Source organism: Haliotis cracherodii, unplaced genomic scaffold, assembly GCF_022045235.1.
Source record: "Haliotis cracherodii isolate W230 unplaced genomic scaffold, xgHalCrac1.p SCAF_4, whole genome shotgun sequence".
NCBI lineage: Eukaryota > Metazoa > Mollusca > Gastropoda > Lepetellida > Haliotidae > Haliotis > Haliotis cracherodii.
The window spans coordinates 70001637-70257724 of record NW_027266297.1 but is presented as its reverse complement, the minus strand read 5'-3'; the positions used below and the strand labels follow the sequence as shown (position 1 = coordinate 70257724).

The 256088-nt window shown below is 43.8% G+C and overlaps 10 protein-coding genes across 12 annotated transcripts; 4 read left to right on the top strand and 6 right to left on the bottom strand.

The window, feature by feature from the left end:
- Positions 1-15176: 15176 nt before the first annotated feature.
- On the top strand, positions 15177-83008 carry LOC139480177 (FRAS1-related extracellular matrix protein 1-like). 2 transcript variants are annotated; one of them, XM_071263207.1, is made up of 11 exons: positions 15177-15572; positions 19554-19842; positions 67737-69958; positions 75724-78324; positions 78827-79029; positions 79846-79995; positions 80348-80466; positions 80786-81046; positions 81233-81383; positions 82192-82362; positions 82531-83008. In XM_071263207.1, exons 2-11 carry the CDS (start codon positions 19618-19620, stop codon positions 82836-82838), a joined length of 6411 nt encoding a protein of 2136 aa, XP_071119308.1. In that variant the 5' UTR covers positions 15177-15572; positions 19554-19617; the 3' UTR covers positions 82839-83008. The 2 variants fall into 2 exon arrangements, with proteins under 2 accessions (XP_071119308.1, XP_071119309.1); XM_071263208.1 differs by having other exon boundaries at positions 15178-15572; positions 80786-81031.
- A 6815-nt stretch (positions 83009-89823) lies between these two features.
- Positions 89824-126230, bottom strand: LOC139479910 (A disintegrin and metalloproteinase with thrombospondin motifs 6-like). The gene is made up of 24 exons (XM_071262829.1): positions 126071-126230; positions 124951-125375; positions 112116-112266; positions 111263-111510; positions 110608-110691; positions 109498-109640; positions 108246-108289; positions 107412-107517; positions 106772-106918; positions 105397-105538; positions 104210-104317; positions 103835-103980; positions 103639-103702; positions 102237-102339; positions 101279-101412; positions 99755-99878; positions 97893-97973; positions 96747-96919; positions 96346-96484; positions 95278-95407; positions 91920-92124; positions 91138-91314; positions 90362-90509; positions 89824-89948 (listed from the first exon to the last, which is right to left on the bottom strand). The coding sequence occupies exons 1-24, from the start codon at positions 126228-126230 to the stop codon at positions 89824-89826; spliced, it is 3507 nt and encodes a 1168-aa protein (XP_071118930.1).
- A 3344-nt stretch (positions 126231-129574) lies between these two features.
- On the bottom strand, positions 129575-130147 carry LOC139479635 (uncharacterized). Its single transcript, XM_071262477.1, has one exon. It carries the CDS (start codon positions 130145-130147, stop codon positions 129575-129577), a length of 573 nt encoding a protein of 190 aa, XP_071118578.1.
- A 7681-nt stretch (positions 130148-137828) lies between these two features.
- LOC139479844 (trafficking protein particle complex subunit 5-like) lies at positions 137829-147473 on the top strand. Its single transcript, XM_071262741.1, has 7 exons — positions 137829-137918; positions 141654-141742; positions 143520-143646; positions 144256-144313; positions 144771-144830; positions 146399-146463; positions 146946-147473. The coding sequence occupies exons 1-7, from the start codon at positions 137853-137855 to the stop codon at positions 147042-147044; spliced, it is 564 nt and encodes a 187-aa protein (XP_071118842.1). The 5' UTR covers positions 137829-137852; the 3' UTR covers positions 147045-147473.
- A 6247-nt stretch (positions 147474-153720) lies between these two features.
- LOC139479091 (cell division cycle protein 20 homolog) lies at positions 153721-165088 on the bottom strand. Its single transcript, XM_071261849.1, has 9 exons — positions 165009-165088; positions 162725-162967; positions 161550-161804; positions 160658-160786; positions 159420-159616; positions 158057-158151; positions 157255-157492; positions 155351-155476; positions 153721-154984 (listed from the first exon to the last, which is right to left on the bottom strand). Coding segments are annotated over exons 1-9 (1584 nt in total). The 5' UTR covers positions 165010-165088; the 3' UTR covers positions 153721-154684.
- Positions 165089-165247: 159 nt separating this feature from the next.
- On the top strand, positions 165248-169808 carry LOC139478875 (glutathione peroxidase 7-like). Its single transcript, XM_071261544.1, has 4 exons — positions 165248-165537; positions 166177-166326; positions 166980-167094; positions 168188-169808. The coding sequence occupies exons 1-4, from the start codon at positions 165316-165318 to the stop codon at positions 168388-168390; spliced, it is 690 nt and encodes a 229-aa protein (XP_071117645.1). The 5' UTR covers positions 165248-165315; the 3' UTR covers positions 168391-169808.
- Positions 169809-171108: 1300 nt separating this feature from the next.
- LOC139478526 (selenoprotein Pb-like) lies at positions 171109-177747 on the bottom strand. The gene is made up of 4 exons (XM_071261019.1): positions 177642-177747; positions 174677-174885; positions 173718-173924; positions 171109-173319 (listed from the first exon to the last, which is right to left on the bottom strand). Exons 3-4 carry the CDS (start codon positions 173885-173887, stop codon positions 172935-172937), a joined length of 555 nt encoding a protein of 184 aa, XP_071117120.1. The 5' UTR covers positions 173888-173924; positions 174677-174885; positions 177642-177747; the 3' UTR covers positions 171109-172934.
- A 7848-nt stretch (positions 177748-185595) lies between these two features.
- LOC139478628 (F-box only protein 25-like) lies at positions 185596-198720 on the top strand. 2 transcript variants are annotated; one of them, XM_071261187.1, is made up of 8 exons: positions 185596-185801; positions 187088-187181; positions 188087-188179; positions 190447-190540; positions 191416-191585; positions 192031-192290; positions 193489-193561; positions 194672-198720. In XM_071261187.1, exons 1-8 carry the CDS (start codon positions 185674-185676, stop codon positions 194756-194758), a joined length of 999 nt encoding a protein of 332 aa, XP_071117288.1. In that variant the 5' UTR covers positions 185596-185673; the 3' UTR covers positions 194759-198720. The 2 variants fall into 2 exon arrangements, with proteins under 2 accessions (XP_071117288.1, XP_071117289.1); XM_071261188.1 differs by lacking the exon at positions 185596-185801 and adding an exon at positions 186152-186302.
- Positions 198721-200370: 1650 nt separating this feature from the next.
- LOC139479267 (tRNA dimethylallyltransferase-like) lies at positions 200371-246540 on the bottom strand. Its single transcript, XM_071262133.1, has 13 exons — positions 246412-246540; positions 245717-245860; positions 242522-242620; positions 211083-211230; positions 210329-210575; positions 209783-209928; positions 208760-208862; positions 206171-206289; positions 205812-205889; positions 203756-203865; positions 202077-202191; positions 201729-201807; positions 200371-200623 (listed from the first exon to the last, which is right to left on the bottom strand). Exons 1-13 carry the CDS (start codon positions 246538-246540, stop codon positions 200596-200598), a joined length of 1545 nt encoding a protein of 514 aa, XP_071118234.1. The 3' UTR covers positions 200371-200595.
- Positions 246541-251578: 5038 nt separating this feature from the next.
- LOC139478525 (myc protein-like) lies at positions 251579-254226 on the bottom strand. The gene is made up of 3 exons (XM_071261018.1): positions 254095-254226; positions 252906-253416; positions 251579-252530 (listed from the first exon to the last, which is right to left on the bottom strand). Exons 1-3 carry the CDS (start codon positions 254164-254166, stop codon positions 251923-251925), a joined length of 1191 nt encoding a protein of 396 aa, XP_071117119.1. The 5' UTR covers positions 254167-254226; the 3' UTR covers positions 251579-251922.
- Between the last annotated feature and the right edge of the window lie 1862 nt (positions 254227-256088).

The following is a 256088-nucleotide window of genomic DNA, read 5'->3' as shown; positions in this document are numbered from 1 at the left end:
AAACATGTCTGTCGTCTGCCGGTAGCCGCCAAATGTGCTGCCCCCTTGTGACACCAAACATGCGCTTTGAATGGGGTCATCGTATCAGAAGAAGACACGTTTCTTTACGTGTTGATCTTTGCATAAAGGTAATATTCAGCGTGTAGGTCAACTACCCGAAACTGCATATCGAGCTTGACATGAACATATATTTGACGGCCTGTAGAGTGTAAATACACACAGAAATAGCAGCTTGACGGATTGTGTCGTATCACGTTTCTTCGCCGCCTTGTCCCGTCATGAGTGCAACACGTTAGCATGTTGGTAATTACGCCCGAGGTGACTGTCTCCGTGTCTCCTGTCACGTGATCAGTGCAACACGTTGACATGTTGGTAATTACGCCCGAGGTGACTGTCTCCGTGTCTCCTGTCACGTGATCAGTGCAACACGTTGACATGTTGGTAATTACGCCCGAGGTGACTGTCTCCGTGTCTCCTGTCACGTGACGCCTCCTCATCAACATAGTATTCCCGACAACAGGAAGAACACTTATATCCCCGCTGCTGGAGATCTACTACCAGAGATCCACTACTGGAGATCCACTTCTAGAGATCCACTACCAGAGATCCACTGCTAGAGATCCACTCCAGGAGATCCACTGCTAGAGATCCACTCCAGGAGATCCGCTACTAGTGATCCACAACTTGAGACCCAGATTCATTACTGGAGATCTACAGCAAGAGATCCACTGCTGGAGATCCACTGCAAGATGTCCACTACTGGAGATCCGCTGCAAGAGATCCACTACTAGAGATCCGCTACTTGAGACCCAGATCCGCTACTGGAGATCCACTACTAGAGACCCACTACTAGAGATCCACTACTGCTAAATGTGACTGTCGACAAGGAAGATGGCCGCAGTTGCGTCATGAATCATACAAGATGCAGCGATGGCCGAGGGTGACACCGTGATGAGCAGCTGCACACATCTCCCTGCTGTATTTCTGCTGTTGGGAGACGCCAGGGCTGATCACTACACGTGGCTGTGGAGAATCACCTAATGTTACATGCAAACAATTACAAGGGCTGATTTAAGACTGATCAAACACAAGGGGCGAAATCAGCGAGATCGAATATCTGAAATTCCGCCCATGATGAGATTCATGTAAACAAGCTGCCAAAGACATGCAAACATAATAATAAGCTTAAGTTGAAATCGGAATTTATCAGTGCTTCTTCACCAAATTGTCTCATTATGATAAATGTTGAGTTTTATTGTTTTTCAACATGATTGATGACTGAATTATCGCCCTGTTAAACCCGAGGAAGGAAGGGTTAGATCTAAAACTAAGCCTGGGTCAGTCGCTGAATTACGGGCCTTCCTATAACCCTCTTAATCACCACGCCCTTATCTCGGGTATGGTAGCCGATATGGTCACTGGCGGATTTCGGAGATCGGTTTTCGGCAAATATGAGGGGCAGAGATTTGAAACTTTCATAACAAAGAATTAGGATGGATAAGACAATTTGTAGTTGGATTACAGGTTTCTAAACATGAGGGTCGAATAGCGATGAAGCGGGGATTTCCCCCGGTTTGAATGCAGAGTAACGATAGGAAGGACACCAAGCACAGCCTCAGGTCGGCCCTTTGTGCTCCTGGTTTATATTACTGTTATGTATTCCTGGTTTATATTACTGTTATGTATTCCTGGTTTATATTACTCTTATGTATTCCTGGTTATATTACTGTTATGTATTCCTGGTTATATTACTGTTATGTATTCCTGGTTTATATTACTGTTATGTATTCCTGGTTTATATTACTCTTATATATTCCTGGTTTTTATATAACTGTATGTATTCCTGGTTTACATTACTGTTATGTATTCCTGGTTATATTACTGTTATGTATTCCTGGTTATATTACTGTTATGTATTCCTTGTTTATATTACTGTTATGTATTCCTGGTTTATATTACTGTTATGTATTCCTGGTTTATATGACTGTTATGTATTCCTGGTTTATATGACTGTTATGTATTCCTGGTTTATATTACTGTTATGTATTCCCGGTTTATATTGGGGTTTTGCATTCCTTGTTTATATTACTGTTATTCATTCCTGGTTTATATTACTGTTATGCATTCCTGGTTTATATTGGGGTTGTGCATTCCTGGTTTATATGACTGTTATTTATTCCTGGTTTATATTACTGTTATGTATTCCTGGTTTATGTCGGGGTTGTGCATTCCTAGTTCATAGAGGGGATGTATATTCCTCGTTTATATTGGTGTTGTGTATTCCTAGTATATACTGGGGTTGTATATTCCTAGTATATATCAGTATTTTGTATTCCTGGTTTATATTGGGGATGTGTATTCCTAGTATATATCATTATCGTATTATGGGTAGGTTTCTCGGCAGGATAAAGTCAACGGATAAAAACGATATCCGTTGGGGTCATATGCAGATAGAGATGCAAATATCAAAGGTCAAGTATGACTACTTTCAGTGTTTATAAACAAACATGGCGTAGCCCTTGTCATTCGGCGATCGAGTCAGAATTAACCATCAGGAATCTGGATAAACTACAGGGATAATTGCTATCATTATGAAAAGAAAAGTCCAATATACTGAAAATCAGTGTCTAACTGTGAAGAAGCTAAGGCATTTTATAAGTTTTGGCAACTTTGGAGATATAAATTTCGAAACAATTTTGCGAGGGCACTAGGCCTAGCCAAGCGGGATCAGTAGCCATATCTGTGCTTATAGACCTCTGCGTCTTGAAACCTTTTCCATAAATTAAAATGGTTGGATTTGGCCGAAATATGTTTGAATTTTTACCTTGTTTCGTTTGGTCGCTGTGTGTACATCTGACTGAACTTCTTAACTTAATGACAGGACAGACCGACTGTCAACAACGTCTGAACGTGGCCGTGACGTCTCATAGACTAGGGTTAGAGTAGCTTCCCTTTGACAAAGGACAGTTACACTAGCGGACAGACCGATGGATTGCCTGTGTGTTGTGGATGGTAAATATCTTGTATTAGGAATAAACACTAATAGTATGTAATACAATGTTTATTCCCAATGCTTGATATTTACCATCCCCAAAAACACTAGCGTGATAACCTCTATGTATTTTGTATTCCTAGTATATATTGAGGTTGTATATTCCTAGTTTATATCAGTATTTTGTATTCTTGGTTTATATTGGGATGGGGCTAGGTATTGGGGTGTTATATTAGGGCTATTAGTACATATTTAAATGTGACGTTTTGTATTCGGTTCTTATGGTGTGCCCGTTCTATAAATCGTATATGACGTATCCTGCCCATAAACCAAGGATGTACATACAGTCACCGCCGACAGAAACGCGAATTATGGAAACATATAGAGAAGTATGTACGTTAAGAAGACATGTTTCCTGTGTGTACCAATTAATGACAATACTAACAGTCACGTGTCACAGAGTGTCTTTATCTTTATCGCGATATGCTGCACGTGATTTCCACACTTAACAAGCTAATCCTGCACGAGACAAATAGTGCATCTCGAGTCATGGATCTATGACGTCACATGTGATGCGTTCATGAGCATCGGTTCATATAACACACAGTTTGCTCGTTTGTGCATCGAACCAAAGGCGTATATACAAAGGATGAGCAACCCTCTCTGATAGTCTTCTCTGATGATCTCTTTATACGTCTTTGATCGAACCAATCTATTATCTCTTGAATATGGGTAAGTATTCATATATTTACCAACATGTATGTGAGTATATATTGAACTCATCTTTTTCCATTATTGAGTGAGTGAGTGAGTGAGTGAGTGAGGGAGGGAGTATGGTTTTACGACGCTTTTAGCAATATTCCAGCAATATCACGGCGGGGGACACCAGAAATGGGCTTCACACATTGTACCTATGTCGGGAATCGAACCCGGGTCTTTGGCGTGACGAGCGAACGCTTTAACCACTAGGCTACCCGACCGCCCCTTTCCATTATTGAGGTACGGTAGCGAGAACTATGGAAGACTAAAAGGACCATTCTTACGCTCTCGCCTCCTCGTCATCTCGACTTTTCTTGTTTCCAGATGCCAAGGTCGCGAGAGTGCGAGGACGCAAGAATGTCCATTCGGACAGTATTCCACCCGGGTAGATTCCCTGTGTCCATTATTGCCACCCATGACGCATGTGTTCACCCGAAGGCTGTGTTAACGTACTCATTGATTTATTCAGACCACTTAGGACAAACAAATTAGTGCAGTTGACATGAAATCGGCCGAGGTGGCCCCATGTTTCGGTGACCATCTGGTGGCCAGCAACGTTTACACGTTAATGAGTGTCCGGCGTGGTCGAGGTAAATCTGACCACTGGCCCTTGGGGAAGGGGGTCGGCGCGCGTGATTCTGACACGCTTCCCTTCCACGTTGGGGGTTCTCGCTGACTGGCAGCTCTCACCCCCGGGCAGGGGGAATTGCTTGTTTTCCCCACCCCCTGGATAAAGCATTAATACGGGCGGACACAACTATCAATCACTTTATTCAGGTCTCCTCGACCTGCCCGTCCCATTCTCACCTGGCAAAGGCGGTGCCTTTGATCTTAACTTTATATCACCTGGATGTTAAATTGGGGGAAATATGAAACTTTAATTAAAGAGTGTGATTCTTGTGGCTCGTATATAATGTTGCCCTTTTTGTAAACAATACGATTAAGAGAGACATTTCCTGACAAGGTTTGGGATTGAGTGAATGTATTCAGGGCGACGCATACTTGGGAGACATGTATGTGTGCACGACAAAAGTGTTAAAAAGTGACTTTATTCTTTGTCACTGGCTGCACAACAAAACACGTCTTTCGTGATAATATGCACATGAACAGTTAAAAAAATCAAAACGGTCAATATTCTTTATCGAAAACATCTTGAAATAAACCATTTCTAAATTGTCCACATTTTGCAGCTTCACAGCCTAAAGGTCGCTACTCCTGATGTGTCTTGTTTCAAGTGTCTTGATTCTAATGTTCACATCGCTTCACGTCAAGCACATCAACTGACAGTTCTGCCATCTTGTGTTCAGCACATGATCGGTGTTGACCTTTGAGGGTGTCCAGTAGGGCTTGTTCCCCTGGCAGGTGTACACAAACAGAGGATGATCCGATAGCGAGATACGGAGGATGATACTCCCGGGATCCGGGAGGTCCCAGGCGTCTTGATCCCTGATTAAGAAAGATGTACGGAATGGTTGTCCGGCACGATAGATGGAGCGATATCTCTGTGTGTGTGTGTGTGTGTGTGTGTGTGTGTGTGTGTGTGTGTGTGTGTGTGTGTGTGCGTGTGCGCGTGTGCGCGTGCGTGCGTGTGTGTATGTGTGTGTATGTGTGTGCGTTTGTTTATGTGTGTATGTGTGTGAGAGTGTGTGTACATGGGTGTATGTGTGTATATGTGTGTGTGTGAGTGTACGTGTGTGTGTGAATGTGTGTATATGTGTATGAGTGTGTGCGTTTGTGTATATGTGTGTGAGAGTGTGTGTGCGTGTACGTGTGTGTATGTGTGAGTGTGTATGTGTGTATATATGTGTGTGGGTGTGTGCGTTTGTGAATGTGTGTATATGTGTGTGAGTGTGTGCATATGCATGTGCGTGTGTGTATGTGTGTGTGTGAAAGTGTGTGCGTTAGACAATGCATACTCAACAGAATCGTGTTTGAAGATAAATATACTCTCCAAAAGAAAGAAAAGCACGGTTGTTTTTTTAAAATAAAAAGTCTGCTTATTTCGCCAAAAATGTTTGATAAAGTTACTTATTTAACAAATGTTAGTTTACAGTGTTTTCTGATTGGATTACATCAGGCACCGTGTTATAATTTATTGGCATTTAAAACGGATTGTTCTCATAAACTGAAACGAAATAAGCGTGGAATAAAATATGCATGCCCTCCACACATGGTTTTCAATGGGAAAGCAGGTAGGGTGCTGGGTATAAAAGGGTGGCATTCTTACAGAAAACTCTCTACTGGTGCGTGAGTAATATGCCACGACTAGCTATAGACCCTGCAACTCGTAATACCGCCATCGGGCGTCCAGAGGCTCGGAAGTTTCAATCGTCAGTTGCCCGTCGTTTTACGTCTTTAGGACAGAAACTGACGGTATGGGTCTACAAGAGCACGACCAGGCTCTGACAGACCAAGGACCACAACTGCAGCTCAGGACAGGCTCACCCGGGTCTTCCATCTACGTCATCGGTCCGTCACAGCAAACCCCTCCAATGTGCCTGGTCTGCGTAGGGTGTCGGCGCACACAATGCGTCTTCGTGAATTAGGATTTCGAGCCCGAAGGTCGTATTGCGGTGCTACGTCAGCTCCGGGTGTTCGGTGAACGTTCAGGCAAAGAATCTGAGACATTGGCGGAGAGTGTAGTTCACTGTTGAATCTCGTTTTTTACTGAAACGTCGAAATGGACGCACCCGTATCTACAGAAATGAACGTCCTGCTCAAAACTGAGTTGTCGAAGTGGATCGATTCGGAGGTGGCAGTGTCATGATGTGGGCGGATATATCCTACGGGGGTTTAACCAACCGGGTGTTCGTGCAAGGCAATTACGTTACCGAGATAAAATTCTCCAATGCCACCTGCTTCCTATCATCGACCCTCAGCGAGAGATGTTTTAGCAGGAGAACGCCCGACCACATGTCGCACGCGCCACTATGGATTTCTTACAGTTTCAGAACAATACTGTGCTTCCATGGCCATCAAAAACGCTCGATTTAAACCCAAATTGAACATCTATGGGATGAACTCGATCGCCGTGTCCAACAACGTCTAACGCTTCCGCAACTTCACCAGGCATTGCATGATGAATGGACACGAACACCTCAGGACCGAGTTCAGCGACTCTTTCAGTCAATTGGTAGGTGTTGAAGAAGTGAGATACAGGCCAATGACGTTAACGCTGCCATATCAAGCTGTGTCAACGTTTGCGTGGCATTTATGTCAGTCAGACTTGACAATAGACGCTATAACTTTCATCATGTGAAGTTTGACATTCACAGATATTTGCAGAAATATCAAAATAAAGACGACGTGAGTAAACATTTTTACCTGTGCGTTTCTCTTTTGGGGAATGTATAAATGCTCCAAGTTTTTTGTTTGTTGTTTGTTTGTTGTTTGTTTGTTGTTTAATGCCGCACTCAGCAATATTCCAGCTATGTGAAAGCGGTCTGTAAATAATCGAGTCTGGACCAGACAATCCAGTGATTGACATCACAAGCATCGATCCAGGCAATTGGAATCGATGACATGAATCAACCAAGTCAGCGAGCCTGACCATCCGATCCAGTTAGACCCCTTACGACAAGCATAGTCGCCTTTTACGGCAAGCATGGGTTGCTGAAGACCTATTCTACCCCGGATCTTCACGGGCTACAAAGAGTTTGACAGTATTAGTCAGTAACGTAGGGGTACCGAGAGTGATCACTGTATGTAAATAGAAAACAACAGTATTTTATATCAGGATAGTAAATCACAGTACAATGCCCTATGTCAACGATGTCACGTGATACACACCGATACAGGAGCAATCACGTAATACATGTCTACCACCTGGAACTATTTTGTGTCCTAACAGTCACGTGACTCTAAAATAGGAAACTATTAACAATTCTACACACAGACGTGTACAGTCACTTGGTGCATTTTCAGACAACGGCAATAGGATCCATAGAAGATTAGTTGTTGGCAATCATTATAATCTATGACGCTAGATCTCTAGTATCTATTGGTGAAGCGCACTGCTAGATACAATCTCATCAAAATCAGATCTTAGTTCTAGCTACCGATAAACAAAGATCTGAGCACATCCCATTACGGGTCACATCAGAACGACCTTTCGCGAATTTTGACCGACCAAAGAAATGACTGACAAGAAATCGACAATAGCCAATCAGAAGGCAGCTTCCTCGAGCTTTACGACACTAGTTTCAAACTGGCGACTACGCTTCGAAACATATTTTGATGTATTCTCGATTAAAAAAATTAAAACTGATAAGAAGAACATTCTGGAATGGCTTAAAGATGGCCCAGATTGTATGGATATAATCATAAAACCCGTAACTGTCGTTCGGAATACCCCATGTTAAATATTTCGTGGTTGCATGATTAGAAAACACATTCCGACTGTCACTTTCATGATCTGGTAAGCGACACTCTGATTGGTTGGATGAAAGGTCGTTCTGAAATGACCTTTAATGAGATGTCCTCGGATCTTTGTTTAGCGATAGCGAGAACTAAGATCTGATTTTAATGAGATTGTGCTAGATACAGTTGCCTACCAATTAACTGCGCATGATCAATTGTGAAGAATGGCATTATATTGAATTGTCTCTCTCCTCGAAATTCTGAACCTTTTGAAAAATACTCAGGACACTATGTTTCAAGGTTCACATGGTGTTGTTTTCATTAGGGCTACGTTCAATACATGTGTAGACACTATCAGTGGAGGTGTCCGGTGCTTGGCTGACACGCATTAAGCGGCTAAATCAATGTACAAATCTTTCTGCTATTGTGCTATGACGCTGAAGGCGTCATTTGTCGCCCTCTGAAACCTGTGTGTCACGGATGGTGTTGTTCTTGATAGGATCATGTTGCGCTTCATTTGCTTCCAATATAGCCAGTGCATAGTTATTGATTTTACTGTAATGGTCAGAACAATATGACTGACCATATTTACCCTCACCCTCTGGGGCGTGGGGGACTTTCACACTGTAGAGTGACCCGTATGTTTGCATTATTGACAGCGTTTGGCCATTGTGGCAAGCAGAGTTTGTGCCATGAACTTCATAACCATTCATACAAAGGAAAACAAATCCAGACTCAAGATAAGCTGAGAGGGGGACGGAAATCTAGGCGGAGCGTTATTTGCCATCTCTGTGGAGGCTTAGTACGGGATGGAATACTGTCTTCGATTTGCCTGTTGTGCATGGATGCGTCTCCTCCCCTCACAAGATTTCACGGCAAGGCAACGTCAGTGTTATAATCACCATCCTGCTATTCACATTATGCATTACCTGTAGTTACAGCGGCTCTAGCCTTGCATGTGTCACTTGTCTACCCGGCTATGTGTTTAAGAAGCAGTTAAGTCAGAATATCAGACTTTAAGCTAACTAGTCAGTAGAACGGGTTCTACTCAATAAAGATCCTCACAATAATGTGGATTACCTTTCATGTTTCATCATTACTCTAACCAGAGAAAAGACGATTGTCCAGCAAACTAAGCACATTCACTTCATCTGTTGGCTGCGTCTGCAGCTACTACAGGGAGGCTGGCGAGCAGCCTAGCGTCTCGCGTAATCCCCGCATCCAGTCTTTGATGACAGTAATCCACCCGAAGCGTCCCACGGCGAACTCACACTTAAGTTTCGCCAAACAATCGCCTGCCGCTTATCTCGTCCTTCCTCTTCAATAGCAAAGTGCGAGATTTTATACCTTTGATGTTGCCGTAGAAATACAGGTAGAAACAGACGTTACACCCCCCAGGGAGCGGTCAGGTAGCCTACCTACCCGGAAATGTTGGCAATGTCTTGAAAGATTCTTCACACGTTTGGGGATACATGTTGGCAGGCTGATAAAAGTTGGATATCTTATCACAAGCAATTCATAGAGTCAATCATATACATGACGCATCTATGCCTTGTGTGTGACGTCGCTGTAGAGTCAGCCTTGTATGCAACGTCACTACAGAGTTAACCTTGTATATGACGTCACTATAGCGTTAATATTGTACGTAACGTCACTATTAGGGTAACATTGTAAGTGACGTCACTATAGAGCTAACCTTGTACTTGACGTCACTGTAGAGTTAACCCTGTATGCGACGTCACTATAGTGTCTATCTTCTATGTGACGTCACAAAAGAGTTAACCTTGTATGTGGCGTCACTATAGAGTTAACCTTGTATGTGAGGTGAGGTGTAATGGGGTTTAACGCCGCGTCCAAGATTATTGCACTTATATAGCGACGTGCATGCACGTGTATGTGTGTGTGTGTGTGTATGTGGCTGCTTGTACTAGTCCTGACTGATGCCGATTTATAGTGCTAGCACACTGAGATACCATGCCGCAGTTTAACATGAATACCCCACTCAGACACAGTATACTGACTCCGAGCCGACCAGTCCTTGCATTTGCCCCTTAATGCCGAGCTTCAGACAGGGTAACAACAAGTACCATATTTTAACGTCTTTTGGTATGACGCGGCCGTGGATCGAACCCCGGACCTTCCGCTCTCCGGGCGGACGCTCTACCACTAGACCACGGAGGCGGTCCCTTGTATGTGACGTCAGTATAGAGTGAACATTGTATGTGACGTCACTATAGAGCTAACCTTGTATGTGACCTTCCACGTGAGTTAACCTTGTACCTGACGTCACCTGACGTCACTATAGAGTCAACCTTTTTATGTGGCGTCATTACAGAGGTAACCTTGAATGTGACGTCACTACAAATATTAACCTTGTACGTGACGTCACTATAGAGTCAACCTTGTACGTGACGTCTCGTAAGAGTTAACCTTCCACGTGACCTTAAAATAAAGCTAACCTTGTATGTGACGTCAATACATAATTAACTTTGTTTGTGACGTAACTATAGTCAACATTGTACGTGACGTCATTATATCGCTAAACTTGTATGTGACGTCACTAAAGAGTCAACATTGTACGTGACGTCATTATAGAGTTAACCTTGTATATGACGTCACTATAGAGTCAACATTGTACTTGACGTCATTATAGAGTTAACCTTGTACATGACGACCATTCCTTTACATCTATGAGGATAATCAGAATATCATGATTCCAAGTTTCATCATCACTGCATAACTGCATCATCATCACATCACTTCATCATCCCATGTTCCCTTTGAGACATGCCCTCATTTACGAACTATATTAAAACTATATTAATGTATGTACACTGTACACTGTACACTATACCATCAAAGGGGCACGGGTGGCCCTGCGTCTAAGACCTGCATCACTTCCGGCTTTCCTCGCACATTAAGCTGACACGCCGCGATATAACTGGAATAATGTTAAAAGCGGCGTTAAACCCAACTCACTCACTCACTGTTCCATCAACATGCATACAACAGAATACGTGAAAACTGTTTCCCTTCGACTCTGTATTGTGTCCAGGACGAATTGTTTCAGCTAACTAAACAAGTCCAGGGTGTCACCTGGTCTAATTAGCTAATCCTCTCTCCTCAGTAGACAACAGGTAGATGTGCCAGAGGGTGGAATTACCGGTCTCAAATGGCCTGCCATTCAGGTAAGTACGATACAGTCCATTAGCAATGATAAAGGTGACAACACTTGATGAAGCATTAAGTAAGGCGCATGTTGTATCCGATTACCCCGACACAGGCTGTAGCGAGGCCCTAGGCCCCGCTCCCACCCGGTCACCGGTATCTACCTGGCGGATATACCCGTTACCTGGCAGGTGCGCGCTGTTTAATCCAGGTGTAAATTCAACTGGTGATATATTTGATATGGACGTGTTGGATGTTAAGTTAGTGTTCAACCCCAGATGTGGAAAGCTAACTATTGTCAGTGTCCCGAATTTCAGACTGAGAGGGGGCGGTCGGGTAGCCTAGTGGTTAAAGAATTCGCTCGTCACGCCGAAGACCCGGGTTCGATTCCCGACATGGGTACAATGTGTGAAGCCCATTTCTGGTGTCCCCCGCCGTGATATTGCTGGAATATTGCTAAAAGCTAAAAACTCACTCACTCACTCAGACTGAGAGAAGTGGCTCCTCTCATCACAATGCGGGCCTCTCAGTGATAGGTAGCATGTACTACCCGGTATCCCTGACCAAAGGTGACACTAGGTCAACCGGCAGCACGGTGTCATATTATCATACCAATTTGAAAATGATTGTAAATAAAAATATTCTAGTGATATGTTATGGTGTCAATGGTTTATCCAGCCTCAGGGGAGACGGTTATATACGCGTGCGCCATGACAGGGGATGGAAAAGGTGAGCTAAGTGAGGCACAGCTACACGGGAAAGGAGGGTGGAAGAGGTGAGCTAAGTGAGACAAGGCTACACGGGAACAAGGGGTGGACAAGGGAGCTAGGTGAGACACAGCTACACGGGAACGGGGTGAACAAGGTGAGCTAAGTGAGTCACAGCTACACGGGAACAGGGGGTGTACAAGGTGAGTTAAGTGAGGCACAGCTACACGGGAACAAGGGGTGGACAAGGGAGCTAGGTGAGACACAGCTACACGGGAACGGGGTGGACAAGGTGAGCTATGTGAGGCACAGCTACACGGGAACAGGGGGTGGACAAGGTGAGTTAAGTGAGACACAGCTACACGGGAACATGGGACGGACAAGGGAGCTAGGTGAGACACAGCTATAAGGGAACGGGGTGAACAAGGTGAGCTAAGTGAGTCACAGCTATACGGGAACAGGGGGTGTACAAGGTGAGTTAAGTGAGGCACAGCTACACGGGAACGGGGTGGACAAGGGAGCTAGGTGAGACACAGCTACACGGGAACGGGGTGGACAAGGTGAGCTATGTGAGGCACAGCTACATGGGAACAGGGGGTGTACAAGGTGAGCTAGGTGAGACACAGCTACACGGGAAGGGGGTGGACAAGGTGAGCTAAGTGAGGCACAGCTACACGGGAACAGGGGGTGGACAAGGTGAGCTAAGTGAGGCACAGCTACACGGGAACATGGGACGGACAAGGTGAGCTAAGTGAGGCACATCTACACGGGAACAGTGGGTGAACAAGGTAAGCTAAGTGAGACACGGCTGTGACTTGCATACCACATCCCCGTCTTCCCCGCAGACACCAGAGACACGCGCAAGGTCATTACCGTCCTTTCGGATGGAGACACCGTCGTAATGATTGCATGCGCATGCCCTAAACCCATTCGGCTTAATGCACTAGAAATATGCAGTTTTTAAATGTGCCAATTTACAAGTCCAGTGTTTGACCTCTGCCCCGGAGCAAATCATCAGAAGGGGAGACTTCTAAAGAGGGGGAAGGGGGATGAGAGAGTGCTACAGAGCGAGGGGGCATGAGGAAAAGGCTGTTCTCTCGTGTGTCTGATCTGGTCAAGTGCTATTCTCTCAGGTGTCTGACCTGGTGAAGGGATCTCTCCTATTTCTGATCTGATAAAGTGATCTTTCCTATTTCTGATCTGATAAAGTGTTATGTTCTCAGGTGTCTGATCTTATAAAATGCTATTTTCTTAGGTGTCTGATCGGGTAAAGTGCTATTCTCTCAGATGTCTGATCTGATAAAGTGTTAGTTTCTTAGGTGTCTGATCTCATCAAGTGCTATTTTCAAATGTGTCTGATCTGGTTAAGTGCTATGCTCTCGGGTGTCTGATCTTATAAAGTGCTATTCTCTCAGGTGTCCTTATCTCATAAAATGCTATTTTCTCAGGTCTCTGATCTCATAGAGTGCTATTCTCTCAGGTGTCTGATATCATAAAGTGCTATTTTCCCAGGTGTCTGATCTCATAGAGTGCTATTTTCTCAGGTGTCTGATCTCATAAAGTGCTATTTTCACATGTGTCTGATCTGGTTAAGTGCTATTTTCACATGTGTCTGATCTTATAAAGTGTTGTTTTCTTAGCTGTCTGATCTTATAAAGTGTTGTTTTCTTAGCTGTCTGATCTTATAAAGTGTTGTTTTCTCAGGTGTCTGATATCATAAAGTGCTATTTTCCCAGGTGTCTGATCTGGTTAAGTGCTATTTTCTCAGGTGTCTGATCTCATAAAGTGCTATTTTCACATGTGTCTGATCTGGTTAAGTGCTATTTTCACATTTGTCTGATCTGGTTAAGAGCTATTTTATCAGGTTTCAAGACGACTATTCCTTCAGATCTCAGGAACTACTAGTTCCCTTCATGACTCACCATATTCTCCCTCCACACTCCAGACAACCATCCTGCCTCTAGTTTCACAATAACACATGATGTATAGGAGTTAATATCGCCTGAACAGGATGCATATCTCACAGATACTGCTAGTGTGCTTCACTCCCAACTTAGCCTACAACTGTGTGTGTGTGTGGTGGAGATGGCGAGGGGGAAGGGGGAAGGGGGGGTATGTTTTTTTACAAACTGCGGTTGACTGTACCCATCATGTCGGAGTACTCCTATTTCATGATGCGAGTAATTTGGCTGTTACGCTCAAGTAGCTGTGCCCCATCGATCAAGACATGATCATTTTTAGACTGAGTTATACCGACCTCTCTTCGTCAAAATTAATACATTATGTCATACAATCAATAGTTGGTGCATGTTTCACGAGAAACTGCAAACACTGTATGCGCGCGCATTACTCTCTGGCAGACATCACACTTCAAGTGTGAAATACCCCCACCATATAGCTGTCAAATAACAGTAGATTGAGATATTTGTGTAAATATTTCACATCTACCATTTGTACATTTCCCGCGACACCTCCACCCTGGCCGCGGAGAAAAGACCTAATTATAAATCTCAGCAACTTGTAAATATCGGAGATATTTTGGTTTATATATTGGTTAATCAGAATGTTGTGTGTTGAAATGACGAAAAGACTGTAGCAGTTAGTGTTTGATGTATATTAGCGGACAATTGTTTGATGACTAGTGGTGTTAATGTTTACATCTTCCATTTGTAGTTGTCGATATTATTTACTAACGCTCAAAGTTTGAGCCATTTTGTTATTGTCTGTGTGACCACAGTGATACCAAATCCACTGCCGAGATTGTTTTACTGTCTTTGCAAACCATCTTACAAAGTTTAAAAAAATATACAACGAAGCATACAATTATGATTGTTTCCCTAAATCACCCGTAATTTCCAGTTTTTACTTTATACTGACCGGGTAAATATGTCGGTAGAAAGATTCGCGACCAAAGACACGCACGAGTCTTCACCTCACGTATGATACCGAGTTAACATTTTAAATACTTCACTGAAATTAAACAAATCAGAAGAATCCAGGTAGACCAGGGTGTGGTCGTTCGTACGAGGGTGGGGGAAACAGCGCCTGTCGGGGAGATCGCACGGTCAGGATCGTCGCCCGAACGTCTGAAAGAGAGAGGGCTCCAGTCGATGTATGAACGTGAAGGCTGACTGCCGCTAGACTACGATCCCTGTTATACCTGCGAGAGCCTGCCTGCCTGCCTGCCTGCTGTAGATACCCTGACGGCAGGGGACTATACTCGGCCTATGAATGGCCCGCCCAACGCTGCTTCACAGCTAGTCCACGGACTGCACTAGAGGTGGCGAACGGGTGGATGCGAGCTGACCACATCATACACCGGATTTCTATTGAGTGTTTTCTCTGATTCTTTGTGGATTGTGGAAAAAAATTTGAAATTGTGTTTGATCGAACAGTGAGTCGTCGCTAACTGTCTTGTGAGGCTGAAGTTTGTGAATCGATGTAAAGTGTGTGGAGCTGACGGACTCGTCCTTCTCATGCACACAACGGCGGGAGTTTGCGCGTGACGAGCAGACGAGAGACAGAAAACGGCAGACGACATAGTCACACACAAAACATGGCGCGGTATAGAGGTATATAAGCGACGGGTGAGTGATCAACAATTACCATTTTATTGCATAAGACATTATTTGAAACATGTTCCCATGACGTGTGAAATAAATCTAACTTGGTGTAGAATGTACGACTATACTGGATAGTTCGCTACAAACGTTGTTTTATTATGTATTTGTCAGCCAATTACACAGTGTGTGTGTATACTTTATATCTGCATATCGACATTCGACATATACATGATTAGTTCAGCAACATAGTCTCTTAACACGAATACAACAGTTATGTAGTATTGAAATCCCAAAGCGTGTACTCCGCTCAAAATAACGTTGGTATTTGTCACATTCCTGTGCTTGACACCACGAGAAAGACAGACTGACAGGCCATCCCACCCCGATCTGTATCGCCCAAATGATTGCATCTCACAAATATGTCAATCTTTACGAGTTTAAGTAATAGGCATATATAGCCACCATCTAACACTCGCCGTGCTGTTGTATCTCATCTACTACAAGTATCGGCTCAATGCGTGCCTCCTCTACCCCGCTCTCGGGCACGTAAGTCGGGATTATATAATTCATAAACCGAGCGATAAAACTCTTGTTGATAACTGGCCGGCAACTGAGGAATCATCACGTTTAGTTTGATCACCGCAGATTTAAGACTTTATGATAAGTGTCAGATTTTAATTAACCGAAGATCCCAGCTTCATGTTTATTGTCAAGGATTACAATTTTCAAGTCAGCGCGTGCTCTGCTCTAAACGCTGTGAACATTTGTAACATAACGCCGTTATACCATGGTTGGGGAAGTGTAAGGACTTTCTAAATACCCAACTTCTGAGTGTACAATATGCGTGAGAGCTCATCATCTAAGTAACATCTATGTTGTTTTTTAAAAAAAATATTTACATTTGAAATAACTTGTATGTGTGTGAAAAAGAAATACTAGACGCTAGCAGGAACATCGACGATAAGTGTGTATTGTGAGTGTGAAACTACCTTGGTAGTATGTGTTAATGTATTCCGTCTTGTTATATAAACACATTCGATATCTATTCGTTTGTTGATTTCACGAATATAGTTGTTGAAACCCAAGTCTGCCAAATTTCCAGTTTGTTGTCCTAGGTGCAAGTCTCCTAGATTTAGCGTGTTTTCCGCTGACAAAAAAGCCCCAATGTTAAATCATTTACCATTATAACGCAATAAAAACCCGGCCGGATTTCAACATGGCAAAGCATGCACCGTGGGTCTTTTATGAATAAAGTGGGATTGGGAGTGAGATGGTTTAGATTTCTTAATCGAAGGGAGCTGTGGCGTTTTACGGGTATCAAATGACGAAATGTTTAACGCATCATTGTGTCGGAGGGAAGACAATTATCCAGCCACGATTTGAAATAAGGAGAAGCGATGTGATCTCTCTCGATGACTATAGTGCGTGATTGTAGGGATTATGTGTTATTGGAATGATACCAGAGAAAGGGGGACATGCCTTCTGTGTGATGGGAGCCAATCATTGCTGGGGGGTGAGCCAATCCAAAGCCTGTGGGGGCAGGTATATCGGCAGAGGTAGCCACCACTTCAAGCAGGCTCCATTTCAACATCATTTCCTGTCCAGAATCTTCATTTAAGGGAGCTCGTTTGAAGTTAATTATCATATCCAAAGTTTGTTAGAATCAACATGAATTACCCTTCATGATATGTTTGTTGTTTGTGCCATGAAACAAAATGCGGCTTGAAGTGTGCAGCAACACGCTTCTTGGTAATTGCAATATTTGTATTACTTCAGAAGAATGTTCAATAGACATGTTTTATTTTATTTAAAGCATTAGAGGTGAAAGTCCAAATGCGTAGCTCTTAATTCGAGTTTCAACAATTACAATAACAGCAGTAAGGACGCCTAACCTCCCTGTTCAAATAACGTGACATTTTTCCTTAGCCCCTTGACGATCAAACGAGGAGAGGTGAAAGCGAAATGGCAGCGTGATAAGTTATTATACCATTGTCTCTGTGTAGCTCACATACATGCTGCACAACAGGGACTCCCCCCCCCCCCCCCCCCCCTCCTCTCCGCCCCCTTGGATGCAGCTTCATAATCACCCTCCCCAGCGTGTGATATTGCTCACTCCAGACTTCGTGGGAACGCTCATCCCGCGTCCACTGAAACCCGGCTAATCCGGATACTCTCCAACTTCGTAAGCCAAGTCAAATTTATCATACTTGGTTATAATTTATTATCGTTAATCCGGAAATCTGTAAATCCGAACGATGACATTTGTATCTGTTTCATTACAGACGCTGAATTCTCACATGTATATATATTTTGATATATATGTAGAAAACGGTGTATTCATGACATTAGACTAACGTTAAGTCTAAGAAATCTTGTGTTATCTTGCCTCAAAAATTAAACAATTATGTGGAATAGAGCTAGCTAGACTTGCTTTTGTATGCACATCTAGATTGGTGTTTGTTTTCTCAAAAAAATATATAATTATATATATTCCACGGTCATGGTGCAGGACTGTCATTACATCTGTGTTCTCAGAAAAACCTGTGTATTTGTAACGTGGAGTTACATGACATTTCATGTAATAGTGTTGGGGTGAATCTGTTTATGTGCCTTAGCCGTACCTGAATACAATCTTGCGAGCTATTGCTAAAAAGAAATCCGAGCATCCATCGTTTTTAATACAAAAATAGTTTCCCAGTTATTTGTACAGAGACTTGGGAATGCGCTGTGACATGTTGCTGTTCATAGTTGTTAAGGTAAAGGTGCCAGCGTGAATATTATTCCAGTTTCATGGCTTATTTCCATTCGCAGTAATAGTTTCATCTCAGGGAATGATACCTCCAATTAGCACTGATGATGTTTACTGTTTTCCGTCAGTGACAGCACACATGTGTAGGAGGGACAAGGCCGGGGTATGTCGGCACTTTGCATGTGGCCTGGATCATTGTTTACCCTGCAGGGGGCCTGTTCGTTCTCATCTACTCAGTCAGCAGGCACGGAATAAGTTATTTTCTGCACGTACACACGTTTTGTTTGATATTCATTAGGTAATATATGTTCTCCGCTGTGTACGCCGACATGGAATAAAGTATGGGGACACGTTTTCACACCTCGCAGGCGTTAAGTGTGGCGTTACCGCACCACCCGTGTCATATGCATGTGTGCATACAGCACCCGCATTGTCGTAGTGCTGCTGTCGTGGTCGCTGGAGCTGCTCACAGTGTAGTGAGATCTGTCAGTGGTTTTTGGGATGCGGGCTACCTAGCAACACCGCTGTCACATGGGTACCCGGGGACCAGGTATTTAACAGTTTATATTTATGCCGCTATAATTCGGTACCCGGGGACCAGCTACCTAACAACACTATCTATGCCGTTGTAATATGGGTACCTGGGGACCAGCTACTTAACCACATTATCTATACCGTTGTAATATGGGTACCCGGGGACAAACTACTTAACAACACTATCTATGCCATTGTAATAAGGGTACCCGGGGACAAGCTCCTTAACAACACTATCTATGCCGTTGTAATATGGGTACCCGGGGAAAAGCTCCTTAACCACATTATCTATGCCGTTGTAATATGGGTACCCGGGGACAAGCTACTTAACAACACTATCTATGCCGTTGTAATATGGGCACCCGGGGACTAGCTACTTAACACTATCTATGCAGTTGTAATATGGGTACCTGGGGACCAGCTACTTAAACACTACCTAAGCTATCGTAATATGGGTACCCGGGGACTAGGTTGAGGTGGGTGTACATTCGTCCAGGAAACCATGGGGTGGATAAAGTGCCGCCTAATCATTCGTGTTATTAACTACACCAAGCCTCACCAGCATATTCTCACACCTCATTGGTCCACAGCTAGTTAGGGACAACCTGACCAGGTGATGATGGTCCGAGTGTGAGGTGTCTGTTGTAAGGAGGTTCGTGCTGGAGAGGTTTACCTGTGCACACCTAGGACGAAATGCTAACATGAACTTTCTATTGTTTCAGACACACGATACAATGTTCTTGGATACAATAAGCCCCCAGGACGTGTCGTAGCCAGGATTATACAATGACTATGGATACTCTACGCATAGTGATGGCCCTAGCCTTATCTTGGGCAGTGCAAGGCCAGATTCTCGTGAGGAAGCGAGATTTGACCGTCAATGTGGGGCGGTCGGTGTTCTTTGAGCGAGAGGATTTGGTGTTCGTGAGGGACAGACGCGGGGTGGACTGTCGCGTGGAGGTGATGGACACAGACCCCATCACCCAGAGAGTAGGAACTATCGAGCCCCCGGTGAGTACAGTGTGGGTGGGGCAGGCGTGGGGGCGGGGGAGGGGGGGGGATCAGGTTGAGAGTACTGATCACCCATGTTCTGAGGATACGTATAGCTTATGTTTGGTTTCTGAGCCTTTTGGTGAATACAAATAACAGCACGGATCTTAATTCATTAAGAGATGACATCACGAGACGATAACGTACATTTACGTATTATTTAGTACATCTTTCAGCATCCGTGGGAGTTGGGCATTCACGTAGACTCCTACGATAAACGCCTATTCAGTGCCAGTTTAGTGTCAGCACCTAGCTTGACCTTCAGCCGTGCGTGGACACAGCGCATTACACGTGATATTTCAATATAGCAGGAGAGGACGGGCAATTATCTTTCATATCGCTGCGACGTTAAACCATTTATAACATTTAGTCTTCAGTTTGAGCTTGACTAAACAGTGTTCCATCGCATTACACCGTGGTCTGCCACGAACTAGACTGTACACACATCACCGTGTCTCGAAACTGAAATAAATGGCCTGGAGGGTACTACTTTCTGTACGTACACCTTGGCAAACAGCATCTTCCGTACAGGTAAATCATATGACTTGTATGCCAGGTAACACACCTGCTTGACAGGGGACAAAACACGGCTGTGACATCACAATTAGAGGATGGGGAGAAATCTGTCTCAAGTACCTCTCTGAGTTAGCCTGCTGCTGAGGAGGTTGACTGAGCAGCTTCAGGGGGTATTCTTCATCAGGTTTATTGAGTCGCAGCTGTGGCAGGGGTTGGGGTTGGTGAGAAGCACTAGGGACGAAGTGGCAACACTCCAGTAGAGGGTAGATATTTACTGCAACTGCTGGAAGCAGGGGCCACAGTTTCATAGCCGGTGGCGTGTACATAGACACATCCGCGTACAGTACGCATCGGCGTACAGTATATATCTAAAGTAACACGCCGGCTTACATTACGTATCTGAAGTAACCCATCGGCGTACATTACGTACCTGAAGTTACACATCGGCGTACATTACGTATCAAAAATTACGATTCGGCGTACACTACGTATAAAAAATTACGATTCGGCATACACTACGTATCTGAAGTAACAAACCGGCGTACATTACGTGTCTGTGGTTACACATCGGCGTACAGCACGTATCAAAAGTTACACATCTGCGTACACTACGTATGTGAATAAACACGCCGGCGTACATTACGTATCTGAAGTTACACATCGGCGTGTCCGTGTGTGCTGTTAGCGTGACGTGAACCTTGCGCGTAACTCTTTGGTACATTCAAGAATTAGTCTTTCCACCAATCGTTCTTTCCGCGATTCATTACGTCATGTTAGCAGTAGCAGGTAGGCAACAAACACAGGCACGCACGCACACGCACACGCACACGCACACGCACACACAAACGTCCTGACTGATTGCAGATTAATGTGATTTTATTTATAACCTAGTTATGCCACTGAATGACATGTTGACATAAGCTGTATCTGTTGCGCGATATGTTGACATGGGTTGCATATGTTGCGCGACCTGTCTGTCACGAGCATACCGAAATATGAATCAGAAGGTGTGAATCATCTGCCAGGTCCGCCAGGGGTCGCTGTGAATGGTGTATACCCCGTATGTACCCTGGGTATACCCGAGTGTTCTCCAGAATCCCCTCACAACGCTACGACTCCAACTTTATTAGTCTTGATAATAGACACAGCGATCCGACACGCATACATACATAGCAATAAGGGGCGACCACAGTCACTGCAGGAGGCCTCAGGTTTAGAGACTTACACTTGATACCGACATGGAGCGAGACGCACCCGACACTAAGCTTGGCTCACCAGTAGAATATAGAAACCATTACCTGTATATCGCTGTTGGAACTATCACAATAAATCCTGATACCAGTGTATCAAGTTTAAATCACGATGTCAATTTGTGACATTATTATTTCTTCTGAATTTGCATTTCTGTGTACTCATTTATACAATAAGGATTAACCGATCTGTGATTTACCATATACTAATTATGCGTTGTTATTTATTGCATGCAGTGTCGGGTAGTTCGGTGTCTTGCGTGTATTCACTGTTTCATAAGCCGGGATATATACAAGCAATCGCTACAAGCAGGCCCCGTTAACAAAGCGATGTTAGCTCGGCGATTGACGCCAATCTTTGCTACAGCTTTATGCCCCACTCACTCACTCACTCAGTTTTGCTGCAACCACTCTTTATCCAGTGTTGACAGAAATTTATAACCTTGATCGAACTGCGTTCTATATGGTTATGAGTGGTACAGGATAACCCTGACGAGAACCCGGGGTTGCGTTATCACAGCAGGTGCTTAGAGGAATTGTCTTGACTCCCCCTCCCCTGACGGCCGTAAGCCTCATTACCTCGTCTGTCTTATACCACGTTGCCTGAACTCGGCAGCTCACGACGTTGCCGCAGTGAAACATGGCTTACAGGGCAGCTGATACAACGCCCGTCACACGCTTCAAATACATATATATTTCGGTGGGTAGGATACTACCAACAATTTCAGCGATTTCGAGATTAGGGAATGAAGATTGTTTTTATACCGTGCCAGTAATTCTGCAGCTATTCGCGACAGACATATCAATAAATCAGTATTAGCCTACATTTCAACCAGGTTGACACAACCGACAGCCGCATGTAGAGGTGTGTGAGATCACTGTCATGTACGATATAAACATAGAGGCTATGAACGTATCTTATATATGAGCATCAGAAATGTTTATATAGACACACCATTGATTTTTGCCCTTTTTCAAAATATTACAAAGAAGTTGGGAGAGAGAAAAATGACACAAAATAATTTATTCCCCTGACACATGGAGAATTGGGGAGGCGTGTAGACATTCTTAATGATAGATATTTGGCAATGTACAAGAGATTGGCAATTTTTAGTTGACCGAGCGTCCCGACTATCGGGGTAAAATATGCCATCATTCACAGGGGCTGATTCCACCTGTCGTCATTTTAGTGATAAATTTCAACCCTTTCTCCCCAGCCACCTCACTTGCCTATCCACCCGCCATTAATTTCTCAACTTCACCCGGATACCGGCTTTCAAGAAGGTATTTTTTCACCAAGCATGCGCCTGTTGACTGTACCCTTACAGTCCCGTCGCGTTCTTTAAACAACTACTCTCGCGTTTTTAACTGCTCATTTTTGGCCGTACGTGATACGTGCAACAAATGAGCGTGTTTACCATTTAGTGTGAAGCGCTGGAACAACACAGCGCACAAATGATTCTGTAGATGCTACTCATTTTAAAGACATCTTCAAGTTTGTTAAGTAATGTTTTCATTGAAAATATCGTCCACATTCCTGCAACGAGAGGACAAAACGAAGAAATGGCAACGACTTGTTCAGGGTGTTTGTAGGAAGCAGAGAGCCCTGAGATACTTTTCAATCGAGTCAACTTTGCAATAATGCAATAGGTACGTGTACCAAACACATCTCACGACTAAGGTGAAAGTGTACCAACTCCAGCTTTCCCTCTGTATCATAACGAAGTACCTTCTCGTGTACTGAGAGGCCGACATGTCTGGGTTTCCAGAAACACGCTCCCTTTACCCGACAGCAAGTTCTAGTGAGTTGTGTTGCCTGTCACACTTTGCCATTTGTAGGTATGCACCGAGATGTTCGTGTTAATAATCCCCTTTGCTTCTTAATTTGATTCACTTATTCACATTAAGCTGCGTGCGTTATTTAATTTGTATTTATCAAATTACAGACCGCTGTAGCATGGAACAAGTACTTTGGTAATACTTCATTATGAATTAATTGCATGTTGTGTACAAACTCCGAACACTTTTAGACACCGAACATTTGATGTTAGGTCACAGAAGGGAGGGGAGGGTGGTGCAGAAGCGATCACGGTGACGTCGTTTGCCAAGTGTGTAGACGTATACTGACGTCGCCATGCGCGTAGATTGATGTTGCCATCGTGTGTAGACGTAGACTCGCGTTGTCATGGTGTGTAGACGTACATTGACGTTGCCATGGAGTGTCGACGTACATTGGCGTTGCTTTGGAATGCAGACCTAGACTGATGTTGTCATGGTGTGTAGACGTACATAGGCGTTGCTTTGGAATGTAGACCTAGACTGATGTTGTCATGGTGTGTAGACGTATATTGACGTTGCCATGATGTGTAGACCTAGACTGACGTTGTCATGGTGTGTAGACATAGATTGACGTTGTCTTGGCGCATAGACGTAGACTGTGTCTGTTCATGACCTGAGAGTATGCAGTCGGTGATATAAAACAGCGGGGGACGGTTGGTATTATCCTAACACATTAGCTGTCTGATTGCAGCCTGTAGGAAAACACTGCCGAGATAAACAATATTTGAGTTTAGCAGACGTTTTCAGTGTAATATCATTTAACTATGTAAAATTCAATTTGTGCATGTGCACCTTGATTAAAGCGAACGTGAGGTAATAAGTGTAAGGAAAATACTAGAACTCCCATGCGTTCAGTTTGAGGGTTTGGAATTTGGCTAAGTACAACATTTATCTACAAGCTATATGAACTGCCCGTTCTTCCATCTTCTCGGGAACCTTATGTCTCAATGATGGAGTAGCGCAACACGTTTGAGAAAAGCGGTCTTAATTTCTCAGTGCAGTATGTAACATCATCTTATTGAACTCCTCTGTTCTACACATTGTTCTACGTATTGTTCTACACATTGTTCTACACATTGTTCTACACGTAGCCCCAAGCACTCTTCCACATGTTGTTCTGCCTACTGTTCTACACATTGTTCTACACCTTGTTCTACAATTTGTTGTACACATTGTTGTACACATTGTTCTACAATTTGTTGTACACATTGTTCTACACATTGTTCTACACACTGTTCTACAATTTGTTCTACACATTGTTCTACATTTTGTTCAAATAATAAAACAAAATAACTATCTGCTAACGAGACCTGCATGATTGCAAGGATCATCCCACTGTATCTGGCAGACGGGGGTGGGGGGGGTGGCATATCAAATAATCTCATTCAGCGAAATAGATATCGTGGCTTGCAAAACTCCCAGAATTCCTCAGACAGTGAGACATATGTTCTGTGTTCCGGTATTGCGCATTGACACGCATATTGTCATTTTATCTGACAGTTGTTTGCCATTTAATTACCAAGTCTTGTTTAAACGCCTCCCTTTCTCATTAGTATATTCCCATCCCCTCGCCTCCGTGGGTACAGCCCAGCCCACGTGCTCGTCTTCCCCGACACATTCTCCCTTTTTCACGAACATTCCCAAATTTTATGTTTTCTGCGGACCATTACGTACACGAGGTTCTGTTTTGAATGTAGTTTCTGTTCTCTTTCCGCGTTTCCCCCTCTGTGTGATACATCTAATAATTAGGATCTGTGACGCTTGGTGATTGATGAACAATTAAAGGGCTGGCCCACTCTGACAGCAGTGTCTTCATGCAGCTCGCAGCTCACTACTTCCCATGGAGCTCCGAGGACACGGACAACCTCACCGATACTTGTGGCCAGACTCTCAGCTCGCCATCCCTACTACCCTGAAAGCATGGATAGTGCCACTAGCATCCACTGGTCTGTGTGACCTACCCCGGCCTCGATCTGATGATGTAAGACATAAGCTGGGTATCCGTTCCCATGTCTGTCACACACACACACACACACACACACACACACATACACACTCGCGCATCCGGCCGGTCACCCGACGATACATTTGTTTGTTTGTTTGTTTGTTTGTTTGTTTGTTGTTTAACGCCGCACTTAGCAATGTTCCAGCTATATGACGGTGGTCTGTAAATAATCGAATCTGGACCAGGCAATCCAGTGGTTGACATCATGAGCATTGATCTACGCAATTGAGATACGATGACATGCATCAACCAAGTCACCGAGCCTGATCACGCGATCCCGTTAGTCGCCTCTTACGTGAAGCAAAGTCACCATTTCCGGCAAGCATGGTTGCTGAAGACCTATTCTACACCGGATCGTCAAGGGTTCCCAACCTCGCCATGCCCCAGGCCCCTTTCCACAAAGACTTCGAAAGCGCCACGAATGTCGCATCTCCCAAACTCTAACAAAGACCTGCGATATACTTCCAGCTAGGACCTCTCTGATCTAAACTGTTCCCTGTTACCTGTTTTGTAATTCACTACTTTCTAATGTGTTTCTGTGAACGGAGCATGAGCGCCAGGTTTACCCACACTCCACTGCAGCAAATGTCAGCAGAGCTGCAGCCTCAACACTTGGGTTTCACCCGCTGTGGTGGGACTCATTCACTCCAAGTACTCTATGTTATAATGGGTGGAAGGTTTCAAGTCAACACGGTCGTTGGTCTTCACGGGAAACTTACACCTAGGTAAAAAAGAGGTAACAACCTTGGCGTCGTGTTTACCTGGTTAGAGACATGTCGACAGCTGGTCACCTATGTTCCAACTCTCCCGACATGCCGCCAGACACTGGGTGCAGACACTGGGTGCAGACACAGGGGTGGCAGTGGAGTCGGGTTTACCTTAAACATCCTCATCATAACGCAGATCAGTTTCTATAAACGGCTTATGTTTACTCAAAGAGGAGCAAGAAAAACTAGATAAAGATTCCTTTCAACGATATCAGCGACATAGTGTCTGTGTAGGCTTTTACCAGCCATCTGAGAAACAGGCTGTGACAGCGGGGAAGTCAGGTTCCTCCCTGCATTTTACCTGTTACCTGTAACCCGTGAAGATCCGGGGTAGAATAGGCCTTCAGCAACCATGCTTGCCGTAAAAGGCGACTATGCTTGTCGTAAGAGGGTACTAACGGGATCGGGTGGTCAGGCTCGGTGACTTGGTGGATGTATGTCATCGAATCCCAATTGCGTGGATCGATGCTCATGATGTCAATCACTGGATTGTCTTGTCCAGACTCGATTATTTACAGATCGCTTTCATATCGCTGGATTATTGTTGAGTGTGGCGTTAAACAAAAAAGAAACAAACAACCTGTTCCCTGTCCTGTGTTGCCTCCCTCCAAAACCATCCCCTCAATCCCTACTGTGCCACACAAAGGGTGGTCTTTGCGCTGATTTATGACGACAAAGTGTGAGTTGTGTCGTACCCTGGAGGGTCGCACCCCCTGAGTGACGAGTCGTATAAATCACCCTGTATCACGGTGACATGGACCGACTGGCTGGTTGGGGAGGGGCCGGAGGGGCGGGAGCAGGGCTTTGATCTACCCGTTTTTGTAGAGCCGTCATGTAATGCACAAACAAGCAGACTTATATCTTGTCGGCGAGCGCATTTGAACTTTAGAGGATGCAAGAGAAAGGAAATAATGGCCCATCACCCCTTTGTGACTCCGTTCCCATTTTTACCTGGGACCTCTCAATCATTGTACTGGGGGAAATATATGACGCCAATTACATTTGTGTGTGTCGGTTTTATATGTAGCTGCGGTGTACGTAATATGTCAAGCTTAATCCTTAGTTCCTTTACGTGCAGCACGGCGCATATAGCTTCAGGCCTTCCCTCTGTCGTTGGTAGGAAGGTCGGGTAGCCTAGTGGTTAAAGCGTTCGCTCGTTACGCCGAAGACCCGGGTTCGATTCCCGACATGGGTACAATGTGTGAGGTTCATTTCTGGTGTCCCCCGCCGTGATATTGCTGGGATATTGCTAAAAGCGGCGTAAAACCATACTCACTCACTGTCTGTGGTGCCCCCTTCTATGTATGGCACGCCCTGTCAACGGCTCATGAGTCCATTCCCTCATCAATCGCCCCAACATTCAGAAGCTGTGAATGAGTGAGTGAGAAAGGTACATCTGTTTCATAACCAGTTTCATCTGTACACATCTACATGACATCGGTGTCACAGCCAGCTCCACGGTGATCAACAGTTTAACTTTATTTGTTTCTTGGCTGTTGTTAAACGCCGCACTCAGCAATATTCCAGCTATATGACAGCGGTCTGTAAAAAAATCTAGTCTGGACCAGACAATCCAGTGATTGACGCGAGGAGCATCGTTCTACCCCATTGGCATACGATGACATGTATCAGCCAAGTCAGAGCCTGAACACCCGATCCCGTTAGTCGACTCTTACAACAAGCACAGTCGCCTATTACAGCAAGCATGGGTTGCTGATGACCTATTACAACTCGGATCTTCACGGGTCCAACAGTTTAACGTGCTCCTGATGACCGTTAACCCTATTATTGTAACATTTGTTACTTATTATTTGGATACTGTATTAGCATTACGGTATTTCCTTCGCAAAGATTTAATAGGGTTACTTGAAAGTAGATGATTACATTCCTCTCTAGCACACAGCGTGGTCTGTTCCTCGTTCACTGTAATATCAATCGTAGGTAAACTTGCCCTCTCGAACTCACAACTAACTACAACACTCTGGCACGCCACGGCTCACAATTTACGTAAATCCGCAAATCATAAACACATTGCAACGCCATCTGATTCGCACCTTGAAGAAATTTTGAGATTTCCTCGATTTTTCGTTGAAGGAAGAAAAACAAAGGTTTCCTCTAGAACTGTGTGCTCGGCGTCCATTCCTTCCAGGGCAATCCATAGGTGTACATTGTGGTTACGGGTGTTACCTCGACGTGGGCCTGTAACACGTACCTCTAGCGCCGGCATACACGACCCTCGTGTGGGGTGTTACCGCTGTATCCCTGGGGGAGCGGCCAGGTGTGCCGGGAGGAGCGTCCAGGTGTGCAGGGAAGCCAAACAGCATACCGTATCTATCAAACACGTCACATCAACAGCATTCCTGGTTCGGCGTAAAAAGTTAGTTGTTATCATGCGTACACGTTATAAGTTAATTTAAAGACCGCGTCTTTCTTACTATGGAGTTTTCATGTGATTTGATTCCCGCGATGCACGTGTTGTGAGGGCTGGAGGATATCCTGGATGATACTTGATCATCAACTTCCCATGTTAAGACAAGATTGACTTGACCTCTGACCCACGCACCTGCTACAATGCTGGAATACCTATGCGCAGGTAACTGACTTTCGCCACAGCCATGTTTATACACACCTGAAGTCAGATGACGTATAGTAGATCCGAATAGCTACCTGTGTAGAGCGATTCCCTTGTCTAACTTCTCACAAAGTCACCGGCGTTAACCCTCGTTAGAGAGGATTGCATCGTTCCCCGGGCTTCGTTGTAGGGCATTGCATCGTTCCCGGGCTTCGTTGTAGAGGATTGCATCGTTCCCCGGGCTTCGTTGTAGAGGATTGCATCGTTCCCGGGCTTCGTTGTAGAGGATTGCATCGTTCCCCGGGCTTCGTTGTAGAGGATTGCATCGTTCCCCGGGCTTCGTTGTAGGGCATTGCATCGTTCCCCGGGCTTCGTTGTAGAGGATTGCATCGTTCCCCGGGCTTCGTTGTAGAGGATTGCATCGTTCCCCGGGCTTCGTTGTAGAGGATTGCATCGTTCCCGGGCTTCGTTGTAGAGGATTGCATCGTTCCCCGGGCTTCGTTGTAGAGGATTGCATCGTTCCCCGGGCTTCGTTGTAGAGGATTGCATCGTTCCCCGGGCTTCGTTGTAGGGCATTGCATCGTTCCCCGGGCTTCGTTGTAGAGGATTGCATCGTTCCCCGGGCTTCGTTGTAGAGGATTGCATCGTTCCCGGGCTTCGTTGTAGAGGATTGCATCGTTCCCCGGGCTTCGTTGTAGAGGATTGCATCGTTCCCGGGCTTCGTTGTAGAGGATTGCATCGTTCCCCGGGCTTCGTTGTAGAGGATTGCATCGTTCCCGGGCTTCGTTGTAGAGGATTGCATCGTTCCCCGGGCTTCGTTGTAGAGGATTGCATCGTTCCCCGGGCTTCGTTGTAGAGGATTGCATCGTTCCCCGGGCTTCGTTGTAGAGGATTGCATCGTTCCCCGGGCTTCGTTGTAGAGGATTGCATCGTTCCCCGGGCTTCGTTGTAGAGGATTGCATCGTTCCCCGGGCTTCGTTGTAGGGCATTGCATCGTTCCCCGGGCTTCGTTGTAGAGGATTGCATCGTTCCCGGGCTTCGTTGTAGAGGATTGCATCGTTCCCCGGGCTTCGTTGTAGAGGATTGCATCGTTCCCGGGCTTCGTTGTAGAGGATTGCATCGTTCCCGGGCTTCGTTGTAGAGGATTGCATCGTTCCCCGGGCTTCGTTGTAGAGGATTGCATCGTTCCCCGGGCTTCGTTGTAGAGGATTGCATCGTTCCCCGGGCTTCGTTGTAGAGGATTGCATCGTTCCCCGGGCTTCGTTGTAGAGGATTGCATCGTTCCCCGGGCTTCGTTGTAGAAGATTGCATCGTTCCCCGGGCTTCGTTGTAGAGGATTGCATCGTTCCCCGGGCTTCGTTGTAGAGGATTGCATCGTTCCCCGGGCTTCGTTGTAGAGGATTGCATCGTTCCCCGGGCTTCGTTGTAGGGCATACATCGTTTGCATCTTGGATAGTTGCCACTCATCGTGTTATAATCAATGAAATAAGTTATAAAAAGGAATCATTGAAATGAATAATCATCTTTGATAGCGATTATATACTTTTTGTTGTGGACTGGTAAAAGTGGTCAGTAATGTTTAATCACAACACAGGTACAGAACACGACACTGTTAGTTGTGTGGAAAGCCCCCTTGACAAAGTTCGTCGTTGTTCCTATATTTTACTGTCAGATGAGGGCCCTCGTCTCCGACGTGCCAGCGAGGTGGTCACAGGGACATAACGCGACTCAGCGGGCTCTCAGATCTCGCCACCACCCCAAGTATCTAGTAACGGGACCACAGTATTAGCAAGAACGTGAAAGGCTCAGATTAGTGGAGAATGTCTTTGTGGTAATCTGCTTATGTGTATTATGATGGTGTTTGTTTACGTTGGTCCCCCGCCCGGAGCCCGGGGGGTGCAGTGGCCACCTGCACAGGGACGTCAGGTGGAAGACATCACCAACTGCAGTGCAGGTAGACAATCACTTACCTGTACCTAGCGTCATGGCACAATTAGGGGATAGCGTGCAATCGTGTACGGATAGGCAGCAGGTATTCACTACCTATCGTATGTGAATACTTTGATTGGCAGGTTAATGTTAATGAGTTGATATCAGTTTGGGTTCACCAATCAATCTATAAACAGTTGTGTACGGAGCCCCTGGAGGCCGCCCTCTGGTTAATAGCGGGTGTAGTCCACGTAGATCTACCCCTGTACAGTGCTCTGTGTCATGATATGAATCAGTGGTTTATATCTGTGGTCTATATCAGTAGTCTATATCAGGATCTATATCAGTGGTCTATATCAGCGGCCTACATTTGCGGTCTATATCAGTGGTCTATATCAGGATCTATATCAGCGGTCTATATCAGCGGCCTACATTTGCGGTCTATATCAGCGGTCTGTAACGGGATCTATAGCGGTGGTCTATTTGAGGATCTATATCAGCGGTCTATATCAACGGTCTCCATCAGCGGTCTATATCATTATTGATATGTTGACATTATCCTTTGATAGATTTGAGTAGTATAAGGCCTGTTTTCCTACTTATGGCACAAGGTGACAGCGGCGTTAAACAACAATCAAAACATGGTGACCGTATCCCTAGATAGAGTTGAGTAGTATAAGGCCTGTTTTCCTGCTTATGGCACATGGTGACAGCGGCGTTAAACAACAATCAAAACATGGTGACCGTATCCCTAGATAGAGTTGAGTAGTTTAAGGCCTGTTTTCCTACTTATGGCACATGGTGACAGCGGCGTTAAACAACAATCAAAACATGGTGACCGTATCCCTAGATAGAGTTGAGTAGTATAAGGCTCAGTTTCCTACTTATGGCACATGGTGACAGCGGCGTTACAAACAAAACATGGTGACCATATCCCTAAATAGAGTTGAGCAATATAAGGCTCCAGTGTTCCACCAGCGGGTGTACCACGTGACTAGCAATGTCTGAGAGACGAGCATTCCGAGTTAGACCGGTCAACACAATGCTACAATGGAACGTATTGACTGTGCAAAACGGCGCGGTTCCCATACGGGTCTCTTTCATCGGGTTCCCTATCTCGGGGTGGAGACAGTCACTGGAGTGTTTACCTTGTATGTAACTTTCAAATTCGGTGAGAAATCTAATTTTCAGGTCAATTGCTGGTGTTAGTTTATAACCACAGCGTCAAACCCCTGTCCCCAATTCATGGTTTGTGAAACCCCCATCAGTTGTGTGGGGCATGGGTTGGTCCCTGCCACTTCAAACTCGTTGCAGTGAAAGTGTCGAGTGGACGGATGAACGGGTCGACCGCTGGGTTGGACTGTTTAACCTGGGGCAACACCAATTACCACGACTACTGAAAGCTAGAAAATTAGTACGAGTCGGATTTCATACAAATTGTATGAAAAGACCTGCCATGAAAAAAGCGAGTAAAAGCTTAGAACCAGATGGCCTGGATAAAAGCTGACCAACTCGGGGGTCATTTACGGGTGCCATAACGCGGGTATAAAGAAGGGCTCAGCGGGCACCTGCGTGAATACAAAAGCTGGACTGGACTGACCACGAACAGGGGTATACAACAAAGCTGAATGCTCCTTCATACTGTCGGGGTGTTTCGGGACTAATCTCTGCGTTTGTTGGGTTAGAGGTCTTCATTTGCCTGAATATAAATTGGTGTAGTTTTCTGCCTGAAGCTCGTCGAGTAGTTCGACTTAGGGGAAAGTAAGCCCGCGTGAAGAGGTTTTTGATAGGGAGTAAACATTTACTGACCACTGAAGACCTCGTCAATCGCCCAGGTGGACAGGGGTACAAGAGGACCGGTGATTGTTGCAGTTATAGGAGCCGAGGGTCGCACGCTACTGTTTCTCAATTAACACTCCGGGTGACGATTTCTTTATCAGGCTTAGCTGATAGGGAACACGAGGTGTGGGGAGTTGACATAAATAAAGCGAGAAGTATAGCTACTTCAGGCCTTTCTGTTTCTTTGATAGATTAACGCACCTATCAAGATATTAAAACCCCCTTGTAACGTAATGTTCTCAAACCTTCTATGAAATGTCTTGCTTGTGGCACACTTATTTCCCAAATCCAAAAGTGAAAATGCCCCTTGCGCAAAATTCTTTGAAGCTCTGAAACAAAATTTAGAAATATAGTTCATTGAAAGTGACCAAGTAAACACCGAAAGCTCCCACAAACTTAGGCATTAAGGACTTATTAAAGATAAATTTGAACTTAAGAAGTATGTTTCAGCTGTAAAATGCAAAGATCATAGATCAGTTTTAACTAAATGAAGACTCAGTTGCCATAATCTGGAGATTGAAAGAGGCAGATACACTAACATGCCTGTCGACCAGAGTATATGTAAATTATGTAACTTAAACAAAATAGAAGATGAAAAACACTTCCTTCTGTCCTGTCCGAATCATAGCTACGAAAGACAGTTACTAGTACTTCTTCAAACACTGGATGTATTAAACTGCCAAAATGATAATAAAATCTTTGCAAGTATCTTGAACCCCTGCCCTGAAAAAGCAAAATATGTTTCACGAATTAGCCTGACATGTTTATTAAAAGAACCTATGTTATAGATACGTCTAGATATGACGTTTTACTACAGTTTTACAACAACTTTTGTGCCTTATCAATACAGTATCTACACTAAGCGTACACTGACAGCCACCTCATGATATATGTGAATGTTTATATACTGTGAATCAAAATAATGTGTAATATCTCTATATATAATGTACATTATGTATAGCTACCTCTCATGTTTATAGTTATATTTATTCCCAGATATAGCTAGTTCGTACCCTGCCCTACGAGGGTGTGCTGTACAATAATAATTCTTGATTCTTGGTCCTTCATATATACACTGCTTCGCGTTAACCGGTATATGTTAACTGCATGGGATAGGATTGCATTGGACATACATGTTGTAGAGGTGGTTTGTAAACACATAGACCACTCTCCCTACAAGTCGAGCGAGTGAATTGAATAACGCCTCATCAGCAGTTTTTCAGCCAATGAAGGCGAACTACATCGCCAACCGAGTTAACAGCAACCACAAAGCTGGGGTTTTATCAGAAAAGGCATCATCGATCAGATAGTGAAAGTGCGGCAAACATGCTTTTGTCACTAGTGTTAATTGTTCAGTATTATTTGATAATCCATATAGCTTTCTTTCTGATACCTATTGCTTATCTTAATCGGCATTTCAAACAGTTGTACTCAACAAAGCCTCGGGCGTCAATCGAAGGTGGTAAAATGTATTAAGCTAATATTTTTTTCTCAGCTGGACATGATAAAACGTTAGTTTCGTGAGAGAATGGGCGTAGGCCACCATTAGCCCGAGCAATTACTTGACACTGTCGCTAATCCTGCCTCGGGGCGCCAATCATCGTCACATTTCATAGGGTTGTTACAGGGTAGGACAGCAATCAATACGGGAGAAGACTAGTTCCCCCCCCCTCCGGCGAACAGACCCCGTCCACAGAGGCCTCCCTAAATTGCTCCCTAAATTTCCCCACGATCGTGGATCACAGTACCCCAATCCCCACCTCTGCCCCTCGGTGGAGAGGATGTCACGTCTGACTGCTGGACGCGGTACTACTGAACCAGAAAATAAAACATTATATACGTGTCGTATATAAAAATCCATGGATAACAATGAAAATGTTTTGTAAAACGACAATGTTCCATTCCTTAATTAGGCATCCTTCAACTACTCGCGACTGTTCTCTCCGTCAGCGGATGAATACACATATACCTGGCCTAATTACATTTACGACCTTTATATATCCCTGTCATGTTACGTTAAGCACTGGATTAGCATAACCGGGCCTTGAAGTCAGTCACGTCAACTTGGCTTTATCAGATCGCGAGGATAATGATAAAAAGGCATTTTCAAATTATCGTATCTTGATAGCAATCTTCATCCCACGGACTGGGAAGCCGAGGATTGGGCGAGGCAACGTGAGACACATTTTACTTAATCCGGAATCGTCTGAAGGGTTGTAAGATGGTATCGCCGTCCATGTCGTTCACCCTCGCCTCAGGCGATGTAGTCGGACTGATGGGAGGATGGAGCTTCATAGGTGGTGATCACGCACTGCTCAATGTTCCCTTATCCTGAATCAAACATACATTTCAAACTTTTCAAACTTTTTCAAACTTTTCAAATTTTTAAATTCATTCATTCATTCATTCAGACAATCGCTGGACAAGATACAATTGTGTTTTTAAATTCATTCATTCATTCATCCATCCTTCCATTCGCTGGACAAGATACAATTGTGTTTTCAAATTCATTCCTTCATTCATTCATTCATCCATCCATCCATTCGCTGGACAAGATACAATTGTGTTTTCAAATTCATTCCTTCATTCATTCATTCATCCATCCATTCTCTGGACAAGATACAATTGTGTTTTCAAATTCATTCCTTCATTCATTCATTCATTCATTCATTCATTCGCTGGACAAGATACAATTGTGTTTTCAAATTCATTCATTCATTCATTCATTCATTCATTCGCTGGACACGATACAATTATGTACCACCATCTTTATTTGTGGTTTCTACTGTTCCTTGCGATACACACTGGGTTTTTTTAATATATCTCAGATGGCTGTTGTTGCTATGACGATGATGTGGTTACTGTGACACTATTTACTGTTACGGGTGGTGCCTCCACTCCACCCGATATCCTTGAAGTGGTTATGTGCGCACGCCGCTATATTGAACGCTGAATGCTGGAAGCGGAGATAGGTCTTATCAGAGACAAATCAAACTCGAAGCTGTGAAAACGGGCCCTTTCAAGTACGTGTTTTGTAATGTTATCTTCAAGATTGTCCACAGAGGTAATCCTTGCCACAAATCACCCACAACTAACCACACTCCTAACACGTTGAATAAACTTGACTTCTTTCTTCATATTGTGCAGAATGCTATAACTGAATTAGCTGCGCGGGACGCAAGTGCTGGCTTTACATGAAGTGCCGGAGTCTGTCGTGGAGGACAGCTCACTCGGTTTATTTAGATTTCAATCGTGTTTCACCAGCCATTCTTCAGTTGGTTGTAGGGATTAGTAGAAAATGTGAAGAGGTACTAAATGCGTTAGACGCTTTCTCTAACCGAATCACCCTCTTTTTACACCACTCATTGTTGGTTCAGCTATAACAGAGGCTGTGTATTTGGATGGTGCAGCTAAGTGTTTCTATTGGTTTTAGAATCGTCGTGACAAGATGTAAAAAGTCATCCCACTTTTGTCACTAAAGACACTTTGATTATTTGATTAGCAATGTGATAGGAATATCAATATATGCATGGAGGTTTACTGGGTTTTAAGCCCCGTGTCTAGCAAAAGACCTGGAAATCTCTGCAGATCATTTCTACATGCAACAGTCGTTCACTTCAGGTTGATTGACTCTCAGAGCAAAAGCTCTGTAAGCATTCTCGCCAACAGACTTCTTAGTTGTCTTCTCCGAGGTCCGCGTCGCCCGTTGGCCAGTCAGAAATGAGATTTCCATTTAATAGTGATTGCGCATGACTACGCTTTGCCTTACTCCACATAACTTGCGGTGAAATGGGGTTTAACGTCGCGCCAAAGATTGTTGCACTTATATAGCGACGTGCATGCACATGTGTCTGGCTGCTTGTACTAGTCCGGACTAATGCCGATTTTATAGTGCTTGCCCACTGAGATACCATGCCACAGTTTAACATGAACACCCTACTCAGACACAGTATACTGACTTCGAGCCGGCCAGTCCTTGTTTTAGCCCCTTAATGCCGAGCGACAGGCAGGGTAACAACAAGTCGCATCTTTTAACATCTTTTGGTATGACACGGCCGGGAATCGAACTCCAGACCTTCCGCTCTCCGGACAGTCGCTCTACCACTAGACAACGTAGGCGGTCCAGATAAGAATTAGACGCATAACGTAGTGGTTATACTTTCGCCTGACTATGTATCTAACAGGTCAGCGTGTCAGCACCAAGGAAACAGCATGTGACCGTTATGTATTCCGACTGTTTACTAAGTTTTTGTGTACGATAATAGTATTGAGAATGGTGTATGATAATAGTATTGAGTACGGTGTATGATAATAGTATTGAGTACGATGTATGATAAAGGTACTGAGTACGGTGTATGATAATGGCATTGCGTACGGTGTACGATAAAGGTTTTGAATATGGTGTATGATAATGGCATTGAGTACGGTGTACGATAATGGTTTTGAATATGGTGTATGATAATAGTATTGAGTACGGTGTACGATAAAAGTATTGAGTACGGTGTATGATAATAGTATTGAGTTGAGAATCTTCACACTTCACACTCAGCCGGGACTGGAATACCGCCGAGCCACAGCAGCGCTGATGTATTGCTGACGCGTATAACCAACCTCGCACTTGTTTAAGAGGGTGGATAATAAATACGTCAGTTCGCCGGGTACAGCGGCTGACGGTAGACCACAGTCGGGTGACTGGAATGCTAGTCACTGTTTGGGTTCATCTCATCAGAAAGCCTTCTGGTGATTTATTGAAGGGGTTTAGCCAACACTAACCGCGCAGGTGCAATTCAACGTCGACTAAATGCGCCGCGCAATTTCTAAACAACTCTAGTTGGGACATACCCGCTTTATTCGTGAAACAGTTTTCGATTTTGACTAAGAATAGTGTGTCCTCCCTCCCCGGGTTTATTAACGGGGTGATAATGTATCAGAGAGAGTGTTTTCGTGTACGAATGAAGCCATTTGGGTCTCTCGAAAATACATTTTTCCAGCCGAGCGGTCACATTTATAGTGAATGGGAGCGCATTGAGCGTACAGCTTGCATTGCCAACTCGGCTAAATGCCGTCGTTTGTAGCTTGTGTGACCGCCGCGCCTTGTTTCAATAACCAGCGACTCACGTTATGGACGCCTTAGATCGTTTTGTATGGGGTAAAAAAATCTAATATTTATGCGCACAGAAACGTCGTCTTCAGTGCAATTCTATTACTGAAAACGAGAAGCCTGTGGAAAGAGGGGCTATTACCTAACAGGCAATATGTCAAGCTGGAAACCACCGCCCATGTGTAAAGTCAGTAATGGCAGTCATTACCAATGGCTAACTATGACAATAAGAAAGCACAATTCGACGCCATTAACTATCCTCAATGTGTCGTTTACTTTCAATCCTATGACTGGCTAGTCGGTGCGAGGAGCGCGGCACAGACGTTAACGCCTGCTGTACGAGGATGTCGCTGGAAATGAGACTACTGATACAGCACTATAAACTTGTTTTATGTGCTAACTTGACAGGGATATTAGTGTTCAAATCTGCAATTTCGCTTACAATATTTGTTTTTGTACAGTGAACAGGTTTCACTCGACATGTATTTTCCCGAGGTTTTAACATCATCATCATCACCATTATGACTGTTATTTTAACCAGGCGTGGGTCTTCTTATAAAGCGGTTTCTCGTTGTAACTCACTGAAGAGCGCATAACATCGCTGCAGCTGGCCTTGACAAGGGTTGTGCAAATGAAACCTGACATATCCTATTGAAATGACAGCTGATATCATATGTAGCGTGTATATACAGTCACGTGCTTAGAACGTCCTGTTAAACGTTTTCACATATAGATATAATTGAGCACAACCTCTTGGTACTTCAGCGGAATACCCGTCCTACCGGTGAAGCATATTTAACATAAGCGAGATTGTGTTGACGGTTATGAGATGGAACGTTGATACACTTGGCCCCCGTCCTCCCGAAATAGTGTTTCTCTCGAAATGTCTCACTGCACGTCTGAAGTGTATATTTGTATATTTAAAATGTTCCTTGTGTCTACACAATGGTCATGTCAAAGTTCGGAAAACGCGAAGAACAACTAATGCAACTGTGTTCTTTACGATCTTTGTTTGGTTGAGACTGGCTAGACACACGCAGAACCCAACACACACACCCACCCCCCACCTCCCCACCACCACCACCACCACCTAAACCCCATCCCATCCCCCACCCCTAACCCCCCCACCACCCACCCCGCACCCCACCAGCACTATCACCACACCAACAGAACACACACCACCACCACCACACACACACCACACACCTCTTTCCCCAATCACCAGATCTGTGACCCCCGACAAGACTCAGAGCAGATGGGGAGTTTTTTGTACCCTATTGGTCTTGATACAAATTTCTCAGATTTCAGCTAAGCCTTCCCTTTCAAGCAGGTTAATCTTCAAGTGTGTGAGCAAGAGCTTAGATGTGTAGAAAAACAGAATTATGAGTTAATATGGAGGGGTATTTACTGTGAAATAGATAGCGAGAGCTCGTCAGCCTCACACATTAAGAGACTGGACCAAGGGCCATCATCAAAGAGCTGGCGCATGTGAAGACAAGCAGGCTGTGAATAGTTCCAGATTGAATTATTTAGTCCACTGATTCTAGGATTACTTACTTCATCCGAGCTGCTCGCCTCTGCAAGTGGGGCCTAATTGGGGTGTATACTTTGACAGGGCTGAGGGTTTAATCAGGTACTCTCTATAACGGTGCAAACTGTCTGCAGAGGACAGTGACCTATATTTGAAATATACTATCACAAGTTAAACACGCATTTATGAAAAAATGGAACACCATGCCAATTAATTACATGTATATTACATCGTGCATAAACTCAACATATGAATCTACAGGCTGGTATATAACTCGATGTATGAACCTACAGGCTGGTATGTGACTCAATGTGTGAACCTACAGGCTGGTATGTAACTGGATGTATAAATCTACAGGCTGGTATATAACTCAATGTATGAACCTACAGGCTGGTATGTGACTGGATGTATGAACCTACAGGCTGGTATGTGACTGGATGTATAAACCTACAGGCTGGTATATAACTCAAAATATGAACCGACATCGTCGTGAATACTATATGTATGTAACTAAGTGGACTAATATATAATACATTTTTCACGACGATGTCAGTACATACTGGTGTACAACTATGAATGGACCTACATGCTGGTGTATAACTATGAATGGACCTACATGCTGGTGTACAACTATGAATGGACCTACATGCTGGTGTATAACTATGAATGGACCTACATGCTTGAGTATAACTATGAATGGACCTACATGCTGGTGTACAACTATGAATGGACCTACATGCTGGTGTATAACTATGAATGGACCTACATGCTAATGTATAACAATATGAATGGACCTACGTGCTGGAGTATAAATATGAATGGACCTACATGCTGGTGTATGACTATGAATGGACCTACATGCTGGTGTATAACTATATGAATGGACCTTCATGCTGGTGTATAACAATATGAATGGACCTACATGCTGGAGTATAATGATACGAATGGACCTATATGCTGATATATAACTATATGAATGGACCTACATCCTTGTGTATTTCTAGGAATAGACCTACACTCTAGTGTATAACAATATGAATGGACCTACATGCTGGAGTATATAACAATATGAATGGACCGACATGCTGGTGTATAACTATATAAATGGACCTACATGCTGGAGCATAACTATATGAATAGACCTACATGCTGGAGCATAACTTATATGAATGGACCTACATGTTGGAGTATAACTATGAATGGACCTACATGCTGGAGTATACCTATATGAATGGACCTACATGCTGCAGTATACCTAAATAAATGGACCTACATGCTGGAGTATAACTATGAATGGACCTACATGCTGGAGTATAACTATATGAATGGACCTACATGCTGGAGTATAACTATATGAATGAACCTACATGCTGGAGTATAACTATATAAATGGACCTACACGCTGGAGTATAACTATATGAGTGTGTGAGTGAGTCAGTATGGCTTCACCCCGCTTTTAGCAATATTCCAGCAATATCACGGCGGGGGACATCATATATATATGAACCTACATGCTTGAGTATACCCATATGAATGGACCTACGTGCTGGAGTATAACTATATGAATGGTCCTACGTGCTTGAGTTTAACTGAATGAATGGTCCTACGTGCTTGAGTTTAACTGTATGAATGGACCTACATGCTTGAGTATAACTATATGAATGGACCTACATGCTGGAGTATAACTATTTGAATGGACCTACGTGCTGGAGTATAACTATATGATGGACCTACATGCTGGAGTATAACTATATGAATGGACCAACGTGATGGAGTATAACTATATGAATGGACCTACATGCTGGAGTTACCTATATGAATGGACCTACATGCTGGAGTATACCTATGCTTGAACCTACATGCGGGTATATAACTCAACGCTTTACCGTCCGCGCTGACATGACCTACTTGAAGCCACCTGTCTATCTTGTCCTTTCCTTATAACTGGCTACATCCGGGGTAGATCCACCCCACCAGATCATACTACTGATGTCTTATTCCTAAGTGGACACTGCCCGAACAGAGCACGTCAAATATTTTAATCGCGTAACACTATCGTCTACGGCCGATCCGACTGCCAGGGTCTTCGCGCTCATGTAGCAATTTGTAAGGAATACATGAAATCTGTTCCCAGACCAGAGGTCGACAGGGGAACAAATGGCCACGTCTAACCCTGCTCAAATTGGGAGCTACTCACATTAAAGCATGTCAAACATTCCAGAAACCCAACACTGCCGACTGTCCAGGACCCTGTGTTATGAGGCGAGGATATCAGGCCATAACGACCACAGTGGATTAGGGAGGATTCGGGGGGCAAAAGGTATCACTGACGACTCTCTGAAAGCATGCTCGCTATTCTCGCTGTTGAACCCGATCTGCTGTATTGTCCTGGGCTGGTGTGACGACAAATACCATATGGACGGGGTTCGAATCCCACAATCTCTTGGTTTCTTAGTCCCTGTGTGGTAGGAACATAAGATAAGATAAGATAAGATGAGATAATATTTATTGCAGAAACGTTCCATTACGGGACAGATGCAATTTTAAAAGACAAGACATTATGATTCATATATACATATATACAGACATACATACTTTATATGTATTTTTATATAACATGATTTATAACTGTAGGTTAATATCAAATCGCCGCGACATGTTTTTGTTTTTTCAAGTTTGCAGACATATAGTGACGATGAATAACAAAAGATGTATGAACGAATAAATGAATTAGTGAAAATTCCATTTAATCCCATATAAAATAATAATCAAATAGTTCTACATGCATTTGCGTATTTTATAAGTTTTGAAACTATTTACACTTATGAGTTAAATAGAGACGTGTATTTACGTCAAAATACGAGTAGTTCGTCAAGTTGATTAATCTGTGAACTTTTGAACTGACCCTTACGGGTCTCTGTGGTCCTGGCATAACCGGGGACACGAAGCTCCACTACGGGTATGGCACCTCACCCACACGACAGCAGCTGGGAGGGATACCCCGACTACTGGGATCTATCCAGCAGCGTATACGACAGACTTCTATGATAACATCTAGCAGTAGCATCACGCTCAGTGGGAAGGTTGGATCCATAGTGGGAAGGTTGCTTTATTCAGGATAATTATCTGAGAGATTTTCTTCATGAACAGTTTGATAATTTGATTAAAGCACACCAGTTTGCTGCTTCAAAGTAAATATTTCATTTGATTTTTCCAGATGCATTGTGTTGACAAGCTGTCATTACCTGGTTCTTTGAGCTGGCTCTTGTTTTCTAGGGTTTTTTTATTAATAGTTTAAGTTTTAATAACTCGACCTGACAAGACTGACGCCCATTTCCTGGCTCGGACAGCCCGCGTTGTTCATTGTTCAGATCAATGTTTTCGCTGAAACACCGGAGCACATGTTCAATAGGTTGACAATGATGAGATCGATGTCTTAAGCAAAGTGCGTTTAAGCGACTATAAACCTAACATTCATCTTGTGTTTGGTTGCTAATATTCTGTTGATGAGAAGCACCGTGGAGTAGGTAAGTGCGACAACTGTCAACACTGGGAGCGCATTGTTTGAACGTTTCTTTCCGAACACTCCTCCACTTAATGAATGTTAGTTCGATCTTGCAGATGACAGTTGATGAATAGACTTGATCGCGGGTATGGTTTCATTCATGGCGATTTTCTGCATGGTGTGGCTCCACCTAATGGAGACGCTCGGATCTGACGATCTCCCGCTGGCTCGGCCGCCGTAACCTCGGAAATGCTTCTGTCATGTTTGCATCCTTTAAAGCTCATTTTGTGAACATCATTGTTGCCAGACGGTTCTGTATTTTGCTCGGATATGAAACATCAATTTATCAGCAAAGCGCGGCCATTACGGGAGTAATAGATGGGAATTCCTCCATGCTAGGCGAGGACAATATCACTATGAAGTGTAGACATCTTCATAGAAGCTGAGCAGATTGTCCCTTGAGGCATCCCGCGCCTCCTCCCTCCCGCTGCCATGGTGCTGCTCTATGGGGATGCCCTGGGTAGCCCGCCATTCACAATCTAATGACGAGTCTTTATATCAACTGCGGCCATTTGTGTCGCGCCATTGGACATATGACGGAGTCGCTCATCCACGTCATGACGACGATGTCCCGAACCTCGTAGACTGAATGGGTAAACAGGTAGTTAGCCCCTCTGTTCATCACATTGTACAACGTTCACACATACAAGAGGCGCGCTCTAGGACGCTTGTTGCGGGGATCAACGGTCGGTTTGGGAGCGTTTGTTAGGAGGATGGGAATTTGAAAGGACTTAAACACAACTTGTCACTTGCGGCAGAAAATTATCATTTTAATCTCACTATCATCTCGACGCCCAGTCTAGATAGCAAACTGGTCGGGATCTCGGGAAGTAGCTTGTATTGAGTGATCCCCGGGTAGACAGACATCTTGCACTGGCAGAGTGATATCATCTCCCTCTCCTGCTCAAGGTGAAGGTTTATCAAGTGCTGTGCAATTAGGGTGTCACTTACTTGAAAAATATCAGGACACTACCAATTATATTTTCATTTATATGTCAAAAGTTATCAATTAAGGTTTTTGATATGGTTATTATTATGTTGCGGTGATGTAAGATATACGAAGGATTTAAACTGTAACCTGACACTGAGAGATAAAACATGCAAAGTGTGCGTTACGTTAAATACATCTACCTGGGCCGGTAAGATAAAGGTATATCTATCTTACACTGCAGAAGGACAAGGCGACGTCTCTTTCAACTAAATGCTCGTGATAGCAAGATTTGTATTTCACTGACGTATCAGTTTGCCTTGTTCATTGCTACAAAGCTGAAAGACCGAACCCAGTTCTAACCACGACAACCGAATGTGTCATGGGCGCGTTTTTTGAATGCTACACGCTCCCTTCCGTCCACACATTGCCACGGGCTGTCAGTTTTTGCGTATCTTAATATGTCCTAAATTGGTTAATGATGGCTGTAGGATGTCAGATGACATCGCAGAAGCTCCAGCGTGCAAGTTAAACGAGACTGCTTCTCCCTGTCTCTTGGGAATGTTAGTGGAAACAGATGGACGGTGTGTTATGGAATTCCTCTAACGCTGAGAGCTTCTCTGAGATGCATCTACCCTGAGATAAACATATGCCCCATTATGTCAGATGACAGTATAAGTGTGACTGACCAGTAAGAAGCGATAACTGATCTTGTTTATCTGAAGATGCACTGTTGCAGCGTCTGACGTTATAATCAGTGATCTGTGACAGCATCCGTTATGTCAGAGGGGTAGGCCTCTGTTATTCTGTGTGTCTGTGAGAGGAACGTGTCAAAAGGAGGTGGTTGTCTGAAGAATAGTGGTTTCAGTGTCATTTCTGATTATACCTCCTGCTCTCGATGTGGCACCCGCCCGGTTTAACAATGTAAATCCATCTTGATTCATCACATGTAATAGATGGAGGTGTTCCTGGCGTGTCTTCCCCTTCCTAGGTTAAGCTGCACATTGTTGCTCGGCCAGGGCAGCAATTGATGGCGTCCTCCGATGATGTAAGAGATGAGGGGTTGATGATGGGGGTACAGTGGCATCATTCATGTGGTGTCATTGCTGTATCAGGCCACATTGTGTCACCAGTCGCCGCCATGAACGACACAGTCGCCGCCATTGACGACATAATCGCCGCCATTAACGACTCAATCGCCGCCATTAACGACACAATTCCCGCCACAGGACCCACGAAACTAGCAGCTTTGAAAGGATTTGATGTGAACTATTTTTGATTCACCATTGATTTGGCTCGTGTATGCGAGTACGATTCATAATTTGTTATGGGGCGGTCGGGTAGCCTAGTGGTTAAGGCGTTCGCTTGTTTCCCGACATGGGTACAATATCTGAAGCCCATTTCTGGTGTCCCCCGCCGTGATATTGCTGGAATATTACTAAAGCGGCGTAAAACCATACTCATTCACTCATAATTTGGTATGAATATTAATAAACTGACAGTTGTCAAGTCACGCTTTTTGTACCTCTGTGACATAGGCGCTTGGCACTGAAATGTTCGTATGAAATGGAATTTACGCTGTATACGGTTCATAAACTATAGACGGAATATCAGTGCATGAAAGACTGTGTGCGTTTAATATGCTTAATATATACATACAACGCTTGTACGAGTTTTATACGACGCTCCCTGCGCGTGCATTTTGTAGTGTGTCAGAAGTTTGTACACCAAAGACGGGTTATTGACGGCGCCTCCCGACATGGCACAACAACGCCGAACTGATAGTAATATATTGAAGAACACGCCCGACACATTCCGATTGTCGTGCCAGTAGCACGGACATTCTCGATACGGAGACCCTGAATTAGACACGCAGTCGCAGACGTTGCCATTCCGTTCCGGACGCCGTGGTCCTGCCAGACGTGCAGACTACACCGACATGAGGAAGACGGAGTTTTAAACATCTTTACTATACATATATATATACATATACATATACCGTGATGAAGATTCATTCACGCTAGAATTCTAAGAAACTAACTTTTGATATATCTTCTCACGAATTTACAAATATCTTAATTTTAGTAAGTTTAAAATACGTTTTTACGCCGTTTTAAACAATATTCTTGCAAATGTTGGCAGGGGGCAATGGTGGACGCTCATTGTTCTCGTGTGGAGAATCGAACCCTGGTCTGAGAGGGGACGAGCGAACGCGAGGCCAGTGTACGTGATCAGTGCTCCTCTTGGATAAACTTGCTTTTGTTAGTCGACACCTTCTTCACCGTCGGCGAAGTCGTTGACGAGAGGTTGGTTTCCGTTGTGTCTTGCCAGAAGGGTGAGGTAACCTTTGTTCACCCCATCTGCTGCTGCCCTACTACCCCCGATATGAGGAGGGGAGGGACGCCGTCTGTCCCTGCGGCCCTCCATGCAGGCTCAGGTGCCCGCTTCTCCCGTCAAGTGGGGGGTAATCCCCCAGCGGGATTATTACGTGATATTTCATAACAAGAGACTTCTCAAAACGTTTATGTCTGGGGAATGTGTCATAGATATTTACTCCGAATTGTGCTTGTGTGAAAATAGTGTCGAATATCTATCACAATAAATCACCAGGTATGGGAAACAATGATATTGCAGTCTTCCATCTTAAATATTTGAAAAATAGTATCCTTTAAAATGCATTTTGTTTTTTTCAAAATCGTCAATTTTATTTTTTCTGTAACGTTTAAGGCACGTGGACAGGTAACGACGTTAATAATGTCGATACTTTCCCTGCAACATTCCGCCCCCCAGGAGGCTCCCAGTCGGAATCTTTGTCCTCCACCTTTAATATACATGTTGGAATTAACAGGACAAACTCGCAAACCTCCAACTCACACAATAGAGGAATTTTAACTCAAATACTGTAAATATTTCCTTTTCAAAAATGAAAAAAATATCCGGGTGTGTCTTTGAAACTAAATTAAACATGAGCGTGTGGCATTGTGGAAGAGGATAACGAAATTTGAGATGTAATTCTTGACAAACAAATTGAGTCCCCGTCATACCTAGCTCGGTCCCTGACCTGCGGAGATGGGGAGGCTGGTCTACGTACTCAGCGTACACGGCAGATCACAGAGTAAATATTAACTATTACAGGTTCGTGTTTGTTTGCATATATTTAGTAAAGGTCAGAACAGTTTCCTAAATCTAAATGAATCAGAGGATGGGTGAAGATCAGGGGTGGGTGGGGTGGGGGTGGTAGAAGTTGGGTGGATCAGGGAGGGTGTAGTTGGGTGGATCAGGGAGGGTGTAGTTGGGTGGATTAGGGAGGGTGTAGTTGGATCAGGGAGGATGTAGTTGGGTGGATCACGGAGGGTGTAGTTGGATCAGGGAGGGTGTAGTTGGGTGGATCAGGGAGGGTGTAGTTGGATCAGGGAGGGTGTAGTTGGGTGGATCAGGGTGGGTGTAGTTGGGTGGATCAGGGAGGATGTAGTTGGGTGGATCAGGGAGGGTGTAGTTGGGTGGATCAGGGAGGGTGTAGTTGGATCAGGGAGGGTGTAGTTGGGTGGACCAGGGAGGAAGTAGTTGGGTGGGTCAGGGAGGATGTAGTTGGGTGGATCAGGGAGGGTTTAGTTGGGCGGATCAGGGAGGGTGTAGTTGGATCAGGGAGGGTGTAGTTGGATGGATCAGGGAGGGTGTAGTTGGGTGGATCAGGGAGGGTGTAGTTGGGTGGATCAGGGAGGGTGTAGTTGGATCAGGGAGGGTGTAGTTGGGTGGATCAGGGAGGGTGTAGTTGGGTGGATCAGGGAGGGTGTAGTTGGATCAGGGAGGGTGTAGTTTGGTGGATCAGGGAGGGTGTAGTTGGGTGGATCAGGGAGGGTGTAGTTGGATCAGGGAGGGTGTAGTTGGGTGGATTAGGGAGGTTGTAGTTGGATCAGGGAGGATGTAGTTGGGTGGATCAGGGAGGGTGTAGTTGGGTGGATCAGGGTGGGTGTAGTTGGGTGGATCAGGGAGGATGTAGTTTGGTGGATCAGGGAGGATGTAGTTGGGTGGATCAGGGAGGGTGTAGTTGGGTGGATCAGGGAGGGTGTAGTTGGATGGATGAGGGTGGGTGTAGTTGGATCAGGGAGGGTGTAGTTGGGTCAGGGAGGGTGTAGTTGGATCAGGGAGGGTGTAGTTGGATCAGGGAGGGTGTAGTTGGGTGGATCAGGGAGGGTGTAGTTGGATCAGGGAGGGTGTAGTTGGATCAGGGAGGGTGTAGTTGGGTCAGGGAGGGTGTAGTTGGGTCAGGGAGGGTGTAGTTGGATCAGGGAGGGTGTAGTTGGATCAGGGAGGATGTAGTTGGGTGGATCAGGGTGGGTGTAGTTGGATCAGGGAGGGTGTAGTTGGGTCAGGGAGGGTGTAGTTGGGTGGATTAGGGAGGATGTAGTTGAGTGGATCAGGGTGGGTGTAGTTGGGTGGATTAGGGAGGGTGTAGTTGGGTGGATCAGGGTGGGTGTAGTTGGGTGGATTAGGGAGGGTGTAGTTGTGTGGATCAGGGTGGGTGTAGTTGGGTGGATCAGGGAGGATGTAGTTGGGTGGATTAGGGAGGGTGTAGTTGGGTGGATCAGGGAGGATGTAGTTGGGTGGATCAGGGAGGATGTAGTTGGGTGGATCAGGGAGGGTGTAGTTGGGTGGATCAGGGTGGGTGTAGTTGGGTGGATCAGGGAGGGTGTAGTTGGGTTGATCAGGGAGGGTGTAGTTGGGTGGATCAGGGTGGGTGTAGTTGGATCAGGGAGGGTGTAGTTGGGTGGATCAGGGAGGATGTAGTTGGGTGGATCAGGGAGGGTGTAGTTGGATCAGGGAGGGTGTAGTTTGGTGGATCAGGGAGGGTGTAGTTGGGTGGATCAGGGTGGGTGGATCAGGGAGGATGTAGTTGGGTGGATCAGGGAGGGTGTAGTTGGGTGGATCAGGGAGGATGTAGTTGGGTGGATCAGGGTGGGTGTAGTTGGGTGGATCAGGGAGGATGTAGTTGGGTGGATCAGGGAGGGTGTAGTTGGGTGGATCAGGGTGGGTGTAGTTGGGTGGATCAGGGAGGATGTAGTTGGGTGGATCAGGGAGGGTGTAGTTGGGTGGATCAGGGAGGGTGTAGTTGGGTGGATCAGGGTGGGTGTAGTTGGGTGGATCAGGGAGGATGTAGTTGGGTGGATCAGGGAGGGTGTAGTTGGGTGGATCAGGGAGGGTGTAGTTGGGTGGATCAGGGAGGATGTAGTTGGGTGGATCAGGGAGGGTGTAGTTGGGTGGATCAGGGAGGGTGTAGTTGGGTGGATCAGGGTGGGTGTAGTTGGGTGGATCAGGGTGGGTGTAGTTGGGTGGATCAGGGTGGGTGTAGTTGGGTGGATCAGGGAGGATGTAGTTGGGTGGATCAGGGAGGGTGTAGTTGGGTGGATCAGGGAGGGTGTAGTTGGGTGGATCAGGGTGGGTGTAGTTGGGTGGATCAGGGAGGATGTAGTTGGGTGGATCAGGGTGGGTGTAGTTGGGTGGATCAGGGAGGATGTAGTTGGGTGGATCAGGGAGGGTGTAGTTGGATCAGGGAGGGTGTAGTTGGGTGGACCAGGGAGGAAGTAGTTGGGTGGGTCAGGGAGGATGTAGTTGGGTGGATCAGGGAGGGTTTAGTTGGGCGGATCAGGGAGGGTGTAGTTGGATCAGGGAGGGTGTAGTTGGATGGATCAGGGAGGGTGTAGTTGGGTGGATCAGGGAGGGTGTAGTTGGGTGGATCAGGGAGGGTGTAGTTGGATCAGGGTGGGTGTAGTTGGGTGGATCAGGGTGGGTGTAGTTGGGTGGATCAGGGTGGGTGTAGTTGGGTGGATCAGGGAGGGTGTAGTTGGGTGGATCAGGGAGGGTGTAGTTGGGTGGATCAGGGTGGGTGTAGTTGGGTGGATCAGGGTGGGTGTAGTTGGGTGGATCAGGGAGGATGTAGTTGGGTGGATCAGGGAGGGTGTAGTTGGGTGGATCAGGGAGGGTGTAGTTGGATGGATCAGGGTGGGTGTAGTTGGGTGGATCAGGGAGGATGTAGTTGGGTGGATCAGGGTGGGTGTAGTTGGGTGGATCAGGGAGGATGTAGTTGGGTGGATCAGGGAGGGTGTAGTTGGGTGGATCAGGGAGGGTGTAGTTGGATCAGGGAGGGTGTAGTTGGGTGGACCAGGGAGGAAGTAGTTGGGTGGGTCAGGGAGGATGTAGTTGGGTGGATCAGGGAGGGTTTAGTTGGGCGGATCAGGGAGGGTGTAGTTGGATCAGGGAGGGTGTAGTTGGATGGATCAGGGAGGGTGTAGTTGGGTGGATCAGGGAGGGTGTAGTTGGGTGGATCAGGGAGGGTGTAGTTGGATCAGGGAGGGTGTAGTTGGGTGGATCAGGGAGGGTGTAGTTGGGTGGATCAGGGAGGGTGTAGTTGGATCAGGGAGGGTGTAGTTGGGTGGATCAGGGAGGGTGTAGTTGGGTGGATCAGGGAGGGTGTAGTTGGATCAGGGAGGGTGTAGTTGGGTGGATTAGGGAGGTTGTAGTTGGATCAGGGAGGATGTAGTTGGGTGGATCAGGGAGGGTGTAGTTGGGTGGATCAGGGTGGGTGTAGTTGGGTGGATCAGGGAGGATGTAGTTTGGTGGATCAGGGAGGATGTAGTTGGGTGGATCAGGGAGGGTGTAGTTGGGTGGATCAGGGAGGGTGTAGTTGGGTGGATGAGGGAGGGTGTAGTTGGATCAGGGAGGGTGTAGTTGGATCAGGGAGGGTGTAGTTGGGTGGATCAGGGTGGGTGTAGTTGGATCAGGGAGGGTGTAGTTGGATCAGGGAGGGTGTAGTTGGGTTGATCAAGGAGGGTGTAGTTGGGTGGATTAGGGAGGGTGTAGTTGGGTGGATCAGGGTGGGTGTAGTTGGATCAGGGAGGGTGTAGTTGGGTGGATCAGGGAGGGTGTAGTTGGATCAGGGAGGGTGTAGTTGGGTGGATCAGGGAGGATGTAGTTGGGTGGATCAGGGAGGGTGTAGTTGGATCAGGGAGGGTGTAGTTTGGTGGATCAGGGAGGGTGTAGTTGGGTGGATCAGTGTGGGTGTAGTTGGGTGGATCAGGGTGGGTGTAGTTGGGTGGATCAGGGAGGATGTAGTTGGGTGGATCAGGGAGGATGTAGTTGGGTGGATCAGGAAGAGTTTAGTTGGGACGGGTTCCGTGTGTGTAATAGACGTAAAGGTGTAGTAGGACGTGTGATGGTGAAGTAGGCTCTGTGAGTGTGTAGTAGACATTGGGAGTGTATTGTAGGCTGTGTGAGTGTGAATTCGAAGTAGGCAGTCTGAGTGTGTAGTAGGCAGTGTGAACGCAGTAGGCTGTGTGGGTGTATTGTAGGCTGTGTGAGTGTTTAGTAGGTTGTGTGAGTGTATAGTAGATTGTGTGAGTGTGTAGTAGGCTGTGTGTAGTGTGTAGTTGGTAGGCTATGTGAGCTTGTAGTAGACAGTGTGAGTGTAGTAGGCTGTGTGTAGTGTGTAGTAGGCTGTGTGAAGTAGGTAGGCTGTATGAGGGTGTAGTAGGCCGTGTGTAGTGTGTATTAGGTAGGCTGTGTGAGGGTGTAGTAGGCTGTGTGTAGTGTGTAGTAGGTAGGCTGTGTGAGGGTGTAGTAGGCTATGTGAAGTGTGTAGTAGGTAGGCTGTGTGAGTGTGTAGTAAGGTTGTGTGTAGTGTGTAGTAGGTAGGCTGTGTGTAGTGTGTAGTAGGCTGTGTGTAGTGTGTAGTAGGTAGGCTGTGTGTAGTGTTAGTAGGCTGTGTGTAGTGTGTAGTAGGTAGGCTGTGTGTAGTAGGCTGTGTGTAGTGTGTAGTAGGTAGGCTGTGTGTAGTGTGTAGTAGGCTGTGTGTAGTGTGTAGTAGGTAGGCTGTGTGTAGTAGGTAGGCTGTGTGAGTGTGTAGTAGGCTGTGTGTAGTGTGTAGTAGGTAGGCTGTGTGTAGTAGGCTGTGTGTAGTGTGTAGTAGGTAGGCTGTGTGTAGTGTGTAGTAGGCTGTGTGTAGTGTGTAGTAGGTAGGCTGTGTGTAGTAGGCTGTGTGTAGTGTGTAGTAGGTAGGCTGTGTGTAGTGTGTAGTAGGTAGACTGTGTGTAGTGTGTAGTAGGTAGGCTGTGTGTAGTGTGTAGTAGGTAGGCTGTGTGAGTGTGTAGTAGGTAGGCTGTGTGTAGTGTGTAGTAGGTAGGCTGTGTGTAGTGTGTAGTAGGCAGTGTGAAGTGTGTAGTAGGTAGGCTGTGTGTAGTGTGTAGTAGGTAGGCTGTGTGTAGTGTGTAGTAGGTAGGCTGTGTGTAGTGTGTAGTAGGTAGGCTGTGTGTAGTGTGTAGTAGGTAGGCTGTGTGTAGTGTGTAGTAGGCAGTGTGAAGTGTGTAGTAGGTAGGCTGTGTGTAGTGTGTAGTAGGTAGGCTGTGTGAGTGTGTAGTAGGCTGTGTGTAGTGTGTAGTAGGTAGGCTGTGTGTAGTAGGCTGTGTGTAGTGTGTAGTAGTTAAGCTGTGTGTAGTGTGTAGTAGGTAGACTGTGTGTAGTGTGTAGTAGGTAGACTGTGTGTAGTGTGTAGTAGGTAGACTGTGTGTAGTGTGTAGTAGGTAGGCTGTGTGTAGTAGACTGTGTGAAGTGTGTAGTAGGTAGGCTGTGTGTAGTGTGTAGTAGGCTGTGTGTAGTGTCTAGTAGGTAGGCTATGTCAGGGTGTAGTAGGCTGTGTGTAGTGTGTAGTAGGTAGGCTGTGTGAGGGTGTAGAAGGCAGTGTGACCCGACGTGTTTGGGCGAGGTTGTTGTCCTTATCAAGTTCAATACAGTCCAACTCGGCTGCCTGATTCTCACGAACTGGTAAACTTGCCACATTCCTCTCCCTGTAATTACCGACATGGTCAATGAAACTTGTATACATGTACACGTCAATATAGGACACGCACCTGCTACGCTCAGGTTGTGTGTCCCTGGTAGTATTCTCTTACCTGTATTTACCTATATTACCTGGCCAGGTGTCAAACACGTTCCACCCCCGTCGGGTACACATGATCGGGAGTACACCCCATGCCCGTGATGAACATGTATCGATGTGAATGAAATGTTTTAATACGGGTCTAGGATAAAGTACAAGCGTCCTGTGTTCCTATTTCAAGAATCACTTGTACCCTGCTCTCCTAATGACCGCGGATAGTACTGTCCTACAACTTGTCGTGTGTTCGGGAAGGCGGTTTGTGTACTCCCCTATTTGCGGCTCGTGGAAAACCTTAGATATAACCTTGTGGTGGCTGTAGGCACGTTCTGACGACTCGGGGCTAGATTGGGGAACACAGGCAGAGTTTAACACCGTGAGATCACCCTGCCCCATGCACGTCTTCTTATAGACGCACTGCAGGAATAGATCCACACGTTTATACACCAAATTTGTCAAATTAGAGAGGTCACATCGTTTTCAGAATCTTCTTTGATATTTTTGTGTGAAATAATGGCCGTTTCCTTGGCAGAGAAGACATGGAAAAGACAATATTTGAGTATCTTTTTATCAAAATATATTTTATTGAATGTATGATAACGTATTGTATCTTTGTTGTTTGAACTTAGCGATATGCCAACAAACAGAAGGCAACTATTATTAACAAACATAACTATCACCGTAAAATATATAACCCAAGCACTTAAACATGCTCAGTGACCAAGTCAATCCTGTTGATAGTAAGGCAATTTGTGTATATAGACATTTTGTTTCATAGGCCATAAGCCAAAAACATTATACACAAAACGCGCTATTTCGCACAAGTACTAACTAATACTTAGAGCTAACCCCTACCCTCACACGCCATATATGTGTCCAGTATGTTACTGGGTTTTTACAACTATCTGAGGGCTTATGTGGTTACAACTCTATTTAGCCTATTTTCGTATTTTTATTCAGATAGATTGAATAATGATTTTCAGTTTTATGTTATAAGTCACATTTGGCATCACATGTGTACTTTTCAGTTTGCATTTAAATTATTTCCCTTAATATAATTTCCACCACTATTTTGCCATTGACGCCATGCGGCAGATAAGCGAGACTGGTTATTCTCTGATTGACCTTACTGAATTCAACGTTCATGTTTCACGCGAAATGCACCAGAATCTGTGTCTGAAATATATTACATAATTTAGAGATAGTTTATGTTTTGTCATCAGTGTATTTACAGGCATTGAAATTATGCCCTGTGATTTCGCTGACGTCAAACAAAAGATGATGATTGTGTTACTCACGACTACACGACACACAAACATCTCCAGCCTTGATGCTGCAGCTACCAACATCACCACGTGCTTGCCCACGTGTCTGACGTCGCTGTCAGCACTTGTGTGTGCTGTAGCTAACCTATATGGAGTACGCTGTTGTCCGCACTGCTGTCTACGATGTCGTCCACACACCAGTTCACGCTGTAGGCCGGTGGGGGGGGGGGATCCTCAGCTGCAAAGCATCGTAAGTCTAATAACACGTGGGATCCCCACCACACAATAGATGGAAGGAGCCGCTTAAACACAAGTGGTTGCATTTGAGCAACAGCAGATTTAGTAGAATTTAATAACCATTGCTTGTTTGTCTTGATAAATTAGCTCATTGTTTTCGGTAGGGCGTTTGCATGTGTGGAGTTGATGGCATCCAGGTCAGAGAATGTAAATAGGTAGAGATTGGATACCAGTCTTTTCTATTGTGTTTCCTCCGATTCAAGGGCTGTGTGGGCTACTTAACGCGCTGCTGGCTGTTACTCTACCTCCGTGTAATACAATTATCTAGAGTCACATAGGGTAATATACGACATGCAGGTGAAAGTCCCCACAGGTGAACAATGGCAGTAGAATATAGCTCCATGTGGGAAGCTGAGCCAGGGGAAATGTATCGCCTGTCAGGTGGCGGTACGGTTGTCAGTTGTGATGAGTCAGTGAATGAAATCTGGTGAGTGAGTGAGTATCACTAAGTTTGGGCCTTGCATGAGGAAACCCTTGTGGGGAATCAAACCAGCCTCTTTGTCGTCACGAGTGCAGCAATACCCCCTGGGCCAACCCAGTGTGCTGTGATGTAGGGCTGTTGAGCCGTGTGTGCCGACTGTCAATCACTGGCCTAACAGTGGCACTGGCTCTACAAAAAACATCATGAGTGAGTGAGTTGGGTTTAACGCCGCTTTCAACAGTATTCCAGTTATATCGCGGCGTGTCAGCTTAATATGGGAGGAAAGCCCGAGGTGATGCAGGTCTCGGACGTTTACCACTTCGGTGAAACCCACAAGCACGGGTATGGTGCTGACAAACCTAGAAACATAATTGGGGCGAACCGTAATTCGAACCTACAATCATAGGTTTCTGGCAAGCCCAAGGGACGCAACTCTGCACAGCGAATCGCGGCGCCTTAAACGACTGGGACACCCGTGCCTCCCAAAACATCATGACGCTACAGTAGGGGGGGGGAGATGCCTTCCTCCGCTACCCTGACTGGACTGTAGCTCTTCCATTGCTCCAAACATGCTTGCTGGTGTCATGGGAATCGGCTCTCCTTCATTGCTTATTCAATATATCTACCAAAAGACATGATAAAATATGGGCTTCTATTCTAAGAAAGAATATTTTTCATCCCCCCCTAAAAACGTCTTCAAAGTGGAATAAGACCATTATCTTATGGAGTGTGGTGTTACATCAGCGGAAATAGCTGTAGCATTCATGACGACCCCCTGTGATCCCCCGGACTCAGCGGGCCCGATCTTTGACAGCGTCCATCGATAGCTGTCAATACCGGCCACTTAAAGCCCATCACATCAGTACATACACCAAGCCTATCTCAACATCAATGCACTTCATATGTTCCGGGCTGTAATCACAACACTCCCACGTATTGCGGTAATTATTGGTAATTTCCTATTGAAGGAGACCTGTGATGTAGTAGGAAAAAATGGTATATTGATGCTAGTGAGATATATTGGTATATTGATGCTAGTAGGATATAGTGGTAAATTGATGCTAGTAGGATATAGTGGTATATTGATGCCAGTAGGATATAGTGGTCTATCGATGCTTGGCAGGAACTCGAGGTGAAGGGGACAACTGAACCGCAGTGGAAGTATTGGATATACCGAACAAACCCTAAGTTGGAGCCTCAAATGTGAGCTCCTCACACCATACACAGAGTAATTGTCCTTGCGAGTCGCACTTATGGCCAAACATGTATTTTGTGTAACTGAAAGACTCAGTTTCTTTTATCTTCGATCTCAATGCCTTTGACCCCGGTTAGGAGAGAGGAAGAGAGAGAGGAGAGAGAGAGAGAGAGAGAGAGAGAGAGAGAGAGAGAGAGAGAGAGGGAGGGGGGGGGTAGCTGACGGACATGTATACAGTGGAAGAATAGCTATGCGTGTGCCTATGTGCGCGCGTGTGTGTGTATATTTCTGCGGAACAGCTGATCATATTGTATATTTCAACAGATAAGCTGATCACATTGTATATTTGAATAAATCAGCTGATCACATTGTATATTTCAACAGATCAGCTGATCACATGGTATATTTGAATAGATCAGCTGATCATATTTTATGTTTCAATAGATCAGCGGATCTCAAACTATATTTGAATAGATCAGCTGATCACATTGTATATATCAATAGATCGGCTGATCACATTGTAAATTTATTTCAACAGATCAGCTGATTACAAAATATATTTCAATATATCGGCGGATCACAAAATATATTTCATTAGAATACTTGATCACAAAGTATATATCATTAGATCAGCTGATCGCAAAGTATATTTCATTAGATCAACTGATCACAAATTATGTCTCATTGGATCCGTTGACCACAAAGAATATTTCATCAGATCGGCTGATCACAACGTTTATATCACAACAGATGCGGAAGAGCCCTTGGACACCGGTTGAACGACTCCTTGGGTTTCTGCATTGCATTGTATCAAATAACAAACCGTTTCAGTTGAAAATGAAAAGGTGTTGTGTTTCTGCCGGGGATATCAGTCGGGTGTTTGGCATGAGTCTAATCCCAGTAAGTGATGTTCTTCCACCATGACGCTAGGGTATTAATGATGCAGGTCCAGTCTCTTCACAGCCGGCAGTGCATCAGCGGCTTCTCAATGTAAATGAATCTGAACATAAGTGTCACCTGTTTTCATGGAATCCCGTGCTTCCACAAATAAAGGCAGCGACATGAAACTCTGGGCAGTCTGATCAAGTTTCAGTTCATGTTCTTACTGATTGGGCAGAAATAAGAATGCATCTATGAGACAGAGTAGCAAATTTGATACCACATGCAATCGAATAACCGTCACATGTCCGTTATAAATGTAGCGAAAGTCAGTACCGTGTGCCAGCCTACGTTTAGCTGACACAGTGAAACTTGCAACTGTTAGTGACCTACAGTGCACCAGACCTGTCAACAGCGAGTGAGTGAGTTAGGGTTGATGCTAGTTTTAGCAATATTCAGCTGAAGTAGGTTGATACCGGAAATGAGCTTCATACATGGTACTTACTATTGAATCGAACCTGTGTATTTGCGTGACGAATGAACGACTTAAACGCTAGGCTACCCCACCGCCCCTGTTGCACTAAGAATTGATCAGGTGAACATTAATCACTCACAGGGCCAACACCACGCGAGCCTAGATAGCATAAGATAATATTTATGGCAGAAACATTCCATTACGGGACAAATGCATTTTTTTTTTAAATGACAAAACATTATGATTCATATATACATTATACAGACATACATACATTCATGTAGACACAAAAACCAATTAATATTACATATTTGATGATAGGCATAAAATGTCATCGTTTGATTAAGATCAAGCGGTATTTATTGTTTGAAATGATAGACATGGAAACAAATGCAATTGATATTGATGGCTTCATTATTTGAGACGATTTAGTGAAATAATTTGTTTTCATGACTGTGGACATTTACATTTGGTGCCTAGATCGGTAACAGGCAGACAGTTGGATCTACATTAAATGGAAGTCAAATTCTTTAGAGTTGGACTTGAAGGAGTGTCACTCTTACTCGTTAACTCACAACCAGTTTGTTACTGTAAAAATTAACTTAACAGGAAATATATTGCTTGGCGATTCATGAAGATATTCTAAAGAAATTGTCCTTTAAAATCCCAGCCACACTTCAAAACATTTGTCGCTAATGCAGCCAACCCTGTGTAATACAGACATATAGAAGCCCGCTACAGATGTTTGACATATTCCACATAGCTCCAGCGCTGACAAGCCGCTTCAGACGGGGAGGACATCAGCAGTCGACGCACTGAAGCATTCCAACTCGCAACTGAAAAGAAATCTCTGTTAGTTATTACCTTCTGAAACCATAAAACCCGCTCGGGAGGAAACTTACATACACACACAAACACATAAAATATTAAATTTTGAAATGGGATTTTCAATAAATCAGCTATTACTGTGTTGTAAGGAAGACTGGTGACAGTAACGAAGGCCTGGACAGAATGGCAACTGTGAGTGGCTCTAAATGAGTTGAAGTAGGTCATTTTTTCGCTTTATGCCTACTTTGAAGAAATAATGAGGTAATGATCTAGTGTCTAGATACAATGTTACATAAATCTCTCCCTCTTTCTTCTCGCTGACAGCTTTTTAATTGTTGCACCTAGACCTGGATTATGGGGCATAGCTGCTGGAGTGATGTGGAGATTAGTGCAAGGCAGTTGTGCGACCCAGGCCGGGAGAAGCACTGGTCTCCGTATCGACTATTGAAAATAAGCCGTTGGACCCGCCCAACCATCCAGTTTAGTTAGGGCATTTAGCTCCCAAAAGCGTATAATAATTCCACTTTTGTAGATACTTTTTGTTTCTGTGTTTGAATGATTGCTCTGTTCAGTTCATATTAACATTGTGTATAAGAACGAACAGTAATCTCACATGCACAATGCAATTGTGATTTATGGATATTTTAGACTCTGTATTGTCAGATTTCCGTCTTTTAATATGGTACTTTCTGTCTGTTTGATGTCTTTGATGTGAATATGCAACTATCAATTATTATTGTATTGCATTTTTGTCCATAATTGGTGATGTTTCAGTTTACTCAGTCAATTCCTTTACGCCAAGACCCACTGACGCTCTCACTCAGTTTGACACTCCCACTGTAAATAAACCAATGAAAATCAAGAATTGGCCACACAAAGATCAATATAACTATCCAGTACAGCCATGTGATTTTCGATTACAGCAAACCAAAGCTTGTGAGACTTGACACCGCCAGGGGATGAGAGGCGATCAGTGTGATCACGAATCGCCTGAACTAGACAGGAAAAGTGGAATACAATCACTTACACATGGCTGACCATTTATCAACCACCTAACTCTGGTCATTATGACCATATAATGTGCTGTAATAGACTGCAGACAAATATGTTCATTCGGATATAGTGCCATTGACGCTTTCTCGGCAAACTCATCAATAGCATTAATAACGGTGCACTAGATTATTCTAATGTGTACCCCATATACAGGCTTAATGGGGAATGTTTCCATACGTTGGAATTATGCATGACCGTTCCCATTGAAATACTCGATCACACCCTCTAAAGCTCCAGTGTTGTCATGCCGGGTTCAATATTTGTGAGATTTCCTCTGCAGCCATCGCAACACATGCACCTCCATATATCAACACATGCACCTCCACATTTCAACACATGCACCTCCACATTTCAACACATGCACCTCCATATATCAACACATGCACCTCCACATATCAACACATGCACCTCCATATATCAACACATGCACCTCCATATATCAACACATGCACCTCCACATTTCAACACATGCACCTCCACATATCAACACATGCACCTCCATATATCAACACATGCACCTCCACATTCCAACACATGCACCTCCATATATCAACACATGCACCTCCATATATTAACACATGCACCTCCACATTTCAAGACATGCACATCCACATTTCACATTTCAACACATGCACCTCCATATATCAACACATGCACCTCCATATATCAACACATGCACCTCCATATATCAACACATGCACCTCCATATATCAACACATGCACCTCCACCTCAATATAGTCAGTACATACATATGGTATTATCAAACCATGAAAATTTATAACAAATATTTTTAATATTGTTAACTTAATTACATGAGCAAAACCATTCGTGTAGCACTGATGACACAGATGCAATGTAAGTGTCAAGACGTTTCCACAGCCTGCGTTAAGAGTACCAGAAGAATTCCGTGTTTCGTGATGACTCGTCATTAGCCAGGACAGATGATTGCATTTCAGGTTTTTTCAAAGTTATCTTTTGACAATTGATATGAAAAAGTTGTAATTTCCTAAATTGATGCAGGACCGTGACAGGCTAATATGCTGTGTATCTTTGATGCTCACAACACAATTAGATAATTGAGGAACAGAAAATTCCTTTTAGTGATGCTAGCAAAACAAATTCGATCCGTGCTTTGATCAATTCAAGTATTGTTAGAATTGTTTGAGATGCCATGATGTAGCGTGTTATTTTTTCATTCTCATTCATTCAAAGTCTTTTTTTTCTCTCTCTGATTTACAGAAAATATTCTTTTCAAAACGCTGATAATGTTTATAACGAGGAATGATGGTGTTAGCGTTGCCCGCTGTGTAACAAGAGTTGCATCACCAGGGCACGTTCATTAACATTGTGTAACTAGAGCTGCATAGCTAGGCCACGTTCATGAACATTGTGTAACTAGAGCTGCATGGCTAGGCCACGTTCATGAACATTGTGTAACTAGAGCTGCATGGCTAGGCCACGTTCATGAACATTGTGTAACTAGAGCTGCATGGCTAGGCCACGTTCATGAACATTGTGTAACTAGAGCTGCATGGCTAGGCCACGTTCATGAACATTGTGTAACTAGAGCTGCATGGCTAGGCCACGTTCATGAACATTGTGTAACTAGAGCTGCATAGCTAGACCACGCCCTTCAACATTGTGCAAATAGAGCTGCATTACTATGCCACTTTCATGAACATTGTGTAACTAGAGCTGCATTGCAAGGCCACGTTCATGAACATTGTGTAACTAAATCTGCGTCATTAGGCCACGTTCATGAATTTTTAGATACATACTGTGATGATGAAACACTATGGTCCAGTGAACATTCTTCGGAAGCCACTTTGGCCCCGTGAACATTCTTAGGAAATCAATATGGCCCGTGAACATTCTTAGGAAGCCACTATGCCTCCTTGAACATACGTATGAAGCCACTATGTCACCGCGAACATTCTTAGCGAGTGGCATGGGGGTGGTGGTGTGATTGCAAAGTTTCTCTGCCTGGGATATGTATCTCTGGCTGGGATTTGTGTGCCTGGATGGGATGTGTGTCTTTGGCTGGGATTTGTATATCTGCTGGGGATATGTAACTCATTGTGTAGCCAATAGGTGTGATCTCGCCAACTTACAGGTAAACTTATGTCAGATGTGTTTTCAGATAATGGGCGAATAACGTTTGTCGCTGTTTCACCTTCAACGAGATTGGGAGTTCTCTAAGGTTACGTATTCAATTTAGTCTGTGAGGTGTTCGTGATATGCCCTTACTGTTGTTTCAACTAGTTCCGGATGCACTAGTCAGACTGCTTCACTTAACAGCATCTCAGTGAAGCTGAATTCACCCCTCATCTTTAATCTGTGTTCACGACGTGGAGCTCAACAATCAATACGTTACTTGTCACAAATTTGAATATTTTGTTGCTCGGCATAGTTGTTTTGACATAAGGTTGCGTTACCACATTCACGTGCCGATGTCTTACGCGTTACATACGTACATACCTTGCAAAGTTACAGGCAGACATACCTTCCTATAACTTTGTGTTACATGTTACAGGTTGACATACCTTCCCATGACTCTGTGTTACCTGTTACAGGTAGAAATACCTTCCCATAACTTGTGTTACATGTTACAGGTTGACATACCTTCCCATAACTCGTGGTACATGTTACAAGTAGACATACCTTCCCATGACTCTGTGTTACATGTTACAGGTAGACATACCTTCCCATAACTTGTGTTTCATGTTACAGGTAGACATACCTTCCCATAACTCGTGTTACATGTTACAAGTAGACATACCTTCCCATGACTCTGTGTTACATGTTACAGGTAGACATACCTTCCCATGACTCTGTGTTACATGTTACAGGTCGACATACCTGCACAAAGATACATGTTACCTGCTATCAGTTCACCTGTCTTACAATTCGTCAATCTCTCATTGTTCCTGTCTTACAATTCGCCAATCCGGTTGTGTCTGAGCACGTTGCCTTCATTGGGAAATTGAGGATTAAGCAAGGAAACCGTGTGGAAACGTTGCATTGATTTCTGAACTAACACAAAACTGTCCGAGTTAAATAATGCCAGAATGATTCACGACAGCTGGCTGATAATTTCCTCATATATTGCTTGCATTGATTACTTCATCACAAATAGCAGCGATTGGCGACAAGCATTACGAGGAGTACATCACCTCTTTCAGCTGCAACAATGTGCTAATTGGCCCTCTCCCCGCGTCTCCCCTTCACTGCTTCCCACCATCGTGGACGTACTTGAAGATTGTTCCTCCAAAATGATTTTCCCAACAATACATGTGTCTCCCCCTACCTCTCTACCCAGACATCCCGAGCACCGAACATGATCTCTGTTCCTGTGTGAGACATGATACCTGTTCCTGTGTGAGACATGGCACCCGTTCCTATGTGAGACATGATCTCTATTCCTGTGTGAAACATGATCTCTATTCCAATGTGAGACACGAGAGATGTTCCTGTGTGAGACATGGTCCAATGTGAGACATGAGAGCTGAATTTGTAGCGAGCATCATCCTGTCTCCCTGTGCATGCCTCTCCCCCCCCCCCCCCCCCCTTCCCCCTTGCTCTCTCAATTCAGGACCACGGCCCGGATGGCAGTAGTTAGGTAGTTAGAAGGGCAATAAATGTCAGTGTGTGTTGCTCTGTGAGGCTGTGAGGTGGGCCGGGGTAGGCGCTGTGTCAGGGTGGATTACACAGACAGCTCGTCACACACTCAGCTAATGGACGCACACGCTGTGTATAGGGGAAAAGAAATTACTTTAATGTAACATACTCTTTTTTCTTCAAGTGCAAATCTTTGGGCAAAGTATATTTCTGAGTTTATGTCATTTGTTTTATTGCGGTGTCTGGGTTTTTTCTGGTAGGAATGATTCAAACATAACCAATCCGTACGCTTTCTCAGGTTCATATTTCGCCAGAGGTCTTTGCTGTCTCGGGGTAATTGATTAGAAGGCAAGAACAGGTAGCTGGGGATATCTTTCAAGGAAGTTTATTTACATGAAAACAACCGTACGAAGCTAATGTAGATATTCACCTGTAAACTGCGCATAGTCAGTGATACAGTATAGAGATATGTTTGGATGAAGTCATCAGAAATTATCGGTGTAAAAGATCGGTGGTGAATGAAAGAACGGTGATATTTTAAGGTTGAATCATTGATACCGTGTATACAAAAGTACATCAACAGATGCTTATAGCGTTACATGTACAGCGGCAGTGAATGTCAATACATAGGATTTTTCTGCTATATCTCCGTAATGATATCCTCTGTGCGATGTATCCTCATGTACACCCCGCACACGTGCTGTTTCGTGTTACCACACGTCTGGTGTTGAGGAAGACCCTCCTGTGTGTGATCAGGGCTTGCACGCTACACGCTCCAGGTCCATGGTGGAGGTGTGCCAGGTCGACTCCATGTTTCCGCAGACAGGATGAACACTTGGTGTCACCTAGCCCCAACAGGGCAGCCGTGCTGCACAGGAGCGCCATCTGTGCACGGGATGCGCTAACGATAACCTGCAGAAATAGCTGCAATTGGCTTTTACAACGCCGGTGCGTGTGCATTAGAGGTATTTATAGAATGGCTGCAAGGATTTTGAAAACAAATGGCAAATGCTTGTGGATGTGTATCCTTACACGAGATCAGCTGTTGGGACCACAGCTGCACGGATGAAACATACTTTACACACGAGGAGGAAGTTACGAACACACCTAGTAGTCACCGTGTTATGTTTTTGTTACACACGAGGAGGAACTTACGAACACACCAAGTAGGCACAGTGTTATGTATTTCTCACACACGAGGAGGAACTTACGAACACGCCAAGTAGTCACAGTGTTATGTATTTCTCACACACGTGGAGGAACTTACGAACACGCCAAGTAGTCACAGTGTTATGTATTTCTCACACACATGGAGGAACTTACGAACACACCTAGTAGTCACAGTGTTATGTATTTCTCACACACGAGGAGGAACTTACGAACATACCAAGTAGTCACAGTGTTATGTATTTCTCACACACGTGGAGGAACTTACGAACACACCTAGTAGTCACAGTGTTATGTATTTCTCACACACGTGGAGGAACTTACGAACATACCAAGTAGTCACAGTGTTATGTATTTCTCACACACGTGGAGGAACTTACGAACACACCAAGTAGGCACAGTGTTATGTATTTCTCACACACGTGGAGGAACTTACGAACACGCCAAGTAGTCACCGTGTTATGTATTTCTTACACACGAGGAGGAACTTACGAACACGCCAAGTAGTCACAGTGTTATGTATTTCTTACACACGAGGAGGAACTTACGAACACACCAAGTAGGCACAGTGTTATGTATTTCTCACACACGAGGAGGAACTTACGAACACACCAAGTAGGCACAGTGTTATGTATTTCTCACACACGTGGAGGAACTTACGAACACACCAAGTAGGCACAGTGTTATGTATTTCTCACACACGAGGAGGAACTTACGAACACACCAAGTAGGCACAGTGTTATGTATTTCTCACACACGTGGAGGAACTTACGAACACGCCAAGTAATCACCGTGTTATGTATTTCTCACACACGAGGAGGAACTTACGAACACACCTAGTAGTCACCGTGTTATGTATTTCTCACACACGAGGAGGAACTTACGAACACACCTAGTAGTCACAGTGTTATGTATTTCTCACACACGAGGAGGAACTTACGAACACACCTAGTAGTCACAGTGTTATGTATTTCTCACACACGAGGAGGAACTTACGAACACACCAAGTAGGCGCAGTGTTATGTATTTCTTACACACGAGGAGGAACGTCACGTGTACTTGCAGTGTACTTGCGGAATTAGGAGTTTACCAGTTTTTAATATGTCAGTGAAGATTTGAGAAATGCTATGAACGTAAATGTTAAAATAGCAACGTAACATTAGTTTCTTGTGTGTGTATATGTTAATTATGCCACAGCTCCTATACACATCCTGGATGCCATATCACAAGAGGCAACTGCGTCATGGCGTAGAAGGAAATGACATGTGCATGTTTTGTTCTTAAACTCAGTGCTCCAACATTCTTGCAATGACGTATGGCTTCTACATTAATACATCAATGTGTTGGAGCATGAACCTGGTAACATCTGTCTTGCTTAGCAAGTCTTTGTGCCTAGGCTTCACGTTACACAAACTCCGATAGGACATCTTCAGTTTCACAGTAAACTTTATACTAGATGTAATTTCAGCATTACTGCAGTACAAAGTGGCTAAGTCTATTGTCGCCTTTGTCTGACCAGACCCACGTGGGCTGCAGGAATGAATGAAATACAATCAAGGATCAGTCTCATGTCGTCAAAGACGCCTCTTTTTTGTGAATGCGTCTACCAGAAAACTACAGGGTCCTATTCAACATACAGATGTTTCTCACATGTGAACTGTAACACATTCCCATGTTAACACCCGAAAGAAACACCAGCATGAGAAATGTGGAGACTTAAAACCCAAAGCCATCCTTCGGAGTTGACAGAGCGGGCTCTTAACTGAGCCTGAAGCAAGTAACACTTAGACTAAGCTGACACAGACAAGCTTAACTGCGCCTAAAGCAAGGTACACTTACACTCAGATGGTATAGGGATCACTTAACTGCGCCTAAAGCAAGTTACACTTACACTCAGATGATATAGGGATCACTTACCTGCGCCTAAAGCAAGTTACACTTACACTCAGATGATATAGGGATCACTTAACTGCGCCTAAAGCAAGTTACACTTACACTCAGATGATATAGGGATCACTTAACTGCGCCTAAAGCAAGGTACACTTACACTCAGATGGTATAGGGATCACTTAACTGCGCCTAAAGCATGTTACACTTACACTCAGATGGTATAGGGATCACTTAACTGCGTCTAAAGCAAGTTGGGAGCACTTAGCCGAGCCTGTAGCAAGTAATACTTAATCTAAGCTGACATTGGCAGCACTTAGCCGAGCCTGTAGCAAGTAATACTTAATCTAAGCTGACATTGGCAGCACTTAACCGAGCCTGTAGCAAGTAATACTTAATCTCAGCTGACATTGGCAACACTTAACCGAGCCTGTAGCAAGTAATACTTAAACTCATCTGACAAAACAAATACGTAGCTAAACATGTAGTCTGGCCTATGTACGTCTGTAGGAGTAGTTGACGAGAAACACACACAACTGACATTAAAAGCATCGTCATTCGGTTTGAAACACACTCTTTGCATCGTTAGCCTGACAGTGCATCATGTTTATATTGTGGAGTGCTGGGGAATTGGAAATCCAGCATCTATTGCACAAAGCATCACGCGGTTCTCATCCAGGACAGGCTTGGGAGACTGATGTGACTGTGATGGTGATTGATCACTCTCAGGGCATAGCTGACTTAATTTGCCATACCCACCAACACTCGCTCTAGGAAAATGAGATAATATTTGTAAACCTACAAGCCCAATAGGATAATGTTTTGAAAATAAGGCTTTATTTTGATTTCCGTTAGATAGAGGAATTGGCCCATTACATGACCAGTTGATCAATGAGTTGTCACAGATGTTGTAAAAACAGCCTCTGGATGAATAACGTTCACATCTAAATATAATCGCATGCTTGCAAAGTTCAACATGTTAATCTTGACATTGCAGACTTGATAACACGGGAATAACCTTTAGAATGCGTGTGGCTTGAACGTGGGGTGTGGGTGGGGTTGATGGGATATGGGTGGGGTTGGTGGGATGTGGGCTGGGTTGATGGGGTATGGTTGGGGTTGATGGAGTGTGGCTGGGGTATGGTGAGGTTGATGGGATGTGGTTGGGGTTGATGGGGTGTGGGTCGGGTTGATGAGGTGTGGGTAGGGTTGATGGGGTGTAGGTAGGGTTGATGGGGTGTAGGTGAGATTGGTGGGGTGCGGGTGGGGTTGATGTGGTTTGGGTGGGGTTGATGGGGTGTGGGTGGGGTTTATTGGGTATGGGTGGGGTTGATGGGGTATTGAGAGGTTGACGGGGTGTGGGTGGGGTTGATAGGGTGTGGGTGGCGTTGATGAGGTGTGGGCTGGGTTGATGGGGTATGGGTGGGGTTGATGGGGTGTGGCTGGGGTATAGTGAGGTTGATGGGATGTGGGTGGGGTTGTTGGGGTGTGGTGAGGTTTATGGGGTGTGGGTGGTGTAGGTGGCCTATGGTGAGGTTGGTGGGGTATGGGTGGGGTTGGTGGGGGATTGGTGAGGTAGGAATGGGGTTGATGAGGTTAGTGAGGTATGGGTGGGGTTGGTGGCGTTTGGTGGGGTTGATTGCGTATGGTAGGGTTGGGTTGAGAAGGGCTTGATGGACGGGTTGGAATGTGACAGGTGTATCTGGTTTATAGGGTGGGGGTGGTGATCGTGGGTTTTGGGTAAGGTGGGGGGGGGGGGGTTAATGATGGGTAGTGAGGGTGTACAGGGTGGGTAATATGTAGGGTGCAAGGATGATGTTTTCTGAAAGCAGCGGCTCTGTTGTTTTGAGATAAAAGTAAAATGTACAAACAAAATCATGGGATATTTATATTTAGTTTGGCCTGATAAGTTGTAGGCATGGAAATAGTCTGTGTGAGGTAAACTGTGCTATATATTCCCGCAAATGTCAGCAAAACTGATGAAGTTCTTGTTTGTTTCAGATCTTCGACTGTGACTTCCTCTCGAAGACGGTGAAATATGTCCATAACGGGTCTCCGCTGTTGTACGCTGACGAGGTGAAGCTCCGAGCTCACCGCTTCACACAGACGAGCACTGTCACTGAAACATTCTACCTGCGAGTACGGATAGTGAACGCCTCACACGAGGTGATAGTGACTAGAGGTCTCAGGCCTGTGGTGGTTCCCAAATTCAATGGATTATCCAACACGATAGATTCTTCAGTCATCCGATTCCGGAACAGTGATAATCACAATGTGTCGTGCACCGTTGGTTTTTCCAAGTACCACTCCCACTGGCCCCTTGTGGGGCAGATGGTCATGGGAGCTGATCGACATGCTGTTGATGCTGTGAAAAAAGATTGCCGCGAATTTCTTTTCATGCAGCTCCACTACGAGCATTTGCGATCTCCAACACCGGATGTGGATTACCTCCCTTTAACCGTGGAAATATTTGATCCTACACGCAGTGACGAAGTGGTGACAGAAAATTTTTATCTTCCAATTTACATCAAAGGTGCTTTACCTAATTCTCCTCCCAAAAATAAGATGAGCAGCATGAATATGATGGATGTGGATCAGTTCATTCTCACGACAATCATTCCAGGCGTCATATCAGCGGAAGACTATGAGACCCCGAGTGCCCAGCTGGTGTATAACATATCGAGGACGTTTCCCCCAGGACATGGATACCTAGTCAAGAGAGGCGACCATGCCACACCAATCACGTCATTCTTACAGGACGATCTGGAGAACCACAGAATTGCGTACCGACCACCCAATGTTAGTTTCTCGGAGCGGCGGATGTACGAGGTGGAGTTTACTGTGTATGATAGCCACTTCACCAACAGCATGCCCCTGAGGTTCCACGTGGCTGTTCACCCCTCGTCCACCAATGCTCCGCGAGTGGCGCATAACCTTGGCTTGGTCCTTCTGGAAGGTCAGTCGAGAGCAATATCCACAAGACTCTTGCAAATTGTTGATCGAGACAACCTAGACAGGGTGAAGCTGTATGTGAAAGGGGGATTGCAATACGGGAATATTGAAGTTCATGGCAGTCAATCCATTGTGTTTAGACCGACTGATTTGCTGAATGGTGGGGTGGTGTATCGTCATGACGACAGTGATTCAACCAAAGATCGCATAGAACTACGTCTCAGCGACGGTTCCAACACCGTCCTCTTCACCTTCCCCATCAGCATCATTCCCAAGGATGACACTCCGCCTCATCTCATCAACAACCTCGGTCTGCAGATCAACGAGGGCGACATGAAGAAGATCAGTGAAGATTTACTTCTGGCCCACGACACCGACTCCTTGGACTCCAACATCATCTACACCATCCTCTCAAACCCGCAAACTGGAGACATCATCAGGAAGATCAGGCCATCAGACTCGGGCACCAAGATATTTAGATTCCGGCAACGTGACCTTCTGAAAGGTCAGATCTACTACCGGCATTCTGGGAGAGAGGAGTTCAGGGACTCCTTCCGGTTTACGCTCCATGATCAGCAAGAACCACCAAACGAGTCGGAGCAGTTCGTATTCCACATTCTCATCAACCCCATGAACGAGAACCCTCCTCGACTGGCCCTGGAAGCAACTCGCCTATTGTACGTCCCAGAGACGGACATTGCCTACCTCAGCAACACAGAGCTCCAATACACGGACGTGGAGTCTGCGGACAGACAACTCACCTACACCATCACAACCCCGCCGTATTTTGTGTACAATCGTGGCGAGCGAGATGCAGGGCGACTCATCTCAACCCACAACCTGACGATGATGATGAAGGACGGTTCCACTGCTTCAGCGCAGACCTTCTCCCAGGAAGACATCAACCACATGAAGATAGCCTACATGCCGCCCATGAACGACATCGGCCCCGAGTCCCGACTCATCAGGTTTGTGTATACTGTGGAAGATTCCAGCAGGAACAGACTGTACGGGCAGACATTTGACATTGAGGTCCTACCTGTGAATAACCGCGTTCCGCAGTTTGTCACCTCCAAGTTGTTGGTGGAGGAGGGGGGTATCCTCAGTATTTCGTCCAATCAGTTGTCCGCGAATGATGTAGATACGTCGTCGGAGAAGTTGCGTTTCATGCTGGATGCGTTACCCCGGTATGGCATCCTCCAGAAGGGTGGCATCGCTCTGAAGAGGGGAGAAGGTTTCAACATTGCGGACTTGGAGAAGAAGGATATCAGGTAAAAACTCCTTTTTTTGTCAGTTGAACATTACTACGTATTGTGTCTTTAGTTGCCGTATACGGTGTCATATTAGGTTAGTAGCAAAATATCGGGCGAGGCGAGGGTTTTTTCTCTATACATTTTATTAATAAAGTCACGAACGTGGTTTCTTCAATAAATAATGTTTTTGCACATCACACTTAATGTTATTAAAACACAAAACAGTGTCAAATAACGAATTTCTGTACTAGTATTTTCATGTGAAATATGTGAAGTGGGTTTTGAAATTCAAGATGGCTGTAACTGATGGTATACGGTCTCGTATTAGGTCAGTAACAACCATCTACAACGGTATACGGGCTCATATGGGGTTGGTAGTTCTGCTCTCTGATTGGTCAATCTCACTTTGAGTAATAATAATAATAATAATGCAAGCTCCGATTTACAACAACAAGCTGTATCTCTATCGCAAACCCAAAGTAAAGATACAGGCTATATCTAACGGGGTCTAAATGGGGTCTAACGTCGCGTTTAAGATAATTGCGCTTATATAACGACGTGCATGCACGTGTGTGTGTGGCTGCTTGTACCAGTCTGGACTAACGTCGATTTTATAGTGCCAGGACACTGATATACCATGCCGCAGTTGAATATGAATACCCCACTCAGACACAGTATACTGACTCCGAGCCGATCAGTCCTCATTTTAGCCCCTTAATGCCGAGACCGAGAAAGTCCGGGGTTCGATCCCCAGCCGCGCAATAACCAAAGACATTAACAGATGGTTCTTTTGTTACCCTGTCTCGGCATTAAGGGTCTTAAACAAGGACTGGCTAGTACAAGCAGCCACACACACACACACGTCGCTATATAAGTCCAATAATCTTGGACGCGACGTTAAACCCCATTTCACCTCACCTGACCTTAATGCCGAGCACCAGGCAGGGTAATAACAAGTACCATCTTTTAACGTCTTTTTGTGTGACGCAGCCGGGGATCGAACCTCCGGCCTTCTCCTCTCCGGGCAGACGCTCTACCACTAGACCACGGAGGCGGACCCCCGGAGGAGAAATAGATAGGACATTTTAGAACTCCCAAGTACCAGTGAGAACCTCAGTTGATACACAAGCCTCTCTCCATGCTTGTGTCAGATGGTCTTGGTTTCAAACATGTTGAAAAAATGTGTTGTGTAATTCCGCTTGGTTGTATCTCTGATGTGAGATGGCTGTCGGCCACACGGACTCTGTACGGGTGGTGTAGGGTGTCTGCCGTGGCGGGAACATGGCGCACCATCAGATTCCATCCTCTCAGTCCATGAAGAAGCTGTTGATAGATTGCCACATAAATCAATACCACTGTGAATCTTTGCAAAACATAAGAACTGTATGTAAACTCCATGTTTACTACACGAAGGTCTGTTCGGCTGAAACAGTTAGTCTGTTCAACACTGTTGTTTGGTCTCGATGATGGTCTAGATAAGGACAAGGACGAAATGAAAAGCAATGGCATTTGATATTCATTTGTCTGGGGTCTATTTTTTGTTTTATTGCTTTTTAGACAATGTGTAGTTTACCTGCATTATGATCCTGTTGTAAGTGAATTGTGAGCAATGGATGATGTGTCTCACGTGATAATATGACAGGGCATCATTCATCATCAACACTCCTTTCATCATCAACACTCCTTTCATCATCAACACTCCTTGCATCATCAACACTCCTTTCATCACCAACACTTCTTTCATCACCAACTCTACTTTCATCAGCGCTCCTTTCATCACCAACGCTCCTTTCATCAACAACACTCTTTTCATCACCAACGCTCCTTTCATCATCAACGCTACTTTCATCACCAACGCTACTTTCATCACCAACGCCACTTTCATCATCAACGCTCCTTTCATAATGAACACTCTTTTCATCACCAACTCTACTTTCATCACCAACGCTACTTTCATCATCAACACTCTTTTCATCACCAACTCTACTTTCATCACCAACGCTACTTTCATCACCAACGCTCCTTTCATGACACCATGTTTTCCTTTTTGGGTAATGGAACTTGTGGCAGTTTTGGCCACTGGGCTAAGACAAGGTTAGGTGTCTCATCATGTGTTGTTTTTATTGATTGTAAGATGGAAATTATTACATCCGTATATTGGTAATAACACATAGAGTTTTTATGTGCACATTTATGACCAATCATTTCCTGAACTATAATAAATCACTAATCCTCTCAACGTGTTAAAGAACTTAGGCAACTTTCACGGACAAATTCAGGCTTCAAAGAATCTATAGTAATTACCGTTACACTCAATCTGCGCAATGTACGTGTCCACAGTGTACTGCTCGACGTGTCCACCACGTGTCGCCTCACCATCTTCTAGATACATATGGTGTTCCTGATTACAAGAATAAGTGGAAGTATGGAGCAGTGGGGAAACATTCAGTTTATTCCATCACAACGTAATGGGCTGAAGACATGTAATGTTCACTGTGGTAATAAGCCGGATAGAGTTGGCACCAAGTGGGTTGTGTTTGTAGTCAGCTGCCAACATTGCTTCATGCCTAATTCAAGCAAGTGTCTCCAGATATTATATAGGGGCGAGGGTTGGGCACATGTGTATGTAGATATTATATAGGGGGTGGGGATGGTAACAAGTGTCTGTAGATATTATATAGGGGGCGGGGTGGGGGACAAGTGTCTGTAGATATTATATAGAGGGTGGGGGACAAATGTCTGTAGGGTGGGGTGGAGGACAAATGTCTGGAGATATTATATAGAGGGTGGGGGACAAATGTCTGTAGGGTGGGGATGGGGACAAATGTCTGGAGATATTATATAGAGGGTAGGGGACAAATGTCTGTAGGGTGGGGTGGGGGACAAATGTCTGGAGATATTATATAGAGGGTGGGGGACAAATGTCTGTAGGGTGGGGATGGGGACAAGTGTCTGTAGATATTATATAGAGGGTGGGGGACAAATGTCTGTAGGGTGGGGATGGGGACAAATGTCTGGAGATATTATATAGAGGGTGGGGGACAAATGTCTGTAGGGTGGGGTGGGTGACAAGTGTCTGTAGATATTATATAGAGGGTAGGGGACAAATGTCTGTAGGGTGGGGGGGGGGACAAATGTCTGGAGATATTATATAGAGGGTGGGGGACAAATGTCTGTAGGGTGGGGTGGGGGACAAGTGTCTGTAGATATTATATAGAGGGTAGGGGACAAATGTCTGTAGGGTGGGGTGGGGGACAAATGTCTGGAGATATTATATAGAGGGTGGGGGACAAATGTCTGTAGGGTGGGGTGGGGGACAAGTGTCTGTAGATATTATATAGAGGGTGGGGGACACATGTCTGGAGATATTATTGAGGGTGGGGGACAAATGTCTGGTGATATTATGTAGAGGGTGGGGGACAAATGTCTGTAGGGTGGGGTGGGGGACAAATGTCTGGTGATATTATGTAGAGGGTGGGGGACACATGTCTGTAGGGTGGGGTGGGGGACAAATGTCTGGAGATATTATATAGAGGGTGGGGTGAGGGACAAGTGTTCTTAGATATTATTTAGGGGGTGGGGACATGTGTTCTTAGATATTATATAAGGGTTAGGGTGGTAGACAGGTGTCTGTAGATAATATATATTGGGTGGTGTGGGGGGAAAGTGTCTGTAGACATTATGTAGGGGGTGAGTGGTGGACAAGTGTCTGTAGATATTATATAGGGGTGGAGGACAGGTGTCTGTAGATATTATATAGGGGTGGGGGACAGGTGTCTGTAGATATTATATAGGGGTGGGGGACAGGTGTCTGTAGATATGGGGTGAGGCAGGGACGTGCCTGTCACTGGTCGTGCACCTGTGACTGCAGAGGCTAGGATATTCCGACAGGGTCACATTACAGACAATGATCCAATGGTCCCAGGCAACACTGCGGAGATAATTAACCCAGTTCTCCGAGCACACATTGACATTATTGACTTTAAGGTCCATACGATTGTTTCAAACGATTTCATGTCTAATTAGAAGCAACCCCTTTGTTTTCTGCGAGACTAATAAATCCACAGCATCGAAGACAGCAGCGAAAACAGGGGGCACTGCAGTGAATTGGTTGCAACATGATAAAACAACGATGTAATAATCGACTAAAGCGACAAGCAGACAATGCTAGAATGATATTGTGATGCCGAGTGTGATGTGGTTGTGTCGAATTTGTGGCATTGTGATGTGTGACGTATGTTTAGGCTATGGGTTGATTTTGATGGCTGTTCTATGCAGACAGTGACGTGTCGGATGTAGACAGTGAATTGTTGCATGCAGATAGTGACGTGTTTGATGCAGATAGTGACGTGTTTCGTGCATACAGTGACGTATTGGATGCAGATAGTGACGTGTTTGATGCAGACAGTGACGTGTTTGATGCAAATAGTGACGTGTTGGATGCAGATAGTGACGTGTTTGATGCAGACAGTGACGTGTTTGATGCAGACCGTGACGAATTGATGCAGACAGTGACGTGTTTGATGCAGACAGTGACGTGTTTGATGCAGACAGTGACGTGTTTGATGCAAATAGTGACGGGTTTGATACAGACAGTGACGTATTGGACGCAAATCGCTTTTTTCCAAGCCAAATGTGACGTTGGTCTGCCGGCTATTATGATCAGCTGTGACTGTACCACGTGACATCTGACTCCAGCCGAGACGTATATCTTCCTTGTTTCAGTTAGTCGTGTTCAGGATGTTATGTTTTGTCTGATGACAACTCGGGACTACTGTTAAGGAGACGGGGCTGTTTCCAGCGTCAAGTTCAGCTGGAGTGATACGTGTTTGTGGTTGCGTGAGGGGTTGGCGTATATTTTACGTAAGCTTCAATCTGTAGGCATGTAGTGGCATGATATGGTTTGACACTGCACATCAACATTTACTTTTAGAACATTGATATATTGCTTCTTTTAATGTAATACACACTTTAGAGTGTAGGCTACATATATAAGACACTTTAGAGTGTAGGAGTTATATTTAAGACAGCCTTTATCGTGTAGGATACATGTAAGACACACTTTAGAGTGCATCATATATATGTAATACACACATTAGAGTGTGGGATATATATGTAAGACACTTTATAGTTTAGGATATATATATGTAAGCAACACTTTAGAGTGTAGGATATATATGTAAGACACTTTACAGTGTATGATATATAGAGGTTATCACGCGAGTGTGTTTGGGGATGGTAAATATCCTGCATTAGGAATAAACATTGTATGTAGCGAGCCTTGGCGAGATCAAGCGATATCTATACTGTAGATATCGCTGCAAAGAAATTACATCACAATGCTTTGGAGACCATTGTGACGTCACTGGTTACCATGACGTCACAATCAAATGACATCACTAATGGCTCTGCTACTGAAGCTGTTTGCAGTACTTTTTACACTGAGGACACTGCTAATTACTGTCTACAAACTGAAAAAGTTGAAAGAATGAGTTTGGATGATAAATAAAATCTCACCCTCGTGTCTTTTGATATCAAATATATCAACACTCGTTGATAAAAGTGGCAAAAATCCTTAGCAAGCCTCGGAATTTTTCCACTTTTATCAACTCGTGTTGATATATTTGATATCAAAAGACACTCGGGTAAGATCCTCTATATGTCATATATGCGTTGCATCTGGATAAGATTGCATAATGAGATTTCTTCTTTAAATCTAAAAACAAAGATTCTAGAATATGCAACACAGGCAGGTTAAGTGGGTTTTTTCCAATTGTTTGCAGGTACGTGCATGACGGGTCCGAGATTATCCTGGATACTTTCACGCTGAGTGTGTCCGACGGCCTCAACTCTGCCACCAAGGTCATCTCGATCGACATTGTCCCGATTGATGACGAGAAGCCACAAATGACCAACAACCTCCGTCCCTTCCTCATAGTCTCAGAAGGAGGAGACGCCATTGTGACGCAGAGGACGTTGTCCGCCACCGACGTCGACACAGACGAATCGTCTCTGGTGTTCCTCATCGTCAGACAACCCAAATATGGAATCCTCCAACTGGAGTCCCAGCCGGTCACCAAGTTCACCCAGACAGACGTGAAGGAGGGGAAGGTCAGCTACCTACACACCAGCGGAGAGATCGGGATTGCGAAGATTCAGGACGTTGCTACATTCATTGTGTCCGATCAGAACTTCCTCCCGTCCGCAGACATGCCTATGTATGATCTGAACATCACAGTCACACCCGTCAACAACCAGAAGCCCATGATCAGCCTGGGGAACCCCGTGTTTGTGTCTGAAGGCGAGATCTTCAAGATCACCAGCGACATCCTGAGTGTGTCTGACCCAGACTCCAGAACCAAGGATATTGAGTTGATGATCACCAAACAACCTCAATGGGGCTTCCTGGAAAACACCAAGCCTAGTCCAGGGTCGGAACGAAGCAATGCCGGCGTCCGCATCAACATGTTCAAGTTCCGCGATGTCCTTGACGGGGCCATCAACTACGTACAAGCTAACCACAAGGGCGTGGAGCCAGTGAGGGACGAGTTCAGTTTCTACGCAACAGATGGAAAACTTAACTCCCCTACAGAAAACATTGCCATCACCATTGTCCCAGCTAATGATGAAGTTCCAGATCTGATGTTGAGAGACTTTTCCGTTCCCGAAGGAGGCAGTAAGATGATTGACCAGTCCATGGTGGACGCCATTGACCTGGACATGCCCAAGGACTCCCTCGTCCTGACTGTATCCCAGCGGCCTGAACACGGGAACATGGTGATGATGCTGCGTACACGCAAAGGTGGGGTGGAGACCGACATCCACGACTTCACAATCGATGAACTCCACAGTGGCATGCAGCTGAAGTATGTTCACGACGGATCCGAAACCTTCTCCGACAAGTTCGCCGTGACAGTGTCTGATGGCAAACATGAAATCAAGAGGGTCTGTAATGTCTCCATCAAGTTAAACAATGATGAACGCCCAGAGATTATCAAGAATGCAGGCTTACACCTGGACTATGGAGAGTCTGCTCTCATCTCCAGCGTGGTTCTCCAGGCCACGGATGAGGACAACGGAGATGCGCAGCTGTATTACATCGTTGTCCAACTGCCCAGGAAGGGGTTCCTCCAGTTCTGCCCCGACCCCTTCTCTAACAATCTGGCAGTGGATTGTCGGGACTTTCAGGAGGGACAAAACTTCACCCAATACGACGTGGATCAGAACAAGATCCGCTACATCCACACCACCAGCATGGGCAGCACCGAGACCGACAGCTTCATGTTCGTCCTCACTGACAATAGATACAAGCGGCCCGAGGAGACATTTGAGATCAGGATAGCCAACTCCAAGAAAGCCAACATTGCCCTGCTGAACCGAGGCATGGCTGTTCGTGAGAGTGAGCGGGTCGCCATCAGCACGTCCAATTTGAGTGCTTCTGACGAAAGTACCAAAGCAGAAGAGATTGTGTTTGCAGTGATCAGAGCCCCTAGACTTGGCCAGATTGAGTACATCGACCGCCCATTCACGCCTATCAGTAGTTTTACACAGTTAGACATAGCATCCCAGAAGGTTGTTTACAACCACCTGACAAAGAACGACATCATTGAGGACTCCTTCACCTTCACTGTCACCAACGGACTCAGTGAAGCCAAGGACGGCGAGTTCAGGATCGTCATCCAGCCTCTGGATCAAGTACTCCCCACTCTCGTCGCCAACAAACTGCTCGAAGTCCTACAGGGCACCGAGGAAATCTTGACCCCACTCCAGCTCAAGGTCACTGACCCAGACACGTCAGCCATGAACCTCACGTTCGTCATAGCTAAACCTCCAACCTATGGCAAATTATACAACAGGGGAGTCCCCATCAAGCAGTCTTTCACACAAAATGAAATAGATCTTGGCTTTGTTACTTACGAGAGTGATGGCACTCGAGCTGGTCTTGATAACTTCCTCTTCAAAGTGACTGATGGCCGACACGAGGGGTTCCTCATTAATGGAACACTTCAATCGAACCCAGCCATGTCGAGTATCTTCATCAAACCCCTCATCGAGGATGCCCCCAAACTTGTTACAAAGAAGCAACCAAATAACCTGGAATATTTTGGAGGACAGAGGTATGGATATGTTCTGACAAACCGTATTTTGCGAGTGGTAGACAGCGACACCGAGAGCTCGGGGCTGATTTACGTCATGCTGCAGAAACCGAAACATGGACATATTGAAAACACTGCATCCAAACGATTCGTGAGACGTCGATTCACCCAGCAAGATCTTGATGATGAAAGCTTGATGTACATCATCAACAAGGCGGACAAGTCCACCAATGACAGTTTCACCTTCAAGGTCGAAGACAGTCGAGGCAATGCGCTCGAGGACCAGGTGTAAGTAGTCATGGCTTTTATAGCCATCAGAAATAAATTAATTGAAACTAATTTTGTAGGTTCTGAATAATTGGATTTGGATCAATCAAATGCTAACATGTATCTGGTTTTTGAAGCTTATCCTATCTTATCTTAGAGGGCACGTGTGGCCAGTCGTCTAAGCCGCCGCAGTTCGCTGTGCAGAGTTGCGTCCCTTGGGCAGATTGTTGGTTCGAATCCCGGTTCGCCCCGATTATGTTTCTAGGTTTGTCAGCCCCATACCCGTACTCGTGGGTTTCACCGAAGTGGTAAACGTCTAATACGTCTGCATCTCTTCGGGCTTTCCTCCCACATTAAGCTGACACGCCGTGATATAACTGGAATACTGTTAAAAGCGGCGTTAAACCCAACTCACTCACCACTATCTTATCTTAACTCTATCTTAGCAGTAGATTTTTGTCGAGAAAGTAAAAAATCCTTCACACCGTATCATCTGCAATGTCTGTATCTACTTTATTGCTAGGTTTGAAATGAAGTGGTCTAGAATTGAATTCATAAAGGAGGATGTTGTTGTTTGCGAGAACGTTGGTACGTTGTCCGTGACGTTGCAGAGAACTGGTGCTATTGACCAGTCAGCATTCATTGGAATTAATGTCCGCCAAATGTCGGCGCGGAGAGATGATGACTTCTCGCCAAGTTCAGCAAAACAAGTTCAGTTTGACCCTAGTAAGTTGATTGATGCCTCGCAAATACGATTACAATTCTGACATTGCTTTTGTTTTTCACTTACATTAGTTACAATTTTCATTACTGTTTTCTTTCAATACAATATTGCAATAAACACAACGTTCATGAAATAAGGTTATCTCCCTAAGGGACCAGTTCAAAAGTTTGATCTCGGATAAAATCCTAATTCCCTAAGTTGTAGATGGAGGGGTTAACGACCCTGCAAGTTTACCATCCGAAAACTGAACTGATTGATCAGTGTTCTATACAGTAACTAAACTAAACCGATCCTATTTTCATTCATGTGCTGTATGAGTTGTCATTAAATACACCAAGTCTTTCCACAAAGCAGGGTTTTATCATCGCCGGTAAAAGTCTGTCTAGTGCAGTGCGTAATATATATCATAAAAGATCATATATTATATATATTACGCACTGCACTAGATAGACTATATATATGATGGCAGATTTGATCTATAAAATCCCTACAAATGATTGGCAACCCCTAGAAAGTAAACGTCATTCGATAAACGTTCCGAGAAACAACAGAACAAAACACGAGAATGCGAGACAAAAGAGGCCACTAAATTTCAGAATTGAATTTTGTGGGGGGTTGGGTTTTTATCCGACGTCGAACTTTTGAACTGGTCCCTAAAGTGGTCACCAGTACAACCTTCTAACTTGTATTATGCTTTGAAATACCAGACATTACGTTAAATAAGAAATACACTGCATACACTACACATTGTGCTGACATATTGTATGGAATGAGGAACCCTTTTAAGCATCTGAACTAACGAGTGTTTGTTTGCCCAGGTAAATCTCAGGCCACATGGGACATTACCATTAAAGATGACGGCATCGAGGAGAACAACGAGAAACTTCGACTCATCCTCACCGACCCCATCAACGCCGTCATCGGAGACCAACGCAAACTACGACTACGGATCATCAACGCTGAACACGGTCAGTAAAACACGCACCTTATTTGAGGTCAGCTTGATTTTGTAAGAGAATCAGTTTTGCATACCGTGTTGCAGGTGTGTTGTGATCAGGTGAGCTACACGACTTATGTGTGTGTTGTGTTGTTTTCCAGATGAGCTACAAGACTTATGTGTGTGTGTTGTGATCAGGTGACCTACAAGATTTATGTGTGTGTTATGTTGTTTTGCAGGTGAGCTACAAACTTATGTATGTGTTGTTATCAGGTGACATACAAGACATGTGTGTGTTGTGTTGCAGTTGAGCTACACGACTTATGTGTGCGTTGTGATCAGGTGAGCTACAAGACTTATGTGTGTGGTGTGTTGTGTTGCAGGTGAATGTCCCCAGTACCTGGGAATGGTGAGCAAGAACCGGGGGGAGGACCAGTTGACAATTGAGGAGAACATGTTCGTGCCCTCGCGCACCGACGTCAACAGAGACACCATCGTCACAGTGAGTCATACCTGATTTTTGTGTCATTGAGAGACGCATGGCATCTGTGTGGAGGAGCGCAGCGCCTGGGGTCAGTCTGCTGATGATCCAGTAGCCGATCTGTAAACTTTTTATGGGGATAATGCAGCTCTAAATATTAGAAAATTACTATTTTTGTTAATTTGTCTACAAAGTATAACAATACCTGGGATTCTCCGTCACACTCAATTTCTCACTGAGGTCAGACATGAAGTATGAGGTTTTCTGTAAATACTCATTTGAACAAGACAATAAAACACAAACAAAACCTATTTTGCCAAAATGCATGTTTTCATTCCAGTACCACAAAGTGAACAAGTTGGCTCCAGTAAACTCGTTCGATAACGCATTCCTAAACACAGAGCCGAAGACGGTAGTTGACAAAGGCGTCGGAACCCAGCCCAAGCCTGCGGGAAAGAAACGGAAACAATCGAAGAAAAATCGCAAGAGGAAAAAGAAGGATAAGAAAAATAGAAAGAATAAGAGAAACCAGTCTACCCCGAAATCCCCTAAGAAGGACCCCAGTCCCAGCTCAGCTCCAGTCAAGGTATATAAATCCAAGGTAGAGAAGTGTGTTGTTGACATACTATCGGGGATAGGTTCAGACAGAGCCTGTTCTTGTCTGGGCTATTGCTAGCCACTAAAGGCTTCAATCCTCATTCTCGCGAGTCAGTTTCATGTCTTTGCAATATATCCCATATTCCTCACGATAAATCACATTATAGTACAATGTCTACCATGTTGACAGAACATCAAGAAGTGCACGGCATCAACGAAAGACCTTCTGACGTTCGATAGTTTTAAGCAGCAGCTCCTGAAATGTAACGGCAAAGAATGGCTGGTGTGGACATCCGTCTCCAGCAGTGACGAGCGGCCGCGCAGCAGTCTGTGTCAAGCAGGTCAGTCATGTCACATAGGCGTCAAACATTAAAGGTGATTTATGTGTAAAGTAGGTCATTTACGTGACGTAGCGTGCCAATGGATCACAGGATTAATGTGTAAAGTAGGTCATTCACGTGACGTAGCGTGCCAGTGGATCATAGGATTAATGTGTAAAGTAGGTCATTCATGTGACGTAGCATGCCAATGGATCACAGGATTAATGTGTAAAGTAGGTCATTCACGTGACGTAGCGTGCCAGTGGATCATAGGATTAATGTGTAAAGTAGGTCATTCACGTGACGTAGCGTGCCAACGGATCACAGGATTAATGTGTAAAGTAGGCCATTCATGTGACGTAGCGTGCCAACGGATCACAGGATTAATGTGTAAAGTAGGCCATTCACGTGACGTAGCGTGCCAACGGATCACAGGATTAATGTGTAAAGTAGGTCATTCACGTGACGTAGCGTGCCAGTGGATCATAGGATTAATGTGTAAAGTAGGTCATTCATGTGACGTAGCGTGCCAACGGATCACAGGATTAATGTGTCACGACTTTGGTACTGCTTTGTAGGCTCTGGTACATTTGTTTTCAAATATATATATATTGGTATCTTGTTGTATTATATTTTGACTTACATATCTAAGTTTAGGTAATTGTCAATAATTGTTTCACGTCATATGTAATGTTCTTATAAACAGAGAGAACACGTGACTGCTGACAGCTCTTTCCCCTGTCAACACCCATAGGTAATTGTGCAGGAAGATTATCTGCTGTGGTCAACACACGAGGACATTTTGTGCAGGAAGAATGATCTGTTTCAGGCTGGAGTGAGTACGAGGGCCGATGCTACAAGTTCATGAACGACAAGTTGCCGTGGGACGAGGCAGAACAGCTGTGTTTTTCCTCCTACCAAGCCCACATGACCAGCGTCCACTCCATCAAACATCTCAAGTGGCTGTTTGAGCAGGCCGGCAAGAAGTCCTTCTGGATCGGTCAGTACACATTCTGATACAGGGGTTGTCCTTCTGATTTGGTAAATTCACTTATTCCATCAATACATATTCTGATTATGGGGATGATCTATACAAATGTAGTCAGTACCCACTCTGATTCTGAAACACACATGTAGCTGGTCCACTCACCTACCTCTGCTGTTCCAGGCCTGAACGACAAGCGACAGACAGGCGTGTGGAAGTTTATCAATGGCGACCCTGTAGGAGTGACCAACTGGAAGAATGGCCGACCTCGGGTCAAGAGGATGCTGCACAAGAAAAACTGTGTTGTGGTCAAGAAGCGGATGAAGTGGAGGAACAAGCACTGTGACAAATACAATGCCAGGTTTATCTGTGAACTCAGTGTCAAAGGTCAGCAGGCACGCCAACACAAAAGGTCACGGAAAGGACCTTCTAGGAGACATGTTCGGCGGGACCGCAAAGTCAGGAATGGAGGGGGTTTCTTCTTCGGTTGAAAGTGCAAATATTCGGCCACCAGGCAGCCTGTTAAGCTCAAATATGTATGACTGCCATGAATCAGTTGTAGCCAGTCGGAACCGGCAGTTGGCAGAATAAACTAGTGTTGACCAGTTAGACAGATTAGACTTGTTCAAACAAGACGCAACTGGTCCGACCTGTTTTTTTTGGACTGAGAGTTCAAGGCCAGTACCAGAGCCCAATGTTCAACCTTCATATGCTAGTACAATCTGGATTAACTGCCATACCTGGAGACTGGTGTCAGTTTCAGTGACGTCAGGGTCACAGTCACCGACTTGGAGGGCAGCGTTATGATGTAAAAGTGATGGATTCCTCCCCTGTATTAAATACTAGATGTACATGTACGTTCTAAAAGTTAGCTCACAGTGGCGCTTCCTAGAGTAGGGGCAGCGCTGGCACAACCTGTATACAGCACCCGGCACCAGATTCACAGACAACAATATAAAATACGATCCTCCTTAACCTCTAGTTGTATCCAATATTTGTCTTTGTAAACTTGTAAAGCTCCATTGAGGAAGTGGGATATGTTCATGGAGCGCTGGGGTTATCGACAACCATGCCTCCAGTGAAGATCATTCGGGAGAAATGTTCAGGAACAAGGATTAAGGAGGAACGCATTCTGTAACGTCATCATAGCCAGACCTCCACAAGTCTCCGTTTATTCTTCACTTAGTTTGTAATCCGGTGCCACGTGCTTGTGTACAGATCATGTGACCTACGGCTGCCCATGTGTTTCAGCAGCAGCCATTGCGTCCTATAGTTTTGTATCAAAACAAGATGGTGGCACAGCCGTGTTTACAGAATATTACCTCCATCCAAAGGGGTGGGTTCGGTTTGCTCAGATATTGTACCCGATTTTCTCCTGGGTCTTGCTGTCCAGCTAGACCTAAAGCATTAACATAATACAAAGCATAATGAAAGAACAAAGCTCATAGTAGTTTATTGCCATAATCACGAGCTACAAGACCGCACAGCTGTAGAGACTATACAGACGCAGAGAAATGTGGACATTGTCTTTCAAAGCTGACAAATGGCTTCAGGTTAAGTATTAGCATGTACACTGTATTTCAACTTATCCATCCTAGGTCATAGTATAGGCAGTCGATGACAAAAACGTTAAGTAAGTTTTCATTAGGTGAGAGGTTGAAAGTATATTCCGGAAACCAATATGTTACTTTGAAATCGGAGAGAATTCTAAATGTCTACGGCAAGAGAACATATTTAGTGACCTATTCAATATTTTTTCCAAGGGTACTGTTGTTATGGCAACTTGATGTTTTATCCAGGAGGTGAATATTGATTGATTGCACACTGATTTTCATCCTTATTGAAACTGCCACGTAGTATTTGAAGCATTGCTTGTTTAAATGTTGTTTATTTAAGAACATGTTGTTTCTTCCGGGCATCGCCTTAGTTCACAGTAAATCCAGATAATACCATTTAATCTAGAAGTAATAACCGCCAGAATAGAATTTTTATATAAAACATAATTGCATCTTTGTAGAGCTACGTACTTTGTCATATGAACATATTAATTTGCAAACTTTTCCAGAATTATGGCTTGACCATCCAAGTCGTTAACTGCATTACATCTAGTGAGCTCCTGTGAACTTAAGCGCGATGGCTCCATGGTAAGCAATACATGAGCTATGTGATGACTTGTTTAGATGTAAATATACTGTCCCCATATACTACCTATAGCGGCTCCACAGCGTATATATCCTGTACATAGTTCAACTAGCAAAGTCCTACCACTACACTATGTAATTTAATACATCACATATTACAAATACTGAATCATGTCAATGCAATTGAAAATTGAATATAGAATTTGAATATCCTATTCATTAATATGTAAAAAAGATATTCTTTTAATCTTACTAAATCAAGTTGGGAAAGTAAAGACTTGGTAAACATCTTTCTTCCGTGCATTTTCTTCTATGACATGTGCATATCAGTGTTTTTTATAGGATGTATTTCGTCCAACATATCAACCAATATATTATCGATTATCAATTGAAGAGGACTTTAGACCTGGCCATGCCTTGGTCTCAGCACGTCTTACCAAGCACGTATATAACGAAGTATACACATTTCCAATCGTAGTTTCTACCATATGAACTAATCACGTGTCCAGTGCAGGGTGTGGAGCTGGGAGGTGCCCCTTGTGGGGCAAGCCTAGTGCTAATGGTGAAATCCAGTCCCTTTGGGGGCATATTAATATAACATACAGTTTATGAAATAAGGTTGTGTTCAACTTTTATAATTTCTTTTGTACAAATTTGTATATTTGTAGCCATGTTTAGCTGTGTCAGTATTTTTGTCATTCTCTTGTCTGTCACCTTCCTCTCAATAAAAACATCAAAATATGTCCACTTTCTTCAAGCAATGGTTTGTTCAAGTTGGAAAAGGTTGGGTCAGAAACCATCCAGACTGGGACCTACCTGATTGCCCTCATTAGTTGACATATTAGACTGGCCCTACCTGATTGCCCTCATTAATTAACATAATAGACTGGCCCTACCTGATGGCCCTCATTAGCTAACATATTAGACTGGCCCTACCTGATTGCCTTCATTAGTTGACATATGAGAGTGGCCCTACCTGATTGCCCTCATCAGTTAACGTATTAGACTGGCTCTACCTGATTGCCCTCATTATATAACGTATTAGACTGGCCCTACCTGATTGCCCTCATTATATAACGTATTAGACTGGCCCTACCTGATGGCCCTCAGTAGCTAATGTATTAGACTGGCCCTACCTGATTGCCCTCATTATATAACATATAAGACTGGCCCTACCTGATTGCCCCCATTATATAACGTATTAGACTGGGCCTATCTGATTGCCCTCATAAGTTAACGTATTAGACTGGCCCAACGTGACTGATGTATCCGTACACCAGTGCCTGCACCAGGGATTGCTCACCTTGTAAATGCGGATGTGTTGCCTTGCTACAGGGTCACTAGACTTTCCACCTGTATGTACTTTTTCAGAAAATAGGAGCATGCTGGTTAAATAGCCTTGGTATTATTCCTACATATCTAAAGCTGTAGATGTCTATTCCCAACCCGTTTCACAGAGGCGCTGTGTGGAGCTGAAAACACTTTCAGTTCCCCTTTTGCATGTCTGCCTACAGGGGTGCTGTGTGGAGCGAAGAACATTTTCCGATCGCCTATTGCGTTTCTGCCTACAGTGACGCGAACTGTAGCACATGATGCGACGACTATGCAGCATGATGCAGCCTGGCATACTGACAGACTATGAAAACGCATAACCGATTTTCGAGTGGAAGAATAAAACATGAGCCAGAGCTATGGGTCAAGTGTAAATCTTTAGCTATGGGTAAAGTGTAATTCTTTCTAAATGACATGGTGAATACAGTATTTTGTGCGGCCTCCATCAGCCCTGACACAATCGTGGATACGTTGGGGCATATTGTCACAGAGACGAGTGATAAACGCCATTCGAATGTTCCTCCACTCTTGCTGCAAGGCCAAGGTCAAATCTGCTACATTGGCTGCGTTAAAACGTGCGTTTATTGCTCCCCAAACCATGACACTGCCACCGCAATATTTATCTCACTGTCTGACAATGCATTGACGTACCGTTCACGACGTCGTCGATACACGGTTTCTCTGCCGTAGACAAATTATATACAATAACGTGACTCGTCAGAAAGCACTACGGAAGAAAAGCTATGGTTGTCCATGCTTCTGGGCAAATTGACGTCGGGCTTGCCGGGGTCGGGGCTGCAACACTTATTCCAGCTTGTCTCAGCCTTCAAATGACTATAATGGGGTGAATTTGTCTCCCACGTCTACCGACTGTATTTGCTGCTGTTGCTGTTGACGTTATGGACAGATCTCAGAGGGGTGCCAGTTGAATCTGTCAATCAGGAAGTTGTTCAGGTCGAGAGCGGCCCGCAACATTTCTGTTTGCTGATTGCGACTCATGAGACGGCTCATGGTTGACCGTCTGGCAAAGGCTGTCTGTGAGGTTTCTGCCCTGAGCCCAAGAGCACGCTCTTTCTAGTAAACTCAGTGGTGACATCGTTCCACATCTCTGCTGTCCTCTTAATGCCGGTGCCTTGTAGCATCCGACTCCAGGGACTGCATGTGCATTTGTATTTTGAGGAACAGTTTGCTCTGGCAATTTTGATGAGGGAAGATGTGTGTTCGTGATCTTGTCCGCTTCCAGAAACACAAAACGGGATTTGACATCAGACAACACGCGCCTTTATGTTGCATTTCAATCTTTCACCAGTTCATTAATATTTGTTTTCATAGTTTGTCAATATATATGCACCACAACAATTTTTAACCGCAAAGTTTGTCATCAACTACTGGAACCCGGGTATAAATGATTGCCTCCCCCCCCCCCCCCCCCCCCCTCCTTTTCACCCCAACGCCCATGGCTGTTACCGCTATCACCAAGAAGGAAGAATACTAAGTGTAAAGTCAAATCGAAACATATATCAACTTCTTCGTCACAACAATGTTTTTTTTGCAACTACGTTGTTTATTTTACAGAATTAACGTTTTCCAGACATGAACGCAGGGGAGCAGACTGAAGGCCATATACACCTCACAGAAGGCCATATACATCACACTGAAGGCCATATACATCCCAATGAAGGCCATATACATCCGACTGAAGGCCGTATACACCCCACAGAAGGCCATATACATCCCACTGAAGGCCATATACATCCCACTGAAGGCCATATACATCCCACTGAAGGCCATATACACCTCACAGGACATATACATCCCACTGAAGGCCATATACATCCCACTGAAGGCAATATACATCCGACTGAAGGCCATATACACCTGACAGAAGGCCATATACATCCCAATGAAGGCCATATACATCCCAATGAAGGCCATATACATCCCACTGAAGGCCATATACACCTCACAGGAGGCCATATACATCCCACTGAAGGCCATTTACATCCCACTGAAGGCCATATACATCCCACTGAAGGCCATATACACCTCACAGGAGGCCATAAACATCCCACTGAAGGCCATATACACCTCACAGAAGGCCATATACATCCCAATGAAGGCCGTATACACCTCACTGAAGATCATATACCCCTTACTAAAGACCATATACATTCCACTGAAGGCCATATACACCTTACTGAAGGCCATATACATCCAACTGAGGGTCATATAGACCTTACTGGTGGCCTTATACATCCAACTGAAGGCCATATACATTCCACTGAAGGCCATATACACCTTACCGAAGCCCATATATACCTCACTGAAGGCAATATGTACCTGATGGCCATAAACACCATACTGGTGGACATATACTGAAATGGTTCATACAGAAAGACTTGATGCAAGTCTTACTACACTATCTAAAGGATGGGTCGTGTTTAAACCAATACATCCGACTGGCCAACACACAATAAATATGTTACAAATCTTGATATGTATAATAATACAATGTTTTACAACACAAAAAAACTGAACCACGACCAATACCTAACTCTATTGCAAAAAAACATGCCACAGTTGCTCCGAACTCAAACAGTGAGTGAGTGAGTGAAATTGGGTTCAAAACCGCCTTTTCCTGATCCTCTATCCAGTGCATCGGATCTCCATTCTAGTAGCCTATGCACTGGAAACACTCGACACAACGCATTTGTTGTGAGTCGGGTTCGATTAAAACAACGTCACAACTCGACGTTCAATTAAATGACACCTTTTTTATGATTGAAACAAGCGGTGACGTCATCAGTACTCGACTTCACACTTGCGTGCCACCAACAAAACTCTTTATACTCACAGAAACAACTCAGCTTAACCTTCATTCAGTCTTATGATTCCATTTAATACATGGAGGACTCGCTCGGACGAGGTCACGACTTGGATTTATACAGAACTAACGTTCAGAAGAGATTGACTCACTGGCTATTCGATTTTAAAATCACGAGATAGAAGAACAAAACTTTGGTGTCGAATATGTCCAGAGGAATTATCAGAACAGAGATGTAACCCATTGGTAATAGAGTATTCCGCTACCCTACTGACCAAAGTGAAGCAGTTCTTCGATGATCATGATCAGCGTATCCTGACATTTGTAAGGGACCCAACTCTGCAGTGAACTGTAAGTCCGAGGTATGTTGCTTGTGTTATTTCATGTTGACCAGACACTACGTGACCGGAAATGATATTCAATATAATGGTAAAACAAACCATTTGTGTAAACATTTAAATACATCTGAATATATATTGTTCCTCTGGTCTAATAAAAGAAATCCTTTATAATCACAACACGATAAACCTACATCAGCGGCCTCTTCAGCCAATGGTTTCAATATATACACACAGGCATTAACCTCTCAAGGAGCGGTGATTACTCAATGAGCGAAGAAGATCGGCCTGATGTCCCAGGACGAACTTGTAGTCATGTCTAATTCGTCCAAACCTTAGAACATTTAACAACCATATCGTGAACATTTGCAAGTCGATCTGTTTTGTTTACAAATAGTGACAAATTCTGAAATTGTATTTGAATTCCGACACTTTCTGAATACTAAGTACAGATACTGTACACATTACTGTTGAAGACTGGACGCTACATTGACTAAATGCAAATACTGTACACCTCGCTGTACTATGACATCAGGCACTGTACACCGTCTTCTGAAAAGCACCTCTTGTACCATCTAAGTCAATAAAGTTTGTGTATGAAACAGACATGTCTTGGCCGAAAGGACACACCAGTCGTTATTCCGAGCAGGACAAACACCGCTCTCTCCGGACTGAGGACCATACAACACTGTCTGAGTTCTGATCCTGACTGCAAACCACATCTTCTCCGTCAAACCGGTTCTCTTCTTGGGGAACAATTTCGTTACTGAGTTCTTAAAATCTCAGCTGGAAAATATTTGAACCAGTTTCGTTTCTGAGATTTATAAACCTCAGCTGAAATTTAACCAATTTTGTTCTTGAGGGCAGAGCAAGTCTTGCAGCACATCTTCTGGAAGTATTCCCGGTCACAGAACTGGAACTTGAGGACGAGTGGACAGTAGGCTACCTTGTATTTGTCCTCGCACACTGCAAACACGGGCATCGCCATTACATAACGTCAACATAAACACAAATGTCGCCATTATATAACGTAAATATATACACTCGCCATTATATAAAGTCAATATAGACACGCGCCATTATATAACGTCAGTATAAATACGGCCATCGCCACTATATAACGTTAATATAAACACGGGCATCGCAATTTTATAACATCAATATAAACTCTGACGTCGCCCTTATATAACGTCAACATAATCACAGACTAGCCATTATAGATATCCACGTCCGCTCCGTCATTTGAAGGGAGTCGTTATTTACGGGTTAGATATCAACGTCCGCTATATGAAGGGAGTCGTTATCTACAGGTTAGATATCCACCGTCCGCTATATGAAGGGAGTCGTTATTTACGGGTTAGATATCCACGTGTTCTTACCGTCCTCGTCCTCCGGCTTGCAGCTACTGTCACACCGTCTCACTGTGTCCGGCTTCGTCTTGACCGTGCACTTGCTGCTGGTTTGTCCGGAGAAGGCGCGACATTGCGCGTTACGTCTCTGCTGACCCGGCCCACACTCCGGGGAACACTACAACAACACCGTGGACGTGTACGCCATCGCGGTTGTGATATTTCATAATATGTACAGTTAGGTATGAAACATCGCCAGCTATAGATTTCTCTTTCACGAAGGGTTAACAAGGAGCCCAGTGGTGTAAGCTACAGCCACCCCCTGGGCAGAGCCATGTACAGGTTCCAAAAGTTCGAATCCCAAATCCACTCGTGAACAATTCATTGCCAAACGACAATTTTAATATAGCTGCCGTTAAGACCATGTTAAAAATGAAATCTGATTTAAGTGAACAATTAACGACTAATTTTGAGAAGACGCAAAGAATGCGGAGTAAAGGATTCAAACGACAATTTCAATATGGCTGCCCATTCGTCACCACTCGCCCCTTTCCGTATCCTGTTATTCGGCTTGCGCCGGAATAACACGAGTTGATCACGAATGTATGGCTGCCGTTACGGCTATGTTTTGCTCACTCAAATCCGATTTAATTTTTTGGTTTCCCAGACTAATAGCGGGAAGATGTGGGGTGGGGTGGAGAAGACCGAACAAAGCTCAATTGAAGATACGGTTCAGTCTTCAAGATACAGGTAAACAAACACCCCCATCCCCTTCCCCTTTCCCCTCCCCACACCATGGCGCTCACCGGTCCCCACTCGCCCGTCACCCACTGAGGTGGGGGGCATTTCTGGTTGATGCACGCCATCCTCGTGGATGGCTTCTCCGCGGCGTCACAGTTGTCCTCGTCGACGTACGTCTTCCCATCAGTCGTCATACAGAACACACGGCGAGTCTTCTCGCCCGGCCCGCAGCTGGGGTTACACTACAAGCACCATTGGGACACGTTACAAGCAACAACTACCCAGCAGCAGATGTAATGGATGTATATGTAGTATATAAGTTTACTCCTTACTTCTTCAATAAGAGGCAAATTAACATTTGCAGGAGCCCTGTCCTTAAACATTTTACCCAATAGCTTTCTTTACTGGATATACAAACTATATTTTCTACTTGTAGTATTTATACCACATCTTCTAGTTTCACGTTGGTAAAACTGACCCTTTTTGTTGAATAATTGTCTGATATGGATAATACCTGTATGTTTCCATTCTTCATCATAAATACTTTTCCTTATACTTTTAATGAGAATAATCTCATTGTATATATCAATATGGTTTTCCAAAAGAGAATATGGTGCCTCCCGCCGTGATATTGCTGGAATATTGCTAAAAGCGGCGTCAAACCATACTCACTCACTCCAAAAGAGAAGACGTCCATATATTTAAAATTAATTTGTAAAAAAGTGGAAGTATAACCTTCAATTGGGATACATCAAAATTAGATTCCAACTAAAACTGCCGTGAACCTACATATTCAAATTTGTTGTCCTCCCACGTCCCTCCCTCAAATCTCCCTCACCCCCCTCACCTCCGCCCACTCCTCCGTGAACCAGACCGAGGGACATTCCTTGGTGCCGCACTTCTTCTGGGACGCGGGTTTTTTGGCCTTACACTCGGAGTCGTCCTGCACTACCTGCTCTGTCTCCGTCACACTCTGCACACATGCCACGGTGCGGGTCTTCCTTCCCCCGCCACAGGTCGTCGTGCAGTCGGACCACAGGCCTATGGACCACCTGGAGTAAGACAAGATGATATCAACACTCGACCCACAGCCGAATTACAGGCCTATGGACCACCTGGAGTAAGACAAGATGATATTAATACTCGACCCACAGCCGAATTACAGGCCTATGGACCACCCGGAGTAAGACAAGATGATATTTATACTCGACCCACAGCCGAATTACAGGCCTATGGACCACCCGGAGTAAGACAAGATGATATTTACACTCGACCCACAGCCGAATTAGAGGCCTATGGACCACCTGGAGTAAGACAAGTTGACATTAACACTCGACCCACAGCCGAATTACAGGCCTATGGACCACCCGGAGTAAGACAAGATGATATTTATACTCGACCCACAGCCAAATTACAGGCCCATGGACCACCTGGAGTAAGACAAGTTGATATTAACACTCGACCCACAGCCAAATTACAGGCCTATGGACCACCTGGAGTCAGACAAGATGATATTAACACTCGAACCACAGTCGAATTACAGGCCTATGGACCACCCGGAGTATGACAAGATGATATTAACACTCGACCCACAGCCGAATTACAGGCCTATGGACCACCTGGAGTAAGACAAGATGATATTAACACTCGACCCACAGCCGAATTACAGGCCTATGGACCACCTGGAGTAAGACAAGATGATATTAACACTCGACCCACAGTCAAATTACAGGCCTATGGACCACCTGGAGGAAGGAAAGATTATATACTGAACCGCAAAAGAAACGTCCTCCAAGTAACATTGCATGAAAAGTTGTCATTTAAAATATCTGGGTAAATTTTGTCAAAGTTTCTAAAACTTAACATTACCTTGTCCGGAAATATGAAATTTGATAATAAAAAAAACAAAGCAGATGACAATAAAACCGATCACCCAAACGCATCACGGCAACAGCGATGGTAACCCGATGCCCGTCAGTTCCGCGCAAACATGAAATGCACATGCGTTCCCCCCATTTCTTGCCCTATAAAAATCCACCAAGGTCGGATGACATGCATTCGTTATTGAATTGCTACCATATGCCAAGATTGACAAGACGGTACCAGACCATTAACACAGAAGACCGACCACGTAGTTGAAGACCAAGGGTCACCACACGACGTCAGGATCGTCATATTGTGCGACAGTATCTTCAAGATCGCTTTGTTACTGCTGCGGAAACTGCTCTACAGACCATGGGGACACACCAGCGACACATTAGTGCGAACACCGTGCGTCGACGATTGACGAGCAGACACCTCCACTGTCACAGGCCACACCGAGGACCCATTCTGACACCACGTCATCGCCGGGACCGTCTTCAGTTGCAACACAGCATCAGCATTGGCGCCACCAGCAGTGGAGAAGAATTCTCTTCTCAGACGAGAGCCGTTACTGTATCTCAACAGCAGATGGCAGAGAGTCTGGCGACGCCATGGGGAACGTTATTCGGATGCTTGTGTTGTTGAGAGAGACTCGTGGGGTGGTCCGAGCATGATGGTGTGGGGTGGAATTAGTCTTACACAGAGGGTCAACCCCGTGGTTTTCCAGAACATCGGTCCTGGGAGAAGCAATGGTGTCACAGCAGCTCGGTACATTGATCAAGTCTTGAGACCACACGCCATACCTCATTTGGCACGTCGTCGCAACCACGAGTCTCAGCATAACGCCCGTGCCCACACTGCGAGAGCAACAAGACACTTCCTTCAGCAGAATCACATCAAAAACTGCGCCAGGCGTTCCTCAGAGTGTGGGCTCAAGTGCCATTCAATCTATCGACGTTGCACGGCAGTCATTAATGCACATGGCGGTCACACGAGATACTGACTTGTGATGTCATTTTCTCAGAGACTAGTGTTGGTTTTGACTTTAAGAACATTTGACACTTTAATTTCAACATTGATGATTAGTTTTGCCAAGTTTCATCTTTTTAATGTGACTCAAAGTATGTTTACAGTGTTTGGACAAATAAGGTTTCTCATATATCTATCCATGGTGACGTTTCTTTTGCGGTTCAGTATATGAACAGTTGACCGCCAGTCATCCAAGAATTACCCCACTTTGTAGCAATAATCTAACATGGTTACCCAATAGTGAACCAACAGTAGGCTAAATGCCTACAGACTACATTGCGGGTGACAAGACACTTGAACAAAAGTCATCATACATTGCCCACATCGTTCAATGGACACGATCTAGTAAAAATCGAAATATCGTAAATAATAGAGGGTTTTTTAGCCTTCGTGGAGTTGGGTAGGAGGGACTCACCTCACAGTCGGACGATCAGGAAGAAGACATGATATAACAACCACAGTCACCTCACAGTCATACCACAGTCACCTCGAAGTCACCTCACAGTCACTTCACAGTCACCCCCACAGTCACCTAGCAGTCACCTCACAGTCACCCCACAGTCGGACTACGTGCCCAATGACGATCAGGAAGAAAACATGATATAACAACCACAGTCACCTAACAGTCACCTCACAGTCACCCCACAGTCACCTCACAGTCACCCCACAGTCGGACTACAGGCCCAAGGACGATCAGGAAGAAAACATGATATAACAACCACAGTCACCTCACAGTCACCCCACAGTCACCTCACAGTCACCCCACAGTCGGACTACAGGCCCAAGGACGATCAGGAAGAAAACATGATATAACAACCACAGTCACCTCACAGTCACCTCACAGTCACCCACAGTCGGGCTACAGGCCCAAGGACGATCAGGAAGAAAACATGATATAACAACCTCACAGTCACCTCACAGTCACCTCACAGTCGCCCCCACAGTCACCTCAGTCATACCACAGTCACCTCACAGTCACCCCCACAGTCACCTCACAGTCACCCCCACATACAGTCACCTCACAGTCACCTCACAGTCACCCCCACAGTCACCTCACAGTCACCCCCACAGTCACCTCACAGTCGGACCACAGTCACCCCACAGTCACACCACAGTCACCTCACAGTCGGACCACAGTCACCCCACAGTCGGACCACAGTCACCCCACAGTCACCTCAGTCACCTCACAGTCACACCACAGTCACCTCACAATCACACCACAGTCAGACCACAGTCACCCCACAGTCACCTCACAGTCACCTCACAGCCGGACTACGGACCCAAGGACGACCTGAAGTGACAGCATGACGTACTGTGTGGGACAGGCCTCCTCGTTGCAGTACTTCCGGTGGTTGCTGGGTCGAGGCTGGGGGGAGCAGTAGCCCTCGTCCACGGGGACCTTGTCCACCTTCCTCACACACGTCGACACCGCCGTGCTCACACCTGCATCGACGACACAAACAACAACAGCTACAGGCGATGTTCCAAGTAAAGCATAGTAATTAAACAGTCCTGCTGCAACAGTTAGATCCTTTTCACGCATAACACAAGTCGTATGTTCTAATACATTTGTGATGTTACTCCATCAGTCAGGTACGCCCAGTGTTATTCAGGTGTGGTGTTACTCAGGTATGGTGTGACTCAGGTGTGGTGTTACTCAGGTATGGTGTGACTCAGGTGTGGTGTTACTCAGGTATGGTGTGACTCAGGTATGGTGTTACTAAGGTATGGTGTGACTCAGGTATGGTGTTACTCAGGTATGTTGTGACTCAGGTGTGGTGTAACTCAGGTATGGTGTGACTCAGGTATGGCGTGACTCAGGTGTGGTGTTACTCAGGTATGGTGTGACTCAGGTATGGTGTGACTCAGGTGTGGTGTTACTCAGGTATGGTTTGACTCAGATATGGTGTTACTCAGGTATGGTGTTACTCCGACCCGGTGTTACTCCGACCTGGTGTTACTCAAATCCGGTGTTACTCAGGTATGGTGTGACTCAGGTATGGTGTGACTCAGGTGTGGTGTGACTCAGGTGTGGTGTTACTCAGGTATGGTGTGACTCAGGTATGGTGTGACTCAGGTGTGGTGTTACTCAGGTATGGTGTGACTCAGGTGTGGTGTTACTCAGGTATGGTGTGACTCAGATATGCTTTTACTCAGGTATGGTGTTACTCAGGTATGGTGTTACTCAGGTATGGTGTGACTCAGGTGTGTTGTTACTCAGATCTGGTGTTACTCGGACCTGGTGTTACACAGGTGTGGTGTTACTTGTGTGTGGTATTACTCAGATGTGGTGTTTTCTCAGATGTGGTGTTTCTCAGGTGCGTCCAGACATGGCCGGATGTGGTGCTACTCGCGTGTGGCAGATGTGACGCTGTTCTAACCTCTGGCGCATGTCCTGGAGCAGGTGGTCCAGGGGGAGTGGTGCCAGGTGTAGAGGGAGATGTCGTGGCTGCTGTGGCTGGTGTTAACGGGGACGTTGTATTCATACTCTAGACCCAAGTTGTCTTCCTGCAGCAGCATCTGTAACAACAGCACCGGTAAAGATGAAATACGACCTGACATATTGCACAGATATGTACTTTCCTTTATTCACAATCATTCAGCACCTCACATCTACCTAACATGGCCTTAAGTTTTCAACACGACTTCACGGCTCTAACACGACACCAAGGTTCTAACACGACACCAAGGTTCTAACACGACTGTTATGCTAGGGTCTAACGCTCTATCAAGACTCTGATGTTCCAGCACGACTTCCACGGACTATGGACCCTGCACCCACCATGATGACGAGATCCTCGCTGGTCGGCCCCAGCGCCCACAACGACTCCAACCCCTCCTCGCTCCTCTCCGGACGCTCATAGTGGAACACCGTCCCGGCGATCAGAAACTTTCTCGGCCAGTCGATGATCCAGTCGCCGTTGATGTGGTACTTGTCCTTCATGTTCTTCATGGCTGAAGAGAAAGTGATTTTCGACGTCCAGTTTATCGCACCTCAATGGCGGCATGTAACGTTTCACTGTCTAAAGGCGCACCGCTCTTGAATGTTTCCCATTCCTTGCCCGGAAACACGAGCCTAGATCATGGACATAGATCATGGACACAGATCATGGACATAGATCATGGACATAGATTATGGACACAGATCATGGACATAGATCATGGACACAGATCATGGACACAGATCATGGACACAGATCATGGACACAGATCATGGACACATATCATGGACACAGATCATGGACACAGATCATGGACACAGATCATGGACATAGATCATGGACATAGATCATGGACATATATCATGGACACAGATCATGGACACAGATCATGGACACAGATCATGGACATATATCATGGACACAGATCATGGACATAGATCATGGACATAGATCATGGACATGGCAAGCGGATGTTAAGCCGAGCAGCTGCGCCCTATACCGTGCTCCCTGTAGCAAGGTGGCTTAAGAATCCCATCCCAAGAGATGTATACGGAAGCTCCATTGTTGACCAGTTACTTCCTCTTTGGAGCCGAAACCCCTTGCCTTACGAACGGCCGCCTTACACTTTAGCAAACAGTTCGCCAAAACAGAAATACGTCTTCCAAAGAGTTAGTTTCCAAACAGAACACATGGCCAATTTCTTCTCCCGTGACAGCGTGGTCACAGTGTACACATGTCTGGAGTGGTTTAGGCTGCAGCCTCACCAAATGTACAACTGCTTGCACATGACTGCTGTGTGTTACTCAAGGGCAATTAAATGTGATATTTATGTTTGTTATTTAGAAAGTACACCGAACCCCGATATCTGTATATATTTTACCTTGAGTTATGCGGCGTGTTGGTTACACGTCAATCATGCAGACACTCGATCAGCCATGGCTTCAGGATTAACTCTCAAAACTGTGTGTCAGTTTTATTTGACTCACCCAAATAGTTCTTGGACTGTCGTGTCTCCCTCACTCGAACATGGACTGCTCCTTGTGGAATGGTAACCACTTCCTGGTAGGCTGGTACAACAGAAATAAACAGGTTCTTAGCATCTCCTTACAGCAACAACAAACACATTAGCATTTCCATACAACAGCAACAAACACATTAGCATTTCCATACAACAGCAACAAACACATAAGCATCTCCTTACAACAGCAACAAACCCCTTCTAAGCATCTCCATACAAGAGCAACAAACACATTCTTAGCATCTCCATACAACAGCAACAAACACCTTAGTATCTCCATACAACAGCAACAAACACATTAGCATCTCCATACAAGACCAACAAACACATTCTTAGCATCTCCATACAACAGCAACAAACACATTCTTAGCATCTCCATACAACAGCAACAAACACCTTCGTAGCATCCCTATACAACAGCAACAAACACCTTCTTAGTATCTCCATACAACAGCAACAAAACACATTCTTAGCATCTCCATACAACAGCAACAAACACCTTCTTAGCATCCCTATACAACAGCAACAAACACCTTCTTAGTATCTCCATACAACAGCAACAAACACATTCTTAGCATCCCTATACAACAGCAACAAACACCTTCTTAGTATCTCCATACAACAGCAACAAACACATAAGCATCTCCATACAACAGCAACAAACACCTTCTTAGCATCTCCATACAACAGCAACAAACACCTTAGTATCTCCATACAACAGCAACAAACACATTCTTAGCATCTCCATACAACAGCAACAAACACCTTCTTAGCATCTCCATACAACAGCAACAAACACCTTCTTAGTATCTCCATACAACAGCAACAAACACATTCTTAGCATCTCCATACAACAGCAACAAACACCTTCTTAGCATCCCTATACAACAGCAACAAACACCTTCTTAGTATCTCCATACAACAGCAACAAACACCTTCTTAGCATCCCTATACAACAGCAACAAACACCTTCTTAGCATCCCTATACAACAGCAACAAACACCTTCTTAGCATCTCCATACAACAGCAACAAATACATTCTTAGCATCTCCATACAACAGCAACAAACACCTTAGTATCTCCATACAACAGCAACAAACACATTAGCATCTCCATACAACAGCAACAAACACATTCTTAGCATCCCTATACAACAGCAACAAACACATTAGCATCTCCATACAACAGCAACAAACACCTTAGTATCTCCATACAACAGCAACAAACACATTCTTAGCATCTCCATACAACAGCAACAAACACCTTCTTAGCATCCCTATACAACAGCAACAAACACCTTCTTAGCACCCCTATACAACAGCAACAAACACCTTCTTAGTATCTCCATACAACAGCAACAAACACATTCTTAGCATCTCCATACAACAGCAACAAACACATTCTTAGCATCTCCATACAACAGCAACAAACACATTAGTATCTCCATACAACAGCAACAAACACATCCTTAGCATTTCCATACAACAGCAACAAACACATTCTTAGCATCCCTATACAACAGCAACAAACACCTTCTTAGCACCCCTATACAACTGCAACAAACACCTTCTTAGTATCTCCATACAACAGCAACAAACACATTCTTAGCATCTCCATACAACAGCAACAAACACATTCTTAGCATCTCCATACAACAGCAACAAACACATTAGCATCTCCATACAACAGCAACAAACACATCCTTAGCATTTCCATACAACAGCAACAAACACCTTCTTAGTATTTCCATACAACAGCAACGAACACCTTCTTAGCATCGCCATACAACAGAAACAAACAAGACTGTATGTCGTTATGGCGACAACTTACCTCCTTTGGGCAGGGGTCTGGTGAAGACGCCGGAGATGGTGATGCACGTGCTGCCGTTCCCGCCGCACACCCTGCAGTTGTCCTCCCTGACAGGGGACCCCAATATTCCGTTACACCCCACCGTCTGCAACACCAACAAAGTCGAATTACAGCTTCACGAACACCGGGTGTCCGCACAGTGGCATTGTAGCTTCACGAACACCGGGTGTCCGCACAGTGACATTGCAACCTCACGAACGTCGGGTGTCCGCACACTGGCATTGTAGCTTCACGAACACCGGGTGTCCGCACATTGGAATTGCAACCTCACGAGCACCGGGTGTCCGCACAGTGACATTGCAGCCCCACGAACACCGTGAGTCCGCACAGTGACATTGCAGCCTCACGAACACGGGTGTCCGCACATTGGCATTGCAACCTCACGAACACCGGGTGTCCGCACAGTGACATTGCAGACCCACGTACACCGGGTGTCCGCACAGTGACATTGTAGCCTCACGAACACCTGGTGTCCGCACAGTGACATTGCAGCACCACGAACACCGGGTGTCCGTGCATTGATATTACGGCTTCACGAACACCGGGTGTCCACATACTGGCATTGCAGCCTCACGAACACCGGGTGTCCGCACATTGATATTACAGCTTCATGAACACCGGGTGTCTGCACATTGGCATTGTAGTCTCACGAACACCGGGTGTCCGAAAATTGGCATTGCGGTCTCACGAACACCGGGTGTCCGCACATTGATATTACAGCTTCACGAACACCGGGTGTCCGCAGTATAGTATTGTCTACGGGAATAATTCTTTAGATCTGAACAAATGACATAGAAAAAACTCATTTAAGCTGTCAGCACATGACATTGTTCCAAATGTGCTTGATCTGAGGTTTGTTTCAACATTGCCCTTTCTATATTGAAAATATGTTGAAATCCGACTGATTCAACCATGAAAAATATTCAAAAACTCAACATTTCAAAAAAACATTAGTTTAACGAATTTGTATAAAAGCGATGTTGTAAATTTATAGTTGGTATCAATATATTTATAGAAGCGAAAATGATCTGATTATATAGTGCTGTATAACTGAAGGCATCAATGCAAAGCATTTTCATATACAACTAAAATTCAAGATTTGTTCAACATTGATAACTGATGTACATTCAACGTCGACATTTCAACTTCCAAACCCAACCAGAATTAATGTCATTTCAACGTTGAAGCACGACATTTTTACAATATTGTTGTGCCTGCTGATTCTATATCTATTCGTTCCTTGAAGGACGCGGTCATGTTTCTTCTGTGACCGAAACCCGATTACGTGAGGATATATCAGAACATTCAAGTATTGTGTAGGAAATGACGTTCAGAATACTTTTAATACATAATCCAGCACTTCTCGCACTTCTCGCTAGAGCATCGGACTTTACTTTTCATAAAGTCGAAAAATGTAAGATTGTGATACAGAAAAATATTTCTACAAACGTCCACTATAAATGCTCACAAAAATGGTCCACTCACGTGACACTCTCCATCAATGCAAACGTCGAGTGTGTCCGAACTACACTTTGTGCCATCGATGACCTTTGAAGATCGTTCCGTGTAAAAGTTGTAACCTTCCGCCATACAGATCAGAGCGCAGGGTTTCACCTGCACTAAGAGCAGACAACTCTCTCAACAAACACATGCAGGTGTCAAACACATAGATATGTGAAATCACATAATATACAGCTGATAAAATAACACTAGGCTGATAGAAAACTCTGTGTTCGTCTAGTATCATCTTCCCGAGGCAAGTGAGTTAACTGACTATAAAAGTCCAGTTTCCACCCTTGCCGAATTAGGCTGGCATCCTGGAGTTATGTTTTCACTGGACTAACGAGTCTTTGCATTGTCCAATCAAAATCGCATAACGTAATCGACATGCTGTTTGCAAAATGCCGTGCAGATTTCGGTCGATCGCGGGCTTTGCAAAGCATGTGTACCGCCAACTCGGCGTCAACAGATATTTTCCAATTCTTTATATGTTTTGAATAAAGGTGCTCACGTGATTTGATGCACTTTGCGAAGTAAGACCCGTTTTATTACAATGTTGATCTTGATTATCGATTAGAACGTCCCGACTGGACACCGCTAGTTTGTTTGAAGCAAATGCAAGTGATATGAGAAGTGGAATCTGATTGGTTAATAGCGTGGATATAGAAGGGACATAATTCGTAATGATCACTGATTGCACTACGATCTGGCCCAGAAATTCCAGCTTAGTTCGTCAAGGGTGGAAACTGGACTTTTAAAGTCCGTTAACGCCCCCTCCTCGGGAAGATGGTTTATTATCGCAAATCGAATAAAAACTGAAACTTATACGAAGATAAGGCTGCACATGAAGAGTGGGACTGTCAACTATAAACAAGCAACTTTAGTTGCAGGGAGACGAGCCTGTGAAGGGGACTGGCCAAGGGCAACCTGGGGCTCTATTCACCTCCTGTATACGGCTTCCAGTCGTAATGGCGTCCCCGGAACTCCACGGCGTTGAAGCTGGCGCACTGCACCTCCCTGAAGTCCGTGACGTTAGTCGGGCAGGGCTGTAGGGAGAGTGGACAAGTACAGCCAGTGAACAGAGGCAGACAGACATAAACAGAATACAGAGGTGATGCATGACATTAACATTTTCTCACCTGGGTGTTACAGGACATACACTCTTTAAAGAACGCACAAGTAAATTTATCGTAAATTTATTGTACCTAATCAAGTCGATATATTTAATTTAATATCATTAACACAAATATGAAATTTTGTATCTCGATAGTCGCATGTTATCGTTATACAAAGGTATTGAAAACTGTTCATTGTCATGTCACAGAAGGCCACCAGGTTGCGCTGAACTCAGTATTTCGTGTGATCGCCCCGGGCAGCAATCACGGCTCTGCATCTCCTCGGCACTGACTGGATAAGTGTACGAATTCTTTCCTGCGGAATTCTGCGCTATTCTGCTTGTAACGCTTTGGCCAGTTGTGGGAGTGTCTGCGGCGTGCTCCGACGTTGACGTAACGTCGATCGGGTTAATCCCAGAGGTGTTCGATTGGGTTGAGATTTGGAGACCTCGACGCCCAGGGCAAGACGTTGATGTTAGCATTATGAAGATAGTCTACCGTGACACAAGCTGTGTGCGGACATATACTTCTTCCTAACTGGGTGTTACAGGACAAATCCTTCTACTCTACGTGGACGTTACACAACATATACTTCTTCCTTACCTGGGTGTTACAGGGCATATACTTCTTCCTTACGTGGATGTTGCACAACATATACTTCTCCCTTACCTGGGTGTTATAGGACATATACTTCTTCCTTACGTGGATGTTACACAACATATACTTCTTCCTTACCTGGGTGTTACAGGGCATATACTTCTTCCTTGCGTGGATGTTACACAACATATACTTCTTCCTTACATGGATGTTACACTACATATACTTCTTCCTTACCTGGGTGTTACAGGACATATACTTCTTCCTTACGTGGATGTTACACTACATATACTTCTTCCTCACCTGGGTGTTACAGGGCATATACTTCTTCCTTACCTGGGTGTTACACAACATATACTTCTTCCTTACCTGGGTGTTACAGGACATATACTTCTTCCTTACCTGGTTGTTATGGGACATATACTTCTTCCTTACATGGATGTTACACTACATATACTTCTTCCTTACCTGGGTGTTACAGGGCATATACTTCTTCCTTACGTGGATGTTACACAACATATACTTCTTCCTTACCTGGGTGTTCCAGGACATATACTTCTTCCTTACCTGGGTGTTCCAGGACATATACTTCTTCCTTACGTGGATGTTACACAACATATACTTCTTCCTTACCTGGGTGTTACAGGACATATACTTCTTCCTCTTCCCCAGACAGTACTTTCCACCATGCTTCGGCCTGAAACATATAAGCTACCTCAAAAATGAGATGATACAGATAGGAATATTAATGGACTGCATAATTTGTTATCCTGAACTGTTTTTCAAATAATTTATACGCATCTGATGGACATAAAGAGTGGCAACTCACGCTGGGGTGTTGCACTCCCTCTGACTGGAGTTGACTCCGCCCCCACAGGTCCTTGAACACTCCCCCCAGTTCGACCACGCCCCCCATCCTCCGTTCACGGGTTTAGGTTTGTAGTTAGTGCTCTGGCAGCGTCCTCTGTAGCAGCGCTGTTGTGAACGACACAAATGCCATCGACATTACAAACATTGCAAGTAGTGATGGACTGGTGCAGTTGGCTCATTGCATTATAACCTCTCACCAACTCAAGCGTTAATACCTGATTGATAATGTGTTTTCGTAAAGTATATATTATTAACTACATTCAGATTTCTTCATATGTCACACCTAGCAGGATGCGAGTTTACAGGTGTGCTCAGTGAGTGGGCGTGGCCTTACCCCTGTCTTCTTGTGGGAGAGGAGGCACGCCGTGCCCTCCGCCGCCGGGATGCTGTTGGTCACACACTGACCCTTGATGTCCGTACACCACAGCTCTCCACACACCAGCTGTAGCAGAGATAAACGGGAGATTCACCAACCGTAGCAGAGAAAAATGGGTTATACACCAGCTATAGCAGAGATAAATGGGTCATACATCAGATGTAGCTGAGATAAATGGGTTATACACTAGCTGTAGCAGAGATAAATGGGTCATACATCAGATGTAGCTGAGATAAATGGGTTATACACTAGCTGTGGCAGAGATAAATGGGTCATACACCAATTGTTGCAGAGATAAATGGGTTATACACCAGCTGTAGCAGAGATAAATGGGTCATACATCAGATGTAGCTGAGAAATATGGGGTCATACACCAGGTGTAGCAGAGATAAGTGGGTCATACACCGGCTGTAGCAGAAATAAATGTGCCGTACACCAACTGTAGCAGAGATAAAGTGGGTCATACACCAGCTGTAGCAGAGATAACGGATCACAGAGGAATAACCGTCACGGAGATAGTCACATGGGTATAAAAGGTCAAGCACAAGCTGTAGCAGAGGTATGAAGGTCATTTAGGAATAAAGGTCACGGTTATATGAAGGTCATAGAGACACTAAGGCAGCTTAGAAATAAAGGTCACGTTTGAATATTGGTCATAGATGTATGAATGTCACAGGGGTATAAAGGTCACAGATTTGCTCGAATATAATGTATTTGTCGTTGCTGATGGTATTTACAAGAAGGTGTAACTATCAATCATGAAGACTTATGTAATCAGTGGCTCCTGTCTTGAAGTGAAAGGAGAGAGGGAGTAGACGTTGACGCGAATAAGTCCACAGGAGACTCACAGCGGGAGGCGCCAATACCTAGCTCCTAACATTGCATCAAACCATCAGGCTATCATCATACCATTTGTTACAGAGCACAATTAGCTTATCTACCAGGATCCGCTTGTAATGAGTTCGAATCCCAGATTTCCCCCAATTGTGAACTTTGAACCATGCCCGTGCACGTGGGTGGCACCAAAGTAGACCAGGTCATCTTGTCCTTCCATGTTACCTCAACACTGTTTAAAGCGGCATTAAGACCCAAGACACTCAACCATCACGTGACACCTCCTTGCAGCAAGTGTGACCATTGCTCACCCGGATCTTGCAAGCATTGGCGTGAGCTCCGAACTGCAGCTTACACTGCCGATGTGCTCCGATTGTCTCCCCGGGCAGCTCACGGGGGAACACGAACTCCCGCTTGATTGGCTTGTTCACCAGACATTGAGCTTGTCCTGAGCTGCAATATAACAGTCAAATTTCATGCCATGGGCACACATATCTACATATTAATTAGGAGTGAAAGACTTCCGGTACTGAAACTCGACATATTAAGTAGGACCGAAAGACTTCCGGTACAGAAACTCGACATATTAAGTAGGACCGAAAGACTTCCGGTACTGAAACTCGACATATTAAGTAGGACCGAAAGACTTCCGGTACAGAAACTCGACATATTAAGTAGGACCGAAAGACTTCCGGTACAGAAACTCGACATATTAAGTAGGACTGAAAGACTTCCAGTACCGAAACTCGACATATTAAGTAGGACTGAAAGACTTCCGGTACTGATACTCAACATATTAAGTAGGACTGAAAGACTTCCGGTACTGAAACTCAACATATCAAGATAAACTGAAAGACTTCCGGTACTGAAACTCGACATATTAAGTAGGACCGAAAGACTTCCAGCACCGAAACGCAACTTATCAAGTAGGACTGAAAGACTACTGGTACCGAAACTCAACATATTAAGTAGGACTGAAAGTCTTCCGGTACCAAAACTCTAAATATCAAGTAGGACTGAAAGACTTCGGTGCCTAAACTCGAAAAATCAAGTAGGACTGAAGGACTTCCAGTACCGAAACTCTAAATATCAAGTAGGACTGAAAGACTTCGGTGCCTAAACTCGACAAATCAAGTAGGACTGAAGGACTTCCAGTACCGAAACTCTAAATATCAAGTAGGACTGAAGGACTTCCAGTACCGAAACTCTAAATATCAAGTAGGACTGAAAGACTTCGGTGCCTAAAGTTGACATAACTCAACACGTATCTGTCTGCTTGACCTAGATACATGATGCTTGCTGAACTGACGTAACAGGTAAAGTCTACTGACAGAGAGTGATGCTACCCAAGACGAACCGTCAAGGGGCAACTCATATTTTGGCAACACGTCGGTACAACTCACGGGCAGTATATCTATCTATTGGACTGTGGGCCATCTGGTGTCCAAGTTCATTTGTTGTGTGACTTACTTGAGGAAACTGGTGATGTATTCTCGACTGTGGGTCATGTGTTGTGTGACTTACTCGAGGAAACTGGTGATGTATTCTCGACTGTGGGTCATGTGTTCTGTGACTTACTCGAGGAAACTGGTGATGTATTCTCGACTGTGGGTCATGTGTTGTGTGACTTACTCGAGGAAACTGGTGATGTATTATCGACTGTGGGTCATGTGTTGTGTGACTTACTCGAGGAAACTGGTGATGTATTCTCGACTGCAACTCGACCACAGGAACGGCACGGTGTCCTTGGTGAGCTGGGCGGCCATGATGCGGGCGGGTTCGTGCCCGGGGGTGCCGCAAGGGTTGCCTGCGCCGTCGTGGTGCATGCCGAAACTGTCGCAACAAACCAATCCGTTACAACATGGCTCTAACCACCACTATACAACATGCAGGAACTGTCTCAACAAACCACGGCGTTATAACACTGCTCTAACAACCACTATACAACATGCCGAAACTGTAGCAACAAACCACGGCATTATAACATGGCTCTAACCACCACTATACAACATGCCGAAACTGTAGAACAAACCACGGCGTTATAACATGGCTCTAACCACTACTACACAACATGCCGAAACTGTAGCAACAAACTATGGCATTGTTACACTAGTCTTTCCTATAATTCAAAGCCCGAATTGATGTAGGTTTTGGACGTTCACTACATAGGTGAAACCCACGAGCAGGGGTAGGACGTTGACAAACCAAACATCATTATCAGGTCGAATCTAGGATTCGAAACCACTATCCTAGAATCCTTGTTCGTCCAAGGGACTCAACTCTTCACCGCTAGACAACCACAACATACCGGAAGCACCAAACTCACTTGTGACCGATCTCGTGTGCGATGGTGAAGGCGGAGGCGAGACCGATGTCCTCGTTGATGCTGCAGCTCCTGTCGTCCTCGCACATCCCCGCCACCGGTGCCAGACCTGCACGTGCCAGGAGGCAGAGTAAAAATAGAACGTTGAAATGCTCCTGGTGTTATCCTCAACTGTTTTACAGGTGCCTAAGTCACACATGACGACAAGACCATGTCACTTTCCACATTCTATGCAATATTACACTTCGAATCATAATTAGGTGACAACCCTACCTCCTACAAATAGGTTATATGGACTGAAGAACTGTTAATGGATTGTCGGTTGTGTAGTTCAAGTACAAGAACAATGTCATTTACTTCGCATATTGACTTTTACAGTACACGTGATTTATATGTGAAGCACGTTAAGGATAACTTTCAGCGACTGTTTGTTTATATATGTATTTTCAGGAAGTGAACTGTCCCAAACGCATTCAGCTTCGTGGAAAGAACATTAAAATGCACGTTCTTTCCTGAATGTTTGTGTTATATAAGCATATTGGTTGATCTTTAAAGGAGTCTAGCTTCAACCACAGTGGTGATTAGACAGTAGAACGTATCGTTAGACTGACGGTGGACATCCTAGTCGGCATGACATCGGGGTTTGTAGTTTAACCTTCAGTTATAAGCGGACTGATTTTCTAAAGGAAATACTACTTTTTCGTGTAGTGTTCTGCCTTCAGTTGTTTTGTCTGTAAATATGTAACTGATGGATATCAAAACGTGATAGAAAACATAAACATCTATTTTCATTCCATTGTGAAATATTATATTTCCGATGTTTGAATTTCGACCCACCTAGTGTCCCACATGGCTTGTTCTTGTAGGTACAGATGTCGAACCTGAAATAGAATTTGTGTGAGTGAGTTGGGTTGTACGCCGCTCAAATTAGCCCCCTTCCAGTTATGTCAAAAATGTTACCACGACGGGGGGCTTCAGAGATGTGTGTCATACACAGTACCGGTCTGTGCCCTCTAACTACTTCAGACCAGATCCTTCCTACGCCAGGAATGTATGTATATCACAGTAATGAGAGCTAGGAGATCTAAATGTATTTCCCAGCTAGTAGAACAAAGATTAAATGTATTTCCCAGCTGGTAGAACAAAGATTAAATGTATTTCCCAGCTAGTAGAACAAAGATTAAATGTATTTCCCAGCTAGTAGAACAAAGATTAAATGTATTTCCCAGCTAGTAGAACAAAGATTAAATGTATTTCCCAGCTAGTAGAACAAAGATTAAATGTATTTCCCAGCTAGTAGAACAAAGATTAAAAGGATTTCCTAGGTAGTAGAACAAAGATTAGATGTATTTCCCAGCTAGTAGAACAAAGATTAAATGTATTTCCCAGCTAGTAGAACAAAGATTAATTGTATTTCCCAGCTAGTAGAACAAGGTGAAATATATTTCCCAGCTAGTAGAACAAAGATTAAATGCATTTCCCAGCTAGTAGAACAAAGATTAAGTCGATGCTAGAAGAAATAAGATTAAATTATGTCCCAGCTCGTAGAACAAATATTAAATGTATTTCCCAGATAGTAGAACAAAGGTTAAGTGTATTTCCGAGCTATACTAGTAGAACAAAGATTAAATGTATTTCGTTGCTAGAAGAAATAAGTTTAAATGTATTTCCCAGCTAGACACTAAGTATCTGCGTATCTCTTTGTAAACTCGACTATGCTGTTTGAGATCCTACAGTGTCTGCAGGTTTCGCTGTTTAACGTCTCAGGGCCCTTACGTGACGCTTCTTGGTACCCTAGGGGTGAGTGTGCTGGATTTGTACGCAGCATTGATTAATATTTCAGTTATGTCACGACGTGGCTACATTATATGGGCGCACAGCCTGATTTGATGAAGGTAGTATTCATTTACCACTTTGGTGGGTCATAATAACGAAAAATCGGGATGTCGAACCCATGATTATCGGATCCTGGCAATGGTTAGGGAGATAACTGGCACTTCCCTGAAGTCAACATCGTTTCTACATGTGTCTGTTCCACTAGCATGACAGTCAGACTTTACTGGACAGAGTGATACATCTTTGTTCTCACCTGGTTATAAGCACGGCATTGTCATGGTGTGCTATCCCGGTGCCGTCGTCAGCGGTGTAGTTGAGGTTGACGTTGATCTCACGCTGCCACTTACAGAAGCTGTCCAGCGACTTGTCGGCGTGGTGGTTGATCTCCAGCCCCTGCTACGACAACATCATCAGCGTCTCAATGCCGAAATGAGAATATCTCCAACTGAAGTCTGTTGGCATTCCCCCTAAATGCCGAACTGAAGACAATATATCTAACTGAAGTCTGTCTTCGTTCTACCCTCAATGTCGAACTAAGGACAATATATCAAACTGAAGTCACTCGGCGTTCCCCCTGAATGCCGAACTGAGGACGATATGTAGAGGGGAATGTCCGAGTAACTCTCCATCCCTTAAAAATAATGATGCAGGGGCCTAGGCCCATTATTTTTAAGGAATGGAGAGTTACGAGGATATTCCCCTACTTAAAACTCATCCCTACTTTTACACTTTGACAAAATATTCTGCAGTTGAAAATATCTGAAAAATTCAAATGCTGCTTCAAGATAATGTACAGTTGACAAGCAACTCTCCATTCCTGAAAAATAATGGAGCGTTCAAACAATAGAATGACGTAACCAGATGTCTTTTAACAGCTTCTCTCCGAGCCGAACTGAGGACAATAGATCGATGTGTGTTCTGATCTTAACGCCATACAAGTTCAGAGGCTAATATCAATGTGGAACTGAGGATTTTAAAAGTCTACTAGTCTGAATGCCGAACTGAGTGCCAACACTATTTGTATACAACAAAGCCGGTAATCACCCAAATCAACTCAATAACGGCAATGTAAGATCAGATCACATTTGCAAGGAGATTTTTGCATTTTACAGACGCTTCGTTGATTATGTGATTCCCACCACGTCGTGGTACTTGTCTGTTGAATTCAGAACAAGATATATAGATATGTCCTGTCCGTGTGAATATATGTACGAGTGGAGTAATTGTTCTTGTGGTGTAATAGCAGTTCATGTTTATATCTTAAATATATTTATAAATGTATAAAAATATAAGTGGCAGATATGTTAACTAAGCTGTAATGTGAGTGTCGCCGCTTCACAACGAGGACCGTCCTCTGTCCTACCTGGTCCTCTGTGAGCAGCACGAGGCGAGTGATGATGATGTTCACGCTGTTGCCGATGCTCGGATCATGGAAGAGTTTGGCCACCTGACCTCAAGAAACAAAACAGAGTCTATATTGCTTAGGAAACATTGTGCTACTGGGGCAGGAAACACTTGGATTAGGAAACATTCAACTACACGTGAAGCGACAGGGTGCACGCTCCTGTATCTCGCTGTTTCACTGTCAATATACTTACAATGTTCATGATTGTCAGGACGTATCTCTCTGTTTCACTGTCAATATAGTTACAATGTTCATGATTGTCAGGACGCATCTCTCTGTTTCACCGTCAATATAGTTACAATGTTCATGATTGTCAGGACGCATCTCTCTGTTTCACTGTCAATATAGTTACAATGTTCATGATTGTCAGGACGCATCTCTCTGTTTCACCGTCAATATACTTACAATGTTCATGATTGTCAGGACGTTTATTTATATCACCTTCAATATACTTACAATGTTCATGATTGTCAGGACGCATCTCTCTGTTTCACCGTCAATATACTTACAATGTTCATGATTGTCAGGACGCTTCTCTCTGTTTCACCGTCAATATACTTACAATGTTCATGATTGTCGGGACGTTTATTTATATCACCGTCAATATACTTACAATGTTCATGATTGTCAGGACGTATCTCTCTATCTCGTGCTGACCGTGGTAGTTGACCATGCGCTTGTCGACTACGACGACTGTCTCTACGTCACGGTCGGTGCTGGTTGAACGTTTATGGCGACCCTTCCGAAACTTTTCTTTTTTAATATGACGCCAGTGTCTGGCATAGCTTCTGTGTTTTACAACCTCATTGAAGATCCGAGGAGATTTGTTGAGAAGCCATTTCATTTTCTTGTCCTGAATGTCTGGAATTAGAGCCCGATAAAACGAGGCGTATGGTATTAGCTGTCCACCGATCTCGTCGGGAATATTATGAGAGAGTGAGTTGTGTTTAACGCCGCTTTTAACAGTATTCCAGTTAAATCACGGCGTGTCAGCTTAATGTGGGAGGAAAGCCCGAAGTGATGAAGGTCTCAGACGTTTACCTCTTCGGTGAATCCCACGAGCAAGGGTATGGTGCTGAGAAACCTGGAAACATAATCGGGGCGAACCGGGATTCGAACCCAAAATCTTAGTTTCTGGCGCGCCCAAGGGACACAACTCTGCACAGCGAATCGCGGCGCCTTAGACGACTGGGCCACCCGGGCCACCCGGGCCCCCGGAAATATTATGAGAATAACTATCGCCATGAGAAAAGATCTATATTAATTACCGAGGGGAAAATAAACCGTAATTCCGAGTTTCGAGTTGGTTACTCCAGTTCTTACCCACAATCAAATTTACTTCAAACGTGAACAAATTTGTAGTTTTATGAATAACCTTTCAGTGTTATGAACAACCCATCCCGTATTTACAGAAGCCCTACATGTCCCTTATGTAAGTCATGCGGAGGACGTTGTGATGTTGTTACCGCTGACGCCGCAGTGGGAGTCGTCGTCGCGCAGTTTGAGGGAGGAACGGGTGTAGACGATGTGCGGGTAACCCTCCACTCCAACGATGTTGGTGTGGTTCCACAGAGGCTCAACGAAGTAGTCGTCGTCGGTCGTAGAGAAGAAGCCGTACTGCAACACAGGACGGTGTTCATGTAGTTAGTTGCTTGTTTATTTGTGTCTCTAATTGTCAACAAGAGATGATACATAATGTAATGCACTGATAGCCAATGGCCGAAAGTCAAGGATCAAGTCAGGTAATTGTCTGCGTCCCTGGACTGACTATTTATTTCACTAAGACCACAAACCGCGTGTAAGCACGCGCATATTCCAGCAAACCTTAGAACAATCCCCGGGTAATAGGTATATAGACTGTGCTTTCGTGTGTGCGTAGCTTGTATATGACCTAATTATCTAATTATCAAAAATGAGTATAGTTAAATACTATCTGATTTTTTTTTAATGTGTAATATATGTATATTGGTTGATGCATGTCATCGTGTCCCAATTACGTGGATCGATGCTCATGATATCAATCACTGGATCGTCTGGTCCAGACAGGATTATTTACAGACCAAACAAACTTTACAGGACCCTCATATTTCCTGTAGGGACCTTTGATATTGGTTATGTAAGTAAGTCTCGGTAACACCCTGCTCCATATAAACTACATTTCAATGTTCCCAGATGACTTATGTGGGCATGTTATAATCTCAAGAGAACGTCTGCTTAAAGCTCTTTCTTTCATCATAATTCCCCTGCTGTGTGTGTTGTATGCATGGACAACATTTATACCGCCCCTGTCAACGTGCTGCATACGTCTTGGACGACATTTATACCGCCCCTGTCAACGTGCTGCATACGTGATGGACAACATTTATACCGCCCCTGTGAACGTGTTGTATACGTGTTGGACGACATTTATACCGCCCCTGTTAACGTGCTTTATACGTGTTGGACGACATTTATACCGCCCCTGTCAACGTGCTTTAAACGTGTTGGACAACATTTATACCGCACCTGTCAACGTGTCTATACGTGTTGGACAACATTTATACCGTCCCTGTCAACGACTCAACATGCTTTATACGTGTTGGACAACATTTATACCGCCCCTGGCAACATGCTTTATACGTGTTGGACAACATTTATACCGTCCCTGTCAACGACTCAACGTGCTTTATACGTGTTGGACAACATTTATACCGCCCCTGTCAACATGCTTTAAACGTGTTGGACAACATTTATACCGCACCTGTCAACGTGCTTTATACGTGTTGGACAACATTTATACCGTCCCTGTCAACGACTCAACGTGCTTTATACGTGTTGGACAACATTTATACCGCCCCTGGCAACATGCTTTATACGTGTTGGACAACATTTATACCGTCCCTGTCAACGACTCAACATGCTTTATACGTGTTGGACAACATTTATACCGCCCCTGGCAACGACTCAATATGCTTTATACGTGTTGGACAACATTTATACCGTCCCTGTCAACGACACAACATGTTGTATACGTGTTGGACAACATTTATACCGCCCCTGTCAACATGCTTTAAACGTGTTGGACAACATTTATACCGCACCTGTCAACGTGCTTTATACGTGTTGGACAACATTTATACCGTCCCTGTCAACGACTCAACGTGCTGTATACGTGTTGGACAACATTTATACCGCCCCTGGCAACATGCTTTATACGTGTTGGACAACATTTATACCGTCCCTGTCAACGACTCAACATGCTTTATACGTGTTGGACAACATTTATACCGCCCCTGGCAACGACTCAATATGCTTTATACGTGTTGGACAACATTTATACCGTCCCTGTCAACGACTCAATATGCTTTATACGTGTTGGACAACATTTATACCGTCCCTGTCAACGACTCAATATGCTTTATACGTGTTGGACAACATTTATACCGTCCCTGTCAACGACTCAATATGCTTTATACGTGTTAGACAACATTTATACCGTCCCTGTCAACGACTCAACATGCTTTATACGTGTTGGACAACATTTATACTGCCCCTGGCAACATGCTTTATACGTGTTGGACAACATTTATACCGTCCCTGTCAACGTGCTTTATACGTGTTGGACAACATTTATACTGCCCCTGGCAACATGCTTTATACGTGTTGGACAACATTTATGCCGTCCCTGTCAACGACTCAACATGCTTTATACGTGTTGGACAACATTTATGCCGTCCCTGTCAACGACTCAACATGCTTTATACGTGTTGGACAACATTTATGCCACCCCTGTCAACGTGCTTTATACGTGTTGGACGACATTTATGCCGCCCCTGTCAACGTATGAAGACTCAAGTTCAATTCTGTCAAAACATTTCATTTTTCAACTTTGTATACCACTATCCCATATGACAAACTTATGTGAAACTCCATTCCTTGATCCGCGGGGCTTTAGTAACAAAACGTGGTGACCATATTTACAGTTACATATCTATCTTCAGGGGTCCAGGTCAATTTGTCAAACGTGAAAGCAAATGTCATCAAAAGTTTAATGAGAAAACAATATGTGAAATATATGTGAATTCCTCATTGAAAACATCTATGTACATTTGGGGGGAAAGACATTTAGGCAAGAAGTAGGCATCCCCATTGACACTAATTATTTATGCTTGGATTGGCAAAGTCAGAACAAGGTAATGTGGCCAAAACTTTTAACTTAGATCTATGCATAAGATTCAGAGTGACAAAACACTCTCCACAAGTCTGTATGACAAGAGCTAGGGATGACTTCAACTCCCCAATAGTCACCTTGCCCTTTATGTCGTGTTTCCGTGAACAATTGACTTGCCTTTGCAAGAGTTTGTGACTGGTGGGGCAGGATACGCTCACGTTTTTGCAAACACCTGGTATCATCACTATCTGAAAGTGATTCATAACCACGTGCTCATGATATAGTCTATTTCAATCGACTCTGCTTTTGGCATATACAGCAAACTACGTTTATAAGGAAGGCGCTATAACGAACTTATTTTTAGTTCCGGCCATTTGTTGTATATATGCTGTATATATACGTATACCGAACTACGGTTATTACGAACTAAAATTAGCGGTCCCTTTGAATTCGTTATAACCTCAATCAAGTTTATTTCGTAATTCCGGCCACATGGCCCATAGTACAGTTGTGAATTAGGTAACATTTAGGTCACATGTCCATAGTGATACATCTCTGTCGATCTCAAATAGCATGTTTGTATCTTTTCAATTGTAACATAATATTTAATACCCCATATGTCCGAACCATACATCAATATTGGAGTGATTGTTATGTCAAATATATTACAAGCAGTCGAGAAATCTATAAATCTGTTATTACTGAACAAATGAAAAACTGGCCCTATACTATTTGCCTTCCGTGCTTGCAAGGCAAGAGTTTCACATGCTTTGGACCATATTAACCGTGAGGAGAACAAGCTATTTATAGTACGTTACCGTCTTATCTTCACATTATCCAGTGCCCATGCTTCATACTTGGTTATTATACCACCCCATCCCACCCCATCCCACCCCACACAACCCCACCCCACCCCCCATGTCTAAATACAATGACATTTGATTTTTCAAGATGTACACACAATCCTCATTTCAAACAATATGTATTTAAATCATCTAGCTGTCTCGGCAAGCCCCTAACAATATACGAGAAAAGTATAATGGCATCGGCAAAAAGGATTAATATCAGATCTTCAATATTTTGGGTAACAAATATACCATGATAGCAAGCAGCATACATTTCCAACACAAGGTCATTAATAAAGAATATAAATAAGTTAGGGCTCAAAACGCAGCCTTGTCTTACCCCACTAGAGGTGTTAAAAAAGAAGTTTAAAAGCAACCAATCTTTACACCTGCTTTTACAGATGCATACATACTTTTTAACAAATTGTACATATAACCATGGCATCCTTTTTGTAAGAGTAAATTTAGCATTTTTTCCCGTCAACACAATCAAACGCCTTTCTCAATTCAATGAATGCACCATAAAATCTGCCTTTTTGCTTACAGAGATATTTGGAACATAATGCATGCAGCGGAAAGATATGATCAATGGTAATATATTAAGAACGGAATCCTGCTTTGTATTCTGAAATAAGCTCATTTATCCAGATTCTAAGGCGTTCTTTTCTAGAATAGACGTAAAAAACGTCCCTAAGATGTTCAAAAGAGAAATACCCCTATGGTTATTAGGATAGCCGTAATTTACTGTATTTTATTATAACAACATTTTTATTATAATATTAATTTGACGTTTACACGATATACGGCTTTTCCATTGGACGAGAGGTCGGTCACATGACCGCGAAATTGACGTTCATAAGTGTATGAACGACACGACACGTTCTTGAAATGATGAAATACTGACGGACTACTTCCACATTCCTGGGGAAAACCCTGGGAATTGCCTAGCACGAAAACATACATAAGTGTTCTTTCTGATCATTTAGAACCTTTAATCTTGGTCTCATCGTTTCAGTATACATTGAGAAACGTCAGAAAGCTTGACTGCGTGATTGTTCATGAATATCCTCGGTACGGCCCATCCTAATGAACAAACGAAGAAATGCACATATATACTATCGTAGTATCGACTCGATCCGTGTCTAGGCTGACAGTGACCGTCTCCAGCAATGTATGAATTTACCGTCTGTTTGACGCATTTTTAATAACCTTTCAATAATCGGCCAGTTGATCAATGATGACTAACACATGTAACTGCCACAGGTTCATTAACAATTTCGGAACTCTCTCCCGTCACGTTTATCCTGTAGGCCATTTTGACGTCTTGTACTTGAAGTAAATGTATTACGACGCGCTGCCATTGTTACTGACTTACTGAGGTAGTTCTTTACAGACTTTTTTCATCTAATGGTGATATTATTTGAACACGTGATGCGTAAGATGTTTCTGAAGAGCAAGTTGTGCATCCATACGCTCGTGTCACCTCTCCTTTTGAGGAACTATTTTATTCCGCTGTATAGCTGGTTCTTGTATGGCTGTCAGTGTAAACATGACGTCACACGTACTAAATAAAATTGAGTTTAGATCTTGGCCTACATCCTTTGAGGTAAGAAATTGTGATAAAAAAAATTAAAAAATTGACATTCACGACAAGCTCCGACGTTCATACAGTTTGGCCCTCACATGAAGGTTCATTCTCCAATGAACTCACACAAAGTAAATGTCAATTCTAAAATATACATCTTGGACGACATTTATGCTGCCCCACCATCGTGCTTTATCCATCTATAGCATTTACTTCGGTCAACCTGTGATATTTCATACGACTTAGTCCCTGGCCATGTAGTTCATATCACATCCTCAGGATGGCGTGACTGTAAAGCCCAATCAGCACAGTGCGCCGCGAGGTGGGGGAAACACTTCTCCACTTACTACAGAATGGCTCAGACATAGCTTCCATCGACAATGGCGCCTCCTCAAAAGTGACATCTGAGTTATTTCATGTTCAAGGAACTAAAGACAGCGCTTGATCGTGAAGCAGGCGATTAGAAGACCATCTTCAGTCAGATTCCACCAGGCTGTCAGAGATGTAACAACAACTCGTCATCGCACCGGAAACCAAGAACCATTTCGGCTCCTTCGGCTGGGAGGGGTAGGCTTAATGCAAACTCGGCGGGGGGGTAGTCATCGACAGCCCCTCCCCCCAGGCCGGAAACAATTACCCCGCGAGCAAAGCTCACTTCCAGGGCGATTAGTAGACTGTAAACAGTCGGACCAACACTTCAGCACCAGAAAATGCTTCTGAACTAGCAATTGAAGAGATTACAAAGGTCTATCAATCACAATCAAGGAAGTGCTACCCCTGTCGTACACGGCTAGATAAATCAGTTGTGAAATAAATACTGCTCGGTCAGGTAGTAGAGCGGGAAATAGATACGGCTCTCGTCCAAGAGTCGCCGCAAATGTGTTCTTTGGGGAAGGGAATTGTGGAGTAAATATTGTCCTGTGAAGTAAAATGTTTTGGGAAAGGGGTGGGTGTGGGCATAACATCGAAATATGTGTCAGAATAACATCGGGTACACCAAAAAACGTCCCGACGAGATATCCAACAACGTTGCGAGTGGTTGGAAATGAAACGTCAGGCATATCAAATGACGTCGAATGATCTACATTACGTCGGGTATATCCGATAATGTCTGTACAACACTCAACGTCGGGTATGTCCGATGTCTGTACAACACTCAACGTCGGGTATATCCGATAATGTCTGTACAACACTCAACGTCGGGTATATCATATCCGATAATGTCTGTACAACACACAGCGTCGAGTATATCCGATAATGTCACGAACAACACACAGCGTCGGGTACGTCATGCAACCTCAGGTGCGTCATATAACGTCGGGTATATCGTGCGACGCCGTGTATAAGATGCAACGTCGGGTATATCGTGCGACGCCGTGTATAACATGCAACGTCGGGTATATCGTGCGACGCCGTGTATAACATGCAACGTCGGGTATATCGTGCGACGCCGTGTATAACATGCAACGTCGGGTATGTCGTGCGACGCCGCGTTTAAGATGCAACGTCGGGTATATCGTGCGACGCCGTGTATAACATGCAACGTCGGGTATATCGTACAACACCACCGGCCTATATCATACAACGTCGAGTATATATCATACAACGTCGAGTATATATCATACAACGTCGCCTATATCATACAACGTCGAGTATATATCATACAACGTCGCCTCTATCATGTAACGTCGAGTATACATAATACAACGTCATGTATACCATACAACGTCATGTATATCATACGTCACATAAATATATATATCATACAACGTCAGGTACTTCATACAACGTAATATATACGTGTTTAATACAACGTCATATAAATCATACTTTGTCGCCAATATCATTCAATGTCTCGTATATCATACAAACTTGTATACTTGTATGCTGAAAGTACCTGACTCCCATTTTAAACAACTGTGAACGGCTATCCTCATGGCACTGGCGAGCCAACCAAGCAGCTCCCTACATCGCTCCTACACACAGACCACACGGACACTTCAAAGGGAGTAGAATAATAATCATGTCCAGCACAGCAGCCACATATAAACAGCACAAAGCGATATCCGCTAATTAAGTATGTATATCCAACCAACAGTTGAACGAAGCCGCTCACACTGAAGAGCTGATTCAGGATCCGCACCGACCTAGATAGCTCCACACAACGCCAGACTCGGCGGCCTGTCCGACCACATGTTCACCTAGTTTGTAGAGAACTGTCTGCACGTCGGCCGCAACCGATACCTCACTACAATGCACAGTCTCCCCCAAGTATTACCAGCATTGACCCCTCATTTTTAGTCCATTAATCCTACATACGCCGACGTCTATGGCACGCGCGGGGTGAACGTCGACGAAAGTGGAATGATGTAGCGTTGCCACGTGCAGCGTTCACTAGACCAAACAAATAAACGTAAAGCGATGCATTTGGAATCAGTCTGTATAATTGCGAGTGTGAGACGGGGTTAGACGCGATAACACTTTCATACAAACCATGCACAGGGGAGTCACAGGCGTCATGTCGTACAACACCACGTTCACGTCACCGCCGTCATGTCGGACAGCACCACGTTCACGTCACCGCCATCATGCCGTGCACCACTACGTTCATGTCTCCACAGCCATGTCGTGCAACACCACGCTCATGTCACCGCCGTCATGTCGAGCAGCACCACGTTCACGTCACTGCCGTCATGTCGTGCAACACCACGTTCATGTCACCGCCGTCATGTCGTGCAGCACCACGCTCACGTCACTGCCGTCATGTCGCGTATCACCACGTTCGCGTCACCGCCGTGCAGCACCACGTTCGCTTCACCGCCGTGGAACACCACGTTCATGACAACACCGTCATGTCGTACAGTATCACGTTCACGTCACCTTCGTCATGTCGTGAAGCACCACGTTCACGTCACTGCCGTCATGTCGTACAGTATAACGTTCCTGCCACCGCCGTCATGTCATGCAGCACCACGTTCATGTCACCACCGTCATGTCGTGCAGCACCATTTCACATCACCGTCGTCATTTCATGCAGCACTACGTTCACGTCTCAACCGTCATGTCGTGCAGCACAACATTATGTCACCGCCGTCATGTCGCACAGCACCACGTTCACGTCACCGTCGTCATTTCATGCAGCACTACGTTCACGTCTCAACCGTCATGTCGTGCAGCACAATATTCATGTCACCGCCGTCATGCCGTGCACCACTACGTTCATGTCTCCACAGCCATGTCGTGCAACACCACGTTCATGCCTCCAACGTCATGTCGTGGAGCACCACTAACACGCCTCCAGCGATCTGTTACAGCAATGCCTGCTTTGGCTATAAAAATTAACTTAGCTTCAAGGATAAAATATGATATGCCATGATCCAACTATGGATCCAGGATGTGTCCGGATGTGTATGTTCCGATCAATCTGTTTGTTTAGAATTTGGGTGTTTTTCCTTTGGGTGGCTGCAAAGACACTGGTGGGTCATTAAAACCTATTTCCGGGTTGTGTTAAAAGTGTTGCATTCTCGTCGCGTCATATTCTGTCCTATTTGGGGTACTAGGGTCCTATTTTGGGTACTGAGGTCTTACATGTGGTACTAGGGTCCTATTTGTGGTACTGGGGTCCTATTTGTGTACTGGGGTCCTATTTGTGGTACTGGGGTCCTATGTGTGGTACTTGGGTCCTATGTGTGGTACTTGGGTCCTATATGTGGTACTGGGGTACTATATGTGGTACTGGGGTACTATATGTGGTACAGGGGTCCTATTTGTGATACTGGGGTCCTATTTGTGGTACTGGGGTCCTATTTGTGGTACTGGGGTCCTATGTGTGGTACAAGAGTCCTATGTGTGGTACTGGGGTCCTATATGTGGTACTGGGGTACTATATGTGGTACTGGGGTACTATTTGTGGTACTGGGGTCCTATTTGTGGTACTGGGGTCCTACATGTGGTACTGGGGTCCTATTTGTGGTACTGGGGTCCTATTCGTGGTACAAGGGTCCTATGTGTGGTACTGGGGTCCTGTTTGTGGTACTGGGCTCCTATATGTGTTACTGAGGTCCTATATGTGGTACTGGGGTCCTATATGTGGTACTGAGGTCCTATTTGTGGTACTGGGGTGCTTTTGGGGGTACTAGAGTCCTGTGCATGCATGAAGTGTCCGGAGTGCCGGATGTCCGGTCTAACAAGGTTTCACTGTGGGCAATGCCAGTCATGATGAGTGAGCCGGGTTTAACGCCACTTTGATTGATTGATTGATTGATTGATTGATTGATTTTTGTTTAACGCCGCCCTCAGCAATATTCCAGCTATATGACGGCGGTCTGTAAATAATCGATTACGGACCAGACAATCCAGTGATTGATATGAACATCGATCCACACCATTGGGATACGATGACATGCATCAACCAAATCAGCGAGCCTGACCACCCGTTAGTCGCCTCTTACAAGCAGAGTCGCCTTTGACGGCAAGCATGGGTTGCTGAAGACCTATTCTACCCCGGATCTTCACGGGTACGCTTTTAACATTATTCCGGTTATATCACGGCGTGTGGGAGGAAAGCGCGAAGTGATGCAGGTTTCAAAAGTTTACCACTTTGGTGAAACCTATGAGCACAGTATGGTGGTGAGAAATCTAGAAACATAATCGGGGCGAGACTGGGTCATAGGTGTCATAGCAACAACACATTTCTTTGTGGCATTTAGAACAGGACAATCTCTGTAGAGCTCGATATGCATCTCCTGCTGTCAGTGAGTGTTACGGGAACTTCCTGTGCTATGCTACCACAGTCTTCAATCGGTATTATGTATCGCCAACTCCTATTGTAAAATTACTTCAGAAAATGTCTACCTCTTTGATTTATGATCACAGAAACAAAGGGGATCATGATTAGCGATGCATCAGCATGTCTCCTACATTAAACCCCTACCCTCCCCTAGCTGCATGCTTAATGCAGGGCAACGCCAGATCTGCTGGTTGTATACGTGTAATTTGTTTGAAGTTATTGACTCATGGACAGCACATATAGTCCTACTGAGTTCAGAAACAAGTGCCAGGCCCGCAACGAGACTTAGAATCCCTTTGGATAAGCTTGTGTGTTAACGCCACGAGACACCTGACTGGTAGTATATGATGGAATCAGCTTGTGTGTTAACGCCACGAGACACCTGACTGACGGTATATGATGGAATCAGCTTGTGTGTTAACGCCACGAGACACCTGACTGGTAGTATATGATGGAATCAGCTTGTGTGTTAACGCCACGAGACACCTGACTGGCGGTATAGGATACAATCAGTTTGTGTTTTAACGTCACGAGACACCTGACTTGCGGTATGGGATACAATCAGCTTGTGTTTTAACGCCACGAGACACCTGATTGGCGGTACATCATAGAATCAGCTTGTGTGTTAACGCCACGAGACACCTGACTGGCTTTATGTGATAGAATCAGCTTGTGTGTTAACGCCACGAGACACCTGACTGGCTTTTTGTGATAGAATCAGCTTGTGTGTTAACGCCACGAGACACCTGATTGGCGATATAGGATACAATCAGCTTGTGTTTTAACGTCACGAGACACCTGACTGGCGGCACATAATAGAATCAGCTTGTGTGTTAACGCCACGAGACACCTGACTGGCGGTATATGATAGAATCAGCTTGTGTGTTAACGCCACGAGACACCTGACTGACGGTATATGATAGAATCAGCTTGTGTTTTAACGCCACGAGATACCTGACAGGCGGAACATCATAGAATCAGCTTGTGTTTTAACGTGTCGAGACACCTGACTGACGGTATATAATAGAATCAGCTTGTGTATTAAAGTCACGAAACACCTGACTGGCGGTATATGATAGAATCAGCTGGTGTGTTAACGCCACGAGACACCTGACTGGCGGTATATGATAGAATCAGCTTCTGTGTTAACGCCACGAGACACCTTACTGGCGGTATATGATAGAATCAGCTTCTGTATTAACGTCACGAGACACCTGACTGGCGGTATATAATAGAATCAGCTTGTGTTTTAACGCCACGAGACACCTGACTGGCTTTATGTGATAGAATCAGCTTGTGTGTTAACGCCACGAGACACCTGACTGGCTTTATGTGATAGAATCAGCTTGTGTGTTAACGCCACGAGACACCTGATTGGCGGTATAGGATACAATCAGCTTGTGTTTTAACGCCACGAGACACCTGACTGACGGTATATAATAGAATCAGCTTGTGTGTTAACGCCACGAGACACCTTACTGGCGGTATATGATAGAATCAGCTTGTGTGTTAACGTCACGAGACACCTTACGGGCGGTATATGATAGAATCAGCTTGTGTGTTAAAGCCACGAGACACCTGACTGGCGGCACATCATAGAATCAGCTTGTGTGTTAACGTCACGAGACACCTGACTGACGGTATATGATAGAATCAGCTTGTGTATTAACGTCACGAGACACCTGACTGGCGGCACATCATAGAATCAGCTTGCGTATTAACGTCACGAGACACCTGACTGACGGTATATGAGAGAATCAGCTTGTGTGTTAACGCCACGAGACACCTGACTGGCGGCACATCATAGAATCAGCTTGTGTGTTAACGTCACGAGACACCTGACTGACGGTATATGATAGAATCAGCTTGTGTATTAACGCCACGAGACACCTGACTGACGGTATATGATAGAATCAGCTTGTGTTTTAACGCCACGAGACACCTGACTGGCGGCACATAATAGAATCAGCTTGTGTATTAAAGTCACGAAACACCTGACTGGCGGTATATGATAGAATCAGCTGGTGTGTTAACGCCACGAGACATCTTACTGGCGGTATATGATAGAATCAGCTTCTGTATTAACGTCACGAGACACCTGACTGGCGGTATATGATAGAATCAGCTTCTGTATTAACGTCACGAGACACCTGACTGGCGGTATATGATAGAATCAGCTGGTGTGTTAACGCCACGAGACACCTGACTGGCGGTATATGATAGAATCAGCTTCTGTATTAACGTCACGAGACACCTGACTGGCGGTATATAATAGAATCAGCTTGTGTTTTAACGCCACGAGACACCCAACTGGCGGTATATGATAGAATCAGCTTGTGTTTTAACGCCACGAGGAACCTGACTGGCGGTATATAATAGAATCAGCTTGTGTTTTAACGCCACGAGACACCTGACTGGCGGTATATAATAGAATCAGCTTGTGTTTTAACGCCACGAGACAGTTGACTGACGGCATATCATCGGAGTTGGGTGTGTTTTTTTAAAGTGAATAATTCCAAAACTAGTTATGACTTCCACCTAGGCACCACCATCAGTAGGGCAATCCCGTTAGAAGCTCTCTGGCTGAAAATAGATTCGTCGGAAAAGATCGCAATTAAACTCGCAGAAGATTTTAAATTGCAAATCAACCAGGGACGATTATGTGATTTTTGATGGGATCCGCATGATGCATACGTTTAGGTTTGGTAGGGATCGAGATATCGCTGTGCGAAGCTTGGGGATCTGTGTGAAACTTGGTGCAAAATATGTGGCGCGCGTCAAAGTGTGAAGGATTAGACGTACCGTGTGGTTTGGAAGGTAAAGTGGAATGTGTAGACAAAATAGGTTTGCATTAGAATATGAAATAAACAGACAGTGGAACAACTGTGTTGTACATAACTAAACATATATCATTGGGAGTCTAACGACTTACCAGGCCCATACAGTTACTGATGGCTGCGCGCGACTCATCCGGCCAACTGCTGTAACCGGTGTAATGACAGTCGTGGACCTCGTTGGCTTTGCGCTCAATACTGTTAGACCCCCATATCTCCGTCACAAACTTCGTTGACATGAACTTTGTATTCAGAGTCAAGTTGAAATAAAACTCTTTTCCATAAGCTGAGAGTTTGTAAAATACCCTCCCCTCCTCCTCCACGGGGAACCTCTGCAAGTAGAGCCTCTTGGGGCGACGTCTGCGGCGTTGTTTCTGACGGTGTCGTCTACGGGAAGTGACGTCACGCCGCCTCCTTGACAACACGTGCTGTTGACGGACGTCGTAACTAAGGAACTTGCCTCTCTCGTCCACCAACACGGGGATGACCATTTCGTAGTGAGTGATTTGGCTCAACAGCGTGGCTGATAAAAACACATAGAGTTACAAGGGCATAGGGTGTAGAGTTACATTGTAAGGCTAACAAACTCCGCTCGAGTTTCACGACCAAAAGAGTTAAGACTAAATATGATATGTATGTCAGTGTTGGGTGGTCAGTGACCTGTTCAGGGCTGTTTCAGCTGAATGTAGTCCTCAGGAATTGGGTTTGTGTCGTTCTTCTGAGAGAACTGATACCGCTTCGTCCATTAATGTGAGAGCAGGTTCACAGAAACAGTCGCAAATCTGCTTTAGATAACTGGTCCAGAAGTGTCGAATATCGAATGTTACATATGTATCGAACCTGACACAGTCCACTCTGGTGAACTAGCTGACGCTGAAGTTCCAAATGTCCCATATGAAGTACTCCACTGTGCAATAACGCCTTATAACCACTTATGACTGGATTGAATTGTTTTGTTAAATCCGAAAGTTCGCTGTAAGCGACTTCGTGTTAGGTGGAGTTGATCAGCTCTATGTTGGGAGTCGCGGCATTGTTCGTCTGTGTAATTGGATGCAGATTACTCTGAGCAGGACACGCCGATATGGCAAGGACCACGATACAAGCACCTAACTGTGTTTACATATTTCAACTTATCATAACACCTTTGACATTATAATTTACTGAAAAACTAAACACCCTACGACTCTTCTACATCAGTAAGAAACTTCAAACACTCACCTGTTCGATTCTGTAGGTTACTTTTGTCCTGGGGTGTAAATCGCCCGTCTGTTTGAGAGGCATAAAGCACCATCACCACCACGGAGAGCATGGCGCTACCTGTGTTCACGGCCAGTGATGACATAGTTGCTATCTCAGACAAACTCGTCTGCACACACATCCGGTCACCTCACACAGCAACACGCTCTGCATGTGGCGAAAAACTCCACTTACACATTTACAGTTCACTCTAGCGAGTAATAACACGAATATAAACTAGAACATTAGTAAACGCGAGATCACTGAGATACCAGGATGAAAAAATCACATTGTCCCATTTTCAAATCGGAAACTCTTGGATTTGTCAATGACGTCACCGAGTTGTTAACGGTGATATCTCCTGGCTAATACCTTGGCTTCAAGTCTTTATTCCCGAGGCAGGGGGCAGTTAGCTGACTCGACTCAATGTGTGGCTCTGAACAGCACTGATAGACCCCAGCGGGGGGGTGGTGGTCGACCGACAGTACATCACATACGTCAAATGTTGATTACCCACCGTAATGAAAGACCGCATAAAGTATCAAACTTGTACTCCTTGTAATGAAACTCCAGGAATTGTGTTGATAAATAGTCCGTGAAAGTGTCGGAAAAAAGAATAACCAACTACTCCCTGCAGTCGGCAATTATTTCTAATTAGAACAGCTGCCAGCAGACGGCATATTGGTTTAATGGACTCCTGTGAGAAGAGACTGTTGTAGGTGTAATAAATTTTGGGTTTGCCATAACTACACACTTTCTAATTAACAAGGACGTTGCCCGTGTTTTGTCCTGTCAGCAAACACGTACATTATCAGGCAAGACAATACATTTCAAGTAAACCTGCTGATGGCCACACAATAAATATGTCAACGACGAATGATGGATCAAAATCCCAGAAATGCTTGTTAAAAAAACGTAGACAATAAGCTGGAGGTTGCGTGGCGTGTGGCGGTCCAGCAGTACAGTGGCACACGGCCTTCGCTGTTTCTTCAATGTGGCAAGTCAGGAGGAGAACGCGGGAGGATCAAGGCAGGCGAGTCTGCGGGCGAGATATTCAGCCCGGCGTCTAAACCTACCTCCAGCGTGGTGTCGACAGTCGGCAAGACGGCACACTTTTGACATATGGTTCTAATACCGACCGTCTCTGTCTGTGTATAAAATATATGTTTGTATATTCTAATGTAAATGTGAAATGAGCGTTCATGTGGCCGCGCCGTGGCGGGGTAACTCCTCCGTCTACACGTGGACTTGACGGCGGTGACATTTGCTTCACTAGCGCCCAACACGGCGAACGCCGCTGTAATTATAAACAATATCTAATCACACGTGTAACCATGGGATCAGATTGCAAGTGATTGCACCGTGGCCTTCCCTGTAACACTGACCCCTGAGTACGAGAGCGGTTACAGGTAATTGATAAGAGACAGAACCTTGGCGAGTCAGCATCTTCTATAAAGTTGATGATACAGACAGATAACTCACGGTCTTCACCGGATACTTGTGTTCTATTCCAAGAAAATAACAAAAAATCAGATAATTTTTTATTGCTACAACAATATACGTTTCAGAAACACCTCCTGACTTGACATCTCCTCCCTCCAGACTTGACACCTCCCTCCTCACTAGACACCTCCCTCCTCCTGACTTGACATCTCCTCCCTCCAGATTTGACACCTCCCTCCTGACCTGACACCTCCCCCCTCCTGACTTTACATCTCCTCCCTTCTGACTTGACACCTCCCTCCCCCTGACTTGACACCTCCCCCCTCCTGACTTGACATCTCCTCCCTTCTGACTTGACACCTCCCTCCTGACTTGACACCTCCCTCCTCACTAGACACCTCCCTCCTCCTGACTTGACACCTCCCTCCTGACTTGACACCTCCCTCCTGACTTGACACCTCCCTCCTCACTAGACACCTCCCTCCTCCTGACTTGACATCTCCTCCCTCCTGACTTGACACCTCCCTCCTCACTAGACACCTCCCTCCTCCTGACTTGACACCTCCCTCCTGACTTGACACCTCCCTCCTGACTTGACACCTCCCTCCTCACTAGACACCTCCCTCCTCCTGACTTGACATCTCCTCCCTCCTGACTTGACACCTCCCTCCTCACTAGACACCTCCCTCCTCCTGACTTGACACCTCCCTCCTGACTTGACACCTCCCTCCTGACTTGACACCTCCCTCCTCACTAGACACCTCCCTCCTCCTGACTTGACATCTCCCTCCCCCTGACTTGACATCTCCCTCCCTTGACTTGACACCTCCCTCCTCCTAACTTGAATTCTCCTCCCTCCTCACTAGACACTTCCCTCCTCCTGACTTGACACCTCCTCCCTCCTCACTAGACACCCCCCTCCTGACTTGACACCTCCCTTCCCCTGACTTGACATCTCCTCCCTCCTGACTTGATACCTCCTCCCTCCTGACTTGACACCTCCCTCCTCCTGACTTGACACCTCCCTTCCCCTGACTTGACACTTCCCTCCTGACTTGACACCTGTCTCCTCCTGACTTGACACCTCCCTTCCCCTGACTTGACACTTCCCTCCTGACTTGACACCTGTCTCCTCCTGACTTGATACCTCCTCCCTTCCCCTGACTTGACACTTCCCTCCTGACTTGACACCTCCCTCCTCCTGACTTGACACCTCCCTCCTCCTGACTTGACACCTCCCTCCTGACTTGATACCTCCTCCATCCCCCCTCTTCACTAGACACCTCCCTCCTGACTTGACACCTGTCTCCTGACTTGATACCTCCCTCCTCCAGACTTGACACCTCCTCCCCCCTGACTTGATACCTCCTCCATCCCCCCTCTTCACTAGACACCTCCCTCCTGACTTGACACCTCCCTCCTGACTTGACAGCTCCCTCCCGACTTGACACCTCCCTCATGCTGACTTGACACCTCCCTCCTGACTTGACACCTCCCTCCTGACGTGACACCTCCCTCCTGACTTGACACCTCCCTCCTGACGTGACACCTCCTCCCTCCCCCTCTTCACTAGACGCCTCCCTCCTGACTTGACACCTCCCTCCTCCTGACTTGACATCTCCTCCCTTCCCCCTCTTCACTAGACACCTCCCTCCTCCTGACTTGACACCTCCCTCCTGACTTGACGCCTCCCTCTTGACTTGACATCTCCCTCCTGACTAGACACATCCCTCCTCCTGACTTGACATCTCCCCCCTCCTCACTAGACACCTCTCTCCTGACTTGACACCTCCTCTCTCCTGACTTGACACCTCCCTCCTCCTGACTTGACACCTCCTCCCTCCTGACTTGACACCTCCTCTCTCCTGACTTGACACCTCCTCTCTCCTGACTTGACACCTCCCTCCTCCTGACTTGACATCTCCTCCCTCCCCCCTCTTCACTAGACACCTCCCTCCTCCTGACTTGACACCTCCTCCCTCCCCCCTCTTCACTAGACACCTCCCTCCTCCTGACTTGACATCTCCTCCCTCCCCCTCTTCACTAGACACCTCCTCCCTCCTGACTTGACACCTCCTCCCTCCTGACGTGACATCTCTTCCCTCCTGACGTGACATCTCTTCCCTCCTGACTTGACACCTCCCTCCTCCTGACTTGACATCTCCTCCCTCCCCCCTCTTCACTAGACACCTCCCTCCTCCTGACTTGACACCTCCCTCCTGACTTGACGCCTCCCTCTTGACTTGACACCTCCCTCCTGACTAGACACATCCCTCCTCCTGACTTGACATCTCCCCCCTCCTCACTAGACACCTCTCTCCTGACTTGACACCTCCTCTCTCCTGACTTGACACCTCCTCTCTCCTGACTTGACACCTCCCTCCTCCTGACTTGACACCTCCTCCCTCCTGACTTGACACCTCCTCCCTCCTGACGTGACATCTCTTCCCTCCTGACTTGACACCTCCTCTCTCCTGACTTGACACCTCCTCCCTCCTGACTTGACACCTCCTCCCTCCTGACGTGACATCTCTTCCCTCCTGACGTGACATCTCTTCCCTCCTGACTTGACACCTCCCTCCTCCTGACTAACACCTCTCTCCCCTTGATGGACATTGCCCTACTCCTGACTTGCACCGTCTGACATCTCCCAAACACATTTGTATGCAGGGATCACACACAGTTGTGTCATGCTTAAAAAAGATACAAACTTGTGCTAACACAGGCTTAGCACCTCCTTCTCTAAAGTACAAAGATGAGATCATGTTTTATCAGAGAATCGAATTTTTTGTTCAACATTTTTCAGTAGGAATCAACACCAGCCTACTTAAGATCTAATTAGATTCCTACCCAGTTCAACTGCTTGCTTTTTCTACGGTTCCTGTTCCGTCTGGTGCAAGACGAGACGTCGCGTCGCATATCTATTTGTGCCTTTGACAAGCCCAAGCACTTGCAATGGGAATATGAACAGCCACTTGGTCAATGAAGATGGCATTAACCAGGTATGTGTTCTCAGACAGAGTGCTTTGTATAGAGGATAGCATGCAGATTTGGGGCTGTGTTGCAAGGGTTAAAGTGATTTGAGGGAACAGGTGCTTTCCCGGTGAATCTCCATCAGTCTGGGCCTGTCAGCGTGGTGAGGCAGCCACCGTAGCCTCCTCGCTATGGCGACGACGACTGGGAACACTGCAACAATACGTCATGGCTTCCGGCAGTCTGCGGTCCTGGATCTTGTTGTAATAAATATGTTTGATGGGGTTTTCACAAATAGTTCTTGTTCTTGCATGATATTTATCGTTTCCTGATTTCCTTTTACATGCAACCCGGATAAGCAAATCGTGTCAAACAGTGCACGTGAATTTGACATTCCAGGCACAGTTGGCGTGTTATGTAGCTGTCCGTGTTTAACCTGTAAGTCTGGTGACGTCAAAGCACAACGTTTAATTAGGGAAATCCCTGCCAGTTTGCAAAAGTGATATGAAGTCCAAGTTTATGGACGATTGGCAGAGTCCAGCTTGCCTGTGTGATAAACAGGTTACAATGAGTACGTCCAGCTTGCCTATGTGATAAACAGGTTACAATGAGTTCGTCCAGCTTGCCTGTGTGATAAACAGGTTACAATGAGTTCGTCCAGCTTGCCTCTGTGATAAACAGGTTACAATGAGTTCGTCCAGCTTGCCTGTGAGATAAACAGGTTACAGTGAGTACGTCCAGCTTGCCTGTGTGATAAACACTTACAATGAGTTCGTCCAGCTTGCCTGTGCAATAAACAGGTTACAATGAGTTCGTCCAGCTTGCCTGTGTGATAAACAGGTTACAATGAGCTCGTCCAGCTTGCCTGAGATAAACAGGTTACACTGAGTTCGTCCAGCTTGCCTGTGAGATAAACAGGTTACAATGAGCTCGTCCAGCTTGCCTGAGATAAACAGGTTACAATGAGCTCGTCCACCTTGCCTGTGAGATAAACAGGTTAGAATGGGCTCGTCCAGCTTGCCTGTGAGACAAACATGTTACAATGAGCTCGTCCAGCTTGCCTGTGAGATAAACAGGTTACAATGAGCTCGTCCAGCTTGTCCGAGTGACATTGACACATTGTTTACATTGACCTCTTTCGACTTGTTTATGTAAAAAACAGACATACATTGACCTCCTTCAACATGTCTATGCAATAAATAGAGTTTACATTGATCTCTTTCAACTTGTCTATGTAATAAACAGAGTTTACATTGACTTCTGTCGGCACACCAGAGTGATAAACATACTTTCATTGACCTCTTTAAACTTGTCTATGTAATAAACAGAGTTTACATTGACCTCCTTCAACTTGTCTATGTAATAAACATACATACATGACCTCTTTCATCATACCAGTGATAAACAGACAAACATTGACCTCTTTCAACTTGTCTATGAGATAAACAGACATACATTGACCTCCTTCAACTTGTCTATGTAATAAACAGACATACATTGACCTCCTTCAACTTGTCTATGTAATAAACAGACTTACATTGACCTCTTTCAGCATACCAGAGTGATAAACAGAGTTTACATTGACTTCTGTCGGCACACCAGAGTGATAAACAGACATACATTGACCTCTTTCAACTTGTCTATGTAATAAACAGACTTACATTGACCTCTTTCAGCATACCAGAGTGATAAACAGAGTTTACATTGACTTCTGTCGGCACACCAGAGTGATAAACAGACATACATTGACCTCTTTCAACTTGTCTATGTAATAAACGGAGTTTACATTGGCCTCTTTAAACCTGCCCGAGACATCTACTAAAATAAAGTCGGGAGACTGTGACATTTACTAAAATAAGTCTTGAGACTGTGACATCTACTAAGATAAGTCGGGAGACTTTGACATCTGCTAAAAAAAAGTCGGGAGACTGTGACAAATACTAAAATAAGTCGGGAGTACTGTGACATCTACTAAAATTAAGTTTTAAAATAGCATTTGTTTTCTCCGCCCATTGATTTCTTCTGCACAAGCAGGAATTATGAGAAGCACTATGTCGTATGAGATAAATTTATGGATACGTGGACTTTCTAATCAAACCTTTCTATGTGGAATATATTTGAGTTCACATTGTCTGCCTGGTAACGTTATCAGAAGTATCACGCATGAGAGTAATTTATTTGAAGCACATAAGCTAATGAAGATGTGACGATTATGTCAACGTGTTAGTATCCGACAAACACCTACAGGATTTGATAGATGCCTTGACTGGGGTATTAGATGCCGCCTCCGTGGTCTAGTGGATAGAGCGTCTGCCCGGAGAGCGGAAGGTCAGGTGTTCGTCATACCAAAAGACGTTTAGATATGGTACTTGTTGTTACCCTACCTGGTGCTCGTCATTAAGGGGCTAAAACAAGGACTATTCGTCTCGGAGTTAGTATACTGTGTCTGAGTGGTGTATTCATGCTCATCGCGATGACAGTGCATTAATCTTAAACGCGACGTTAAACCCCATTTCACCTCAACTCTACCATAGAATCCTACGCGATCAAGTTGGGGACTACTTTTCATTTGTTCCACTCCATTGTTTTGCTCCATTTGATCTCCATCTTCTCTCTATGTCTTACTTTCCCTCAAGCTCCAGGAATAATATGTTGGAAAAGGAAGGAATTCAAATTTCTTAATAACTGTTCAGTGTCATTTGAAATTAGAGTTCCCGAACATCCACGGATCGATATATGTGTGAAACGATAACCAACTGGCGACTGTCAAACCTTTTCACACTTGGGAATATAGACTGTTTAGTTTGTTTGTTTGTTTGTTTGTTTGTTGTTTAACACAGCACTCAGCAATATTCCAGTATGATGGCGGTCTGTAAATGATCGAGTCTGGACCAGACAATCCAGTGATTGACATCATGAGCATCGATCTACGCCATTGGGATACGATGACATGCATCGACCGAGTGAACGAGCCCGACCACCCGATCCTGTTATTGGCCTCCTACGACAAGCATAGTTGCCTTTTACGGCGAGCATGGGTTGCTGAAGACCTACTGTTTAGTATACCAAGAATTTAACCCAACAAGGTATGCGACAAAAAAATCTTTTTTTCGGTCGTTTAAAACGATTGTGTTGTCTGTGTTGAGGAAGCAGAAGGTGTGATCGATGAAATCCTTGTGAAACGTCAAGTCATTCACAGCAGATGTGACCGTTCTTTCGCCAGGCCTACATTTGAGTAAATGTGTCGATTGCCGCACAGATGAAACACGTTAACACCGTTGTGTTCCCTGCTTTCACAGACCGACCTCAATATCCGAACGTGTTTCCTGGGGTCGAGCCCGCTTGTCTACGACAACAAGGTGTGGGTCACGTGACGCTCTCAGACGGCGGCCGCCATCTTGAAATGTGTCTGTAGTGGGGTTGAACGTGGCCGCCAGATGGCGCAGGGCATGTAGATATGCTGAGTAATGTCGCACGCCACATGAGCGTCACGCGGGCTATGTCCCAACTATGTTGTCAATTCATTTGAAATGACGTCATTTCGATAAGAATGCCATTTCCTTGTAGAGCAACGCTGGAACCTGGCATCAGTCGATTATCTCCAGCAGAAACCCAGTTGCGAATGTAAGCATACTGCTTCTATACTTCTTAGGTTAGTGTATATGAGCCGTTTACGCAGTAGTGTGTGTCACTGACCACGTCTATAGTTTAATACATTGATAGAGTCAATGGCTTTGACTGACTAAAAAAGTCCAGTTTTCATCTTCCCGAGGCAAGGGCGTTAACTGACTATAAAAGTCCAGTTTCCACCCTTGCCGAACTAGGCTGGAATTGCGGAGTTACATTTTGACTGGACTAATGAGTCTATGCATAGTCAAATCAAAATCGCATAACGAACTAGACATCCGGTTCGTAAACAAAAAGGATTTCAACGTGCAGATTTCGGTTGACTGCAGGATTAGGCATCGACAGATTGCAAATCTTTTCAAGTTTTTAATTTAGGCGCTCAAGTGATTTTATCGCGGGGTAAGACACGTTTCATTACAATATATATGTTGACTATCAATTAGATCGTCTTGATTGGACGCCGCCATTTGGTTTGAAGCAAATACAAGTGATATGAGAGATGGAATCTGATTGGTCAATAGGCGGGACATAGAAGGGACATAACTCGTAGCAACCACTGGTGGCGCTACGATCGAACATTGTAATTCCATTCAAGTTCGGCAAGAGTTGAGTCAGTTAACGTCCTTGTCTTAGGTCTTTGAAGGTTATTGACCAAGTCTCAAGTTTAATACATTGATAGTGTGTTTGTTTGTAGATTGACCAAGTATCAAGTTTAATACATTGATAGAGTTTCACCGCATTCAGCAATATTCCAGCTCTATGGCGGCGGCCAGTAAATAGTCGAGTCTGGGCCAGACAATCCTGTGCTTGATATTACGAGCAACGATCCAGGTACGGGGTACCTTCACACGCTATCAACCAAGTCTGATTACCAGTTCTACTCAGTCGCCTCTTACGACCAACATATGAACCTGGGGACCTATTCTAACCCGGACCCCCAAAGGGACATTGATAAATTGAGTGAGTGGACTGTATGTTGGTAACATCGCGGAAATTAGTGGCGAATACAGCCCTTTGATGTCTTGTCCCATACAGCCCCTCTGACGTCTTGTCCCATACAGCCCCTCTGACGTCTTGTCCCATACAGCCCCTCTGACGTCTTGTCCCATACAGCCCTCTGATGTCTTGTCTCATACAGCCCCTCTGACGTCTTGTCCCATTCAGCCCTCAGAAGTCTTGTCCCATACAGCCCTCTGACGTCTTGTCCCATACAACCCTCGGACGTCTTGTCTCATACAGCCCTTTGATGTCTTGTCCCATACAGCCCCTCGGACGTCTTGTCCCATACAGCCCCTCTGACGTCTTGTCCCATTCAGCCCTCTGACGTCTTGTTCCACACAGCCCCTCTACCGTTGTCCCATACAGCCCCTCTGACGTCTTTAACAGCCCCTTTAATGTCTTGTCCCATACAGCCCCTCTGACGTCTTGTCTCATACAGCCCTCGGACGTCTTGTCCCATACAGCCCTCTGACGTCTTGTCTCATACAGCCCCTCTTACGTCTTGTCCCATACAGCCCCTCGGACGTCTTGTCCCATACAGCCCCTCTACCGTTGTCCCATACAGCCCCTTTAATGTCTTGTCTCATACAGCCCCTCTGACGTCTTGTCTCATACCGCCATCTGACGTCTTGTCCCAAATACAGTTCCTCCAACGCCTTGTCCCATATACAGCTCCTCCAACGTCTTGTCCCATATACAGCTCCTCAAACGCCTTGTCCAATATACAGCTCCTCCAACGCCCAGTCCCGTACAGATCCTTTAACTGTCTTTACAGTCTGTCTAATGTTTTGGAGAATACTTACGTTGCGGTTTTCCCAATTAACAGGATGACTTTGTGGCGTCAAGACATTGTCTAATCGCTTTCTGCAATGCACCTCTTTAGGGGAACCGGTTGAAACATGTGGTTTTGTAAACTCCAGCATTTCTTAAATGTGATTTTAACCAAAACATCTAAGCGCACCGCCGTCCTGGATAGCTTTCATTTCAGTCGGAGGGGTCAAAGTTCCTCTTATTGAGACGGGAATGTGAGGCACGTGATTCCGGGGCCTTGACATAGATCTGATACATGACGTCAACATCAGCCCCTCTTCTGATACATGGCGTTAACATCAGCTCTTCTTCTGATACAAACCGTTAACATCAGACCCTTTTCTGATACATGGTGTTAACATCAGCCCTTCTTCGGATACATGGCGTTAACATCAGACCCTCTTCTGATACAAACCGTAAACATCAAACCCTCTTCTGATACATGGAGTTAACATCAGCCCCTCTTCTGATACATGGCGTTAACATCAGCCCCTCTTCTGATACAAACCGTTAACATCAGACCCTCTTCTGATACATGGCGTTAACATCATACCCTCATCTGATACATGGCGTTAACATCAACCCCTACCCGGATAAATGACGTTAACTTCAGCCCCTCTTTTGATACATGGCGTTAACATCAGACCCTCATCTGATACATGGCGTTAACATCAGACCCTCATCTGATACACGGTGTTAACATCATCCCCTATCCGGATAAATGACGTTAACATCAGACCCTCTTTTGATACAAACCGTTCACATCAGCCCTTCTTCTGATACATGGTGTTTACATCAGCCCCTCTTCTGATACAAACCGTTAACATCAGCCCCTCTTCTGACACATAACATTCACATCAGCCCCTCTTCTGACACATGGCGTTAACATCAGCCCTTCTTCTGATACATGGCGTTAACATCAGCCCCTCTTCTGATACAAACCGTTAACATCAAACCCTCTTCTGATACATGGTGTTAACATCAGCCCCTCTTCGGATACATGGGGTTAACTCCAGCCTTTCTTCTGATACATGGCGTTAACATCAGCCCCTCTTCTGATACATGGCGTTAACATCAGCCCTTCTTCTGATACATGGCGTTAACATCAGCCCCTCTTCTGATACATGGCGTTAACATCAGCCCTTCTTCTGATACAAACCGTTAACATCAGCCCCTCTTCTGATACATGGCGTTAACATCAGACCCTCATCTGATACAAACCGTTAACATCAGACCCTCATCTGATACATGGTGTTAACATCATCCCCTATCCGGATAAATGACGTTAACATCAGACCCTCTTTTGATACAAACCGTTCACATCAGCCCTTCTTCTGATACATGGTGTTTACATCAGCCCCTCTTCTGATACAAACCGTTAACATCAGCCCCTCTTCTGACACATAACATTCACATCAGCCCCTCTTCTGACACATGGCGTTAACATCAGACCCTCATCTGACACATGGTGTTAACATCATCCCCTATCCGGATAAATGACGTTAACATCAGACCCTCTTTTGATACAAACCGTTCACATCAGCCCTTCTTCTGATACATGGTGTTTACATCAGCCCCTCTTCTGATACAAACCGTTAACATCAGCCCCTCTTCTGACACATGAAGCACTGTAAGAAGAAGTCATGAACCATATGAACGGTATCACTATTAATGTTTCGGAATTTTACGAACGCTTCTCTCGGCCATACAGATCTTCTTGGCGAACTAAAAATAGTGTGTGTGATTAAAGGGTAAATAATGTTTTTACGGCACCATTGTCATTCCTAGAAATATAACACACGTTGCACAGTTTTCCCCTGGGTTTCAATAGCAGATTCCAATTTCGTTAAATTGTTGCAACTTTTAGTGCAAACGTACTGGCGTTACTTCCGGTTTCAACCACTTCCTGAAAATGTCTTCTTTGACACGACAAAAGCCTTCGAACCTTGACAAGAATCTCGGGAAAGGAAAACCCGAGGTTTGCATACTTGGACCCGCATACTTTTCACGAAATGGCTAATGCACGTCGTAGTCACTTGTTTGTTAACCAGAAATAGAAACTGTTTATGTCTGCTACAAGAAACGCCCTCAGTTTTCGTGCACGTTGATAATGTCAGCAAGGCAAATTTATGATTTATGTTGAGTGAATTATTTGTTACACATCTAATGACTTCCACAATACGTTTAGACTTAGGGAGCCGTTAGAATGGTGTCCATTTAGCTAATCTATAGTAATTCAAAAAAACCTAAGGCACATCACATTCCAGTATCACCCATGCAATACATGAACGGAGTCAATAGGCTAGTGTCGTGATGAAAGTGTTGACTGAAGCCATGAGACGTGCACATGGACTGCACATAACATAACACTGCACTACTGAAGTGAGCCCCGGAATTACTTTGGATCATGAATATTAATAGGTTTATGTGTTGATTTAGTTGTTTGATTTGCATGATAATGGATCCATGTAACGTGGGCATGATGGTGACAGGAGGATACCAAATGTTTGTTTTTCTGTGAACTTGTGGAATTAATAGCTTTCAACTGCTGCCTAAATAAGACAGCTTGTATGATGTACTGAAATAGACTTTTGTATGTATACTTTGACAGCCATTGTATCCAGAGAAGCCTGGAGTGAGTTAGTCCGTCTCTCCCTGAGTCACAGTCCCTATCCCGCAGTCACCTGTCATGCACCATCACTGTCCCCATATCATACAACAAGGACCCTGAAACACTGTTGCTTGTTCAGTACAACATTATCAAAATTGATACTGATGCAGATATTACTTTTTTGGCAGTACCCTCTCATCTTAATTTACATATGTGTTTTAGATCATGGTTTTAAACTGCTCCATTTAAATATAAGTATGATCAATCAATCCATGACAATAATTTGGAATTACCATGGATATGTAAATTATGTCATCAACTAAATATTATTTGATAGATTAAAATGAAAATTCAATCACATTTCATACAAATTCTCAATTCTCTAGCAATGTTCCAATGTATGACAACTTTAATCATAAGTCTATGAGAGCTGCATCTAAATTGTGCTAAGGCTGTTCTAACTCTTTTAGAATTTATATCAAGGAAATAGTATTCTATGACATATTTGTCATAAAAAGCTTGTCATAATAACATTTTTCTGTACATAAAACTTGCAATGACCATTTTTGTAAATATAGATCCTTAGGTCTTTGGCATACAGATAATAACGACAAATCTGGATTGTTGTGTACTCAATGTTTATGCCAACATACATACAGCTGCATTCAATATGATTAAAGAAAGAATGCATGGTTGTAATGGCCCATCATGGTCTGTATGTGGAGTCTGGTAGTAATGTCTTCCTTGGTCAATTGGCAGTCATACATGTTGCCTTAATTAACGTTATTTGACTTTCATGCTGTGATCTCAACTTAATCTGCATTATTGCTATGTGCAGCTATGTCTTCTGCCACCTGTAAATTTACAAAGCTGCAAGACATAACAATTTAGCATGTTTTACCCCTTCTGTGTGGCCCTTCCTGTTGTGGTAGTACAACAAAATGTTTATTTTCATTGCTTCCTTTTCACTGATTGCTTCCCCTTATTGCTTCTGTACTCACCCTCAAGACCCATCAACTCACCATCATAAACGTTTGTGTCATTGACACCTTGTTGGTCAACAGTGAATCTTAAAGCTTGTTTGATATTTCAGACACTGAGTTCTTGTGCAGATATGGATATATTCCAGCATGCAATCAAGAGCTAGTTTAGCTATTTACACATAGACAGTTACTATGTAAGGGGTTTTTACCAGACACATTTATTCCTATGACCTGACAGATTGGAAAAGATGACAATAATTCCCATAAGGGTCCTGAGTGATGCAAAAAGATATAGCTGTTTGAAATATGAAAAGTATTCAAATTGTACTTTTGCATGTAACCATGCATAACTGACATTTCTTTTGTGGTTAGAAAAACACTCAAACCGTTCAAATATGATCATGGGTTTGAATCCCAGATTCGCGTGATTATGTATTTGGTTTGTCAGCACCATACCCATGCTCATGGATTCCGCCTAAGTGGTCAACTTATAAAATCTGCATCACTTCAGGCTTTCCTCCCACATTTAGATGAAACACCATAACAGAACTGGAATACTGCTTAAAATATGGTAAAGCCAAACTCACTGAATCAATCGTACATGAATCTTGTGTCAGTTAAATTCTCTATCTGGCCAGTTCAATACATGTAAAAGGTAGGTTTGATTGAATTACACTAGGTTGATGTGTTATTCCTAGACGTGTACTTTCCTTTGCCTTCCTAAGACAACCCTCCAACAAATGTTTCATTTGTCTTCTCCTACAGAGCTTGAGATAAGCTGCATATTTGTATAAAATACGCTTTAAGTAAGCTGAAATACACTGACAAATCAAATCCTAGTGTAACAAATATGCAACAAAAACTATAAATATGCTATTGACATAAAACTAATGTATATATTACAACTATTAGATAAAACGATTGCGTATATTACAACTGTTAGAGACCTGTGAAGATCTGGGGTAGAATAGGTTTTCAGCAACACATGCTTGCCATAAACATGATAAAAGGCTTGTCCCGAGAGGCTACTTATGGGATCGGGTGGTGGGGTTTGCTGACCTGGTTGTTGCATGTCATCGTATCCCAATTGCGTGGATTGGTGCTCATGATGTCACTCACTGGATTGTCTTCATTTCCCTCAACCAGTTTGATCGCTATGCTCCTAGGTCTAACGTATCAATCAGAATGCGAGTTAAAACCACCCTCAATGTGGGGTTGGTGGTATTAACAACATAGCAACCAGTACCATTAATTACGATAGAGTTTGCAAGAAACTGAAAGTTGAAAAACTGACTGTCAGTCAAAAGAAAGCCCTCCAAAAATTTTTGGTTGGCAAGGATGTGTTCATGTCCATAAAAACGGGGCGGTGCTTTGGTTTCTACGCAATAGGACTTACTTCCGTAACACATTTTCTTGCCTTATCTTGACGTTAGATTGGTTGGTAAAAAGTTATGGATGGGTCCTGGGGTTAGTGTAGGTTTTATACAGTGATACAGAGGATGGAAACAGGTGGGTATATAAACTTGAATACCCTCTAAACATTGAGGATTCCCAATGAAAATCCAACCCCAGGTAAAATATCCTAATAACCAACAACTTATCTGGAGCTCTGTCCTGTTCCCTTTGATGCATTGCTTGTCACGCCAAAGACTTGGGTTCAAATCCCTCATAGGAACAATGTATGACGCCCAATTTTACACTCATCCTATCTCACACTTTGCATTTCTTATTCTTCTTTCGAACATGCTTATACAAAGCTTTCCAGTTTCTAAAAAGCAATCCATCATAAACAAGATGGGATCCACCAAGTCGATGTTCATTGTTCTCATTTCTATGGATAAAAGTGGTATTTTGAATCAATAAAACCCAAACCCAGCTGCTATGTTTTCATGGAGATATGTGCAGAGCAGGGTGGATGTAGCCACTGTATGGCGGATGTTGATTGATGGATGGGTGGACATTACCGTTCAGACCCTCCAGGCTCTTTACCATGTGTCTGTATTATACTGTTTTAGAATATTTATAGTTTCAGATCTATACTGACATATATACTGATATGTATATTTCTGTTGAAAATGTTTTTATTTGTATGTTTTATGCATTTGTATATCTGTTTCAGGTGAATATCGCAACCTTTGCACTGCTGTTCTCTGAGATCGTCCAGTATTGTCAGAACAGAGTCTACACTGTGCCTGAGCTCCAGAACAAGTGAGTATATAGCAGGAGCTGGGATGGACCAGTTTAGTGGGAGGTGGACCAGTAGAGAGGGAGGTGGACCATTGGAGTGGGAGGTGGGCCATTGGAGAGGGAGGAGGACCAGTAGAGTGGGAGGAGGACAAGTAGAGTAGGGGCGGATCAGTAGAGCAGGGGGTGGTTCAGTAGAAGGGGAAGTGGACCAGTAGAGAGGGACCAATGGAGGGGGAAGTGGAGTGGGAGGTGGACTATTGGAGTGGGAGGTGGGCCATTGGAGAGGGAGGAGGACCAGTAGAGTGGGAGGAGGACAAGTAGAGTAGGGGCGGATCAGTAGAGCAGGGGGTGGTTCAGTAGAAGGGGAAGTGGACCAGTAGAGCAGGATCAGTAGAGCAGGAGGTGGACCAGTAGCGTGGGAGGTGGACCAGTGGAGTGAAAGGTGGACCATTGGAGAGGGAGATGGACCAGTGGAGGGGGAGGTGGACCAGTAGCGTGGGAGGTGGACCAGTGGAGTGAAAGGTGGACCATTGGAGTGAAAGGTGGACCATTGGAGAGGGAGGTGGACCAGTGAAGGGGGAGGTGGACCAGTAGAGCGGGAGGTGGACCAGTGGAGTGAGAGATGGACCAGTAGATTGAGAGGTGGACCAGTAGAGGGGGAGGTAGACCAGTAGTGTGGGAGGTGGACCAGTAGAGTGGGAGGTGGACCGGTAGAGTGGAAGGTGGACCGGTAGAGTGGAAGTGGACCAGTAGAGTGGGAGGAGGACAAGTAGAGTAGGGGCGGATCAGTAGAGCAGGGGGTGGTTCAGTAGAAGGGGAAGTGGACCAGTAGAGAGGGACCAATGGAGGGGGAAGTGGAGTGGGAGGTGGGCCATTGGAGAGGGAGGAGGACCAGTAGAGTGGGAGGAGGACAAGTAGAGTAGGGGCGGATCAGTAGAGCAGGGGGTGGTTCAGTAGAAGGGGAAGTGGACCAGTAGAGCAGGATCAGTAGAGCAGGAGGTGGACCAGTAGCGTGGGAGGTGGACCAGTGGAGTGAAAGGTGGACCATTGGAGAGGGAGATGGACCAGTGGAGGGGGAGGTGGACCAGTAGCGTGGGAGGTGGACCAGTGGAGTGAAAGGTGGACCATTGGAGTGAAAGGTGGACCATTGGAGAGGGAGGTGGACCAGTGAAGGGGGAGGTGGACCAGTAGAGCGGGAGGTGGACCAGTGGAGTGAGAGATGGACCAGTAGATTGAGAGGTGGACCAGTAGAGGGGGAGGTAGACCAGTAGTGTGGGAGGTGGACCAGTAGAGTGGGAGGTGGACCGGTAGAGTGGAAGGTGGACCGGTAGAGTGGAAGTGGACCAGTAGAGTGGGAGGTGGACCAGTAGAGTGGGAGGTGGACCAGTGGAGGGGGAGGTGGACCAGTAGAGCGAGAGGTGGACCAGTAGAGCGGGAGGTGGACCAGTAGAGCGAGAGGTGGACCAGTAGAGTGGGAGGTGGACCAGTAGAGTGAGAGGTGGACCAGTAGAATGGGAGGTGGACCAGTAGAGTGGGAGGTGGACCAGTAGTGTGGGAGGTGGACCAGTAGAGTGGGAGGTGGACCAGTAGAATCGGAGGTGGACCAGTAGAGTGAGAGGTGGACCAGTAGAGTGGGAGGTGGACCAGTAGAATGGGAGGTGGACCAGTAGTGTGGGAGGTGGACCGGTAGAGTGGGAGGTGGACCGGTAGAGTGGGAGGTGGACCGGTAGAGTGGGAGGTGGACCAGTAGAGTGGGAAGCGGAGGACTATGATCTATTTCTTGTTTCCTCCTCCACAGACTTGCAGAGTTAGGCCAGCATGTTGGATCCCATCTGCTTGACGTCCTCTTTCTCCGTGAGAAAGGATTCAAGCGCGAAATCAAGCTGCTGCAGATGCTCATCTTCATCAAGTCCAATGTCTGGAAGGTCAGTCCAGCTCACCAGTCAGTTGTTCTTGTCCACCAGTTTGCTAGGGTCTAGGTCTCACCTTCAACTCTTGTTTGCAAATGCCTTCTGTGTGAACTGCTGCCATCACTTGTATCCCGTATATAACAGGATCTTGCGTTCAGCCGGCCGACAAACACGATTTCCTTCAATGTGTTGTGGTTAGATGTGATGAGGTGGCATATCCAGCTGCAAAATGTACAACCATGCCGAGACTTTGGCAGTTCACAGAATGTGAAACTTGTGCTGGGATCCTATAACTGTACCTTGAGTATATCTGTGTTTGTGTGAATCATGTAACTGTCTAGATATGATTGTATCTGTTTTGTTACTGCAATATGGATAACATATGGCAGATGCCATGTTCAGTTTTACCTGTCTCAAACTCTGTTATTTGCCATGGAGAAAGCATGGTGATATTACCTTTATATGCTGCTATGTGATAACTTAGAAATGTAGCTCTTTCTGGTGGCTATGTTAAATGCAGTGAACTGATTCTACAGACTGGACATATGTCCCACTGTCAGCATCTGGACCTTCCACTATGGCTCTTCAGTTCCTATCAATAATCTGTATCTTTACTTGTTACAGACGTTATTTGGAAAGGAGGCTGACAAACTGGAGCATGCCAACGATGACGAGAGAACATGTATCCTTCTTCTGTGTTGGCGCAGGGTTGTCAGGTTTTAGTCAGGGATGGAAACAATAAGATTATACCACAAAACCAGAACTTTATAATCTGAAAGGAATTTCCACAAGGTTAAATATGAAGATTTATTACCTACGAGGGCAAATATATTGGGGTTAATAAAAATCATGTCATGAGAAAACAGTGTATTGTTTCTGTCATCTGGACGGCATTGTTGACGTCATTCGACAAATTGTGGTTCCACTGATGTTGCTGTCCTTATAGGTAAACACTCAAATAGCCACTGTTAAAAATAGAACATTATATTTGTGTTCATGTCATACTATGTTTACGACACTCGTGCCGTAAACATAGTATGTCATTAAGACTTATAGAGTATCCTCTATTCAATGGTTATTGGTTTCTCCTTAATCACATTGTTAATCCGATCTCAACTCCTTCCTTAATCCTCTGACAGATTATATAATAGAAAAGGAGTCTATGGTGAACAAGTTCATATCGGTACCTAAAGATAAAGGTAACTTAGACACACACTTGGGATGAGCAGTTCATATGCTTATAGTCTTTGGGTAACCGTGGATCTGACTGTGACTTTGTGAGGTTGAGAAGGGCATGTGTTGAGAATCAGTGTGTGATGGTGTGTTGTCCAGGTATCCATGGATCTGACTGTGAGGTTGAGAGGGGATGTGTTGACAATCAGTGTGTGATGGTGTGTTGTCCAGGTATCCATGGATCTGACTGTGAGGTTGAGAGGGGATGTGTTGACAATCAGTGTGTGATGGTGTGTTGTCCAGGTATCCATGGATCTGACTGTGAGGTTGAGAGGGAATGTGTTGACAATCAGTGTGTGATGGTGTGTTGTCCAGGTATCCATGGATCTGACTGTGAGGTTGAGAGGGGATGTGTTGACAATCAGTGTGTGATGGTGTGTTGTCCAGGTATCCGTGGATCTGACTGTGACTTTGTGAGGTTGAGAGGGAATGTGTTGACAATCAGTGTGTGATGGTGTGTTGTCCAGGTATCCATGGATCTGACTGTGAGGTTGAGAGGGGATGTGTTGAGAATCAGTGTGTGATGGTGTGTTGTCCAGGTATCCGTGGATCTGACTGTGACTTTGTGAGGTTGAGAGGGGATGTGTTGAGAATCAGTGTGTGATGGTGTGTTGTCCAGGTATCCATGGATCAGACTGTGACTTTGTGAGGTTGAGAGGGGATGTGTTGACAATCAGTGTGTGATGTTGTGTTGTCCAGGTATCCGTGGATCTGACTGTGACTTTGTGAGGTTGAGAGGGGATGTGTTGAGAATCAGTGTGTGATGTTGTGTTGTCCAGGTATCCGTGGATCTGACTGTGACTTTGTGAGGTTGAGAGGGGATGTGTTGACAATCAGTGTGTGATGTTGTGTTGTCCAGGTATCCGTGGATCAGACTGTGACTTTGTGAGGTTGAGAGGGGATGTGATGACAATCAGTGTGTGATGTTGTGTTGTCCAGGTATCCGTGGATCTGACTGTGACTTTGTGAGGTTGAGAGGGGATGTGTTGAGAATCAGTGTGTGATGTTGTGTTGTCCAGGTATCCATGGATCAGACTGTGACTTTGTGAGGTTGAGAGGGGATGTGATGACAATCAGTGTGTGATGGTGTGTTGTCCAGGTATCTATGGATCTGACTGTGACTTTGTGAGGTTGAGAGGGGATGTGATGACAATCAGTGTGTGATGGTGTGTTGTCCAGATATCCATGGATCTGACTGTGACTTTGTGAGGTTGAGAGGGGATGTGTTGACAATCAGTGTGTGATGGTGTGTTGTCCAGGTATCCATGGATCTGACTGTGACTTTGTGAGGTTGAGAGGGGATGTGTTGACAATCAGTGTGTGATGGTGTGTTGTCCAGGTATTCATGGATCAGACTGTGACTTTGTGAGGTTGAGAGGGGATGTGTTGACAATCAGTGTGTGATGGTGTGTTGTCCAGATATCCATGGATCTGACTGTGACTTTGTGAGGTTGAGAGGGGATGTGTTGACAATCAGTGTGTGATGGTGTGTTATCCAGGTATCCGTGGATCTGACTGTGACTTTGTGTTGCAGGCAACTTGAACTGTGCAGCATTTACAGCTGGGATCCTGGAAGCAGTATTAAATGGGGCAAATTTTGTGAGTGCTTTCTTTTTGCCTTTATGAATGTTATGAATTATCAGGCCTAAAACGTACAGTAATCGTACCTGAGCAGAACTTTTGAGTTTAGGATTGGAAATAATGGACGTTTTGTTTTATTGTTGTTTAAAAAAGGGGGATATTGCAATCACCATGTCCGTCAGCCGGACTCCAGAACTGTTAAATATTTCTTGTTGAAACTTTCTATGCAGATCAGTCTAGTGGTGAACTGGCACCTTTTGATGATTTTGGATTTTGAAAAATACTGAACAGCTTTATCTTTTTCTTCACTGAACTGAAGGTATCAAATTGGCAAAGAAATAAAAGTGGGGTATTAGTAGCCAAACTCCATTTCCGAATTACACCAGAACAGCAGGATATGTCATCTCCTGATGACTGTTTTATATCTGGAATCCGTAGTTACTGACATCTGATCCGGACGTGAAAGCTTGTCAGTTCCAGAATGAGGCTCTCTGTTTCAGCCTGCCAAGGTCACCGTCCACTGGCACAAGGGGACCACCTTCATGATCAAATTTGATGAATCTGTTATTGCCCGGGATAAGCACATCGATGGCAGGTGAAGATCGGGGTGTGGATCAAGGGGACTGCTTTACTCTGTGGCTGTGTGAGAGATACGGATAAATGGAGATGTAACAGTGTGGTAGTTCAACAGATCTGCTCTTACACCATGAAGGAAAAACATTCTGTTGACCAGGGATGAGGGCGTGGAGTCTCGCCAAGCAACCACAGAAACTACCGCTGAAAGTTGGGTACCAGTAATGTTGGTCATCGTGTTTGGCAAATGGATTAATAAATTAAGAAATGTGTTGTTTGGTTGGTTAAAATAAACAGTTCCATGTATAGTTTTTGTGTATGTCACTTTGCTTAGCTGAATAACAATTGATAAATAGGATAAAGCAGCCAGTAGTTGATTGTTCCGACTCAAAATATTTATTGTCTTTTCTAGTATAAACCTAGGAACACACACGGTTCAGTGGCCAGCCAGTCAGGGTGCTTCATTGCACACTTAGAAAGACTGCATAAGAGGCTTCGGCCATCCACAATATGATGATGATGATAAAGTCTCCAATCTCATTAAAGTCAGATCTTAGTTTTCACTACCGCTAAACAAAGATCTGAGGACATACAATTATGGGTCACGTCAGAATGACCTTTCGCGAATTTTGACCGACTAATGAAATGACTGACAAGAAATCGAATTTAGCCAATCAGAAGGCAGCTTTCTCGAGCTTTACGACACTAGTTTCAAATTGGCGACTATGTATTATTGATTAAAAAATTTAAAGCTAATAAGAAGAACATTCTGGAATGGCTTATAGATGGCCTAGATTGTAATGGATATAATCATAAAACCCGTAACTGTCGTTCGGAATACCCCATGTTAAATATTTCGTTGTTGAATGATTAGAAAACACATTCCGACTGTCACTTTCATGATCTGGTAAGCGACGCTCTGATTGGTTAGATGAAAGGTCAGTCTGACGTGACCCGTAATGGGATGTCCTCAGATCTTTGTTTAGCGAGAGCAAGAACTAAGATCTGATTTTAATGAGATTGATAAAGTCTTGGGAGTAGGAAAGTAACGCTGTGTAGTACGGACTTGCTGATATACTATGTATCACCTGCAAGGATAAAATCAGCCACTGTATGCCATACTTTGTGTGTTTACATGTGCACTGATGCTGCATCAACCTGGCTGAATATATACCACAGTCATCTTCCTGCATCTTCGCGAGGCAAGAGAGTTAACTGACTTTAAAAGTCCAGTTTCCACCCTTGCCAAACTATGCTGGAAGATCTGTGCTTGATCGTAGCACCACCAGTGGTTATTTCGAGTTATGTTCCTTCTATGTCCCTCCTGTTGACCAGTCAGATTCCACTTCTCTTATCATTTGCATTTGCTTCTAACAAAATGGCGGCACCCAAACAAAACGATCAATCAAGATCTATATTGTCACAAAACGGGTCTTACCTCACGAAGTATATCAAATCATTTGAGAAACTTGATTAAAAACATGACAAGATTTGGAAAATATATGTCAACGCCCAGTTGGCAGTACACATGCTTTGCAAATCCTGCAGTCAACCGAAATCTGCATATTGAAATCCATGTTGTTTATATCCGGATGTCAATTTTGTTAGGTGATTTTGATAGGACTATGGATAGACTCGTTAGTCCAGCCAAACTATAACTCCATAATCCCAGCCTAGTTTTGCAAGGGTGGTAACTGGACATGTACAGTCAGTTAACTCCATTGCCCAGTCGTCTAAGGCACCACAATTCGCTATGAGTTGTGTCCCTTGGGCACGCCAGAAACCTATGATTAATGGTTCGAATCCCGGTTCGGCCCAATGATGTTTCTAGGTTTGTCAGCACCATACCCGTGCTTGTGGGTTTCACCGAAGTGGTAAACGTCTGAGGCCTGCATCACTTCAAGCTTTCCTCCCACATTAAGCTGACATATATGTTTCCTTTTTTGTAAATTATGACGTAGATTTGACTTTTGCACTTCAACCACACTGAAAGCTGAAACTACATATGGCCATTACTCTGCCATTTCTGTTCAGAATGTAAGTAAATTGTGTAACTAGTAGTTGGCTCAACACAAATGCTGAACTTTGATTTTTTACTTTGCATGTTGACCATGCTGGAATCCAAAGTTCTATATGGCCAGCTCTATCCAGACACCTCTGTGTCTGTTACTCAGCCCTTTCTTCTCAAAATGGAATGAAATTTGGTGTGTGTAGTTAGTAGTGGGGCTCAACAGACATGTTCAATGTTTTTGCAATGTCTTAAAAATTGACCAAATTTTGACCATTCTCTTATATTCTGTCAAAGGCATGATATATTGGCTCTGTCAACCTCTCTCCTGAAACTGACAAGAGGCTGAACTGTGGCATGTATGTTCCTCATGTTGACATTGTAGTTTCTTCAACTGCATCTTTGTTGACATTTAAAACTGTTCACTCCATGTCCAGGTGAACTACAGTACCCTTGGCACTATTTTCTGTTATTTCGGTTTTGTAATTGTAATGTAATTGGCTTTTATCACAGCATCCGTTATTTCACCCTGACTCATAAATAAACAAATAAATGTGGATTCTTTGTCATTTGCATACTGTTATTCAATCAGCACATGTCTTAAGTCTCTAAGATGAATGTGAACTGACCAAGAGCTGTCAAGCAGTGTTGAACTTGGTAAAGGTCAAGTTGATGACTCTAGTTAGGATAAAGCAGTGATACTTCCAGTTATTCTCAATACCATATATGACCGTAGATAAGCCAGATTTTGAGGACAAGAGAAAATATTTTGTAGGAAGGGGTCGGCCTATGTAAAGGTTACAATTTCATCAAAATCTTGTTGGTAAAAAACAACTTCATTGTATCACTTCAGGTGAATGAACAACGCTATAACAAACTTTGTCAATGAAAATTTGCAATTAAAGCATCACTTAACATGATGGTTCTAGGCATGGTTTAAAATGCACGGGTTAAGATTACCGTGTGTATTGTTTTGTAAACAAAGCCGGAAATAGCAATCAGCTGTACACAAGTTTTCTTATATTTTCCGGTGATTACGTTAAAACATACCGAAAAATATAACGGGGAAAAAAGTTTGATATGTATAACTACTATTTTACTACGTATGATCTAGGTCATATAATTTTACAGCACTATTGACTGAGCAGTAACCATGGCAACTAGTCACACACTCATTGTAGCTCCACATATATTTGCGTATTCTTGTGTTTCTGTGTTGTGTATGTTAAAGCTACCATTTGTTTTTCATGTCATGATACAATGTTCTGTATATATATTAAAAAAAAAAAATACTGTGCACATTTGTATTGGTATTGTCAATATTTTATTCTGGAAAATATATACATTTGAACAATAAGTATGTACATATCATCTGGGAAGTACAACGAATATGTACAAAACAATCACTGTGAAACTACATCATCATAATAATGATAATACCAGCTGTGGTAACACTATCTCACCGCCCCAAGGTAGGTATCCTAAAAGGCCGCTGGGACTTGCTTACCAACAAATGAACAAAATAACGTCTATCTTTGGCATGTAACAGTGATGTAACAATTTATTTTAAAATGTGGACTTTTGCTGGTTGGTTGCGTGGTCTTTTGTCAACATCGCATTCGGAATTATTCCAGCTATATGACGGCAGTTGGTAAATCCAGTTACCGACATCAATCCACGCAATTGGGATACGATGACATGCATCAATCAAGTCAGCGAGCCTGACCGCCTGATCACCTGACCTCATTAGTCGCCTCATACTACAAGCATGGGTTGCTGAAGACCAGTTCTCGCCCTGATCTTCTCAGGGTTGGTGATTTGGAAATATGTGGCTTGACACGCACTGACGTGTGGGTTCAGATGGTGATCATATCTGTTCTATACATTTGGCAGTTATCGGGATTGACGATACCTTATTCAGAGAATGAACTGTGAGAAATTACAGATTATATGTCCCTCATGAATGGTTAAATTACATTAAGTAATACGTTACAACTTGTTATACTGAGGCTGTTGTCTCCCACAACTACTCTTATAGCGAAATCTACCGCAGAGATCACAATTACCTCATGCAGCATGTGCGTAGCCACCTCAGCTGCCATGTGACACCCTTCACTCTTGGAAGTCTCACCGTCCTCCACCCCTGCAACCAGGAGTTGCGGGGGCATGCTGTAAATTCCTCTCTTCTCGGGATCTCCACGATCATTGCCCGCGGTTCAGGGTTCCTTGCGGGGACACCCGGTGCGCCCTGTGCAAGGGTCTGGGGCCTGAGGCGTTCGAGCGCTACAGGCTGTACGTGAAGTCTGTTTCCACCCTTGTGGCCGGCTTGTCCAGTCGGGGTCCCCTTGCGGGTACCACCTCCATGGCTGCGGCGGATACCTTTGCGGCCCTTGGGCTGTCCGGGGATTCCGTCACAGCATTTACTTTCTCAACTTGTGGACTCCCAAGCTGGCGGCCTTATCTCAGGATAGGCCGATGGCTGTTCCATCCCCAGCCTCTTCGGTGGCTGCAGAGTCCACCGGTACGGTTTAGGCTTCCGTGGTCACTGGTCCTTCCCCCGAACCGTTGCTCCCGCTATCGGTTATGGACCGCGTGGCTATGGTATATGCCCTCTTTGAGGACATGCCTAAGCCCCTGCCGGTACCGCGGGGAATCCACGGCTCTGTGGGTTCAGCCGAGGTATTCGAGGAGTCTTCTGACATGGCTTTCCCCGCATCAACCTTGCAGCAGTTGGACACCCTCGCTCAGCGCTCCATGCTTGCCATATCTCACGGAGACACGTACTTGGCTGCAGCGGCCAGTCTGGTCGAAGGTTTTCCCATGGACCGAGACCAGCGCATTTACAACTGCTTGCTCGGTTTAATGCTACCCTTGAGTACGTTGCCGGGGCTTCAGCCTTTCTTTCAGGCACGTGCCATTTTCTGAGGCACCAAGCGTATCTTGCCGCTTCGGGGTTGGACGCTGCCAACCAGGAAGTGCTCCTTTCGCAGCCTTGGTCTGCGTGGACCCTTTTTAACAATAAGTTCCCTGGGGTTCTGAAAGAACAACAGGCTTCTTCGTCTGCCGAAGCCTCTCGGCACACACTCGATCTTTGTTGGCACCCTGCATAGACGCCTGGGTGCTGCCCCTAAGCTGCAGCCGGCAAGTCTAAGGGGTCGGGACCTTCTTCCGGGAAGAAGCCCAGCCCTGAGGGCTCCGGTAAGGGCTATCAGCAGCCCTTTCGTCGGAAGAAGGGGAACTGGGGGACGGCAAGGGCTCCTCCAGGTGACTCTCACTGGAGGGGTTCATATGCCGGCAGCGTCAACTTGGCCCTGGACAGTTGTGCCTGCCGCAGCCTGTCAGGCCCCCCTCTCCTTCCCCGGTGGGAGCCTCCAGACTTACTGGGAGAACTGGGAACAAGTGTTCGACGACCCATGGGTGGTCAACACGATCCAGTACGGCTATCGGCTAGATCTCAAAGCAGATCCGCCGCCCCGTTGGAAGGTTTCTGTTCGGAAACCGATCTTTCCTTATCGGCAGGTTGGTGGAGAAGAGGGCGGTACGGGAGTTAGCCCTACCAGAAATAACACCGGGGTTTAACTCCAGGATATTTCTCGTTCCCAAGAAGGACAGTGCCAAAATCAGAATGGTTCGCAATCTGAAGTCATTCAACGAGTTTTACCTGGACAAGCCGGCCAAGTTCAGAATGTTGACCTTGGCAGACCGGAAAGCTCTGATCATGCACGCCGACTGGCTCGCATCGATCGACCTGAAGGATGCTTATCTGCATGTTCCGGACCATTAGGTTTGTCTTTCAAGGCAGGCATTACGAGTGGGTGGCACTCCCATTCCGCCTATCGTCTGCTCCCTAGACGACTCGCTAGTGGCGAATCGGATGACGGACGTGCTGTCTCGCCCTTCGGCTCTTGGAGCAATTGGGGTGGATTGTCAATCTTCCCAAGAGCGAGTTAACCCCCTCACAGAACTTGAAGTTCATCGGAGGTCAGTTCACACACAGTGACCCATCGCCTCTTTGTCCCCCCAGACCGGTGGCACAAGATTCAGGTGATGATTGCCAAAGTCTTAGCGGTGCAACAGACGGTTCACTTTTGGGAACAGTTGTTATGGTTACTTGTGTCAGCCCAGGACTGCACCGAACGGGGTTGTCTCCAACTCGGCCCGCGGCAACGGTTTCTAATCCAGTTGTTAGCACAGGAGGAGAACAGTGCGTCCGTCATCCTCCCAGATCAGCTCCGACCGCATCTGGAGGGGTGGACGGTCCCTTGCAATGTCTTATCAGAAGTCTCTATGCGGGCCTTCCAGGCCACGTTGAACCTGTATACAGATGCCTCTCTAGTGGGTTGGGGCGCCCATCTAGAGGGGGAGGTGAGATGAACTAGGTCTTCACATCAATTGCCTCGAGTTCGAGGCAGTGATCAACGCAGTCATACACATGTATATGATTTAGCTCACACGGATACTGTGTTCTCCTCTGCTGCGGCGATGAAATACCTATCCAGTGAGGCCGTTTAACGTTAGGGTTAACGCCAAGCTGGGAGCATGCGCACCGAGTGCTTCCGCCTTGTTGTTTACTTCCGCTGGTCCCCCAAGCACTTGCTCTCGCTAGAGACAAGAGTGAAAGGTGTCACATGGCAGCTGAGGTGGCTACGCACGTGCTGCATGAGGTAATCGAGATCTCTGGTAGATTTCGCTATAAGAGCAGTTGTGGGAGACAACAGCCTCGGTATAACAAGTGGAAACGTATTACTATAGAATATTCCGAATAGGAAAATTCTACAAGTCCCAAGTCTTTGGGAAGAAAAAAAAACAGTTTGAAAATTCCCTGAAAGTAGTCTATTGTTAAGATGACAATGTAATCAATTTGTGACCACATGAACAATGAATGATGTCTTATATTTTTCTCAACAACAAAGCACTGACTTTACTAGCTTCAACTGACCGATCAGTGCACGAGTGGAAATATCACACAGTTATTACACATGATCTCTCTCCCCACAAGGGACAGTAAAGATGTACCTTCAGGGGCTTCGAGTGGTAGCACTGTGACATAAGCACTGAGTGGGTAATGAGCTGGGCCTGTGCACAAATCTTGAATGGGCATGATTGATTGTGTTCATAATTGGTTGCTGAGAAATGGGTTTCAGAAGTTATTGGTCTCCTGAAACGTTTGTACAAATACTAGTAATCAACACTGCCACGTGTAGTGCCGCGTCACCACCGCGTCCGTCTAAGTAGGGAACAAAATGACGGCAGGGATAGCATCTGCCGGCCATCTCTCCCTAGTGAGGTAATGATACAAGCCTAACAACCCAGTCCAGTCAGTAAATCTTCAGTCAAATCCATTCACAAAAACAATAGTGTAACGGGCCTACAAAATAAGCCACAACTAACAACCCAAGATAACAAACAAGACAGATATAAACATGATTTCCTCTAAACAGGTACAGGGACATCTTGCCACGATCACAAGATCTCTGCTAGGTATATGTAGGATAGGTGTGATCAAGAACAGTTGTCATTTGCTGACGTCCAATGTCAATGAAAGAAAGATACAAGGATGAGAAATGTATTGATGAAAGTGATGCATGTGTAAGAAATGTCCTGTACATAAAGTCCAACATAATATTGCACAGAGTGTGGACTGTCGTCCATGGAACATCATCTTATCAGAGCTCGATGCAATGTGGAGGAGGTGCTCTTGGATGCAGATTTCTGGGTGGTCTTCTTCTTCTCATCAACTGCAAAACATTTCCAGAGTCGTAGCGTCTCGTCGGCGCCGGCGGACACCACAGTGGTGCCATCTGGTGACATGGCCATGTGGAGCACCCTGGCAGTGTGGCCCGTCAGCTCTGCTATCTTCGACATGGCCGGGTACTTCCAGATGATCAGCTGGTTCTGGGCAAACCCATGACTTGAGATGAGTTCTCGGTGCTCTGTCGACCACAGTAGAGCACACACCTGCAGGAAGAATTAACAAATGAAAATCACTGCCAATGAAGTTGGCTCAGAAAGGATATTTAATTTTTTCTTTCCTTTGAGATATATTTAAACGAGAATTTTTCAGTATTTTCCCCAAACTTTTCATGATGGGTGTTGGCAGATGTGTCTGAGAACAAAATATCTTTGATTAGGAAAACGTCGGCAACACAGGTCAATATGGGTAACGCAAGGCAATGATGCCAACACAGGTCAATGACGGCAATGACAAAAACACAGGGCAATGATGGCAACACAGGGCAATGTCGCAATGACGGCAATGGGGCAATGATAGCAACACTGCATTGACAGCAACACAGGGCATTTCTCTGGGAGGTTTCTACACACCTGTGACTTGGTATCGACAGCATTCAGGCAGGTCCCTGTGTTGCAGTTCCAGAAGCGAATGTGTCGGTCAGCCGTTCCCCCACCACTGGCCAGCAGGCTGGACTGCCACGGACACCAGGCCACGGCCTGCAACAACACAGTTAGTCTTACAGATAAACAAAACAACACTGACACCAGGCCACGACCTGCAACAACAGTCTTACAGATAACCAGAATGACATTCACAGGCCACAGTCTGCAGCAACAGTCAATCTTATAGGTAAACAATGTCGACACCTGGGCCCACATGCACAAAGTGATCTTAGCGCTAAAACTATTGTAAGCCGATGTTAAATGATGGGGAGTTATGATCGTCTTAGCGCTAAGATCGCTTTGTGCATGTGGGCCCTGGTCAGGTCCTGCAGTCTTACAGGAAAACAATGAGAGCAGGTCCTTGAACATGACATGACAAACTACTACAATTACCATGATAATGATGATGACATGGCTTACTTCACACGTCAGTGGAGTCTGTTCGGTTGACATTTCACGTGCTTCTTCATTGTCTTTCTCAAAATGACTGATACATGGTGGGGGATTCATTGACCTGGTGTATTGATATTTCCTTGATCCTTAACATACCCACATGTTAGGATGATCCCACTTGTATTTGTGATACTTCCATTGCTTCAATGCCAGCGGACATGCTGGGAGCTCAGTCTACTTTTCTACAAATAATCCATAATGTTCATAGCTCGTTGGATATTGTCTAATAATGTGTTCCATGACAGCAGCAGAAAGCTATTTCACATGAACAGGAGGTGGATTGTTACAATCTACATGCTTCAGACTTAGCCTTTCAAAGCTAAGAAGTTTGGTGCGCGATTGTCCTGTGAATCTGGACCTACATGGACTGCTGCTCGGTGCCAGATTGTCCTGTGAATCTGGACCTACATGGACTGCTGCTCGGTGCTAGATTGTCCTGTGAATGTGGACCTACATGGACTGCTGCTCGGTGCTAGACTGTCCTGTGAATGTGACCTACATGGACTGCTGCTCGGTGCCAGATTGTCCTGTGAATCTGGACCTACATGGACTACTGCTCGGTGCTAGATTGTCCTGTGAATGTGGACCTACATGGACTGCTGCTCGGTGCTAGATTGTCCTGTGAATGTGGACCTACATGGACTGCTGCTCGGTGCTAGATTGTCCTGTGAATGTGGACCTACATGGACTGCTGCTCGGTGCCGGATTGTCCTGTGAATGTGGACCTACATGGACTGCTGCTCGGTGCCGGATTGTCCTGTGAATGTGGACCTACATGGACTGCTGCTCGGCGCCAGATTGACCTGTGAATGTGACCTACATGGACTGCTGCTCAGTGCCAGATTGTCCTGTGAATGTGGACCTACCTTGACTGCTGCTCGGTGTCAGATTGTCCTGTGAATGTGACCTACATGGACTGCTGCTCAGTGCCAGATTGACCTGTGAATGTGACCTACATGGACTGCTGCTCAGTGCCAGATTGTCCTGTGAATGTGACCTACATGGACTGCTGCTCGGTGCCAGATTGTCCTGTGAATGTGGACCTACATGGACTGCTGCTCGGTGCTAGATTGTCCTGTGAATGTGGACCTACATGGACTGCTGCTCGGTGCTAGATTGTCCTGTGAATATGACCTACATGGACTGCTGCTCAGTGCCAGATTGTCCTGTGAATGTGGACCTACATGGACAGCTGCTCGGTGCTAGATTGTCCTGTGAATGTGACCTACATGGACTGCTGCTCGGTGCTAGATTGTCCTGTGAATGTGACCTACATGGACTGCTGCTCGGTGTCAGATTGTCCTGTGAATGTGGACCTACATGGACTGCTGCTCAGTGCCAGATTATCCTGTGAATGTGGGCAACAGTTGTGGACCTACCTTAACTGCTGCTTGGTGCTGGGAGAAGGAGTACAAGGGCTGTGTGTTGTCTGCGGACTGGCTTCCCATCGCTGCTGACCAAATGTTGAGGATGTTGTCATTGCCGCCACTGGCGAGGTATTTGCCGTCCGGTGACCACTTGAGACCGCACACTTCCTGTGCATGTCCAGTGAGGGTGCCCGCGTGATGCTGGGCCACTCGCACATCATGGTGATGGATGCTGCCACTTCGGGACCCACTGAAACAGGAGATATTTCCGTGCATGACGATGTGTGTACAAACAACTGCACTAGCATGCTGCTGAAGATGAGGTCCAGAAGAGAAACAATGTTGTTTGTTTGCTTATTTGTTGTTTAACGCCACACTCTGTAATATTCCAGCTATATGGCAGCAGTCTGTAAATAATTGTGTCTGGACCAGACAACCCAGTGATTGATATCATGAGGATTGATATCATGAGCATCGATCCATGCAATTTGGACACGATGACATGCATCAACCAAGTCAGCCAGTCTGACCACCCGATACCGTTAGTCGCCTTTTATGACAAGCGTAGTCACCTTCTGAGTTGCTAAAGAACTATTCTGACCTGGACCATCACAGGTGTAAAATTCTTTGACCATACTTTAGTGATGCCATTGCTTGGATCTGTTTCACAACAGTCATGACGTGTGCATGTAGATACTATGGTCGGTAGTTCATCATGAACATGAGGTGTCTAGGAGGGTGGTCTTCCACTGTGATGGAACTCTAATACCATGCAGTAAATGCAGCGTGAGTGAGAGATTGACAGAGTGAGCACCTGCTGAGGATGTAGGAGTTCCAGGAGAGGCTACCAACACGTGCAGCATGGCTCCGCATGCTCCGTAGCTTCTTCTGCTGTGTCACATCCCACAACTGAAACATAAAACACATTACAAATTGAATACCTCACTGAGTAAAAGTCAATTTGGTGTCAAGAAACCTCTTGTCCAAAGCGATAGTGGTGATTGTGTTTGTTCTGGTGTGTTCCATGAAGTGAGGGCCTCATCCCACAGCAATACCATATTTGACGTAATAAGCGCCCAGGGCACTCTCAAAATTAGAGGGGCTCTTATTAGAATATTTTGGTGAAAAAAAAACAGAGTTGAAAGATAAATTTTGGTGGTTTATGGTGATAGCCTGAAATGTTTATGTACGACAGATATATTTTTCCAGAATTTAATTGCCCATAATTAAGGTTGCATATAACAAACGAGTGTGTATTATACGCAAATAAATAAGTCTTGTGTACATTGATCAATCAGAAGGGGTGCTAATTGGGATTGTTCACTGGCCAATATATCAGCAAATATCGCTGTGGGCGCTTATTAGAGTGGGGCGCTTATTAGAGTGGGGCACTTATTACGTCGAATACGGTAGGTGTCTCAGTGCAGCTGACACTTCCAGTAGACAGGGTGATACAGAGGCAGTCCAAGTCTTCCACTATTCCTACATACTGATGATGTGTCTGATTGGGGTGAAATGATAGTGAGTTTTCATGTGACGATACGATACATGATACGTTTTTTTCTACATCGATACAAGCCGATACACTTACTTAAATAAATTACTTACAACTCGTTTAATGATCATGATGATCCCTGATGTTTTTGTCAGTCAAATATTGCAAGATGTGTTGTAATTAGCCTTTCAAGTTCACTACTGAAAATAGCCGCTACGAACATGTGTCTACAGCTAGATTTTCCTTTTGAACTTGCACTGAAATATCTATTGTCAAGAAGTTTCCATGAGATTTTACGTAAATATCTGTATCGCGATACGTATCGTATCATGACCATGTATCGTTTCACCTCTAGTGTCTGATGTGTGTTGTTACAAGAGGCACTGTGCTTGGAGACTACTTGCCCTAACATGACTCAGTAGAATTTACTGTTATTATGTGGACTATTCTATGAGCTTGCTAGACTCTGGCTTCGGAATAGTGACCCAGATGGATGATATGACAAAGCTCTAAGGGCACCTGTTCCACAAAGTGATCTTACTATTCATTGTTACACAGCTATGCTAGGTCTATCAGATTCATGTAAGCGGAACAGGTCTGAACTACAGACATACTTGATATGTTGTCTACAAGGAGTTCTACACCACTCTAGGAGTAACAGCCACACTGTAGACAGACCCACCTGAACCTCACCGCTACTGGTCCCGACCGCGAGGTAGTTGCCCTCCTTGATCCACGACACCGCGCCAACGTACTCGTCCTGCCCGTCCATCTGACACAGCTGGCTGATGTCGCCACTACTGGCATTCCACAGGTAGACAGAGCTGCCCAGACACACCGCCAGGTAATTGTTCACTGACCAGTCCAGCAGGTTCAGGTCTGACAACATTACACAAGTCAGTCAGGGAGGGAATAGGGTTTCAGTTTCCAATGAAAGTGTGAGTGAGTATGGTTTTTCGCTGCTTTTAGCAATATTCCAGCAATATCACGCCAGGGGACACCAGAAATGGGCATCACACATTGTACCCATGTCCGGAATTCAACCCAGATCTTCGGTGTGACGAGCGAACGCTTTAACCACTAGGCTACCTGACCGCCCTCAAATGAGAGATGTAGTGACAGTTCAAATGTGAAAGGTATTCTGGCATTAGGAACAAGACACTGAGACACTTTGCACCATATTCAGTTGGTTGGTTTGTTGTTTAACGCCGCACTCAGCAATATTCCAGCTATATGACGGCGGTCTGTAAATAATCGAGTCTGGACCAAACAATCCAGTGATTGATATCATGAGCATCGATCCACGCAATTGGGATTGATGACATGTATCCAACAAGTAAGCGAGCCTGACCACCCGATCCCGTTAGTCGCCTTTTACCACAAGCATAGTCACCTTTTACGGCAAGCATGGGTTGCTGAAGACCTATTCTACCCCAGAATCTTCACGGGTCGCACCATATTCAGATATTACACACGCTGTAGACATGACAGACAGGAACATGCTCATTCAAGAGTCAGGTACATTTCTTCATTGCTGTCAGGCTAAACTGGTCAAATATTGGAAAGACCCCAATATTAACAACTTCACAAAGCGGTCATGGTAAACATGTGATCATTTCCAATCTACATGTTCTAAATGTGCAGGTATTATGTGGTGTCATAACTGTTCGTTTGGCATTTGGTGTCATGTCTTCTAGTACTTGAGAATTTTCAAAATAATACTAAACAGGGCTGTCAGGCTTCTCTCTGTTTTGGGATAACTGGCTGAACACTGTCAAAAGTCAGCCCAGTGTAACAGATATTTACCACCGTACTCAAACCAACAAGGACAGAAATGACACTTAGGAATTAACTGCTAACACCCAATGCAGCCAATAGGACCGCTAGGCCACCCGTGCCCACAACCTGTGTAGTACTCACAATAATCATCTAGGATGTCCGGGGCATCGAGTATTCTCTCGGGTACTTGTGGAATGTGTCGTATTGTCTTCTTGGCACTGGCGGCTGTCTTGGTTGTACTGTACAACACCCTGAGGTTGTTGTTGTAGCCTGGGAACAATCACACATCACTCAATCCTTTCCCTTCTCTTTCATGCAGACGTAAAACAATTATTATCCGGTATACATTCTACCAACTTTATACCTGGTTAGCCAGAGTTCGTGACATGTAAATGTTGTCATGGTAGCATCAATGAAGACAGGTCGACCTATGGATTTCCACTTCTATTCTTTCAATGAGATGTTTTCGTACATGTTCCAGGAGCTGTACTGAAACTTCACATTGACAGAATGAAGTGGTCAGATACTAGAAAATCAAAAGTCATAAATTCTATTGTGCAAGGTTTTTGTTTAATGCCTCTATGAGCAATATCCTAGCGGTCTGTATAATGAAGTCTGGGCCAGACAATCCAGAGATTGACATCATGAGCATTGATCCGTGCAATTGGAGTAGATGACACGTAAGTCACTGAGCCTGACCACCCGATCCATTTAGTTGCCTCATACAACAAGTTTAGGTTGCCGTGGACCTATATGCCTACCGAGAATCCACACAGGTAAAGATATTTTGTCATCTTATGCCCGATATACCCACTGATGAGAAAAGAGATACATGTCAAGGGTATAGTGAATTGGGGTTGACGCAGCTTTGGAACCCGAGTATGGTGCTCACAAAAGAAGGGTGTCTCTGGGATTTGAATCAACGATGTTGGAATCCAACCCTGCCCAACATTGCTACATCCATCATGACTGACAAACAACAAGATTGTTGACAGACTTAGATCATGTTCAGTGACAACCATTGACAGTATACCTTCAGGTGCTTGAGGAGCTTTGCTCTTGTAGGCGATGATCTTGCTGTTGAGGAGCTCGCCGTTAAGGTTGTCACTCATCACACGCTGGTACTCCTGCTGAGTCGGACTCAGAAGCTCATTGTCCTCGGGTTTCTCTCCCTCGCTGACAATCTTGTAGTGGCCCAACTCAAACTGGGTGGTGGCACGGTTAGGGATGAAGCGGTCACCTCCTGTAGGGGTCTTGGGGGCTTTACCGCCAGGAGTCCGATGTTTGCCTGTCACAAGTAATACATACATTATTCTCAAACTACAGCTGGAACTGTAATCATAAGCATGATCAGTGTTCAAAACGAAGGTAAGATACTGGGCTTTGTTTATCTTTTAACACCACACTCAGCAATATTCCAACTTATTAATGATGGCACCCAATATATTTAAGAAATAAACAACGAGTGGGAGTTGTTGATCGTACACTAAAACACTGCAAGGGGAATAAACCATGAGGGGTGCAGCCCAAGTTGTTTTGTACTTTTCTATACAATACAATGGATAATCTGCAACATATCTTCCCGAGGCAAGGGAGTTAACCAACTATGAAGGTCCAGTTTCCACCCTTGCCGAACTAGGCTGGCATTACGGGGCTATATTTTGGCTGGACTAATGAGCCTATGCATAGTCCAATCCAATTTTTTTTTTAAATAAAAAAATAAACTGCCATACAGAATTCAGTTGCTTGCAGGATTTGCAAAAGATGTGTACAGCGTCAACATATATTTTACACATCATTTCATGTTTTTAATCAAGGTGTTCATGTGGTTTGTTGCACTTCACAAATTTTGACACATTTTATTAAAACATACATTTCGATTATCGATCAAAACATCTTGACTGGCCACCACCATTTTGTTTGAACCAAATTTAAGCGATATGAAAGGTGAAATTTGATTGGTCAATAGGGACATAGAAGAGACATAACTTGTAATACTAATACTAGTAATAGCCACTAGCGGCATTACAATCAAGCCCAGGAATTCCAGCTTAGTTCGGCAAGGGTGGAAACTGGAGTTTTACCGTCAGTTAACTCCCTACTCAGGAAGATGGCATCATATAAGAAAAGTGACAAAAATCACGTGCCTGCTGAATCTAAGTATGCAAGACATTGAACACAGACTGTTATTGACAACTGCTTCTTTACCTGATGATTTGGGTGTTTTTTTGGATTCGGTTGAGGGTGTTTTGGCTCCCATAGGTTTGTTGGCAGTCTTCATCGGAGTCTTGGCAGACGTGCTGGCATTGAGCGAGTTGTTGACAGAGGCATTGCAGTCAGCATCCGCCTTCTTGGTCCAGCGTGACGTGAGTGGCCCTCTTGTCACACCGGCGACGGGAGCATCCATCCTCAGCACGCTGCTCACCTCATTCTCCAGGTTGAAGTGAGACACTGAATACACAGGAAAACACCAGCCCTTGAAGATTTCATGTAACAAATGCTGACTTCTTTAGTGACCAGTCCGATGTAGGGTCATGTTTTGACTGTTGGACTCCATCGCAGCTCTTGTCTAAACTAAGCGAAATGTGACCTACTTGATGTCTACGGGTTGTGGCAATTTGTACCCCTAGAAACTTTCAGCTTTAGAAATTGGCACTAGTCCTATAGTCCTTGCCAAACTGCCCAATGGTTAAGGTATCATAAGGACTAGTAAACATTTGCCCATTTTAAGGCTTTTGCTATATGTTATCATTATAAGGACTAGTGGGCGAAAACTGTTAGTTTCTACCGCTGGCTTTGCAACCCTGAAAATAAGAATCTACGTAACCCTATTTCGTATTTCTAAATATCTGTCTATAAGACAATTGTTATAGTTGGATTATAGGTTTCTAAACATCTTAACTTTGTTTATAAGACAATAATATCGTTCATCATGTTTATCGTGCTTTCTCTCGCTATAACAAGTTGTGTGATGTCACAGTGGAGCAGTCCATTCATATCATAGGGACAGAGGATGCTGTTGAGATTTCATAAAACAATTTATTTATCACAATGCAAACATTGCATTCACATTTATAAAGAAAACCAATCATTCTCTATAATCATTCACGATGTCCAACATACACATACACAAAGCTATCACCAACACACAATAAAACACATCACAGTAAAACAACAACCATCCAATATCCGTCAATCAAACCTCAGTCACTGCATAGTAGGGTCCAGCCAGCCAGCATATATATAACTGGAATATACTGTATATATCACATAAATGGTGTTACATACAAAAAGCCATTGTTAAAGTTAATTGAATGAGATCTTCATTAATCATGATCACTTTACATACCTGGTATTTTAATCTATTGTTAAATATACATCTCCCATCTCCATCTCATCTGCTACTGGGATCAAAAAGCCCATTGTAATTGTCAGTTGAAACAAAGTTTTCTTCAAGATAAGTTTCAGTCAACAGATAAACCCCATATGTTGTTATTCTTGTAAATAATAATATTGGCCCTTTAAATGTTTTCAGATCTAAATCTCAATTAATATTTTGTATAATGTAATTCATTGCTTATTTAATAGGATTACGAAATTACTTTCGATTTGGGGTGCACAATTTCTCATTTCTACGGGTAGAAATGTACATAGACCCACATCTACAGCCTATAAACTGGTTGTTCACTACACTTCCTTTCCAAACATTTTAAGGAATTTTAATAAGCAATGTTCATGATCTCAAGTCTTATGCTTATTATTAACTTGGATTTTGTTGTTTGAAACGACACATTGAGTGAAGAAAATCGAACAAGGAGAGTCTAAGTTAACATGCTTTGCGTTAGTTTTATTATTTCGCTGCCATGCTATTGCGTCCATGACATTTAATAATTATGTCCTTGGGGACAATAAAATGTGTCATGTAAAAGCCTGTCATCCTTTTCCATATTTGTATAATGCAAACACTTTAAAACACACGCCTTTGCGTGTTATTAATGTTAAAGGGGGGTTACACAATAGTGATCTGCCATGATTACAAGTTACATAGGGAAATATATAGGATTCACTCAAACTTTCCAAAAATATTGGTAGCCTAGTACAAATCACAGAATTTCATTGTATATATAAGGCCTATTTTATTATCAGCATGATCAACCCTGAGTCTAGACTCTACATATTCTCGAGTCTTCTGGTCATTTTTGTCCGTCACACAGAACTATTTCCCTGGAGGCTTTGTTCACTGTGTATCACTTTACGCTTGTATTTGGTCTCTTCTAAGTATATTTCAGTTTCTATCATAGGTAAAGTATGGTATCCACGGCTTGACAACCAAAGTTTTCATTGAACCAACACTCACATCGAGGCATTAGCCCTAAGTCAATACACAATGTGACATTAATCAAAATATCACAGCTGGTTTACAATAATTCACAAAATATGCGCGGTCATAGATTAAAAACTCATATTGGATCCCTGACTGAAAAATACTCACTTCTTTAACCGCTAATCACTCAAATAAATATATTTTCTTTCATTCGTTCTCTCGTGTTTCACTCTTCTCTCGGCGTGTCTAAACACGAACTTAGCTTCGTTCTATGTTTAAGTTTACCGCTTTGTTATTGGCCAATCATTCGACTGGACGAATGTTGATTGGTTGCTGAACAAGCGAGCTCAAAACAATCTGTGTGAGATCTCAACGGTACTTTCCGAGACTTCCGGTTCCACGTTGTTGACATTTTGTGGGTTACACGTGTGCTATTCAAGGGAGGAACCCTCTTGTCTCCAGGGCTGTTTTGACAATGAAAGTGTTAAAATCAAATCCATTCCAGTGCGATATGACACTTATACAATCGTTTGCGATCATTTTCATAGCTATTTTTCCCGTTGCAACTTTATGCTTCGAAAATGACCAGGGCAGCGTTGCAGACGACAAGAAATTTGATCCGGCGAAAGATTTCTACATGTATGACGTGTATGATCTGAGAGGAAATCTGGTTCCATTGAAAAGATATAAGGGAAAGGTGGGTTAAATTCACGGTGTAAGCATGCTATATGGTTGGCTGTGCATTAAAATTTCTACAGTAAGCCCAGATCTTACTTCATGTCATAGGGCTGTGTCATAAGTTGAAAAATAATGTACGTGTATATCTAGTTGTTTAGTAAAAAGACTACGCCATCAGTGGAAAGCTTGTTTAGAAATTGGGACTTGTATTCCTGAATGCTTTGAAAAGCATCACAACAACTACAAACTAAATGATTCGTGTACCAAGATGCAGTGTGTCAGTATATTGTCTCCCAAATGATAGCCAAGGGCCCGGATACGCCCCTCAGGATAAAAAATGAATCATTCGGACTCTAAATTAAAGGGCATTTATCAAATGATTTATTACCTGATTAGGCATCAGTTTGCCTTGAGGCTGTTCTATTTACCTCATCTTTATTATCATTTATTACCACTGACGTTTCTTTGATCAATAGTCTCATTATCAGAAAATATAAATTAAATAAAGACATATAATAAATTAGCCTCTCTGTATCTGGTCCAAGAGATAATCAGGTGTCTCCACTTCTGGCGCATGCAAGAGTTATAACTAAACTAGTGAACATTGCTTATAAATGCCGTTTGAAAACATATTGTGCATGTTACTTGTGTATTGCAGGTATCCCTGGTGGTGAATGTGGCCAGTGAGTGTGGCTACACTGACCAGCACTACAAAGGCCTAGTTAGACTGCATAATGAGCTGGTTCATACTGACCGGTTCACAGTACTTGCCTTTCCCTGTAACCAGTTTGGTTCTCAAGAGCCTGGGGTTAGTATTTTCATTGGCTTCTGATTATGAGTTGACAATAACATGAAGCACTGATGCAGGCTCTGAGGCATTATAGGTATCCTGACTGAAATAATGTAATAAGTTCTGAGCTAGGAAGGGATTATTTGGAGTTCTGAACGTCAACAATGATCAAGTGATGTCTTTATAACAAAAAATAAAATTAATTGAGATATGCCAATGCAGCCACTTTCTCATTGAGATTTGATGAAGGTAAAATAGTTGAAACGAGTTTCTGTCCTTAAATAGTCATTGTCAGGGCATCACAATTGTGGCCTGTTAGCATTCGTTAGATATCACAATCACAACGTTGCATTGCATGTAGCTCTTTGGTTCAAAATGTCAAGTAAAAAAATCGATCTACAGGTTTGCACAGGGTGACAGGAAGAAAGAAAACATTGCATTGAAAGGGAGGTTTTTCCATGTCATGAGATACAGGTTTCAGGTGGTGAAAAGTGTGGGGATTTTCAGTCATAAGTCCAAACACATGTGAAACATGAACAAAAAATAGAAACTATTAAAGCCATAATCATGTTTAGGTGAAAATTGGTAATACTGTATGTCAGCTGACATCAAGTGTTGTTTCGTGAAATAATATACTCAGTTTTCGTCAATGTGTGTTCTTGGTCTTCCAGAGCAGCACTGACATCGACCAGTTTGTGAAGCGGAAGTACAAGGTGAACTTCCCCATGTTTGCCAAGATCGATGTCACCGGCGATAGTGTACCAGAGGCATGGAAACTGCTCATTGGTAAAATAAGTGTTACCTGTTGCTTGATATTCTTTTGAAATATATATTGACCCGTGAAGATTCCGGGGTAGAATAGGTCTTCAGCAACCCATGCTTGCTGTAAAAGGTGACTATGCTTGTTGTAAAAGGCGACTAACAGGATCGGGTGGTCAGGCCCGCTGACTTAGTTGATGCTTGTCATCAATCCCAATTGCGTGGATTGATGCTCATGATATTAATCACTGGGTTGTCCTGTCCAGACTCGATTATTTACAGATCGCCGTCATATAGCTGGAATATTGCTGAGTGCGGCATTAAACAACAAACCAACTTTTGAAATATTACATCTCTCAATATCCTGCCCACACAGCCTCATCTATTGTTAATGAATACAGAAATCTTTCCTGACAACATTGATTAAGTTAGTGTTGCAGCATTTACACAATCTTTTCTAGGATTTGTCAACAGAACAGTTTGTTTTGCAGACGTTTTCAGTGCTTCTTTTTGTAATCCATGATGATTAGAGTGGTACTCACTGAATGTGTCAGTCAGCTTCAATATGATCTGCCACAATCAGTTTTAATGTAGGGCTGGGACGATACACCAACTGTGAGATCCGATACGTATCACAATACCCAACTTATGAGCTGATACTTGCATGTGCACTTATCTGTGGTGCATAAGCCATCTTTTTCATAGAGAGGATGGCCAAATACCTGGTACACTGATGATTTACAGTTGGCAGTGTCAAGTATGGCACAACAAATGAAAATAGTTATGTTTTCACTATTAACTTGCACTACTGATTAGTATTAAGTGGAACAGTTATTAAAGCAAACATTTAAGGCCAGAATCTATACTTTTTACTTAGTGTGCGGATGTGATCGATACTTGTATGGAGAAGTAAAACATCGTGATCCACCAAGGCATCGGTGTATCATCCCACCACTAGTTTAATGGGGGTGTTTTTGGTTTTCTATTGCACAGTGCAAGTTTAGAGAGCTCCTAAATCTCTTATTTTTATAGTATTGGAGTTATGACAAGGAACATGGACCAACATCCTTTATTCTGAACACTGACAGTGTTATGTGATGTGTTACTTTTGATATTTCAGCCGAGGCTGGCAAATCTCCCACATGGAACTTCTGGAAATACTTGGTTGATGGCAAGGGACATGTGGTTAATGCCTGGGGGCCCTGGGTGGATGTAGACGACATCAAAGAAGCTATACTTGATGCAGTGGAAGAGGTAACTCCATTGGATCTGCCCTACCAAGCACACCACGATGACCAGGAACACGAACATGAAGAGTTGTGAGAAGATCGAGAGATCAATGTGTAAAATCAGGGCCACCAGACAATTTCAGAGTACTATTGTCTTGATGCCTCAGCTCATTCCACTGCAATGTACGTCATATGCAATATTAGGTCAAAATCAGCAAAGTTCTTGGCCATGCTAATCAGGTGCAGGACATAATAATGTCATATACATGTCAGATAGCAGTTTATTTTAAATGATTTAATAGATAATGAAATAACTACTGATTGGCCTTTAGCTTGTAATTGTTCCATAATTGCCTGGACACATGCGTTAAAATTCAACATTTAGTATGTTTTTCTGTCGGTGACAATCTCGAATTCCAAATGGTATTTTTCTGGGAAACATTTAACTTCAACATATGACTCATACATAACATGATGCATAAGTTACAGTGTAGATCTTTTAACCAAGAAATGATCAATACAGATGAATTTGGAAAATGGGAACATATTATTGCAAGAGCTGATATTTCAGTATACAATGATGTACTGTTTCTTTGGGCGCCATGTTGTTTCCCATGTGACATGGATCTTGTTCGTAAGTATGTATTATCATTACGTCTTCTCTACAGTGGAGGGACTCATTGAGTTTTATGTTTTGTGCTTGCAGTCAATCAAATGATGATCGCGATGTAGTTTATATGACCATATTCTGTTGTTACCATGGTTAAATGTTATAAATATCTCTGCTGAAGCCTCACCAAATGTTTTATGCAAACAATATTAGATAAAAGACTAAGCCTTTCTAATGAAAAGCCCATTGTTCACAACAGTTGTTGTTCTCATGAAGAGATACCAATCTCAAATACTTGCTCTGTAATATCTCTTAGGTATATATTCTGTCCAGTTGATAGTAGCAGCAGTGTTACTCTGGTCACAATCGACGTTTGGTGCTATGTCCATGTTTGCTTTTTCCGTCCATTCACTGCCCAGTATCTTAACTCTATGTGCCAATTTTTGGTCTTTTAGATGATTTTGACCCTGTTGTCTGTTTTTTGTCTGATTGTGAACTGTATAGGTAGAACTGGAGCACATCGAACCTTACTCAGTTCCATTTGAAGTTTATTCAAAATATTTAGAAAAGTTTGTGTAGTTTGTAAGTCTTCCGCATAACTTTTGTTATAATACACATATTTTTCTCATGATGGTGCTATTTACTACTGCATAATATTTGTTCAGCTGTAATGATGATTGCATGACGTTCAGCATGTTTCTGGTGAATCTGCCAGTATATGGTATATTAATAATATTGTTATCCTATTGTAAGTTTTTAAAAGTACCACATGCAAAATGTTCACTAATTTGAAGTGCTTAAACAGCACACAACATTTTAATATTATTATGTGCCAAATAATATCCTGACATTTTAAAGGTATATCAACAGTCTATTTGCCTGATGTTGACCAAAGAATAAAGTTTTTTACCTTCACGAGTACAACATTTTTGTAATGCTTGTGTCAACGGTGATCAGTTCCACACCAAATAAGCTCCATCCATAACAAATATTGCCAGTGTAAATGTCTCATGAAAATATTCCTTGTAAAATCTGTTCCATGGAAATAATTCTCCTAGGAACAATAAGTACAAATGATCAGTTTCACACAAGAACAGATACACTTTGACACTTGTCTTCCTTCAACTTCTGCAAGGTGGCTAAGCCCATGTTGGACCCGTGAAGATCCGGGGCAGAATAGGTCTTCAGCAACCCATGCTTGCCGTAAAAGGTGACTATGCTTGTCGTAAAAGGCAACTAACGGGATCAAGTGGTCAGACTCACTGACTTGGTATGTAATCATATCCCAATTTCGTGGTATATTGCTGAGTGCGGTGTTAAACAACAAACAAACAACAACAATCATGTTTGCCTGAGGCAGAATATGTTAGAGTGATTGAGTGAGTTGGGTTTACTGCCGCTTTTAACAGTATTCGAGTTATATCACAGCGTGTCAGCTTAATGTGGGAGGAAAGTGCAGAGTGATGCTGGTCTCAGACGTTTACCACTTCAGTGAAACCCACGAGCAAAGGTATGGTGCTGACAGACCTAGAAACCTAATCGGGGCAAACCAGGATTCGAACCCACAATCATAGGTTTCTGGCGAGTCCAAGTGACAGCGAATCACGGCGCCTTGGACATCTGGGCCACCAGTGCCCCCGAATACGTTAGAAGGAAACCCAGGAGACATCTTACGGCCATAGACTTGGAACATTTATGATCAACTCGTGCCATTCCTGGACAAACCCATCTCATACAAGGTTACCGAAAGATGAGTATGGTGATGAAAGAAACTTGGAAAGAAGGACAATCAGGGGAGACAACCCTCACACCCTTGTTCCACAAAAACAATCATAGCTGCAACTATCAGACTCTACACAGGCTAACAATAGTTGTAGCTCAAAGATCGCATTGTGGAATGAGGCTCTTGACCTCTTGACAAGAGGCTACTCACATCTCACTGGCTACTGGTTGTCTTCAGCAACTTGAGGTACATGGATCCTGGAACTATCCAACTCTTCCTAATACCAGAATAGTGAGTGAGTTTGGTTTTATGCCACTGTTAGCAATATTCCAGCCATTTCACGGCAGGGGACGCCAGAAATGGGCTTCACACATTGTACCCATGTTGGGAATCGAACCCGGGTCTTCGGCGTGACGAGCGAACGCTTTAACCACTAGGCTACCCGACCGCCCCTAATACCAGAATAAACAACATCAAAGTAAGGACAAATGGTTTTATTCATAAACTCACACAAAACCTCGAGTCTGTATCTATTGCATTCTCACCAGTTGATCAAAACCAGTACCCTTTTCCAAGTTTTGTAATGGCTTCTCATTCTCGGTGGGAGGCAATAGCTACAGTTTCATTAGTTGACGATACTACAACACAAATGTTGCAACCTGACCCAAATATGTCCCTCACACAAAACATTGAAATGGTCCAGTAGGATTAAGACCAACACTTGATAGTTGGTCATCTTTGGAATTTGGAATTTGGAATGCAATTTTTTGATGACATTGAAGGGTAAGGTTCAACACTTATTTCACATCCTTTGAATAAAACCACCCACAAATACTTAAACACATTAAAAATCAGATCATGTCAAAACAGAGGCACAGGACAAAGCAGAAAAAAACACTTCAAGAAATATATGTTCACTACCATTCACTCGTCCGATGAAAGTTTTACGTGTTTTGTAATGTGCCCCACCTTGTGATGAAAGATGAATACAAAGATCGATGGTAATGCAACATGGATGATCTCTGCCTTATGTTGTCCTTAGACGTCCAGCGATACCCCAGTTCTCACTTCCTTCATTGGGAGACCGCCAGGTTTTATCCCTAATGCTTTCATTAACACTGGCCTCTTTCTGGACAGCTAAGAAGTTCATAGTGGTAGAGGAGAAAGATACAGGACAACTGTTGATAACAAACTTCTATATGTGTGACATTTGCTTTCAATTTCAGGGATAGGATCGTTTGGAATCAACAATTATTTAGAGGAGGAAGTATAGGGTTGGCAAGTGGAAGCTAGTGACAGACTACTGTCATTCAGCGCCTCTTCCTATGGGTCACTGTCAAGGAGCACCCAGAGAGGGAAGTCATCGGAGAGGTCATTGTCACGTGACTCGGGAGGTGGACCTGCCGCTCTCCGATCACACTCAGGTGGATGGAGAGGACACACCTGAGTTGTGACCTTGTCACTGTCAGGATTCTAAACCAGACGGTCAGGAACAGGAGATGGAAGAAGAACTGGACTGCCCTTGTCATTGTCAAGAACCTGCCAGTCCAGATGGTCAGTCTCAGGACTGTTGCTGAGTCTGACACTGTCAGGAAACTGAACCTGACTCATGTGCCTGTCACTGGTACAATGAACCTGCACCACTAGCGACCTGCCCTTGTCACTGTCAAGGGGACCCTAGACCTGAAGGTCATTGTCAAGACGATGGATTTTGTCCTGAGCTATGTTGTCAATGTCAGGTACCCCCCAACCCAGTTGGTCACTGTCAGGATGAGGATGACCCCTCAGGTGTCTGAAGCTGTCACTGTCAGGAGGACCCTGTACCTGGTCACTGTCAAGCAGATCCAGACCTTGGTCACTGACAGTCCTGACCCCCTTCGAGACACTGTCAGCACTCAGGGCCACTAGGGCAGCTTCAGCGACGGGCAACCGTTGAAGATCATGATCAAGTGTCATGTCTAAAACGGCACTCACAGTCGCCAAAGGATGGTCAGCTGCACCTAGATTCTGTGACTGACGGTCACTGACAACGTTTCAGTGACAGATCACTCTGCTGACGTCACTGTCACCTGTTCTCAAGACGTCAGGGTTTGGATTGGCGTGACTGATGTCTGCAGGACTGACAGAGACATCTGTCCTTCAGAGCTGCAGATGGGCGATGTCAGGAACACCTCCAGCCCACAGGACGACTGTCGCCGAGGTCAGTCAGCTGCTGGTAACACGATCATCTGCGGCTCGACTCCTGCGAGGAGCACAGACAATCATGAGTAGGTACAAGGGTCGTGGAAGGGGAGTTGGGGCAGGCTCAGTGCTGCCTGTGGCGATGGGAATAGCTATTTCTGTTCAGGTTAAGCCTGTTCTGACGTCTCAGTCTTCTGAGAATCCTACATAAAAGGTCTTGACATCTGGGAGATCTGGAGGGCACACGTTGTACTGTAGGATCATCTCCCTGCATCTGATGATTGGAGTTGGAATGATGACGAGAGGAGGACTGGCCGTGGCCGTGGCCGTGACCTTGTCGACCCCGTTGACCTCGTTGACCTCGTTGACCTTGATGACCTTGATGGTGCTGGGAGTTGAGCCGACAGTAGCAAGGGCTGTCCCGGTAGGTTGCAATGAGAGCACTCTGGGTGTAGTGGTACTGAAGGTAGGTCATCGGAAACTGGATATGGTAGGTCTGTTGTCCACACCTAGAAGGGGAAAATCGATGCCGAATTAAGTTATTGTCAGTGGGACCAGTTACTACAACAGAAGGGGGCTTCCCCTGGTAATCCTCAAGGTCAGGGGACAGAATTGTCAAACTGTATAAAAACTGACGTATAGTTGTCTAGCTACTGAATACTGCACCCATTATCTCAGACAGTGTTTGATATTCTATTTTAGACTCGAGCCCAAATGTGACCCGCTTTCTATAATAAACACTTGATGAATGGCACAACAACCCAAGACGAAGTTACCCGACTTTCGAGTCGATCCAAGGATCCACTCATGGTATGAAGGCTGTCGAGTCTGCAAGAATGAGCGTTCCATGAAGGAACTACTGGTTTTAATTTGTAATGCCAGTTTGCCAAGTTAGTAAGTTCCCGACCTGTCAAATATGAAGAAATCGTCCTTGTGGCCGCCGTAGACCCGTTCCCAGAGTCCAAGCTGTGGGGTGTCCTGGTACACGGGGAAGGTGACCAGACTGGCGAATTCGTTGTACAGGGCGAGGGAGGCGTTGTCGTAGGCGTTGATGATGATCATGTTGATGTCGGGCATGTTGTGATCAGCAAACAAACCCCGGAGAACTTCCAGACTGAAGGGGAATGAGTGAGTGAGTGAATAAGGATATGTCATATTCTTACATTAACTGAGAGGTTATTGTATTTCTATTCATTGCATATATCCTAGGAAGACTTGTAGTTTAACAGTCATAAAAAAAAGATTCCACAAACGATCACGATTCAGGCCATTCTATGATGATAAACACCCTGGATCCAACATCAGTTCTCAGATCGATTCGAACATCACGACGCAAACAAAAGCGTCCAATCAAATTACTCTGAGCAGCGAGAGACATTCTGTGCCATACCCGTGAAGATCCGGGTAAGAATAGGATGTCAACAACCCATGCTTTCCGTAAAAGGCGACTATGCTTGTGGTAAGGGGCGACTAACAGGATCGGGTGGTCAGGCTCGCTGACTTGGTTGATGCATGTCATCGTATCCCAGTTGCGTGGATCGATGCTCATGGCATCAGTCACAGGATTGTCTGGCTCAGACTCGATTATTTACAGACCGCCGTCATATAGCTGGAATATTGCTGAGTGCGGCGTTTAACAAACAAACAAACAAACATTCTGTGCCAGGTTAAAAATAGCAGCGATGGGGTTGCGTCACTTCCCAAACAAAGCCATGGTAGAGAATGCGTTCAGGGAATTAAAACTGAATGGATATATAATGCTCTGGATAATCGGGGATGGCGTCAGGCATCAAGAAATGAAGATACATTTTATCACTGGTAGTGTTGTTACCACTCGAAGTGCTTCTTTAACACAGCAACACTCACCTTGCGGCCTGGGTTCTACAGAAGGATCAGCTAGCCTTTAGCAGCGCCACCAACGTCACATTGCCGCGCAACTGTTCCATCGGGCGCACGCCATCCACCGACCACGACGGGGGTCGGGAGCAGCGGACGCCCAGGACAGAGGGGGCGAGGACGCAGAGGACCGCTAAAGCCAGCAGAGCCCGCGGGCCCCGCATAGTGGCGTGAACAACCTGAGGACAAACAACAATGTCATTAATATCATCATCCACATTATAATAACTACCCTGAAGATCCAAGCGACCCATACTTGCCGTAAAAGCGACTTTGACTTGGTTGATGCATGTCATCGTATCCCACATTGCGTGATATCATGATATCAATCACTGAATTGTCTGGTCCAGACTTGATTATTTACAGACCTCCGCCATAAAGCTGGAATAATTCTGAGTGCGGCGTTAATTAAGAAACAAACAAACACTTAAATCCACATAAACGCTTATGTGGTGAATTAAAAAAAAGCAGTGCTACACTTTGGATTATCTAGCCATGCTGTCAATCATCTAAACTGTCAAAGGTTCCTGTTGTCATCATTGGTAGTATTTTCTGCATTAATATTGAGTACACACATTCAACTCCCAATGATTCCCATATCAGAAGGAGGTCTTTTGAAAATTGGATCCGGGACACTTTAACAAATTGCGATGAAACTGTTAGTTGGTGGGGACAAACATGGGATGCGTCACTGATCCAGTGGTTCTGGGGACCTACGTTTTACAGAGCTCAAAAGTGCTTTTATGATAATTAAAGAGTATGGTTCAAACGCAAAGGTTGAACAAAAATGGCCGAGTAATGACCACAACTATAGGTTTTCAATTTGGCTGCTGTACAAAGCGGCCACGTTGAAAATTGTATTCGAACCTCTTGAGTAAAGGGCTTCATCAATGGTGGGACAAGTTTGTGAAGTTTCAACTTCATTGATTCGGTGGTGTCTGACATCGTGTTTACATTGCAGTGCAAAGAACTGCATTTTTAGATAAGTTCAGACTACATTGGTCAAATAAAGGTAAACATTTAAAATATCGCAAGAACAAAAAAATACAACCGAAACATATGTTGAGCTCCCACTACCATCGACACATATAGCAAACTTTATGACAAAAACTTCATGAGTAGCGGCCATAAACAGATATTTCAATATGGCTGCCATGACAGCCATATTGAAAGTCTAGTTCTAACCTCTTGAAAGAATTGGGGTGTCATCATTGGTGGGAAGCATGTGGAGGTTCAGTTCATTGGGTCCGAGTGGTTTTAGGGAAGAATATGTTTACCGAGGACGATGCGCGAGTTGATATATTTTCAAATATGGCTGCTGGCAGACATATTTGATTTTGAATCACGATGCCTCGAACTAATAGGGAACTATAAATAGTGAACACCGCGTTCACCAGGTTTCAGGATTCTGGCTGCTATACTGATACCGCAGGCTTGATGCCTCAAACAAACTTGAATTCCCTGATGGTAACAAACACCCACACGAGATTTCAAGCCGAATCCATCGAAAGTTTCACGACGATTGTCGACATATACCGTAAGGACTAGACTAAAATATTGTCTATGAAAATTTATATTGCACGATACATTGCTCTCTTCTAAAATTAAAACAAATAATTTTCCTGAAGCTGACGTGGAATAGAGCTTGCTAGAGCTGGCTTGACTTACTTTTGTATATATATTTAGATTGGATTTGTTTTCATAAAAAAGTATATATTCTACAGTCATGATGCCAGACAACGTCAGGACAGGCGAGCTAACATAGAGCTCGTGTAGACAATCTCTACTATTAGTTGTATTACAATGGAATGGAGATATAAATGTGTTGCATAATGGAACCTTAGAGACCGTAGCTCACCTGGATATAGATACTATGGACGTGTATTCATTGGATGCATAACAGGGCCAAAATAATCAAAATTACTCAACATAAAAAAACGGACAAAATTATATGTTATTGTACAGATTATACATATGCCTCATATCTTTCTATCAAATAACCATACATGCATATAGAGTATAACGCGCAAATAGTATGCGTAAAAGATTGGGTCAGGTGAGCTCAATAAATCATATGTTAAGTTCTTCGAGTTATCTAATACCAGATAAAACTGTCGGCCATTACTAAAGATTGTTGTGTATGAGCTGTCCGCGAGATAGCGTCTATTGTTGTGTATCTGGTGGATTAAGTTCACGTGCACGTAGCGTGACCCGTTCCAACGACTGATCAAGGTCATTCATTCTACAAGCAGTCGTTGGAGTTCAAGAGGTCAAACGTTTTAATGGCGCTCCCGGATCAGTTTCTAGTTTGTTTACTAAACTGTGGGCGTTTTGCACTGGTGGCTGTTGATTATGCATTGGGCTGTTGTGTAATATACAACGATCATCATGACCGTCAACAATCTTGTTTAACGCTCGTCACGTGATGCCACCCAACATTGACTGATATATATTTATGTATGGGAGACAGTACAGGATAAAACACAAGCATCTGTACATCCATCACTATAACGAAAAACGCTGCATCTTAAAGTGAACGGAAGATCACAGACCAACTCCTAGTCTCTGAGATGATCATATTTTACAGTTGTTAAAATATCTTAATAAAGGAGCCAGAGACTCTCTTCATTTTCACAAACGGAAGTAATCTTAGCTTGCCCACTATATTAGACTTGCATGGGCTGTATTGGATATGTTTGTTTCAGGGTCTGTGTGACAGATCTGGATGATCAGACTGTCAGGTTGAAATTCTTATTTTGAGGGGCAAAATATGGGTCTCATCTTCAGGGGACCTGATTTGCGTCGTTAGAGTCAACGCAGAAACCGCAAAAGTTGAATGCGTAACGAATAACTATCGTTCAAGTTACTGATGAATATTAGTACGCTATGAATTGTTTTGCAAACTGTTTGGTTCCTACCAGACGACAATCCTTACCTTAGTGGAGCGTTCTTTGTGCCGTGGTCTCCCCGGGACGAGCTCACACAAACTGAGGAGATGGTGAGTGACGCGCGCTGATGTGTGCAGGCTATCTGCTGACTCGTGAACCTTACCCTTTAACCCCTTCCGGTCTTATCACGGGATCTACTCGGTCTCTGACCCCCAGTGTAGAACAGTACGGATATATGATATACCACATGTGCAGAACAGTACGAATATATGACATACCACATCTATAGAGCAGTACGAATATATGATTATATCACATCTATAGAACAGTACGAATATATGATACACCACAGATATAGAGCAATACGGATATATGACATACCACATCTATAGAGCAGTACGAATATGTGATATATCACATCTATAGAACAGTACAAGTATATGATATATCACATCTATAGAACAGTACAAGTATATGATATATCACATCTATAGAACAGTACGAATATATGATATATCACATCTATAGAACAGTACGAATATAAGATATATCACATCTACAGCACAGTACGAATATATGATACACCACAATATATAGAACAGTGCGGATATATGATATACCACATGTGCAGAACATTACGAATATATGACATACCACATCTACAGAGCAGTACGAATATGTGATACACCACAGATATAGAACAGTACGGATATACGACATACCACATCTATAGAACAGTACGAATATATGATAAATCATATATATAAAACAGTACGAATATGTGATACACCACAGATATAGAACAGTACGGATATATGATATACCACATGTGCAGAACAGTACGAATATATGACATAACACATCTATAGAACAGTACGAATATATGATACACCACAGATATAAAACAGTACGAATATATGATACACCACAGATATAGAACAGTACGGATATATGATATACCACATGTGTAGAACAGTACGAATATATGATAAATCATATCTATAGAACAGTACGAATATATCATACACCACGGTATAGATCACAGTATAGACCAGTACGGATATACGATATACCACACGTATAGACTAGTACGAATATATGATATACCATAGCATAGACCAGTACGGATATACGATATAACACATGTATGGAACACTGCGCATATATAAGTGTAAGCAGTTAAACGGTCAATGTAACAATGGCTGATCCGATCCCCTGCCAGCCTGTGTCGGGGACAAAGGTCATACTGACATGAAACTAGACAGAACATGTCCGTGAAACAGTGCCAGCTACTCCATGTACAGGGGGTAGTGTGCTGTGTATCTACAAATGGGCTCTACATGTGAAGTCTTCACAGCGTATATCGGCAACAAACATAGCGGTTAGACAAGGCTTCATACTACCCCTGACATTGTTCAATATATTCACAGCTGATATTGAATCTTACTTTGACAAAGCTAAGAATCTCTGCTGATAACCGATTATTTCATCTGATTCATCTGATGAATTACAAGGACAATGACCTCTCCAATTTCAGTGATTAATTATCAACCAATGAAAAGACTACTGGAGTTATTTTGGTACTGAAGAATCTCGTGGATGCACTTTTAGATGGCCAATAGAAGGACATGGTGTAACGTGTCAGGGTTGTATAACTATCTCAGAACTGTCTTCCCTCCACGTGTTAAACTGTCTGTAATGATGTAGATACAATAGCAGGACACGGTGTAACGTGTCAGGGTTGTATAACTATCTCAGAACTGCCTTCCCTCCACGTGTTAAACTGTCTGTAATGATGTAGATACAAAAGCAGGATATGGTGTAACGTGTCAGGGTTGTATAACTATCTCAGAACTGCCTTCCCTCCACGTGTCTGTAATGATGTAGATACAATAGAGGGACAAAGAGCATACCACGTGATTTCTTCTCATATGTTTGTGGATGATTTTTATCCAATAAAACAATTGTTTAACCAGTTGTTTTATGTGACTGTGAGGTATAGGGTAAAGACTCATTTTTTCCTTAGGCATATCGATATGTTTACACCTGTAAAAATACGGGTGACGTTTTACAAGCATGTTCTGGTGTTCCTCGGCGAACAATAATTTCCAATAGCATTTTACAAATGTTTTCTGTTCCTCCCTTCAAGCTATAAACTCAGCACATAAATTCATTAAAAGACTATATCAAATGTGAACCTTTTCTGTATAACTGCACAGTACACAAGACAAGACAAATGAGGTTGAGTGATCATAGGCTACTATAAAACACGGGAGAAGTAGAAAAACGATACTAAACATTCAAGTCAAAACAAAAACCAAAAAAGACCCAAAAGTGAATGTAAAAAGAATGTAATAGCTTGTTACAATGTAGCGAGGTATCACACAAGTGTGTCACCCTGCATGGCCAATCAGCGTCGGTATGTACAGTCAGGCCCGGCCAGGTATACTCACGCTACCTATCAGTGGGGTAGATGTGGTGTGTGTACCTGCATCACTTCACATTACTGCATCACCAGATTAGATTAAAATGTCCCATTGTCCGTGTAACCTCTCACATAACCGTACTCGATGCTATCTGTATTGTCATCTCCCCGAGGAGAGGGAGTTAACTGTGGAAAACTCCCTTGCTTCGAGAAGATGGTATCTTGTAAGCGCCTTTGTTGCGAGGGTGAGGCTCCGTTCCCCGACAGGCTACACTATATCACCACCTGGCTCCACCTGGATCCACCTGGATCCGACCATCAGTGACAGGTTCAGGCGAGAACGTGGGGACTCTGGCGTCGACGACGGGTGTCTATCTATAGGGTGGCTTAAAGTGTGTAGCAGCAGTATGTGACAGTGAGAAAATTACAAGACTGCTGTGTCACTGAAAGAAATTATACGAGTCTAGCAACTTTTGCTGCTGGATGGGTCTACAAACAGAAAGACCCCACAGTATCGACTAGATAGCATAGCTTTTGGTGTTGCTTTGAAACGTGCGAGTGCGAAATCGGCAACACCAGAAGCGCTCGTTAAATCTACAACATCATCATCATCATCATCATCATCATTTGAAACGTTTGGCCAAACCAGACTCCACTAAAGCAGACAAAGACCGCATGTTCTTGAATTTGAAATTTGCAAACAGTGAGTTGATGCCTTTCATTTAAGCAACATTCTCAGACAAAAATCGGTTCCTGAAAATGTCCCACAATATTTATAATTCCAGGAACCACCAACAATTTCATTTTCCTTGACGAACATCATTTCACCCAGGTTGTTCCCTTCTAGGAACGTGTTGCAGAACGTGGACTTGGCAGCTCATGATGTACATTCCACTACTTGTGGCTGCCAAGGCTCATCATGCTGCCATTAACCTGTAGGTGTAGATGACTTCTCTACTGTTGACAACCTTCGTCAGTTCAAATATGGACCATCATATCGCGAGCAGTCTCCTTCCAATTGGAGTCACATTATCATTTTGGATGCTGTCGAAGCATATGCCAAAAATGGGCCAAAAGAGCAGAGGAACATGTTCTCTGTCTTCTATAGTGTGTCAAATCAGTACGGGATGTTGTCATTAGTAGAATGCACAAACTAAAAAGGGATATCACTGAATTGAAATATACCCATTCTGTCCCAGCCAGCTGTGTGGACCAAAATATTGTGAGCAACCTCCTTCCAATTGGGATCACAACTTTAAAATGATTATGGATGCTGTCGAAAAATACGCCAAAAAATGGTCCAGAAGAGAAGAGGAACCTGTTGAATGTCTTCCAGAGTGGATTGAGTCAGTGCGTGATGTTGTCATTGGTAGAATGCACAAACTTAGAAAGAGGAAAAATAAACCCATTCTGTCTGACTGCCCTACATGGAAAGTTTGTAGTTGTTCCCACTGACAAGGCCTCAAATAACATAACCATTATATGTAAGCATTACTACATTGATCGTTTGATCAATGAATTTGTTAGGGTTTTTTGGCATACATTTATGGCCTAAAACATGCATCAGTACTATCAACTTTTGATTTGACTCCAAAACCTCAAGACATGTTGTTCTCTTCCTCATTGATAACATCTTTGTAACATTTGAGGGTAAGATCGTGATTTGGCAAGAAGTAGGCATCGTCATGGGCACCAACTGTGCTCCTTTTCTTGTTGATGTGTTTCATTATGCAGTCGAATCGGAATTTCTGTTCGGATTGGCAAAGACAAGAATACACTCTCGTGAAAAACGCACGAACGTCAAAATGTGTAGTTCGTACGCGTATAAATACCTTGCAAGTGATTCCGTAGCATTTGATTGGCTAACCAATCGATTTGTTTTGGTTTTCCCCACTAACGGACTACTCTTTCCTGATTGGCTGATACTGTAATGGGCATTTCTGCAATGTCACTGATTTCGGACCGTTGTCCACAGTGTATTTGAGTTTATAAGTTTATACGTTATAAGAGCTGGCGTATTTATTTATATGAATTGACTTTATTTATGTTTTTACGTTTATGGAGTTATAAACGTAAAAAACCGCGTCAGTTCTTAATGAACGTCGGTTTCGCGGTCATGTGACCGACCTCTTGTCCAATGGAAAAGCCATATGTAAACTTCATATTATCTGTTTGAGCTTTAACTGCATAGGTCCATCAGACTAGTGGATATCTTTCTGATATAATCCATGTCCCTCCTGTTGCTGTTATCTGTGGAGTTGGTGTATAGTACTGTGTACACGTTATCTGTTGCTGTCCATGCAGTGTGTACCTGCAGGCGAGTCTGGGCGCCCCACATAACCGTGACCTTTCCCCGCTACCTTGCTGTGTGTAATGGAGGCTTGACACCCTACTTTATAACCATGAGACAGTAGACAACAAAGGTGTGCATGAACACTGACACGCGTCCTGGTAGTGATATAAACTACTTCAAGTGAAAACCATGGTCATAATACGCCCGTCTTGAAGAAGACTACCCTCATGAGCAACAGTTACCATGCCCCAAGACATGGGTGTTATATGATAACTGTCTCCAGGTTAACCCTCCACAATACATGGGTGCTATATCATATATGTCTCCAGGTTAACCCTCCACAATACATGGGTGATATATCATACCTGTCTCCAGGTTAACCCTCTACAATACGTGGGTGATATATCATACCTATCTCCAGGTTAACTCTCCACAATACATGGGTGATATATCATATCTGTCTCCAGGTTAACCCTCTACAAAACAAGTCCCTGGAGGACATCATTTGGGGAATTCCATGGAGGAGTGAGTGAGTGAGTTAACATGTAACGTCACATCGTCAGTATTTCAGCCATATCGTGACGAGAAGGTATACATTAAATAAAATTTTCGACAAATCCATGGAGGAGATCTCTCGAAGACATCATTTGAGGAATTCCCAGGAGGACATCATTTGAGGAATTGCAAGGAGGACATCTCTCGAGGACATTATTTTACGAAGCTCCAGAAGGACTGCATTTTGGGGGATTCCAAGGAGGACATCTCTCGAGGACATTAGTTTACGAAGCTACAGGAGGACTGCATTTGGGGGATTCCAAGGAGGACATCTCTCGAGGACATTAGGAAGCCCCGTGGGGACTGCAATTGAGGAATTCCCAGGAGGACATTAGTCGAGGACATCATTTTAGGAAGTTCCATGATTTCATTTGGGTTATTCAAAGGATGACATCACTCTAGGCACCATCGAGCATATTTTGCTTGACTGTGTGGACCTTCTCAAACAGTAAATATGTCAGAACTTTTTCGCCGTGTAAGACGGCATCTCATCTTAAGCTACTTGAAAAAAAATGGTCTGTATCATAAATTGTAAATATGTATACGAAAAACTAACTGTTTGTCTTCAAACTTGGTGTGATCTTATCAACAAAGATTATTGAAGGCTCTGTCCAGGAGGTTAAAATGCCGTAAGATGATTGTCCCCCTGTGACACGTAATTCCTATCATAATCGATGTAACTATCATCAACAAGCCAACTCACTGCTGAGCATTTTTTATATTGGCTAGCAATGGCCACAACCACCAGAGGCTGAAGTGAGGGATGCAGGAAGCAGAGGCACCGTATATCCCAGGCCAGTGTTTTAAACAGTTGTAAATAACATTGTTATGCCAAAATATGTTTGACAAATTCGTTTTTGAATATAACTTTGTACTCATGATTCATCAATTGTTTATATATAAACTTGTTCTCGTCGCTGCATGGCTGAAATAGTGCCGATACGACGTCAATATCAACTCACTCATTCACTCACTCATTCACATCTCTCGAGGACATCATTTGAGGAATTCCACGGACAACATCACTCGAGGACATAACTTGAGGAAACTCCTGGCTGACATCATTTGGGGAGTCCTAGGATATCACTTGATGGCATTTACCTGAAATACAGACATCGGACATGTTGCGTTATTTCTTAAAGTCTGAGCATGCTAACCCTAAGATACGTTTGTTTTTTCGACACAACGCTTCATTATTTGATTTTTAAGGACTTGCACGAGATAAAATGTGCATAGGCTAAAGAGGCTAGACGATTTGAAATGTCAACGGATATAGTGTGGTCGGTGATGTGTCATTGTAATGCCGCTTCACTGACCCCGAGCCTACTCCGTCAGCAGTACGTCAACTATGTCAACAGATGTAGTGTGGTCAGTGATAACTTATTGCATGGCCCTCCTTCTCTCTCTCTCTCTCTCTCTCTCTCTCTCTCTCTCTCTCTCTCTCTCTCTCTCTCTCTCTCTCTCTTAATGAAAATAATGCGATTCGATCTCCTAATATCCGAAGAGAACCCTACTAAAAAGAAAAGCTGTTTGTATGTACTTAAAAAGAAAAAAGAAAAAGTCCTTTCGTCGACATTACCTCAATTAGGTTTTAATCCATTGTCTTCACCGTATGTTGTTGTTTTGTACATTCGGAAGGGGGGTGCGGGCGGAAGTCTTACCATCCTGTGATCGGTCTGATCTGATGTGACATACCTGACACACGCATTCAAACAGATTTAACAAAAAAAAACATAACTTGCATGTGTAATTGTGTGTGTGTGGGGATGGTGGGGGGGGGGGGGGGGGCGCAGCCAACATACAGTACAAATCGACACTCGATGTCGCAATGTCCACTAGTCCGCTATAACAAGGTGCTCTGTTTGTACAGTGAACCCATTTAGACCAGACAAACCAATGATCGATTGTCAAACTGTGTCAGTATACGTAGTTACACGTCGGCCATGTGGTAGTTGAGGGTCCCTTTCCGTCATCTGCGTGGATACTTCTAATATTCATCAGTCACTGTGACCCATCTGGAGCATCATGCATGCACAGGGTACTGAACGGAAGAATATTGTTCTGCGCAATCGCAAAAGAGGTATTGGTTGAAGTGCAACCCTAAAATGTTTTCATTTCTCAACATGACATTAACTAATTAAAACATATTTTCATGACTTTGTTATTGATCACACATTAGATTGGCGTACGTCCCGTGTTTATTTATTTATTTATTCGTAGAAAGGTCAGCATGACCCGACTTAACATATATATTCTAAGCTATCATAAAAGTCAGTTTAGAGAGATAAAAAGAACAGTGAATCACGCGTCAAAAACAACCCACATCTGTTTACGAGTATTGCGTTACATGTGCAGCTTCGTCATCAAGTCAACAACGACGCAAAAAGATGTCTGTGCAACTTTTTTGACAAAGTTTTTAGACACATGCTAAGTATACAACTTGAGTTTGTTGCGAAAAAGCCGACGGTTTATCTTCACCTAAGGAATTAATGAAAACACAAAGGCTATTCTTTATATTTTCCAGGATGGAAAGTTGGCACAATAACTCCGACGCAGATAAGCCAAAATAAGGTGTTCTTTGTGTATGTAAGAAACAGCTGATCGATGTAAACAATACCACGTGATAACTGCACATGGCCGACAAAGAAATATTGACCAATGAAAACACGCATTATACTGGTGATGACCAATCGCTGAGCTAGGAAAAATTCACCCCGTACATCCTGCCACCTGATTTACATATGTTTATAAACAGTGCGCATATTCGCATACAAAAGACCAAAGAAAGTAGGATATTTCGTGAATAATGCCTTTTCTTGGTCGCGACTGGCGATCGCCGGGCGACGAATGGGTTCGGACAGCCAGTGGATGGGAAAGGCTCAAACTTTGGAGGCTTAAAGTTTTCGAAAATCTCAACGAAAATGTGATAGCAAGGTTTGTTGTGATAGGGTAGTAGTGAGACTTCTCCTACCAGCCCACTTTCGTTATCAACGAAAAGCCTAATCACTCGCAGGTCGGCTCAAATCTTATCAGACCTCATCAGCCAATCACCATGTCCATTCATGTGTCTTATGCAAATCAATTAGAAGTAATTAGCACGTGGTACACTGTCCATTGCTGTCCCCATATGCAGCGGGCCGTGACTCCAACAGTAACGGCAGCCATGATTGCTACCTGATGTGTCATATCTAGAAATAGCATATTGCTTGGCGGGACAGTGGTAAATCCAGGACACCCTTTTATCGAACTGATAGTGGGTTTTCTTGCATGCCCTTAAAAGGCGCATATGGACCTGACGAATCCATGTTTGGATGTATTCAAATGAAAATTTTTACTTCGCGATGACAGACACGTTTAGGTGTATATATGATCAAACTTTCAGACCTTGTACATTGTCGGGAGGCACACGGAGCGCGTCACCATCTCACACGATAGGTAGGAGCATATTTGTGCAAGGTGTTTTCATCATGTCCACCTAGAATGTTTTAAATGATTGTTATCCCAGTGGTTTATCCTTAACAAGCAGATGACTTAAAAAGAAAACAGTTCGAAGTAGCGTAAAATTATTGTCGCCCCCTAAGAGGGTATGTAAGTTCCATATCATTCGAGTTAACTAATACTCTCTCCTTTTAAATGTTCTCTACTAGTTTTGAATCTTTGATATTCTAGTTATTGTACTGCCCATCGACAATAGGTTTTAATTTAGTCTATGTATAAGTATTATTAATGTATAACTTCTTGTCACGATATGGCTTAAATATTGCTGATGTGACGTTAAATAATAAATCACTCACTCACTTGTATAGTCAGTTTTTCCGTTGTCAGTTATGAGTGAGTTAAAATTTACCGTCACACCAGCATTATTTCAGCCACAGAGCGACCAGAACAATGTTAATTATTCTATTTTTATCCAGTAGCAATGTAGGGGAATATGTTTCTCTCTTCAGGTGAAAGGCAAATGGATTTCTGATATAAAGAACATAATGTTTAGGAGATGAAAATTTGATCTTGCAGTTTCTGCCATGTTTATTTTGAATTCAGGTATCTCCAAAATTTGAACAAGTACTGATGAGTGCCTTTTGGTGGAGGTCTTTAGTTACTAAGTGTCACATTTCCATGGAATTAAGATTTCAGAAATGATAATTATCCACAAAGTGTTGCATGGACGCAGGGAGATACTTGTAGAGCTGATATCTCATGGCGTGATTCCTGGTTGTCAGGTTGATCCGACTTGCCTTGGTGGACACCAGCCAGAGAGACGTGATGGAGCGGCGACAGCCCTTTATACAGTACCACCGGGGGACGTCCAAGGAGGTGAGCTGTTTACCCAGATGATTTGGTTGGTTTGTTGTTAAACGCCACACTCGGCAATATTCCAGCTATATGACGGCGGTCTATAAATAATCGAGTCTGGACCTGACAATCCAGTGATTAATATCATGAGCATCGATCCACGCAATTGGGATTGATGTCATGCATCAACCAAGTCAGACCACCCGATCCTGTTAGTCACCTCTTACGACAAGCATGGCCACCTTTTACGGCAAGCATGGGTTGCTGAAGACCTATTCTACCCCGGATCTTCACGGGTCTTACCCAGATGTAGGGGAGAAGTGAGACAAACATCTTACATTGGTCCAGACACTTAAAAAACATGTCAAATGATTCTGACTTAATACAGTTCCTGTTGTTCCTATGGTGATTAACGTCCAGATTGTAGTTTACGGTGAACTACAGTGACAGCAATCCTACAGCTAGGTTTCAGGACAACCAACTGGATATCTTCTGTGTGAGAGTTGACAGTAGAAGTACTGAGTGACAGAATTAACACTGAGCTTTGAACATTCAGTTGTATGACAGATAGAGCTAGAAGTACTCAGTGACAGAATTAACACTGATCTTGTGTATGACAGATAGAACTAGAAGTATTGAGTGACAGAATTATCACTGAGCTTTGAACATTCAGTTGCATATGTTGACTGGTAGGTATACCTCTTTCTTGTTCTTGGGCGGTCGGGTAGCCTAGTGGTGATAGCGTTTGCTCGTCATGCAAAAGATCCGGGTTCGATTCCCGACATGGATACAATGTGTGAAGCCTATTTTTGGTATTATATATTGACAATGTCCTGGGGCCTCTCAATCTCAGACTGACAATGCCCTGGCGCCTCTGGAATTTAGATTGACAATGTCCTGATACAGCTTGTACAACGTTGTTGCAGCGCAAGGAACTCACCAGCATCAGTGAGGCCTTCATCCGCCTGGACATGACCGGAGCTGTGAAGGACATTCGCAGATTTAACTATGTGTGTAAGGTATGTCAAATAACAGTGATAATTAACATCGTGAAGGCATCTGGTAATTACACCAATAATAGTGCAACAAAAGCTTATACTAGCTTCACAGAATTTGGGATTAACCTCAATGTAAAGGACTGAAAGAACAGCATGCCCTAGTCAGACTGTGAGAATGTCCCGCGTAATGCCAGGGTTGTGTGAGAATGTCCCGCGTAATGCCAGGGTTGTGTGAGAATGTCCCGCGTAATGCCAGGGTTGTGTGAGAATGTCCCATGTAATGCCAGGGCTGTGTGAGAATGTCCTGCATAATGTTAGGGCTGTGTGAGAATGTCCCATATAATGCCAGGGTTGTGTGAGAATGTCCCATGTAATGCCGGGGGTTGTGTGAGAATGTCCAGTGTAATGCCAGGGCTGTGTTCCAGTGTAATGCCAGGGCTGTGTTCCAGTGTAATGTCAGGACTGTGTTCCAGTGTTATGCCAGGGCTGTGTTCCAGTGTAATGTCGGGGCTGTGTTCCAGTGTAATGCCAGGGCTGTGTTCCAGTGTAATGTCAGGGCTGTGTTCCAGTGTAATGCCAGGGCTGTGTTCCAGTGTAATGCCAGGGCTGTGTTCCAATGTAATGCCAGGGCTGTGTGAGAATGTCCAGTGTTATGTCAGGGCTGTGTGAGAATGTCCCGCGTAATGCCAGGGTTGTGTGAGAATGTCCCATGTAATGCCAGGGTTGTGTGAGAATGTCCCATGTAATGCCAGGGTTGTGTGAGAATGTCCAGTGTAATGTCAGGGCTGTGTTCCAGTGTAAAGCCAGGGCTGTGTTCCAGTGTAATGTCAGGACTGTGTTCCAGTGTAATGTCAGGACTGTGTACCAGTGTAATGTCAGGGCTGTGTTCCAGTGTAAAGCCAGGGCTGTTGTAATGTCAGGACTGTGTTCCAGTGTAATGCCAGGACTGTGTTCCAGTGTAAAGCCAGGGCTGTGTTCCAGTGTAATGTCAGGGCTGTGTTCCAGTGTAATGCCAGGGCTGTGTTCCAGTGTAATGTCAGGGCTGTGTTCCAGTGTAAAGCCAGGGCTGTGTTCCAGTGTAAAGCCAGGACTGTGTTCCAGTGTAATGCCAGGGCTGTGTTCCAGTGTAATGTCAGGGCTGTGTTCCAGTGTAATGTCAGGACTGTGTTCCAGTGTAATGTCAGGACTGTGTTCCAGTGTAAAGCCAGGACTGTGTTCCAGTGTAATGTCAGGGCTGTGTTCCAGTGTAAAGCCAGGGCTGTGTTCCAGTGTAATGTCAGGACTGTGTTCCAGTGTAATGCCAGGGCTGTGTTCCAGTGTAATGTCAGGGCTGTGTTCCAGTGTAATGCCAGGGCTGTGTTCCAGTGTAATGTCAGGACTGTGTTCCAGTGTAAAGCCAGGGCTGTGTTCCAGTGTAAAGCCAGGACTGTGTTCCAGTGTAATGTCAGGGCTGTGTTCCAGTGTAATGTCAGGACTGTGTTCCAGTGTAAAGCCAGGGCTGTGTTCCAGTGTAATGTCAGGGCTGTGTTCCAGTGTAATGTCAGGACTGTGTTCCAGTGTAAAGCCAGGGCTGTGTTCCAGTGTAATGTCAGGACTGTGTTCCAGTGTAATGTCAGGACTGTGTTCCAGTGTAATGTCAGGACTGTGTTCCAGTGTAATGTCAGGACTGTGTTCCAGTGTAAAGCCAGGGCTGTGTTCCAGTGTAATGTCAGGACTGTGTTCCAGTGTAATGTCAGGACTGTGTTCCAGTGTAATGTCAGGGCTGTGTTCCAGTGTAATGTCAGGACTGTGTTCCAGTGTAATGCCAGGGCTGTGTTCCAGTGTTATGTCAGGACTGTGTTCCAGTGTAATGCCAGGGCTGTGTTCCAGTGTAATGCCAGTGCTGTGTTCCAGTGTTATGTCAGGACTGTGTTCCAGTGTTATGTCAGGACTGTGTTCCAGTGTAATGTCAGGGCTGTGTTCCAGTGTAATGCCAGGGCTGTGTGAGAATGTCCAGTGTTATGCCAGTACTGTGTTGCTGTGTAATACCAGTGCTGTATTTCAATGTAATGCCAGGGCTGTGTGAGAATGTCCAGTGTAATGTCAGGGCTGTGTTCCAGTGTTATGTCAGGACTGTGTTCCAGTGTAATGCCAGGGCTGTGTGAGAATGTCCAGTGTAATGTCAGGGCTGTGTGAGAATGTCCAGTGTTATGCCAGTACTGTGTTGCTGTGTAATACCAGTGCTGTATTTCAATGTAATGCCAGGGCTGTGTGAGAATGTCCAGTGTAATGTCAGGGCTGTGTTCTAGGTGCTGCATCTGATCCTGGGCTCGAAGCTGAGTGGGCTGAGCGGGACTGCCCAGAAGCAGGTGATCAACATCCTGGAGGCCACCTCCGAACAAGGTGACCTTATAACCCTCCAGAAGATCTCAAACTCTCTTCCATTTCAGAATTGTGCTGTTTATCAGTAGGCGTGACAGGGTTACTTTTCCTTTAGTCGTTTGGAAAGTTTTTTGTTTTTTAGCATCTGTCAGAACTCAGATTGACAGTGTCCTGGCGCCTCTAGATTGGTTGCTTGGTTTGTTGTTTAACGCCGCACTCAGCAATATTACAACTATATGATGGATGTCTGTTAATAATCGAGTCTGGACCAGACAGTCCAATGATTGATATCATGAGCATTGCTCCACGCAGTTGGGATCAATGACATGCATCAACCAAGTCAGCGAGCCTGACCACCCGATCCCATTAGTGGCCTCTTACGACAAGCATAGTCTCCTTTTACGGCAAGCATGGGTTGCCGAAGACCTATTCTACCCCGGATCGTCACGGGTCTACTGGGGCCTCTATAGTTCAGATTGACAATGTCCTGGCGCCTCTAGAACTCAGACTAACAATGTCTTGACACCTCTACAACCCACATCACATTGGGTACCTTTTGTTTTTTAAGTCACATTGTTTCAATCAAATATGACGGATACCTGGGTCAGGTAATAGTGCTCTGGGTACCCGGGTATCAATTTTCTTCCAGTCCCAGTCCTAAGTGTACCACATGCTAGTGTGGTATCGCAGTAGAAGCATCATGTCTCAATGCCTTACATTGTAATGGTGTACTAGTTCATTGTGTGTAGATCTTGGTAGTGTCACACACTCGTTTATGTTTCCAGCTTGTAACACATACTGGCTCATCGATAAAGCAAGCCTGGTTTGTTATGCTATCTGTTGTGGTTGACTTCTAGTTACAAGGACGGAATACTGATGTGAGTTTTGTGTTCCAGTATTGAAGACTGAGTACAGTCTGAGCACGCTCCGTGAACTTCTGAAGTCAGCTGACCTGGCGCTCCAGCAGGGGAAGACGTCCCACATCGGCAGCGCGAGGCTGTGGATGCTTCACCAGCAGAAGGTCACCAAGATGAACTCCAAGGTGGACGCCTACAAGATGACAGAGGTACGTGACAGTCGGTTGGTCAGGTTTTTCACCGTATTTGGTACATTATATTTCATGTATATACAGCGTGTAATCATTGTAATCAAGTTCCTTAACAAGAGAGTTAAACATTGTTTGACACTTGTCTACCTCCACAGCAGGAGAGTTAAACATTGTTTGACACTTGTCTACCTCCACAGCAGGAGAGTTAAACGTTGTTTGACACTTGTCTACCTCCACAGCAGGAGAGTTCAACATTGTTAGACACTTGTCTACCTCCACAGCAGGAGAGTTCAACATTGTTTGACTTGTGACACTTGTCTACCTCCACAGCAGGAGAGTTCAACATTGTTTGACTGGTAACACTTGTCTACCTCCACAGCAGGAGAGTTCAACATTGTTTGACTGGTAACACTTGTCTACCTCCAAAGCGGGGATTTGTACATTGTTTGACTTGTTTTCACAGCGGGAGTGTGATGGGAAGTTGACGATGATGGACCTGCCAGAGGACTGTATCCGTGGCATCTTGAGCTGTCTGGCAGACCACAAGGACATTCTACACACCTCCCAAACCAGCCAAACCGTCTATGAGTTGTCGCAGGAAGCGCAGCTCTGGAAGCAACTCTGCTTCTTCCACTTCACAGACAAGCAGCTGGTGACCTTCCTGCCCGTCGCCATCCACCAGCCCACCATCGACTGGAAGTACATCTACAGACGCTGCTACAAGTAAGATATGTTCTAGAGCTGCAATACCGCACTTCAGCTAAATAACCAGTTTAAGATTCCAAACAAATATTTGTTGTTTAACACCATGAACACTGTCAGCAATATTCAAGCTGTTTCGGAACAGCTTGTAAATAAGTCCAGACATACCAGTGGTTGATATTGTGAGCACCCTTCCACACAGTCGGAGTATGATCACTCAGACCAGTCACGGAGCCTAATCACCCAGTCTGTTGAAGTCAGCTCTTACAGCAAGCATAAGCTACTACGACAATCCACTAAGGGAAACATTGCAAGTAAGGCTCTAAAAAAATAAAAGAATTGGTTCTCAGGCCCTGACTTTTATAAAATATAGGGTTTTGTTTTGCTTGTTCAAACTAGTATGTAACCAAATAAACAGTTGTGTATTATCAACCTGGGAAAGGGCCTCCCTACATAAACAAGCATACAAGCTCCTATTGCCGCCATGACCATAACACGAGATGTGCAGTAAAGCTGTGGGCATGTAAAGGGAAGTAACTGCATTCTATGTTGGATCGCATTATTTTTAAGTATTAGGATTTTTATTTTTTTCTTGAAAACGGAAGCAAAATCATCATCATGATGCGGGCAGTGCCTGAATCCCAAGACTATTATTTTTTTTAGCCTAAAGGCAGTGCCGGCATATTTAGGCTAGTAGTATCATTGTAGGGCGAGGCGAAACTGGTGCTTGAGTGAGTGAGTGAGTGAGTGGGGTTCTTGATTTGTTTGTTTGTTTGTTGTTTAACACCGCATTATTCCAGCTATATGACAGCGGTCTGTAAATAATCGAGTCTGGACCTGTTAATCCAGTGATTAGTATCATGAGCATCGATCCATGCAATTGGGATCGATGACATGCATCAACCAAGTCAGCGATCCTGACAACCCGATCCCTTTAGTCGCCCTTTACAGCAAGCATGTGTTGCTGAAGACCTATATACACCGGATCTTCAAGCGTCGAGGTTCTTGAGTGACCGAGTGAGTGAGTGTCAGCATTTATTAACAGCCCTGTATGCCAGCTTGAGCTCGGACAACAATCCAGTGTGATGCACAGTTTTTACTGTTAATTTCCGACATGGTCAGATTTGCATGTTGTGTATGTGTCATGGCTGACATCTGCCCAATACAGATATATGTGTTGTGTATGTTGAAGTAAATGTCATCGCTGATGTCATTGTAGGCGATTCGGGAAGAAGGACAGTTACGCTGACATGTTGGCCTTGTGTGTGCACTGCAACAACATCTTCTGGCAGGTGAGATATGGTGTCATTGTACCCACGATGGGGGGATTAAGGGGAGACACCAGGTATCGGTGTCACACACTGTACCCACGATGGGGGAATTAAGGGGGGACACCAGGTATGGGTGTCACACACTGTACCCACGATGGGGGGGTTAAGGGGAGACACCAGGTATGGGTGTCACACACTGTACCCACGATGGGGGGATTAAGGGGAGACACCAGATATGGGTGTCACACACTGTACCCACGATGGGGGGATTAAGGGGAGACACCAGGTATGTGTGTCACGCTCTGTACCCACGATGGGGGGATTAAGGGGAGACACCAGGTATGGGTGTCACACTCTGTACCCACGATGGGGGGATTAAGGGGAGACACCAGATATGGGTTTCACACACTGAAACTACGATGATATGGGGGGACAGTTCAAAGCTAATTAGTAATGAATGCAATTTTGTGAATATTTCTGGAGATGTCCTGTAATCAATGCCCCAAAGGTAGGCCAAGGGAGACTACTCAAGGAACATTGCTATTTCACAGTCCTGCTTTTGGTTAACACATAAACATCTTCTTGTTTTCGTTCCAATAATTTACACATGAAGATGTCAGTGAATGTTATATCACACTGCATTCACCATTAATCATTCACCATTAATCATTCAGCATTCATCTCATTGTGGTATGCAAGTCTGACCAGAGCAACACTTGACACCCTTTCTGACATGGAGAATCTCACCAGGGTGTCTGTTGATATATGAATCAATAAAAGTTTAAACACTGAGGCTTGCAGAGTGTTGATATTAAAAGACACGAGGGTGAGAATTTATGCATCATCCAAAATCATTCATTGTGACATCATGGTAACCGATGATGTCACAATGGTCTGCAAAGCATTGTGATGCTCCTGGGAGATATTGCTTGATCTCACCCAAGCCATATCTCCCGTGGAAGCCAGTTTAAGGGGACAAATGTCACACTATCAACATCCCATATGGTGACTCTCCACTGGACAAGTGTTAGTTGCTGGGAACCTATTCCGCCCCTGATCACAATTGGGCAAGGATAATGTCCAGGTTGCCAGGTTAATTGGCTTATTTGTGATTCTGCTCCACTGTTTCAGTCCCTGGGCCACCCATGCTACAGCGAAGAGCCTCCAGCATCCACACCTCTCAACCCTGAAGAGTTTCTCAAACTCTTCTCACTGTGAATTGTCTCCCTTTGTCATCGGCCTGCCAGCATTATGTGATAAGCTTTCATTGTTTGTGAATTGACGATGTCAGCATACAGACTCTCATCCCTGCCCAGGCTGCCTTTGACCAACATGGCTGAAAACAACACCTGATACAGTTAGTATGTGATCGGTAACGTGAATTACCGCGTCACCTGCTGGGCCAGTCAAGTAGCTTGAATGATGGAACGGATGCCGGGAAATAGGAGTGCGTTGGAAGGGATCCACCAATATATGTCCCAGTAGCTCCACCTGGTGGTCAGGCCGGGAAACATTGATTGAAGACCACCAACACTAGTCTTGTTTACAACCTGGTTTCACAGACACGTTTGTACACATCATATTTTAATATTCCATCCAGGTTGTGAGCTCTAAGTTTGCTAGTCTCCCTGTGATGTAAAGCTGCAGTCCGGGAATCTAGGACGGGTGAATCTCATTACGCTTGTCAGTATTTAAGATAAAGGAGATATGATGTGAGTGGTTAGTACTTAATACTCAGTAACTTGGGGAGAACTGTCTAGACAATCGACTTACCACCAAAGACCGTTTTGTTATCAACTTTGAATTGCAATTGCACAGAAGACGAGTATAGTCAACCTTATGGCAAGTAAAGCCTACAAACATGACAAGGAAACTTCAACAACTTCAGTTGGAACACTGTTGCTTGCTTCAACCGACACAGCAGGTATCTCGTTACTGAAACATCTGCAAGGTCAAATCCCTAGTATTGGAACATGCACTGCTAGAGGGGTGGATACATTCAGTTGTACAGACAGGATTGTGACGCCAGTAGCACCAAGTCGGTACACTCTTTCATATAATGAACCGAAAGTAGGTTGTTACCCCATGACACTCATGGAGCAGTTGTGTGGTTAGGATTTTATGAGTACTTCGATCACTTATTACATTTAATCCATGTGCCATGATAGATCTGAAAGTTACAGAGATCTGTCAAATGTGATATGTGCTGATTGGTTGTTGTCAAAGACCTGATATTATATAATGTTAAACAAAGTAATCAAAGTCAATCCATTACATTTGATAATGCGCAAGTCAATGCAAGACTGGTGACAGTGTGAAAGTGCCAGAGCCAGGCCGGAGTGACGAGGGCAGTGGGCAGTTCCTGGACTGAGGAAAGCATGAACACACTGTTTTATTTCTCCTACTTTGTTATATGCTCATGTACATATATTTGAATGTATTTTATTCGGACAGTTTACTTGTTTTTGATGTTGTATTTTGTACCATATTTATTTTCCATGTAATTTGTTATGGCCTAGTGTGTGATGGAGTTGGGAGGTGGGAGTTGTCAGCCGTTGTGTGATGGCACTGGTATGTCTATGATAGTTCTTGGTGAAGTTGTACAAGAAATTATCTCTCCTCAAATGCTTTTGTACCAAGTTTGTAGGACACTTAAATGACACCTCATGTTCATGATGAACTACCGACCAAAGTATCTACTTACACACGCCATGACTGTCGCTGAAACTGTACTCGACAGATCCAAGCAATGGCATCACTAAAGTATGCTCGAAGAATTTTACAGCCGTGATGAAGTGAGGTATCCCGTGAAGATCCGGGGTAGAATAAGTCATCAGCAACCCATGCTTGCCATAAAGGGCGACTATTGAGTGGTCAGGCTGGCTGGTCAGGTTGGTGCATGTCATTGTATCCCAATTGCGTGGATCGATGCTCATGACGTCAATCACTGGATTGTCTCGATTATACCGCTGTCATATAGCTGGAATATTGCTGAGTGCAGCGTTAAACAACACACAATCAACAAATTATATCCCAACCTTTACCTTAACTATGACCGCCACCTTAAGGTTTGACATGAATGATTGTGATATGTTGCAGAGTATCCTATCAGTGTTGACGTAAAGATGTACTGATTCAGACGATGTTAAGTTTTCCAACTTAGATGCTATTGTACCCATATGGTGTGACAAGAACTGATGAATCTGTAATGACATTTCCTTTGATTGTTGGTGACCTGTGTGGGTCTCAGTTCATGAACAACATCATCAAGATAAGACCACGTCTCCCAGTCGGGGGACCACCACATCAATTTTGTCCTCTTATAAGATGCTGGGGACTCATTCTAACCTGGAATCCCACGAGGTCACACTCATTCTGTCCTTATCATAGATTGTATTAAATTTCAGTTCAGGAGCACAGATAGTCTTTCAGGCACTCATTTACATGTTCAGAGTGTCGCGGCAAAACAATATGGCTGAGTTAGTTACGTGCATGTGTGACTGTGTGATTGTGTGGGAGATGCGGGACATGGTACTTAGTACTGGCAAGTACAGCAGTGTGTCTTCTAGTCACTATTGGTTAACAATTACAAATCTGTTCATTCTTGATGTCATGTGACCTGTAACCTTTTTGTTCTTTCATGCAACACATTCTTGCTTCATGTATGTTGAGAGTTATCTCCCCTGCTCATGACGGGATCAAGGTTGTGATGTTGCCAAGGTCAGCAGAAGTAGGAGTAGTATGTTGTTTGATGGTTATATCTATATTATTATTATTTACAACCAGTGTAATCGCTTGAGTGATACATTAGTTACAGGGCCTTCTTGTTAAGTGGATTTCATCTGTACAGGGAAAGAACTCGCCTGGCAGAATCCAAAATCGCCTTTCTGGTGTGCCAGATATATAAGTTAAGGAATAAGAGGTTATTGCATGTCAGTGTTTTGTGCATGCAAGTCCTTGTTTGAACTGTATGCTGTGTTTTGCCAGTGAGCAGTGTTGAACAGTCACAGCCTTGTCCCTTCTATAAATGTTATGTAAATAGTGCAGTCAGCTGACAATTAGATGAAGTGTGGTTAGCGAGAGAAATGAAATATATTTTGGTTAATAAACATAAAGAATGAATGAAAATGTTTGGTTAGAAATCGCGCCCAGCATTAAGTGTTCCTGCACATTGTTGACATGTCCGTAACAATGAAAAGATCTTCAGACAGAATACAGTGTTAGTAAATGATCTCACAAATAGTCTCATGTACTGTTAAAATTATTATCAAATTTTGATGCTTCAGCATGAATATTAATGAGAATAGCTTCAAGAACTTTGGGACTGGCCAGTCACTTTTTTGGTGGGCAACAGACATTAGTGGGAACAAAGTTCATTTGTACCAGAAAATACTTGGGGTGGGGTGGGAATAGAGACAGGAAATGGTTTGCTGGCCAGGCTGGCTATCCTGGGAGAATGTGTTGGTAGAAAATATAGTCTCCTCCTTACAGGGACATGTGTTTCAAAGTAGTGGGACTGGGACGGGGTGGGACGGGTCCAAATTTACTACCCTGGTACCCGACCCCCTATGACCCTACCCTACCCGTCGACCCACTGTAGGTCTCAAGAGTTGGGAACAAATTGTCTGATTAGGGATTGTTTTACTGTTTTGTAGTTTAAAAACTATTTGGAGACATGTTTCAAATGATCAGATCATGCATACACTGAAATTGACTAACTACGGGATAGACCTGTGGGTACCCGGGTCCTACTGAGGACCCACCTGACCTGAGTACCCGAGTCGTTTAATATGTGACAACTGACGAAGGAACTGAAAGAACAAAACAGTCACAACATCAGAACACTGGAATCGTGTTCATTGCTTGCAACGAGCCCCTAGAACACTCACTTGTATTTATATGTTTTGCAACAATATTTTTGATGGTGTTAAGTTATTTTGTGGCATAGAAACTCATATGCTTTGGATAACATCGTTAAATAGATTGCTAACACTGAGTAGAAACATTATAAGTTGCGACCTTTTAGGTCAACAAACGTTATTCATGTGATACTTGTTGACAACTTGTGAACTACTAACTCGTGTTCCCATGGTAACCGACCTAGGCAAATTAAGTGCTGTAGTCGCTAAAACAAGTCTAGATATATTTATTGTTGGAGAAACATTCTTAACTTGAATAAAAATGTGACAATATGAAGTTGTATTTTTATTGTGACGTGGATGAACCAGGATCAGAATTACTCTTCATACAAACAAAAGTGACATGAAATGGGGTTTAACCCTTTGATTGATCTAGCAACATGTATATACATGTGTGTGCGTGTCTGCAAGTATACTCGGACACATCAGACCCGTGAAGATCCAGGGTAGGATAGGTCTTCAGCAACCCATGCTTGCAGTAACAGGCGACCATGCTTGTCATAAGAGGCGAAAACGGGATCGGGTGATCAGGCTCGCTGACTTGGTTGATGCATATCATCGTATCCCAATTGCATGGATCCATGCCCATGATGTCAATCAGTGGATTATCTGGTTCAGACTCGATTATTTACAGCCCACCGTCATATAGCTGGAATATTGCTGAGTGTGACATTAAACAACAAACAAACAAAACATCATGCTGACTCCTAGCCAGCGAATCCTTGTTTTATCTCATTAACGCTCAGCACCAGGCCAGGCAACAATAAGTACCATCTTTTAAAGTCTTTGGTTATTCTGCAGTCAGTGGATTGAACCACCAACCTTCCACTGTCTTGACCATGGAGGTGGTTTAATACACAAGAAGCAGGTGCTTGTGTGTTGTTTAACGCTGCACTCAGCTATATGGACCTTACAATCTATTGATTGATATTATGAGCAACAATCTACACTGTCAGAGGATCAACCAAGTCACCAAACCTGACCACATGATCCTTTACATTGCGTCTGCCGACCAGGATTGGTTGCTGGCAACGTACCCCAACCAGGCGTCCCCATGGGTTCCCAATGTAGTCAGTCGCCTCTTTAAGACTAATGGTGTTCGGGGACCTCAAGGACTCAGGATCTACAAGTGATTGCAAAACACTGATTGGTTTGTTTGTATAGTTTATTTTCTACACATCACAATATCCCTTTGTAGTCTTGAAAAAGTTCTACAAGGATGATGCGGCATGTCACAAACTTTGAATCTGTGTCACTTGCTAAAGTGTCACATTACACTATACACATGGCTGAGTGTTTTACACCTGGACTGACAGCAGGCATACATTATGCAATAATCTTCTGCAGTTGTTTGTTGAAATGAGTGACTGTAGGTAAGATGAATACTGTTCCGGTTAATTAGCTCTAATTTGCTACATGATCCATCGATGTCTATCTTTGTGACAGCACAGGTGGAGGGGTGTGTGTAACCTGCACCCCAAAAATTGAAAAGGAAAATATCTTACAATGTCAAAATCATGTTAAATCAAGGCTACTTGACACGCCCCCATTAGCCATGCTCGACATACATGGAATCCACACCGGTATTATATATACAACACAGGTCTCCCATATCTAATGAAACAATCATGTATATTCTGGACCCGGCTGGTGTTAATACCCAATCAGCTTCTCCACTCCTACAGGACCCCTCCTCCAAGCCCTCTCCCTCGGGACCCCTCACCTTCCCACTCTCCCTAGAAGCCTTCGCAACCTTTATAGGACCCCTCCTCCAAGCCCTCTCCCAAGAAGCCTTCGCCACCTCTACAGGACCCCTCCCTAGAAGACCGCCACCTCTACAGGACCCCCCCCACGCCCCCCCTACAAGCCCTCTTCTAAGGGACCTCTCACCCACCTCTACAGGACCCCTCCTCCAAGCCCTCTCCCTAGGGACCCCTCAACCACCTCTACAGGACCCCTCCCCTACCCCCATAGGGGCCACTCCCAGAATTACACTTGCTGATCGGTCACCTGACTGAGCTGTCACGCTGTCACTCTCAACTGACTGCGGGGTCTATGACACAATCTCTGACACAGGGGGCAGATGTCCTCTTTCACTCCTTCTGGTATTATCAGGTTACTGGTATATCCCTCGCCTCATTCTGTTGATTCAGAGGTTACGTCACTGAAATCAAATTGTCACATATCAGTTCACAGTCCCCAGTTTATAATGTCACACACAACGTCACATGTCACATGATAATAATGTCACACACAAAGTCACATGTCACACTCTATAATAGTCACAAAGTCACATGTCACACACAAAGTCACATGTCAAACAATAATAGTCACACACAAAGTCACATGTCACACAAATCACAGTGCCACAATCCCCATGTGACATGGAATATCACACGACAAGTGTTGCACGTCTCACTTGTATCACTGCCATTTCACACTACCTGTGTCACATGTCACACTACCTGTGTAACATGTCACACTACCTGTGTCACATGTCACACTACCTGTGTGATATGTCACCCCCATGAAGATCCCGGTTCGAGTTGGTCTTCAGCAACCCATCCTTGTAAAAGACGACAATGCTTGTCGTAAGAGGCGACTACCGGGATTGGGTGGTCGGTTTCACTGACTTGGTTGATGCATGTCATCCTATCCCAATTGCATCAATCAAGGCTCATAAATTCCATCATTGATTTGTCTGGTCTAGACACAATTATTTACAGACCGCCGTCATATACCGGTAGTTGGAATATTGCTGAGTGTGGCGTTAAACAACAAACAAACATGTCACACACCACCTCACATTGTAATCTTGCACTACCAGTGTCACATGTCACACTACTAGTGTCACATGTCACACTACCAGTGTCACATGTCACACTACCTGTGCCACATGTCACACTACCAGTGTCACATGTCACACTACCAGTGTCACATGTCACACTACCAGTGTAACATGTCACACTACCAGTGTCACATGCCACACTACCTGTGTCACATGTCACACTACCAGTGTCACATGCCACACTACCAGTGTCAAATGTCACACTACCAGTGTCACATGTCACACTACCAGTGTCACATGTCACACTACCAGTGTAACATGTCACACTACCAGTGTAACATGTCACACTACCAGTGTCACATGTCACACTACCTGTGTCACATGTCACACTACCTGTGTCACATGTCACACTACCAGTGTCACATGTCACACACCACCTCACATCGTAATCTCGCACTACCAGTGTCACATGTCACACTACCTGTTCAGCATGGCAGCTTGCCGCATCTGTTTCCGCTGTTTACTGAGTGCCCGCTTGTGTTTCCGACTGCTTGTGTGAGCTGAAACCCAAAGTTAACCTTTCCAGACCCTTTCTCACAAAGCAGGCAAAAGACTGGCGAGTCAACGGACTCAACATCAAGGGAATGCCAAAGTTAATTAGTGCTGACTGCTGAAATCTGTTCTCCCACCAGTCAACTGCATTATCATATTAGGAAAGGAAAGTTAGTCGACAATCTAGCACTGTACTTTTCTTTTTTGCTAAAACAGTGTTAGCCACATTGCATGTTGTCTGAAATCACTCACTCACACACACACTGCCATCACATACCTTCCCACTCCAGCAACGTGGTGAACACACGCCCTGCACACACGTCGCACACGTTGTAGACATGCTCCGTCACAGCCCCTCCCGACTCCAGAGGGGGGACACCTGGACTCACATCCTGAAACACACAAACTGTTACCTATAACTTCATGACCGCCGAGGGGGCCCAGTTGGCCCAGTTGTCTAAGGCGCCGCGATTCGCTGTGCAGAGTTGTGTCCCTTGGGCACACCAGAAACCTATGATTGTGGGTTCCAATCCCAGTTCACCCCGATTATGATTCTAGGTTTGTCAGCACCATACCCGTGCTCATGGGTTTCACCGAAGCGGTAAACGTCTGAGACCTGCATCACTTCAGGCTTTCCTCCCACATTAAGCTGACACGTCCCGATATAACTGGAATACTGCTGAAAGTGGCGTTTAAACCTTTTTCCCGAGGCAAGAGAGTTAACTGACTTTAAGAAGTCCAGTTTCCACCCTTGCCGAACTAGGCTGGTATTATTGAGTTACATTTTGGCTGGACAAACGAGTCTATAAGTAGTCCAATCAAACTTACGCAACAAAATCGAAATCCGGTTCGTAAATTGTCGTGCAGATTTTGATCGATTGCAGGATTTGCAAAGCATGTGCACCGACAACTCGTTGTCAACACATATTTTCCAAATCTTTTCATGTTTTTAATCAAGGTGCTCACATGATTTGATGCACTTTGCAAGGTAAGACCAGTTTAATCACAATATAGATCTTGATTATCAATCAGATCGTCTTGACTGGGCGCTGCCATTTTGTTTGAAACAAATGCAAGGGAATCTGATTGGTCCATAGGAGAGGTTTAGAAGGGACATAACTCGTAATAACCACTGGTGGCACTACGATCGAGACCAGGAATTCCGGCCTAGTTTGGCAAGGGTGGAAACTGGACTTTAAAAGTCAGTTAACTCTCTTGCCTCAGGAAGATGCATTTAAACCCAAGTCACTCACTCATGACTGCCTAACTTGATTCTGTTGTTGCAAATTGTTGATTCTGTTGTTGCAAGTTCCTTTGTTAAGCGTTATACATCCAAATTAAGTAATTACGGTAACAGTTCTCAGACAATCCTGCAAAGAATAGAACTTTTTGTAGAAAATCCAAAATTGCATGACAATTTCAGTACACTGTTAATATGGGTATAAGGTTTCATGGATAACATGTGAAAGAAATGAACACTACAACCCATCTGGTTTATAAGTCACACTTTGGTTATGAAAGTAACCTGTATTTGGATTAAGTCCAACTTGTTTCCAAAGAAAACAGCAAAAGGCACCAGTTTAGCATGTGTTTTATACATACGCAAAGTTTCATAACAAAATATTCAACAGTTTCCGAGTTATGCTAAAACAAACTAATACTACACTTAAGTCAAGTTTGTTGCCATAGAAACACCAAAATATTTCTTCAGAAACTTCAGAAACACCAAAAACACAAAAAGGCACCAGTTCATCATGTGTTTGATACTTATGCAAAGTTTCGTAAAACCCATTCCTATATCCCCATCGTGGCAGGGGATAATAAGACATTCTTGTGATAGATATTCCAGCCATACATCCTGCTAGCAATATATAGATTTCAGTATTAATGCCTAGCAATAAATATTATACCAGTACTCCCTGTGATATTCCACAAAACAACACAGGCCTATGTTACCTCTTGTATTGCTGAGAGTATGTCACAGGCCGGCTTGAAGACGTTGTCCGCCCAGAGACTGACATCCGTGGAGTCGACGCCGTACACTGGCAGCACACCGGGCCCCGGGCCTGCAAAGAGTGAGGGAGGGAGTTGGGTTGTAACATCCTTATCTCAGCAACATCACAGTCACACACACAGATACACTGTCACACACACACATTGATACACTGCCACACACAGATACACTGTCACACACACACTCAGATACACTGTCATACACACTGCCACACATATTGATACCCTGCCACACATATTGATACACTGACACACACACATTGATACACTACCACACATATTGATACACTGACACACACACACATTGATACACTGCCACACACATTGATACACTGCCACACACACTGATACACTGCCACACACATTGATACACTGCCACACATAGATACACTGTCCTACACACTACCACACACACACATTGATACACTGCCACACATATTGATACACTGTCATACACACTACAACACACACACATTGATACACTGCCACACTCAGATACACTGTCATACACACTGCCACACATATTGATACACTGCCACACACACTGATACACTGCCACACACATTGATACACTGCCACACACACTGATACACTGCCACACACATTGATACACTGCCACACACAGATACACTGTCATACACACTACAACACACACACATTGATACACTGCCACACAGATACACTGTCATACACACTACAACACACACACATTGATACACTGCCACACACACTGATACACTGCCACACACATTGATACACTGCCACACACACTGATACACTGCCACACACATTGATACACTGCCACACACACTGATACACTGCCACACACATTGATACACTGCCACACACACTGATACACTGCCACACACATTGATACACTGCCACACACAGATACACTGTCATACACACTACAACACACACACATTGATACACTGCCACACTCAGATACACTGTCATACACACTGCCACACATATTGATACACTGCCACACACACTGATACACTGCCACACACATTGATACACTGCCACACACACTGATACACTGCCACACACACTGATACACTGCCACACACATTGATACACTGCCACACACACTGATACACTGCCACACACATTGATACACTGCCACACACATTGATACACTGCCACACACATTGATACACTGCCACACACATTGATACACTGCCACACTCAGATACACTGTCATACACACTGCCACACATATTGATACACTGCCACACACACTGATACACTGCCACACACATTGATACACTGCCACACACATTGATACACTGCCACACACACTGATACACTGCCACACACATTGATACACTGCCACACACAGATACACTGTCATACACACTACAACACACACACATTGATACACTGCCACACTCAGATACACTGTCATACACACTGCCACACATATTGATACACTGCCACACACACTGATACACTGCCACACACATTGATACACTGCCACACACACTGATACACTGCCACACACACTGATACACTGCCACACACATTGATACACTGCCACACACATTGATACACTGCCACACACACTGATACACTGCCACACACACTGATACACTGCCACACACACTGATACACTGCCACACACATTGATACACTGCCACACACATTGATACACTGCCACACACATTGATACACTGCCACACACACTGATACACTGCCACACACATTGATACACTGCCACACACATTGATACACTGCCACACACACTGATACACTGCCACACACATTGATACACTGCCACACACACTGATACACTGCCACACACATTGATACACTGCCACACACAGTGAGTGAGTGAGTGAGTGAGTGAGTGGTTGCACAGAGCAGGGGCCATTACCATGTTCCAGTTCCATTTGTTTATACACAATGTCATTATTATTTCAAACATATATTTTAGGGTGTTTCAAGATTTGTTTGAAGATGAAAAACAGCCCTTAAAATGTTGAATATTTCTTACGTTTTAAGAACCTGTTTCGTATCCACTTGACCTGCCGTTTAGCGTACTGCCGCGTAGCCAACTTTAGCAGCACCAGGCCTGCGTCAACACATAAAAACATATGAAAAAAACACATGAAAACATGAAAAAAAGAAAACATATGAAAACGGATGCACACATGAGCAACTGACTGGCCGAATCAATGAATGTAAATAACACCAAGCACAAACATAAACATCAAGTCTATTCATGTCACCTGAATCCTATTTATAATAGTTCACTTTAATGTTGATAGACCAGTGCATAGTTATGTTGTCACAGAAATCCACATGGGACTAAGGGACGCAACTCTTGTTGTTTTGTGAGACCATCTAACTCACCTTCATCCCTGAGTTGTCTCCCTTTGACCGTGTCTCGCTCATCCTCAGGGAGCAACAGGTAGTTGTGAAATTCCTTGAAGCCAATGCTTTGAAACATTCCCAGAGTGTAATCACAGTGTCTGAAAGTATGACAAACACCTGGTCTATTTTCTGTGACTTCTGCACACATCTAATCAGGAAGATTTCAGGCATTTTTATTACATTCCTCCAATCACTATGTTCAAAGATATTTTTTTTCATATTTTACTAATAAATCATTCTGTAACCATACTTTACTGTAACAACCATGGGTTTAGATGCTTCTACTTATAACACAATCAGAACCACAAATTCAACAGAACACATGCTGCTATCAATAAGGTCACATATTGTAAACAAGAATTATTCAATTTCTCCGGGGTCAGACAATGTTAATGTTCTGATTAAATCGGCCATCATCGGGTGTGGAAGAGATCAGGTAAACAAACACAGCGCCCCCTGGTGGAGACATTATCAAGCCTGCGGTGCCGCGTTACCTGCCGATCTAGTACAGATGGATTGATCTCAAGGTATTGCTACGTGGATGTACTACGCTAAGTGCTTGTGAGAACCTGCCACAAGGGAAGTCTGGTAGCTATCACAATGTCAACAAATTCACACACTGGGGCTCTGATAAGACAGGCTTTCATTGAGATACATGTCTTGTGTGTGTTATCTTTCCTGGAGAGCAGGTGACATCGATTTGCTACAGTCAAGTTTATTGAGTAGGATAAGGTCAACAAATAATTGACATGAAAACTGTATGTGGACAGGCTGCAGGATAGGGAGTCGGCTGGCAGGTGATTCAGCTGTACAACATGTGGTGGATTCAGATCTTCATGAATTCAGGAACTATCATCACAAGTCTAGTTTTTTATTCAGAAGAATTATCACTTTCATGAATGATTAAAGATCACTCAACATTTTAAGTGTTTGGCAAATTCGCTTTTCAAAAAATAATTTAAGACTATGACTTAACCTCAATTAAAATGTATTAAATCATTACCATTCTTCTGAACTAAATAACTATTGGATTTTTGGTTGGTTGGTTTGTTGTTTAACGCCGCACTCAGCAATATTCCAGCTATATGACGGTGGTCTGTAAATAATCGAGTCTGGGCCAGACAATCCAGTGATTGACATCATGAGCATCGATCCACGCAATTGGGATACTATTTTGGAGGTACACTTGACAAAATATTAATGATAATAATAACCCCAGAAGTTACTACAACAAAAACCAGCAACTATCTACCATCCAAATTCTGTCACAATCAAAGATTGGCTTTCAAAATACCTCCTTAAAATTCTCTACTTCTAATGCACGAATTCAGTTATAAAATATACCCGATTCTCATTAAAAACAGAAATATAGTCCAATTATTTTACCTGTACATATTGCTTTTTCATAAATTCTACTATCAGAAAATAGATCTAGTAAAAGACTATTTAAAAAAAAGAGCTTTCATTTAACAAAAGGTTATGGTTCAAAGATTAGCTGAACTGCCATGGAGTGATGATCATGGTGTTTATTGCTAATTATGGAAGCGCTGACCAGTCATCCAGTGTGATCAACACCACGCTAATCTGATCACGATGGCCACATCCTGCTTCCTGCAGTCAGGGGGAGATAATCCTGGATAAGTGGATGGGATAATATATCCTATATCTCCCAGCAAACTAGCAACAACAAAAGCAGTAAGATAACAGTGTTATCCCCCGAGGTGAGCATGTGTATACACACAGCCACTAATCTGTCCCCGGGCTGTGTGGACGCTGCTGTTGTGTTGATCTGAAGCGGGGATGAAGGAGGAGGCTGGGACTTATCAGGGATCACTTGAGATGGGGACAACAAGAGGGGATTGTTTCCACAAACTCATCAAATTTCATGAAACGATGATCAAAGGGGATAAGAATCTTTACTCTGAAATTATCAAAAACAATTTTAAACACTTTTCAGAAAGGAAACAGAGTAATGTAATCAACATTGCCACATGCTACATACTCTCTTGGAAAATGAACAGCTATACATTCTGCAAATGTAGCTATTGTCTGTCTCTCCCGTGAGCTCGGCTCATCACAGTCCACATATTCTACCCTCCATGACAGGAATGATTATGGAAGTCTTAATGACTCACCAGAAACATGTTTTCTTTCCACAGAACAGAACACTGGCCCTTGGCAAGATAAACTGACACCTAACCTACAATGCTGCCCCACTGAAACAGTACAAGTGTGTGTGTTGGTTGTATACTGATGCACACAGCAATCCAGTTGTGACCAGCACAGGCGGTTAGAGACCTAGACTAGTCTATGAAATCTTATATAACACAATATTAAACAAATATTTTTTTCTGATGCTTATGTGGAATAGAGCTAGCCAGATTTTGCTAAGCTTGCTTTTGTAAACATATCTAGATTGGTTGTTTTTTTCATAAAATATATACATTCCACAGTCATGGTGCAGGACTACTAGAAGCAATGAATTCAAATGTAACTGTTAGAGAAGGATGGGGGAGGGTAGGTTGGGGTAGGGGGAGGGGGGAACTGGGAAGAAATAGAATTGTGTACCCCTGCATATTGTGTCTGTACTCGCTGTGGAAGTCGTGGAGTTCCTGGAGTAGACCCTGCTCCATCATGGCGTCCACACGGGCGTCCAGGCGGGCGTCCAGCACTGAACACAATGCAACTAGTGACAACAACATGCAATCTTTTTTATGACAAGACAAAAAGGTGTGTGCAGAGGTTGGAAGAACTCTCCGATATCTTTGAGACACATCTCCTGGAGTACATTGTTTTGTACAAATGACATTTCATACATTTTCCTTTCTTAAAGATTAAATATTTCTAAATATGTTTCTTAAACTGACATAGGGGCAAATATGACAAAACCAAGGAATTACAATCATACAACATACAACCCATAATTCCCTGCTATTTCTTGTGTCCGTCTATAAACAAAGGAGTTTGTTAGACGATGCTTGGACTGTAGTCCAGTTTTACTATAGCGATATTACAATATTAAGTATGATTTGTTTGTTTGACGCCTCACTTAGCAATATTCCAGCTATATGATGGCGGTCTGTGAATAATCGAGTCTGGACCAGACAATCCAGTGATTAACATCATGTATCAACCTAGTCAGCAAGCCTGACCACCCGATCCTGTTAGTCGCCTCTTATGACAAGCATAGTCGCCTTTTACGGCAAGCATGGGTTGCTGAAGACCTATTCTACCCCTAAACATACAATTTTATGGACACCAACTTCTAATTTATGTTGTTATCCATAAAGTGGTTCATTTTGTTTTTTATTCTTCAACTTCTGGAATGCCATCAAACAGATGGCACTGACAAACCACAACTCACATCCAACCCATGATATCGGTTACTGCACTCCTAAGGGAGACAACTCTTCCCAGCAACTTGCCAATGAACAAGTAAGCTAATGAAGCCCAAGGTTGTGTATGAGACGGAAGACAAGGTGGGGGGCACTTAGAGTTAACTCCATCATCTCTATTTCATCAGCAAATGTAGAAGATGATGTTACAGAGTATACGGTAGTAACTAACTGTGTTTTCAGATTTGCCTCCCACCTCTCTGATCACACTGTATCCAGAAGATGCAAGTCTTTTCATATCTCGCTGGTCCGCTGATAGCTGCTGCACTTCCCGCTGATGCATGCTGTGACTTCAGGATGTCGCTCAGCGGAACTCCATGTTGGCCGTACACTTCCAGCGCTCTGTGTCGGGGCAGCCAATGAGGAGAGACTAATGCTACAGGTGTATCAGCAATATAATATATACCGTAATCAACATAATTTGTGCCACTATCTTTATTACTTCTCTGATGACCGACCCCCTTGTGTGTCGCAATCACCACCTTGCTGCCGTACAATACAACATCTGTGTTCAGTGCTGAATGAAGTACGAAACATGAAAAAAATATGTAAATATTGAGTTTGTTCAATCAGTGAGTTAGTGACTGAAGAAGTTTGGAAGGAGTATCACTAGAGTACCCTAAAAAGCCCTAGTACTCTTACTGTCTACAAGTAATCAATTGTGGCCACCATCGTACCAAGGAGAAGAATACTTCTACACTGATTGTACACAGTAGGAAGTTTGGCTTCAATGATAACAAACCTGATAATCTTCCTGCGATTATGTGGATGAATTTTTTTGGCAGTTGCAGGATCCACTAATGTCAATTGTCTGTGAAGCTCGGAACTCTCAATATCTTTGAATCCCCCTTCTCGATCTGTTCCTCGGTCAATTGGAGCCTTTCTACTGCCTTCCAGAGTTGTCCCCCCTTTGCCCTCCGGAGTTGCCTCCCCTTTGCCTTCTAGAGTCACCTCCCCTCCCAGAGAAGCCTCAGCCACTTGGGTAGCACCTGAGTTGAAGGAACATGCATCTGATGTAGGCATTGGTCCACATGGAGAGGAGGCAGTGCCAGATTCTCTTCTACCATTTCTCCATGTCAGGTTTTCAGCTGACAGGGCTTGATTTTAAGACTGGATCAAACTTGTAGCAGAGGCATGTAGGCATAAAACCTAGATGCTCCAGACAAAACCAGGTTGCACCCTGGTCTCATAAATCTAAGTTGAAAACATTGGCCTGTCTGCTTCCAGAAAATTAACAACATGTTGCTGTAAAAGGCTGAAGGGACATGTGCTACGATCTTGAAGTATGTCAAGCCCAACAGCATGATAAATTATACATAACACAGGGATTAGGAATATACACTAATCGACAAAAGAAACATGGATACCATACATGTTGGTTAATATATGTAAAATAACTCATATTCAAGAGATATTAGATTGGTTCGTTGCACAAACGAAGAAACTGGTATGTTTTGTGAAGCGACGCTCATGAACACATCACATGCCATGCTCACCAGGTCTTGTGGATGAAGCACCACTTGTGGTCAGTTGTCCTGAAGGAGTTGCACCAGCTCCTGGAGACCGTGGACATTCCCTTCCATGTATGACTGGACCAGAGTTGGACATTCTTGACTTCTTGGCATCAGGACCTTCATCTTGGGCCTGAGAAACGAGAACATCCAGATTTAGAATGACTAAGAAAACCATGATCTGCATGAAGAAACATTCTTTGTAACTAATTGATCTTAAAATTATTACCAATGAAATACATATATGAATACCAATATGAATACCTGGGTAACACAAACCCAATTAGAAACAAAATCATGAAACCAAACACTGACTGTCTAGTGAAGATTGCGAAACAGGTCAACTTTTGTGTTTCAGTAGCATAGGTATCCAGGAGTTGACCGACCGACCGAGCGACCCATCCTCCGACTGACCGACCGACCGTCCGGCTCACTCGCTCACTCACTCACTCACTCACTCATAACTGATATTCCAGTCGCATCATGGCCTCACTTGATGAAACTATGTCTCACTCCGTGTCATAAGTCAGTACTTTAACCACTAGCCCCCAACAGTTCCTTCAAGAATATCAATTCTAAGGCATTCAGTATTTTACACTTTACCACACACAACCACAGACAGTAATTACAATGATTAGTGTCGCTTGACAAAAATATAAAAGACAAATTTAAGAGCATTTAAACGAAGAATCAAAGTCAAATATAAACAAATATTGGAACAGTTTGTTGGACTTGGCGTGAACTTGACAGTGAACTATTGGTCAAATACAAAGTGATTAGTGTCATCCTGCAGGTCCTGACTCCAGGTCCAGACTCCGGGTAGACGCAGACGTGGAGTCAACTGGCGTTTAGTCATTGTACAATTAGCAGTCGGCAATCAACTGTCGGCCACACGAGCCACATATTTGTAAACATGAGGCGGACAATCTACCGTACAAACAGTTTGATTGCTTCTCACTTTCGGTAATCATTCCAATTTAAGACAAGTTCATTTGCCTGGCAAATAAGTCAGTGTGTTTAATCTTCATTCAACACACTTTAAATTCTGCGAGATGCCGGTGATTCAGCAGGCAAGAGGAAGAGTCGTGAATCCAACAGCTGAAGCACGTGTTTATAGAAACAAACAGAAATAGTGTATTCACAACAGCCATGTCTACACCTCCAATTGTGGGGACCATGTCAAATCTTACAGAAGCAATTTGTGTCCGAATTCTTAAAACACTGAAATAAGGCCTAAAGTAAGTGTGTAGTCCTGGTAACCAGACTCAAGGCTTGTCCAAGAGGAAATGACCGCTTGTAAATGGTAGGTTTGTATAATACTGAGACAAATACTGGGTAGGAGCTGTGTCAGTCCACCATGAGCTTGGGGTAACAGTTGTAGAAAGTCAACAAGTGTGAGCTTCAGGGAACCCTACAGAATTAGTTGTGTTCATTATCATCTCACCAGGGGGATCCCTGTCTGTTTCAAGTCAGGAGCAACATGACTACATGCTAATTCCTCATGCTCCTTCGTGCATGTGGGGGGGCACGGGTGGCCCAGTCGTCTAAGGCGCCGCGATTCGCTGTGCAGAGTTGCGTCCCTTGGGCACGCCAGAAACCTATGATTGTGGGTTCGAATCACGGTTCGCCCTAATTATGTTTCTAGGTTTGTCAGCACCATACCCGTGCTCGTGGGTTTCACCGAAGTGGTAAACGTCTTAGACCTGCATCACTTCGGGCTTAACTCCCACATTAAGCTGACACGCCGTGATATAACTGGAATAATGTTAAAAGCGGCGTTAAACCCAACTCACTCACTCACTCACTCACTCACTCACTCACTCGTGCATGTGACAGTCATTTACAAAGGGAAGATGGTGGGGCAATGTGTGAATGTGTTGGTGGGTGAATGTGTTGGTGGGTGAGTGTGTGAATGTGTTGGTGGGTGAATGTGTTAGTTGGTGAATGTGTTGGTGGGTGAGTGGGTGAATGTGTTGCTGGATGAATGTGTTGGAGGGTGAATGTGTTGGTGGGTGAATGTGTGAATGTGTTGGTGGGTGAATGTGTTAGTTGGTGAATGTGTTGGTGGGTGAGTGTGTGAATGTGTTGGTGGGTGAATGTGTTAGTTGGTGAATGTGTTGGTGGGTGAGTGGGTGAATGTGTTGCTGGATGAATGTGTTGGAGGGTGAATGTGTTGGTGGGTGAATGTGTGAATGTATTGGTGGGTGAATGTGTTGGTGGGTGAATGTGTTGGTGGGTGAGTGGGTGAATGTGTTGCTGGATGAATGTGTTGGAGGGTGAATGTGTTGGTGGGTGAGTGGGTGAATGTATTGGTGGGTGAATGTGTTGGTGGGCGAATGTGTTGGTGGGTGAGTGTGTTGGTGGGTGAATGTGTTGGTGGGTGAATGTGTTGGTGGGTGAATGTGTTGGTGGGTGAGTGGGTGAATGTGTTGGAGGGTGAATGTGTTGGTGGGTGAGTGGGTGAATGTGTTGGTGGGTGAGTGTGTTGGTGGGTGAATGTATTGGTGGGTGAATGTATTGGTGGGTGAATGTGTTGGTGGGTGAATGTATTGGTGGGTGAATGTGTTGGTGGGTGAGTGTGTTGGTGGGTGAATGTATTGGTGGGTGAATGTATTGGTGGGTGAATGTGTTGGTGGGTGAATGTATTGGTGGGTGAATGTGTTGGTGGGTGAATGTGTTGGTGGGTGAATGTATTGGTGGGTGAATGTATTGGTGGGTGAATGTGTTGGTGGGTGAATGTATTGGTGGGTGAATATATTGGTGGGTGAATGTATTGGTGGGTGAATGTATTGGTGGGTGAATGTGTTGGTGGGTGAATGTATTGGTGGGTGAGTGTGTCAGTGTGTGAATGTGTTGGTGTGTGAATGTGTTGGTGGGTGAATGTGTTAATGTGTTGGTTCCTTTTGTTGGCAAGTTCAGAAGAATCAGAATATTTATTGTACAACACACCCATCTTTAGGCAAACAGCAAAAAAAGCACTTAACCTTTGGATTGCACCTTCATTAAGTTCAGAGCAGATTGACACACACACTGTGTACATACCACTGCTCTTCCCATCCCATACAAAGAAATCTGCATGGTAGTCTAACTTTTCCATTCAATATACAGAAGTACTATAGCAGCACCAAGTAAATGCTTTCATCCAGAGTAGCTGTATTGGGAGTAGAACCCAGCTATTTCGGTGAGAAGCTAACACCTTAACAAGGCTACCCTTCCATTCCCCCCTCATTCAACAGGACTAGTGTCCACATACACATGGTAACAACTGTAGTAAACACGTGGGCTGAGGAAGGGTTAAACTTCACCAACATACAGTCTAGGAAATCTTTTATTACACAATACATTTCTCTCATCAAAAATGATTTTTTCCCCTGATGTTAATTTCTTAGAACTCGGAATAGAGCTGGCTAGGCTGCGTTAGATTGATCCTGATTTCATAGAATATGGAATAGAGCCAGCTAGATTGCGCTAGATTGGTCCTGATTTCATACAATATGGAATACAGCCAGCTAGGCTGCGCTAGATTGGTCCTGATTTCATAGAATATGGAATAGAGCCAGCTAGGCTGCGCTAGATTGATCCTGATTTCATAGAATATGGAATAGAGCCAGCTAGGCTGCGCTAGATTGATCCTGATTTCATAGAATATGGAATAGAGCCAGCTAGGCTACGCTAGATTGATCCTGATTTCATAGAATATGGATTAGAGCCAGCTAGGCTGCGCTAGATTGATCCTGATTCATAGAATATGGATTAGAGCCAGCTAGGCTGCGCTAGATTGATCCTGATTTCATAGAATATGGAATAGAGCCAGCTAGGCTGTTACATTGGTTTCAGTTTCATGCACTCTATATATTTATTGTCTGTTTCTTGTTTTATGCCGCTCTCAGCAATATTCCAGCCATATGACGGCGGTCGGTAAAAAATTGGGTCTGGACCAGTCAATCGAGTAATTGACATCATGAACATCGTTCCACGCAATTGGAATACCATAACATGCATCAACCAAATCAGCGAGCCTGACCACCGGATCCCGTTAGTCGCCTCTTACGACAAACATAGTCGCCTTTTATGGAAGGAATGGGCTGCTGAAGTCTTATTCTACCCTGGATGTTCATGGGTCTATATATTCACAGTGATGGTGCGGATAGGGTTAACCTGCACCATGTGTTTGTCAGGAGCTGGTCAAGGCTGTGCTCGGAGTGAACAGCTGGCCTCTCAGACTTGCACAAGTCTCCAAGGCGATAATTATAAGTTCAAATCATAATTACTAGATTATGTAGATAATAAGAACAAGTTGTCCAAATAAGAGACTGTACTGTCCACATATCTAGACTTGCCCATTTGGAGCACAGAATTACTACACATCCATGGACATATCTTTCAGCACAGCCTTGGAGCAAGGCTACTGGCCTCCTTCCCGTGACCTGCTTGTAGCTGGACATGTGATAGCCCTCCATTAGCCACCAAGGCTCCATCCCCAACACGGCCCCTGACCCGGGGATGGCCGACCCACATCAAACAGAGGAGAGGTCAAGAAACTGACCAGTCCTGTCCCCGGCAGTGACCGACTGTGCTAATGATCGGTTATTGAACAGTTTGTTTTCAAGCAATTCTGACAGTAAATGGTTGGCAATTGCTAGGGTCTTCTGAAATATGAAACTGATGACTGACTGACAGCGGCTATGTCAACAGAGCAAACAGACACATGCCTACATCACCATGGGTACATACGGTACAAGCCCCAACACTGACTGTATTGATCTCAGTTTTTTACAACTGTTCAAACAGCAAGAGTTAGGGGTTGTTGGTTATGGGTGGGTGGGTGAGTTGCTGTTTGCTTGGGTGACTCTATGGGTTTGAGTTAGTGAGTGGAGTGGAGTGGAGTGGACTGGCGAGAGAGAGAGAGAGAGAGAGAGAGGGGGGGGGGGGACTGGAGTGGAGGGGAGCATGTGAGTCAGCCAGTGATGAGTGACAAAATGTTTGTTGATTTGAAAAGACTTGTTGAGACAATGGAATGTTTCTGCAATAAATCAACTTTGTGTTATCTTATGTTATCAATGGGACAATCTCAGCCTCACTGTCAGTATTAGACCCATGCCCAGCACACACTAATGTCCTCATATTCCAGGTTCAACGACATACAACACATGACTGATGAAGTGAGAAATAAAATCAGATACTATTCCACCAAAACACTAATCTCCCGGTCAAGTCCGATATGCCCATTAAGATTGTGGTCAGATGCTCTCTGATCTGTGCCGTGGCCTGCAGCGGGGAGTGTGGCTGCCGTGGGACAGCCACACCTGTCATGAGTGAGTGAGTGAGTGAGTGAGGAACAGCATCCATCACACAGCACCTAGATGTCAACATCTCCACCTGCAATGCATACATCCTCCCAAGTAGCCAGCAAGACAACACTAAGGAAGCTTCTATTACTACAACACTAAGGGAGCTTCTATTACTACAACACTAAGGGATCTTCTATCACTACAACACTAAGGCAGCTTCTATCACTACAACACTAAGGCAGCTACTATCACTACAACACTAAGGCAGCTTCTATTACTACAACACTAAGGCAGCTATTACCACGACAACACTAAGGCAGCTATTACCACGACAACACTAAGGCAGCTACTATCACTACAACACTAAGGCAGCTATTACCACGACAACACTAAGGCAGCTACTACCACGACAACACTAAGGCAGCTACTACCACGACAACACTAAGGCAGCTACTACCCCGACAACACTAAGGCAGCTATTACCACGACAACACTAAGGCAGCTACTACCACGACAACACTAAGGCAGCTATTACCACGACAACACTAAGGCAGCTTCTATCACTACAACACTAAGGCAGCTACTACCACAACAACACTAAGGCAGCTACTACCACTACAACACTAAGGCAGCTACTACCACGACAACACTAAGGCAGCTTCTATCACTACAACACTAAGGCAGCTACTACCACTACAACACTAAGGCAGCTACTACCACGACAACACTAAGGCAGCTTCTATCACGACAACACTAAGGCAGCTTCTATCACTACAACACTAAGGCAGCTACTACCACTACAACACTAAGGCAGCTTCTATCACGACAACACTAAGGCAGCTTCTATCACTACAACACTAAGGCAGCTTCTATCACGACAACACTAAGGCAGCTACTACCACTACAACACTAAGGCAGCTTCAATCACTACAACACTAATGCAGCTACTACCACGACAACACTAAGACAGCTTCTACCACTACAACACTAAGGCAGCTTCTATCACTACAACACTAAGGCAGCTTCTATCACTACAACACTAAGGCAGCTTCTATCACGACAACACTAAGGCAGCTACTACCATGACAACACTAAGGCAGCTACTACCACAACAACACTGAGGACTCTAATACCACCACAAAGACTGCCATAGCTCCATAGCTCCAAGGCTGTATAGTATAGTATGGATGCATGGTAATTCTATCCTAATAATCGTCAAGTTTCAACAACCACTGCTAAAGAGCCCTTCTTCTAAACCACAAATATACTGGATTCTAAATACTAACCTTTATCAAAGTGAAATGTTTTCCAAATTTCCTTAGTCATTAACAAATTAATTATAGACAAGAATGGACCCCTCAGTTTGTATTGTAAGCCTTTTAGTTTGTATGAGACCTCTGACCTGCCCTGAGGCTAATGCATTAGCGTGAAGACCTCACAAGCTCCTCACACTGATGTGATGATGTGGAGCTGCAGATAAATGGGATATACACCGTGTATCACACATTCATCACTGGGATATGAATCCACACTGGTCCTGACAGTTATAATGTTATACTCACAATGTTATCACCAGTATCTGACCCATGGCTAATTGAACATGGCATCAGCAACCTTATCTCCCCCTGGATACCCATGGGAGAGAAAGCTGAGAGATGTAAAATCAGCAAGTAACAGAATTTGTGTAAGATGGACAATACATGAGTCACGTTGATGCCTCAGACTCCACATCCATGCCATGATAACCCATCACCTCACAGCTACAATGTATCTTTATGCCTACCCTCCATTATGTGGAAACGAGTGTCAGCATCACTTGATTAGTCAGAGCACAAAGAGCCCATTACAGGAATATATTCAGGCCATCTTGTTTCCGTGATTTACAAGCCTGCCTTTTACAGCTTTAAATGAAAACATACTTTGTTTTTCTCTCCCGTTTGGTATCACCGAGCGCCCTTTGACCCCTGGAATATGGTGGGATTTGTCCGGCTATTGAAGCTGAAGGCAATCTGTTTACAAATGATCTGGCTACATAAGATAAGATAATATTTCTTGCAGAAAACATTCCATTCGGAACAGATGCAATATTTGAATGACAAACATTCTGATTAATACATACACATATACAGAAAATACATGCCCGAAAACACAAAGAAATCATTTAAAGAAAATATTAATAGTACAGATTTGATGATATGCATAAAATGTTATGTGTTGATCATGATCAATGGGTATTTATTGCTTGAAATTATAGATATGGAAACATATGCAGTTGAAGCTGATGGCTTCATTATTTGAGGGGATGTAGCAAAATAATTTGTTTTCATGATGGTCAACATTTACATTTTGTGTGGAAAAGTTTCCGGAGAGTACATATTGAATGTGGTCATAATCGATCAATATTTGTCGTAGTTATTACTCGGAACATGTCCAGAAGAAGAAACTGAAGCTCTAGACATGTGACCAGCTACTCTCATATTGTTCGACAGGTCAAGGCTTTGCAGAAACTGTTCGCCTGGTCGTGTGAACTTTGATCCCACTGATATTGGCCAGTGTGGCTATCTAGCTCCATCTCCCTTTTATGTGAAAATTACTTATTTATGAGAAAACACAACTTTTGCTTAAAAACATATTTATAGTCATGTGACCTTTGATGACCTTGATAGTGACTTCTTTTGTCTTTTATGAGGAACTCTTTAAAAAAAAACCATTCAGCTGAATAGACAAAAACTAACAAGGTCAGTTTCATCATGGTCATCTGGCTGACATTTGACCTGGTAGATATTGCCAAACTTGCTGGCAAAATGATGTACAACAACATGTCGACAAGTTGGCTCACATGACACCTTCATAGGATGTGTCGACAAGTTGGCACATACTTGTTGCTGTTTCTTCTGAATACAAGCAGTACATCAAATAGGCTCCCACCTCTTCAACACAGACCCAGTTAGTGGGCCATCAAACTCCATCTTTCTGCTATAAAACAAAATGTTGCGAATCTCCATCTGTGTTGGTGGATCTCCTTCTGTGTTGGTGGATCTCCTTCTGTGTTGGTGGATCTCCATCAGTTGGTGGATCTCCTTCTGTGTTGGTGGATCTCCTTCAGTGGTGGTGGATCTCCATCTGTGTTGGTGGATCTCCATCAGTGTTGGTGGATCTCCTTCAGTGTTGGTGGATCTCCTTCTGTGGTGGTGGATCTCCTTCTGTGGTGGTGGATCTCCTTCTGTGGTGGTTGATCTCCATCTGTGTTGGTGGATCTCCTTCAGTGTTGGTGGATCTCCTTCTGTGTTGGTGGATCTCCATCAGTGTTGGTGGATCTCCTTCTGTGTTGGTGGATCTCCTTCTGTGTTGGTGGATCTCCTTCAGTGTTGGTGGATCTCCTTCAGTGTTGGTGGATCTCCTTCTGTGTTGGTGGATCTCCTTCAGTGTTGGTGGATCTCCATCTGTGTTGGTGGATCTCCATCAGTGTTGGTGGATCTCCTTCAGTGTTGGTGGATCTCCATCAGTGTTGGTGGATCTCCTTCAGTGTTGGTGGATCTCCTTCAGTGGTGGTGGATCTCCTTCAGTGGTGGTGGATCTCCATCTGTGTTGGTGGAACTCCATCAGTGTTGGTGAATCTCCTTCTGTGTTGGTGGATCTCCTTCTGTGTTGGTGGATCTCCATCTTTGTTGGTGGATCTCCTTCAGTGTTGGTGGATCTCCTTCAGTGTTGGTGGATCTCCTTCAGTGTTGATGGATCTCCATCTGTGTTGGTGGATCTCCTTCAGTGTTGGTGGATCTCCTTCTGTGGTGGTGGATCTCCATCTGTGTTGGTGGATCTCCTTCAGTGTTGGTGGATCTCCTTTACTGGTGGTGGATCTCCTTCAGTGTTGGTGGATCTCCTTCAGTGGTGGTGGATCTCCTTCAGTGTTGGTGGATTTCCTTCAGTATTGGTGGATCTCCTTCAGTGTTGGTGGATCTCCTTTAGTGTTGGTGGATTTCCTTCAGTATTGGTGGATCTCCTTCAGTGTTGGTGGATCTCCTTTAGTGTTGGTGGATCTCCTTCAGACATAAGCAGAGTGATAGTGTAGTCCCTTACACTACATACCTTACACAACCTTGTCTGATATACCACCTTAATCTTCATCTAAACATTTAAAACATTATTCATCATTCAGAGAACATATCAAGCATAAGAAGTGCCACACCAATTATTAAAGGAATTCTTTATTTCTTTCAAAATATTTTTTTCCCATTTTCATTGGTCTTTCGAAAATTACACTTTCCTGTGAGCAAAGTAGCTCTTCAGGTGTAGACGAGACTCAAAGATGGTCTATGAAAACTTTTATTACACAATTAATATCTCTATGCAATGTCAAGTAATTTCAGACATGGAACCAAGCTAGTTACAACTGTTGTGACTGAACAGATCAAATGCTAATATTCAACAACCAAAGTGCAGAGTGTGAGTGAGTGAGTGAGTATGGTTTTACGCTAAATATTCCAGTAATATCACGGCGGGGGATACCAGAAATGGGCTTCACAATTTGTGGGGAATCGAACCCAGGTATTCATTGTGACGAGCTAACACTTTAACCACTAGGCTAGCTGCCCCCCGCACCCCCCCCCCCCCCCCCCCCCACCACCACAACCCACCACAGTGCAGGACTGCTACAAGAATATTGATACTTGGCTGTTTTCTATGTTTTGAATAGAAGAAAGAAAACTAAGCAGTTACATAAGTAATTGCACTTCTAAATCAGTTAACAAGGGAGAAAACCACCTTTGAACCAGTAACCCCTCCTAATTTACAGCACCAGCATCACAGGGCAATAAATTTCATCATTACTTTTGTTCAAAGTCTACCTCCCGTATCATATATAAACCATCACCAACATGACAGGGAAAACAGTAGGGACGAGTGGTTCAACAAACACTGAAGGGAGATGGTGCAACTGTTTAGTACAGAAGGGTATCATCACCTCCTAAAATCCCCCAGGCCAGGACATCAATTGGTTGGGTCTACCCCCCACATTCCAAAACAATCCCCCTGAAATACACCCCTAACCCCTCAGCAAGGGGAAGTTACGTAACACAAACAAAGCCCCACGCTGTGTGGGATGTCAATATTTTACTGCCCACCCTGGACGTGATTGGTTGAAGACCTGATCCCTTTAACTCATCAGGGGCCATGGTTTCAATCACCTGACCCACAGGGAGTCAATGGCGGGAATGATGACACAATTAGAGTTGACTGAGGATGTTTGTGACATGGGCTGATTTCAATAGGTGGAGACCATCTAGGGAGCCATGACACCCCACAGATGAGATATTGTGCAACATGGCCGCCATGCCTCATCTGCCACGAACAAGCAGACGCGGAGACGACAATACACGTGTGACACCTCGCGGCACTTCACGTACAGCAGATCGGAATGTTGTTTGAGTAAAACACCCTCATCCAATTAACACACAAAATGATTTTTCTCCCAAGTGACATAACAACAGAACTTTCCATCTGGAAACAAGGCTATCTAATCATTTCAACGACACTTCACAACTGGCCCAAAGCTACATAGAAAAGAATCACATCCTCTGAATGTAAAGACACCTCAGCTTATCCCATTTGGTGTCTGATTCAAGCACCAACTCTTTGAGGTCAATGACATTGGGGAAATATGGTTGTCTTACGTTAAGGTCGCACCAGAACTTACATCTAAGTCATTAAATAAAGGAGGGGAGGTCTTTGCGTTCTGTCAAGAGACAAATGTGGGCACACTTTGCACTATTTTCAGTTATACTGCAGTTCATCAGATTATTTCATTTGCTGTGTAGTTTCTATACAGCTTCCAGAACTCCATGGCATCATGAGATACAACATCATCTGCTAGCACTACAATCACGATTACACTCAACTGAAAATATACTACCCCCTGACTAAAAACATAACTGATCAATCATAAAGAACTGTCATTAAACTATAAAACAATCAAATCTAGCTTAGGAAAATAGAGTCAGATACGGTAAATAGCCGCTGATGATGTGAACAAACAGAAGACACTTCATGCCTGTTGCTCGACAGTGGGATCAATGGCCCAGTCAAACCACTGCCACCTGTGACAGTCTCCCCCAGCTTGCGCCCAGCAGGGGTCTGCTTGTCCCCCAACAGTATCCCCCCTAGTGAGGTAATTCCCCTCACAGAGTGTGTGAACATCCTGCTGCATTCCATCTAAGTGTTTATAGCGTAAACAGATGTGGGGGGAAACTTATACTTTCCATGCAATCTTGTTTCAGCTCCCATAAATCACTGTGTGAATTCTTCACAGGTTCTCTGAGTGTAAACAGTTCCTACTCCAGTGTTTATTGAAGAAGAAGACAGAGAATTCCTTCCACCCCATCTAGACACTGATGTGGTGGACACACACTGGTAGACTAACAACTCCTCTGAAATGAACATATCATACAGAAAAAAACAGTTTCTAATACTGCAGTAATCTAGACTTGCCAAACATTATAGACTTGAATGGGTTGTATTTGATATATATATTTGTATCAGGGTCTGTAAGACAGACTAACACACTGGGTACAGACACTAATGTGTCTTCCTGTCCTCGGTATAACTGGACTGTGGTAAATGGTTGTCTGACTGTCCTTGGTATAACTGGACTGTGGTAAATGGTTATCTGACTGTCCTTGGTATAACTGGACTGTGTTAAAATAGCTGTACTTTCTGTCCTTGGTATAACTGGACTGTGTTAAAATGGTTGTCTTTCTGTCCTTGGTATAACTTTACTGTGGTAAAATGGTTGTCTTTCTGTCCTTGGTATAACTAGACTGTGGTATGATGGTTGTCTTTCTGTCCTTGGTATAACTGGATTGTGGTAAAATGGTTGTCTTACTACCCTTGGTATAACTGGACTGTGGTAAAATGGTTGTCTTTCTGTCCTTGGTATAACTGGATTGTGGTAAAATGGTTGTCTTACTACCCTTGGTATAACTGGACTGTGGTAAAATGGTTGTCTTTCTGTCCTTGGTATAACTGGACTGTGGTATAATGGTTGTCTTACTGCCTGTGGTATAACTGGACTGTGGAATAATGGTTGTCTTACTGTCCTTGGTAAAACTGGACTGTGGAATAATGGTTATCTTACTGGCATCTGTATAACTGGACTGTGGAATAATGGTTGTCTTACTGCCCTTGGTATAACTGGACTGTGGAATAATGGTTATCTTACTGGCATCTGTATAACTGGACTGTGGTATAATGGTTGTCTTACTGCCCTTGGTATAACTGGACTGTGGTATAATGGTTGTCTTACTGCCCTTGGTAAAACTGGACTGTGGTATAATGGTTATCTTACTGGCATCTGTATAACTAGACTGTGGAATAAAGAAATGGTTGTCTCTCTGCACTTGGTATAACTGGACTGTCAGGGTTAGAAACTAACAGTTTTCGTCTACTAGTCTGCATAATGATAACATATGGCAAAACCCTTAAAAAGGGCAAATTTCTACTAGTCCTTATGATACCTTTACCATTGGGCAGTTTGGCAAGGACTATAGGACTAGAGCCAATTTCTAACGCTGACTGTGGTATAATGGTTGTCTTTCTGTCCTTGGTATAACTGGACTGTGGTAGAGTGGCTGTCTTTCTGTCCTTAGTATAACTGGACTGTGGTATAATGGTTGTTTTTCTGTCCTTGGTAGAACTGGACTGTGGTATAATGGTTGTCTTACTGCCCTTTGGTATAACTGGACTGTGGTATAATGGTTGTCTTTCTGTCCTTGGTATAACTGGACTGTGGTATAATGTTTGTTTTACTGCCTGTGGTATAATTGGACTGTGGTATAATGGTTGTCTTACTGCCCTTGGTATAACTGGACTGTGGTATAATGGTTGTCTTACTGCCCTTGGTAAAACTGGACTGTGGTATAATGGTTGTCTTACTGCCCTTGGTATAACTGGACTGTGGAATAATGGTTTTTCTTACTGTCCTTGGTATTACTGGACTGTGGTAAAATGGTTGTCTTACTGCCTGTGGTATAACTGGACTGTGGTATAATGGTTGTCTTTCTGTCCTTGGTATAACTGGACTGTGGTGTAATGGTTGTCTTTCTGTCCTTGGTATAACTGGACTGTGGTATAATGTTTGTTTTACTGCCTGTGGTATAATTGGACTGTGGTATAATGGTTGTCTTACTGCCCTTGGTATAACTGGACTGTGGTGTAATGGTTGTCTTTCTGTCCTTGGTATAACTGGACTGTGGTATAATGGTTGTCTTACTGCCCTTGGTATAACTGGACTGTGTAATAATGGTTGTCTTTCTGCACTTGGTATAACTGGACTGTGGAATAATGGTTGTCTTTCTGTCCTTGGTATAACTGGACTGTGGTATAATGTTTGTTTTACTGCCTGTGGTATAATTGGACTGTGGTATAATGGTTGTCTTACTGCCCTTGGTATAACTGGACTGTGGAATAATGGTTGTCTTTCTGTCCTTGGTATAACTGGACTGTGGTATAATGGTTGTCTTACTGCACTTGGTATAACTGGACTGTGGTAAAATGTTTGTTTTACTGCCTGTGGTATGACTGGACTGTGGTATAATGGTTGTCTTTCTGTCCTTGGTATAACTGGACTGTCCTAGTTTGACTTCCGATGCACAGACCATGAAAACAGGATAATGTTACATGGTGTTGGCTGTGTGGCCTGAGAACCTGCTTGAGAAGGAACCACTTGACTCAGAAACATCCATCATTGCTCCAACTCCTCTGTCCCCATGCCAGTAGCCATTAAGGTTATTATTATTTACAATCCTTTCTGAAAATTTAAACAACTTGTGGTTTAAGAGCATGGCATACTCAAGAGGACAGCCAACCATATCGTGTGAACAGGATCAATAACTGCTTGTCACGCTGTAGGCTAATCGCTCAATTTAAACTTCTGCTTGACCACAATATCTTTCCAGTATGCTACTACAAAGACAATCCCTCATGGCTCTACAAAGGCATATCCAACATCAATTCACAGCACAAGATGAATTCCAAGGTCGATCAATAGAAATATCATGTTTATCTTAAAGCATCTACACAGAATATTAAGATCCAGTTTTGCTATCTCAACTACGCCCCCTACAGAAGAACACTCTTTGATATAATCAAAACCAATTCTTCATCCCCTAAAACAGGTGCCCCCTGCCCCTTCCCCTGGGTGGGGGGGGGAGAAGCAGGTTGGATCGGATTCCAGTCTCACACCAAGTTTGTCTAATTGCAACAAGATCATGTATACAAAGTCAATGACCCATATCCCTCACCTGTCACGCTCGACTGGCACCAGGGAACGCAGCCAGAGGGGGCGGAGATTCTCATAGGTTAATGTTTTATTAATTAGGATACTCATAAACTTTGCTTTTATTTTGATGACCTTTTAACCATGTCTAGCATTGCAGGAGCAGGCCACCTTCATATCCTGAAGGTCGGCAATAATAAACATAATAGAAGGCGACTGCTAATTATTCACTGGAGACATTAGTGCATGTCATGTGGGTTTCAATGCTGCCTACTGCAAACAAGGAATAGATGGCAAAATAGGATAACATACAGATTGTGGGATGCTGTAGTCCTGCACCATGACCGTGGAATATATTTATTTCATGAAAAAAAAATAATCTAGAAATGCATACAAAAGCAAGTCTAGCCAGCTCTGAAATCAGCATAGGGAAAAAAAATATATTTTTAGAGTCAAGATATTGTGTAATATAAGATTTCAGAGACTAAATGTTAGTCTAGGGATGCTGGTGAGATTATAGTTCCCCTTTTCAGCTCTAGTAGCCTATTCTCATCCCCTTATCAGCTCTAGCAGCCTATTCTCATCCCCAATTCAGCTCTAGCGGCCTATACTCATCCCCTTTTCAGCTCTAACAGCATATACTCACCCCTTTTCAGCCGTAGCAGTCGCTGCTCATCCCTTAGCACTCCGACACCTCTTATTTGCAGTGAATTACCGATATCACTCATTAATAAGTCTCGTTAATCCGACACAGTGATCAACGTACTCTCTGGTCATCTGCCCGCGAGTACATAGCCTGTGTTTTGATGCGAGACGAGTAGGCTGGTAGCTGCATATTACAACGTCTGCAGGGATAAACTTGCTTAACAATAAACAATTAATACTTTGAATGAAGAAAACAGGATTAATCACATGCTTAGATTACCTCAATCTCATTAAAATCAGTTACAAGTTCTCGCTATCGAAGAGGACATCCCATTACAGGTCACGGCAGAACAACCTTTCGCGAACTATGACCGACCAATGAAATGACTAACAGGAAATCAACATTAGCCACTTAAAAAGCAGCCTTCTTAAGCTTTGCGGCTGTCCAATTTTCGATAACGAACGTTGATACTACTTTATTTCGTTTATCCGACATACTCGTTAATCCAACATAATCATATGCAACCAACAATGTCAGATTAACAGGACTTGACTGTACATCAAAGTGTGTCAGGTGGATGTGTGAAGAAAACCCAAAGTGATGCAGGTCTCAGATGTTTACCACTTTGATGAAACCAATGAGCACGGGTAGGGTGCTGACAAACCTAGAAACATAATCGGGGCTAACCAGGATTCGAATCCAAAATCAAAGGTTTCTGGCGTGCTCAAAGGATGCAACTTACACGACTGTGGCCTTTTATAGAATTCTGGTTACTTAACGTTATACATAACTCTATTTCGGGGTCTACGCCTAATACTAACTGACCCTACGGTAATGAAGACCTTAAGAAATGAACCACGAGTATTGGAGGGTGACATTGCAGCACAACAACACAGCAAAGCAAGGCCGGCCCTATACTCAGCCTCCTTATCCCATCGGCCTCATCTTCCATCCCCAACATCAGGAATGTGGTCCACAAAGTGATCTTAGAGCTAAGTTGGTTGTAACTCCCATACTTTATTATAGGCTTACAATCAACGAAGCACTATGATCGCTTTGTGGAACGAGACCCAGGTCTGGTTACTGCATCCCAGTACCCAGCAAGTACAAGCAACTAATTGCAAAACATTTCTAAATTCAGGACTCCTTGATTCACATTCTGTGTGCCATACCCCAAAATAGTGGCAATAACTAACCTGAAACGTTTACCAGACCCATACTGATCAGGTAAAAGGCCATCCCCTGCACACTCTGTAACATGCTCAACATCAGACAACTGACTCAAGACACCCTTAACATCAGACAACTGACTCAAGACACCCTTAACATCAGACAACTGACTCAAGACACCCTTAACATCACACAACTAACTCAAGACACCCTTAACATCAGACAACTGACTCAAGACACCCTTAACATCAGACAACTGACTCAAGACACCCTTAACATCACACAACTAACTCAAGACACCCTTAACATCAGACAACTGACTCAAGACACCCTTAACATCAGACAACTGACTCAGGACACACTTAACATCAGACAACTAACTCAAGGCACCCTTAACATCAGACAACTGACTCAAGACACCCTTAACATCAGACAAATGACTCAAGACACCCTTAACATCAGACAAATGACTCAAGACACCCTTAACATCAGACAACTGACTCAAGACACCCTTAACATCAGACAAATGACTCAAGACACCCTTAACATCAGACAGCTGACTCAAGACACCCTTAACATCAAACAACTGACTCAAGACACCTTTAACATCAAACAACTGACTCAAGACACCCTTAACATCAGACAACTTACTCAGGACACCCTTAACATCAAACAACTGACTCAGGAAGCTGGTTAATGTGAATTTTTAATCCTGAATAAAAGCTGCATGAGTGCACCAATTTTGCTTAAATAAAAAGTCTTGAAAACTTAACTAGTTCTTTTTATCTCCATAAATTATCCAGACTCTTTACTCCCTCTTCTGGTTGATACAGCAAACACGATACTGCTGACGGGGTCCAGGTCTCAAGCTTCACAAACCGCATCCCGAGTGTCTTAAACTACTTCACCTGGCTCCCACAATGCAGCATAAGCCAAGCAGAAGCTCAAGGCACCGACCGATGTCCCAGATGAAACCTTATCTTCAAGAACACTGTAAGCATGAAAGACTACCACTGACCTGTGCAGGTAAATGAGTCACAAGATGCCGATATCAGCTGTGTGATCTCCCAGGATGCAGTCAGATAGGCTGTAATCATCGCTCCACACCCTCAGTTACACAACATACCATCGTAATCTTCCACGGATCAACAACACCCAAGGATTATCTCCCCTGCTGAGGAGGCAAAGAGGAATCAGCTCCAGAGCAATAATGCGCTATTTAGCCTCGACAACAAAAAACATACCCATCTACCATCTTCCACGATTAACCATAGGCCGGGCTAATTTCTTTTCATGTTTCACAGACTTCTCGTCCCTTAAAGGGGCACTTTGCATGGCGAATTGTCAGCCCAAGCAAATTTGATGCACTTCCTCAAATAACAGTTTCTTGGTCTGCCAGCTCCAATGTTGTGATATATCCCAACTCAGCATTCACTGCTAACCCTTATTATGCAGACACAATGTCTCAGTTTCACATAGCATTTAATTACAAGGTATTGGCAGAAAATAGGCAGAAAATGGACGTGTAGCATGCAACCCTGTAATTTTGTCAAGTTAAAAACATGTTGCTTGCTTAACCAAAATGCAAGGGAATTAATTGCAATCCATTTATTATTTATTGCATTAATCTTCCATTCACATTGTCACATTGGTAGAAAATATAAAACTGTAATATTCGATACGATTTATTTTGTAAGTGTAGGCCATCGGCCGGGCCAAAATGGTTACATTTGTATTACAAGGGACATGATGTACACAGACCCTATTGTTCTGACAATAATGTACTACGAAGTGACATCGCTTGATAGATATAAATAGCTAGACGTTTAATTAATTTACAATCAGTTGTAGACATTATGATATTAAATTTTTGTTTGGTCTGATATTCACAATATTTCTGTGGTAAGTGATCCACCCAAAACTTGTTATAACCGGAGCAACTAACAAAAAAATATACTCGTCCTCCACATACCCAGCATTACAAACACAACATAGTCTTCTGTCACGCGGGATATCAGTGTATCTCCAAGTTTCAACACACAGCTGATGCGAAAAACATCTAAACCGAGCTAGCGCCACTCTCAAGTTACTGACAGTCACACAGCTAAGATACAACTCTGTACCAAACTATACCTTGAATAGAGAGTAAGAGAAAGGTTTCCTACCCTTTAACACAAGACTATGCCAATTCTATTCATAACTACATTTCAGATGTGACATAAATTCTGACCAAATCGAATGAGGTTGACTTATACACTGGTTTTCCCATACAGAGTCAAACCCAAACTGACCAATAAAGATTTACATTTTGAGACCCAATTAATTTTACCGTTACTTCCTGCCCGAAGCATCATGTGTTTGAAAAGCGACAATCGGAAATACATAATAACCTTGTACAATGACCAGTAACTCTTTTGTATGCATAAAGGTATAATGGATAACACCCACATTCACCTCAAACCATGTTGCTTGGTGTTGACTATTTGACACCTAGAAAGTGCTTGTATGGTTTCTATTTCATCCTTCTGGTGTATACCCCAGACTTCGGAACCAAAGAACAAAATGGGGACTATTTTCATATCACATATTTTAAAATATAAGTCATTTTGAAGAGGATGTAATTTTATCAATGACTTTAAAATTCCAAACATTGCTTTTTTCCCCTGTAAACCAGCATTAGAGAAATGACTTGACCAGGACAGGCTTCTCGTAAAAGTAAGGCCCAAATATTTATAGGAGGACACACACTCCAACTTTAGACCTTTATAGTACCAAATCTCTTGACAACACTCCACCTTTCTTTAAAACAACCACCTTAGTTTCACCCAAAGTGACGACTAAATCATAGTCATTACAATACTTTTCTAGAACATCAATACGCTTCCTAAGTCCATCTATAGTATCTGCAATTAGAGTAATATCGTCTGCAAATAATAACAGGAATATCTCTGTAATATCAGGATGATGTTGTATTCCTGGTCCAGAATTCTGTTCAACTTCAGCAGCTAGTTCATTAATGAACATCGAGAATAAAACAGGGCTTAACACACAACCCTGACGCACTCCTCTTGGACACAGAAACATTTAAGAAAATGAATGTTTGAATTTAACACTAGCCTTAACAGCTGTATAAATAGACTGTATAGCTTTATCATTTTGCCAGAAACACCTTTACTGACTAGTATTGACCATAATTTCATCCGGTTTACACTGTCAAAGGCTTTTGCAAAACCGACAAACAAACCATATACCCTACCCTTAATCTTACTGATATGTGTCTGGATAATACACTGTAATATAAAGATATTATCTATGGTGGAGTAATCATGACGGAAACCAGGCTGGGACTCTGCAATTTTACCATAGACCTCACACCAAGATGTGACCCTTCTGTCCAATATAGAAACATACAACTAACTGAGTGCACTAAGAACTGATATACCCCTATAGTTGGATGGGGATTGGATGTCTCGCTTATGTATCAGAACAATCATTCCCAAAGGCCAAGATTCAGGAAAGTGGGCATTATCAAACATCTTATTAAACAGCACTGTAAGATACGGGACAAAAATATCATTCGCATATTTAAAACATTCTGAAATGAGGTGGTCATTTCCTGCGGATTTATCAAAATTCAAAGAGTTAATAGCATATAGCATCTCCTCTCGTGAAATGGGGAAGTCCAGAATACAGCAGGGCATATCATCATGAATATCACTAACAGTCGTATCAGCGATAACCATATCTTCATCTGTTGGATTGTCAAACACATCTTTAAAATGATCGACCCATTGTTCTACTGATATGTTAGGTACACGAGTTGCCACACTCTGAGATAATCCTCGTATGGTAGACCAGAAACATTTACTATTTGGAAGACGAGATAAAGTGAGTGAGTGAGTGAGTATGGTTTTACGCCGCTTTCAGCAATATTCTAGCAATATCACGCCGAGGGACACCAGAAATGGGCTTCACACATTGTACCCATGTCAGGAATCGAACCCGGGTCTTCGGCGTGACGAGCGAACGCTTTAACCTCAAGGCTACCCAACCGCCCGGAAGACGAGATAAAACCTTATTACACATATATTCATTATAACTTTTCTTTTTATCACATGATAAACTTGTATAAGTCTTTCTGTGTGCTGAGTTTGCCCACGACACATTAACAAATGTGTTACAGTGGAAGAATAGACTGTTGGATATAATCATGTAGTCAATTACACTGGAGTGAGTGAGTGAATATGGTTTTACGCCGATTTAAGCAATATTCCTGCAATATCACGGCCGGGGACACAAGAAATGGGCTTCACACATCAATTACACTGGAGCCTGAGTGACCAGTGTAAGTATAATCACCTATACCTATTTAGAATAGACATGTCGAGAGCGGCACACATATTTACAAGATATTTTCCGGTATTGTTTACAATGATATCACATGACATTCTATCTATGTTGATACTATCGGACAGAATTGACATATTCTCGTTGCCTAAGACCTCGGCGATATCATCATCAATATGTAATATTTAAGCATCCCAGCAACATCCCAGCAACATCCCAGCAACATCCCCGACAGCAATAGTTGGTTCCCACGCTGTACCCTTCATACTAGACTAAAATCTAGTCTCTGAAATGAACATATCGTACATAAAAACAGTTGTTCAGTTATCTTAATAAAAATATAATAAAAAGGAGCCCAGTGACTCTCTTCATTTTCCTGATACTGGAGTGATCTAGACTTGCCAAACACTATAGACTTGCATGGGCTGTATTTGATATAAATTTTTTATCAGGGTCTGTAAGACAGACTACCTTCATACCCATATCAAGAGACGGAGTCGGTTTCCCGCTACCAAGGTTCAGTTCTTTCTTACATTGTTGTAACCAGATTCCACAACTGAAGAACAGACAGTAAACACATCTTGTTGTCCCACTTTGACATCGTCATTAGCTTCATTCTACAACATCATCAACCAACACAAACACCCTCCTATCAAGGTGGCGCAGGCATCACATTACCAAGTTTACTTACTCACAGACAACAAATACATTTCTTTACCAACCCTTAATCTAACTCAGACATGCTTTCTATCTTAGGATTGAAAGGAATCTCATTTACACTTGACAAAGAGCATAGAGGAGAGCTGCCTCAGACCCCAAAGTTGGCCCCTCTACCCCCTCCCACTCCAGGTATATTACCTGTAATTTGTTACCTGCATACCAGTGGGAGGGTAAGTAGGAATGTAAACACACCCTTGGCCATTTCCTGTGTACACTTCTGTCCATCTCCATCGGGGAGGGGAGTGGTCAAATGACCAAGGAGCACTACACTGCCTGGCCCACTGAAGCTGTGCCTGGACCATCTCTAACAACAAAAACTTGCGTACATCTATCTATCTTATAATTAAGCCCTGTCTAGTGCTCGTCTGGAACTATGGCCAGTATGGGACTAGTGGGGATGTTGGTGGAGACCATATAGGATTGCAGATAGTCTCTAAATCTGTTTCAAATTTCAGTATCCCTTTTAGAAATTGTGAAATTTGCAAGAATATAATAAGTATTAATCACACACACACACACACACACACGCACACACACACACGCACACACGCACAGACACAACCAGACACAGAGAGACACAACCAGACAGACACAACCAGACACCGAGAGACACAACCAGACGCAGAGAGACACAACCAGACACAGACACAACCAGACACAGACACAACTAGATGCAGAGAGACACAACCAGACACAGACATAACCAGACACAGAGAGACACAACCAGACACAGACACAACCAGACACAGACACAACCAGACACAGACACAGAGAGACAACCAGACACAGAGAGACAAAACCAGACCGACACAATCAGACACAGAGACACAACCAGATGCAGAGAGACACAACCAGACACAGACACAACCAGATGCAGAGAGACACAACCAGACACAGAGAGACACAACCAGACACAGAGAGACAAAACCAGACACAGACACAACCAGACACAGAGAGACACAACCAGACACAGAGAGACACAACCAGACACAGAGAGACACAACCAGACACAGACACAACCAGACACAGAGAGACACAACCAGACACAGACACAACCAGACAGAGAGACACAACCAGACACAGAGAGACACAACCAGACACAGACACAACCAGAAACAGACACCAGACAGACACCACACAGACACACGGACACCACACAGACACAGACACAACCAGACACAGACACAACCAGACAGACACCACACAGCCACACGGACACCACACAGACACAGACACAACCAGACAGAGAGACACAACCAGACACAGACACAACCAGACACAGAGAGACACAACCAGACACAGACACAACCAGACACAGACACCAGATAGACACCACACAGACACACGGACACCATACAGACACAGACACAACCAGACACAGACACAACCAGACAGACACCACACAGCCACACGGACACCACACAGACACAGACACAACCAGACAGACACCACACAGACACTGACACACACAGACATAGACATACAGCACACCCCTATTCCACTCAAGCAACTAGGCCTTCTCCCTACACACCCAACCCCCACGGCTGCTATGTGTCCCCCTCCCAGTCTGTGTGCGTGGGTGGCTGTCTGGCCCACAGACCCAGTACCCCCTGAGACCCTGCATGTTTCTCCGCTCTGGTATATAATCTGATCTCAAATCTCCGACATGTTGGAGGGCGAGAGTGGATGACCTGGTTCCACACTCCTTAACAAATCACATTTTTGACAGTTTTTTACAAGATTGTGTTTCAAAGAGAGCCATTCAGAGGAGGCTTTAACAACTTGCACACATCTTTGCCAGATACAGTTTCATTTTCCCTAGGAATTTTACAACTTAAAAAAAAATAGCTGCCAATCCTCACCCCCATAATTTTCTGTCACCAGCGGTCAGATGACTCCACTTTTCTGTTTTCTTTGTAAACAAATATTGTTGAAACATTTGTGAGGCTTCATTTCCTCTTCAGATTTAGCTGTTCAAACACCTGTCATCCATGACGGTCCTTCACACATCAAGCAATACTTCAACATTTCTTGAATTATCAATCAAAATAATTTCACAGCTCATAAAGTCATCAGGCCAAACTGATTCAATTGTCCTTCCAGAATTCCCAGAAAAGGTCATGTTTCTTTCATTTATAAGCCATCTAGATTCCATTAAATTATTTACATTTTTGCTTAGTGAGACAAAATTCTGTGAACAGTTGGTGTATGGGATCCCAGGAATTTCATATAATTCCGACTTGGGAGAGGCAAGGTAGAGAACACCAGAATACTTCAGTGGGCATGTGTTTGTATGGTGACAGAAACCTTCGCTGCTGTGTTTGAAATTTGATTAAACACCCATCCCACCCTCACCGCCCACCGCACTGTTTACTTGTAAATGTTTAACCTTGAAATCGTCATCTGCTTAACTCTGATCTTCAGTTATCTAGTCATCTTGTGTCTTAAATTCATAAACATACATTTTCAAAATTCTATTTCAGAATTCATACATTTCAAAACCATTACCATAACTATGATCTATAATAGATAGGATTGTCATTGCTTAGAAATTTTAGTAATGATGTATTGATTAATAATAAAAATAAATTATTCTGTATGTGTAAAGATAAAATAACCTCCATGTAGACCTGCAATTTATCAATTTAATGCTAAATAGAAACAAGGCTTTTCTATGAAATGTTTAAAATTAACATTTCTTTAAACTTTTCCCTGGTAGTGAATTATTAACATAGTTTTGATATTCATACAATTGTAGCGATATTGCATCAATATTGAAAATGTACTTATACATGGATATACACAGTTAATCACTGTGTGTTGGATATACGAGCTGCTGCCCTCTCTATCATGCATAGATTCAACCACAGGGATAATATTTCATGTAGTATTCTCATTATCATTACAATGACTAAAGTCAAGTTCATCTTCTTATTACCATAATGTATAAAGTCTCTACTTTCTTGCTTCCTGTCCCAAGTGGTTGCATACGTGTAACATCATTATCTTCTCTCAGATGATATAATCTGCTAGGGGATGAAGAGCTAGAGATAAGCTGCATATTTCCTAAAATATGCATTAAATAAACTGAAACATGCAGATAAATGAAATCCTAGCATAAAATTTCTTACCAACAGTTACATTCAGAAAAGCTTGTGCGACAACCATACTGACAGATGCCAATTGAAAAACACATTGTGCCGAGTCAATGTACATGCATTTTAAACAGTCGCTGATTGGTGATTAAAAAAAGCTCCTTTTATACAATGTTAAGTTTTGTACTAAAAAGGCTTCGCGGAGAGGGAGTTGCAAGCAGATGCAGACGGGTATACTACGATTAACATAGTTTTAAATAATTAAAGGGGATTGTTACGAAACAGGTTTTAAGTTAAATACCAAATAACAAGAAACAGGTGGATAAAATATATTTGAATACCGTCTAAAAATTGTGGATACCCAATGAAAATCAACCCCCTGGGTAAAGTACCCAAATAACCAAAAGCTTATCTGGAGCTCTGGTGATGGAAAATAAAGTCAGGTTTACATCCTCTTACGACTCCTCGGCCATGAACCTAAAGAGAGTGCATGCTAAAACAAATGAGTGAGTGAGTGAGTGAGTGAGTGAGTGAGTGAGTGAGTGAGTGAGTGAGTGAGTGAGTAAGTATGGTTTTACCCTGTTTTTAGCAATATTAAAGCAATATTACTGCGGGTAACATCAGAAATGGGCTTCACACATTGTACCCATTTCGGGAAGGGCGACCACAAGCTTTTTATCAAAGTATTGTTTCCACCCTTGCCACGTCAAGCCCACTTTCCTGTACCAAATATGATTGGATTATCACACATATCTATAGTCCAATCAGAGAACGTTTCACAAAATCAATATCCACGACTGGTACACATTCATATAAAAGTGATTTACAGCTATCTGTCTTTGTTGGCCCGAATATGTCTTTTTAATCTTTTAAACCTCCCAACAATTGCCTATGTGTTAGGGATAAAATCGTGAATGTTTTTGTCATCTGATCAACTGGGATAGTCGCCATTTTTATGAAGCTATACGAGAAAAGAACACGATCTGATTGGATATCACATTTTGATTACAAGGAGCACAACTGGTGATGTATGCGAGGTGGCGCCAGGGTCGAGCCAGGCGACTATGCTTGTTGCAAGAGGCGACTAACGGGATTGGGTGGTCAGGCTCATGATGCTCGATGATGTCAATTCACTGGATTGTCTGGTCCAGACTCGATTATTTACAGACTGCAGTCATGTAGCTGGAGTATTGCTGAGGGGGGCGTTAAACAACAAACAGACTAGGTTTTGATATAGGCTAGCGGACACACTTGCCCCAGGAAGATTGGGAGTGTGACACCTTCCATGCATAGTTACTAATATGTAGAGGCATCTCCACTGCTCATGGACAGCCGACAGTGGAGAGGACTTCTGTTGAAGATTTAAGATTTTATATTATAATGACAGCCAAAGTACAGAATTTATGGCACTGATGTAATAGAGGTTTTGTATTCATCCCCCTTTTTTCAATCAATACCTGATCATGGTACCGTGAGTTCTAGAATCAGCTCAGTGCCACCAAAGAGGCTATCATTCCTTCAAAGGGGGACGGCCTCCGTGGTCTTGTGGTAGAGCGGAAGGTCCAGGGTTCGATCCCGGGCCGCGTCATACAAAAAGACGTTAAAAGATGGTACTTGTTGTTACCCTGTCTGGCGCTCGGCATTAAGGGGCTAAAACAAGGACTGGTCGGCTCGGAGTCAGTATACTGTGTCTGAGTGGGGTATTCATGTTTAAACTGCGGCATGGTATCTCAGTGAGCTAGCACTATAAATCGGCATCAGTCCTGACTAGTACAAGCAGCCACACACACACATACACGTGCATGCATGTCACTATATAAGTGCAATAATCTTGGACGCGACGTTAAACCCAATTTCACCTCACCTCACCTTCCAAGGGAGGCAGGTCCCTAGGATTGGAATAAAAGTTCCTTAAACTTGTTAATTTGTTTTTAACATCTGGCATTAAATATTTCTGGCTGGAATTCCAGTGGAGTTAAAGAAGGCAATAACCGAGGAAGGCAGCCATCTGCTGGGAACAAGTGGCCAGGTCCCAGAGTGTATAAACACCGAGAAACAATCCCAGGATATTCACTGCAGCATACTAAGACACGAAGATCTTCACACGGATGGTATGTCAAGTGATGAATTGTCGCATAATTGTCAACATACAACCTCTTGTCTTTAGTCATTAACATTGGAGCTGCAGACATCTCGTCAAACGCTGTTGCTTGGTTGGGGCATAGTAACATTAGCCTAAGGTGTAAAGCGAACGGCATGCAGAACAAATGGTTATAATCCGGAGGATTTTCTCTGAAGTGTTGCAACATTACCACACTCACACGACAAAGTTCAGGGTTGTCAGACGGTGACCTCCGACCTCTCAGTGTGTTTGGTGACGGCCCCAGCGCTTCATCTAAATGTGGTGAAATCCTACAACTGCAGCAAGTCCAAGTCGCATGGAATCGGCAAAGTTTGCCCCACAAACAGGACTTCTCCACACCCTTGACTCCTGCTGGTACGCACGGGGGAGCCTCGCTCCGAGACATGACAATTTGGAGGATTTTGCACATATCTGGGCCACTGATTGCCCTCACAAACACCGGCTTGTGTCTGATTGTGTGAGTTTTCACAAGCAGTGGACGCTTAAACAGTTTGTTAACAAAGTTGATCTCTCATTCACCATTTGAACTTGGCAGCACTACAACTCGAATTTCAAATCTCGGCTCAAAACAATCTACACAGTAATGTTCGTGTTTCCATCCTGCCTGAGACATTGAGTGCATTCACGGACCTACACAACTCTCCCCGGTGCATTCACAGACCTACACAACCCTCTGTACTGCATTCACGGACCTACACAACCCTCCCTGGTGCATTCACGAACATACATAACCCTCCCTGGTGCATTCACAGACCTACACAACCCTCTGTACTGCATTCACGGACCTACACAACACTCCCAGGTGCATTCACGGACCTACACAACCCTCTGTACTGCATTCATGGACCGACACAACCCTCCCTGGTGCATTCACAGAACTACACAACCCTCCCTGGTGCATTCACGGACCTACACAACCCTCCCTGGTGCATTCACGGACCTACACAACCCTCCCCGGTGCATTCACGGACCTACACAACCCTCCCTGGTGCATTCACAGACGTACACAACCCTCCCTGGTGCATTCACGGACCTACACAACCCTCCCTGGTGCATTCACAGACCTACACAACCCTCCCTGGTGCATTCACAGACCTACACAACCCTCCCTGGTGCATTCACAGACCTACACAACCCTCCCTGGTGCATTCACGGACCTACACAACCCTCCATGGTGCATTCTGAACAAGTTGGGGAAAGGTTGGGTTTTCTAGATTCACATAGCTGCTTGAAACGAGTCAGCCACAGTGAATGGATATGGTTATGCTACTTTTATCAATATTCCCGCTACATCACGGCAGCAACACCCAAAATGGGCTTCACACCTTGTACTGATATGGGAAATCAAACCTGGGCCTGATGAGCAAATGCTTAAACCACTCACAATAAATTCAAAATTTGGAATTCAGAAGCAATCTGATACATTAATATATCAATCAAAGTTCTTAAATGTAATATAACAAGATGTTGGTACAGCATTATGTTTGCTCAGTCAATAAATACAGCAATAAGCATAATTGTATTTTCACGATGATTTTTATACAGAAAAATGATATAAATAGGACATTTTTGCAATTTTTGTACATATTTCTATTTTCTAACACACACCCTGCAGCATCACCTGCCCATTCTGAGGCAACCGATGAACTGAGACATCCTAATCTCAGCCCCAGGGAAGATTATCTGGCCAAGTGCAGAGACACTACTCCTCACCATGTGATGGTCACCCTCATCATGTCTCGGGCATCGTTTAACGAGACAATAAGTACCTCAACATGCCCTGAGGTCAATGATGGGGGCCGACACGAGTGACTTCCCTGTCTGTGTGCAGGGGACGACAGCGTACGGAAGAAGTAACAGGGCTCATATCCGACGGATGATATACATAGAGGTGGGAAGTCAGTCAATGGGAAATAATGTCCATTAATAACAATATTCTCCAGTTAGTAGGAAGTACATGAAACAAAGCGACTCTGTGAGGTCACACTTGTCCATGCCTCCCCGTGATGGTGTTCACGTTTCTGGAGATTTGCTGGCATATATAGAATGTCACCCGAGTGTCTTTTGATATCGAATATATCAACACGATTTAAGTGGAAAAACTCCCAGGCTTGCTGAGGATTTTTTCAAATTCATCAACGAGTGTTGATATATTTTATATCAAAAGACACGAGGGTGAGATTTTATTTATCATCCAACATCATTCTTCAATCTTTTTCAGTTTGAAGACAGTAATAAGTTGTGTCTAAGTGTAAAAAGTACTGCTAACAGCTTCAGTAGCAGAGCCATTAGCGAGGTCATTTGATTGTGATGTCATGGTAACCAATGACGTCAAAATAACAGCTATGTTTATGTACATAATAATAATGACATGTAAGTTGTTGTTTGAGAAGGGAATATGTTACTTTTACGTTCTGATATTTTGACGATGATTCACTATTCCACAATGCCACTCACAAATCACTAACCACTGACAAATCACATGCACGTGGGTTTCAAGCACCTGTTTTCACCTGTCGTCAAGGTGTCATAGGTCTAGAAATTTACCTTGATCTACTAACACCTGGTTATGCTCAGTTTCACAATAGTCTGTTTTGTTCATATTTTTACACACTTTTACGTGTAAAAAGACATAAAAACCTTTGATACGCTGTATTTGTGCAAAGGCCCAATTAGTACTAATTGAGTTGTTTGAATATTTATAGATTTTGTATATTAACTGCATTTATTTAAAATCTGAGATCGAAAAAACAGGTTTTTTTCATTTCCGTGAATACTTTAGGTTGGAATTTCAAGGCTCAATCGTAGGGCCACCAGTGGCTATTACAAGTTATGTCCCTTCTATGTCCCTCCAATAGACCAATCAGATTCCACCTCTCATATCACATTGATTTGCTTCAAACAAAATGGTGGCTCCCAGTCTAAATGATCTTATTGGTCTTACATCACGAAGTACATGAAATCACTTGAGCACCTTGATTAAAAACATGAAGAGATTTTGAAAACATCTGCCAACGCTCAGGTGAGGGAACACAAGTTCTGTAGATCCTGCAATCGGCCGAAATCGCCATGTTGTTGAAAACCATGCGTCGATTTCGTTACACAATTTTGATTGGACTATGCATAGACTCGTTAGTCCAGCCAAACAGTAACTCCATGATTCCAGCCTAGTTCGACAAGGGTGGAAACTGGACATTATTTCAGTTATATCACAGGGTGACCTGTGGGAGGAAAGCCCCAAATGATGCAGGTCTAAGATGTGTTTTACTTTGGTGAAACCAGAGCACATATTCATTCACCCAAGTAACAAACCCAGAACTGGACAGTTAATTCCCTTGCCTCAGGAAGATGGATAAGCAAGTTAAAATATCTTAACAGGCAAGAAGCAGCACACATTCCCAGAACTAGATTACTTTCCTAAACAACACTATTAGAATAAAAGTTATATAAAAAAGTTAAGGATGTGTTAAAAACAAGCATTTTGTCAGTGACGGAGGTGCACCAATGAACAAGACATAGTGGCTCAGCCAGAAATGTTCCGGAGTAGACAGCAGGCTAGAACCTGCACCATGACTGCGGAATTTATATTATTTAGGTACTTTGTTTTTACTAAAAGCCAAGACAAGTCTAGATCAAACTAAGTCTAGTTTGCTTGATTCTATATGAAAACAACAGAAGAGGAAAAATTCTTTCCAAGAAAAAAAATATAATTTTATTTGATTGACTAAGTGTTAGTGTACCAGCAGGCTTGTCCCTACTCTACATCCTGTGCTGTGGTTGTATGAGTGTTACCAGAAGGGCCACCATGTCAGCCGGCTGCCAACAGCCATGTCTTATCACAATGACTGTTTACCTGACCTGATAAGCCTTCACAATAAGCAAGACTGGAGTATACATCTCTCCACATGATATATGTGACCTTACATAAACTGTGGTCAACTCTCCATGAACTCAGGCCACCTGGCGAGTTCATCTACCTGAGTCGGTGTTAATTACTCCTCACCTGTCTCAGGTGCTTCAGTTGCATCTCTAACTAAACCTCATTAGGTCCGAGAAGACTTATCTTGAGGTTTGAATTACATTAATGTTCCATCAGGTTAAGGTTGGGTGATCGGTCAAACATGTTTTTATGTACTTTTCTTACTGGAATTGCATCTAACATACAGGGTAATTGTGGACTTGTCCTGACCTGGTCTGAAGCTAACAATATCCGTAGAGCTGTGGGTGGCTAACAACATTCATAATGCTGTGGGTGGCTAACAACATTCATAATGCTGTGGGTGGCTAACAACATCCATAATGCTGTAGGTGGCTAACAACATCCATAATGCTGTGGGTGGCTAACAAAATCCATAATGCTGAAGGTGGCTAACAACATTCGTAATGCTGTGGGTGGCTAACAACATCCATAATGCTGTAGGTGGCTAACAACATTCGTAATGCTGTGGGTGGCTAACAACATTCACAATGCTGTAGGTGGCTAACAACATCCGTAATGATGTGGGTGGCTAACAACATCTGTAATACTGTGGGTGGCTAACAACATCCGTAATGCTATAGGTGGCGAACAACATCCATAATGCTATTGGTGGCTAACAACATCTGTCATGCTGTGGGTCTAGATGACAAGATCATGATATCTGAGGATGACATATCTGAGGATGTTGAGACAATGTCATGATCAATGTTTAACATACCTGCAGGCCTAAAGGATAACATAAAAAATAATACAAGTTCAACATACCTGGGGGTCAACAAGGAAGTTCCACAGAAGACTCTCGATGTAGTAGTTGGTGCCGCCCACAATGATGGGGAGTTTCCCCTCAGCTGCCACCTTCTCTATCTGACAGTGTTGAGGAACAGCATCCATGTTTTCATGTACACAAACTTGTGACTCTTACTTAAACATGTCAGTAGACATGTAAACATCATGATGGTGGCCACATCATATCGTAGAGAACAAAATAAAACACTTGCTAATCCATATCCCACCTCTTAACCTGTGTATGACACAAGAAGGCACTTACATTTTGAAGCAAATATGAAGGACCAGGAATACCCATATTATTATAAAGTCTTCTGTCTCCAGCTGCCTACCTAAGAAACTCCTGTGACTCTAGCTACATGAAAAAGAAACTCCTGTGTCCCTAGCTACCTAAATAAGAAAGTCCTGTGTCCCTAGCTACCTAAATAAGAAAGTCCTGTGTCCCTAGCTACCTAAATAAGAAAGTCCTGTGTCCCTAGCTACCTAAAAAAGAAAGTCCTGTGGCTCTAGCTACCTAAATATGGAAGTCCTGTGGCTCTTGCTACCTAAATAAGAAAGACCTGTGGCTCTAGCTACCTAAACAAGAAAGTCATGTGGCTCTAGCTACCTAAATAAGAAACTCCTGTGTCTCTAGCTGCCTAAATAAGAAAGTCCTGTGGCTCTAGCTACCTAAATAAGAAAGACCTGTGGCTCTTGCTACCTAAATAAGAAAGACCTGTGGCTCTAGCTACCTGAATAAGAAAGACCTGTGGCTCTAGCTACCTGAATAAGAAAGTCCTGTGTCTCTAGCTATCTAAATAAGAAAGTCCTGTGGCTCTAGCTATCTAAATAAGAAAGTCCTGTGGCTCTAGCTACCTAAATAAGAAAGTCCTGTGGCTCTAGCTACCTAAATATGGAAGTCCTGTGGCTCTTGCTACCTAAATAAGAAAGTCCTGTGGCTCTAGCTACCTAAATAAGAAAGACCTGTGGCTCTAGCTACCTAAATAAGAAAGTCATGTGGCTCTAGCTACCTAAATAAGAAACTCCTGTGTCTCTAGCTGCCTAAATAAGAAAGTCCTGTGGCTCTAGCTACCTAAATAAGAAAGACCTGTGGCTCTTGCTACCTAAATAAGAAAGACCTGTGGCTCTAGCTACCTGAATAAGAAAGACCTGTGGCTCTAGCTACCTGAATAAGAAAGTCCTGTGTCTCTAGCTACCTAAATAAGAAACTCCTGTGTCTCTAGCTACCTAAAAAAGAAAGTCCTGTGTCTCTAGCTACCTAAATAAGAAACTCCTGTGTCTCTAGCTACCTAAATAAGAAAGTCCTGTGGCTCTAGCTACCTAAAAAGAAACTCCTGTGGCTCTAGCCACCTAAATAAGAAAGTCTGGTGGCTCTAGCTACCTAAATAAGAAAGTTTTACATACTGATATCACATCACACAACTAAAGTACTGTTAACCATTCCCCTTGCAAAGAGACTTTGGTATCCATTCACAATGTGCCCACATTTACATCAGACAATACTACCTTCCTTAACTCCCACAGCATCCGATAAATCTAAAACTTAGCAGACATATTTGGATTTGTCCCCATGTGGGATGTACAATGGATTCACAACAGTGTTTTAAACTATACCGTAACTAATGCAATAATAGATATGACTTTCAATAGTCAGCCCGAGAAGATACAACAAACTCATTTCATAAAACATTATATTCTAAATATATGGAACTGAATAGATGTATCCTTATTAGGGATGGGACAAGTCCAAATTTACTACCCAGGTACCCACCCCCAAACAACCCGAACTTACCCGAGTACCCACTGTAGTTCTCAAGAGATAGGTACAAAATGTCTGATTGGGAACTGGTTTGACCGTAGCCCTTGCAAAATGGATAAATTGATTTGCTTGTGCATACACTGAAGTTGACTGAAGTTATCTTTATTCAAAGATATATATGTCAGAAAGTCTACGGGCATAGTCAAAAAGAAATGCTAACATTAGTGACTTGTTGTGTAACCATACAGATCTAGATCATTTTTGTCATTAAGCAATATATCACGTGACTAACCACGGGTTTGGGAAGTCCTGTGGGTACCCAGGTCCTACTCAGTACCCATCCGTTCCGAGTTACCCATCCCAACCCTAATCCTTATAATATGTTGTGTTAGCGTCAGTGACTTGGGCTCGATCTGTGTCACTGTCTGCTCAAAGGGACTTACATTGACAGTTCTGTGTGTTTTTAAATCATGCATGAAATAATTAGTGTGACGTCACAATTCAATTCTCAAACCAAAACAATAGAACTCCACACAGAGAAGCCGATAACGCAAGCGCAGCTCAGAGTACACTGGCTTCAGTAATGTTTTTTTTAAGAGGCAAATTGAAGAGAAAGGATGTGTGTTTTTCTTACGAATGAGTTACAAAATACCCATTACCAGCTTGATTAGATTAAAAGCCAGTGTTTATCATACAATAGATTACAATATAAATATGCCTTGGTCGTATGAAGCCTATCACTCTCCTACCCAGAGTTCCATGCGGCCAGCCGAGTACCTCTGTCACATCGTCACATCTCACACAGTCCATTCATTTGTTTTTCATCCGTTTCATTTTGGACAAGTAAACACATTTAGATAAACATAACTTTCATTGAGAAAATATCCTAAAATGTGAAAATGTATTTCATTTCCATTTGCGTATTTATCGTTCACATGCTGTCTAGGAAGCCCTACGGAGAGCTAGCAATACTGTCACTTTGATGTGTAAAGCTATGTTGTTGCACCTCACAGTCGCAGTTGAAGTAGCATATTTTATAATTATACAACACAATATGTAAAACGCACCGAAAGGTTTGAATTAGACCCGATATTTCTCATTCCAGACTAAGTGTGTTTGTTCACAAACAAGAGAGAAGTCTGTTCACGTGATATAGAGCTCACACTCGCGGTTTGGTCAGCTGAAGCAGAAAATTATTTCGCGAAATAAGGCGAGCAAAGCAAGCAGGGGTTATCGGCTATTGGTTACAAAAAAAGCTTCAGGATGGTTGACATCCTGTCCCTTAGAGTTGGAAGTGACATGTATCAACTGAGATTTGTACTCATGGTGTGTAGCTTTTTGGCACAAATGTGGGCTGACAAATGCGCCACCGAAAAGGCCTTTGTGTTCAGGAATTCTTGTTGCATACAGGATACTATAGGAAGAGCTTTGTCTCTGAAGTTGACAACGGTGTTGGATGTGTTGGTGAAGGGGTTGACGTAGCCGATGAGGTGGTGCCGACACTGGAGTTGTTCAGCTGAAGTCACCTTGTTTGTGATGATGTTTAGACCTTCATATATCTGCAACAAATATGCACTCAGTGAAAACATGTACTTTGAGTGACAAGTTTATCCTGTGCAAAACAGAATGAGGAGCTACCCTGTGGGTGGCCTCAATAACAGTATGAACATGTTTTATAAGATACATGTACACGTGTATCTATAAGCAAGATCAGCGATGAAATATCACATAAATATACTTTTGAAAAATCATAACAGAGTGACAGTATATGAAAATTCAAATTAGTCAGTGACTCAATAGCCAAATATACAACATGCTGTAATAGGCCCCCTGTTTTACTGCTCAAAATAACACAAACACGTGTTGAGCTATTTATATACCTGGAAATCCCCATTTCTACATCGACAGTAGTGAATGAAGATGGCAACTGGTCGGTCTCGTAACAATACATGTCAACACTATTGGGTCAGTTACATCAATATCAAGAGAATTGATTAGGCCCCATCACAGCGTCATTCGTATGCATAAAAAACCAAAGTTGTTCGGCAAACACGTGTTTTATTTCGATGTGATGCACACAATGTCGCTTCTGATATATAGTTATCCTAACCTGCATTGAATCAGCACTGATTATTTCTCCATTGAATTTCTGTCCCAGTTCGATGGCAAGCTTTGATTTACCGGTGCCTGTTGCTCCTAACACAACAACAACCGGCAGTCGTCTCACGGCCGCCATCATCTCCTCTTTCAAGGGGCATAACTCTATTCACTCTATCCTTTGAACAGAATGTGTAGAGAAATTACGCTTTGTTGGGCAATATGACCTCATAAACAGTCACACATAGCAACGCCTTTTGTTTTCTTAATCGGTATGACTTTCATTTGCGTCGTATAACATGGTACGAAGGAATGGCCTAGCTAATCAATTAACGTTAGTCATACAATGTTGTGTTTTATTAAATCATGACTGTTCCATGACTGTCAGGCCTAATGTCAAAACGATTTGTGCGAGAAAAAATGGAATGAGCACGGGTCTCTGTGACTATTTAAGAGAATATAATTAATTTCTAACATGATCAAATCACACTTACTTGAATTCCTTGATGAAAAGGATGTATCTATTTCTTTGTGGGGTTTCATATATAAGATACAGGATTTTATTGCGCAAATGTTCCATGTAGATACAGAGACAATATTGTATAAACTATATAAATAGTTACATAATAAGTCAGGATAATACAAAGTACCAATACAAAATATTATGTTATGACCTAGATTATCTTTAATAAATCCGGACTAGTACAAACAAGCCGACCGCCTCCGTGGTCTAATGGTAGAGCGTCCGCCCCGAGAGCGGAAGGTTCGGGGCTCGATCCCCGGCCGCGTCATACCAAAAGACGTTAAAAGATGGTACTTGTTGTTACCCTGTCTGGCGCTCGGCATTAAGGGGCTAAAACAAAGGACTGGTCTGCTCTGAGTCCGTATGCTGTGTCTGAGTGAGGTATTCATGTTAAACTGCGGCATGGTATCCCAGTGTGCTAGCACTATAAATCGGCATCAGTCCGGACTAGTTCAAGCAGCCACACACACACATACACGTGCATGCACGTCGCTATATAAGTGCAATAATCTTTGACGCGACGTTTTCCCCAGATTTTTTGGGAGTTGTATACATATATAAGAAATCATATTAAAACACGGCTATACCTGTTTACGTGTTTATTGCTCAATTAGATCACGTGTAAATATCAATGTTCAGAATATGATTCTCCAGTATGTTGTGAGCGTGGGATAAAACAGGTTGAGTTAAGTTAGAATCATGAAAAAATAAGCCTCTTGTACAAGGTCTATAACAAGGCCTCAACTTATTAGGTTATCTGTTATGAATGCGCAGAAAGAAACGTTGCGTCTAGTTGTGAAACAGATTACACCACTTGTAGTCAATATATGTATGAGAAACTCGGTTTGATTGATCACAACGAGCTGGAATGGAGCCAAGCTATGTTTGATTGTATAGGAACGTTTCTCCCTGCCATCACGTAAACAGTAAATTACAATCACAACAGTCGCGTGTATTGAAGAACCGCGGGTATCGCTATCACATCGCCAAGGTTTGCGATCACGTCGCCAAGACCTGAGACGTTGCGCCACAACCTGGCAAGCTGTCCCGAATTATTTCGGTCCCATATGTATATATACTACTACACACGGGCCATTGATCCACGCCAGGAACTCGCTTAACAACATCGAGTTTATTCCTGTGTAGCTGTCGCTGTCACAACGAAACTCGTCATCGTACAAGAAAATTCAGATGAATTTTACAACTGTTAATAATATTTCATCCCTAAGAAATTTTAATAAATGAAATATATGCGCATGAGGGTGTTGCTCGCACACGAATTCACTAGCGTTCAAATATGGATATTTTGTTTGGTGTCAAATAGTATATTTCGCATGAAGCGAATGTCCAGCATCCAAGCTGTGGTCGAGGCAAACTGCGCAGTTTCCGAGCAAGGTCACTATGATCATGCCAGCAGACCATGACAGTTACAGGTCACGTGAGCACAGCCTTCCCGCCAGATTCGTGGTGTACTTTTAGCTGCAAAGAGTCGCTGGAGGCAATATTGTTTGTCACAGTTGGCATTTGAATATTGACTTATGTCGATTTTATGTACCGTGTTGAGCTATAGGGTGTGTGTGTCATTGTACCAGCGCGAGGCGAGAATTGCCGTTAGACTAACACTTAGTCAATGAAAACATGTCCTTAAAATATTTTTTTCTCTCTTCGAAAGACCCTTTCCTCTTCTGCTGTTTCGCAAGCAAACTGGACTTTGTTTGTTTGTTTTTTTATATAAATTCCACAGTCATGGTGTAGGACTACCTTGACGTCCATGTCACGAGCTACTTTGTTTGTTGTTTAACGCCACGGTCAGCAATATTCCAACTGTATGACGGCGGTCAGTAAATAATCGATTCTTGACCAGACAATCCAGTGACTGATATCATGAGCATTGATCTACGCAATTGGGATATGACATGCATCAACCAAGTCAGAGAGCCTGATCACCCGATCCCGTTGGTTGCCTCTTACAAGCTTGTCGCCTTACAATCAATAGAATTAAAGCTGGACCTGTTCAAGCAGTAACGCGGTCTGAACCAGATGCAACGCGGCCTGAACCTGTTGATGGGGTAACGCGACCTGAACGTGTTGATGGAGTAACGCGTCCTGAACCTGTTGATGGAGTAACGCGGTCTGAACCAGAAGCAACGCGGCCTGAACCTGTTGATGGGGTAACGCGACCTGAACCTGTTGATGGAGTAACGTAGTCTGAACCTGTTGATGGGGTAACGTGGTCTGAACCTGTTGGAGAAGCGCGGCCTGAACCTGTTACCGGGGTAACGCGGTCTGAACCTGTTCGTTGAATAACGCGGCGTGTGTGTGTGTGAGTGTGTGTGTACTGATGCTGAAGATTGAAATAAACCCAAACCTGGTATTGTAGTGTTTATACCTGGGTATTCACATAGTGGTCTCAGCGCCAAGACGGTCATAATTTTCATACACTACCAAACTGATCGTCGTATGGCTTTGTGGAACAGAGACAAGACAGCAGGACAATATGGCACTTGCCGGGCCACCGTGAAGCATGTCATGGGGTCGAACCCAGGAGGCGAACCCAGCTCTTGGGCGTTACGAAGTAACTTTTTAACCACTAGGGTTACAACCAGGGAGTATCGATGCCTGTAGTGCGGGGAAACTCCTCACTAAGAGGTAGTCACGTTGTTCGACTTACTACATAGCGACATTCTTCAGAATGTCGCGGGCTTTGAGTACTGCGAAGTCATTTTGTTCGTTTGTTATTTAACGCCGCAAATTATTCCAGCTACATATATGACGGAGGTCTGTAAATAATCGGGTCTGGACCAGACTATACAGTGATTAATATCATGAGCATCGATCCGCGCATTTGAGGCCGATGACATGCATCAACCAAGTCAGCGAGCATGACCACCCGATCCCGTTAGTCGCCTCTCACGACAAGCATGGGTTGCTGAAGACCTATTCTATCCCGGATCTTCACGGGTTTATCAACACGAAGAACACGTGTTGACGTAATGCAAACGACGTTGTAAGCAATGACGTTGTCCTGGCGTCTTGTCAAATCACGCAAGAGACGCAGTAGTCTCCAATGTTGTATGGGACGCGTGAAGATCCGGGGTAGAATAGGTTTTCAGCAACCCATGCTTTAAGAGGCGACTAGCGGGATCGGCTGGTGAGGCTCGCCGACTTGGTTAATGCATTCCATCGTATCCCAATTGCGTGAATCGATGCACATGTCATTTACTCTGGTCCAGACTCGATTTTAATTTATAGACCGCCGTCATAGAGCTTGAATTTTGTTGGGTGCGGCGTTAAACAACAAACAAGGTCGTATGGCACAGTGGACCAGTTCACGATGTGTCGAGTTTTGGCCCTTAACCAAGCCGAAGCGTGCTGATCTGGTTTCGAATCCAAAATTCGCCCTCAGATCGCTACATTTCACCCGCGTGGTAAACGTCTACAACCTGTGCAACTTGCCCCTCCTTTTCGCTGGCACGGTCGCATAGCTATTGTCAGGTGGATTTCAATAACCAAGACATTATGCGTCGCACTGTATGTTATCAAGCTCACGAAAGTCGTGTTTTGCACCCGCCAGTTATTCCCGGACATGCTGGAAACGCATGGTAGCCTGCTGGTGCAACCCAAATAAGAACAACAAAGCAGCAATTCGCATGTCAACGAGTCCCGCCCACAAGCGTCCGTTTTCTCTTTCCTTGTCCTCTACAGAAATGGGTATACAATATGTCTGCGAACTGCGTACCAAAGCCCAGAGTGGGGATGCGACAGGTTACTTTGCTGAGTTACACAACTGGCAGTTAAACACAGGGCTAATAGATCTCATTACACAACGCTAATTCGCGTGTCAACGCGAACCGGATATACTCTACTCATCAAATCCCATTTCCTTGCGCCCAGGTGAAAGGGCAATTTCAAGGTAGTTTTAATTTGTAAGTTACGCAATCTTCTCTCCTTTCTTCATGAAAAGCTACTTCAGTCCGAGCCAATTATACAATAAGCCGCCAAACGAGGCTAATTAATGACGCGCCCCACTCATCTTTACACTGCTTGTCGGTCCATCGAACTTAGCGTTTGTACCGAACCACCACAATCCACCACTCGAACACTGGAGTCTCATGTTCGTTTGTAACGTCAAACATACTAAAATCTCAACAAGGTCGACAAACATTTTCTTCCCCATTGAATCAAAACAGCTTATGATAATGAGAAAGTTGGTGCCTTATTAATTTACACGTACTTAAACCATACATTTACTCCTAGTTCGAACAAATCAGATGAGTGAATCACAGCAAACAGCTATCTTTCCACAACACAAACATGCAAGTAACAGGTTTATAACGGCCAGTGTCGGGAATATATTTAAATACGCTAAGTGCCTGTCCCAGCCGGACAGAACAAACGATGTCAGGTGGGCCGCACCTAAACACTTTATCACCTTTTCCAAGAAAGTCACGTGAGCCTGTCTCGTCCAGGTACGCGCCAGTAATGGCGTAAAGCTAATCTGACCTAGTTTTCCGTCTGTGACCCAACGTGAGTACACATCGCTTTTTACATCAATGTGAATGGAATGCAACAGGCGGAAATTTCATTGGCTGGCGGGCGCAATTTCCCGCGTTTTATCCAGACAATGACATAAGTAAGGATACAACAAGGATCTGTGTTTGGAAAAAAAAGAATTTTAATTTATTTCTTTTAGTGAGTTGTTTTTAAAGGTTTTATACAAAAACAAGAATGCATGATACATGAGAAATGCCCTTTCCTCTCAAAGCAAAAGAACACACAATAGCCCGTGACCTTCAGACTGGCATAAAATAATGCTACTTATTGATACATATATACAACAGTAAAGCCAACAAATGCAACACTCATAATAAATTCCATCACATTAGGTTCAACAACCTACAACAACAGCCATTTGAACACGGCACACACAATGAAATCGCCGCCCACGATATACTCCAATCATGGCAGTGATGAACAAACAAGTATTTAAGTCCAACAAATTTATTGTCTCAAAGCTGACAACGTCCTTCTCAATTTTTCATGTCTTTCTTTCAACGATGTCACTTCCTTGGAAAGAGATGCTTCTTGTCTTCGTAATTCATAAATAAAGTCTGCCGATTTTTTCAAAATGAGCACTTTGGGGGCTTTCTCCTTTTCCCTCAACTCGGGTACATTGTCTCTCAATGAAAAGAAGCTGTACTTTAAGTCATTTCTACGTTTCCTTTCTAGCACATTATGTTGAGTCCTTTTACCTTCACCACCTTCCTCTGAATCGGAATTGTTTCTACTGCAAGATCTACTACTTGCCTTCAGTTTTTGACACACTTTCTTGAAGTCTGGTTCACTCAATTCACGTTTAATCCGTTTTGGTGCAATGTGTGTTTGACCTGGAGATGATCGAGTCCTTTTGTATGAGTGAGGTAAACTATAGTTATGCACGTCCATATCGGGGTAGCCGATCACTACATGCACGGACTTAGATTCACGTTTAGCACTTTCTGTCCTTACAGTTACCGTCTTCACATTTTTTAGGTTGATTGACAGGGGTTGGGGGGAGGGTATCCTGGATTCATGAACATCTTCTGTTGAGACAACATCAATCTCCTCCTCTGGAAAAAAAAGACAGCATTTTAAAATAGTGATTCTTCATTTCAGTTACGAATGGATTATGTTCTAACATATTTCCTGGGAATCAAAATAGTCTTAATATTAGTCAGTATGGAAAATCCTTATCACTGAAAGTCAACAATAAAAGGACGGGGGCTCTACCGATATTCTCTTCCATGCAGGAGTTGCTTGCCCCTAGACCATGTTGCGCAATGCAATGAAATCTATGTGAAACGGGGGTGTATGTACGTCCTAAATGACTAACTATTAGTTAGACATCTGAATCGAACGCATTTACAAATCATTACAAATCAATATTTTAATCGGATGATGCATGTACATCCACAAAAATGCCAGAGCTTGGTCAAAATACATACCAGAGTCAGAGGGCGTTTCTGTTCCCAGGTTGGTCAGTCGGGTATCGCTGATGGGGTAGGGGAATACCGCCGCAGGGTCCACACAGTCCGAGGGGGTCTCGGTCTGGCCGTTTTCGTTCTGTCGGGTGTCCGGTCCGGGAGATGGTGACTTCTCAACCTTCATATCAAACCCAATCTGGTGACTTCCAGACCACATACAGTCCTGAATCAATTTCGAACATAAACTAGACGGCGGTGGCGATTCTGGAAAGGGTAAATTCGGCGGCTTGAGAACTGCCTCATTCTGCAAGAAGTCCGAAATATCGGTCGACTCATAGTCGAGAAGGTCGGACACTTCGTGTTTTGGTGAACGTGGAGGTGTGGGCAAGAGCTCGAATTTCTTCCATATGTCTTCACTTGGCATCAAAGTTGGCGTGTTGAGATTGTAGAAATCAACATCGCCTTCGTTGTCCATGAATGAGTACATACTGCTCTCGTCCATTTCCTCCAGTGAATGTATCTTGGCCATGTCCTAAAAAGAAAACACACAATAAAAATAAATTCAATAGCTAGTTCAATTTATACTGAAAACAATTACACTATGAAATGCCAAGTGATTTAAAATAGCAAATCTACATGTTTAAATATACAGGAACACGCTTGCATTGCGTCTGGACACGCCTACTTCTCTATCTTGACATTACACACTGAACTAACTAATTCGATAAACAACTAATTATGCCATGCCCTTGTGTGACAGCGACAAATTCACAAGTCAGTCATCTAGTATAACGTATAAAATACATTTGAACTCTGAATTAGTGTACAAATACGAAGTTGTACTTGTAGCAGCTGTTTGGGGACGAGTTCAGACATACCGGCATGGCGGCCACGTGAAACCCACGTTGCTCAGCCAGACCTACTACGCGGATCTCGTGCATGTGAACTCCGTGCTCCACATGAGGAAATCACACAATGAAGCTTATATAGTGATACTAAAGGGTACTAAACACTTGACCAAACTCGAAGGCAAATCTTAAACTGCCACATGTCATATCAGTCACAAATTAGCTTGAGTACAAATTAGGAAATTCTTCACATTCAATCCGGTTAGGCTACACAACACAAAACATTTCGCGGAATATTTCACTACTTCCTCTTAGATTCACTTACTGTCAATGACAGTAGAGCATATGCATGAAATACTTACTTTGGTGTTAATACATCTGGGTGTTGACATCATATAGGTATCCAAAATGCGAGGAGTAGCTTTCATCGGCATTTGCTCGCTTGTGTAGTCCAAGGGGCAATGATCTCTCGAGTTGGCGAGCCTTCATAAATGAAAGACGACTTGGAGGATGACGATATTCCTACGCGCTTCACCTTTCGTCAAGGTCATTTTTACGCAAATTCTCGTAGTGCGGTATTTTACTGTAAATTTACAAAAGACTACTTTTTAACAGCAATAGCAAATAATATAATGCAGTTGCTATATGAAAAAATATATCAGCTATTAAAATAATTGTAAAACATGGGGACTATTTCGCGGTGAAGGAAGAAGCCGTAATCAGGCATGGTGGCGGGAATCTGTGAAGGCGGAGCTTATTGTGATGATTATTCAGGAGGCAGCCAATCACAATGAACTTTATGCACTTGCAGGAGTCAATCAAAAGTAACTCCTGACTGTCATTGTGGTAAGTTACTATGGACGCCTGCACCGGACACACCCATATTTCTTGAAGACTTTATACATTTGTCACCGTTGTTGACCCCGTGAAACCTAGAATTTGAATATGGACTTGATAAACTCGATTGTCGGCCTAACGGAATATCACGTTTTATCTTATATGCGAAAATAAAGTTTTTATTGTTTTCATAAAGTGTCCTGCAAAAATAAGTATATTTTATACTGATAATTATCAACTAGCGTGTAGTTAAAAGTGTATTCTTATCTCTCAAGACGGCGTTAAGACACATTCGCTTCTGAAACAAGTGTAAAAATAACATTCAGGTAACAGTTACTATAATGAACATGTCTTATTTATTTATTTATCTATTTATTTATTTTACAGTGTGATAGCGAAACTTTGCTAGTTTTATATGATTCTAATTGGACACTTTTCGGGGCAAACGTTACGCTTGTCTGTAGGTTGCTTTTCTGGATATTGAGTCAAATGTACTATTTGATAAATAAACTATTCTCAAGTTGAATGACAATATTGATATTGTACTGTTATTGATGTTTATGTGCACATGTAAATAGTTAGCTTCTCGAGCGCGACATGGATACGATATAGATGTGATACTAAGATTTTAAAAAATAGATATTGACTTGTTCGATTGTGTACTCCCCTTGCTTGTGTGATCCAACCTCTATCTTGTGTCTATCAGATTCAAACTGTGGCGCTATCGTGATTCAACCTCTGGGACGGGCGGTGGGGTAGCCTAGTGGTTAAGGCTCTCGCTCGTCACGCTGTAGACCTGGGTTCGATTCCCCACATGTGCACAATGCGTGAGGCCCATTTCTGGTGTCCCCCGCCACGATATTGCGGGAATATTGCTAAAAAAACGGCGTAAAACCATACTCACTTATTCACTTAACCTCTGGGTGTCTCTATCGTGATTGAACCTCATGGTGTCCATATCGTGATTCAACCTGTGTCTCAATATTGTGAATCAACCTCTGTGTGTCTCTATCATGACTTCACCCATGCTTGTCGTAAAAGGCGACTGTGCTTGTAAGAGGCGACTAACGGGATCGGGTGGTCAAGCTCGCTTCCTTGATTGATGCATGTCATCGATCCCAATTGCGTAGATCGATGTTCATGATGTCAATCACTGGATTGTTGCCCCAGATTCGATTATTTACAGACCGCCGTCATATAACTGGTATATTGCTGAGTGCGGCGTTAAACAACAAACAAACACATCTCTATATCACGATTCAACCTCTGCGTGTCTCTATATTATGATTCAACCTCTGTGTGTCTCTATATCGTGATTCAAACATGTGTGTCTCTATATCATGATTCAACCTCTGTGTGTCTCTTTATCATGATTCAACCTCTGTGTCTCTATATCGTGATTCAATCTCAGCGTGTCTCTATATCGGGATTCAACCTCTAATTGTCTCTATATCATGATTCAACCTCAGCGTGTCTCTATATCGGAATTCAACCTCTAATTGTCTCTATATCATGATTC

Coding starts and splice junctions, on each gene's coding strand:
- LOC139480177 (XM_071263207.1), top strand. CDS start 19,618: ATGACTATGGATACTCTACGCATAGTGATGGCCCTAGCCTTATCTTGG. Junction 78,325..78,826: donor AATGCGCTCGAGGACCAGGT/GTAAGTAGTCAT, acceptor CTTTATTGCTAG/GTTTGAAATGAAGTGGTCTA. Junction 79,996..80,347: donor GATCATCAACGCTGAACACG/GTCAGTAAAACA, acceptor GTTGTGTTGCAG/GTGAATGTCCCCAGTACCTG.
- LOC139479910 (XM_071262829.1), bottom strand. CDS start 126,230: ATGTGTGTGCAGACGAGTTTGTCTGAGATAGCAACTATGTCATCACTG. Junction 104,318..105,396: donor CCAATGCTTGCAAGATCCGG/GTGAGCAATGGT, acceptor TCTCTGCTACAG/CTGGTGTGTGGAGAGCTGTG. Junction 89,949..90,361: donor CAAGCCGGAGGACGAGGACG/GTAAGAACACGT, acceptor CCGTGTTTGCAG/TGTGCGAGGACAAATACAAG.
- LOC139479635 (XM_071262477.1), bottom strand. CDS start 130,147: ATGTCCATCAAGGGGAGAGAGGTGTTAGTCAGGAGGAGGGAGGTGTCA.
- LOC139479844 (XM_071262741.1), top strand. CDS start 137,853: ATGTCTTCTTTGACACGACAAAAGCCTTCGAACCTTGACAAGAATCTC. Junction 137,919..141,653: donor TCGGGAAAGGAAAACCCGAG/GTTTGCATACTT, acceptor TATCTGTTTCAG/GTGAATATCGCAACCTTTGC. Junction 141,743..143,519: donor GTGCCTGAGCTCCAGAACAA/GTGAGTATATAG, acceptor CCTCCTCCACAG/ACTTGCAGAGTTAGGCCAGC.
- LOC139479091 (XM_071261849.1), bottom strand. Junction 158,152..159,419: donor CCAGTAGCGGTGAGGTTCAG/GTGGGTCTGTCT, acceptor TTTATGTTTCAG/TTGTGGGATGTGACACAGCA. Junction 155,477..157,254: donor AGCACCAAGCAGCAGTTAAG/GTAGGTCCACAA, acceptor GTGTTGTTGCAG/GCCGTGGCCTGGTGTCCGTG.
- LOC139478875 (XM_071261544.1), top strand. CDS start 165,316: ATGAAAGTGTTAAAATCAAATCCATTCCAGTGCGATATGACACTTATA. Junction 165,538..166,176: donor TGAAAAGATATAAGGGAAAG/GTGGGTTAAATT, acceptor TGTGTATTGCAG/GTATCCCTGGTGGTGAATGT. Junction 167,095..168,187: donor GGCATGGAAACTGCTCATTG/GTAAAATAAGTG, acceptor TTGATATTTCAG/CCGAGGCTGGCAAATCTCCC.
- LOC139478526 (XM_071261019.1), bottom strand. CDS start 173,887: ATGCCCGACATCAACATGATCATCATCAACGCCTACGACAACGCCTCC. Junction 173,320..173,717: donor GATTTCTTCATATTTGACAG/GTCGGGAACTTA, acceptor TTCCCCTTCTAG/GTGTGGACAACAGACCTACC.
- LOC139478628 (XM_071261187.1), top strand. CDS start 185,674: ATGCCTTTTCTTGGTCGCGACTGGCGATCGCCGGGCGACGAATGGGTT. Junction 192,291..193,488: donor ATCTACAGACGCTGCTACAA/GTAAGATATGTT, acceptor ATGTCATTGTAG/GCGATTCGGGAAGAAGGACA. Junction 193,562..194,671: donor GCAACAACATCTTCTGGCAG/GTGAGATATGGT, acceptor CCACTGTTTCAG/TCCCTGGGCCACCCATGCTA.
- LOC139479267 (XM_071262133.1), bottom strand. CDS start 246,540: ATGATGGCGGCCGTGAGACGACTGCCGGTTGTTGTTGTGTTAGGAGCA. Junction 245,861..246,411: donor TCAGTGCTGATTCAATGCAG/GTTAGGATAACT, acceptor TATTTGTTGCAG/ATATATGAAGGTCTAAACAT. Junction 210,576..211,082: donor TGCTTCATCCACAAGACCTG/GTGAGCATGGCA, acceptor CCTTCAACTCAG/GTGCTACCCAAGTGGCTGAG.
- LOC139478525 (XM_071261018.1), bottom strand. CDS start 254,166: ATGCCGATGAAAGCTACTCCTCGCATTTTGGATACCTATATGATGTCA. Junction 253,417..254,094: donor CCAGATGTATTAACACCAAA/GTAAGTATTTCA, acceptor TTTTCTTTTTAG/GACATGGCCAAGATACATTC. Junction 252,531..252,905: donor AGAAACGCCCTCTGACTCTG/GTATGTATTTTG, acceptor TTTTTTTTCCAG/AGGAGGAGATTGATGTTGTC.